At 32.8% G+C, this 267,153-nt stretch overlaps 30 protein-coding genes, 3 long non-coding RNA genes and 2 pseudogenes across 46 annotated transcripts; 19 read left to right on the top strand and 16 right to left on the bottom strand.

Moving 5' to 3' along the window:
• Positions 1-1,047: 1,047 nt before the first annotated feature.
• LOC114420896 lies at positions 1,048-3,414 on the bottom strand (annotated as a pseudogene).
• Positions 3,415-6,368: 2,954 nt separating this feature from the next.
• LOC114420895 (glucan endo-1,3-beta-glucosidase 7-like) lies at positions 6,369-7,129 on the top strand (the record flags this gene model as incomplete). Its single annotated transcript, XM_028386608.1, has 3 exons — positions 6,369-6,606; positions 6,703-6,736; positions 6,927-7,129. Coding segments are annotated over 3 exons (357 nt in total), but the record flags the coding sequence as incomplete, so codon positions are not given.
• A 3,309-nt stretch (positions 7,130-10,438) lies between these two features.
• On the top strand, positions 10,439-14,512 carry LOC114421678 (PLASMODESMATA CALLOSE-BINDING PROTEIN 3-like). Its single transcript, XM_028387730.1, has 3 exons — positions 10,439-11,080; positions 11,172-11,205; positions 13,960-14,512. Exons 1-3 carry the CDS (start codon positions 10,759-10,761, stop codon positions 14,180-14,182), a joined length of 579 nt encoding a protein of 192 aa, XP_028243531.1. The 5' UTR covers positions 10,439-10,758; the 3' UTR covers positions 14,183-14,512.
• A 1,281-nt stretch (positions 14,513-15,793) lies between these two features.
• On the bottom strand, positions 15,794-22,271 carry LOC114421676 (UBX domain-containing protein 1-like). The gene is made up of 12 exons (XM_028387729.1): positions 21,966-22,271; positions 21,702-21,855; positions 21,160-21,255; positions 20,354-20,430; positions 20,077-20,156; positions 19,396-19,456; positions 18,287-18,354; positions 18,115-18,196; positions 17,523-17,609; positions 17,367-17,444; positions 16,292-16,411; positions 15,794-16,167 (listed from the first exon to the last, which is right to left on the bottom strand). Exons 1-12 carry the CDS (start codon positions 22,131-22,133, stop codon positions 15,991-15,993), a joined length of 1,248 nt encoding a protein of 415 aa, XP_028243530.1. The 5' UTR covers positions 22,134-22,271; the 3' UTR covers positions 15,794-15,990.
• A 3,754-nt stretch (positions 22,272-26,025) lies between these two features.
• Positions 26,026-32,473, top strand: LOC114421675 (UV radiation resistance-associated gene protein-like). Its single transcript, XM_028387728.1, has 6 exons — positions 26,026-26,364; positions 28,434-28,640; positions 29,105-29,285; positions 29,813-29,961; positions 30,545-30,766; positions 32,117-32,473. Exons 1-6 carry the CDS (start codon positions 26,182-26,184, stop codon positions 32,237-32,239), a joined length of 1,065 nt encoding a protein of 354 aa, XP_028243529.1. The 5' UTR covers positions 26,026-26,181; the 3' UTR covers positions 32,240-32,473.
• Positions 32,474-35,020: 2,547 nt separating this feature from the next.
• Positions 35,021-37,920, top strand: LOC114420981 (small ubiquitin-related modifier 2-like). 2 transcript variants are annotated; one of them, XM_028386715.1, is made up of 4 exons: positions 35,021-35,399; positions 36,350-36,433; positions 37,107-37,256; positions 37,616-37,920. In XM_028386715.1, exons 2-4 carry the CDS (start codon positions 36,359-36,361, stop codon positions 37,685-37,687), a joined length of 297 nt encoding a protein of 98 aa, XP_028242516.1. In that variant the 5' UTR covers positions 35,021-35,399; positions 36,350-36,358; the 3' UTR covers positions 37,688-37,920. The 2 variants fall into 2 exon arrangements, with proteins under 2 accessions (XP_028242516.1, XP_028242514.1); XM_028386713.1 differs by having other exon boundaries at positions 36,312-36,433.
• A 2,239-nt stretch (positions 37,921-40,159) lies between these two features.
• Positions 40,160-41,881, top strand: LOC114424590 (small ubiquitin-related modifier 1-like). 2 transcript variants are annotated; one of them, XM_028391455.1, is made up of 4 exons: positions 40,160-40,303; positions 40,401-40,502; positions 40,859-41,008; positions 41,649-41,881. In XM_028391455.1, exons 2-4 carry the CDS (start codon positions 40,407-40,409, stop codon positions 41,721-41,723), a joined length of 321 nt encoding a protein of 106 aa, XP_028247256.1. In that variant the 5' UTR covers positions 40,160-40,303; positions 40,401-40,406; the 3' UTR covers positions 41,724-41,881. The 2 variants fall into 2 exon arrangements, with proteins under 2 accessions (XP_028247256.1, XP_028247257.1); XM_028391456.1 differs by having other exon boundaries at positions 40,227-40,249.
• A 1,466-nt stretch (positions 41,882-43,347) lies between these two features.
• Positions 43,348-48,354, top strand: LOC114421674 (TBC1 domain family member 13-like). Its single transcript, XM_028387727.1, has 9 exons — positions 43,348-43,866; positions 43,977-44,069; positions 44,710-44,814; positions 45,236-45,385; positions 45,928-46,026; positions 46,132-46,260; positions 46,909-47,088; positions 47,572-47,688; positions 47,953-48,354. Exons 1-9 carry the CDS (start codon positions 43,579-43,581, stop codon positions 48,112-48,114), a joined length of 1,323 nt encoding a protein of 440 aa, XP_028243528.1. The 5' UTR covers positions 43,348-43,578; the 3' UTR covers positions 48,115-48,354.
• A 1,310-nt stretch (positions 48,355-49,664) lies between these two features.
• LOC114421673 (actin-related protein 2/3 complex subunit 4) lies at positions 49,665-55,982 on the top strand. The gene is made up of 8 exons (XM_028387726.1): positions 49,665-49,937; positions 50,035-50,100; positions 50,200-50,252; positions 50,456-50,483; positions 54,150-54,224; positions 55,033-55,137; positions 55,221-55,310; positions 55,662-55,982. Exons 1-8 carry the CDS (start codon positions 49,935-49,937, stop codon positions 55,749-55,751), a joined length of 510 nt encoding a protein of 169 aa, XP_028243527.1. The 5' UTR covers positions 49,665-49,934; the 3' UTR covers positions 55,752-55,982.
• Positions 55,983-58,639: 2,657 nt separating this feature from the next.
• On the top strand, positions 58,640-79,658 carry LOC114421672. The gene is made up of 13 exons (XM_028387725.1): positions 58,640-59,177; positions 59,616-59,956; positions 60,522-61,386; positions 61,985-62,089; positions 63,008-63,182; positions 63,958-65,732; positions 66,195-66,407; positions 67,951-70,209; positions 70,927-71,042; positions 72,843-73,236; positions 73,306-73,623; positions 75,385-75,642; positions 77,985-79,658. The coding sequence occupies exons 1-13, from the start codon at positions 58,752-58,754 to the stop codon at positions 79,095-79,097; spliced, it is 8,358 nt and encodes a 2,785-aa protein (XP_028243526.1). The 5' UTR covers positions 58,640-58,751; the 3' UTR covers positions 79,098-79,658.
• A 1,036-nt stretch (positions 79,659-80,694) lies between these two features.
• On the top strand, positions 80,695-83,420 carry LOC114420893 (annotated as a pseudogene).
• A 159-nt stretch (positions 83,421-83,579) lies between these two features.
• LOC114421670 (geranylgeranyl transferase type-2 subunit beta 1) lies at positions 83,580-87,064 on the bottom strand. 2 transcript variants are annotated; one of them, XM_028387724.1, is made up of 10 exons: positions 86,913-87,064; positions 86,685-86,750; positions 86,432-86,582; positions 86,227-86,343; positions 85,889-85,955; positions 85,653-85,801; positions 84,749-84,882; positions 84,575-84,673; positions 84,385-84,460; positions 83,580-83,932 (listed from the first exon to the last, which is right to left on the bottom strand). In XM_028387724.1, the coding sequence occupies exons 2-10, from the start codon at positions 86,736-86,738 to the stop codon at positions 83,826-83,828; spliced, it is 954 nt and encodes a 317-aa protein (XP_028243525.1). In that variant the 5' UTR covers positions 86,739-86,750; positions 86,913-87,064; the 3' UTR covers positions 83,580-83,825. The 2 variants fall into 2 exon arrangements, 1 of the variants encoding a protein (XP_028243525.1); XR_003668563.1 differs by lacking the exon at positions 83,580-83,932 and having other exon boundaries at positions 84,575-84,683.
• A 1,423-nt stretch (positions 87,065-88,487) lies between these two features.
• On the top strand, positions 88,488-100,243 carry LOC114421669 (eEF1A lysine and N-terminal methyltransferase-like). The gene is made up of 15 exons (XM_028387723.1): positions 88,488-88,958; positions 93,593-93,659; positions 93,918-94,099; positions 94,361-94,609; positions 95,297-95,380; positions 95,479-95,526; positions 95,624-95,688; positions 96,047-96,095; positions 96,505-96,763; positions 97,705-97,826; positions 98,017-98,097; positions 98,224-98,298; positions 98,722-98,912; positions 99,061-99,211; positions 99,675-100,243. The coding sequence occupies exons 1-15, from the start codon at positions 88,488-88,490 to the stop codon at positions 99,870-99,872; spliced, it is 2,292 nt and encodes a 763-aa protein (XP_028243524.1). The 3' UTR covers positions 99,873-100,243.
• Positions 100,244-102,585: 2,342 nt separating this feature from the next.
• On the bottom strand, positions 102,586-117,654 carry LOC114421668 (beta-galactosidase 9). Of its 3 annotated transcripts, none has more exons than XM_028387720.1 (19): positions 117,240-117,648; positions 116,610-116,705; positions 116,382-116,494; positions 115,312-115,378; positions 114,889-114,981; positions 114,118-114,261; positions 113,842-113,930; positions 113,460-113,565; positions 112,377-112,464; positions 112,144-112,265; positions 110,425-110,628; positions 109,825-110,057; positions 108,781-108,896; positions 108,076-108,173; positions 106,930-107,040; positions 105,016-105,123; positions 104,341-104,552; positions 103,616-103,964; positions 102,586-103,082 (listed from the first exon to the last, which is right to left on the bottom strand). In XM_028387720.1, the coding sequence occupies exons 1-19, from the start codon at positions 117,465-117,467 to the stop codon at positions 102,927-102,929; spliced, it is 2,733 nt and encodes a 910-aa protein (XP_028243521.1). In that variant the 5' UTR covers positions 117,468-117,648; the 3' UTR covers positions 102,586-102,926. The 3 variants fall into 3 exon arrangements, with proteins under 3 accessions (XP_028243521.1, XP_028243522.1, XP_028243523.1); XM_028387721.1 differs by having other exon boundaries at positions 104,341-104,549; positions 117,240-117,647; XM_028387722.1 differs by lacking the exons at positions 102,586-103,082; positions 103,616-103,964; positions 104,341-104,552 and adding an exon at positions 104,571-104,689 and having other exon boundaries at positions 117,240-117,654.
• Positions 117,655-119,637: 1,983 nt separating this feature from the next.
• On the bottom strand, positions 119,638-121,367 carry LOC114422900. Its single transcript, XR_003668760.1, has 3 exons — positions 121,155-121,367; positions 120,838-120,924; positions 119,638-120,706 (listed from the first exon to the last, which is right to left on the bottom strand). It is a non-coding gene; the product is annotated as an uncharacterized LOC114422900 (long non-coding RNA).
• A 965-nt stretch (positions 121,368-122,332) lies between these two features.
• On the bottom strand, positions 122,333-123,902 carry LOC114421659 (chalcone synthase 1). Its single transcript, XM_028387712.1, has 2 exons — positions 123,630-123,902; positions 122,333-123,507 (listed from the first exon to the last, which is right to left on the bottom strand). Exons 1-2 carry the CDS (start codon positions 123,805-123,807, stop codon positions 122,519-122,521), a joined length of 1,167 nt encoding a protein of 388 aa, XP_028243513.1. The 5' UTR covers positions 123,808-123,902; the 3' UTR covers positions 122,333-122,518.
• A 2,074-nt stretch (positions 123,903-125,976) lies between these two features.
• Positions 125,977-127,544, top strand: LOC114421664 (chalcone synthase 3). The gene is made up of 2 exons (XM_028387717.1): positions 125,977-126,251; positions 126,374-127,544. Exons 1-2 carry the CDS (start codon positions 126,074-126,076, stop codon positions 127,360-127,362), a joined length of 1,167 nt encoding a protein of 388 aa, XP_028243518.1. The 5' UTR covers positions 125,977-126,073; the 3' UTR covers positions 127,363-127,544.
• A 2,315-nt stretch (positions 127,545-129,859) lies between these two features.
• Positions 129,860-131,434, bottom strand: LOC114421661 (chalcone synthase 5). Its single transcript, XM_028387713.1, has 2 exons — positions 131,157-131,434; positions 129,860-131,035 (listed from the first exon to the last, which is right to left on the bottom strand). The coding sequence occupies exons 1-2, from the start codon at positions 131,332-131,334 to the stop codon at positions 130,047-130,049; spliced, it is 1,167 nt and encodes a 388-aa protein (XP_028243514.1). The 5' UTR covers positions 131,335-131,434; the 3' UTR covers positions 129,860-130,046.
• A 1,857-nt stretch (positions 131,435-133,291) lies between these two features.
• Positions 133,292-135,622, bottom strand: LOC114421655 (scaffold attachment factor B1-like). The gene is made up of 2 exons (XM_028387707.1): positions 135,196-135,622; positions 133,292-135,118 (listed from the first exon to the last, which is right to left on the bottom strand). The coding sequence occupies exon 2, from the start codon at positions 134,931-134,933 to the stop codon at positions 133,611-133,613; it is 1,323 nt and encodes a 440-aa protein (XP_028243508.1). The 5' UTR covers positions 134,934-135,118; positions 135,196-135,622; the 3' UTR covers positions 133,292-133,610.
• Positions 135,623-139,128: 3,506 nt separating this feature from the next.
• LOC114421662 (chalcone synthase 5) lies at positions 139,129-140,682 on the top strand. Its single transcript, XM_028387714.1, has 2 exons — positions 139,129-139,388; positions 139,510-140,682. Exons 1-2 carry the CDS (start codon positions 139,211-139,213, stop codon positions 140,496-140,498), a joined length of 1,167 nt encoding a protein of 388 aa, XP_028243515.1. The 5' UTR covers positions 139,129-139,210; the 3' UTR covers positions 140,499-140,682.
• Positions 139,140-148,230, top strand: LOC114421658 (chalcone synthase 1). Of its 2 annotated transcripts, XM_028387711.1 has the most exons (3): positions 139,140-139,213; positions 146,740-146,914; positions 147,037-148,230. In XM_028387711.1, the coding sequence occupies exons 1-3, from the start codon at positions 139,211-139,213 to the stop codon at positions 148,023-148,025; spliced, it is 1,167 nt and encodes a 388-aa protein (XP_028243512.1). In that variant the 5' UTR covers positions 139,140-139,210; the 3' UTR covers positions 148,026-148,230. The 2 variants fall into 2 exon arrangements, with proteins under 2 accessions (XP_028243512.1, XP_028243511.1); XM_028387710.1 differs by lacking the exon at positions 139,140-139,213 and having other exon boundaries at positions 146,642-146,914.
• On the bottom strand, positions 143,004-144,557 carry LOC114421665 (chalcone synthase 3). Its single transcript, XM_028387718.1, has 2 exons — positions 144,293-144,557; positions 143,004-144,170 (listed from the first exon to the last, which is right to left on the bottom strand). The coding sequence occupies exons 1-2, from the start codon at positions 144,468-144,470 to the stop codon at positions 143,182-143,184; spliced, it is 1,167 nt and encodes a 388-aa protein (XP_028243519.1). The 5' UTR covers positions 144,471-144,557; the 3' UTR covers positions 143,004-143,181.
• A 4,190-nt stretch (positions 148,231-152,420) lies between the features above and the next one.
• LOC114421663 (chalcone synthase 1-like) lies at positions 152,421-154,044 on the top strand. Its single transcript, XM_028387715.1, has 2 exons — positions 152,421-152,726; positions 152,866-154,044. The coding sequence occupies exons 1-2, from the start codon at positions 152,549-152,551 to the stop codon at positions 153,852-153,854; spliced, it is 1,167 nt and encodes a 388-aa protein (XP_028243516.1). The 5' UTR covers positions 152,421-152,548; the 3' UTR covers positions 153,855-154,044.
• A 4,531-nt stretch (positions 154,045-158,575) lies between these two features.
• Positions 158,576-165,567, top strand: LOC114421651. 8 transcript variants are annotated; one of them, XM_028387702.1, is made up of 9 exons: positions 158,682-159,480; positions 160,101-160,535; positions 160,716-161,235; positions 161,742-163,114; positions 163,197-163,251; positions 163,337-163,838; positions 164,254-164,327; positions 164,563-164,709; positions 165,113-165,567. In XM_028387702.1, exons 1-5 carry the CDS (start codon positions 158,922-158,924, stop codon positions 163,235-163,237), a joined length of 2,928 nt encoding a protein of 975 aa, XP_028243503.1. In that variant the 5' UTR covers positions 158,682-158,921; the 3' UTR covers positions 163,238-163,251; positions 163,337-163,838; positions 164,254-164,327; positions 164,563-164,709; positions 165,113-165,567. The 8 variants fall into 8 exon arrangements, with proteins under 8 accessions (XP_028243498.1, XP_028243501.1, XP_028243499.1 ...); XM_028387697.1 differs by adding an exon at positions 158,576-158,665 and having other exon boundaries at positions 158,912-159,480; positions 163,337-164,327; positions 164,563-165,466; XM_028387700.1 differs by adding an exon at positions 158,577-158,665 and having other exon boundaries at positions 158,916-159,480; positions 163,337-164,327; positions 164,563-165,466.
• An 8,382-nt stretch (positions 165,568-173,949) lies between these two features.
• Positions 173,950-176,654, top strand: LOC114421666 (chaperone protein dnaJ 20, chloroplastic-like). Its single transcript, XM_028387719.1, has 2 exons — positions 173,950-174,556; positions 176,375-176,654. Exons 1-2 carry the CDS (start codon positions 174,146-174,148, stop codon positions 176,522-176,524), a joined length of 561 nt encoding a protein of 186 aa, XP_028243520.1. The 5' UTR covers positions 173,950-174,145; the 3' UTR covers positions 176,525-176,654.
• An 8,804-nt stretch (positions 176,655-185,458) lies between these two features.
• On the top strand, positions 185,459-190,527 carry LOC114421654 (cytochrome P450 71D10-like). Its single transcript, XM_028387706.1, has 2 exons — positions 185,459-186,418; positions 189,568-190,527. Exons 1-2 carry the CDS (start codon positions 185,474-185,476, stop codon positions 190,198-190,200), a joined length of 1,578 nt encoding a protein of 525 aa, XP_028243507.1. The 5' UTR covers positions 185,459-185,473; the 3' UTR covers positions 190,201-190,527.
• Positions 190,528-192,557: 2,030 nt separating this feature from the next.
• On the bottom strand, positions 192,558-196,983 carry LOC114421656 (protein ECERIFERUM 26-like). Its single transcript, XM_028387708.1, has 2 exons — positions 196,496-196,983; positions 192,558-193,706 (listed from the first exon to the last, which is right to left on the bottom strand). The coding sequence occupies exons 1-2, from the start codon at positions 196,916-196,918 to the stop codon at positions 192,825-192,827; spliced, it is 1,305 nt and encodes a 434-aa protein (XP_028243509.1). The 5' UTR covers positions 196,919-196,983; the 3' UTR covers positions 192,558-192,824.
• Positions 196,984-211,021: 14,038 nt separating this feature from the next.
• Positions 211,022-218,977, bottom strand: LOC114421653 (myb-like protein X). Its single transcript, XM_028387704.1, has 3 exons — positions 218,758-218,977; positions 212,448-213,567; positions 211,022-212,142 (listed from the first exon to the last, which is right to left on the bottom strand). Exons 1-3 carry the CDS (start codon positions 218,833-218,835, stop codon positions 211,655-211,657), a joined length of 1,686 nt encoding a protein of 561 aa, XP_028243505.1. The 5' UTR covers positions 218,836-218,977; the 3' UTR covers positions 211,022-211,654.
• Positions 218,978-219,396: 419 nt separating this feature from the next.
• LOC114421667 lies at positions 219,397-220,394 on the bottom strand. Its single transcript, XR_003668561.1, has 2 exons — positions 220,187-220,394; positions 219,397-219,713 (listed from the first exon to the last, which is right to left on the bottom strand). It is a non-coding gene; the product is annotated as an uncharacterized LOC114421667 (long non-coding RNA).
• A 9,374-nt stretch (positions 220,395-229,768) lies between these two features.
• Positions 229,769-231,308, bottom strand: LOC114421657 (chalcone synthase 5-like). Its single transcript, XM_028387709.1, has 2 exons — positions 231,023-231,308; positions 229,769-230,895 (listed from the first exon to the last, which is right to left on the bottom strand). Exons 1-2 carry the CDS (start codon positions 231,198-231,200, stop codon positions 229,904-229,906), a joined length of 1,170 nt encoding a protein of 389 aa, XP_028243510.1. The 5' UTR covers positions 231,201-231,308; the 3' UTR covers positions 229,769-229,903.
• Positions 231,309-233,513: 2,205 nt separating this feature from the next.
• On the bottom strand, positions 233,514-235,223 carry LOC114422698 (UDP-glucuronate 4-epimerase 6-like). Its single transcript, XM_028389179.1, has one exon. The coding sequence runs from the start codon at positions 235,186-235,188 to the stop codon at positions 233,707-233,709; it is 1,482 nt and encodes a 493-aa protein (XP_028244980.1). The 5' UTR covers positions 235,189-235,223; the 3' UTR covers positions 233,514-233,706.
• A 9,608-nt stretch (positions 235,224-244,831) lies between these two features.
• Positions 244,832-245,624, bottom strand: LOC114421650. The gene is made up of 2 exons (XR_003668560.1): positions 245,385-245,624; positions 244,832-245,192 (listed from the first exon to the last, which is right to left on the bottom strand). It is a non-coding gene; the product is annotated as an uncharacterized LOC114421650 (long non-coding RNA).
• LOC114421649 (subtilisin-like protease SBT5.3) lies at positions 244,990-251,240 on the top strand. The gene is made up of 11 exons (XM_028387695.1): positions 244,990-245,130; positions 245,218-245,327; positions 245,416-245,513; positions 245,618-245,782; positions 247,109-247,217; positions 247,518-248,052; positions 248,913-249,007; positions 249,111-249,356; positions 249,618-249,732; positions 249,820-250,033; positions 250,457-251,240. Exons 1-11 carry the CDS (start codon positions 245,044-245,046, stop codon positions 251,002-251,004), a joined length of 2,322 nt encoding a protein of 773 aa, XP_028243496.1. The 5' UTR covers positions 244,990-245,043; the 3' UTR covers positions 251,005-251,240.
• A 1,598-nt stretch (positions 251,241-252,838) lies between these two features.
• Positions 252,839-255,383, bottom strand: LOC114421648 (serine hydroxymethyltransferase 4-like). The gene is made up of 3 exons (XM_028387694.1): positions 254,208-255,383; positions 254,013-254,114; positions 252,839-253,330 (listed from the first exon to the last, which is right to left on the bottom strand). Exons 1-3 carry the CDS (start codon positions 255,274-255,276, stop codon positions 253,086-253,088), a joined length of 1,416 nt encoding a protein of 471 aa, XP_028243495.1. The 5' UTR covers positions 255,277-255,383; the 3' UTR covers positions 252,839-253,085.
• A 7,004-nt stretch (positions 255,384-262,387) lies between these two features.
• On the top strand, positions 262,388-265,027 carry LOC114421647 (adenosylhomocysteinase). Its single transcript, XM_028387693.1, has 2 exons — positions 262,388-263,292; positions 263,930-265,027. The coding sequence occupies exons 1-2, from the start codon at positions 262,582-262,584 to the stop codon at positions 264,674-264,676; spliced, it is 1,458 nt and encodes a 485-aa protein (XP_028243494.1). The 5' UTR covers positions 262,388-262,581; the 3' UTR covers positions 264,677-265,027.
• The last annotated feature ends 2,126 nt before the right edge of the window (positions 265,028-267,153 follow it).

The raw sequence follows: 267,153 nt of genomic DNA, 5'->3' as shown, positions 1-267,153 counted from the left end.
AAAATAGGACATGAAGTGTAAAATGTTTTTATATTCTTATTTAATTATAAATTATTATATCTTATAAATTTATTAATTTTGATAATAATTATCTTAAGTGGATGTTTTTAACTTAGAAAGTTATTCCACATCCCAACATATATATATTTTTCAATAAATAGGTGGTTTTTTTTATTTTCTTTTTCTTTTTTCCTATTTCCTTTTTACCCTTTCATAGTTTCACTCTCAATTACCTTTTAATGTCTAATTTGAGAGGCTATTGTAACAGTAACAACAACAGAACAAAGTCCATGGAGAAGCATTTGTGATTGATGTGTGGAGATCTGAGGCTTTTTGTGGCGCAAGTATCAGTTTTCTATAATAATGGTTCCCATCCGCATCATTATTGCCTTGGAACGATCTCAGCTGGCCTCTCACGCCTATCATTATTAAAGCATATAGAGAGTGCATGCATGAATTAAGATTTGAATCACCATCACCTTACCCTCTCTCTCCAAATGTGCTATATTGGTTAAATTTGATGTCAGAAGGGGGCGTTGAAGGAGGTGATGGTATAACACTGAGAGAAGCAATGTCCTAAAAAATCTGTCCTTAATATCATCTTCAATGACCCACCAAAAATAAAGTTCTTGCGGTTAACATAATTAAAAATCAATAGGGGAAAGTTTGCTTGGTTGTTTATAATCACGAATTAGGTGGTTAGTAAAAAAAACAATTCAGTTTTGCAGTATGTTAGCCATAAATATAAATGTATATATAGACAAGAAAAAATTATTAAGTAGTTCTGAATGTTTCCGGAACAGAAGTTCAGCAACATATTCACACACAGTTTAATTTCTGATATGGTATATGAGCGCCGTGCATGTTTAATTCTTTTCATCAGTCTCTAGCTGTTAATTGCCTCATGACATTTCTAATTATCCTTTATAATACTATTAACTTTAATTCATGCATATTTTTTTCGCTATCTTTTGAGCTATACAGAGAAATACATCCATGAAATAGAATTAATAACCATGTAAATATGAAGGATTGATCTTAAATTAATTAAGGGAACTTGGGTTTTCCTTCCTTGGTATTCCAATTGTTATATAGCATGGGCATTCCTCCTTGTGACCATAGGTTCCTGATGGGACACATAAAGATGTCTTACAACACTTGTTGCAGAAGAACAGACATGGCTTCCTGTGATGAGTCTCTGAGCAACGATACTCACATGCGTTTCCGCATTCTGAGCAATTAATGTAATCAAGATTTGAGTCGTGATCAACATCAACCAGATAATATATTAATCTTTTAATTTCCTCCTTTTTTCCATCTAATTAAGCTATAAAAAAGTTTAAATTTAAAGAAGTTTTGAACTAGTACCTCCGAGACGAAGTGATCCTTCCCTACCAGCCTGTGGATTCAAAAGAAAAAAGGATTAAATTGATATCAAAATGATGAATCCAGGGGTCAACATTATTTATACGTACGTGCGTGTATATATATAAAGAACAAAGATAATTGTATGCAATGTAAAAAGAATAGTTAATTATAAGGGGCGAGAAATATATAATTATATGACGCAGGAAAGCGTAAGAAACTCACCCAAACGATTTGGAACACAGAAACTATGGCGAGGACAAACAATTTTAGCCAAGGTTAGTCAAGAACTTCTACTTTTATTTTACTTTTATCTTTTTTGTTTCTGTACTTCTGCTTTTATAAGCCGTGATGTCATCAAGCTTTCACACAAAGAAAGGCTGCATATGGCAATTCATTAACTTTAAACGCCTACTTTGGGATAAAATCAGATTTTTGTTTAACTGTGGCAACAAAATCCATTCAATTAATGCAAATGCTTTAAGTCAACTATTAAATGCATGGATTAGCTTTATATAAAAAAAAAAAAAACAAAAGAAGCATGGATCAGTTAGTGGAGAATTTTTTCAGTTTAATGAGTGATATTAAGTTAAAATCTAATTCAATGATAGAATAAAGTGTGTTAGTATTATAAATTTTTTACTATTGTTTTCAATTCCTCTCCAATTTCAATACTAAATATATAAATTCCTTAAATAATTGGAGAAGTCGTGTAGCTCATAACAATTGTTCTCAAATCATATAGAATTGTTTTTTTTCTTCATAGAAAATAGAATTGTTTTCTACAAAATACCTGTAGTCTCTATGAATAAAACATTTTAAGCCAATGATGCTAATTTACTACCTTTATTTATATTTATATCCACAAGTAAAATCAACTTGAAAATATACATTAATATAACATTAAATGCTATTAATGTATAACTTACATAGACATATAAATAAATAGATTTTTTCTTATATTGAATTGACTATTGATTACAATATTATTAAATATAATATAATAATATATACTAAACATTAAAAACATTATTAAAATAAATTTATTACAATTAGTAATATGTAAATATTTATTAAAATATGTTCTTAAATAAAAACAGTCCTTAAAAATTATTATATTTTCTACATCTTAAGGTTAGTCTTATGAATTTTAGACTTTCGAGAATGAGATTATCTTTTAACCAAAGTTAATATATGAATATATATATATATATATATATATATATATATATATATATATATATATATATATATTAAAATATTAGCTATTTTTATTTTACTTAAAAATTAGCCAATAAAACATATTTGAAAGTGATTTTTTCTTACATAGTAATAATTATTGTATTTAATAAATAAATAACATTAATAATATTATTAAATTTTATATTTACTAAATATAGTGTATTTATTAGATTTAATGAATGTAATATATCATATGAATCTATGTATAGTAAAAAATCAATAAACTAAATGAAAAAATATTAAAAGTTTAATATCTAAAATAATATATTAATTAATTTTATATAAAAATTATTTTATTATTATTTAAAAATTAGCTTATAATCCGTATTCAAAATTGACTAGCATTAATTATTTTTATTAAATAGAATATACAATTAAAATTGGTAATATTATTAAATATTATATTTACCATATAATATACTTATTTGATTTAATAAATGTAATACATCATATGAATATATATATATATATATATATATATATATATATATATATAAATTAAAAGTAATTATTAAAACATTTAATGATGTGAGAAATTTTTTCATATGTTTTAGTCCTTATTATCAGATGTCATGTAAGGCTCTTTAAAACTATCACAAGATCAAAGTTATTTATATAAAAATGCTATAATTTTTTTATAGTTGTTGGTACAATTAGTAGATTCTTGTTAAACCCAGGTAGAGAGCATTGGAATGTTGTGAGATGGATTTTGAGGTATCTTCATGGTACTGTTGATATGAGGTTTTGTTTTGGTGGTGATAAACCTACTTTGGTTGGATACTCTGACTCAGATATGACGAGAGACATTGATTCTAGAAAATCCACTTCGGGCTATTTGATTAAATTTGCAAGGGGGAGCTGTGACTTGGTAGTCCAAGCTACAAAAGTGTGTAACTTTGTCTACTATAAAGGCATAATTCATTGTCATTATCGAAGCATGCAAGGAGTTCCTATGGGTGAAGAAATTTTTGTAGGAGCTTGGTTTTGTTCAGGATAAATATCTACTGTTTGTCGATAGTCAAAGTGCTATTCATTTTGGTAAGAACTCAACCTTTCATTCAAGGTCTAAGCATATTGATGTGAGGTATCATTGGATACGAGATGCTTTTGATGCTAAGCTGTTGGAGTTGACCAAAATTCATACTGATGATAATGGTGCTGATAAGATAACTAAGGCATTAATAAGAGGGAAATTTGAAGTTTCTTGTGAGATCTGCCGGTTTGGCAGTCACCTTCACATAATTGTGAGGGGGAGATTTGTTGGGTTTTTTGGGCTCTCTTCCTATGTTGAGTAAAGACCCAAATAAAAAGACTCATTTTGTCTCACTTATTTAAGTAGAGAGGAGTCGGATTAGAGAGAAACACATACAGAGAGATACACAATGAGGGAAACTCAGTTGAGAGGGAACAACAGTTATAAATCACTCAAAGAGAAGGAAGGAGAGGGGAAATTATTGTGATTTTCACATACACTAGAGAACATTTTTCAGATTGCAACTGCGGATTCGTTCACCGTTGAATCGGGCTAATTTTTGGACAGGAGGTTCTACATACGCGATATTTCAAATTATCCAGTTAGATCGGAAAACAAATATATGTAAAGAGAGATAAGTATTTCATATTATTTGTTTTATATTTTTGAGTTTTATCTTCTTGTCTCTATTGTACCAAGTGAGGATTTGTTTCAATTTGACTGTTTGTACCACGTTTTAGTGTACTTGTTAGAGATTCTCTTATATCTTCATTGATTATAGTAGAATTATTTCTTTAGTCTGGATGATCCGTGATTTTTATCCTTGCATTGGAGGATTTTTCACATTAAACAAATTATGTCTCTATTTTTCCTTAATTTCTATTTTGATATAAAAAAAATTTGATCATACATAAAGATAATGGACGTAGAGACTAAATCGTAAAAATAGTACAAGTATACAAACTAAAACATAAAATACAAACACTTACGTCAACACTACATTGTCTCACTATTAACGATGTTAAATTGTATTTAACATCAATGGTTAATATGTAAAGATTTTGCTTGTATAGGGACTCATTCGAGTTGTTTCTAAGTATAGAGAATAAAACATAAATATTGTGTAGATCATAGTGAGACCAAATAAATAATTAATTATTATTTTTAAAATAAAGGACATGAATGGCTTAACTATTTCGTAGGTAACTGGACTGAACATAAAAAGAGTCGGTGCCCATTTAATAGTGATGAAAAAAAAAAAACTAATATATCTAAAGTTCATTTATTATAGGTCATCAGTAGGTATGAAACTGAAGCTGGAAATAGGAAATGCAAATTGAGAAAAGGCAGCGGGAGGAGAAAAAAGAGAGACAGAGAGGAAGATTATGTCTCAGTAAACGAAACGGTTATAAAATTTATTTAAGAGTATAAGTATTAAAAAGTAGGAAAAAGGTCATGAATAAAAAGTGTAAAAAAAGTTTATACAGTGATCTAACCACAATTAATCATATATAATTTTTTACTTTTAAAATAATTCAAATAATAATTTGTGATCATATAACTTATAAAATTATTTTATGTAATTAATATATAGATATTAAACTCTTAAAAAATTATTATATATCTTTTTTAACGGAAAAATTATTATATACTTTTTTTACGTAAAAAATTATTATATTCTTAATATATTCACTATCACGAAAAAGGTTGACCATTTGACATTGCAAACGAAACGGTTATAAAGAATTAAGCAGGGCAGTTATAACGGAACTTAAGTATAAAAAATGCTGACGACTGTTTATTGTAAAATTTATTAATATAAAATTCACCCATTCTTTATTTTAAGTGAATAAATGCATTAATAGTTTTATTATTGAAAAAAAAATTAACTTTTAAATTATAAGCAACATCATTAAATATAACGCTTACTTAACTCATTATATTTAATAAAAATTTCCAAAATAAAATGAAAATTTTGTAAGCATTAATTAAGATAGACTAATTTAATTATTTTTATTAATTTTAATGAATTGATTGTTTATCTTTTACATAAATAATCAGAAATAATTTTTTAAATATCTGACAAATATAGTAATTTATTATAAGAGAAGTATTAGTATCACCGAAAGCGTGGATTCTTCTATCATAACTGATTGGGCTCCGATTTAAATTATAAAGGCTTAAATACATATTTGTTTCTTTTGATATTTTTTATTTATTTTCATTCATGTAAAAAAAAATAATTTATTTTAGTCATTACAAAATATGTTTATTTTATTTTTTATTCTTAAAATATTTTAAATAGTATTTTAAACAATAAAAATAATATTTTTTACACTAAGAAAAACTATCTAAAAACATTTTAAGAATAAAAAATAAACCATCATGATTTATAATGACTAAAACGAAAAAAAAAATTACAGAAAAAATATTAAGTTATAAGTAGAAAAATATATTTAAGTGAATTATAAATATGTAAACTGTATTAAATCATCTCGGGGACAAAAATTTGAAACCACCGTCACCAAGAAAAATTAGAATAAAAAAAGTTCATGATTCATGTTAGGAGCGTTTCTCTTATTAAAATGATATATGCTTATTTACTCCACCAAAAAAAAAAGTGTCCACGACCACTATAAATTTAATTCCTTTGTGCTGAACAAATATCCTCACACAATCAGTTGTTCTTTACCAGTTAAGCAAACAATACTAATAGTAATTTGTTGAAGGGCAGCAAAAGTGGTTTCTCTAGTGTTAATAGTAGTTGGGAGCATGATGATGATGATGAACATTGTGGTGCGAGGCAAGGAGCAACGCTGGCTACGGGGAACTGAAGTCAGGGTTGGCCTTTGCATGCTCACATGGAGCTGACTGCAGGGCAATTCAACCCGGTGGCAGTTGCTTCAACCCTAACACCATTCAAAACCATGCTTCTTATGCCTTTGACAGCTACTATCAGACCCATGCCAAAAACCCTGCTGCATGCAATTTTGGTGGCACAGCCACCATTGCCGTTACTAATCCCAGTATATATATCTTCCCTTTTCTCTCTATTTATATGTGTGAAAATCATTGATTAACCATATATTGTTTCTTTCTGCTTTGTTTTTATGTGTGTTTAGGCTTTGGACGTTGTGTGTACCCACCTTTTTCAAGGTATGGCTTATTTCCTTTCTTTTTTTGTAATGTTTTTTTAATTGGTCAAACCGTTTAGTTCTTTTGCTCCATCTTGGAGTAAATTAATTTTTGTTCTAAAAAGAAATTATGTAATTTTTCCTGCTATCTCTTGTCACTCTTTTTTTTTTTTATGATTATGACAAAGATTTTCTTCCTTTTTAATGTTCAGCACTGATGGAGGAGTTGATACAACAATCACGGGGCTTCCAATGAACAGCAAGACATTACAAGACCAGACCAACAAGGAGGATTGAATACTGCCCAAGCTAATCTCAATAACATCAGAGGAATGATCTACCTGTTATGTTATTTTATGATACAAACATTTGTATTGAGAGAATTTCTATAAATAAATAAAGATATTTTAATTTATACTCTGTTGTCAGTTTATTAATTATAATAACCTCATTAATACAGTTTATGAAACTAACTTATAACTTAGATGAAAGTAATTTTTCTTAGTTTCCTCTTTCGATTATAAAAACAACTTTGTAACATGAATGGTTGCGTGATAATTAACGCATATTCATTAAGTGCTTCGTTAAGCTGTTAAATATGTTTATTTAAACAACTCCTACATTTTAAAATAAAAAGAATTTGTTATATGTATGACTCGTGTTTGGGTTGGCATCATCGATTTACGTACGTTTAGCCACTTTTCCGCGTAAAAAAGTAGTAAAAGACACAAAAGCTATCCTTTGTAACTTATGCTTGATTCACGTCCGGAAGCTGCAAACGAGTTATCAAACACTCTATTAAACAAAATACAACTTCTGCTTTTTTTTTTATATAAAATCTCTAATAATGAAACACTTTTTATATACTCTTAGAAAACTTAAACAAGCGAATCGATAATCATAATCTGATTCAAAATTTATTTAAGTCATTTATAATTCCTAGTGGATCCAAGTTCATTTATTTTAATCACTTATTCACTCATTTCACTGTGATGGAAGAATGTGGAAAAGGAAACAAAAAAAAAAAAAGGAACTGACTTATGCAGATTTTGCGCCGAAGAATAGGGGGTCAACCAGAAACTCCACAAGTAAAATGTCCGAGGCGAGTAGGTACCTCTATTATTATTCAGTTAACTTGTTGAACATTAAATGTTAAGAATGTGTGTATATATATATATATATATATATATATTCTTATACAGTAACTCTTTATGACATTTACATTTAGTTCACTCAATAATAAATGTCAAAGAATAAATTATTATAAGGTTCACTCAATAATAGATGTAGAAAAAAAGTTTCTCTATTAAAAAAAATCAAAGATTGACCGTAGCTGACATAAGCATTTTAAAGAATTGAAAAGGACATTATAACTGAACTTTTGTGTAAAAAAGTGAGAAATTCTATTGCAATTGTACAAAACATCAATGTCCTTTTAAAGTAATTAATTTTATTCACAGAGTCATGCATATATTACACTTCAGTCAAATGTCATACAAAATATATAGTACAACTCAGGAGTTATACTTATAAGTTTACGAACTTGAAGTTAAGGTCTTTATAATAGGAAACTTATCGCTTAATGAATTTTCTATTATAGGTAATGCGCTGTTATTATTATCTCAATGAGCTTGCCCATATTTCTATTGGACTATGAATAGTTCTTTTGTTCTAACAACTTTGTGGACCTTTAGAAACTCTTCGGTCTAAAAGCAAATTTTTTTACAAGCCGCTAGATAAGAGGAATGCTAGGGACATTTTTTTTCCTAACACTAGCTTTAAACAAAAATCTTTTACCCTTGGTTAAACCAAAATCTTTTACTGTTTGTTCATAGCATTAATAATATATTGATTGTTATTGAGGCTGTTAGCAAATATCTAGACCAAACATTTAATTTAACAAACTGATAATATCAGAGACTAAAAATAATAAACTTTACCAATTTTAATAACTAATTTAAACATTTATTGGAATAGCAATGGGCAAGAATAACAGTTGTAGGGCTAGCTAGATCAAATAGCTGCTATTCACATTTTGCAAGTTTCAGTTCTCATAATCAGACGAGTCTTTCATTTAGCGAACGCATCAAACGAAAGCAAATTAGTATCACCCGTTTGCTTTAACCGTAGCTGATGAACTGTCAGGATTGAATGATTTTAATGGACCCATCAATCTTGTGTGATAATATTATAGCTAGTCACCTAAATTAATATGCAAACCCAGATCTTTTTCTACGGAACAAAGTAATAAGAAACACATTGCAGCCAATTATCATTTTGTGCAGGAACATGCTGATGGCAATTCTTTACGAGATTTACACATTCCACACCCTCACCGACCAACTTACCGTTTTCCTCACGCAGATCGCTTTCAAGTTCTTAGACATAATTTCTCTAATGCTTTCAAGATCAATATCATTTCCTTTTCCATCTTATTTGTTGTTCAAGATCAAGGAATCAATCAATTAAAGGGTGATAAATTACCATCAAAGTCCAATGATTTTGTCTTTTCCATAAAAATTATTTAAAATTCATCGAATTATTTTTAATATTTAATAATGCTATTCATTTATCAATTTATGACAAATTTTATAACCTAGGAGGAAAATACAAGTAGAAAATATAAAATAAATGACATATATGCATTTTAATTTGTTTTTACTCTAACAATATATAGTCATGTATGACTAAGAGTGATCTTTGATTGATTGGTAATATAAAAAAATTATATTAGTTATGCATATTTATTAAACTCAATAATGTAAGTGAAATTATGAAAAATAGTATACTGACATTTAATTACTAACCATTATGCATGTGTTTTTATTTTTCAATGTAGTTTCTAAAGTGAAACCATATCTTTATGGTCATTCATGTTTAACTTATAAATTGAACGATTATTCAAATTTCAAACCGATGATGCATGAAATAAGTTTATTTATTTTATAATAATTATTTTAAAAAATACATTAATGATTTTTTTACTCAGTATAAATTTTCTTACAAGCTCGCTGCATAAAAATTAAATTTTTATTAAAAAAACTAATTTCCATACATTATTAGTGTCAATTTTTTTTACATGATTAATTACTTACAAATAATAATATATATAACTTTTAAAATAATTATCATAAAAATTAATAAAATTATCATGATATTATTTTTTTACAATATTATTATACTCAAAATCCATAAAGATGTCTGAATATTTTGTGAATTTTATAACTTAAATTTTATTTTTACGGGTTTTAGTACTTAACTTCCATAATTTTATAGATTTTATCATTCAATTTTTTTTATAAATTTTATCATCTAACTTTTAATATTTTACAAATTTTATCATCCAATTTTTTTTATTTTCATGCATTTTGCCATAACATTAATAACAAAATAATATAAATTTTATTTTTCTAAATTTTTGTATATCAGTTATAATTATAATTTATATAAATAAATAATTTTTTATATCGGTTGTGGTTATAATTAATATAAAAAAATAATTTTTCTATATTAATTATACCTAAACCGATGTTAAAATATTTATTTTTATCAATTATAATACAATATACAAAAATTAAAAATTTTAATGATAAAACTTCCGAAAATAAAACTTAAATAATAAAAGTTGAGAAAAGTTGAGAGCCATAAAATATAAAATTTTTTATTTTATTTTTCTTAGGTGTTTATTTTCTCACCAAAGAGAAGGAGAGACAGTGGGAGTTGTATTTGAGAAGCTAGCGAGCGAGGTTTGATTTGATTTTCATGCTGCGTGTAAAGTACACTGCAGAGAGAGACAGACATTAACGTTAGAACATAGAAACCTGAGATACATACACTATCATGCTCTGATCTCATCTCAAAAAGAAAAAGGGAAGCCAAAAGGAAAGCGAAAGCGGCTTCTATTCCCTCAACTCACCATAATATAATTTTCCATTTTTTCTCTAAACACTTCTCTCTCTCTCTCTCTCCACCTTTACCAACCAAGCAAAGCAAAACAATCACAGCTATAGCTAGCAAACTCCCTCAATATAACAACTTTCTCCAATGGCAGCACCAAAGCTGGTTCCTTTATTGTTATTACTAACCATAATAACAACAACGAAGAATGTGTTGGGTCAAGGAGGAACAGCGAGCTGGTGTGTAGCGAGGAGTGACGCCAGCAGCGACGCACTGCAAACGGCGTTGGACTATGCTTGTGGGGCCGGTGGGGATTGTCTTCCTCTTCAACCAGATGGACTCTGTTTTCTCCCTAACACCATTCAAGCTCACGCTTCTTATGCCTTCAACAGCTACTACCAGCGCAGGACCAGAGCTCCTGGTTCATGTGATTTTGCTGCCACTGCCACCATTGCCACTAGTGATCCCAGTATTATAACTAACTTTTCTCTTCATTTCCATTTTCTTTCTTTTTTTATTGGATCAGTGTGATCTCATTTTTTTTTTTTTTGTGTTTGTAGGCTATGGATCTTGTGTTTACCCTTCTTCTGCAAGGTATGGCCTTTTTCTCTGTTCCTAATATTATACTGTATCATATTATTATTAAAGTAATGTTCTAATTATTCTCTAAAATCTATTGAATATCTTAACTCTTGTGTAATAACAAGTCTTTCTTATAAAAAGCGTGACAAAAAATGTGTTTCTAATACGCTTATTATTTTACTGAGTGTGGCTTGTAGAGTGCATTTACCATTGGTGAAAGTGAAACCTATTGTGTTTCTTGATGGTGAAGTAAATGGATTCTCATTCTCAGCATTTATTTTTATTTTTATTTTTACCTTTCTTTCTCTTTTGTACCTTTTCTTTTGTCTGGTTTATATGGCGTCCCTAATACGAATATACGATAGAGACGATATGGAACCCCGAAGAATGATGGAGAGGATGTTGTTTGTAAGAAAGAGAGAGAATGTTTGTTTGAATGGTTTATGACGCTTGTCACTGTGCATGGATGTGGGTAACGTAATTTTCCTCCATTTCTGCTGAAACTTTGTTTTATCTTCTGCACTTACCCAAGTTTTTTTTACTTTACCGTTTTTGAGTAAGAAAAGTTTGGATTTTTCAGAAATAAAAGATATAATCACAGTTAAGTGTATAAATATGCCTTGTTTGTGTGCCTCCTTCAATCAATTTTACAGATGATGCCATATATTATAATATCAAATTTGAAGCTAAAATTAATTTGAAGTTAGTTAATACCAAAATCAATTTCTTATGCTACCAAGTGTGTTTGGATGGATGTTAAAGATATTCTTATAACCTTTTTTGGGCATAAAAAATGTGCGTATATCCTTTTATACGGCATCAAATCGAATAAAAACAAAAGAATCTACTCTCAGTAGCTTCCATATGAACATGGATCCAATTAAATTTCAAAATTGGAACCAAACACGCAATTTGTGTTCTCAAAATCGAATAAAAACAAAAGAATCTACTCTCAGTAGCTTCCATATGAACATGGATCCAATTAAATTTCAAAATTGGAACCAAACACGCAATTTGTGTTCTCTGTGTCTGATTCTTCGTTCTTCGAAGTTCAAATTTTCAAAATCTTGGGTTGCACAATTTTGGTTGAGTGGTACTAGTACTATTTGACTGACACATTGTGTGCTCTCTCCCAGAGTGTGTTGGTTACTTTTTCTACACTCTACACTTTGCGATTAGACCGTTGGATGAGTCTTCTGCGTGGCCCACTTCATCCAACGGCTCAGGTTCACCTTAATCGTACGTTGTTGATCTTCACACACTCGTGAATCATACAACATTATTATGTGCGATATTTTTTGCTTGATAGCATGGTAAAGTGACTCTGGGAATCTGATGCAACTGTGTAGTGTAGCAGTAATTGATGCAGACGTTTATGTAAGCTGTTGTTTTCTTTACCATTAATAAATAATAATCTGCGGAAAATGCCATACCCAGCACCTTGTTCAGATGTTCTTTCTCAATCCTGAAATTGACCCATCCATGATCCTATCCACATTTCCATATAAATATGAGCATTGTTAGATGCGCACATTTCATCAATGGGTGAAATATTCTCATCCATCAATTCATCCATATTACAACTTTCTTTCATTTGTCCATTCATCTAATTCTTGTTTCTGAGGCTTTTTGTCTTTGTAGCAAGTTATAGCATCCATTTGCATGTGATGGTGAGGTGGGAAAGAAAAGCTATAATTGACTTTTTACTTCATCTAGGGTAGTAGTGTAGTTCATGGAGACACAATTCGAAAAAAATCGAATCTTTATTTGGTATAATTCATTGTAGAAACACCAACTTTAATTTATGTTAAAGAGTAATTGGTACATATTTGGTCAGCACTCAGTGTATTTCACACATCGAGACATATATTTGAATATAGAAAACTGTGATTGAGATTAATTTACATTACTTTTTTTTACGTGATTAAAAAGTATATGTAAATTAATCTCAATCACGTAAAATTTAGCCCATCAAAATTTTACTCGATGTTTTCTAAAAAGAAAGAAAGACAAAGAAGAAGATACAAGGTACATAGTAGAAGGATTTGACATGACTCTTTTTTTAGTATCTTATTGAAGATATGGTTTTGGTAGTACTGTAGTAGGGTAACTTACATTACATGAAAGGAATTTTTAGATGGATAATTACAATTAGGTACTCAGTAAAAATGATTGGTTACTGGCTGAATTGAGCTAAATAATCACCTTAAATGTTTATTTGATTTGCAAGTGTACTTAATTAATGTGCTAAAAAAGAGCTGCACCTAGACATAACCCATGCCTGTTGTACACAACAATGGAGGGCTCCGATCACATAATAAAGATGCTAGTTGTGATCAAATCATTACTTGGAATGTGTTTGACCCCTTTTGATCTATTATGACTCGGCATGTAAGAAAATTGCTGATAGAGACCAGGGACAATGATGGGGCCATACTAGTCGAGTTCTAGGCTTATTCTGCCCTCCCACGTGTCATGATGAACCTTTATGCGTGAGTGCTTTTGATCAGTTGAGGGATCACACCCACATGGTTATTACAATATAGTACAACTTTTTCTTCACCATGGAGGTGTATCGTGCAATTGAAGAACAAGAAAGGACAATTTTATTTTATTTTTAAATATAAGTTTTTCAGTGGAAGACACTAGTTTTTGGGAACTGATTTTTGTGTTAAGCCATGGGAATGCTTTTCATTGATCACTTAAATTATAGTTAGTACTTTATGGAGTCTAAAAGTTAACAATTTGAACTCTTATCATGTTCAGTGCTGCTGGAGGACCAAATACACCAACCACAACACCTCCAATGAACAACCCAAATGTGCCTACATCTACCACAACAACACCAATCTTTGGTGGGGGCAACACTGGTGGACTAACTCCTGGAATGAGCACTCCATTCCCAGACAGTTCTAGAGCACATTCAGAGGCAACAGCAACATGGTTTTTAGCTTTATGTTCCTCTCTTATTATATTCATTATCTCTTAGCCTATGTAAGATCTTGGACCAGGCTTACAGTTTTGTCAGAAGTTGAAAGCGGCGAGCCTTTGTTGTTTATAACCTTATTTTATGCAACTACCTCTTATATCCCCCACTATTTTAATTTATAAGGTTATGAACATGTTAAGCATGGCAAACATGGTTTATTCAGGAAAGAGCAGAGCTAGGTTGTAGCACGGCCTTTACTGATGTGATTCTTGTTAGGCTCAAATTTAATTCAATAGTTCAGCTTAATTGTCCCCTTCCCAAACATTATGTTTCACAAGTAGTGCAACAGTAGCTTATATAAAGGATTTATTTTAGTGTTTTTTCATGCCATTTTTTTCAATTCCTTCTTCATATCATTCTTTTGGTAAACACTATCCCTAAAGCACTTCTAGTCCCGAAATTACATTATGACCCCAACTCTTTAATGGGTGCGAGGCAAAATATGTATATTGGCTATCAAATAAATAAATAATAAAAGGATATTTTGCTCTTATCAACACGGATTGTTGATTGCAATGTCAAAAGAATCTGGGGTTCAACAAATACTGAAACAGCACCATCCTTGGTAGCTGGTGCAATTGGATTTGTGAATACGGATTCGTGTAAATATGAAGAAAAAAAATGAGAGGCTTTATATCTAATGTTTAAGGCTACTCCCTTCTGTCGATTATAAGAGAAAAAAATCACACTTATTAACAAAATTAGATAATTTTATTACATTGTATTATTTTAATTAAAAAATAAATATTTTTCCTAAACTATTTTTCATTAGACTTTTGTTACTTATTTTCGAGATTGGGATGAAATAATAATTAATATTGCATTCAAGTTCGTAGTGACAAAAAAGTAAATTTTTTTACCCGTAAAAATCAACGGTAATACAGATTTATAATATTCATACAATTTCTTCAATGAGCTAAGTTTTTTATTAACGACAAAAAAGTAGTTAATGATGCATATAGGATTCAAGAAAGTATTGATTTTATAATTTGGTAGTGTATTTGTTAACAAAAACATTAATTAACTAAATTATTTTCTAACACGTCTTGATGAGCACGTAAAGGAAGAAACATGATACAAGAAAAAGGATGATACAAAAACATGCTCTTTTCTATTTTATTTAGACTATAACAGTTAATTGAACAATACTTCTGATTTAGAAATTTTAGACAAATATTTTGATTGTTTAACAAAATAAGAAATTTAACTCCAAACACAAGATTCTGAAAATGAAAAAAAAAATTAATTTTCTTATCCAAAGGAAAAAAATGAATGAATTTTAATTGAAACAATTAAAATTCATAAAATTTAAAATTCTTTAGAATTATAAAACCCTTCAAATACAGGACAAGTGAAATTATATAGTTCATATAATATAATCCAAAATCGTCTTACCAATAATTATTATTAAAGAAAAAAATTACGCTTTTTTTACAATTGATTTTTAAGTCACCACAAAATTTAATAGTTACTTCTATAAAATACATCAATAAAAAACTAATTATTTTCTAAACTTTCAAATTCTAGCGTCTTAAAAACTTTAGATTCAATGTGCACTAGTTCAATTTTTACATTATAAATTCTGCTTAAACTGAATCATTAGACATAAGATGAAGTCATGAAACAAATTTGTATAAACCTCGTAAACTTATGACAGTCAAGTAACAAATCTCTCTATAGATACCTTTGAGCAAAAGTTAAGGTAAATAAAAAAAAAAACAGTATGTTTAATAAACAAACGGTAGCACTCAGACTTCGAAACATGAAACTATAATTATCGAGACTCTGGATTATAACAGTTGCCTCATCTAAAGAACTCCAAAGAAGGGATTCTTTATTGCAGAGTCTAGTTCAGATCCAGCTGAATTCAGGACGGCCATCTCAATTTTGTCCCTAGGCAAAAATAAAAACTCGCCGCCATCGATCTTCTCAAACCCACAATTTTCTAGAAATTCAATTCCCCCTCTCAAGGAACCAACTCTGTCCTGTAAAACACACCCAACATAAACACAGACTTACCATAAATATATCGTATTTAAATGATCTAGCGGTAAGTTAGTATTGAAAGCCCTGCTTTTGTTCAGACAAGAGAAAGATGGGGCCATATACCTGAAAAGATTGGTTACTAAGACGTATCTTCCTGAACTTTTCCTCATCGGGATTTCTGGCAACATTCCCTACATAAGTTAGAAGAGTTTGGAATGCTCTCTTCACTCTGGCGTCATCCTCCTGCTCCAAGAATAAGTGAACACGTAAATAGGCTAAGGTGTCACAATATTTAAGCAGACAAACGATAGTTGAGAAGCATTGCTGTGATGTAAGCAATCAAATTCCTTTAGCAGAATGTAAAATGCAGTTAACGTTATCACTACTGTATATAAAAAAAATGGCCTCATTTTTCCAGATTAAATGGGACGTGGTATACAATATACTTCTCTGGCCATCCAAAATAAAAGCAATAGAAATCAAAATGAAAATAATTGAAATCATACCAAGAAGTTTATGATTTTTATAAGAGAATATAAATTTGAGTCCTTCAAAGAAATATACAACCAAATTGTTGCCTTCGAGAAACATAAAGATAATCTATGAAGCTAAAAGAAGTTTCAGATATAATACAACCAGTGAATTCATTAACGATGCTATTAAAGTGCACTAATATTCATCAATAGCACATCTCCAGATGTACATCTGCTCGCTTCTATCCAAAAAACACCCTCTCTCTTTCATGCACTGGACCAGTTGACTGAATAAAAGGGCAACATTTAGGCATATAAAAGTAAGTATTCTTTGCTGTATGCTACCAAACCAGTCTGGTACTTCTTGTACCTAGTATTGGTTTCATTCTAATAAAATTATTTTCTTGGCTTTCAAAAAAAAAAGTATTCTTTCAAAAGCCGAGGTAGGCCAGTTGTCCTTCATGAACACAAAAAGGTTATGCAATTGCGCTTGCAGTAAGAACCTAAATAGAAAGATTCAGGGGGCAAAAACTTTTTTGGATGTAAAGCTATCTGCATAATTTGTACTAAAAATGTATCATTTAGCATCAAGTGATGGAGGCTTCTATGGTACCTCTTATGCTATTACCATTAGATATTCAATTGATACCAGTTCATTAACAACTATCAAACAGTTATTAATATTGTCAACTAAACAGAGGTCCCAAATTTCCCCAAGAATGTACCTTGTGGTTCTGCTTGAGAGAACGGAGGCACTCTCTCATTTGCTCGGCTTTTGTGGCAGGCCTAACAGGCACAAAACTCTGCATGCACAAATTTCAAATAAACATGTAGCTGGGGAAAAAAAATGAAACCATTATTATTTTTGGCCAAGCTCATACCTTTTTCTCCTCCACAACAGGTGCAGGTGAAGGTTTGGCTGCTGAGGGTTCCTCTGGAGGCAATCCAAGTCTCCGCCTTCTTTCCGCCTGTCATAATAGAGAAACAAAGGAACTTCATTCAAATCTCCCAATAGAAGATAATTGATTTGTCATGCCATCTTTTGAAAGACTCATCATTCAAAAGTATGTTTTCAAAGTAAATGATCACGAGGGAAAATAAAAACAAATCTCAAAAAGTATTATCAGTATCCAACTACAGCCAAATGACAAAAATAAGATTTAATGTGCATAAGGTAAAACAAAATCAAATAGAGGTCAGGGACACGGATTTAAGTATTTGGGATTCATATTCTAATTCTAATTAAAAACCATTCATATTTTTTTTTTTTGGAAGGCAAAAGTATAGTATTATTAATAGAGAAACATAACAGTACCAGAAGTACTGAGTATAGCAAATACAAGGCACCCAAGGTGCCACCTTCCAAAAGCAAACCCAACAAAAAACCATTCATATGATCTGACTCTCGAGCCAGATAAGAACAGGTTTGATAAAAGAACAAGAGAGAACATAATGGTTAAGAAATGTTGGAACCTTGTCTTCTTCCAACTTTTGCTTGATTTTCTCCCTAGCACTTTTCTCTTCCTCTTTCTCTGCTTTTCTCAAGGCCAACAACCTGCAAGAGGAAGCATTTTTTTCTTGTAGCTGAGTGCATTCAAAACAAAACACAAGATGTGCGACAATAAATTTACTAGCTGAGCCAGACCGTTTCCTCTCATTGTCAGCTTCAATCCTCTTTGCTTCCAGCAACTCCTTGCCAATGCGAATTCTCTCCTGCATAAAAACATGACAGATAAGGAAATGAAAATCCAAATTAACAAATATGGACAAATGTGTCAAGAAATACTATATTACAATGTTATTAACTGGTCTGACCAAAGAACATATACACAACAAAAATTAACCCATGAAAGCTAATAGGAAAAGATTAATATGAATTGAGGGGAATGCAAACTAGATTCACTAAAAGTGCTTTGAATAGTTGGGTTACAACTTACAAACACAAGCCTTATACATTTATAATAAGACTATGGACCTGTTTGGATTACTCTTCTACCAACCCCAACTGGTGCTGAGCATCTTCCAAAAGTATCTCATTTTCTGTGCATGCACACATTGTCTTTTCCAAAATCTAAAACAAAGGGGTCATAAAACTAATACCAAAACCCTCAAACCACCTTGGATACAATTTAGAAAAGAAAACAATAACACTTTCCAAAATACTTTTAACAGCCTAGAATTTTATTTTATTTTTACATTTAATAACGTAAACTTCAATTCAAGAATATACTAATACACAGATGGGGTAATCCATTACTGTTAATCAACCTAAACTTACCACATGACAGGAACAACAGTTCATTTACGATATAGACTTTGATATAATTGAAATCAATAATTGACAAAAAAAATTATTGATTTTTGAAGCAATACTACATCATGTGTCGAGGACCAACTCTCCCAAAAGCTTAAGCTCTTAAGTGGAGGCTCATAAATGATTTATATCTCTAACATGCCTCTCAGAAGAGTCATTTGGGCTAGCAATGTCACTAACAAGCTCACTCTATCTTGCTCTGAAATTCAACCTTTGACCAGGTGGGCAAAGCAGCAAGTATGGAACCCTTCCTTGACCAATGGGTCATAGAGTCATATACCATGTCAAGGACCCATGGTTGGTTTTATATCTCTAACAAAATCTACATATATGCACATCCTCATACATTCCATTATGTAAAGATTTTCAATACACGTGCATATCGGTAATGAAAGTCACAAGTAATAAGTGAGAATCAAATGGATGAATCTGCAACATACCTTTTCTCTTTCCCTCTCCATTCTCTTCTCTTCCTCTTCTTTCTTCTTACGAGCTCTCTCCCTTGAGATTATAGTTTAAAAAATCAATGATTACACAGACTACAGATATACCAGTAATAATAAAGTGGCTTAAAAAGTAGCCACATGTAAACTATAGTTCTGGACACATGTAAGCATGTGTTAAACTACATAATTTCAAAAATCTTCATATGACAATATCAACTGAGCAAAAGTTCAGAAGGCCAGAACACAATACATTGACACGATTCACATGGATTCTGGCTAGCATTAATACTGTCGTGTATTAATGGCAAGTATATAACCTGCACACAATGATAGAGGACACAGAAATCTGCAGAAAGATTTCTAATCTCTAACAGTTAACTACTTCAAGACTTATAAATCAGGGTACAATATACAATGATATTAATATTAGGTGTTCACTTAATCAGCCTATGATACTTACAAAAATAACAGAATGCATCGAATGTGTCCTTTACAGGTCAGGTGAAAGCAGATTAGGGATTACCCTAGGTCATCATCATACATTACATCTATCAAATGAATCAATGCATATCTAAAATTATTCTCTAGAACTTTGTCCATAACAGTATTAAAACCCTAAAATAGCTTCATAACTTCCCCCTTTAGTATGAATGTTATCTGAATTCAGCTTTATACCTTAGTTCCTGCTGTTTGGCCTTCAATTCTTCTGGGGTAAGCGAAGGTTTAGGAGCCTCAATTTTGGTGTTGGTAGGTACCTGAGTGAATCATTAATCAGCAGGTTAGGAACTAGAGTTTGCGACTTAATTACACTGAATACATTTTAAGATTTATTCATAACATGAACTACTCTTATTTGTGTTGTAGTTTGCAACATCAGATCTATTACTTATGAAGCAATAAGCCATTAAGCAAATAATGACAATAAGCGATATTAAAAAAATAAATATTGTACCAAGGGCATCTGATCTATGTCAGGATCATTCTCATGCTCTACTATCCAATTTACGGCAGACTCAAGGCCAGCATTACCTGTAGAAGGGAGAACCCAGGTTTAATATCTAGACTCAATAATTATCAATGTCCAGATATAAATAACATCAATGGTGTATTGAAAATGCCCTATAAATTGACTACTTATGACATGTATCCTAGAGACTGTCATGCGTATAATGAAACAGCTAACATACTCCATAATGCCCCATGATGCATTAATAACTACAGATCTCTATTCCACGAACTATCCAATCAAAAGAAGAAAGTAATTTTCAAGACAGAACGATGTTGTTAAATGGCAGCACCATGGCAGATTGGCAACCGCCACAAGCAACTTGTGAAGAGAGGCCTCCTTTGGAGGCGCCATAGGCGTGTTTATATGGAAGAATTTGGCCTTTCACCATTTATAACACTTAGGCAGACAGAAAAAATAAAATGCAACAATAGCAAGAAAACCTTATCACACTAGGTGGGATCAGCTTCAGGATCAATCAACATACTAGACTAGGCTCTATTGCAAATCATATTCTCAATAAAACACTTCAGACCAAGGTAAACTTAATTGGTTCTTCCTCTATTTCTTTTACATGGAGCATTTGATCCACTTAAACTACACAAGCCTCTATTAATCTTCTCACATGAGACAGCAAAAAACAAGTCAGAAAAAAAATTCTAGAAATAAGAGAATATCACTATCTTGAACAAGTAAAGAGCACTACACAGCTATGGTCAATATCAAAAGAATAGGACTGCATGTAAATTCACCAGAGTAATGAAGCGCCCGCGTTGCCCGTGCCGTTGAAAACCCCATGGATTCAAGTTCCTCAAGCAGCTTTTTGTCCACTTCAGGAACAACCATTTCTGCATTTTACAACACAAATCGCAATCAGGCAAACCGCCAATTAAAAATACATCACCATTAACCACTGAGCTTATAAACCAAACATCCAATGCCATCATTCATTATCTGAAAGAATAAGGGTGAAAATTTCTGTTCCAATTTTTGTCTCTTCTTACACCTAAAACTACTACTCGATTTAATACTTATGCATACACTTTTTAATCAGTTTTAGTTCCTGGCATCCAAACCTGTAGGGATTAAAACAGATTAAAAAGTGTATGTGTAAGCACTAAAAAAGTATGTGTAAGAACTAATACGAGTTAAAAAGTGTATGTATTGGGACTAAAACGTAAATATTGTGCAGGTATGATAACCAAACGAATAATTACGCCTTTATTTTATAGCTTTACAATCTTAGATTAGGAATATTAAATTGTAATTAACTCAACTTAAAACTAAAAACTACCTTCATTTTGGTCAGTGGATGCAGCAGCGGAAGGGTTTTCCGATGAAGCAGTTGCATCCACCTTCGGAGCCTCCAAACTAATCGGTTTAACGGCCTCGGAAGTCTTGTCAACGAACTCGGTATGGCCGGTTCTTTTCGTGTGCAAATCACTCTCCTGTGTTCATGATCCAACCAACAGATTCAGTTAATAATAATCAAATAAAAAAAGGAATTGAACCCTAAAATGAGAATCGGGAATTGTTGATCGGAGAGTGTGGAACTGACGGTTTTGGATCGGCAGGGTTTGGAGCAAGCGGTGCAGATGAGGTTGAGAACCGGTTCGGTGGATTCGGAGAAGTTGGAGTGGGAGGTGAGTTCAGCGTGCTCTTGCGCTTCTTCTACGGTTCTCAGCAGAGCACCGCAGTCACCGCACTTGAGAGAAACGCCTGCCATTGATGGGTGCAGCAAACGCAATGCAATACAGTAACAAATTTCAACAAATGGATTTATATATTTTGACCAATCGGCAGCACCAAGACGACTGCTTGGGCTTTTTGCTTTCTCGGGTAGAAAATGCAGATGCCAACAACACCGCTACCATATTATTATTATTATTAGGGTAAATAATCCCTCTAATTCAATGATAAATGCATGTAAAAAATGAAAATACCAACTTTAATTGTTGGACGTCTAAAAATTGCGACAAATTAATTTTTGAAGTTAATTCTTTTTTATGAATTTAAATAAAACTGGTATTTTTATCCTGTGAAATGCATAAACAATTAAAATGCATAAAATTTATAATAAATAAATTTATAATTAAATTCATGATAAAAATATTTTTTAAATATAAATTATAATTAAATTTACGATTAAAAAAATTGTATTGTAATCTAAAATTATTTTTAACTATGATAACTTTTTTGAAATATAGTACAACTTAATCTTAAATTGGAGATGAAAATAATAAATTAAAAGATATAAAAGATTAAAAAATTTTGTTGATTCAAATAATCCCTTTATATATATATATCAAAAATAAATTTTAAATATATATTTTATCTTTAAATTTTAGATACGTTTCTAACAACATTTGAGATAAGATCATGTAAACTAAACCATTTAATTTAATTCAATATCTCTTTCAAACTATCATTTTCAAAATCTTTAGTTATAACTTTAATTTGAATATTTCTTAAAATAAAATAATAATAATAATAATGATAATATGTCACCATGTAAATTGTTTATAATAAATCTAAAATATAATTTATATGTTAAAAATATTTTTTATTACAAATTTTAATTACAATGACTTATATATGAATTATAATTTTTTGTTGTATAAAATAAGTATCTAATAATTATACAAAAATATTTATTATATGCACCGATAAAATACTAGTTATTCTTTGTTTAGCCTAAATTACTAATTATTTTAATTTACACTGACAAAATGATGTATTTACAGTGTATTTTTCTTCTTAATTACCCTTATGATTACTAACATCATTTCACAATCTAATAACTTTTTTTTTTTAATTTGATCCCATTTTTTTAATTTATAATTTTGGTTCACCTATTAACCTGACATCTAATGTTTAATGGAAACAAGCTAATAATATCTTCTTACTGGTAGGAAAACAAAGAAAAACAAGTCAAACTCTCACCGTGGAGATGTCTACTACATCGGTTAAGCATGTCTATACAAGGTAGGGCACAAAATTCCTAAATTTGTAAAGGGAAGAAAAAAAATGATGATCCATGTTTGACAAGCTAGTTCGCGTGTGAGTTGCTTGCTCAATAAATGTGCTAGAATAAAAACTACCAATCATATGACATGTAGTCATGTACTCCTTAATTTTGGAAATGAAAGTCTCATTGCGGATGAAAAGAAAGACCATCCTTGATAAAAAGCTCAAGTGAAGTTTTTTCAATTTTATACACACGCGAGCTTCTTACTACTAGCATTCTAATCAATATTTATTTTCCATGTGTATTTTTAATGGCTCACTTGAAGCTTGAGAAGTCTGGGTTTCCCAAAAAACTCCCATTTGTGTGTTTAGTGGTTGTTATTCCTCGAGTGAAAGGAGTGGAGGATGGTATCTTGTAGGACACAAATCTAATTAATGTTGTTGTTTTAAAGTGATGCATGTGTGAGTCCATTAGTCATTGATTGATTCAATAAATACTAGTTGCATGAAAACTTGTTAAAAGACAACTCACGCGTTTAATTATTTTCTCTAATGTCGTCACATTTAAGGATTAAATTATATTTTAGATGTCTTTCATGTTGTAAATCTATTTTAGTTTTCATATATTTTTAGTTTGACTGGAATACAACATTTAAAACTTGAGATATGCTTATTAGAATAAGCTCAACACAATTTAAGTGTAAAATGCATTACATCAAGGCAAACTTACAATAAATTCTGCATCATTTTACAGATTAATTTAGGCTTTTCTATCACAAATACAACTTATAGATCTCTCTTTTAACTTTCCAACACCACCCAGAATGCCTAACTAGCACTTGTAGCTCAAGTCAGGGTTGTGATAATAACAAGTGGTAGTTATATGCACGAAGGAAATGTATATTTTGACAAAAAAAAAAAAATGGGTTTTGAACTATCCTGTTTGCGCCCCGGTTTGTGTGTCCTAAAACCACTTACACAAAGCCAAAATCATCAGAACCACTTATTTCTCCATTCTGAAAACCTCTCTTAACTTCCTTAATTAGTCTCTCTTGAGCTCTAGCATTTTTTTTGGAAAAAAAATCTTAACACAACAATGACATATGCTTGGAGCTTAATTAGAGTTCTTCAAAAAATGAGTAGAACAACTTATTTTAAAAATTTCATGGAATGATTTTTTTGGATGTGATTTATTTAAGGTTATTGATAAGAAAATGTTGAGAATTTTTGTGCAACCCATTTGTTGTGTTTTGTTGGGGAATACAATTTTCTAAGAGGTTTCCACAAGATTTTTAAGGATTTGAAGGTGACTTTCTTTTGTGTGTTGAAATCTAATTTGTGGTTATTTTAGTTGATGAGAATTTTGCAATTGGATTTGAGAATCTAATTGTTAATTATAAAGATGATGTACTTTTGTTATTCTTAGAGTCAGATATTACTTTTTGAGAAGTAATGATAATACACATTAAATCATTGGAATAAAACGAGAGATATCACCATTAAGGATGACATATTTATTTATTCAACGTATCTACATCTAAATGAGACATGTGTTACTTCTATTTTTAATGGAGAAACTAATTGGACGTCATTGAATATACACTCAAAGGTCTTAGTGAATTTGATTCCCTGACCAGTCTTAGACTCATATCAAATTTGGGTTCAAAAAAATGAATAAGTGACTTGTATGATGGTGTAAGAGGTAAACCTATTAAGAAGAGTGTAAATGAGTGTATTTGAATGTTTCTCAATGCTTTAAGCGTTAAGATGCACTGGTTAAATTTGGTAGCAACCTTAGGAAGTTAATTAAGAGAAATAAATCTTTAAAACAAGATTCATGATCTCTTGTGAACCAACAAAGTTATACTTTATTGATTCGTGATATAATTTTATTTAAGAAAGGGAAGATCGTTCATAAGAAGAAAAACCTCCAGGATTTTTTTGAATAAACTCTTAAAGATAAGTTCATCTTATACTTAGGGATAATCAAGATGTAGTAAAATTTTTAAAAAATGTATTAGAGATCATCAATAAAAAAACATATGATTAACTCTATGTCTAAGTGTCTAATATGTCATAAAGTTAAGATAGAACACAAGAAATGTTGAAGATTATTTGGACCCTTATATTCTTTAATAGAAATGAAAGAAATTTTATAAACTTTAAAATTAGTTCACTTAAACTCTTAAATTTACAAGTCTTTATCGTTTATAGGTAATGCACAACCAATTTAGTAAATCAAATTATTTTCTATCTATTTAAGACAATCCATGGTTTACTTTTATGCATTAGAAGGAGACAATCTATAGGTTAGGTGAAAGAAAGTATGTTAAAAACAATATATTTAAAATTATGTATTTGATTTGAACAATAAAAATAAAATAAAAACTTAAAAATTAAAATAAAGTAAAAAAAATGTGAATTAAAAAAATACATTTTTTTCCAATATTATTTTTTTCCTCTCCACTAAACACATCTAAGAGTATAATACTCAGTCAAAAGAGTATTAATCCTCAATTTTTTCACCACTTCAATTTTTTCAAATACGCGAAGGAGTGAAGGATCAAGCAGCAAATGTTCAAAGGCAAAGAAAGTACCGCGAACGTTTTCCACGTGTCCACTATTTCGCGGCTCAATAATCCAAAAAAAAAAAAAAACTAACTTTTGCAACATCCATTCTCGAAGACCAAGTCGCGATTTTCCTTCTCTCCCGTCATTTTCCCGAGAAAATCAGAAGAGGGGTCGATGAAGAGCTTGAGACCCTGATCAGTCACTCACTCACTCGAAGACGATGAGTTCGATCCGTGATGGAACCACCAAGCCAGATTGTCTCATTGCGGACTACCACGACTGATCCCGATCATGTGAAAGTCATTCAGTGGGATGACTTCCAGCACGATCTTGCAAGGTTGGCGAGTCTCTCTTCTGCACTCCACGAAGCCAACGAGAAGAAGCGGAATCTTCAGCACAAGCTCGAGTCCCTAATCCAGGTAGGGTTTTAGTTTTAGGTTTAGCCATTGCTAAATACCGAAACCAGGTTTACGATGACGGTGTTATCCTAAGTTTCTTGAATTTCGGGAGTTGTGTTTGCATTTTTGACGAGTTTACTGTAACGAATGAAAATTAAATGGAAATGAAGTTGGAATTTAGTGGCCGGAGGTACGGCGCGTTTGGTGTCGTGGAGAATGTGAGCTCGAGTGGCGAATGGAATCGCGTTCTGTGTTTGATTACGAAATTTCTTGGCGGAAGGAAATGGAATTGGGGAGGGGAGATGAATGTAACTGCATTTATCATGAAAATGAATTAGAAGCGAACTGTTTATTTATTTATTATTTTTTGTTTATTACTACTTACTTGTGGCCTGTTCGCAAATTAGGGTTTACCTTATAAGCGGATCCATTGGTTTATGCGTAGGCTATTTTATCCCCATTTTGTTTTCGGATTGTGGTTTTAAAGTTGGTGACCAAGAGGCTTTAGACCTCGACCACTGTTTAGTGATGTTGAGGTTTGTTATGGCTGGACTGGATGATCTCTCATTTTTCTAAGATGATGTGTATTTTTCAGTCTGTTTCTTAACCTTTGATTTCTTATGAACGCATATTATCTCTGACCAGGCACTTCTTTTGTCCTAATATAAATATTTACCATTTAATCTTACTCTTTTATCAGAATAAGGACAAGTAACTACATACCTTTGATTATAAATTATAACATGAGGCATATTTTACCTTTTATGGGAGAGGATTTAAGAGCAATAATTTTCTGATTTTACATGGATCATTTTGTGTTTTAAATTTTATCAGTGGGTCTGAGTAGGTGTACAATCATTGGTGTGTCACGACTTTTTTCTATTGCGTATCTTGGATCTTAACTGGTAAGTGTGCCCAACATGAGTAGATCCATGATATCCGAACAAAGGGAAATGCTTTATTCCCATATTCCAACTCAGAATATCCTGCAAAACATTGTAGTCAGTCACGCTATAGCACTGCTATAGTGGTGTTGCAGAGTGTCATGTCTATGGGCTGCTCCATGGAAGCCTGCCATGTCGCAACTCACCGTCGTGCCTGGAGTGACATGAATTGCGACTGCTATTGCATCAAAGACGAAACCCCCTTGAACAATGTCATTTGGTGCTGTTTATGAGGGGCAATCTTGGGATTTTCCCCCCTTCCCCCTTATATTTGATCAGAACACAAACTATTTCCCACTCTCACTCCTTTCAAAGGTTAAATAACAAATTACTTTCATTAGTCTCTTTTCTCTTCAACGCAAACCATCTAACCCAGAGCTCTCAACTGCATTGCTGGCCAAACCATGGCACTCTGGAGTTTCCGGCCAACCCACAAGCTGTGGAACTCTGGCACACCATTCTGTGGTCTCTACCTTGTTCACATCCTTTGCAGTCTGTTCTGTTCACATCAAAAGGGGTGGCCTCTTCTCTCTTCGATGTAAACCATCTGACCCAAAGCTCTCAACTGTGTTTCCAGCCAACTAACAATCTGTGGAACTCTTGTTCTGTGGTCTCTACTCACATCCTTTGGGGTCTGTTCCATTCAATTCAAAGAGGGGTATATATATGTGAGCATGTATGTGTTTTGTTTTCTCTTTCTTTCACTGTTGTGCCCTTTCTTGCTGTACATTTTTTCTCTTTACTCTAGCTATTAACTTCTGTGTTTGGCTTAAAATTATGACTTTTAATTATGGATATGTTTTTGAGAGTGCATGCACACACACATTATTTAATTTATAATTATATGAATAAATTTTGTAATAGTAGTCATCCCACTATCGTCTATCTTGCTGTGACCGTTTTTGGGGTTGGTTGCTCTGTGCCATTATCCGGGATTGATAACTATGCTGCTAAGATTATTTTAGCACACCAGTTCAGTCTTGTCAGGGTGTTGAGTGGTTTAGTTTTTGTTTTCACCTTGGGATGCTTTTTTGCGGTATTTGCTGTTTTCAGTTGACATCAGCCATGTTGAAGTTTCCAATATATAGGTGTATGGTTGATTTTTTGTTTTTTTATTTGTCCCTAATTAATGAGCCTGCCTAACAGGTCAATGCTGAATCATTGGGTCGGTTGAATGAACTTGAGGAGATGCGTCAGAAATTGGAATCAAAGAAAATGTTGATGGAGAATATGTCTATATGTTCTAGGCTGGCAAAGGAGGAAGCTAGCAAGCAGGAGGAGCAGCTTAGTGGTGCAGTGCAATCTCTTTTGGTGTCAGGGGGTGCTCTTTCTGTAACCAGCAGAAATCTCCAGGTGAGTTTATGTCATATTGTAGTTGATTGTTGATATAATATCCTTTTTTTTTCCTGGACATAATTAAATGTAAAATGTTCAGTAGTTATAGGGGGAATGCATTGTTGTATTGATTAAAAAAATTGATTCATTTTATTGATGCTGAAGTATGTGTTGCAAATTGACATTTGGAGTATTGTTCTTTTTTGCTTTTGACTGAATTTATATTCAATTGAATAGAGTATACCTTCCTTGTTCCACTTGTACCTGTCCTTCAGAAATGAACTTCTTGTTTTCTTTCAAATGTCCTCATTTTTTAAAAGCTTCCTTTTCTCTATTAGTCCGTGTGAGAAATGATATTGATGAATTTATTTAGCTGAACCTAAATAAGTTATCATTATTTCTTGTTTTTGGGGAAAAGGGGTTATTGTTTGTATTTTACTGGTGTTATTGTAGCTAGAAGGCTGATGATGCTTTTATTATAGGAATCAAGTAGATTACTGTCTGAAGAAAATGGTTATGTTCATCTGAGAAAATTGCAAAAGATGCTCAGGAAGAGGCAACAATATATGACATCTCAAATTTCAATGCTCTATCCTGTTAAGATCTTGGTTGGGCCAGCACAAGAGCAAGAGCTTGAAGCATATCCTTTAGGTAGCCTGGCAGGTAACGATTAGCTCAATAATAGTCTTTTTTTCTATGTGGATAGTGCCCCTAAGGTAAAAAAAAATAGCTTAGGTCATGCAAAATAAGAAACTTGCAATTTAAATAAATTAAGAAACTTGAGATACTGGATGGTTCAATCACTATCCCTTAATTTCTTACTGGCACCTTGGATATAGTTCTTCCTTAAGTTGGGCTGTTGTGTTGAAAGGGTGTCTTTCATTCTGTACTTCATCTGTCTGATGTTTGTGCTTCATGTCTTGTTCTTTTCTTTGATGCTTCTGCACTAGTATTGATTATTGACAATGACCTTAAATTGTAATTTTATAATTTAGTTTGGTACAGTAGATTTTGATATGGTTGATCCTTTGGATGCTCGAGAAGATCATAGCTATTCATTGAATGTTAAGTATAGTTTATCTTCTGCTCATTTAAATGATCACAATTTTTTTTGCTAATATTCACTGCATTTCTAAGGGATACTTTCTCTGGATTTTATTGTTAAAAGTTTCATATATTTCATTACTCAGGGACTTCTGCTGGACTTAAACCAATTAATCAAGGATCCTTAACAATTCATGGTCTGCATTTGAATGTGCTATCTTTTAGGAAGATGAGCTTTTTCACTGATAAAAAGGAAATTCAGAATTCTGCTACAGCCCTAGGATATGTTGCACATGTAAGTATTAGTAGAACCTACCTGGCCCTTTTTTGCCTCAGAACTGTTCTTGTTATTCTATCTTATGCCTTTTGTGATCCATTTCCAAAATATTTGATGTACAACTTCTTAATTGTCATATAATATTTGGTTTAAATACCTTTTTCATCCTTACTAATATAGTGGTTTCTAAATTGTCATATACAGATCGTGGTTTAAATACATTTTTATAATGTCCAAACCTTCAGTTTTTTGTTCTTCCATTACAAAAATGCTTTCATGACTAATGGGAAGAGCCAAAACTAAAAGGTTTGAATGTTAACAAATTAGAAACATAAAAATTACTGGGATTAAAAGTGAAAACTAGTATATTTGCAGGGATGAAGAATGTATTTAAGCCTTCATATTTTGACATGGCTTATATATGGCAAACTTAATCGTCAATGCTTTTTCTTATCATATACCAAACTTCTGTGTTTCCAGCTGCAGCATTTCTTATTGTAGCTCATGTGGATGACCGTTGAGCTAATAATTATTGAAATGTCTCCCTTTTTATATTTTTTTATTTATTGAAATGTACTTTACTAGACTGATTTTCTCGCAGGCTGTTTCACTTATAGCCTCATACTTGCAAGTTCCTTTGCGATATCCTTTACGGTTGGGTGCTTCTCATTCATATATTATTGACAATGCACCTTCAACAGAGCTAACATCGTCTGAAGCTTCATCAAATGCAAACATAAATGCCAAACATGTGAAATTCCCCCTTTTTTTAGAAGGTCAAGACACAACAAGAGCAGCTTATGCTGTTTTCTTACTAAATAAGGTATATATTATATTTGCATTGTAGTTACTCTCAATCTTTGAATTTAAGTGCTCTGTTTGAACTAAGGCAATACATAACAGGGATAGTCTTATCTTGTTCATTGTTTTCTTCTGAACTCCTGAGAAAACAATTTAGTGCATTTTTTTGCTGACACTTTCTGCCCCTTATCATTTGTCTAATTTGTTTGTTTGGATCATGGACTTTTTATATTCATTGATGACTTTATACATTACACATATTTTGCAAGATTGCCGGATCTGCGTTTTGCTTTTGAATGGTTAGCAGTTTACTTCCCATTTGTTTCACGCAATTAGCTTTCTGGCTATGATTTTTGTGTTGTTTTTTTGTAAGACAAAGTATTCTACTTTTCTGGGACTCTGCCCAAAATTTCCAACATGTTGGTTGATTTTAAGAAATTATTTTGACCTTGCTTTTATGTTTTTCTGTTTAATGAAGAGAGACTGAATTGGCAGATTTCCATTTTACTCTGAGAATTAAGTCCTGTATGTTAGCTTACTGGAAGTGAGGATGGGTCCTCCACCAGAATTAGTTTTTTTTTTCTTTCTATTTTTTTTGTTTTCCCAACCCTTTGTTTGAAATTTCACTTTAGAGGGCAAAGTAACAAATCTCAGTTGCCAATGAGAAAATCAACAGTAAATATTACATGTGCATGCATAAGTGCATAACCAATTGTGGATTTATTGAAATATTAACCGTTGATTTTTTTTTTATCAACAGCTGAGATTACTTACTCTAGAGGAGCCAAATGCCTTTGTTCGTTTCATGACATGAAAGATTAGAAGTTTGTTTTTGATTTATGCTTACATGAGATGCTTTAATTCTAAGAAACATCTGTTCAAGAACTCATCTCATGTTTTCTTCCCAAAGGTTTACTCCTACCAAAAAACATAATTATGATTGTTCTGCAGTTGAATTTCCATTGTCAAGAAATCATCACCAATTAAAAATGCATTACATACACTGAAAAATATAATAAAATGCACCTTACAATATTTTAGACCATTTGATTTTAACTGCAGGACCCTGCAGTTTACAAACAACTGCAGGTGATCCTGTTCCCAAAATTGAGTAGCAAGATTAACACTTATATTGACAGGCTTTTGGTTTTGCATTGGTGTTGGCTGGTAGGTTGGCTTAGACTTTTAATTCTGTATTATAACTCAAATATGGTTTCTCATACTTGGTGCCTTTTTTCTCATTAATTTTTTTCTTGAAGTGTGGTTGTCTGAACGATATCTGATATATATAGTACTGTGTACAGTGTACACATTATCAGTCCTAATTAACCTTGACTTACTGCTCGTTTCTCTCGTGATTTTCTGATTGTAGGATTTAGAACAGCTTTTGAATTTCATTGATGCCAAGACTTTGGGGCCACGCCATGTATTGGCTAATTTGAGGGAGCTTTTAAGGACTATCCAGTCTTCAGCTTTTATAGACAACTTGATCTAATAATTTTCTCTACTGTAAGTCTGTAACTTCCTTGTAAATTTGATTCTTTTCTTTTAATTCTTGTCCGGGTGCAATTTTTTTGGTGCACCTTCCAATGTAGCATTTTTTTTATCAAAATGGAGTCAAACTTTCTATAATGGATTTGGTATTCTTTCAAAAAAAAAAATAGAGTATAGACCGCTGCTGAAAATATTGTTCTTTGAGAAGAACATAAAATGTCGTGCATTCCTGCAAGGATATCATGTATAAGACAACTTTTGGAGAAATTCATACATTTTGCGAAATCAAGAATGAAATCCCTCTTCGGATGAGAAACGGAGATGTAACGATTTATCAAATTTTGATGATTTTAGTACGTGATGTGAATAGTTTATTTGAATTTTTTTTCAGTTAATTTTGTATTTTTATTATTATTTGTGTGTGAAAAGGCTTTCCTGGAATGTGCTTCACATAGAAATTGATTTCCTAGTATCCGTGCCGTTGTTGCAAGTTACTACCAACTAATAATGATTTAGGGTGTGCTTAGATTTTTGGTGAGAGGATCTAAAAATATGTTTGAGACTAAAATTAATTTGGGGTTTTGTTTGATTATCCATGAAAAGTATGTTTGAGAGAAAAATTGTCTAAAAATTCAATTTCGGTGAAGTGAGATTTTAGATATTTTTGTAAACTCAACTTGCAAACTAAAGGTCCCGTTCGAGATGGTTTTCTGATTTCAATTTTGAAATTATTAAAAATTAAATCTAGTTTCAGTTTTGAGTGTTGAGTTTTAGTTTTGAAATTTTAGAAGTTGTTAATAAGTTCCTCACTGTTGCTATTTTGTGAAACCCATCTCCGACGTCCTTAACTCACTTCCTTCAAGAAGTCCTAGCAGTGCGGTCATCGGAGCATCAAGTCTTCTAGCCTTTTCGCTCTCCCCCGGTGCCCTTCCCCTTGCAATTTGGCACCCTTGACATCTTGGGCCGAATTGACATCCTTGCCCACCGCCTCGGCCTTGGGTACGAATACGCACCCTTAATTACTTCCTTAATTCGTGAGGGCTTCTCCTCTCTGACAATTGAAGAAACCATTGACATCTTTAGCGTCAAGCAGAATTGTCTCATCGTCGGCGCGTAGGTCCGTGGCTCGCTCATCCACTCCAAGGTCGACCCTGACCTCCTTGTCGCTTTCAAGGCCTGTAGTGTCGAGCTCCTCTATGAGATCTGTCTCCTCAGTGCCTCGCAGCGTGTCACCGCCACGCGCTTCCTCGTCGAGAATCACTGCGGCAGGAAGATCGTGTAGGAGCTCGCACGTTCCATAAAGGATTTCATGAGCTAGCGTGGGAATAAAGGATTGGGAAATGATGAAGAGAGGGATACAATGGATGCATAGGGTGTTGTGCGTGTTCCGATGGTGAGACTGAGGATTGGGGAGGAGGCAGAGGCGAGTTCGATGGTGGTGTTGTCGGTCTCCGTGGCACAGAAGGGGGAGATTTTGCTGATCTCCACGGTAGAGGAGAGACGAACAACAAGGTGAAGGAGAAGTGTGGGTTAGAATAAACCAACAACTAAAACCCACAAACCTATTTTTATTGTTTTTGAAATAAGTTGAAACTAAGTTTGAAAAGAAAAAAAATTCAACTCACAATCACCTCAAACGGGACCTAAGTTTGTAAACTTTAATTTTAACATGCATTTAAAGATTCATCTTCGTTTGGGGTGCTATTCAAGAAAAACAGAAAAAAAATATAATATATTCTCTACACTCGAGAGGGGATATAGTAGGAGAATGGCATCAATTTTTTGTTTTAGTTTTCTTAAAATACAATCTTCTTCTAACATAAAAAATATAAAAAAAATTATGTTAACAAATAATATCCTAAAAAGTATAATTCTTTTAAGTTTTATTCATTTTTTAATTAAAATAAAATATTTTTCATATAATTTATTTATTTTTTCCACTCACTTTTTATTTACCCAAGCAAATAAAGTAAAATTTCCCTATTTTTATTTTCTATTGTCTTTTCTCTTATTTCTTTCATTTTTAATTTGATTTTTTTATGCATTATAAGTGAAAAAATTATTTTGTCAACTAGTAAAAAAAAGTATCATAGATATAATTTTTAAATCAAATTAAATATAATTTTAAAATAGGTTTTGTATAAGTTGACTAAGAATATCTCCAACAGTGTTGATATAAATAATCTAATTTATGTTATTTTAATCTTAAACAACTTAGCTGATTTTCTCTCTAATGATTATTTCTATTAACAAGTTGTTTAACTTGTAAATGTTTTTTCACAAAAAAACAAACAAAAACTTATAAATATTTTATTTTTCTCTCTTATATTTAATACAAAGTCATGAAAAATAGTTGTTTATATAAATAAATTTCTCAAATTTTAAACAACTCAAAATTACATGTGGACATGTGATATTCCAAAATAATATTTTTTTTGTTAGACAACTTCCACTCCCCACTATACTCTAACCAACCAGTTGGTAATTGAATAACAAATGTGAAAGCCTAAATTTTTTTATTCTTCGATTCATTAGGACAAAAAATACTAATTAATCTAGAATTTGGTCTAGAGATAAGCAAAACATGAATAAAATTTGTTTCCATGAAAGCCTAAAACTTTGCTTCTAATTAAATTTACACGGTAATATTTATACTTCCAATTTAAATAGAAACGCAAAGGTGTACTGTTTTCTTCTTCTTTCTTATAAAAAAAACAAAGTGCAGAATAAATTGAGAGAGCTTATATTTAATAAGAGGCCAATTTCGGAAGCTACATTTAATTTAGTAGGCTTGTAGCTTCTTGCATAAAAAATCTAAAGAAAGAAGAGCTAGGCCAACAACATTGAAAGCTATCAAGAGGGAATCAATTCCCTTTGCAGGCTGCAGCAATATATCGTCATCACCTTATGAAAAGTAACATTGGATATTAAACATCAATTTGAAAATGTACACAGTAGAGAGATTCTGGGAACTAGGAGCTTTGAAAAATTGCAGCCTTTGCTAAATAGCAATATATTTTCTCCCAGTTCATTTTAAAATTCTGAAAGAGAAAAAACTACCTGAAGAAGTTAATTTAAACATCACATTTGTCTTTCTCTCCTTCCACCTTTTCTTGAAAGCCTTTATCTCAGCTTCAAGCCTTCAACCCTCTCTTTTACAGGTGGGTTTCTTTTTCCTTTTTACTTTTCATTTTTATTTTTGTGTTTTTTCCTATTTTTATGCCAGGTTCATCGTTTGATTTGCTTTCGTTACTCAGTTGAAATAATATGCTGATAGCTCTTGTGAAGAGCTCACTCAATATTATATGTGTGGATTGCAATGTTTGGTGAATAAATTTGATGTAAAAACCTTGAAAATATATAAAGTACTTTCTTGTTTTCTAATCATACGAATAATCAGTTTTTTTGTGACTCGTTGGTAATTGAAACTCAGCACTACTCAAGGAACCTCTCTGTCATTAATGAAAAAATTATTTAGGTAGTCCGCAAGTATATAATCTCAACCAATCTTTATATCATAAGTACTTACAATTTTCAATTATAAAAAAATAATTAATAACATTGAAGACCAAAAAAATATTTGTATGTGTTATAAAAATTAATAGGGATCATAATAAATTCTCGAGTCCTATTAATTTATCGTTCTTAACACCTTTTAGAAAACTGAAACAAATACTACAACTAACGTACAGGCACAACCATAATAAAATGGTTTCGGCTTTCATTTGAAACCAAAAAGTTATTGTGCTCACTTCTCTGTCCTTTTGGTGTGTTTTGTTTTTTATCTCTTTATTCTTCCGCACCTTTCTGATACAAGAATAAAATTAAGAAAATGCATGTACCCACCCTTCTTCAACTTAGTGTGGCTTTGGAGGTTTTGCTTCACATTCTGACAGAAAAACAGTTTATTTTTCCTACCCATCTCAATAGTTTCTGGGCCATTTTCAAATGCTATTTGGGAATGAGACCTAGTTTTTTGGTCTTTATAGTTTAAATATAATTAAGAAAAAAAAATTATTCTTCTATATTCAAAAAGAAACTCATGGTTGGTGGAATTTTTGGTTTTGCCTTAGGTTTGTGAAATCTTACATCTCTCCCCTCGTGTGTGCAGTAGAAGAATATGGCTACCAATGGTCCACTTAAGAGAAAATCTCCACCAGATGATGATTCTGTCAACTTAAAAATCAAACTTCAGGTGTATGCATGACTCTTTCCACAATAATCCTTTTTTTTTCCTAATAATTTTTTAGCAGAGTCTACACATATGTATAAATTAAACAGTATGTACCAATCTTCTATAAATATGTATTGGCATGTTGATGTAGACCTGTAATGTCTATACAGATACTGATTGTCATATTGAACAAAAGTTATATTCATGCATCAAATATTACATGATATATTTTTTTTATAACAAATGTTATATGGAACTGTGCATAAAACCGTTCCTGCCTAATTTTTTTAGGGCTAATTGTACTTTTAGTTTTTTTTATATGCATGTGATTTTACTATTTTAGTCCTCACGTTCCGCCAATTGAATTTTTTAATGCATCATAATTGTATGATTTTAATTCCTTTGTTTAATAGATCAACACCAATTTTTTGTTAATATATATACATGGAGGATTAAAATTGTATAATTGTGATATTTGAGAGATATAATAAACACAATTGGAACCAAGGACTAAAATCCTACAATATATTGCAACACTTAAAAGAGACCCAATTGACACCGATAAAACTTATGAGATTACAATCATACATTGTTATACTGAGAGACATAAAAAAAAATGGAATTAAGCTAATTTTTTAAATTAAGAATTCAATACAAGATTCGAGTTCTCACCTTTTTCTTCATTGAACCGTAGGATGGGCGTAATTTGTTCTTCAAGGTGAACCGGGATTTGAAGTTAATTAATGTATTCAAAGAATTCTGTGATCGACAGAATTTGGATTACGAGACGCTGAAGTTCATTTATGACGGTTTTAACATTAAGGGGAAACATACAGCAAGAATGGTTAGTTTCTTTCATATGAAGTCACACAAAATTCTTAGTGTTCATATATATTTTCTAATATTTCATAATTGAGAAATGTTAATAATATAATAGATTCTCTAATTTATTCTTTTGAACACATTCTCTATGTTAATGTGTCTTTCTTCTAACCAATAGTAAAATGTGTGGTAGAATGAATTGAATGTGCTGGAGAGAATGATGCTACCACTCCTCATGATTTCTTCTTTATTTAGTGTTGTGCATGACATTTTATTTCAACCTATTTACCTTTGTTACTGTGCATCTACTTATAGTCCTTTTTCGTTCATACAACTAACCTATAGTTTAATTTTTTATATTACTGTAACTTGATATTCCAGCTTAATATGGAAGATGATGCTGAGATCGTGGCCATAAGATCACAAATTGGAGGTGGTGCTGCAGCACTTTGACTCTTGAAAGCATTAGCTAGGAAATGGTTGTTGTAATATTGCTTGGATCGAGTTTGTTAATTTGCTTAACTGATATGGTACATTAATTATCAGAAAAAAAAATACGCACCTTAACTCCTTGTATACCAAGCTTATATGTTAAACTTGAGAGGTAGTAGTAACTAATGTACTCAACAAAACTGAAGACTAATTAAGGACTTAGGAGAGAATTTTTAGTATTATCATTTTTATTAGTTACGTGGCATTTTTTTATTTTTAATTTGATTTCAAAGGTATGTTATTTATTTATTTTAAATAATATTATTACTTATATTTAATTCATCCTAATTTGAATTTGAATTTTAAATTTTGAAGTATTGCGATGAATTTAGAAGACGTAGAATAATGTATTTTGATTTTAATAATTTATTTTATAATAAGCTTTATCGTTTTAATTTTATTTAACGAAATAAAACTAATGAATATATCTTTCACCAGAGTTTTTTTTTGTTAACATAGTTGATGTCATATTGTCTTCATTATATAACAATAATGATATTTTTTAATATTATATATTTATATTTTTAATTCTATTTTAATTTAAACATCATTATATACAATAATTTATTTGATGAAAAAATTTACTTTTTTTTCCCTCTTACGTTCCGATCTAACACATTTACTCTTTAAACCTTTGTGTACTTATTATTATCTTGGTAGTGATTTCATATAAGGGTTAGACAGACTTACCCCTGTAATGATTTTTTTCTTTATATAAAAAATCATTATTATTAAATGCCACCGAGGACCAAGGTTCCCCCAAATACTTTAAAGATAATACCTATCGCGTCTACTATTGTTTTATTTAAATTTAATGTCATTTTTTGACAATTATATTTTATAATTATTTTATTTTGATATATTAAGTTTTAAAATTTCTTCAAAATATATAATTTTGATCATTTATTCAAATTCCACAGTTGTCTTTGTTGTGTTTTATTGGCTTTATATGTTATGTCCAGCATGGTGTGTCCAAGCTCACTATCCAGAATTTGCACTTTTACATGGAAAAGTATTGTGTTCAAGATTCTAGCAAAAAAAGAAATAATATATATATATATATATATATATATATGATAATATTTTCTTAAAATTTATTATTTGATTACATAGATATTATATATGCAAAATTTGATATTAATCACAAATCATTTGCTACATCATTCATATAGATTAAAATCGATATAATATAAAAGTTTTAAGATATACTAGAATATGAATTATTTGATTATCTTTTTGTTGTTATTCAATTTTGACACTGACAATCTTAATAATATGTAAATATAATTTAACAATTAGATCAATAAAAATTATATTTTATATGAAGTTATAGAAATGATAGAACTGTTATTAAAGTTACATTAGGGTAGGAACGATTTTTTTGGTACCATCTAAAACAAGGAATGCTATGCACTTTCTGTTTCTCTCTCTCTTTTGATTGGTCTGTGAAAATCACTGCCCAAATATTGGTTTGAAAAAATAGTAATTAAAGTTCATTAATTATTAGTGCAAGGGAAGGGGTCTTAGGTTTGAATAATAAGTAATTGAAGTGTAGATAGTGCAATGGAATGATGTCACATTTTCACATGAATATGAATGAGGAATAATGAAGAGAAATGGGCATAACATGACATGTATGTGGGTGTATAACACAGGCTAACTTGCCAAAAACACTCAAGGAATTATAGGATATGGTGGACTGTAGGTACTGTAAAATTATGCAGAAAAATAGAACAAGAGGGTATTTTGGTGGCTGATCGAATAGTTTTCTGCTTTCTTTCTTTTCTCTTTCACATTTCAGGCACATATAGATGAATGACTCTTAGACTACAAGAAGTTACAATTAGATAAAGAGTCACAACAATAATTGATAATAATAGACAGCACATTACTCATACAACAAAACCTATGTAAAAATCACAGTGTATTTGTTTTATTTTTGAATTCTCATGACATCATCCGAATGTAAATAAAAGTTTGCTAGTTAAGAGATCTAATTTAGTTAGTTGAGTAGGATGTGTGAGTTATTCTAAACTCCCTAAATCAATCTCTATAAATAAATAAAAAGTTTACTTCTGATTAAATTTACATTTTACACTGTAAAATAGAACCTCAAAAGTTTGCTTATATTTTGATTTATTTATTTATTTTTACCATTTTCTTCTTTTGTATAAAAAAGCAAAGTTTTAAAGAAATTGAGAACGCTTTTAATTAATCACAGGTCAACTTCAAGTACCTTTGTTTAGTATAGGCTTGTTGCACTAGCAATAATAGAAAGAATGACAACATTGAAAGCTGTCATGCTCTGTCACAAAGAGAATCAATTCCCTCTGCAGTAAGAATAGCAATTGAACACCAATTTGAAAATGTGCCGCGCAGAGACTTTATTTGAAATTGTATGAAACAATACATCACTCACGTAACTTCTTTCATTAGCACCTTTTATTAGAAAACTGAAAGAAGCACTACAAGTTACAACCACAACCATATATATCAATCAAGAGTTTCAACTTTCCCCAACTGGTGTGGTTTTCTTCTCTTCCTTTGTCACCGATTCAAGAATAAAACAAATTGCATGTACCCCTCTTCAACTTTAGTGTGGTTTTGTTTGAATTAATGTTCTATTTTCCCACTCATCTAAAATGTTTTGTGCAATTTTCAATTGCATGTGCAGAAGAACATGGCTACCTCCAGAGGTCGACCACCTAAGAGAAAATCCCCAGATGATAATGAGGCTACTGATAATATCCAAATCAATTTTTCTATCATAGATCAGGTGTATGCATTACTTTTTCTACAATAATCCTTTATTTTCTAACTATTGCTTTGGAAAAACTCTTGATTCTAAGATTCAAAGTTCTAACAAGTAAAACTACCTTTCCCTATATCTTATTGAAGAATCAATAGAAAAATTACTTGCCTTTTTTTTGGATGGGCAAAATGTTATTGAAGTTGTTAATGTTAATTTTTTGCTAGCGGGAAAATTGAATTCACCACTTTTTTCTTCCTTTCTTCTCTTTTTATCACCAAAACAACCTTATAACTCCTAAAACCATTTTCGTGCCTAAAATTTGTATATTAATAATTTAATACAACATTTGAGTTCTCATCTTTTTTTCTTGTTTCCCTTAGGATGGGCGCCATATGTACTTCAAGGTGAATCACAACTTGGAGTTAATTAAGGTATTCAAAGATTTCTGTGAGCGAAAGAACTTGGAATACGAGACAATGCAGTTCCTATGCGATGGTATTCACATTAAGGGAAAACATACACCAAAAATGGTTAGTTTCTTTCGTAACATGTCATGTCACACAAAGTTTGGGTTTTTTTTTTTTACTGTGCTATACGTTGAACCAATTCATAAGATGTGCTCAGTTTTCATCTGTTCAGGGTCCATGTTTGGTGCTTGTTTCAATTTCTAGGAGATTAGGCTTAGCATAAGGCTCTTAAAAAAAGTATCTTGGCATAAGGTTTTTTCTTCTTAATTTTCATACTTTCTAGTATCACACGATTTGTTTTGCTTCTTTATTTAGTTGAGATTATGATTAATATAAATAAGACATGAAAATGTACAGGAAATCAGAAAGGCTTGCCCTGTTCAATATTCTTGCATGACTTTGTCTTTTTTGGGAATACCCCTTCAGTTTACTTCAATTCGTGGATTTTTTTATTTTTTTTTACCTTCTTTACGTCTCATAGGACACTTTAATTTGTGAAAATGAAAATTAATATTGAACTTTTTTTCTTACTCAAAATTAATATTGAGCTGTGCATCATCCGTATTTCCCTTTGTTAGTGTGCATCTACTGCTTGTGTAGAAGTAATATTCGATCAGATCTCATTTTTTACGTATAGTTCTTTATTTTTTTCAAACAACTAACTTATAGTTTAAATTTTTATATTTATGTAACTTGACTTCAGCTTAATATGGAAGATGATGCTGAGATCTTTGCCGCGACACATCAAGTTGGAGGTGGTGGTGACATGAGATGTTAGGACATGGTTGTTTTATTAGTGCTTGGAGTTTGTTTGTTTAACTGATATGGTACATTATCAGAAAAATAATAATACGCAATTTAACTGTTTGTAAATGGAACTTACATGTTAAACTTGAGTAGTAGTAACTAATGAATGTACTGCTGATAAAAAAAAAACTAATGAATGTACTAAACACTAAAAAAAATGGATGTACTAAACAAAATTGAAGACTAATTAAGGAGAATATTTTTTAGGGTTTTTTTTATTTGTTACTGACTTTTTTTATTTGATATGATTTGAAAGATATATTATATATTTCTTTTAAATATTATTATTTAAAGTTAATTCATCCTAGTTTGACTCTTGAATATTGTAGTATTGTAATGAAATTAAAATACAAAATAATGTATTTTGATTTGAATAATTTATTTTTTTTATATATTTTTCAGTTTTATAAGTTTGATTTAATTTATTTAGTTTGAATAACCTTTATCATACTTTTTTTATTGACATACGTGGTGTCATTATTATATTATAGTAATTATATTTTATCTTAAAAAACAATAATGATCTTTTATCTTATATATATATATAATTTTAAATTCCATTTAAATTTAAAAACATTGCGTAATGTATGAAAAATTCACTTGTAAATTGAATGTTTAATTTGCCTTAAAACCTTTAGCATTTGAAGCATACTAAGGGCGTATCCATACAAACTTCCAATATCAAAGCCTAATAAAATAAAATAAAACAATCATTGCGAGTGAAACATGTGATATTGTAGGAACACCTTTACAAACTTCTAGTCCATGACAGTCACCTCATCCTTCACTGGTATAATAATACATGAATAATATTCTTTAAGGAGATAACGAATCTAAACCATATATAATTTACTGAAGTAATACAAAGCATCACTCAATTAATCCAACGTTCATTAAAACTCATATCCCCATCATAGCCTTCAAGAAACCCTAAATAAGTTTATGCTAAGCTTTTGCTAATATCAATCCTCAAAACAACTTAATACCACGTACTATTTCTTTCCTGAATTTTTTCAGGAATTTTTATTTTGATTCCTGAACTATTTGGATTTTTATTGGGTCTATAGTCTTGTAAAATTTTTGTAATTGAGTTTCTAAGTTAGGAAAATGGCAACAAAAACAACAATTTATAGCAATCTCATTAACTCTAAGAACTCAATTACAAATTATAAAAGATAAAAAAATCATTTTTTTTAGTTTAAGAACTTAATTAGATAAGGAACATCCTCATCTATTAAATCTTAAAATTTTAAGCAAACTTTATATTTATGATTAAATAAGATTATCTTGGATAAGATATTTTAATTAATTTTTCTTTATTAACGGAAAACTTATTTAGTTATTGGATAAATTATTTTTTTAATAATTTTTAATGTTGTCTAAAATAATATTTTTTAAAATGTTAATTTTTAGTTATTAATTTTTTATATTTTGTTTTACTTTTATCTCAATATTTTTTTCTGTTTTTTTAACAAATTATATTTTTATTATTTTTATGTGATTTTATACTTTTCAATTATTTTATTAGTTAATTTTATGCAACACTCATAATATAATCAACTAATTTTTTCTTCATTCTAAATGTTACATGCACTATTTACTCATTTTATAAATTCCGTACTAACATGACATATGATATAGTTAAATTTTTAGAAATTAAATTAAGAATCAAAGTAGATTGGTGAGAATAATTGGAGAGTTGCTAGTTCATCCATGTGATCAACCTCGCACGGCCATGTTGATGTTACCAATGCAATGTGCTTCGCTGTTCATCTCTCCCATCACGATTGACAAACCCTAACCCTAACCCTAATCACCCGACCAGCATGGTGAAGAATAAGGTCCCCGATTGGCTCAACAGCTCTATATGGTCCTCATCATCGCCGTCGTCCCCTCCCTCCTCCGCCGTCGCCAGCCCCTTCGAACAGCCACCGCGTCCTCCGTCTCCCGCCGTCGTGACCCCCTTTGAACCACCGCCTCCGCGTCCTCCGTCGCCTCCCTCCGTCCACGATCCTCCGCCGACGCAGAGAATCGATGATTCGCCGCGGGAAGATCACGGCGACGGCTTTCGTTCCGCGCACGATGTGTCTCGCCAGGCGCAATTGCTGGCCGAGGTTACTTCCTTATGCCTTCGCTTGCTTTTGTAAAACGACATTGAAAGTTTAGTTGATTAGTGCGTTTAGTAAGAGTGTTGATTTTGTGATGGTTTTTTGGTTTGGTTCAGTTGTCGAAGAAGGTGGTGGATATGAGCGAGTTGCGGAGCCTCGCGTGTCAAGGTATTCCTGATGCTGCTGGGATACGTTCTACTGTGTGGAAGGTTAGGTTTCCTTTTCATTCTGTTTTTTTCCCTACATTTAGTCTTTTTTTTTAGAGTTTAATTTCCTTGCACTATTACTGTAGAGATTTTTACATTATCAACCGATGAAAAATCATTTCAAATAAGACTTTTAAAATAGAAAGTCTATAAACTTACCATTTGTGACAATTTGAAATTGGATCATAGATTCACACTCTGTGTATTTTAGTTAATAGTTATTACAGTGTCAGTGCATTCTATTTAATTTTTTTAATGTCTTCTTTTATTTGTGTGTGATGAAATAGATACTATCGTTAAATCCAGCTTAAGTGGTTGTTTGGTGTGGATAGGAATGTAATGACGCTTGAGTTGATATTTAAATAAATAAAGAAAAGGAATAGAAAATTAATTTCTGATATTTTTAGGTGAATTAGGTTTATTTAGGAAAAATGGAAGGGATGTGTGTTTGAAATCATTTAACTGAATATGCGAGTGGCTTATTCCCATTCCAATCCAACCAAACTGGTCATGTGTTCATAAGTCTAAGTAAGGATATGGTTTGGTTGCTATTGGTTAGTCAAGAGTGTTTTCCATTATTGATGGAAAGATGGAAGTGAAATCATGGAATGCTGTTGCAATTTATGCTTATTGATACTTGCAGCTTTTGCTTGGATATCTTCCACCAGATCGAGGGCTTTGGTCAGCTGAATTAGCAAAGAAGCGGTTTCAGTACAAACAATTCAAAGAGGAGATTTTCATGAATCCTGTAAGTTAGTTGCTTTGGGAGGTCTGGTGCCTTAGTGTTATCATCTCATTGTTTTTGTTGAACTTTAAACTGACTTTTTTTTTGGGGGGGGGGGGGTGGCGGGGATTGAAGGCATAAGATCATATGATAAATAACTGAAAACTGCCAGTGGTTGAACTAAAGCTGTAGATAACATTTCTTTGCACATTATCACATTGATTCTTATGACAGACTATGGTTTGTAGAAGAGAGATAATTCTAAGGAATCTGTTGTCACATTAATTGTTTGAATTTAATTGTAATTTACTTTGTTCTTTCTGTCACAATGATAGGGTGCATGTGTGTCCAAGTGGAATTTTTTCGGAATTATTGATTGTTAATGCATGTTCTATTCTCTTTGCTTTATCTATTTGGCTCTCTGAATGTTTCTGTGGCTAGCTAGTCAGAAATCACAAGGAAGATGTACAACTCGGCAAATTGTGATACTGATGATGCCAGCTGTGCGAGGGCGTTGCTCTCTAGATCAGAAATCACTCATGGGGAGCATCCTTTGAGTCTGGGGAAGACCAGCGTATGGAATCAGTTCTTCCAGGTAGAATGCAAAGTGCACTAGTACTTATTATTTAAAGGGAAAACCATCAGATACCTTCCAGCTTAAAACTGTTGGTGGTATTCTATAATCTAGAGGTAGGTGAAAGTCTCAAAACGCTCAAGGAATTATTGAACATGGTGGACTGTACTGTAGGTACTGTAAAATTATGCAGAAAAATAAAACAAGGAGAATATTTTTGGGGCTGAATTCTCTTTCACATTTCAGTAGCACATACACATATATTTATAAATAGATAACTCTTAAACTACAAGAATTTACAATGAGAAAAGAGTCACAACTCAATGGTAAAGAGTCCCAACAATTATTGACTTTTATTGATAATAATGGACAGCACAATATTACCAATGCATTTTGATAATGTTGCATACATTCCATTAATGGTCTTGCTGCTGTCAATATTTTAATCTTTAAGGAACTCGTGTCCATTATTGTATCACAATTATATAAATCTCATGCTAATGCACTATAATACTCTGTGCAATGGCTGTTGTGAAGCAAATTTCCGTCTTTGCATTTTGTAGGATACAGAGATCATAGATCAAATTGACCGAGATGTAAAGCGCACTCATCCTGATATGCACTTTTTCTCTGGTGATTCCCAATTTGCAAAATCTAATCAGGTTTTTCCTTTATTTGTCTTGAAATTTATACAAACTCCAAGTTCAAGTCTTTTTCTTGAGTGAACCCTTGATTAATTATTACTATTTTTCGGGGGGGATTTTCAGGAGGCTTTGAAGAATATATTAATTATTTTTGCAAAGTTAAACCCGGGTGTAAGATATGTGCAAGGAATGAATGAGATATTGGCTCCTCTATTCTACGTGTTCAAAAATGACCCAGATGAGGAAAATGCAGTGAGTATTTGATAAACTATTTTAAGTTTTTGTTTTATGATCTATCAAGGGTTTGCATTATCAAACACCTGATTCTCTGTTATTGTCCTTGATTGAATTCATTCTCTGTTAACACTACTTGCCATAGTATGTTCATTTTAATTGTATTTGTGTTTTCTAAAGACTAATTGGTTCAAATTTCATTTTTTCTTTTTGATTTTGCAAATTTCATTTGAAAAAGTGTTTTTCCTCTTATTCTTTTCTGATCAGATGCACTGTATGCATACATTCTAAAAAGTTCATGTTTCCTCGTTCATTTGCCTGATACTTTCCAGTGTATGCTTTAATAGAAGAATGGTCTGCAAGAATGGGGAAAGGGAAGACAAATAAAAAATTCAGGTGTGACAAGTGAAAAAGTAATCATTGCTAACTTAGGGGAATTGGGACAATAAATTTTACCAAATGTAATACAGCATTGCCCTGTATACATAAAATAGAAAATATGTGAAATAATTAATATGACCTTGGGAATGTTGATTTTGTTGTAAACAATTTGCATAGGTGGCAATATGGTGGAGTAATGTAGATTCATAATACTGTCATGTTCCTTTGTATTTCTATTGTATTATTGGTTAACTCTGCTCAACAGTTCCCTATTATAATTTGCAGGCCTTTGCTGAAGCAGATGCATTCTTTTGTTTTGTTGAGCTATTGAGTGGGTTTCGAGATAACTTTGTTCAGCAACTCGACAATAGTGTTGTGGGAATCCGTGCAACTATTACGAGATTGTCCCAGCTTTTGAGAGAACATGATGAAGAGCTGTGGCGACATCTTGAGGTCACTTCTAAGGCAAGACAGTTTCTAGTATATATTCTTGATATTATTCTATCTTCTCACAGTTCCCTTTCAGTTTAAATTTGGAAATATTACGAGAGGATAGGCATTTCTGTTTAAGTATTTTAATTCTTGATATTATAGTTATTAGTTATTTATTTGTACATTGCATGATTGCAATATCTACTGTTATGCTAACATTGTGTGCTGCTCTGTTATAAATTTGTTTAATAAGCTAAATAATAAATAAACAAGAGAGTGTGGCTCCTTCCTGCTTCATTATGACCTTCTCTATGTTAGAATTGTTATTTTGGCCACTTTTTTTCTGTCTGTCAGTACTGTTTTATGTTTGTCAACTAGTTAAGTGACCGTCTTTTGACTAATCATCATAATACTTTTTTGCGTGCACACCTGCTGGATGATTCAACCAATGTATTTTTGCTTTTGGTTATTGAACAGTTTATCAGATGGGTCATGTTTTCTGGTTCTGAATGTCAGGTCAATCCTCAATTCTATGCATTTAGGTGGATTACTCTCCTGCTGACTCAGGAATTCAATTTTGCTGACAGCCTTCACATTTGGGACACTCTTTTAAGCGATCCAGATGGTCCTCAGGTACAATTCATATTTAACCTTGTACTATAATCGACAGGCATTTAAACTTATGGCCCACTGCCTCTTGTATAAAAAACTATATAGCTACTTGATACTTTTACTTGACAAAAGAAAGAGGAGAAAATTTGGCTTTACATGAGTAGTTCAAGGGAGCAAACCATTAACTAGAAGATGAAGACAAATTTAAGTTTTTATCAACTGTATATTTTGCTATTAGACTGCTTTTACAAGTTGTTTTTTTCATAATGGTGATCCACTCTGCAGGAGACTCTTCTTCGGGTATGCTGTGCAATGCTGGTTCTCGTTCGTAAGCGCCTCCTTGCGGGTGATTTCACTTCTAATCTCAAGTTGCTGCAAAATTATCCCACCACAAACATTAGTCATTTGCTCTATGTTGCCAACAAGTTTCGTGTACAGTCAGTCTAATGTTGCATTTTGCTCTTCTATCTCTAGTTTCTCTTTCAAATTCAATGCCTGTAAATGACTTTTAAGTGTGAGACTCACAGCAATGCCGGTTTATTTATTTGTTTTTACTTATAATTTGTACGTATTTTTTCTTGGGTGGTGGGGTCAATGTGAGTTTGGGCCTTGGTGAAATACGCTTGTAATAGCAGGAACTTATTTTAATTTTTTTAATTTTTACTCTAGGTTATTTTAACTTTTTCACTTCGTGAGCTTGGTGAAATGCGCATACTGTCCACTCTTAAATGAACAATTAATTGCTAGGACATTAGGTAAGGCAAGTTATCCATGTATTATACAGATATTTTTAAATTTAAACAAAATGTAATTTATACATAAAATAAATTGAAGTGATAAGACTTTTTAAATTGAGGAGAAAACTATAGAAATAAGTTATCAAAATCTTAACACATCAATAAGATATTTAAATTTTTAAAATTGAGGAGAAAATTATAGAAATAATTTATAATTTTATTTAGAAAGGAAGGATATACTTTGGAATGTATCAATATTTAAAGTTTAAATTAAGCAAACTGAAATCAAATTTAAGAAATAATTTTTTAAAATAAAAAATTAAATGAATAATTTTTTCTGGAAGTTAATGATTAAAGTGATTAGTGTTTATGGTTTTTTTCTTAAACATAATACTAGAATATTTATAATACTCACATATTTTGTTCAATTAATTGTATTAGATTCCCTTGATTTTAAAAATTAAAACAAGGTTTTATTTTGAAATTAATCTATGAACTTAAAATGTGAAGGTATTTAATTGGGAAAGGATAATGCTGTAAAATGGTTCTACATTTTAATTAATAAATGTTCTATCTAATATGTATTTTTTAATTTGTGTTCGATGTATTTTATTTTAAATGAATAATTATTTATTTTTCTATCTTAAGGAATTTTTTTTTAAAATATGTCAAAAATCCCACGTTAACTAATGATATAGTCAAAATAAAGCATATATGTGAGATAATTTTTATTTTAAAAATCAATTTTGAAAGGTTGACAAATGTCTCAAATTCAAATTCTAAAATGACATCAAAACCTATATTAGTAATTGTTGTTAAACTTATCAAATCACTTGTTATCGGACCATTATTGAAGCTAGCCGTTCAAATATATTTAGTCGTATAATAATGCGATCAAAATAAAATATATAAATAATTATCATTGAGCCACTTGCAAAATCATTATAAGACCACCTTGTTTAATTCTATTTAGGCACGAGATGTTTAATCATAATATAAAGTTGTGTATTAAGATTTTACATCGACTAGTAATATAATAAAAAAATAATATATAAGTAGAGATAATCTTTACCTTATAAGAGTTATTTGAAAACAAGTAAATAATTCAATGATTGACATCAAGTAATAAAAATATTTATTTAAAAATTAATTCATTTTAATTGTAATTCAACACTTTTTTTATAACAAATGATTTTTTTTATTAAATTTAAAAAGAGTAAGCTTATAAGAATAAAAAAAAAAAACTAAAGAGAAAGATCAAAGATGAAAATAGAAAAGGCTATGGAAGTAGGTGTATTGTTGTTTTTTGTGTTGGGGTCAGTCATAATCCGTCAAAGGCACACCGCACCGAAGCGAATCTAGCGTAGTTGGTGAAATTCCTGATCCCCACTGGACGGAGTTTTTGTTGCTTTTTTCTCTCATTCATTTCCTTAATCCTCTCTTACACTCTACGACTACTCTTCCATTCTATCGTCACTCATTCCCAAACGAAACGAAACGCAGCGTTTCTTCAGATTCAGACCCAAACTCATGGTACGCTACGCTCTTATCAATCCCCTCAATCATCGTATCTTCTTTACACTAAACTCTGTTTGTACAATTATATAAACACACCGTTTTTGCGTTTCAGGCAAATACGTTGCGGTTATACTTGACCTGCATTCGGAACACGCTCGAGGCCGCAATGTGCCTCCAGGTATCACTTCTTCTTCGTTAACGCCACTCTCAATATTTGTTTATTTTCGCATCGATAAATAATCACGTGTTGTGTTGTTCTTCTTCGCTATGGTTCCAGAACTTTCCGTGTCAAGAAGTCGAAAGGCATAACAAGCCCGAGGTTGAACTCAAGTATGCTGTCTCTCTCTGCTTCATTGCACATTTGCTCCATTTTATTGTTTCCTTTTTATATTTTTATCTAAATCTAATTGATAATGGAAAACCATTTAAAATAAATTACCCATTTCACTTCCACATTTTCCATTTTTAATACGACGATTCTTATTAAAAAATCAAAGTGATCGAGTTTGTGAATTTTGTTGGTTTATGTGCAGGACCAGCCCCGAACTCCTGCTCAATCCCGTAAGATCCATCTCGTTTCATACTACTATGTAGTGATTTCTGCTTGGAATTTTTTTTTCTTTCCTACTTGCTTTACTAGTGCTAATTGGTGTGTGATTTAAGATGATCTTTGCTTTTCTTTTTCCTTGATAGTTATTAAGCCTGATGAAAAGAGAAATTAGGGTTCAAGTATTCTGTGTCGCAACTAGTTGATAGCAGATTTGTCCTTAGGCCAAAGAAAGTAGATAAGGCAAATGATGATTTATTGTTGGGTGTTTTATGTTAAGAATGAGATTGGTGTTCTATTTCTGTTTCTTCAAACCCCTTCCTTCTTCAGTGTTCTAACTGACCAGTATTTAGGATTGTGGGGTCTAGCTTTTTCGAAATTTGGGATACTTCACTACCAAGCTTCTGCTTGATAGCCTTGTTTGCACTCATATTGTTTATTGACTTTGTTCATTTCTTCAGATGTTTTTCTTGGAATTATAAGGTCCTTGTTAGGGCCATGGCTCAAAGCTTTTGCGAAGTGCTACACAATCAAGTTGTTACTTGTTGCCAATAGAGTTTGACAAATTAGAAGATCTTGTAAATGCCCTTTCTTTATATGTTTTCACATGCACCAATAAGTGGGAGAGGCTTAACCGTCTGTTTCTGCAGAGGTAATAGCTTGGGAAATTTGGTGCAGATAGCTTGCTTTTAGTTGGAAGGAATGGATTTGTGCTTCAGCAGTTTAGTTGATGGTGTTGTGATGAGCTGTTTCACAGATTCCAATTAGAAGGAAAGCTGGAGCTTGTAGGCACTGTGCTATATATTCTATAAAGTCCAGCATTTCTGGATTGAGTGGAGTGCTGGACTTCAAGACATATCTTATTCCACCATTTTCCTTGTGATGGAGGCTTTATGCAATTTATAATGCTAGCTTATGGAGATATTATAATTGGTTTCCAAAGCAATTTTCATCTGAAAGGGGGAAAATAACATGAAATGCAAAGGAGAAAAAATAACTGCAACATAAATGAATTCTCACACTCAAGAGGCCAGACAGAGAGAGAGAGATCAACATAGAAGGTTGTTTAGTGGGGAGGATGTGGGATGAAATAATATATCATTAGAATGACCGGATGCAATTGTTGTTTTTTTGGATAATAGTAGATATTTTTTATCAGCGAAAATATGAATTATATATTATATATACTGTAGATACAACAATTTAGCACCAGTGGTGCTGGTATACACAGCCCATAGGCATCCCCCCTCACAAAATCCAGAGAATCTTAACAAATACATTTGATATGTATAGTAGAAAGATTCTGTGGATTTATCCCTGAGTGATAGCCCCCACCTCAAAAAAATTTCCCACAACAGAAAATCCCCCTAGTGCTTTTCTACCCCACTCCTCCCCTTACAAAATTCATCCTCGCATTACTACTCCATCCTTTGAACAGGACATTAAAACCCCTTTCCAGTGTCTTCAGCCATGACCAAATGAAGAAAATTGCATCATCAAGAATTGTTTCCCCTCAAAATTCCTTGTTGTTAAAGATGTAATTGTTCCTATGACGCCAAATACACCATGTTACAGAAGCCCACAACACCATCCATCTCTGCCCATCAATTCTGCCGCATTCACAGTACCAATGTTGCAGAAAATGTTCCCTTGGCACCACCTGAACCACTGAGGCAACCCCAATCCATGAGTAACACTCCAGCCATATATCTCTTACCTTTTCACAGCTAAAAAATAGATGCCCTGCTGATTCCTCAACCCTCAAACATAGCGGTCATTTATAGTTTAGATCCCCCACAGGTATTTGTCTCAGACATAGATTTCTTCCGGTTGGCAGCCTATCCCTCACCAGCCTCCATATGAAATGACCTACCTTATTTGGGAATTTAACTTTCCACACCCTTTTGAGCATCTCCTCTTCAGAAGATCCAACTACCGCCTCATACAGCCATGCATAAGCCCTGCTAACAGTGTATAGATTTTCACTCACAGCCACCCACATCCGCCTATCCTGTTCACTTGGCCGAATACTATAATTATTCAGTTCAACCTGAAGAAATTTCTTCTCCAAACAAAAGCCCATTCCCAAGAAGATCCCCCCATAAAGCCCATCTGCGCTACTTTGCAGTTTTGTTGTTCAGACAAGACAAAAAGGCGCAATAAATTTTCTGCTAGCGGCTCCAGCCCCCCACCCATTCATCAGTCCAGAAATTCACCCTACTCCCACATCCAATTTTAAACCAGAATTCCATTCCTAAGAGAATCATCCTCCTGAAGCATGTTCCATCTCCACTTCCCTGGCAGTGCCATATTAAACAATTCCAAATCCCTAACTCCCAAGCCTCCTTGGGATTTTGGTAAACACCTTCCAATCTGAGACAAACACCCTGCCCAGCTTGCTTTTTGCTTCAAAATTTGGCCTGTACCACGTAAATTGCCTTCGCACACAAGGGATATCTTTCACTTCTAAAGCTTCAATCCACTTATTAAATTTCCGCATCACCCCTCCACCACACTCCCTCTGACTAAAACCCCTCCTCTCCGACGGTCTGCATAGACAGTAAAAGTCACCAATGAAAATCCAAAAGGCTGAATCAAGGGTCTCCTATAGCTATCTGATGTTTGCCCACTGCCTCCTCTTCATACCCAAATCACAAGGCGAGTATATATTCAGAACTGATACTTTTATTCCGCCAGCCTTCCTCTGCCCCTGCACCAGATTGAATCCATTTCCCACCACACTGTAGCTCAAAGAACTGATCACTCCAAATACACAACACCCCCCCCTGAGGCATTAACAGCTGGGCATTCTACCCACCTTACATTGCTGTCACCCCATAATGCTTGGCATAAACCCCTATCAATGTCACTCTTCTTAGTCTCCTGCAAGCAAAGCAGAGTGTTGTTGCCCGATCATGTGCAGAAGCAGAATATAGAGCTATGACTCTTGTTACTTGTGAATTGGTGTGGTTAAACAACTTCTTAAAAAATTAAAATTTTGTGATGTTCAGTAGATGAAGTTGTATTGTGATAATCAGACAGCTCTTCACATCGCTTCTAATCCTGTATTTCATGAGAGAACTAAACATATAGAGATTGATTGCCATTTTGTTTGGGAAAAACTGCAGTCCAAAGAAATCAGTATTGAATTTATTAACTCCAACAACCAGCTTGCAGATATCCTGATGAAGTCCTTGAGAGGTCCTCGGATCCACTTTATATGTTCCAAGCTTGGAGCACACAATTTATATGCTCCAGTTTGAGGGGGAGTGTTAAAGTTGTTTGATAATGTTTTATATTTCTAGCTTGTTGTAGAAGCTGTCCTGTAATCTGTCACCATAGGCTAGGCTGTAGCCTTCATCATGAACTATTTTTTGTACTATCTGTCAATTCTCATATATATATATATATATATATAATATACACACACAAACATCTCTCAGCAAACTAAGGCTGAGGATCCTTTTTGTGTGCATATTTTCATACTCAAACATTTCAAGTGTTGTTATGCATTAATGTCTTCTTTTAGTTTACCTTTCTAAATGATGTATACTTCATTAGGATCAAGCAGACTCTTGTAGGTGGTAGTTGTGTCTTAATAATTTCTTCTTTTACTCTTCCTTCCTAAGTGCCTTTTGCATCCATGCTTTATGGAAAAATGTGTGCAATTGTTGTTACAGGTTTTGATATGCCGAAATGAGGCTGAAAAATGCTTAATAGAAACATCTATCAATTCATTGCGGATAAGTCTCAAGGTAAATCTTTTTCTTTTTTGTGAGACTAATGTTTTGTTAAAATGATCTAAAATCGAGTCTCTGTCCACAATGGTGTAACAATTTGTTCCCCTAACTGGAAGGCTATTAACTTAATGATTTTTCTTTATGCTTCTTCCTCTTTTAAAAGTTTCCTTTTTTATAGTTCGCTGCTGTTAATGTACATCTCAACAATGTATAGAGCTTCAGAATGATGTGCTGTCCAGTCTGTACCTCTCTTGAATATTGAAACATGTTCTACTTAGTGTGTTGGAAATTTGGAATTACCAAATAGAGAATAGGTAGGTAGAGAAGGTGAGTAGAATTTGACAATAATAAGAGAAAAAATAGTTTCACTGTGCTTGGATGGACCACCAATAAGGTGGCTGAATCTGAAGTTAAAACTAAATTCAGCTGGGATGGCTGGAATTGATACTCAGGCACTAGGAGCATTTAAACTTTGTGCAACTGGTACCTGTCCAAAAAATATTAAATTTCAATTTAATACCTTTAGTGTCAGGGTCAGGACTGATAATCTTAGAAATTTCAATTTGAGGTCCATATATGATGACTAATGCAAAGTTGCTAACGAGTGTTATAGGATTTTGTCAGAACAAGTTGACTATATTCTATTATAAAGGTAGACTTCTTTATATCACCTTACAATTTAATTTTATCAGCAATTTATCAAACTAATCTTTGAATGAGAGTTTGTTTTCAAGCATTAAATTCACATATGAAATATACCAATATTCATTATAATTTGTGCCTAATTCATTGTTTTAATTTTATTCTGTTTCATCCTGTGCAGGTGAAGCAGGCTGATGAACTTGAAAACATATTGACCAAAAAATTTCTAAGATTTCTCTCAATGAGAGCCGAGGCTTTCCAAGTACTGAGGAGAAAGCCTGTTCAGGTTTAGCATTGATTTATATACTTCCATTTTTTTTGGTAACGTGTTAGTGATCATTGGTGTCATCCTGTTGCTTCTGTTGGCAGGGATATGACATTAGCTTCCTTATAACAAATTACCACTGTGAGGAGATGCAGAAGCACAAACTCATTGACTTTATTGTGCAATTTATGGAGGCAAGAATTTTGTTGACCCTATAACTTGGATTTGCATTTTATTTTGTGGCTTGTAGTAATTATCTAAATTAGAGATACTGTATCTATGGAGTGACTATGGAAAGCATCAGATAAGGTCCTATGGAACATGATTCTCCCATGGTATAAATAAAATATAAAAAATCAAACCACATTTTGATATTCTTTATTTTAGATGTTAGGTACTAGACCTTATACGACAACTTTCAAATGGGGTAAGGTTTGTAATGGTTTTGCTTACAGATTTTTCCTGCCAATTGCTTGTACTTGTGGTTGATATTTAGTGTAATCGACTTAAAAGATTTGCTGATAATAATGGCCGTCAAATTACAGGACATTGATAAAGAGATAAGCGAGCTCAAAATGTCGGTGAACACAAGGGGGAGGCTTGTAGCTACAGAGTTTCTGAAGCAGTTTATCTGATGGTTTAGAATAGTTAGAACTGCCAAATCCGTGTAAATTCTACTATTGCAGGTCTAGTTTCACTTATGAAGTGCTTGGTCCTTTGAGCCAATGGTTTGTGTTTTAATTATATTTAAAGAAGTGCAGAATAAATTTTGTAGAGTTTAGTACAGTATATAAAGAAAAATGACAAACCTGTATGTCACGCGGAGAAGATGAAGCTACAGAAGTTAGCAGTTAGCACATTTCCTTTCCCATGTCCCACGGTTTTTCGGTTTAGTAAAAACTTGTCAAAATAAACCGAGTCATTAATTTTTCTTTTTCCGATATAAAATTTATATATCGTTTTCACATCTGAAAGATTCCACCTGTATCAAATTTGACAATATCTTTAAATTTAAACATCTTGAAGACTAAATAATATTTAAATCTAAACATCTTAAATATTGGATAATATATTTAAATCTAAACAATATCTAAGATATTTGAAATTTGAATTTTTATAATGGCTCCAAGAGGAAAGAAGGGAAGTCTGTTGGTGAAATGAGAAGAATAAAAGGAAAGTTACCTAACCGAGTTTTCTGGGTCTTGGAATTCAAAACCATTTAAATGGGTTTTGTGAGACCTCCTCTCTTCCTCTCAATCCATGTGAATGGTCATTTGCCAAGGGAGACTAGCTTAATAGCTTTCATATTTTTACAGTGCAATAGTGAATGCGAAATGTGTTGAGAGAATGCAAAAATGTGGAAATTTCACATAAGCTTAATTATGAACTAGAGTAACTAGTATATGTATATGTGGAACAATCTAATTTTTTAATAAAATTATTGTTAGAGTGTAATGTTTATACAATCATGATGTAAAACAGTTATTTAATCATAAATTATTGTATAAATTATTTTAATATAATTATTTTAAAAGTTAATAAATTTATGGCATATGATATTGTTATATTAAAAAGATTATGTTGTTATAAGTTTTAGTATAATAATTAGATTTATTTAAATTAAAATGATTGTAATAATATATATTAGTATTTGAAATGTTTGTATGATACATTAAATTTGATTAAACTAATCAAATTAAGACGAGTAATGTCTTACTCGCGCGGTGTAACAATGTGTATGTTTTACTCAAGGGGTGTAACAATATGCATTGAGAAGGTAATTATCATAATATATAATAAATTTGCTAAAAATCAAGTTAACTATGTTTTATATAGTATAGTTGATAGTTGATTGTGTTTTTTATTTTTATTTTTACATATGATTACATAGAAATTAAACTCATTGAATCATCTCATTAGTTATTTTTATTTTTCTAAATTCAATGTTGCCTATATATAACTCCAAAAAATGTTTCCTATTTTTGTTTTATTTGTGAGAATCGAAAAACAATGAATGGATTGGATTTATAATAACTTACCTATCTTGTTTAACCTATTAAGATGGACCTAGTTTTGAAAAAAAAACATTATAGGTATATATTGATATAGTTTATTATATACTTTAATATTTATAAACTATTATATTAAAAAACACCTAATTATTAGTTAATTATTTTTAAAAAGTAAACTTTCCCCAAATTACACCGCTTGGCAGACGAGTAAATAAGTCTGAGTCAAAGCAAAAAGAAAAAACTCTTGCCTTCAAATATCTGCATTGCTGAATTAATTAAAAAGAAAAAATGATTTAGCATGGCTTGATTATACTTAAATTAAAATAGGTATGCTACACAAGAATAAAATTTTTACGGAAAAAATTTAATCTGATCTAACTTAATTTAATCTAATTACTTTTACAAAATAAAATTTTCTGAATCACTCCACCTGGATGAGTAAATAAGTCAAAGTTAAACTATCCAAATCTCACCTCACCTCAATGTTAAAGGTATTCAAATTTTCAATTGATCTAAAATAAAAAAATATTAATAAAAACTAAAAATCAATCCAAATCGATTCTTTTTAATTTGTTTGAATGATTTTTTCTCAAATAAATTAACTCAATTTGTGGTTTGTGTTTTTGAAACAAAAAAAAAAATCACAACACATATTATTTTAATGTTGTGTTTTTAAGTGTATATAATTTGAGTTTCACAGTAATTCGTAGTGTTATATATATATATATAATATTTTTTTTCAGATGACTTCTTTAAAATATGTTTGGTTTAAAATTGATAAAAAATTTAACAAATTTTTATTATAGAAGATTTAACATATTAATAAGTTTCATAAATTGTTATTAACAATTTTTTAATGTAATTTAAAAAGTACAATTTTTTAATGAAATAACATTTTAGTAAAATTGAAAAAATCAAACTAAATCAAATCATGAAACATTAATTTGGTTTGATTCATATTTTATTTTAAATGAAAATCGATCAAAATCAAATAATATATGCTTTTTTTTAGTTGGGTTCAAGTAACTTTTTTTTATTGAAAAAATCGACCCAAGTTGAAACACATGTTTGAGAATTGTTTTGTGCATCCAACGATTTTTCTTGTACAATCAGCTGTGAGAGGGGAATTCCAAAAACACCCTTCCATAAGGCTCGAATGGATTGTGAATCCAAATTATGATAATTGACTTACTAGTTCAATTGATTAGGGTATCGAGTTAATAATACAAAAATCATAGGTTCAAGTTTTACATGGACCATTAATTTTAAATTATGCTATAAAATAATTAATGTTGTTATATATCATAAATTCATAAATTTCTTTTGGATTACAAATTTGTTTATTATCAGGGATAATTTTAAAAAATTCTTAAATCTGTTGGATGTACGAGAAAAAGGGTGGGTGCATGAAGAAAAATCTCCATGTGTTTTTAGTTGTGTTTCAAGAGGACTTTATTTTTATTTTTTATTTATGAAAAGCCGAACCGCGCCATGACAAAATTTACAATTACATTAGTACTAAACAAAACCCCGTAATGATGCTGATGTTTCTCCTTCACTGCTACTAGTAGTGTAGTTAGCGTGGTCTGCTTGTGCCGCCTTCGCTTCTTATTTTTCCCGCGAATGTACGGCCACCCTTTCCAGTTCCGCGGCGGCTATCGACACCCGCCGCCGCCGCAGCAGTCTGCAAACCCTAACAACAACTTCTTCCAACAACCGGCGCTCCCAAATGTCCCGAACCCCAACAGCGTCTTCTTCCAACCACCGCTGCCGCCGTCTTTCTCATTCCCAAACACCTCTTGCCCTTTCCCTCCTCAGAACCCATCCCCTCCTCCGCCTCCGCCTCCAAACCCTAATCTCGCAATCGAACACGCCGACCGCGCCATCGCCAACGCCTGCCGCGCTCTTCTCGCCGCCGGCGACTCCGTCTCGGCGTGGACGGTTTCCCAGAACGCTCTCCTCACGCTCCAGGTGGATTCATGGAACACGTTGGGCATCAAAATGCAGCAAGTTCCCTCACTTCATCGGCTTATGATGACCGAAGGCAAGGTATATATCTTCATATCATATCACTCATTTAGGACTAAAGTGATGGTTATTCAATATTTAATTATGTTAGTGATTGAATTGAATAATGAATGAATAAACCATCAAATATTGAATATCCATCACTTTCGTCCTAAGTTGATGTATTTAAGTAAACTTTAAGAACCAATTTGAAGGGTTCTTTTAATATCTGGGAGACTGTAGAGCCTGTTTGAATACAAGGCTAGAAGTGCTTTTGAGAGCTTCTCTACTGGAAAAAGCTCTATATTTCCAGTAGAAAGGCTCTCAAAAGCAGCACTTGTGGCTTATATCCAAACAGGAACATGATTTCCAATACTTCTAGGACTATTTAAGTTGAGAGAGAATAATACTTGAAGGATGATATTGGTGGGTTTAGTTTTACATAAGAAAGGGGGTTATTGTGTTTTGGTTGACGTGCAGGTGAATGCTTTTGTCCATTGCTTTGTCGGGGTCCAGAGGATCACTTCATTGTATGATTTGGAAGTGGCAATATGCAAGAATGAGGGTGTCGATGACTTTGAAGAGCTAGGGTTGGGACCTTTCTTGCGGCACCCCTTGGTTATTCATTATTTCTCGCTTCGCTCTGATGTTACCCAGGTGTATAAGATTACCACTGAGGAAATAATTCAGTTGCTAATTGAGTTTTTGGATGCTTCTAGAAGTAATGAATTCATCAAGGTTGAACAGTTTTTGGATTTTATTGCCAACAAGCGATTGGTTGAATGCAAGGAATGGCTTGGGATTCGGATTCAGAACTTGGGGTATGTTATTTCTTGTTTCTCTTATATTTTTGGTGAAGGGCGTGTTTATAAGTGGTATTAGAAAGAGGAAGTGAATGTAATAGATTGAAGATTTTTATGTGATAATGATTTGATTAACTCTCTTCACAGAAATTGATGACACAAGAGATTTGCCTTATTGCTAAATATACGAGAGCAGTTAGTAAGCCAGTAAAATTTCTCAATGGATTATATATTAGATGATATTTTATGTGGTGGATAAAAACTTAATATATGTAGTATCAGTGTTGGAACCTGTTGTTGCTGGATTTATTTGCTTGATAAATATAGTTGTTCCAATGTTCCATATTGATATTTGAGTGCAATTTTCACATGTAAATTTTGTTTGTGAAGACAAAAGATGTGCATGGACAGTTCACTATGGCAATGTATATTAATATTAGGTCACAACATCCACCTCCCACACCTTAAAACACTCATAGAGGATAGAAATAATTGCTTTTATCTTGTCAGGGTGTTTGTTCTTTGTTATCTGTTTGGATTTAGATAGGCTTTATTATCCAAATTACTGATTTTATATTCGCAGAATGCATATATATGCCATACGGGAAGCTAGAAATTCAGAGCAATCTGCCATGCGGGAAGTTAGAAAGTTAGGGCAATCTGCTCGACGGGAAGCTAGAAAGTTAGGGCAATCTGCTCGACGGGAAGCTAGAAAGTTAGGGCAATCTGCTCGACGGGAAGCTAGAAATTCAGAGCAATCTGCCATACAGGAAGCTAGAAATTCAGAGCAATCTGCTGTACAGGAAGCTAGCAATTCAGAGCAATCAGCATACGAGAAATGCTTGGAGTCATTTTTGAAAAATGGGAAGTTCCGGTACCGTACTATTCCTTCCTCTCAGAAAAAACAGTTAGATGAACGTTTTAATGCCATTACTCAGCGTGTTGAGTCTTTTTCTCCTGTAAAAAAGTCTTTTTGTGGAAAGCATAAAAGATTTATGTCATCAGCCTCAGAAGATGAAGATAGTGATTCTTCTACAGATGAACAAAGTAATAACATCATTAAGGGTAGCCAGTCAAACCCATCATCACAATTCACTAGAAGTTCAGAACGAGTGAGTAGTTGCCCTTACCCATCTGCAACTGAAGAGAAGGCTCGACTTGGGGTGAGGAGTGATATGGCGGGGCACTCCCTTGTTAATAGCAACCTTAAAAAAGGATTTAGTGAGCAACCTAGAAAAAAAAGAAAATTTGAAAATGCAACTTCTACAAGATCTGCTCCTTATAAGTTGCGTAAGAGAAACAAACTTGGAGTTGTAACCCCAATCAATACTGGTAACAAAACCAAGGTATCAACCAATATTGATGAAGATCTTTCAATTTCTAATGATTCTTTGCAGATGTTTGTCACAACCTGGAAGATGGCATGTTCGGAGCACAAGGTTGCCGAGGTAGGTGTTTAAGATCACTTAAATGAGATGATAGCAATGTACTTATTATAGCAATACTTCTCCCCAACCTCTCCCTGGAGATAGGTTTATTTTGTCTTTGTGGTCTTAAATTGCCCTCTAATTATTAAAAAATATATTTGGAGGGTTTTATTTTACATGGTGCTCCATTGATTTGAACGTCTCTCTTCTTTTTCATTTTTGTGAATTATTATTCTCTCTTGTATTGAATATCAATAGCCACTAGCAATATTGAAATTTACAAAATATAACCATTGGTTAGGCTTTATTGAATCTTTTTTTATGTGCCCAGGTTATTCATTCATATTTTAGGAGTTTTTTTATTTTCTATTCTGAGAGTTCAATGTGCTTTTCTCGTTTTTTCCGTCTCTTTTATCCCCCTTCTCCCCTTTATGATGGCTTATCCTTGTATGTTGTATTTGTGTATTTTTTTTCTCGTTTAATGAATTTCTTTTAGCTTAAACAAATACTCTTCTATGAATTTTCATTCATGTACATATTCAGTTAGGAACAATTTTGAAGCTCTTTTTGAGTACTTGTTTTAGATATGTGTAACTCTGTTCCTAACGCACAAATGTAGGTTTTGGAGATGATGCTTCAATTCTCTAAAGTAAACCGTTTCCAGAAGAGGAAAATCAAAAATTTGTTCTCATCATATCCTTTCATTGGGTTACTGAATGCTGCTGTAAGCTTCTTTTTATCCATTTCATCATATTATCTCTGCATATGTAATTTAATTTACTTACTTTATGGCAAATTAGTTAATTTTATAGTTTAATTAACATTTTGAATTTAGCTCTAATCTCCTTTTCACATATACTAAGTTGACAGTGCTAAAAGATGACTAGTTTTGGTTTGTTGCTTCAGCTTCATCTATATATCCCCATCTTAGTGAGCTAATATTAACATGTTTGACACCCTATTAGAGAGAAAACTGTTTGTCAATGTGAATCTGATATTATTGATTTGTGAAAAATGAAAACACACATAGTTCAGTCCAGTTTACAGAATATATAATATAGCTACATGTGCTGAATCATAATGATTTGACAGTTGTAAGTTGTAACTATCAGTAACTAACAGCTGTTAAAAGACGGCTGTTATATAAACTTACGGACAGAATACTATATTACAAAGAGAAAAGGTATATTCTCACACCCCCAACAAGCTCAAGGTGGGTGAGAATTGAAGGAAATGTCAACCACAGCCACATTGAGCTTGGACCACAGATATGAAAATCTGGAAGGAGAAAGAGGTTTTGTGAGTAATATCTAACACATTGAGTGCTTGTTGTTGTGTTCTTGGTTGTAAGTATTTGATGATTTTAGGATTTCACAGCTAGTTGCAATTGATGATTGAAAAGATCTTTCATGTTGATTTTTTTTTCATGGTTAGCTAGGACTTATTATTCATAACACATTCCATTTTTTACATGCTAATAGTTATATTATGTATAAATAGTTCAATTATTATCTTGTTGATCTATATGATCTTTTCTGCTTGATTATGTGATATCCTTATAGAACAGATGTATTTTACTTATAGGCTTTTTGTTAAAGATATATCATCATCTTTTGAAATTTCTCACTCTTCAATGCTTTAGGTTTCATCTATCAAATCTGGAATGAGGAACAACATCTATGATACCTTCCAAGCTATCATCGATAATGGATTGGGCAACTCACTGACCAAGGGTTCTGAATACGATACTATAGACGTTGGACCAGGCCAGGAAAATGTACCGGTCATAACTAAGGATAACACAGAGAATACAAAGTGTGAGTCTATTTGCCTTTAAATCAAGCTTTGGCTGACTTATTGTGTAGTTATCTTCTAATATTTACAATCTTTTCTTTTATACTTCAGTTTCGATTGTAAAGAATTTTAACTAGTCAATCTGTTTCACAAATATTGCAATTGGAACTTAATACAGCTTAATCTGCTGAGTAGTTTTAATGTTAAGAGTTATATGTTGATGATTTAGAATCTATTTTTTTTTATCATCCAAAATAATATGTATGAATTAAATGAGTACCAGAGGTACTAATAGGTACAAGTTTCAGATTACAATTCTGCTGTAGTTCAAATCAGCCAATTGGTTGATCCAAACCAGAATGTAAACCGCATAAAGAGACTAGTACAAATATTTGACCTACATTCCTATCGTCAACTACGGCAAAATCCATATCTTAGATTTGAAGACCACTGATTATAATGAGTGGTGAAATCCTTCTCTAAATATTTCAGCCAAGTCCATAGCAAAAACACTTGCCTCATCCATCATTTTATTTGCGTTGAAAGTGTTATTGGAGAAAACTATATTATTTCTGTGCTTCCAAATAGTCCATGTCAATGCTAACCGCCACTATATTATTTCTGTGCTTCCAGATTTAGAATCTATTTGATGAGCACTTAAGAAATTTCTTTTCTTCTCTTTTAAATTCCAAGGATTTGAGCATTATTGTGTTATTTTTTTTTCTTAGTTTTCCTCATTATATATGTTCTCTTTTATATTGTTGCTGACATTGCAAACTTTGTTTTTGAACGTCACAGGTATTTCTTCTGATGATGTCATCAGAAAAATTGGAACTTATTTTGACCATGGCAATGATATAAATAGAAATAGTAACGACTCACTAGTGCAATATAGAATTATGTTGTGGAGGAAGTTTTGCAGCTGTGAAAATTGGGTGGCTGAGCAGTTTGGTATGAAAAAATTCGATTCTCTTGGTTATGGAGATTTCTTATCATTCCTTGAGAAGCACCCTAACCAGTTACCTCATGAACTACTGAAGTTGTTGGTTGGTGACACGTGCGAAAATTCCTCTTTCAGGGCCTGTATGTCCTCAAATCAATTGATTGCTCTAGTATCTCAGGCTCTAAGTGGTTTGTGGGAGAATGAAACAATAACCAAGCAAATGATATCCATGCTGCTTATGAGGCAGTTCCCTTCAATTAATTTTGAACTTGTGGAAAATGGCTCTCTTGTGGATCTGCTGGATACTGTTAAGGGGCATACATCTAGCGTGACTTCAAAATGTGTTGTATTTTCTGCTACTATTATAGAAAAGAACTATAATGGAGACTCATCAAGTGATAGAGATAACAATTGGTCAGAAATTCCCACTGATAGGTCTGAAACGAGCCATAAAAAAAGCACTGAAACTGTTATAGCAAAAAATGCAATTGAAGTCTTGCTGAAGGCGCCAATGTTGTCTGACTTGAGCAAGTGGTCTCATTGGGATCTTAGGTTTGCACCCTTCCTAGGTCCATTTATATCGTGGCTGTTGAATGATGTAAATACCAAGGAACTGTTTTGCTTAGTTACCAGAGATGGAAAGGTGATACGGATAGATCATTCTGCTACCTTGGACTCTTTCCTGGAGGCTGCAGTTCAAGGATCCTCTTTCCAAACTGCAGTGCATTTGCTGTCTCTGATCTCACTTGTTGGGGGAGAAAAATATGTTCCATTGTCACTTCTAAAATGCCATTCCTGCCATGCATTTGAAGTTATGTTCAGAAACTCTGTAGAAGATGTTGAAGTTAGTAATGATGGGAATGCTCTCCACCAGTCTGTGGAAGCATTAAGTAAAACAAAATTTTTAACTGAAATTTCAACTGCTAAAATGAGAAGTGTGTTTAGCAAACACATGCATAAAGTGAGTAAGGTAGCATCCATTCTGTCAAGGTTTGTCCTTGATTGTCTTGGTAACTTACCGGCTGAATTTCACAGTTTTGCTTCTGATGTGTTGCTTTCTGGGATGCAATCTGTTTTCAAGGATGCCGCTTCAACTATTTTATGTGAATGCAGCAATATGGAGCAACGTCTCATGCTTCATGAAATAGGGTTATCTCTGGGTATTTCTGAGTGGATTAATGATTACCATGCACTTATTTCAAACAACTCTTCTGACATTCATTGTGCTCGTGTTTCATGCTTAAAAGATGCCACAACTGATATAAACACAAGTCTGAAGCTTGACCAAGTTACCTTGGATAAGTCTCCTATACCTGAAGCAAATATGGTTACATCTCTTGTACCCCATCGACTTATTGAAGGGTGTACAGAAATCATTGAAACAGTTGATCCAGAAAAATCTAATGATGAATCTAACACTTGCTGTCTGGGAAATTCATTTCAACATGTCGAAGATATGGATGCTTCTCGGCTTATTGAATCTATTAGGCGAGATGAATTTGGCCTAGATTCAAGTCTTTCTGATATTGATAGTTGCATGTTGAAGAAGCAACATGCTCGGTTAGGTAGAGCACTGCATTGCCTTTCACAAGAGCTATATTCTCAAGATTCTCATTTTATTCTTGAATTGGTGAGGATAATCCTTTGACATTTTATCTTGTGATTCCTTTTCCTTATTATTGTTCATAAATAAAATGTACTGAAAATCTATGGTAATGTTAAACTTCAAACATTATTACCTGATAGACATATGAGTTTCACTTTTAACATTTGCTAAGAAGTTGAATTTTGGCGAGAAGAGATAAATCTAATATAGATTTAAGGCAGTGATAATGTGCTGAGAATTTTTCCCATATCTGTTTCAATTTTAGTTTTTGGAGTATTGACAACATCATATCCACACCATTGATAGATTGTTCATTCTAGAGGAATTCAGTATCATTTTTCACTGTTTATGTGCAGATGATAGTAATAAATCATTTACATTTAACATCCATTCTTATATTGGATAATTTCTCTATCCTGTTGGTACTTAGTAAAACTGTTGGTAGCTCTGAGAGCATGTGCCTGATAATTTTTTCTTTTGATTCAGGTTCAAAATGCAGATGACAATAATTATCCAGAGAATGTGGAACCAACTCTTACATTTATTCTTCGAGATTCTGGTATTGTTGTATTGAATAATGAGCGAGGTTTCTCAGCTCAAAATATGAGAGCACTTTGTGATGTTGGAAATTCAACAAAGAAAGGATCTACTGCTGGATACATAGGGAAGAAAGGCATTGGTTTCAAGTCTGTGTTCCGAGTATGTTGAAGAAACATTTTTCTTTAGGTTCTCTTTAAAATATCATTAGTTTATCCAAAGGTCCAACTTCGATTTTGGTCCCCCAATATTGTTTTTCCTGAATTTTTATTGTTACAATGTAGTCCTTCAATTCTTTTAGTTGCAATCAAGTCCCTCCATCAGTTTCCTCTACCTAAGACTCTCAAATTCTTATTGTTGTTCTAAATTTTTCCTTGAATGAATCCATTAAATCATTTTAAACCATCTTCTGCTTAAGATTTTGTTCTTTGAAACCTTAACCTCACACCATTTTTATTTTCAAATTTGATCAGATTTTCTATTTCTAAACCTTTCAAAACATTTTTTTTATCTCAAATCCATCCTAAACCTCTACTTTTTTGAGTAAAAAAATTGAGTTGAGGGTTTAATTTAAATGTAAATTGAATGAAGGACATGATTGTAACAATTAAAAAATTAGGGACTAAACAAATAAAAAGTTGTTGAGGGAATAAAAATACAATTAGCTTTTTCCAGATTTGAATGCTGAGTTTATCACATCTAATACTGTTCCTGAGTTATATCTTATTGGTTCTAGATTAGCTGCGTTTATTTTTGTAATTTTTCATTTGTTTTTTGCTTTTCTGTCATCTTCATGCTTTTTCTTTGCTGTATTTTGCTACTGTTAATCTGAGTATCTGATGGTTCTCTGGTTTTGTTTGTATTTGTCCCTCTGTCGGATTTTGCAAGCTGTACTTGATTCATTGCTTTTCCTTCAGTGCATTGTTTGCTAAAATGTAAATCATGTGTAAGAAACGTCATACTTCATTCAGGCTAAGATGATGTGAACAATACTTTAGAAATTGTGTACTGGGTATATGATTTACTGCATTATAAAATTGATATACAAATGCAATAAGATATATTGCCATCTTTTGTTACTATATTTTTCTAATTATAACACTTAATGTGAAAATAATTTCTTGCTTTGACTGTCTGTTTAATCAAGGTTCCATTTTTTGTAGTTTACTATTGAATGTGTCAAGTTATGTAAGTATTTAGTATGCACATGCAAACATACATGTACAATACATATATCATCAGCCTGTTCACCAAAACAAGACAGGTGTTGCTGTTGCATTTATAGCAAAATGATACTTGCGAATAAATTTTAATCTGTTGATGATCAAATTAAAAACTGACTTTTCCTAATGTTTTCTTATTGAGCATTTCCTCATAATAGGTAAATTTTAAATAGTTATATATATTGTGCAAGTTAGAATTATGATAACAAACATGTTACAGCAACAAAATCCTTTTTCCTACTAGGTGAAGTCAGCTAGATGGATCACACAATGCCATTTGATTCAGTTAGGACAAGTTAGAATTATGATATGCATTTATAATTTTATTTTCTACATTACTTAAAATAGACAAAATAATATAAATTTATCTATTTGTTGCACTTTTGTGATTACACATAGTGTCTATATGGAATTATCACTACAAACATTTTTCTCCATTTTTTTCTAATGAGTTTCACTAACCTTGCTTGTTCCCACTGCAGGTCACAGATGCTCCAGAAATTCATTCCAATGGTTTTCATGTTAAATTTGACATTAGTGAAGGCCAGATTGGTTTTGTTTTGCCCACAGTAGTACCTCCTTGTGACATTGGGGTGCTCAGGAGGATGGCATCTACTGATACTGAATTGTGTGACGATAATCCCTGGAACACATGCATTCTGCTTCCATTCAGATCTCATCTATCAGAAGGAATGGCCATGAATAGTGTTTTGTCTATGTTTTCAGATCTTCATCCTTCACTGTTACTATTTCTTCACCGCCTCAAGTGTATCAAGTTAAGAAACTTGCTTAATGATACACTTACTGTTATGAAAAAAGAAATTTCAGGAGATGGTATCATTAAGGTTTCTCATGGGAAAGAGAAAATAGTGTGGTTTGTAGTATCTCAGAAGTTGCAAACAAATTCCATTCGCTTTGATGTGCAGACAACTGAAATTTCTATGGCGTTTACTCTGCAGGAATCAGATAATGGTTACATTCCATGTTCAGATCAGCAGCCAGTTTTTGCATTTCTTCCTTTAAGAACATATGGCCTGAAGTTTATTCTTCAAGGTGATTTTGTTCTTCCTTCATCTAGAGAGGAAGTTGATGGAGATAGTCCATGGAACCAGTGGTTATTGTCAGAGTATCCTAATTTGTTTGTCAGAGCACAGAGAGAGTTTTGTGAACTTCCCTGTTTTAGGAGTGAGCCTGGAAAGGGACTGTCTGCTTTCATGAGTTTTGTTCCTTTAGTTGGGGAAGTGCATGGTTTTTTCTCCAGTCTTCCTCGCTTGATTATTTCTAAATTACGTATGATGAATTGCTTACTTGTGGACGGTGACAATAATGAATGGGCCCCACCATGCAAGGTATTGAGAGGTTGGACAGAGCAGGTGCGTAATCTTATTCCTGACAACATGCTTCTTGAACACCTTGGGCTTATATACCTGGATAGAAATATAGTATTGTCTGATGAACTAGCAAGGGCACTAGGCATTGAGGAGTTTGGGCCTAACATTCTTGTTCGAGTACTGTCATCTTTATGCCATACGAAGAGTGGTCTGATATCGATGGATATGAGTTGGTTAGCTTCTTGTCTAAATATTCTTTCTGTAACAATGTTCAATTCGTCTGGCTCTGTGCCAATCAATTTTGAAATGAAAGATGTTCAGAAAAATCTTCAAAAAATGCCATTTATTCCACTTTCAGATGGTACATACAGCTCAGTGGATGAAGGCACTATATGGTTGCATTTCAATCATTTAAACACAGGATTTGATGGTGAGCATAAAATTGAAGCTTTCCCTAATATATGTGCTAAACTAAGGACTGTAAGTCCTTTCCTTTTTTCTGCATCTTCTGGTACTCCGAGCTTGAATGTGACATTTTTGGACAATGTTACCCGGTTACTTCAGAGTATTGGTGTTCAACAGTTGTCTGTACATGATGTTGTGAAGCTGCATATTTTACCTGCATTGTCTGATGAAACAATGGCAAACAAAAACAGAGTGCTGATGATTGAATATGTATGTTTTGTAATGCTACACCTGAACTCGAGCTGTTCTGATTGTTTTATTGAAAGGGAGCATATAATATCCGAGTTTAGATGTAAATCTTTGTTATTGACAAATTATGGTTTCAAGTGTCCTGCTGAGATACCAATTCATTTCTGTACTGGATTTGGGAATCCTGTCACTCCAAAAATGTTGGCTGATAGTGTGAGTATGAGGTGGCATGAGGTTGACATAAGCTATTTAAGCCACCCAGTAAATGAATCAGTTTCATCTGCACTGATTAAGTGGAGGGATTTTTTTGAGAAATTTGGCATCACAGATTTTGCTCAAGTAGTTCAGGTGGATAAGAGTGTTGTCGATATATGTGATGTCACATTTAAGCAGATGATGTGGGATAGGGGTCTAATATCTGCTGAGTCAATAGTCAAAGATTGGGAATCCTCTGAAATTGTGCAATTAGTATCCTTATTGTCTAAAAGTGGCAATCTAGAAAATTGTAAATATCTCTTGGAGGTTCTTGATACATTATGGGATGTTTGTTATAGTAATAAAACTACGGGTTATTTCTATCTTAAATCTGTTGGAGATGGCCATCCCTTTAAGTCTACTTTTATATGCAGCCTGTGTGATATCCAGTGGGTGGTTTCAACCATGGATGATGAGCTACACTATCCTAAAGATTTGTTTTATGATTGTGAAACAGTCCGGATGCTCCTTGGAGATTTTGCACCATATGCTGTTCCAAAGGTTAGTTTTTTGGTACATTTGTTTCAGTGAGAGATTGTAGAATTTTTCTGTTCCAATTCACCTAGCATGCATCTTTCTTCAGTTGGTCTGTGTTAGTGTGTAACAGCTGTCAGTCTGTTATTTCTGTTAGGTTTTAGGCTGGCTGTTACATTTATTTGATTCAGCTTGTGTATACATATTCTATTGTAACAGATCATAACCAAGTGTATTCAGTATTAATAAAACTTTGTTTTCTCTCATGTACTTTCTCTATATTCAGCATGAGTGGGTGATGTTAGTGATTGTTTTTAAGTTTATTAAGTAATTGTAAGTTGGGAAATAGGGTTTGTAATTGGGGAATTATAGATTAATTATCAGCATGGTTTATTTACCGGGGTCTTTTGTTATGTTATATTTATGTTGTATTAGAATTTTATTTCCTAGTTTTTATTTTGGTTGTGTTTCATGTTTGGATTGCTTGCCCTGCTAGAGTTAGGATTGTATATGAGGCATATCATTTGTGTATCTTCTTAATGTTCGATTTATTAAATTTCAAAATTTGAATATTTGAAAGAAGTTTTAGCGTTTATTGATGTTTCCATGTGGTTCTGGTACCTGTGCTACTGGTACCTGTGTGACATCAGTGTGTATTTGGATTTTGAATAATGTGACATTATTGGCTGGAAAAACAAAAGTGATTGTGGAACCTGATACTAATTATGTTTTGTGTTCAATCAGGTGAAAAGTGAAAGATTGGTAAAAGATTTTGGGTTTAAGACTAGAGTTACTCTCGATGACATTTTTGATGTTCTTAAAGCCTGGAGAAAATCATCAAAGACTCCATTCAAGGCGAGGTATGCATGTCCCTTTTCAGCTTTTACATCCAAAGTTTAACTTCAGTGATTTTAGTAACTGCCACACTTTTCATCTAGGAAGCACAAGTAGATATGACATCGAAGACAGATACATGTGAGGTGAGAGATAAATTTTAAATTAATTGGACACAACCACCAGAACCAGATTTAACATTACAAACATATAATTATTATAAGATTAACATTACAAACATAGGTAGATATGACATGGAAGACAGATACATGTGAGGTGAGAGATAAATTTTAAATTAATTGGACACAACCACCAGATTTAACATTACAAACATATAATTATTATAAGTTTAACAATACAAACACAGGTAGATATGACATGGAAGACAGATACGTGTGAGGTGAGAGATAAATTTTAAATTAATTGGACACAACCACCAGATTTAACATTACAAACATATAATTATTATAAGATTAACATTACAGGCACCAGAGAATTACAGAGGAAGAAAAAAGAATAATTTGTCATACTTTTCTGAAGTACAGATTTAAATAGCCTAAAACAGGGATATCACAACCAGTGCCATCAAAATGCCTCACCTATAGCCTTTTGGTCTGTAAAAGCAGATCAGGAACAGAAAATAAAGAAAATATAACTGAACACCAGAAAATGCATAGATAGATGTGCTAGCACAAGATGCATATTAAGTTTCATAAAACATAATCCCAAATAATTCATTTTTATTCACTTTTTGTATTAAAAAATATGGGCCATTCTCTAATGTTTCTATTATTTGGTTACAGTGTGAATTAATGCCACTTGACCCAGAAATGCTATTAGCATAAACAACCACAACCAATCTTATTTGGTTGACTACACAGATAAATGAATGTCATTATGCTTTATGGTATTTAGATTCTTAGAATGTGGATTTTGGCCTAACTCAACCCCAAAAAAGCTAGTTCATTGGTGAGGGTTGCTCCCACTTATATACTATATTTTGGCACTATCTCTAGCCGATGTGGGATTTAGGGTTTTCCCAATATAGATAAAGACCTTTTCTTACCTCTTTTAAATCACACTATCCTCGATTTGAATAGCTTTTGTCATCAAAACTTTTGTTAGCCTTCGTTTCATGACCAATCACATTAGATGAGTCTTTATTATCTTTTTCAATAACAAAAACTGGATTACAATAGCAATTTCACATCCATTTTATTACCCCTTACATTCCTTATTTTGTGTTCTTGTAACATTCAGCCTGTCCTTGGAGTCTTATACAAACGAAGACTAATAAAGAGTTGGATGAAGTTTCATTATGTGACCTAAAATAAAGCTTGGAAATTACTGTTGTTGGTAACATTGATCAATCCAATCCAAACTCTGAAGGGGTTCTAGTCTTCATACATTGTAAGAGGGCCAGAAATTATAATATAGGACTATGTTCCCAATTACATCAATAACTCATGATTTCGTTTTTTCTCTACTTGAGAGAGAAAACTTAAGTGGAAGAGCGCTCAAGTTTCTTGTATTGCTTGGCATCCACTTATATTAATAATGTGATTAGATACAAGAGAAAAGAAAGGATGTGACAGGTTCAGTGCCAATAGATGTTTGGACTTGTGATGATTTTATTGTTATTTTTGTAGGAGTTTTTTCTGCCAATAGATGGTAGGTAGGAAGGGGAAAAAAGAGAGTGGCTAAATAGTAAATACACAGATATTAGTACCTGCCTATGCATTGACTATCAGTGCTTCTTTCGTTTTCTTTTTAACATTTTTAAATTAACAAGTTTACTCACAAATAATATGTATTGATTTCACCAGCATAACACAAATGACCAAATTGTATGCATTCATTTGGAATGAAATGGCATCTTCAAAGAAGAAAACTATGGAAGGTTTGATGTCTGGACCTTTTATATTTATCCCATACTCATCTGTCTATGATCATGATGATGCTGCATGTGGGACGTTTGTGTCTCCCAATGAAGTCTATTGGCATGATTCAACTGGTTCTATTCAGAAAATGAAGGAGTTCCATCCTCAATGTGGCTCATCTTCTTCCCCTATAAACAAGTCATTATGCAATATTTACCCTAGTCTTCGTGGTTTCTTTGTTGATGAATGTCAAGTACAAGAGGCACCTCCTCTATGCAGCTATATTCAAATTATGTTGCAGTTATCAACTGTTACTTTGCCTTCACAAGCAGCAGATAAAGTAAGTTCTGAGCTATAAATAATAAGTGATTTCTTTTACCTGAAATCTTACCCTGTGCTCTTTCTCCAGATTTTGCAAGTTTTCCTCAAGTGGGCAGATGGACTAAAATCTGGTTTGCTGAGTGTTGAGGATGTCACATATCTCAAAGAATGTCTTTCAAAATTGGAATTTCCAGTGCTTCCCACTGTGCAAGATAAGTGGGTTTCGTTGCATCCTTCCTTTGGTCTTGTCTGCTGGTGCGATGATAAGAAGTTGAAAAAGGAATTTAAACATTCAGACAACCTCGACTTTCTCTATTTCGGTGAACTGGTTGAGGATGATAAGGAAATGGGGCAAGAAAAAATTTCCATCCTCATGAAAAACTTAGGTATTCCAGCTATCTCAGAGGTATGATCACTTTTTCTCCTGTGCTACTCGTTTTTCTCTGTTATATTATTCTTGTAGTCTTGGCACTTCTTAAATTATGGTGTTCACACTAATACATATAACTGATATACATGTATGCCCAGTTCCAGATTTTCTATTTCAGTCCTAAATTTTCTGTGATTTTTTTTGTGCTTGAATGCATGATGATTTGCATTTTTCCTTTAACACTGGGAATTATCTTGGAGTGGCTTGGGCGTGTATACAGCGGTTAATTACAACCATAGTTTGAATATAAGCTGCGTGTATAGCTTTCTTTTCCCAGGTCTTCCACAACACTTTTGGTATTTGATCATATGTTTTCTCCAAGTCAATGAAATCATATAATAATGTTTTCTCCAAGGCTCTTTGCTCATCATTTCCCATAAAAGATAAATGACTTTTGTTGTAAACCTTTCTAGCATAAAACCAAATTGATTTTCCCCAATCCTCATATTTTCTCTTAATTTTTGCTCAATCACCTTTTCCCCCCTACTTTCATAGTGTGGCTCATAAGTTTTATACTAATGTACTTTACACAATTCAGAATCTCTCTTGTTCTTAAAGATAGGAAGGAATAAGTGTTTGTCCTCCATTTACGACATTTTCTTAGATCTCAAAATGTCATTAAGCATCCTAGTGAGGCAAATATGATACCTTATTCTCCTACACACTTCCAAACTTTAATAGAAAAATCATTTCATTTGGACTAACATCTTTACCATTATCTGTCCTCTTAAGGGCTTCTTATACCTCTCCAATCCGAATTCTATGTGAGTCAAATGATACTTTCGTCTCCTACACACTTCCAAACTAACAGAAAAATCATTTGGACTAACATCTTTACCATTATCCATCCTCTTAAGGGCTTCTTTTACCTCTCCAATCCGAATTCTATGATAGTAAGCCAAATTTTGTTCGTCCTTTGGGATTCTAGTCCTTCCATTTTACCAGCTGATCATTGTCCATCCTGTTAAGTTCTATCTTTATTCAGCTTGGAGGGTGGGTAGAGACAGGGTAGTATGAGAAGAGAAACTAAAGATTGTTACTAGTTTGTTTGTTCCAGTTGACCCAACCATCACCACCCTTTAGCCATCTCCATTGCCACAACATTGGGTTTCAATTGAGAAGCAAGGGTATTTTTTATTGTTTTACACTGGTGCACAAAACAGTGGGGATTTGGGCCTGCACTTCATTGTTTGTTACACAGAGACATGCCTTTTCTTAGAAAGTGGGTTATGGGCCTAACTCAACCTTACAAAACCGACTTGTAAGGTGATGATTGTCCCCCCCCCCCCCCCCAAAAAAAAACTTATACACACACTAATTTGGCTATATCGCTAGTCGATGCGGGATCTCCAACGCCTTTAATCACAACTTCAACCATCTATTTCCCACTATTACTCTGCATTTTACCCTCAGAGTTTCCCCAATCAATGGGTGATGTTAAAAAGATTATTATGAGTATATAGGTAGATTTTATTTTCATCTGATGGAATAAATTTCAAAATTATCCCCCTGGACTCAAAGATAATATTTGTTGGAGATGCCACATTGACTAGTAATATGACCAAATTAAAGTATATAAGCGGGGGGAAACCCTCACCTTACAAGCTAGTTTTTTTGTGTTGAGTTAGGCCAAATTCCAAGAATATTCAGTTTTCTTCTGTAATATAGATAAAATTTATTTAAACCTGATATTCATTTAATTTTGAATTTACATTAATGCATTATGACTTTGTGCAGGTGGTAACTCGGGAACCAATATATTATGGTCTTGCTGATTGTAGTTTGAAAAAGTCATTGGTAAACTGGACTCTGCCATATGCCCAGCGCTACATTCATAAATTTCATATTGATAAATATGATAAACTCAAGCAGTCTGGTTTTGATATTTTCAACCATCTGAATGTCATTGTTGTTGAGAAGCTGTTCTACAGGAATGTTATAAAGACCTGTGGCAGTGTATCAAAAAAACGAGTCGAATGTAGTTGTCTTTTGCAGGTATGTTGGAGTTCATAAACTTTTTATCTAAAAGCTGTGCATCCTTTATTTGATGTATGTTCTTGATAGAAACTGAACCAAACCTTATGGAAGTGTTCACTTGGATTAAAATATAGAATATTGAATCTGGCAACTATTAGTTTGAAAGACCATTTTTATTTCACCTTGACCAGATATTTTAATTACAAGCTTGAATCAGATTTTCCTCAAACTTTTAATCATCTTTAATACTCAAAATCTGAAAAGTTCCATCCTCTTTTGGATTTTTTTTGTGTGACACTTACTGTGCACAATTTGATTCTCAATTCAACAACAACAAAGCTTTATCCTACTAAGTTAGGTCAGCTACATGGATCACTTGATGCCATTCGACACGGTTAAAAACCAAGGTTTTAGAAATATTGTTTAGCCTAAGATTCCCCTTGATGATTTCCTCCAACCTCCTTTTTGGTCTCCCACGACTCCTTTTTACCAGACTAACAACCATGCAATCTATTCTTCTAACGGGCACCTCCTCTTGTGGCCTTCTTTGTATATGCCTAAATCACCATAACCAGTTTTCTGTCATCTTTTCCTAATTGGGTCCTACACCATATTTTTCTTGTATATAGTCATCATGCATTCTATCCTTTCTTGTATGATCACACACCCAACTTAATATTCTCATTTATGCTACTCCCACTGTTGTCTCCTATTGTCCCTTTAAAGCCCAACATTCACTACCATATAGTATAGCTAGACGTATAGTTGTTCGATAAAACATGCCTTTGAATTTAGTAGGTACTCTGTGATCATGAATAATCCTCGATGATTTTCTCCATTTAAGTCATCCCACTTGTATCCTATGTGTAACATCCTCCTGAATTTCTCTATCATCTTGTATGATTGATACCAAATACTCTATTTAAAATTAGAAACCTGTGGCATGACATCTCCCAACTTCGTTTCGGAGCCAAAATCCTCTGGTCTCTTGTTAATATTGCAACGAATATACTCTGTCTTTCTCCTACTCAAGCAAAAATTCTGTGTTCCAAAGTCTGCCTCCAGAGCTCAAGCTTACCGTTTGTTAGAAAGTGAGTTATGAGCCTAAATCAACCCTACAAAATCAGCTTGTAAGGTGAGAATTGTTCCCCACTTATATAGTTTATCTCGACACTATCTTTAGTTGATTTGGAACTTCATCATGTCCCCTTTTGCCCACAGCTACCCATTATGTGGGGCTTTCAGCACACCCCTCTATCTAGAGGTGACCATAATTTAGGTGGCTTTTCTAACACTGTTAACTACTTCCCTTGATTCTTCAATCAAGACTATCATCAGCAAAAAGCATGGTTCTCACAGTTGGCTTTAAAACATAGTTCAGGGTGTAAAGACAGTTTGATAATAGAATTAGTGTACGAGTTGTATCCAGAAATTGGTTCCTTGCAAGACTACATTAAGTCTACATAGGAACCAAAAATCTGTTCCCTCTTTACGTATCTCATAGTACCGCTGGTACTTTATTAATATAATTGTCTATTTTTGCTGATAAAAAAAAAAAAATCAGCAAAAAGCATGCAATTAGGAATTATCTTTTGTGTGTCCTTGATAAGAACGTCCAAGATTAGATTAAACAAGGACTTAGAGTTGAGCCTTGATGTAACCCTATCCTAATAGGAAGTCCTTAGTTTCACCACTTGGAGTTCTCGCACTAGTATGTCTTGTGTAGTCTGTATATAAACCATGTGCACACTTTTATTGTCCAAAGTCTTCCATAACATTTCTCTTGTTATCCGGTCATAAGCTTTTCTCAAGTCAATGAAAACTATATGTAAGTCTCTTTCTTTACTTTTGTACTTCTCATCAACTTCTGTTAAAAATAAATGGCTTCTGTTGTAGACCTTCTTGGCATAAAACGAAATTGGTTCTCTGCAATCCTTGTTTCTTCTCTTAATCTATGCTCAATCACCTTTTCCCATAGCTTCATAGTGTGACTCATAAGTTTTATACCTTTGTAGTTAGCGCACTTCTGGATATCTCATTTGTTCTTAAAAATTGGGACCAAAGTATTCTTCCTCCACTCATCTGGCATTTTCTTAGATCTAAAAATCTCATTGACAATCTTAGTGAGCTAAATGCAACCTTGATTCTCAATTCATCATCAATTCAAGAGATTTTTAGGATATCAGTACTGCTCCATTAGAATATCGTTGAGAGCATTGATGATTTATTTGCACAGATCAAGCAATTGCTCTATAAGTCTATCTGAAGCACAAACACATTACAGTTTAGTTATTGCAATAACGTTTTTCTTCTGAACCTTTATTTATATTATGTGTTTGTATGTGTGTTGTTTCTTACAGGGAAACATTTTGTACACCATTAAAGAATCAGATTATCATTCCTTGTTTATGGAGCTTTCTAGTTTGTTACTAAATGGGACTTCTGAATTGCACTTGGCAAATTTCCTTCATATGATAACAACCATGACAGAATCTGGTTCCTCTGAGGAGCAAATAGAATTTTTCATTTTGAATAGCCAAAAAGTACCAAAACTTCCAGATGAAGAATCTGTTTGGACATTATCTTCCGTGTCATCAATTGTAGAGGCTGATAAGTTGAACCCTTCAGATCATGTCCCATCAACAAATGAACAGATCTTTCCTAGAAGGAAGCCCGGAGTATGCCCCAACTGGCCACCTGCTGGTTGGAAAACTGCACCAGATTTCAGGTATGCCCAGGCCAATGGTTTCAAGACCAAACCTTCCCAGATTAGCAGCTTTTCTGAAATGAAGAAGGATGACAATTCAGCAAGCATAATTTCTCCACCAGTTTGTGCTGAACAAGGATCAGTTACTGTTGACTGGACCTTCAAAGAAGATCCACCAGCAAGTTCAGTGGCACTAGTGTTGCATGAAAATGATAACTTTGAAGATCAATCTTGTCATGATTTTGATCCCACTGCTTTTAGTATCCATGCTGATTCTGATCCTGTTAGTTTGGATGAATCTCTGGATGAAGCTCATTTCAGTTCACCAGCTTTTGGCAAGAGAGATCAATTACAAACTGGTACATTTGATGCTGCACAAGCAAAGGAAACTGGCAGATTAGGTGAATTTCTTGCATGCAAATACTTTGTCGATAAAGTTGGCAATACTGCAGTAAGGTGGGTTAATAAAGATAATGAAACTGGACTTCCATATGATTTAGTCATTGGGGAGGATAACAGCCAAGAATTCATAGAAGTTAAAGCAACCAGATCTCCAAGAAAAGACTGGTTCAACATATCAGCGAGAGAGTGGCAGTTTGCAAATGAAAGAGGCCAATCTTTTAGCATTGCATTTGTCGCTATAATGGGAAATAATGTTGCAAGGGTCACGATATTCAAAGATCCAGTGAAGTTATGCCAGCGAGGTGAGCTGCAATTGGCTGTTATGATGCGAAGACAACAGAAGCAGTTCTCTGTTGTCTCATAGCTTCTGTTCTTGTTTTACTATGTTGGGTGGATAGACTTAGTGAAGCCCATATTATGATTTGCAAAAAGCTATCTTTTGGCATCATGGCATGCCATAGAAATCCAATTGGATATCACTTAATGCAAGATATGTTGATCACGTGAGTTGTTGTACACAACATTTTGCTGCTACATGGATTTGTTTCTTCTTTTGCATGGAAGATACCTGATGCAAATAGTGTGAGAATACAATAAGCAGATTTTTTCTGCCTTCTCTTATTCATGGAGATTCAGTTTCATTCAGGTCTTCTTGAAAGTAGTTCCTGTCAGTTTCAGCTTTTTGTATGTGTATATCTCTAGTGTTTATGGCTGCAACATTTGCGTGTAACATATTTTTCGTTTAATTGGGCGAAGCTTAAGGTCCACATCTGAGCATGTAAATACAAACTTGTCTACGCGGTTATGTTCCACTATCTATTAAGACTTATTACGCGGTTATCCATTTACTTGTAGTATTTTGATTTCTTTATTTCTAATTTTTTTTAGTTCGGATCTAAATATTGTAGTGGCAATTTTGTTTTTCTCTTCTTATCTTTACCTTTTTTCTTCATTCAAAGTTATCATCAAATTGTACTTTTCTATTTCGTAAGTTCATTAATCATAAAAATCCATACACCTCTTATCTTTTGTACTACATATAATCCAATATAGAAATTTGTGACATCTGTGCAAAGGGGAAAGTTATATACCGTAAAAAAAATTGGTTATGTTGGGGGGAAAAAGATCAGTACTACAGGAATATGCATTCCTTTTTATAAAATTATGACACCGTTATAGTTATTTTTTATTTTAAGTTTTCTTGAGGTAAAAATAAAAATATAGTATACTAAGTGTAGTAACTAAACACGAGATTTGTTCATTCTTAAGTAGTTAGTTTTCCAATTGTTAATTTGTCATGGATCATGATCTATAGTTAAATTTCTACTTTAGTCATGAAACGCCTTTTTTCTAATATTTTTAAATATGAAAAAAATCACAACAGAGAATTCATGCAAGATGATTAATTTTGGTATACATGCAAAAAGGCGTTCCATATCTCTTCTTTTTATTAAGACATAAAACAGTAGTAGTAACATTTTAATTTTTTTTTAAAAGGTAGCTGTAGGTTGTAACTACAAGATATCTAATAATAGTATATGGTTGAAAATAGAAAAAAGTCTGTACTTGGATAAATATATACTGTTATGGTTGAAAATAGAAAATAGCTATACAACCTCAAAAGATTATTTATGGGATTGAATGCTGTTATTCCCTCGTGGTCGAACATAAAACTTAGTTGTTATGTTTTCTATTGCATTGCAACATCGAAGCATATGCTCACAATCTCTAACATGTTAACAAAAAGGCAAAAGTTGGTGACAGAAGTTATGATGCCAATACAACTAGCTATTGAGCGATCTTCCTATAACTATCTCTTATTGAATTTTATTCTCATTTCTCTCTTTAGTAGCTTCACATTATGGTCAAATGAGTCTAACTCAGTTGATTGGACAAAGGTGTATTAGTTATTGTAAATCCCTTATTTTCATATATATAAAAAATTAACATTGTTAACAAATATGAATTTAAGTGCAAATGAGACTCTATTCTTGTCAGTTGATAAAATCAAATTTTTAACCTATAATGTGTGCATTGTTGTTCCACCCAATATTGTTTCAGATGGCTTATGGGGTGGCCAACTTAATGGCCGGACTCCATTGAAATCTTCACTCCCATTGTTTGAGTTGCAGGTGCTTGTAATTTTTTCTATCACCCAAATCTGCCAATTCCTCTTAAAGAGCTTTGACTTCCCTCAATTTATTCCACAAATGATAGTAAGTATTATTCTTTTACATATTTTTATGTTTGAGCCAGAGCCTATATAAATTAAAATTTCCTTGTTCACATTGTTAATTAATGAGGGCGAGCCCTGGTGCAGCGGTAAAGTTGTGTCTTGGTGACTTGTTGGTCATGGGTTCGAATCCGGAAACAACGTCTTATGCAAGGGTAAGGCTGCGTACAACATCCCTCCCCCATACCTTCGCATAGCGAAGAGCCTCTGGGCAATGGGGTACGAAGTTTTTTTTTTTTTTTTACATTGTTAATTAATGTTTCTCATAAAAATATAGAACAAACTAATTTAAAAGGATTTTCCTTATGGTCTGCGCATCATGGCCTAAAACCAATCCACCATATATGACACAAGTGATATGATAGATCATAATAAATAGTAGGTAGTTATAGCACACGCATATATATAATATTAGGTGGCCAAATTTTTTGACTAAACTAATTGACATGTTTTCTTTTAACTCTTGGATAGATGAGTGCCATGCACCTGTGTTTTATGAACCCTAAGAATTTAACACCATGTTTACTTTTACTCCCCTTTACACTCCTTCACTATTACCCTAGGTTTTAAAAAACGAGTTGCAACCATAATTTCAGTAATTTCAGTTATAACATTGATTTTTAGAGTGTTTGTAGCTGCAATTGTAGCCACATCGGCTGCATTTGTCCACAATTTTTCACAATATTATAAAATGGAAATGAAATTGGAACTGCAATTTAAAATTTTGATATTACTTCTTTTACTTCTTCTCTACCTAGGTGAGGTCACTTAAAATATTTGTCACGTGTAGCAATGTAGGATGCAATGTAAAAGTTGTTTAGGAAAAAAAGATGTGAGATGATAATTTCTCATATTTCATCCATATGCCATTCTTGCATGTAGCTGAATTATTAAAATTTTGCCTTTTTTTTCTGTTGTGCAGAATTGTTCATATTAACACAAATATAGAATGTTGTCTTTCTTGTTACTTATAATTTCTGTTAAACTACATCAGTTTTTTTTAGTATGCAAATGTTAGTTTTTTTGTAGTAGAGGGGATCGAACCTGCCGGCGACCTTTTCCCTCTTCTCTTCTCCTTTAATCATTTAACTCACTTTATATCTTCTTGTTAAACAGAGGGTTTAGTGATAAAAAAAAAATAGAAGTTGAGAAAGCGTGAAGCATTAAAGGATAAAATTTAATTTATCCTAAAACTAGCCATAATCTTCAGTTTAAAGTCTTATCACTGTCTATATGTAATGCAATATAAAATTTCATTTATATGTGCATGCAGACTATTAGTGGTCCTACTTATGGAGTAATGATGATCAACATAATGGTCATTGCAAGCATAGTGAAATGGTCTGTGAAACTAATCTATGATCCATCAAGGAAATACGCTGGGTACCCGAAAAGGAACATAGCGAGTTTAAAACCAGACTCGGAGCTGAGAGTAGTTGCTTGCCTTCATAAAACACACCATGCATCTGCTGTGAAAGATTGCCTTGACCTTTGTTGTCCAACAACAGAAGACCCCAACTGTGGATGCAATGCATCTAATTGAGCTAGTTGTCAGGGCCTCTCCCATTTTCATTTCCCATCGCCTTCAAAGAACAATTTAATCAAGTAACCACAAGTCTTATTCAGATGATATCATTCTTGCTTTTGACCTCTATGAACATGACAACATGGGTGCAGTAACTGCACACGTTTACACAGCCATATCTCCACCCTCCCTGATGCATGAGGATGTTTGTCATTTAGCATTGGACAAAGTGGCATCCATTATAATTCTTCCATTCCATCTAAGATGGTCTGGTGATGGTGCCATAGAATCTGATTACAAGAATGCGAGGGCTTTAAATTGTAAGCTTTTAGAAATAGCTCCATGCTCAGTTGGAATCCTTGTTGGTCGTTCTGCCATTCATTGTGACTCATTCATTCAGGTAGCAATGATTTTTCTGGGTGGAAACGATGACCGAGAGGCTTTGTGCTTAGCCAAACGAGTTACAAGGAATCCAAGGGTCAACTTGGTTGTGTACCACCTAGTTCCTAAGGAACAAACACCAGACGTGGAGTATATACAAGATAAGGAGGCACTAAAACATGTTATGAAACCACACTTGGGAAATGTAAGTTATCAAAAAGTCATGGTGAATGGTGGACCAGAGACATTTCTTCTTCGGCAAAATAGTAAATGAACATCACTATTTCATTGTTGGGAGAAGACACGAGTTAGACTCACCTCAGACGGTTGGGCTTACAACTTGGAGTGAATTTTCAGAGTTCGGTGTCATTGGTGATTTGCTTGCTTCATCAGATTTTCAGAGCAGAGCGTGTGTTTTGGTAGTGCAGCAACAAGTAAAAGAAACATCATAGTAGGTGGCGATTCTAGTAGCCAAACAACATACTTACTCTTTTCACTTGTACAAATAATGTAGATATTCTTTTTATGTTTGCTTGTGTTGTATTGTTAGGAACTTTATTTTTGTTAAGTTCAGTTTGATGTTTATGTAAAGTTCTGTTGTGTCAAAATGATGAAGTTGAGAATTACAGAAACTATCCCATTGCAAGACTGCAATAGTAAATTTGTCTACGTAACACTTTTTCATAAGAAAAATAAGGTTTAAATACTTAACAAAAGAAATTATACTGCTATGTAGTAACTAGTAAGATAAATTTGATGGTTGACTACAATACTGATCAATCTTTACATGTCGTATCACTGCAATTTAACTAAAAGATGCTCAAAATGTTCACACTGTTTTTAAGAAATCAACTGTTTTTGGACTGGAGATGGGAGGAGGGGGTCCAACTCCCAAGAGTGAGTCTTACAAACCCAAGATTTTGTCATTACTGGAAAATTATCATCGAACTTAACTACTTAAGTCCTTCTTTAGTAAAGAAAATTCTATTTACAACATCAACAGGTAAAGCATAAGCTGGATCTACCGGTTTCAGCCCTGGATATTCAAGAAGTGAAAGTCCTGCAAGAAAAAACACAACTTAAGCGTCCCTAGTTTATAGTGTAAAAGGAATACGAAACACATGAATAAAAGCAATAGGCACTGTTAGGAAAGGATAAATAGGGATGTCTAGCTTATAATTCACACATATGCTCACTTAAACCTTCCAAACAACTAAAACAAAAATAGAATCATGTTAAATATCCAGATCTAATGAATCATTATAAGCATGTTGAACAATATGATTAATCTTATCTGAATTCTGAACATGATGCTAGCAACTTAGCAACATGAATCCACAAGGATTCAAAAAGAATGGTTTTTCATACATTCTTATCATTCCCACATTGAGTCATGGGAAAGGTAGAGGTTGGGTGGTTCCCATACAAACCAAGGAAACCCCAGATAACAAGAGTTTAGCAATTAGCACAACAAATGGAACAAAAAAAGGCAAAATGATGGAAGTACTCTACCAGCCACCCCGAAGAATGTATGAAAGACATCCACGGCATCATCTGGCCTGTCTGAAATTCCACCGTTTTCTGTGTCCTTACAGTTTCAACATACATAATATTTCAGAAATACTGCCTGACAATAATTAAAACCCCAAAAAGAAAAAAGAACATGCAGATAAACACAGAAAAAGACATTCAACTAACTAACCTGGCAGTCTAAGATGAACTTTATAAGCTTCTCCTTACTGATCCAATGAACCCTATCAATCATGATCAGGCTAGAAAGAACCCACCATGAGTAGCAGACCTGAGAAGATCTAAAACCCAGTAAGAGAAAGGACAATCTACGGAACTTAATCTAAATTTGAAAAGATTCACTCACATCAGGAAGTTTCTCAGGACGCCCATTCAGACCTCCAGATTTAACCTGACGCTCGCATAACCACCAACCAAGTAGGTCTTTGTCAACAAGATCTAGTGACCCTGTTATGGCAAGGGCCCCCACACAACAGAAAACTGACAACAGGAAAAGCAAATATATTAGAAGGATGAATCAAGTCCACTACCCATTTGAAATTCAGAAAATAGAAAAATCAAACAGACAAATTCAGTCTTAACATGAGTAAATTTTGACCGCAAAAGAACAAAAGGAAAGTACACCATTTCTATCAGGAAAACTACCAAGTAATTGGATAATGTAAGTAAGTACTAGGTTACATAGCTACTGATAGGGTGAACTTCTATACTTAGCTAATTCTACTGCTACTGCTATAAGAATATACTGATAAACTTTTTCCTTGCTTTATTTCATTCATTCATGGTATTTATAAGGGCTGATACACTTGATAGAGGGGGTAACAAGAATATAACAGAATGGAAATATCATTAACAGAATTTGTGAAATTATCCTATTAGCTATAACAAACTCCTGACAAGATAATAGCAAGGCAAAGCTGGTCTGATTCTGTTGCTGATATCAGACGTAGTCTTGAAGGTAAGTGGGTGGCTTCTGCACTCTTCTGGGCCTATGGCTGCTATCTGCACCCCTCTGTGTGGTATTGCTATCAGCTACACTGTGCTGCCAAGGAGAAAACAGATTTGTGTACCCACCAATTTAAGCAACATATTAAAATTTCAAACTATGCCCTTCACCACATAAAGCACTCCCTTCATGTGGGAAAGAAGCAACACAATCTTTGAAGGAAAAAAGTATTAGTACACACATTGGGTAAGTAACGTAGGGAAATTAATAACAAACTAAAAATCATGAATAATTTATGACATACTTTGACCAGCATGAGATTCCCCACCAGGAGTGCAACCAAAACCACCATCCATATTTTTGCAACTTATAATGTACTTCACTGCCTTCTCCACATTGATTTTATCCAAGCAATGTAATATTGATAGACAACAAATAGCAATATATGAGAACCTAAGACAAATAATTCAGTGGATTTTAGTTAAAAATACAGTAAGCTCTTACATAATCAATAACAAAAAAGGATCTTAAGAAAAATACCGCGTATCAACTTCACCCCACATATCCCCTGAAAAGGATCCATCTTCATTTTGCAGGCTGACAATGTCTGACATAAATAGTAAGAAAACACAAGATCCAGTATATTTTCTAGTTTATTATAAATTTTACTATTATAGTTTTAGTATCAAACTGTACTAAAATTTACAACAATTTTTTCTTTCTTTCTAAGAAACATATCAAACCATTGAATCATAACATCAAACTATGATAGCCAACTGAAGTTACATATCCTGATAAAAGAACAGAACTATAATAAGTAAAAAATTGCAAAAATAACAAAGCTTCTTCTGCAGCACAAAATATGTGTGTAAGGATACAACTTGTGACCTTATCTACATCAATAACATTCAGCTTATCAAAGAGAGCCAACACCTGCACAGCACTTAGTGTATACAGGATGTGCGGATCATGTCCAACATTTCCACCAAATCCCCCTTCACAACAACACATATTTCTCATAAGAAACTATCAATGACACCGATGTCTCAAATTAAGGGAATAAATAAAACACTGAAGAACCACCTGACTCATGCTGACAACTCATCAACCATGAAACAACCTCATCAACATCGACAGAATGAAGCTTTCCTAGAAGATCCAGAGTGGTCAATCCCCAGTATGCCCCATTCATTCTCAGATGCTCCATTACTACAGATTCAAAGTTATCTTTCCTCTGGAAACCATAAAAGGACAACCTTTTAAGCATTAAAGAAGAGTTTTGAGAAAGAATGTATGTATGTATGTATATATATATATAAATGGGAAGCACACCCACCTTTTCAACTGATAATATATATCGAACATGTTTCTCAGTGGCCAGCTCTCCCATCTTACCAGTAAACTATTCCATTCCAACAACAAAATCAGAAATATTAGAATCAAAGATTTAAAATGAAATTTTGCAGTGCACCCATCTTAGTAAAGAGGATGCAGGATCCGGGTGAACAAATTCCAATTGAACAGAGGAAAAACAATAATAATAACAAAAAAAATGTAAACTTACGGTGGTGGTTGTCAATGGCACCGTCGGAATCCAGAACCAGAAGGGTCGCGGCAGTGATACGAAGGAGAAATGCTAATGCTCTGTTAGTTTGTGCCGAGGTCAAGCCAAAGCGAACCAATTATCCCTAATTAAAAGTTTTATTAAATGATTTTTTTTTTCATATCGTCTTCAAATTGTTACCCACAAGTGCGAAGATTAATTATTATTAAAGTTAATAGATCCTTTACATTAATATTATGAGAAAAAATGTTAATTAATATTATAATTATTTTATTTAAATTGTCTTTCAAATAATTAATGATATTAATTTTTGCTTTAGATACCATGGTTGAGAGTGATGTCATATCCTTTTGCTATGTCTTCCTACAAAACTTTTTACTATCTTATAAATAAAGTATTAAAGGAAAAGGTAAATTTTTTAATTTTATAATGATTAGAAATAAATAAATTTTGCTTTTACATAATTATTGACACGTGGGACGTATATTATTTGGTAAAACTAATTTGTAAGAATATTTTCAACATTGTTGTTTATTTTAATTTTTAAGAGTAAGCTGAGGTATTGTTGTGATTTTTTTTTCAAAGTCCAACAAATTCCTACAATACTTTGAGTGTGGTTGGTTCAACACTAAGTTAAACGTCTGCATTTTCATGCATTTGTGAAAAATAAAGTTAAAAACATTTTACTCAACGATTGTTTGAGATTCTTTTTTATGAAAAACCTAACATGCAATTCGTTAGTTCATACTAGAAAAACGAAAATTAATGTTTCGGATCGTCTAACTCAGACTATTTTTTCTACTCTTGATTTGGTTTGGATTGAGAAAGTTTATCCTCAACTTGAGGACTCTCATAGACTTTCAACTAATATATCTATGATTTTATTTTAAAAAAAACATTAGAGTTAATCAATAATGCACAATTGAAACAAATGAGTTGGTGGTATTTATTTAAGTAATGTTGCTTAGCAAATTTTGTTTTCACATAGTTAATTTTTTTTTACAATACAAAATATTATCTTTCAATAAATAATTTTGATTGAACATTTGAATCCATTTAAATATCTCATCATGTTGGAGAAAGAAAAAATAATAGATGAGACGTGATGAGTAAAAATCATAAAAAATTCACTTAATTGAATTTTATAAGATTATTTTTATTATTTCAACAATATCACAATATTTATTTTATAAAAGAAAATATTAAATTAATCTATCAAAATTCTAATTGAATATATCCGCTTAGGCAACTCAACAAACGATTTAGCGCTACAAATGTTCTAATGCGGTTAAATACTACTCACAAAAACAGTTAATAGTATCATGTAATTACTGAAATGTTTAATTTAATAATGAGAGATTAAAGGTGAGTAAAAAATAATTAATTGTGGTGGAGAGATTTTTTGATTATTGAGTGAGCCGTTGTGATTTTCCTAAAATATCTGAGATTAGGAGGGTTTAGCCTAAAGTTAAGTTGTCTTGACTAGAAGACAGTGAAGTGAAGCGAAGCGCAGTATAAAAGAGTTTTGTTTGTGAAGAAGTGAGTGAGAGTGGAAGCAAAGAAGGCGAAGAAGAAATGGGTTCCAAGGCGAAGAAGAAGGGTTCACCGGAGGACATTCTGGAAACCCTAGGAGACTTCACGAGCAAAGAGAACTGGGACAACTTCTTCACCCTCCGCGGCGATTCCTTCGAGTGGTACGCCGAATGGCCCCATCTCAGGGACCCACTCCTCTCCCTCCTCAAAACCATCCCTCTCCCTCTCCCGCTTCAGCTCCTCGTCCCCGGCTGCGGCAACTCCCGCCTCTCCGAGCACCTCTACGACGCCGGCCACACCGCCATCACCAACATCGACTTCTCCAAGGTCGTCATCGGAGACATGCTCCGCCGCAACGTCCGCGACCGCCCCCTCATGCGATGGCGCGTTATGGACATGACCGTCATGCAGTTCGAGGACGAGAGCTTCGGTGCGGTCATTGACAAAGGTGGACTCGATGCTTTGATGGAGCCCGAGCTTGGCCCCAAATTGGGGAACCAGTACCTATCAGAGGTATGTGGTTTCTCTATTTTGTTAATTCAATTAGTTCATGCTTGGATGAACTTATCTATTAGCAGTTTTAAGACAAGAAAAAAAAAAAATTATGTAACTTCCTAAGTTGAAATTAACTTATGCATGTTAACCAACAACTCGTTCGTCCGAGTGGGACTAGACTCGGTTTCCTTAAACAAGTTATAGGGTTCAACCCTTGTAGATGGAAAAAACGTAGTTGGGAGGGAGAACCCCACTACAGTTGGCCAGCCAGGTTTCCGATAAAAATTAGTCATTGGCAAAGCTGGTGCATCCTCCATACCGATAACATGATAACAAAAAAAAAAAAGCTTATGCATGTTAAGTTTTGGAGAACTTTTATGAAAGTTAAGGAGCATAAGTTTATTTTAACTTTTTTTTTTTTTTTTTTGATCAGCAAAGATAAATTATATTATATATATTGTGAGTACCAGAGGTACAAAACAGTACATGTAATTAGATTAGCTTGCCAGCAACATGGTTCCAAGCTCAGACTAAGATCAGTCTCGCAAGGAACCAAAGCTAGGTATTACAAAGACCTACAACACCCACCGTCTATGATTTCTACCCCCCTGAAAATACAAATCCTGATGCTATGTTAGACGACCAATAGCTGTAGGTGAGAGCAAAGTCTTTCTCAAAGTTCTTCAGCCATGTCCATAATGTAAAAATAGCATCCTCCATTAATTTGTTACCATCAAAAGTTTCATTTGAGAAGATGATTTTATTCCGGTGCTGCCACACTGTCCATGTGAGGGCCAACCACCAACTTCTCCATCGGTTAAGACGAATTCTGCTATGTAAACAGAATGCATGCTGGGAAAAGTGCTGCCACGGTTTCTGCGGAAAAGCTCCTTCACCCATGTCATAGATTCCCACCATAATGGGAGTATTCTGTCACATGTCAAAAATACATGCGCTTCATTCTCCTCAGAATTACCACAAAATGGGCATAATGTGTCATTGATTGCCACCCTTCTCCTCCTCAAATTTGCCTTCGTTTGTAGTCTCTCCTTTAATAACCTCCATGCAAAAATAGTGATTTTAGTTGGGACTCGAATCTTCCATAACTCCTCAAACACCCACACATTATCCTCCCAACATCCACTCCATTGAGCATATTATAGGCTCTTCTTACCGAATATTGTCCAGTAGGCTCTGTTTTCCAGATCCACTCATCTTTTTTGTGAATCTGGATACAGCTGCCAGCAACATCAGTAAGGAAGCAATCTGCCATCTCAAGCTCTCTGTCAAACAAGTGTCTTCTCCATTTAAATTTCCACTCCCACCCTTTGTCCGTTTGCTGACCCATCTCCTGAATATAGTTGTGCTGTTGGTCTGAAATTAGGTACAGACTGGGGTATTTTGCCAGCAGCGGTGTGTCTCCAAAGCTCCAATCATCCTCCCAAAACTTGATTTTGGCTCCATTCCCCACCTTCCATGTTAGCCCTCCCTTTAACACCATCTCATGTTGGGGATTATGAAGGGCTAATTTAAGATCTGCCCACCATAGTGAGGCGTTATTATCATTCGTTGCTGCATCAAGACCCCTCCAACCTCCATACTTTGAATCCAGAATCCTTGCCCATAACTCTCCATTGTGGTAGAATAAGTTCCACTTCCATTTAGCAAGTAACGCAAGATTGAATTTTGTGATGTCCATTATTCCCAAGCCTCCTTTGTTCTTCGGTAGACATACGTCGTCCCACTTGACCCAAGCAATCTTATGTTGGTCTTCTCCGGCACCCCAAAGAAACCTTCGTTGTATGCTGACCAGCCTATCTGCCACCCTTCTAGGAATCCTGAAAAATGATAAAAAAATAGATTGGAATAGAGGTTAGTATTGACTGAATAAGAGTGACTCTCCCCCCCAATGAGATATGCCTTTGTTTCCATTTTGCTAGTCTCCTCTCACACTTGTGGATAATTAGTTCCCACATCTGACTCTTTCTCGGGTTTGCCCCTATCGGAATCCCCAGATAAACAAAAGGGGTGGCCAATAAGCTACAATTTAAGTAATCAGCTGCGGATTGCTTCCACACATCAGGCATGCCAATAGATCCAAAGCTACTTTTGGCAAAATTAATTTTTAGCCCTGACACCATTTCGAAAGCCCTCAATATGATCTTGATTGCTTTAATGTTCTCCATTGTCGCCTCTCCAAAGAAGATGGTATCGTCCGCGTACTGTAGGATATTAACATCCACCTTATCTCTCCCCACAGAAAAACTTGTGTAGATTTTTCTCTCAATGGCTTCCTTCATCAGCCCATTTAGGCCTTCTGCTACAATATTGAATAGGAAAGGCGCAAGGGGGTCCCCTTGCCTAAGGCCTCTATAGGGGGAAAACTCTTTGGTCGGGCTCCCATTTACGAGAATGGAGATAGATGCAGAGGCTAGACATCCTTCAATCCACATAATCCATCTAGGGTTGAAATCAATGTTGTTAATGGCGGATGGCGGTTCATGGCGGAAAGTAAAAAATCCGCCATAAAAATATGGCGGATGGCGTAGCGGAAAATGGCGGATGTCATGGCGGACCAAAAAAAAAAAAACATATATATAATCTCATTGAAATTGAAAAAAACAAAGGATTGCATTCAAATAAACTAAAAAAGTTTCATGAGTTCATACAATAATCAAGTACCAACACCAAATAAACTCATTAAAGAGTTCAAATAAACTCAGCCATTTAAAAGAGGACTGAACAGAAAAAAAAAATTGTGGTGTCAAATACGAAAAAAAAATGGGACTGTTAAAAGTAAAAAGGGGTGTCAAATAGCAAAAGGAAAAAAAGCTGCAGACAGAAAACAGGGGGTGTCAAACAGCAAAAATAAAACTAAAACCTACGCCTTCTTCTTCCTCGCGACGCCTTCTTCTTCTTCGCGACAGCAGCTTCGTCTTCTCTGCGAGAACTCCTTGCTGCAGGCCGTCGTTCGTGACAGATGCGTCGCTGCCGGAGCTCGTCGCCGCCGTTTGTGCCGGTGCGTCGCTGCCAGAGGTCGTCGCGGCTGTGTGCTCGTGCGGCTGCGAGTGTCGCGGCTGGGTGCGCGTGTGGGGTGCGGGAGGGACGCCATTTTCCGCCACCCCGCCATAACCGCCACGACCGCCATCCCAAACCCGCCACGCCACCGCTATTCGGTGGCGTTTTTTCAAAAAACCGCCATGAAAATCCGCCATGGCGCCGCCATGGCCGCCATTTAACAACACTGGTTGAAATCCATCCTTCTCATCATGTAGATTAAAAACTGCCATGACACGGAATCATAGGCCTTTTCGTAATCTACCTTGAACACAATGCATGACTTTTGCTTTCTCTTAGCTTCCTCCACCACCTCATTTGCTACAAGGACACCATGTAATAAGTGTCTGCCTTCAATAAAAGCAGACTGTCTTTCGTCAATAATAGATGGCATCACCTTCTTTAATCTTCTAGCTAAGATCTTACTAACAATCTTGTAAATACATCCTATTAACGAAATAGGTCTGTATTCCGACAGCTGTTGTGGATCAGGCACCTTAGGTATTAAAGCTATGAATGAAGCATTACCACCCTTCGGAAAGATACCATTCACATAAAACTCATCAAGGAACCGGAGGATGTCGGGCTTGATGATTTTCCAAAACTTCTTAATGAACTTGAAGTTTAGACCATCCGGGCCCGGACTTTTATCACTTCCACAGTCCCAAATTGCTTTTCTCACTTCCTCCTCCTCAAATCTGCCAACCAACATAGCATTCTGCTGCTGATTGATTTTCAGAAATGGAATTCCCTCAAGAGTTGGTCTGATAGGCTCAGGTTCATTAAATCTTTGCTGGAAAAATTCTCTAACTGCCTCCTTCACCCTTTGGGGTTCAGTCACCCATGAACCTTCAAGCATGATGCCTTTGAGCAGATTTTGTCTTCGAGACGCATTCATCATGAGATGAAAATATCTTGAGTTGCAGTCATCTTCTTTGATCCACCTAGAGCGAGACTTTTGCCTAAGTAAGGATTCATGTGAGTGGGCAGCCACCCACAAGTCTTCCTGTAGCTGCCGCCTGGTCATCATTTCTTGTGATGAAAGCTGTCTGTCCATTGTCGCCTGTTCAAGTCTGTTTAACTCCTCTTCCAGCTGCTTTACCTTCTTGAATGTATCCCCATATTGCTCTTTATTCCATACCTTCAATCTACTTTTCAGTCTTTTTATTTTTTCTTTAAGTACAAAGCCTCCCCATCCACTTTGATGACCTGATGTCCAACATTCATTGACCACGTCCTTAAAGGTTTTGTCTAACAGCCAACAATCAAGAACCCGGAAAGGTTTGGGTCCCCAATCAATGACTTTCGATCTGAGAATGATTGGACAATGGTCAGAGAAATTTCTGTCCAAAATGCTTTGAGTAGTATCAGGCCATCTAGTCATCCAATCCGGTGATAATAGAAATCTGTCTAGCCTGCTTTTAACTTATAAGAGAAGCTCAATGTATTTTACTTTTTACTTCCCCCTAAAAGTTTTTATATAGAAGTTTATACAAACAAGATCTAAATAATGAATGTTTATATGGATTGACTATTTTGTATTTTTGGTAACTTGGCTTTTTTATTTTTTATTTTATTTTATTTTTTATTTTCAGGTGAAGAGAGTTTTAAAGCCTGGGGGCAAGTTTGTGTGCCTTACCTTGGCTGAATCTCATGTACTAAGTAAGTTTCCTTATTTTTGTTCCACCATGAATAATGACCAAAAAGCATGTTATTATTACATAATAATAATAACATGCTATCAAGAAGCTATCGTTACCTTAAGAGTTAATCGTATTGCACTTAGACAGGGTGCTTTGTTACTTTGCATTGCAATGAAATGATTTTCTTGAACTGTTTTTGCATTTTATCTTTTCCATTTTTTGACGTGCTTGGTTTGGTATGACTAGAGGATAAATATCGCTAATTCGCAATATCCAGATCTACTTTTCTCAAAGTTTCGACTTGGGTGGAAAATGAGTGTTGATGCCATACCTTTAAAGTCTTCTGGTAAACCTAGCCTTCAAACGTTTATGGTTGTTGTGGAGAAGGAGCTGTCTACTTTAGTGCATCAGATTACATCATTGCTCCATAATTCTTCACTTCATAGTAATTCAAAACAGGTAGAATATCTGGGCTATTTCTACTTTTTGTTCAGTTCTCATGGGCATAAGAGTTTTCTTATAATAAGGATCTATGGATGATTAATGCTACATTTGTTATTGTTAGTGATATAGATAGTATTACTGTAGGGTGTTAAATGTTATGGTTGTAGAGAAGGGGTAGTTTTTAAAGTTATGAAGTACTAATGCCTATTTGTATAGAGAATCAGGTCTTATTATCTTCTGTTTATGTTCTCCCCCCCCCCCCCCCAATTGTGCAAGGTTTCTGGACTCCACGAGGCTCTTCAAAATGAGAATCAAATTCGTGAAAAATACTCCAGTGGCTCTGATATATTATATTCTGTGGAAGATCTGCAAGAGGAGTTGACAAAGCTTTCTCAAGGTCGACGATTGCAGCTAACTTTGGGGGGACAAGGGTACTCCACTTTTTCTTACAGAGCTGTAATTCTTGATGCTGAGGAACAGGCTGACCCATTTACCTATCACTGTGGGGTTTTCATTGTGCCTAAGGTGTGCTTTAGCAGAGATCCCTTTAGGTTTTTGTTCATGCATTCTTTCTAACTTCATATCAAGAGAAAAAATTCTTGTTAATGCTCTTGAATTTTAGAATGAATTAGTGATCCTTCTCTTGAGATTCATGCACAGTAGTTTTAACAAATGAATAAATGGGAAATATTTATTATCGGAACAAAAAGAACCATTGCTAATTTGCTTTTGACTAGAATCTGCTGCTGACAATGCTTTTTGAAACTAGGAAGGACAATGGACAATTGGATACTTGTTATTTTCAAAATTTCTGATTCTTTTTAATTTCTATTCTTAGTAGTCTCAACCTTGTTCATACTGAAAATGATCAAAGTAAGTGTTTTGTTTTTGAATATATATTCAGTTATTCTATGCCGTGGTGCATCTAGGATCAGATTGTTTATTTATTAGAGGTAGGGATACCGGGTTGTTACTTGGCTGATAGATGGAGCTTCTAGTATTTCTTAAGTTCTTTCTTTATTTGTTTTTTTCATCTAATTTTATTTTATTTTTTAATTTTTTTGGATTGCGATGTGCATCAATATGCATTTGTAGAGCTAATTCCACAGGATTTCAGATTTCCTTTTTTGATATCTATCTGCAGTTTACACCTAGGCCATCAAATTAGGCAGTTATTCTGTTTGAATTTCATGACTGAATGTTAAATCTCAGACTCGTGCACGTGAATGGCTTTTCTATTCTGAAGAAGGACAGTGGATGGTGGTCAGAAGCTCCAAAGCAGCTCGTCTCATAATGGTATGCTATTAATTTTATAAAAGTATAACTTGCTGGTATTTTTGAGTATGTCAAATTACTTTTGTAATTGAAGCTTCCAAGCAAATCTGTGACTTTAGGTTTACTTGGATGCCAGCCATTCAGATACCAGCATGGAGGAGATTCAGGTAGAAACATCCTCATAAGTTATGCTTCATGGACATGCCATTATAACAGGTTAATTGTGTTGCTTTTTACTGAATTGTGTCCGTTATCCCTTTTCAGAAGGATTTGTCTCCGTTGGTTACACAGTTGGCACCTGCAGAAAATGGGAATGGAGCTAAAATACCGTCTGTATCTTGTACCAGTTGCATTTTTGTGATTTTTCATTTATTTTGAGCAACCTTAACATAAATGTTCATTTTTTTTCTCCGTTTTTCTATTCATGCAAAACATTCAAACATGTTCCATTATGCTTTACAGTAATTAATATACTGTAAACCATTTTTTTCAGGTGTTGTCATACTTATAGCATGTTTGGTTCAGATTATTTCCTGGAAGTAATCTTTTTTTTTTTTTGTCAAAATCTCTCTCTAGAAGTTGGCAAATATAGGCTATTATTTCTTCAAAATAAGCTGAACCAAACACACATTAAACAATAAATGAATTTCAGTTTTTCTCACAAATTCTTGAATACAATGCCTACAGTTTCATGATGGCAAGTGAGGGGATCAAGGAGCGAAACATCATTCATAAGGTTTGTAACAATATACATAATTGATAAACTGTGTCTGTTTTGTTATTTTTATCTATTGAACTCTCTGTCTATTAAGGCTGTGAGATTAACTGCTTACCAATCTTCTTTTTATGATTTTCCATTGTTCATTAGATGGAGTTGGGGCCCTACTGGGCTCATTTCTTATTATTTTTCTTTTTACTTTTTATACACCTGCTTGATTGATCTAAGAGTAATTTTACCTCTTCATTCTATTAAGTTTTTTGAAATGCTGCTTTTATCAATAAGAAATAAAAGGTATTTATTCTCTAGTCTTTTTGCTTTTGTGCTCCTACTTTTTACATGGATGCTCATTCTTGTGATGGCTTGCTTGATTTAAAATGATCCCCACATTCTCATTATATCATTTATGATTATGTGTGTTTTGCAGGTCACATCTTCATTAACTGGATCAATTATTGTTGAAGATGTAATTTATGAAAATGTTGATAGTGAAGTCAGTTGTATTTTTCCTTCTGGAGAGTTGATGTTTCGACGCCTTGTATTCGAGAGAGCTGCAAATTTGGTGCAGTCTGAAGCTTTGCTAAAAGATGAACAGTTGCCTACCAAATTGGTTAGTGAGACAGGGAAGAAGAAAAACAATGCATCTTCCAAATCTAGGAAAAGTGGATCTTGGAGAGACAGTGTTGGTAATTATTTTCCTCTTGCCTCCGGTTTATTAAAAATTACTGTTCAATATTGCTGATGCAACTCCTGCAACTGTTGCTTCAACATTATTGTCAAATTCCGAGTTTGTTAATCTATTGTTGTATATCATAAAGTGTCCATTTATTTTATATTTTGGTAGAATTGGTTTTGAACTGTTGAACGTGATTGAGATGTGTGTCCAAATTAATCTTAGCTGTAGATTTTACATTGGAATGTGTGCATGGTGTGTGAAATTGATTTTCAATGTAAATGTAACAAGGCCTAAGAGGAATGACCTCTTGTAATTTTCCCTTCATTTTGCTAAATTATTTTCTTTTATAAAAAAATTGTAGACAGTGTTTGTGTATCTATATAGTTGTGCATACTTCCTTGCCATGCATCATTTGACACTGATGATTGGACAAACATTTTAGTACTGGATTGGATATCTCTTCTATATCAATGTGTATCCAATGAGAGGTCTTTTGGAAAATATATATTAAACCATCTAGATGTGTTTTTTCAAAACATTGCTATAATTATTCTGTCCTAATCTGATACTCTGATTGCAATTGTTATAGTGTTAAAGTAGACATTTCTCGTGATGGTCTGAAAAATATCACGTGAAAGGTAGACATGCAATTAGTGTAAAACCTATTGGCAAAAAAATTCATAATAATATACTATATTTTTCAATCTGTTAAATGGATATACGTTTAATGTTTGTTTCATAAAATAGTGCTAATTTGTGTTCATCATTTGCCAATTGTTTTGAAGCCTTAATGTTTAAAAATGATTTTGGATGAATATGATATGTTAAAAATGGTTTAACAGCAGTATTAGAGAGAGGATTTTTGCAGTTTCAAAACTATTCATTTTCTAGTTTGCAATATTTGCTCACTGTTTATAACTGCCATTGTAATATTTTTTTCCGATGTTGCAGGAGCAAGCAGTCAGTTGACTGTCTATCATGGCTATGTAGCTAGTTCTTATCATACAGGGATTATTTCAGGATTCATGCTAATATCTTCTCACATGGAAAATGTGGCATCAAGTGGGAAAATGGCAAGTATCTCTGACTTTTAATCTGATGCATGAATCTACTATTTTCTAGGTACATTAAGGACTGTAGTTTCAAATAATAGGAAATTGTAAATACATGCCAAATTAACTTGTCTCACTTTCTTCATACGCTCTTAAACATTCTTTCATTCATTATTGCTGAATGCTGATACATTCAAGTGCAATATCTCAGGTAAAAGCTGTAATAATAGGTCTTGGAGCAGGTTTACTTCCCATGTTTCTTCACGGATGTATCCCCTTTTTGGAAATTGAGGTAATTTATATTTTTTCCCCGTGTTGTATAGGGAGGGGGAATAATTAGAGTTCAGAGCTAGTCCCTAATGATTTATTTTTCAGAATGATTGATATCACATGGCTTGATAATAATTTTTATCTACAGACTGTGGAGTTAGACCCCATGATTGTTGATATTGCAAGGGACTACTTCAGTTTTGTTGAGGATAAACATGTAAAGGTTGTTATATATACATTCATGTCATTCTCTTGAGGTGTTGTGGGGTTTAAATCTAAATTAGGACTAACCAAAATAAAGCCAGATTGCTAACTTACATAAAAGGAAATATCTACACAAAACAGTAACTAGTTTTAAGAAAAGATTATCCATTCTTACTTGAATCATACAATGTTGATTCTTGCAAGTAATTATTTTGATTTCATGATTTTTTTGCTGTTTTAAACACCAGTTTAAAATATGGATGACAATAAAAATATGGCAACCACAGATAAAGTGACTTCCGTTTTTATTTGTTGGGAGGGGTGAAGGCTGTGTGCAGAATACTAAGAACCACCATATAATTTAAGAATTTTGTTGAATTAATCTTATGATGGAGTGATCACAACATTGGCAATTGAATCTTTTTACTTTTGGGAAATGCAGGTGCATATAGCTGATGGGATCCAGTTTGTCCGGGAGATTGACAGTTCTGGAGCAGCTCAGATTCATGGAAAAAGTAATGATCCTAGCTATACAGATACCGCTTTAAATGCAAGTTCAGCTGTGTCTCATGCTGATGTAGAAGTGACAAAAGTTGATATAATTATTGTTGATGTTGACTCTTCAGACCCAAGGTAAATTGAATTATGCATTTGGTTATTACATTAAGCTATTATAGAATGGCCAAGAAAAAAACTGGTATTAGGCCATTAAGGGATTAGAAATAATAATATCTTCTATGATTTTAAAGAATCCTACTTATTTATTACATATTTTGTACAGCTCGGGATTGACATGCCCTGCTCCGGATTTTTTGGATGAGTCTTTTCTTGAGACTGTAAAGGATAGACTTTCAGAGGATGGTCTCTTTGTTGTCAATTTGGTGTCACGGTCCCAAGCCATTAAAGATATGGCTCTCTCAAAAATGAAAAAGGTAAAAACAAATGAGTGCAATAATATTCAGTTTGGACTTTGATTTTTAATGTCTGACTCTGTATCTTGTTTAATCAGAGATTCATTACAAATGTGTTCAACATCTTTATTCTTTTTTTCCCCCTCTCCCTTTTCTTTTTGACAACTTAAATGCAGTTTCTTAGGTGCTTTAGGTATTGTTCTCCAATACACAATCAGCACACTTAAAATAAATTCACTCATCTTATTCTTGCTGAAACTGGTGAACTTTTCAAAGAAAAGATCTCCAAATTTTGAATTTTAACCAATATATACCCTGAATGCTGTTGTACATAAATATTTATTCAGCATTAATTTTGGTTTTGTTGATTGTGGAAGATATTTTAAACCATGTCTTGGCAACTGAAAGTTATGTTTTTCTTTTACTGTATTTAGAGTAAAGTTATTCTGTAATATCACTGATGTATTCTGTTGTCTTTACATAGGTTTTCAGCCACCTCTTCTGCCTCCAGCTTGACGAGGACGTCAATGAGGTTCATTTTGCCCTCAAATCTGAGTCCTGTATTGAGGATAGCTGTTTCTCCGAAGCTTCTCTTAAACTTGATAAATTGTTGGAGTTCAAACACCCGGAGATAGGTCAAAACATTATCAATGCGACAAAAAAGATCAGACGTTTAAAGTGAAACTTGCTCTCCTTCCTTGCTATCGTTATGAGCATGATACTCTTCGTATGTGTGATGTGAATGCTTGCTATCTCAAATGCGGAAGTGATTTCAGCCAAAGGTTTGTCATTGATATGCGGATTACTGGTTGAGTGAGTATAAATGACGTGTGATAATATTGTAGCGCATTCACCCTTTATTTCATATGGTTGTTTGCTTCAACGTTTAAGGGTTATGGTCTTATGGATAACATTCCCTGGAATAATTCGCTGTTAATACTATCCCGTAGGAATTTTTTTTCGTTAAGATTTGTTTGGCTAGAATTAAATAACTTTTACTGGAAACTTTTTAGAATTCTTGGAAGTGTAATGCTATTTTCTTTATCTTACTAATCCTCTTAATACTTTATATAGTATTAAGTAAAATAGTGAATGCATTTAATATTTTGGAAATATAAATGCATTTAACTCTTTCGCATTTAGTAAATAGAAGGATTTGTAGAAAGATCTTGAAGGAAGATCTAAATTTATCCTTCCTGAAAATAGTTTAAAAGCTTGTCCGTGTATATGAACAAAATTAGTATGGTAAGTATTTGCAACTCAAGGAGATGTTTAGGTCATTTACTTAGATTTTATAGGAAATTGCCTTTGGACAACTATTGGAAAATCTGGTTTGCTATGAAGACCGGAGAGTTTACGTCCTGATGATTTTTAAATTTAGTTCTTAAATTTTTCATTTTATGAAAAAGCATTATATTGGAAGTACTTAAAAATTTGATGTATGATATAAAAAGCATTTTATGAATATTTAGAGTAAATTAATAGATAAAACAGAATTTAAATAAAATAATAAAATAATAAAAAAATAATTGTTCTCAAATTGGGATATGTAAACAATTAGTATGAAAACCAAAGTTTCTAGCAACAATGCCAAAAACTTTTTTTAACTAATTGGCAAGTGTATCAATTTTATCATAAGTAGTAAAAATTAAAATGAAAGTTATCAAATTCACATGAAAGGACTTTTAAGCAATAAGAAGAAAGACAAACAAAGAATTATAAGTGTGAAATTTAGAGTAAGACAAAGAAAAAAGATAATATGAAAAACAAATAACAATTTAAATGTGAAAAGATGAAAAAGATAACAGGAAAAACAAATAACAATTTAAATGTGAAAAGATGAAATTAGAATGCAAACATGCGTTATTTGTCTAAGATGTATGATTTTAGATTTTTCTTTATCAATTTGATGATTTTTTTCTACCGACATCTATTGGAATACTTGTCCCTGAAAATCACGACAAACCTATCTTATCTATCTATCTCCCAAATACTTTTGCAAAGATTTAATAGATAAAGTGCATGAAGTTCTAATTCTAGATGTTTGCTTTAATGCATGGACATAATGCAATCACTATGTCTAGCAATAATTTTATTAAGATAACTCTTCCCTTTGAGTTCTATTAGAAATTATTGTCTCTCAAGCGACTAATCCCTAAAACTAATGCATGTAAGACCTTAATTATATTTCTATTATCCCCTAAAGATGATGCAAGAATGAATGATACATGAAATTAAAATAAGAAATGATAATAGGAAAGAAAATACTTGATTGCATTGATAGATATGAAACATTACAATACATCTGTTGTCTTTTTAGGCCTGTTAGGCCCTAACTAAGGGGGGTTTAACCTTTCATTGTCATGAGAGACTTTTACACTTTAGAGGGTTGATGTGGATGAAAGAAGATGATGGATGACTGGTAACAAGAAAAGGGGAAATGACTAAAGAGAGAGGATTTCCCCTAAGGGATAGACCCAGTGTGTAGATTTTGTGTCCTTCCCTTCTGTTTCCTACTCCTTTATAAGCCTAAGGTAGCTTAATTTTTCATGAGACCTGACACTTAGTGTGGGGGCGCACTTCGTGTGGATTCTTCGCGCTAAGCGCGCCTTGGGACTTTTTTCGTGTGTCTTTTCCGCACTAAGCGTGTGTTGCACGCTGAGCGAGAGTGCGCGGTGTGCCTGTCTTATGCGTTAAGCGGACTATCCAATTCTTCTAATTTTTCTTTAGGTTTTTCTTCCAATTTTTACTTTAATTTTTTTTTAAAGCACTTGAAATCTTTTTCTTTTAACTTCTGCTAATAAAAAACTGCAAAGAAATTAATTTATTTATTATTTCATTAAAAACAACAGTAAAGTAAATAAATTACAATCATTCTTAATCAAAATTGACTATAAATTAAATCAAATTTCGCGATTATCAATATGAAAAACATTTTATGAATATTTAGAATAAATTATTTATAGTTTTAAATACTCACTGTCATCTACTTATATTATTAGAAATCACGTATGATATATTGGATTTTGTAATAATTGTTTCAAAAGTTACATTAATTATAAAAATTTAATTAGTTAACAATGTAAACATTTTAAAATTTAATTAGTTAACAATGTAAACATTTTAAAATTTAAACTAAAAGACGATGCATAAAAAATAAATTCTTAAATTTATACATTTTCAAAACGATTTGTATGAGAAACCTATTTTTGTTACTTGTAATGATAGTTTGAGTTTTTGGGACGACACCAATAAATGCTATTATTTTTATATGCAAATGTAATGTACGTGTTGGGTATGGAAGTTTTGAAATTTTAGTTTAATTTCTATATACAATTAGCTGATATATAGTGTAAAAAATTACATTATCAACTAATTAAAAATTAAAGTAGATATAACTTTTTAAAATTGCTCGGTTTTTTTATTGCTTCGGGAATCCTTCGTTGTTTCAAAGATCTTGTACATTGAAAGAGGTGCTGATTATGCAACCTTCATCAGCATTAGCCCACAACGGATCATCAGATCAAAGAACCCATGGTATTGCATGCACAAAGGAGAATCATTGATCAGCAGAGATTACTTATTTGCTGTTCAATGTCAAAAGACCAAGTCTTATGCACTAAATCATGACATTTATATATACACAATCGAGTGAACACAATTAATGGCCATTTCTGGTTAGTAACATTGTCCAGTTGGTTGGCTTGTGTTCACAAGGTTCATACCGAACCTCATTTTAGAAGCTGCTAACAGCCTCTTGAAAGAAGTCATCACTCAATGGTGATGTGCATCTTGCTTCCACTGACAATGTTTTCACCACACCCGGACACGGGTCTACCCCGAATGCACTGTCTGAGATTTTGATGGAGCAGCTCCTTTTCCCTTGGCAAGCCTGCAAAATATAAAAAAGTATATATGAAGAGGGTCAACAACCTAAATCAGGTAAGATCACTTAGAATGGCCACACTAATTTTGGCACTAGAAAAGTTAGGTTTTGTCAACCATGCCCACAACTGTTACGCCTGATACAGACATGTATTAGTATGGAGCATCTCCATGCTCACCACATAATATTTTTCATCAAAACATTAAAAGCCTGCAGCTAAAAAGCCGCAAAACACTACAGCCCTGTTTCTTCCATGCTACATATCAACATTAGCCAAGACCTTACACTTTTCTTAACATACAAGTTCTCATCAATTTTCTAGTGCCTACAGAAATGTTTATTCAGTGATAACAATAAATTTGTAATCGTAATACTTAAAGTATAAGCATTTTGGAAAATGTCTTGCATCATCACTTTTATCTAAGTCCACAATGCCAAAATCATGTGGAGCTTTTGCTTTCTTGCAGAGAACTATGTCCACAATTCTTTTCCCCTAAGGTAATAGTTAAGAGTGAAAAGCTACCCAATATAGAGTTTACCTCAGAAACTATCGACATTGAACTAGGTGCATGGCAGTTTCCTCTAGAAAAATTCTGACAACTACCTCCTGGAGTACCAAAGCTTGCAAATGCTACGGAGGAAATTGTGTGTCCTTGTTGACAATGTAAGTGCAGTTCAGGTATCATATTATTTGCCGAAACTTCTTCACCAATGAGATCTGCATTCACCAACTTTTGCAAAGGTGGATAGTTGGATTCTGACACTTGAGCACATATTATTCTGGACGAATGTAACTTAACTGAAATTTCAAAGGGATTTCCTCCGGTTTCCTCTAAGATAACAAGTAAATTGTTGGTTGCTTTCAACCATGATCGTGGCACATGGTACCTGGAGATTGACCAATAACTCAAGTTAAGGAAAGTGCAATGATAAGTATGATAGTACAATAAGTAATGCTGATTTCTCCTAAAAAATCTTTACAATAATTCTTCCAATACTTTATAAGGAAAGTATTAAATTAAAAAGCTGATGTATTTAATATAATAGGAATATAAAAAAATTCAATATTTTCCTCATTTGGTAATTAATAGGATTATTAGGGTTAGGATAATTTAAAGTTTTTCAACTAAAATATTGTACATAAAGGTGTAAGTCAACAGGAGATAAATGATGCTTTGAGTGACTTTTCATAATTAATCGATAAAGTCTTTTGGAGTCATGAAATCATGAAACCAACAGTTTTAGCTACTTTGAGACTACATACAAGGTTTGGGTTGGTTTTCCACAATTTGTTGAACACTTGTCGGAATTATATGCTCCACGATAATCACAGACTTGTTGACATCCACTTTTTGGGGAAACCCGAGTCCAGTATCTTCCTATATGTTGACCATTCACCCAAGCCTGACCTTTTCCCATGCTTTTGAAGTCTAGAGCAACCGGATCTATGCCACCAGGGACATCAAAATATGTCTGCTTTAAACAAATAGGTGTTATTTATACTTTGTTCTGTTGTGATAAAAAAGAAAAATAGCATTGGGAAAGAATGATCAGTGGGCTTAATAGCACCTTCATGAAATCTCAGTCGTGATATGATTATAGATTCACTCACTCTGTGGCAGTGCGTTGGGCATAATAATTAGTTAATTACAATAAATAGATAATTGAACAATTTCAGAGGCAACACAGAGAACAAACAAATGTCCTGGGCATATATAAAATATTCATTCCAAATCATCTGCTTTCCTTAAAGGAATTCAGCATGTGCATAAATTTATAATCATCTTTTTCATTGACCGTACACTCTTTCTATTATTCATGAATTTGTCCACTGTAGGAAATTTTTTAATCTTAAATGGTGCTTGTTTCTTGATCCTGAGTTAATTTCATGGATAAGTAAAAAGCAGTCTCATATATCACTTCAACAGCTCATAGTTACCTTGTACCATGTAAATGTGGATGGGATGGCATCAGGGGTCAACTCTACCCATTCTGAATTTTCATTCTCTTCACTGTAAAATTTTAAAAACTCACCCTGAAGCCCAACCTGGGATACAAATGAATAAAGTGGAGTTAGTATTTTCAAATTCCTCGGACTAAGAAAAGTACAATCCCACAAGTATAGAAAGTGATGACATGAAGATGAAAATTATAGAACAAGCAAATAAACTTAGAATAAATATAATGAAGCTGAGACACACCAAGAAAACACGCCATTAAAGCAGCATTTTAAGTTTCTTTGGAGTGAAGGCAGAACTAGACCAACTGATGTTGAACAAAGAATCAAAACCAAGATTTTTTTTTCCTTTCAAATTTATATCTTTTAATTACCATGTCAAGGTTGACATAAAAAAATCTCAAATAAGCAACTTAAACAACCTATTCCTACAAGGGCATGTAACCCAAACTTAAGATTCAAAAGCCTATTTCATACAGGAACATAGAATCTCAATCCAATTTATACTAAGGTAAGATATTGTTGGAATTAGGAATATTTTAGGAGATAAGAGCATTTTTTATGTTTATTTTAGCAAGTAGCCTAGGTACTTGGTATACGTAGGTTCAATGCATCTTAGGAAGTAGTGGATGCCTCCTTTAAAATAAAAAGGAAGTAGTGATATCTTAACTATTCTCTTGTAAATTGTTTTGGTATTAATTATCTTTGTAATACTCTTGAACATAAATAAGTTCATTCTGCTGGAAAGAAAACAAACTCAAGCACATTGAGATTTTTTCCCCCCATTTTCTCACATGGTATTAAAGATCCTAATCTGGGGGGAGGGGGTGTTTCTGCAAAAAAAATGGTCTCCGTCTGATTGGGCTCTTGAAGCTGTCAGACATCCAAAAATTCTAGAATTGTCCAGCAACATTTCCAGTGATTGTCAGAATTTACGATGACTTTTCTGCCCACTATCAGAACTCTTACAGCAATTTTTCTGCCTGCCATCAGAATTTTTCTGGTATAGCTAGGTTCAATGCATCTTAGGAAGTAGTGGTATCTTCATTGTTCTCTGGTAAATTGTTTGGGCGTTAATTGTCTTTGAAATACTCTTGAATATAAATAAGCCCAATCTGCTGGGTGGAAAAAACACTCAAGCATATTGAGAAAAAAATTCCTTTCTCATTTGCTTATAGATATTGTAAGACACTAAGACCTAAACATCTAAAGCATGAATTCCCAAATAGCAAAACCAAACCCTGATTGGATTACATATAATCAATAATTACTGCACTCATCCTTTTGCAGTTCTTATTTGCTTCTACATAAGTGGTTTATTTTTTATTACAATAAACTGAAATGTGTTCTTTGTTGCTTACCCTAATTATTTTAAAGGTTAAAGAGCCAAAATACCAGAAATAAGAATCCATATCACAGAACACACACACACACACACACACACACACACACACAATAGAGAGAATGAGAGAACCTATTGAATGAAAATACACAAATGTTTGGCTTAAGTACTTACAATATTTATACTAACTACACTGGTTTATTTACGAAGAGAATGCAACTGGAGTATACCTAAACAGCTTATGTACACCTAGTACTTACACTATGTATGGACTAACTAATTGACTCACCCTAGAAAATGTTTGCTAGATGGTCATTTGAATTCAGAAGAAGACCAATTGTAATATGTCCAGATTCCAGAAGGTACCATGTAGGAAATGAGAGAAAGAGAAAACACGTGCATTTGGCTTGTGTATTTACTGTATTTTTACTAACTGTACAGATTTACAGAATATATCTGTAGTCTACTACATCTAATAGTATTTTCCTCTAAAAACCAGCTAATAAATTACAGTTCTTTTGGATCAATTTAGGGTTTAAATATTAAATACATACCTGATAGGTCCATAATGATTTTGAAAGATCTATATCTCCATTTTCAAATCCAGTGATCTTTATTTTACCTCTAATCCCTGCTCCATCCTTCTCAAGAAAAGCGCCATAATTCTGTAACATTGTTTCAAATGAAAATATATGTATAGTCAGTAATCTTTATCCCTCAACTGTTTGATAGGAGAGTAAGTTGAAAGAAATATAAGAAAATAGATATAAAAGTCACAAAGCATACAGATGGAAAGGAATATGCTGTTAATATTAATGTGAACACATTGGGTAATCGTTTGTCATCAATTCACTAATGAACGGGTATGCAGATAAAGAAAATCATTTAATTATATGGGTATCAATTAACAACTGTGTTGGAAAGTTGCCTTAGATGCGGACACCCTTGGTCTGCCTTAATTTGCGGTCTCATGCACCTTCATTGTGATAGGTGAGGGGTGGATATAGTCCCACATCAACAGAAATAAGGCTCAAGTAATGCTTATAAAATTTGGGCAATCCTTGCCTTTCAAGCCAGTTTTGTGGGGTGGAGTTAAGCCCTAAATACAAATTTTAATAAACTGCAATGAAATAATGGACTAATAGACGCGGTTAATATTTTATACTACTAATAAAAAAAGGAAAATGTAAGAAATTGAAAGTAAAAAACCAGAGTTTCTAAGAATCTGTTTAGTTGATATTTTGATGAACTGGGTGTTTAGTTCTTACATTTATAGAGCCTGCGGTACAGTCGTTTTTTCCAATACTTACAGAAATAACTGCTTTAAATTGCTCATCCTAAGAAAAAGCAGTTATAGAATTATTCAAACATAAGAAACTGCCATACTAACACGTAGCAGTAACTTCCATGTTCCAAGACATTAAATTATTTATTATATAAGAAAAACATTATGTAGGCAAAATAATTGACATTACGTTCTTCAATTCTTCCTTTGCTGTTACTAATAAACCTCTTATCTAAAGGAACTAGTTTCACAACCAAATTTGATTGGTCAAAGACCATAACAGTAGAATTATGAAATTTTACACAATTGCCAAATACCTACACAACACAGTACACACAAATTAGCGACTGTAAATAATTTAAGGTTTTGGCATTATATATAAGGAAACATGTTAAAAATATACTAGGAATTTCACCTGTAAACCCACTGTTTGAGTTAACAGTGTTAAATCATTGTATCCTGGGAGAAATTGAAGAGTCTGGACCACCTTGATCCAATGACCAACAACATTACCTTCACTTGGAAAAGAAATGAAACTATATGATTATAAATATGTAGACAAAAGAAATAAATATTAAACCTCTAAAGCACAAGAATTATGATATAACTGATGTTTTGATTTGAAAAAAAAGGGGACCCATTGTCTGGAGTTAGGGATAGTGCTTTAAACAGACAAGGACACTACCTACTCCTGAAAATTTATCATCTGGGCTGTGACAACCAAGTTTTCACTCCCAATTGTCATACAAACACTATCATAGATCACAAGTGCTATTTTTTTTGTCAGACAATTTAGTGGCTAGTTTTTGTTAGAATGTTAGTGGGAGGATTTAAACCCACGACCTCTCCCCCTCCTCCTCCTCCTCCCTTCAACCCTTAAACTCTCCTTCTCAACCACCAAGTTAATCTTAATAACTCCTCACAAGTTCTATTTTCTTAAGCATTACTGAACTTCAAGCAGAAAATGCAGAATGTTAAAGAGTCTAGCTAGGGTAACTACATAATAAAGTGGAGCGCACGTTATTCATAATAGAACTTCCATTAACTTAAGGAAAAAAAATAGAAACTTGCTTGCTCGTATTCAAATACAGCATACATATAACACTATCAGATCAATTACCTATAAGCTGGCCATTGATGAATACACGCAATATGTCACGGACACCATCTATAGTAAGTTTTGGATGGACATCATTTTCCTCCCAAAACAAGATGTCACTATCTGAAACATATACTCTGCATTATACACACAAATTAATGGATATTCAATTAGACAACCATTGAATCAATATTTAAAAGAAATTTTGAGGATGTTTTTTAATTTCATTGCAGCATTATGGAATTCAGAACATGGTTTCTGCTGCGGAATTCCTTTGGAAGATATACGAAGGGAAAACTGTCGTGCTCTTTAGTTTTGAGTTTTGATGTCTTTTGATGCATCTTATATCTTTTCTTTTTAATTTTGATATGGAGGATATCTTATACGTAATCTTTCATGTTCCTTTTGATAGATATAAAAACATTCATTAGCCTTCACCTATCTCAAGCTTTTAGCAAAGTTGGTCCTTAACATTGTAACATTCTATGACCAAGTAGTTCGGTGCTTGTCACTGTAATAGAAAAAGTTAAATTTAAGATGGAAGTGTGGGCCTGTGCATTGCCCACACAAACCACACTTCAACACTGTGACCTTTCACCTAAAAGCTTAAGCTTTAAAAGAAAGTTGGTCCCTGAAACCTAGAGCTATAATGAATTACTCTTTATCTAAAAGAAGACAGATGACAAGTAAAGCTGTGAGTAACTGATTATGGTACAGAGAACTGTTCGGATGGTTAGGTTGTTACAAAGTCAGTGATACAGCTGTCACTATAAATACCTAGATACAGCTGTCACTATGACAGCTGTATCTAGGTGCTTATAAATACCTTCTGTATCTCTTCATTTAGATGCAAGACATTCATTTTTTAGTATCATCAATAATACAGTTTTTTTTCCTTCTAAATTCTCTCTGTAAACATCAATAAAAGCATGCATTTTTATTTTTTTTATAAAAGTAAGGCATGATACAACACACCACATATATCAGAAATTAAAAGTAAAACAAGCCACAAAATATCTTGTGACACCTGGTACCACTGCGGAGTATTTAGAAGTGCATAATTACCTGGTTGAATACCAAAGGTAATCAGATTGATCCTTTGTAACATTTAAGTGCTCCCATATACCTTCTACAGTGAAACTGCTCTTACTCCATATATTGAGTGGCTCTTTTGTAGTCATCCAAGACTTTGAGATGTAGTAAAAGTCATTCTGGTGCCTCAATTGCGGGGCTGGGAAAATATTAGAGACAGTTGGCAAATAAGACTCTACCAGTTTGACAGAAGTTTGTGCTCTAACCTGCACAAATATAAAGAAGAAAGAAAGTTTCAGACAACCTCAAAAATAATATAACATTACTACAAGTCTAGCAAGGAGATGTACACCTTGCAAAAAGAATAGACAACAAGGATTTCACTTTAACAGCCAAAATGCAAACAACCAAGCACAAAGGTAATACTAAAATTTATTTAATCAAAGGTTCTGTCAAATCACTCTATAATTCATCAAGGAGATCCCCCCAAAAGAACCATCAGCTAAAAAACAAAGATTGTACATCATTACACCAAAAAAGGAGGGGGGGGGGGGGGGGAGGTTGACTCAATTCAACAAAAGAGGCAAAAGAAACAAAAAATGTTCAATAAAATGATCCATAGCATAGACCAACCTTGGCAGTATTGAAAACTGTATTTCTGCAATCTGGCAAAACACTCACAGACCATGGTGGTATAGTGTATCTTTGACCGCGAAAGGTCACAGTTGCCTCTTTCCATTCATCAATGTTGGCAAGAAATGCTGAGCATATGCTTGAAGATTCAAACATAGACAAGTTTAACCCTTCAAGGTGAACATTTGCTTGGTACACATGTGCCTGAAATTGATGAACAAATGTGATTCAGAAAAAAATAAAAAGTCACCCATATATTTTTCCATACCTATCCCACAAAGTAGGATTGGCTACATGTTCTTGTGAAGACATAATGTATTAATCAAAGTAGATAAATATACACAACTATTCTCACAAGGTAAAATATATAATATCTATTTCACCACAAGAAGATTGCATGTAAATGTTTGGAATTATTTGGAGAAATCCAAGTCCCACATTGGCTAGAGATAAGGCCAATATAGAGTGTATAAGTGGGGGGAAGCCCTCATCCTATGAATTAGCTTTTGGGGTTGAGTTAGGGTCAAACCCACATTCTAAGAGGAATGATAACAGTAATAAGTTTGGAAATAATAGGAGTAGGATATTGTTGGGATCACTAGGATCATAGGGAACAGTTCTATTCCTAATTATAGTTCTTGAATTGTAAATATAAGATGCATTCATTATTTTATGTATATAAATATGAGCTAGCTGAGTGCAAAACTGAAAATCAATAAAGGATTTAACAGATTACAATCCTGCTTCTGCTCACAGTCTTTGGGTTTTGCCTTTTGGTCCAGCATAACCCCAAAATCTCTCAGAACCCCAATAGAAGGAATTTGTATGAACCCAAATAAAAAGGATAGGTCAGTCAAAGTTAAGGATTTTTTTCAACATTAACTCGGTTTCTAGTGTTTATAGGATAGATACAACTCACACAAGAGTACTTGCTTCCAGATTGAATGAAGCCCTTTCAGACGCCATTTCTGAGAATCATTTTATCTTTTATTACTAGTAGAAAAATTATTGGTAATGCTTTCATTGCTAAAAGGGTACTAGATGATGCTAGAGTCCAGAGGAAACGAAGCTGGGTTTTTAAGTTAGATTTGAGAAAGCTTATGATTTTGGAGAAAATGCTTTGGGTTGAGGTGGGGAAATTGGACTTTTGGGTTTTTCTGTTGCAGTTATTTGGAGAGAATGAGTGTCAGGTATGAACCACAGATGGTTGAATTGTTATTTCAGGTTTGGAGGGCACCTCAAATGACCCTTCAAGGATTGAACCCCAAGCCATGGCCATTTGGATAAGATCAGAAAACAGGAACCGACAATTTTATAGAAAGAAGCGCAGAGATCAGAAAATCAAGGTGACTGCTGAGATGTAAAAAAATCCATGCGCCTTCTCCTAATAATTTAAGCTTTTAGGAGAGTTGATTCATAATATGCTATGAGAATGAGAGACTGTATGACCAGATGATCAGGACTTCTATCTTTGAGACTCTTATAAGTTGAATTTTAGCAGAAGGTAAAGTGGCCTATGCATTGTATACACTTCAAACCCAAAGGTACTTGCATCAAAAGACTTAGTAGTAGAGATATAAGCCATTGGTGACATATTACCTAATAGCTTAAGCTTTAGGAGAGTAGGTCTCTGACTGTAACTACCAATAAAATATTAAATGTAATAAGCCATAATGCTTGAAATTTTTATGAAATATCTATTTCAGCCTAGGCTCATACCTCCTGCTTTGGACCCAATTTTATATATGTTGGTGAATCAGTGGCCACCAGGGCAGGCTCACAAAGCTTCAAAGCAGCATGTAAATCTTTCAAGTGACCCCATTTTGGTTCACGCAGCAGACCTAGAAAAACAAGGTTCATCGAGTGTCATCAATCATGTCAACTGCTATAGCCTATATGAATCCCATTAGCTACCATCTAAACAACAGTCTTATTGTTATTCTTCTACATACCATACTCATCAATTGGAGCATCATAATCATAACTTGTAATTTGCAAGGGTCCCCCTGCAGTGCGGCCAAAATTTGTTCCGCCAAAATACTGTAACATAAAAGGGCTTGTCAAGATCTGGGTTACAGATACTCAAAGACTAAAATATACATCAGATATAGATAAAACCTTGTATAATACATATATATTCATCCTAAATAATTCTAAAATATATAAAGAAAAGTGGCAATTAGAAGATATCACCTCACTGACTTTTAAGTTTATTTTTCATTGAAAATAAATTACCAGAAACAAATAAATGGAAGTACAAAACAAAGGACAAGGCATCCTATAGAATGAAAAAGCAAAATAAGACATTTAAAGCATCAATGGCATAAAGACCTTAGTAATGTTTATTAATATATATTCCTTCACTTTCCCAGTCACTTTAAAACTGGGCAATGGTTCTTGAATTAGATTTTGAGAGGAACATTACATAAGGGGTTCATCTTTTCAAGAGGCCTTCCCTCACTGTATAATTTTTCTATTTTTTCAGCAGTCCCCTATACAAGTTCCACATCTATTGATGGCTACCTAAGGCAGTATAGAAAATGATTCTAAACAATTGCTAATAAAGGCATAGATCAAACTACTTCCATTTTCCCATCCTGTGAGGATGTATTTACTCAGCTGTTGTATATTACCTCTCAAAGGCATCCCTCCATTGAATCCTATATTTGTTTCTACCTATCCAAATTTTTCCTGTTCAATTTTTAATATGCTTTTATTCTGCATTTTCAGTATCAAGACAGAGATCTTTTATGCTTCTAAACCGGTAATGGCCATTCACATCTTACAGTAGAGTTTCAATTGGATATTTAAAATAAAAAGCAATTTTATTAATAAAAGACAGGGAAATAGTAAAACAAAAGCATGGCAATACAGAACAAAATATGGCAAAAGTACAGCAGTATAATAAAGCCATCCAATACAGACATTGGACAAGAATCCTCCATGAGATAACCATTAGCTTAGAATAGCAAAGAAGCCAAAAGTGAACTGTTAGGCCAAAAATACAAATAAAAAAAAAACTTCAACTATCATACCATGTAATAGTTTTGAAAGCTTCCTCCACGTTGGAAAAAACGTGCAACTGCAAAAGCAAGGTCTTCAACAGGTCTATGAGGCAATCTTTCACCCCATTGTGTATACCTTCAAATGTCAACTGGAAGCAATCAAAATATTTATCACCACAGCCAAATAATGAATCAACTCTCAGAACATTATTTCTCTTATCTTCTATTTCTTATCAACAGTTCAACAGACATAGGTTTATGCAATAACACACATAAGCACAGAACACAAATATATTGGTTATCCTGAAAGGTTTATGATCAATTTATATAATATTGACTCCTAAACTTGTATTTATATTGTCATTAACTATATAATCACACATGTACCCTTGAAGGATGTGATTGTTCATACCATCCATCCCAGTTCTCTGTCCACATCGTTGGTTTGTTATGAGAGTTTGGTTTAAATCCATCACAGTAGTATGCATTGCATGTATCAATCTGTGTACAACAATATTGATTTATTAACCACTTGAATTGTTAGTTATTTTAATCACGAAATATTTTAACATTTCCCTTTGTTATTTTTTCAAAATCTGTAAGAGAGAACTGAACACATTTTTATTTTATTAAGTACAGGTAATGCCAATAACAGTTCTTTTTAATAGTGGAAAGGGATATAATTTACAATGTCATATGGAGCATCCTGCTGTCTACACATGACCCATGGAACCCCAGCACCAAGACTTAGAGCCATCTTAGCCGCCCATTTCATATACTCTTTACCTCCTTTACCATAGGAATTCTCAATGTTCCCATATTCATTCTCAATCTGATAAAATTCAGTCACAAGCTTAGTTAAACATTGCATTCTAGAAAGGGAAGCATCAAATTAAAAACTTGCATGCACTAATTCCAAGATAACAGAATAAAGCATAATCAACAATTATCTAACACAAAATAATTAAGTCTGCTGATGAGGTGGAGAACTAAGTAATTTGAATATTGGATATTATAATCAGAATACATCAATACAAAAAATGAAACATATAACAAGAATCAACAACTAAAATCTTACATGCAGTATATCACACACATTCTATTAATATATGTGGGAGCTAATACCTAAGACCTATCTTTACTAGCATGCGTATATCACACACATTATATAACATTAGGTGATTCCAATAGACATTGAAATTAGAGAAAAATCCAGAGAATGTGTTATATCCAGTTATCCATAATCTGGTATAAGCAGTTCACTCCTGCCAAAAATAAAAGTTACCTAGGCAGAGAAGCACAAGTTCAATAAGGCAAACAACAGTATAGAGACAGTTGTAATTTCACTGCTAATTTTGGATACCCCGGCAGGACTATGAATATGCTTCAAATTATGAAAAGTAAAACCAATTAATGGCTTTAATGCATATAAAGCCCAAAACCCACACTCTTTTCCTACCTGCAACAAAATTATGGGACCACCTTGCCAAGAAAACAGCCTTTCCTCTCTCATCAGATTCACCACCTTGGAGACAAAGCGCTTCATCTCCTCCTGGATTTTTTTTTAAAAAAAATAGGATGTTAAGAGCACATTATCATTTATTCTATGATTTTGGGACAGTTCAAAAAATCCCACCCCTGCCCTCAAACATTGAGGGGCATTACGTGATATAAAAAAACACAAAAAAGGGGGAAATTTGACATAATTCCCTGCATAAAGTAATGAGTGCAACCAAGAACAAGCGTTTGCCATGTCAATTGTAGTTCAAAACTGAGAACACTGAATAAATGGAATAATCACAAATAAGCATAAACAAATGATATAGATCTGTTTACAAAACAAACATAAAAGACAGTAATGCCAACCAACAAAGGATTTCACCTTGAAAGGTGCATTGTTTGTTCGAAATTCAATACCAGGGATATCACGCAACCACACAGGGAAACCCCTGCAAACATAGTTCATAAATCAATGAACAAGTTGTCAAATAGTTATTTACTTTTTAAAAGAAAAATAAGCATTACTGAAGTGAAATAAGCAAACCAGGGGTGAAAATAATAATCCCTTTTGAGAGAAAAAAAAGTAAAAAAGAAAACAACTAAAACACAAACAAAATAAAAGAAGCAGATGAAACTAAGGGTGTAGCAGGGATGTGCAATCTGAAATCCCTATGAATACTTTTCCAACTATACACAGGCTTCGATAGATAACAAATGGATAGCATCATGACAGTGGTGTTGTAAAACAGGCAATATTCAGATGGAGAAATAGGATAGATAGGCAAGTATTGATCACAAAGAAAAACTTAACTTATGTTTTAACCAAAGTACCAGAAATATTAACTGCATTGTTCAAAGTCTGTGCTTTTTCTTTTCTGCAAAGCATAAATTATTCTGATTTGGCTTTTCTTTTTTAAAACAGCCTTCTTTCATAAAAAACTTAAAGCTGATTCACAATTCAGATAAATTTACAACAAAACATTAAACAGGAGTAAAAAGCACAGTTTTAAAACTAAAAACGTGTGTGAATTCTCTGCAAAATTTAAGGTACAACTTGCACAATCCATTTTAGTTTCTTTTGGACAAAGTTGAAATTATTTTGTCATATTTTAACACTACTTTCCACCATTAATTTACAGTCTAAACCAAAAAGTTTACTAACTTCCAATTTGACATATATAAATCAGCAAAGATAAACTAATATTGGCATCAAAGGTAAATGACTAAATGAAAACTATTACTCAGTCTCACACCAAATATTACGATGATGACTTTCAACTAGATATGAATGTAAAAATCCTAGAACGGAGCATAAAAAATCCGTGGAAACTACACGATTAAGGAATTTTCCTGTTTAGAAATGTAATTAATTAACTATCATCATGCAATCTCTTCAAGTTGTTTATCTAAATGGAAACATCAAATAATGATAATATGAGAAAAGGCTGAGACCCAAAGTTCCATTCGGCACACGCATAAGGGCCTATGCGGAGAAAGAAATAGAGTCCATGGGATGCAGCTAGTCTCACAAACTTCACAAGATCATATCTCCCTTCAAAATTATACTGCACAAGAGAAAGCACACTAAATGAAAAAGAAATTAATATTTCAGCATTAATAAACAAATATCAAATCTACAGTCGGAAGAAACAAGACGTAGTGAGAAGTATAATTTTGCACCTGTCCTCTCACTGGCTCATGCCCATTCCAGAAAACATAAGTTTCAATCACATCCGCCCCACCTTCCTTGCTCTTTGCAATCAAATCAGGCCACATCTAAAATCATACCAAATGTATAATAAGCCACGGTAACAAAATAAATTTCATAAAGTTAACATCACAGAATTTAACATCCTATTATTAGACTATATTGCACTGCTCCAAATTTGGCAAAAACGTTGACCGAGACTGATAATAAGAGCTGCGGTTAATTTGTTGATTTTGTTTCAGAAGAATTTTCAATTCGCTAATCGTACAAAGAAGAAGAAATTCAGAAGAACTAAAGCTCAAAAGCTGATAATAATGTCATAACGCGATGCTCAGGAAGAAAAAAAAAACAGTGATTATCTTCTTCAAAATAAAGTAATCCAAACACGCAAATAGGATTTTGACTTTTGAGAACGAACCAGAACGAGATTCATTAAGGCACTGAAACAAACAGAAGCAAAAAAAAAAAAAAAAAACAGAGCAAACAAGCTTGTAACTCAACTTGATGGAAAAGAGAAAAAAGATAATTGAGTTAAATTGTGGTTGCATGTTAGTGTTATTTTAGTTGATGACTGATGATGAGTTAAATTAAATTAAATTGACCTCGGGAGTGGCGCGTGGATAGTGGATTCCGGCGGAGATGAGGAAGCGGCGTTTGCCGTTGAGGATGAGAGCGCGGTGATCGTAGCTCACGTTGAACGGTTTGAAATACTCTTCCCCCTCCGTCACTCTTACTCCATACTCCATTGCTACTACGCAAACACACACACATACCACTGCCACTACCATTCCTGATCCAAATCCTCCTCTGGAATTGGAATTACGCAGCATCTTCTTCAACCTTTCGTGCCTAGTTCGCAACTGCAACCACCGTTGAAAACTATATAATATAATTGGAATAAACGGATGCTTGTTTTCTCCTAGCTCCGTACTTACTGATACACAAGTTTATTAAATAAGACAATCTAGGGTTGCTCTAGTCTTATCCATTGTTTTTATTTTAACGTTTATCTTCAATATTAGGCAACCATCAAGCGTGGATCAACTTTCGCGTCGGATTCCTACTAATTTAAATAGGATCGTCTTCGATAGAAGATACTTGCAATTTTAAAAAATAAAAAAATTAGGCAAACTTTTGTTTTTGTCAGCTACGTTTGTTTAATGTGAGCTATGTTATCCTTTAATTTTTAGGTTTCTTCGTTTCTAATTTTTTTATCTTTATTTGTCTTGGAAATCATAAGAGATGAATTTTTTTTGGACAGAAAATCAATAGAGATGATTCTATTCAAATTATCGACATTAGTACATTACCCAAAAAAATTGGACAATCCAAAATCATTCATGTGTTTCACGTAAAAAAAAAAAGTCATTCATTATGATTTGGAAATGGAAATCTCACTAACCCAAGAAAATGCACACCAAACTAACATCTGTCTCTTTTTTTGGTGGTCTGACACCTGTCTCTCGTACTTGCAAACATGGTATATTGACACCAAATAAAATCAAATTTTAATTAATGTTGCGTCAATTTTTTTATTTTTTGGTAAGGTGCTGTTTTATTTTGGTAAGAATGTCGTGTCAATTAAAAATACAAATTTTAATTAACAATTTTCCTTTTAAAAAATTTAAAACTTAGACAAAGCACGACTTTGATTTCGTTCTATGTTCTACTTGTATATTTTCTATAAAAAAAATTACTTTAGGACTATTTTTCTCATACACCACAGTCACCACTTATCTTTTTTATTAGGAAAAACTTTTTTTTGGTGTGAAAGAAAAACTAAACATAGACAAGTTTGAATATTTTTATAAAAAGATAATAAGTCGTATGAGATATGTGACTTCACTTTTTTGGATTAAAAAAACCACGCATAAACTTATAAGAAATAAACTAAAAAAAGATATACAGAATAAGTTGTATAAGATATACTGCTTCGTGCAAATAAATAATTTTGTAATTATAATAATTTAATGATTTTAGGTTCAAACTGCACTCTTGGATTAGAAAAGCCACACATAAACTTATAAGCAATAAACTGAGAAAAGATATACACAATAATTTAAATCCTATGCATAATTTACATTTACATTTATAAACAACAGGAAATTAAAAGAAAACTAATTATATTTAATCCCTATATACACAGCCAGCAAATTTACACTTTAACATGCATAAAACCAAATGTGTTTACAATATACTTACATCAAAACGTGCCACTTGTTTTATCTAATCTGTTTGTTTACGTTTCTAACACAAAACTGTAATAACACCGGTAGAATGTTAGGGACACAATGTCTTTGCTGTAACTTAAACTTTAACCTCTCATGTAAGGAAACAAATAACAAGCAATGAGATTCAAATATATATCTCAGTAAATGGCCACAGCTTAATTGTATTCTTACACATGAAACTTGTTTAAAGTTTCGGTAAGACAATAACTGCTGCAGAAAATTGTCATGTACTACCATGAAAAATCTAGGTGCAGAACTTAACACAAGAAAACTCACCATCATAAGTGTACTTATACTTAGTACTTACCTCACTAAAACAGAACACCCGCATGAACAATTAACATGTGCATAATTTGAAGAATAAAAACTTAATCATTTTGTGGCTATATACTTCAAGTGGATTGTGGAGAAATTCTGGATGTTTCTTCTTGTCCCATAGTAAAGCCTCCTTTCTTTTCCTTACAATTTCACAATGAATTCTAAGAGATGTGTTTACCAGCCCTTTAAAAATGCTATTAACGAATCATGCTCTCTTCCTCCTTTTCCCAATATTTAATATTTAAACTTAATATTGTAGAGAGAAAAAGGATTATAGACTGTTTTACACTGTCATCCAATTACAACTTACCATATATAGTAAAACTATTTTAAAATTATTTTAAAACTTAAAAGTTATATCAACAATAATTTGTGATTGGATAATGATGTAAAACTATTTTACACCATCAGTGACCATTAAACTATTTTAAAAGAACTTTGACCCATCAAATAATACTCTGCCTCTGTTCTCACTACAAATTCTGTATCTCTGCATTTCGCTGACAACTTTGCAAACTTAAAAGAACCCCCTGACTCAATAGAAATCACAATCTGTTTTTGTACTACAAAAAACATAAACTTTGATACAATAAATATGATCAATGACACTTCTAGTCACTAATAACACGTAGGAAAGATTGCCTCTATCATAGTTTAAAATTGCCAAATAATGGTTCATTTCACGCACTAACAGAATCGTAGTTTATTTCTAATTAAATTTATAGCAAGTAATGACTAATCCAATTTAGTCAAGGACCAATCAATACATCTCTGAATACAACTACTAATTCTAACCTTGGAGCCTACACTATACCTAGTAAGTGTTACGGAGCATTTTTTTATAATGTTGTCCTAACTTTTGTGTCAACTAAGATATAGTTCTTCAAATAATCAAGGTAGAAAGAACATTTTCTATGTTTACTTAATGTTGAAGTCCCACATCGAATATAGATAGTGTCGAGATAAACTATATAAGTGGGAAAAAATCATCACCTTAAAAGTCGGTTTGGTAGAGTCTTTCCTAAATGGATCCTTATGTTTGTCACGCAGGTCCCCTTGATCTTACCATGTAGAAAGTATATATATCAACATATTAACTTGTGAGTTGCCACAAGTATTTTTTACAAATTTAAAGTAAACTACCAAACTTAAAATCTCAAACAGATATCAAACCATGTGTTCCAATGGCAATATCTTTACTACAACACAGCTAAACACTCAGAAAATAGAAGAGTTGGTTGAGGAATTGCAGTACACAGAAAATTAAAGGAATGAATAAAAGAAATGGTTAACCTTATTCTTACTTTGATCCTTAGAGTGGACAATCCAGAGAAAGCTTTTTATGATTCAGAAATACAAAAGCAAAATATTATGAAGAGTGAAAATTGCATTATTGTCTAAGGTAAAATTAGTAAAGCTTTTACCTTAGATTTCAGTAGCTCCACCTTAAAGTTTATCTCTACCCTCCACTGTGTTCATAAACAAATCAAGTTGGGAGATGATCCTCTGAAGCATCTCATCTACATGTTTCAAGATCCATACATAAGTATCACTCACTAAAAGCAAGCTAGTAACGGGAAGAAACTTCATAATTGTAAACATACTTGTAAGCATGTCAGAATGTGTTCCAGAATAAAGAAATTAAACGTACTTGTATTTCCTTAAGAGTAGTTCCCTCTTTGTAGGTTGTCTAAATCTTGAAACTGACTGGTTTCAAGGATGTGATAAGTAATGGTGACTGCAAGGTGAATTAAAAGTAAAACACAAGGTAAATTAGTATAGGGGTCTAAATCTAACATTTGACATCATGTAATATTTGGAAACTACTACTGTCTTGTCATAACCAATTTTCTAGAACAGAGAATTAATATACTCCAGTATCATTTTTTTAATATTCAAAAAGAGAGGTCGAAATATGCAAGAAAGCCAAATCAAATGTGGCTAAAGTCAAACTCGTTTCCTTTTAACCTGGTGATCTGTTCTTGGATCGATGAGGATGAGAAGGCGATGCTCACTGAAGGAAGTTTGAAGCTAATTGTTGAAAGTATCAAGGGTATGCCTTCCAGCAATGGCATAAGCACCAATGTACTGAGCAAACTTGAGAACTGCTCTCTGCCCATAAGCACCTGAATTCAGCCAAGTGCCAAAGCAATTGATCAAACACTTAAAAACTGATTGGAAAATCAAAGAAAATATAACACTTAAAAACTATTCTATTCACATTGCAACCAATAAGAAAATCAAGAAATCAGAATGTGTTCCAGAATAAAGAAATTTATAAAAATATAATTTTAAGTACTTTATTTAAATAAGAAATTTTATAGATGAAGAAACTTTATTTAATGGTGTGTTTGGTAGAGGGGGTAAGGAGAAACAACTCCACTTAATAAAACTTGTTTACCTTTTTCATCAAATTGACTTTTTCATTTAGTTCACTAAATGAAACAAGTCCCTGTCATTTGTTATTTTCCTCCCCAATTCAATGATATCAGCTTGATACCTGCTCTGTATCAAACAAGTTTTCAAGGTTCAGCCCTTTGGACATAGAAATTAACTCAAATGCATTCATTGCTGTTGACTGCTGTTCGTTCTTCTCCGTCACATGGTGCTCCTGAAAACACATGCAAAATCCTTTATGAGATAATATTCCAGAACTCACAGAAAATCAATATCAATATCATGTCTAATTATCTTCAACATACTTCAGAATCTTTAAAGACAGCTTCAATATCGTCGAGGTTGGTTTCCCCATTCTTCTGAAAAACTGGAAGCTTATAATCTTTTCTTAAACCATTCATCATCCAAATTCTAACCTTGAAGCCTGTACTCTGGTAAGTGATATGGAATATTTTTTATATTTTTTTTCTAACGCTGTCCATACTTTTGTGTCAACTAAGATTTCGTTCTTTAAGTAATCAAGGTAGGACGTATATTTTATTAGCTACCACGATTACTTGATACTAATTGAATTCTTCTGTATAATTTTTCTCACACACCCAGATAACTCATACACAACACTCTTTACACAATTAGCCCATAAGTAAACCTGGTTCGAGACAGTTCTATAGTTCAATTTATCATCAATCATAGAGAATCTTTCAATGAAGATAAAATTGGACAAAAGATATTCACTTTGCAACTTCATATATAGATAACTTGTGTGTAAGCTTAATTGAAAAAATAGTATAACAAGTTGTTATTTACTAGTATACAAACAGAAGCATTTGCAGGGCAGGGGAAAAAAAATCGAAACACAATACGTTTTTTCAAACCGGCCAGCCAAGAATACATATGAAAAAAGAAAGATTTGTTCTCTTGCTCAATATATATGATCAGAGAGTGACACTGCGGAGCACAACAGTCTCAACGGTGAGTCCAGGGCCGAAACCAAATAGCACACCCCAGTCAAGACCTTCACCGGTTGTGCCAAGTCCATTTTCTATTGATTTCTTCCTCATTTGATCCAAGATGAATAGCACGCATGCACTTGACATGTTACCATACTCGCTGAGCACATGTCTAGTAGCTTCCATTTTTTCAGGCTTCAGGCCTAACTTAGCCTCAACTTGGTCCAAAATTGCGGGTCCACCAGGGTGTGCAATCCAGAAGATAGAATTGTAATCGGAGATTCCCAAGGGTTGGAAGGCTTCAACCAAGGCCTTCTCAATATTCTTGGAGATGAGTCCAGGAACATCCTTGAGGAGATGGAAAGTGAGACCAACTTCGCGAAGGTGTCCATCAATAGCCCCTTCACTGTCTGGAAGGATTGTCTGGGCAGTCCAGACAAGCTGAAACAAAGGCTTTTCAACTGGTAAGGGGTCTGATCCAACAATGACAGCGGCTGCACCATCTCCAAACAAGGCTTGACCCACAAGGCTATCAAGATGGGTGTCAGTTGGGCCGCGAAATGTGACTGCGGTGATCTCAGAACAAACGACAAGCACGCGAGCACCCTTGTTGTTTTCAGCGAGGTCTTTGGCCAAACGAAGCACCGTGCCACCGGCAAAGCAGCCTTGTTGGTACATCATGTAACGCTTGACGGAGGGGCGAAGGCCTAATAGTTTAGTGAGCTGATAATCAGCACCAGGCATGTCGACACCACTAGTGGTGCAAAAGATGAGATGGGTAATCTTGGACTTGGGTTGACCCCATTCCTTGATTGCCTTAGTTGCAGCCTCTTTTCCCAACTTTGGTACCTCCACAACCACCATGTCTTGCCTTGCATCCAACGAAGGTGTCATGTAAGCACAAACACTCGGATTCTCTTTCAGGATCTCTTCGTTTAAGTACATGTATCGCTTCTTAATCATCGACTTATCACCTGATCGAAATAATAAATTAAATTTCATTAATATCACTAATCAAATCAAAGGAATATGTTGAAAATAAACAATATACATATTGTATAAAGAAATGAAGAAAGGAGAGAGATATATATCTTACACATGCGCTTGAATTTTTCTTTGAGCTCGGTCATGTGCTCGCTGTTGGTGATGCGGAAATAATAGTCAGGATAGGTACTCTGATCCACGCAGTTGGGAGGAGTGGCGGTGCCAATAGCCATGACAGTGGCAGGGCCTTCTGCACGTTGCGCCTTACGAATCTCTTCAACACTCACCATCCTAGCTGGTTAAGAAAAGAATGGAAGTGGGAAGTAGCAAGTAGGATAGAAAGGGTATGATATGATGATGGGGATGGATGTTGGAAAGTGATTTGGAAAGGTGGATATATATAGATAGTTGATATTGGTAGGTAGGCTAAGGTACGTAGATGCTATGCATGCTTCCTCTGACTCGTGGCTGCGCTTTGTTTCAACTATGTGGTGCCCCGCATGGCTACGTAGACTGATGACTACTCTCTTATTTTAACAACCCAATATTTTTGGTTTTTTGTTTATTTTTTAATCAACACGTTTTCATTAGGAGAAGCCACGAAAGTGATGAATTGATGATTAGGAAAAGTCAATGGTGAAGGTCATAGAGGGAAAAAAAAAGGGGGGTGGCCTCCAGGGTGATCCTATGGAAGGACTGACCCACTCCATTATGCATTGCAATAAGATGGGGTCAGGTTTGAAATTTTTCTTATAGATAAACTAAACATTAGATTTAATTATATTTTTTATTCTAATTTTTTAATTTTTGACGAATTTTATCTTAATCTTTAAATTTTGGACATTTTATCTCAACTTTTAATAATCCTACAAATTTTATCCTTCATCACTTTACTAGTTACATAATTATATTTTTTTTATCCCTAACTTATTAGTTTTTGCCAAATTTTATTCCAACTTTAAATTTTTTTGACAAAATTTATCCTTAATTTTAATTTTTTTTGACAAATTTTACCCCAACTTTTGTGCTTATAAATAGATAAATAATAGAGGATAAAATTCACAAGTTTCTTAAAAATTGAAAATAAAATGTGTCAAATTAAAAAATTAGGGATAAAATTCACTAAAAATTAAAAAATTAAAAATAAAAAGTGCAATTAAGCCTATGTGTAACTACATACGGTGGAAAATCAAACATAGATTCTCTTGTTAAATAATTAGGTTTGTATTTAAAATGAAATAACAACAAAGTTTATTTTCTCAAGAAAACAAAAAATGTTCCTAAAATTTCCTATGTTGTTATTTTAGTATTTAAATTTAATTTAACTATATTATATTTTAATTTCGAAAGTATGTTATTATTGTCATTTACATCGCATGACCTTTGAAACTTTGGATTAAAATGAGTTACCTTTGGTCATTTTAGCACTTTCAAGACTAAATTAACAGCGTCTTACGCTTTTACTTTTACGAATTTGTTCACTTATCCGATTAATAAAGACAGATATAAAAATTAAAACCCAACCTAATTCCTGTTGAATTTAATTTAGTGAGATCGAGAAAACCTTTGGGAAACTTTAAGGATGATTGGGTCAGCATTTTCATCGAATGCAATTTGGGAAGCATCAGTGTTTGGAATGGGTTTATGTGTGACAGGTTCTGTGGATTTCACATCAACAATAATAATAAGCAATTTTTTTCTTCTCAAAATCAAATTTATTCAATTTTGGTATTCGGTGGTGGGAATACAAGGCGTTCAACTGGTGCTTCATTTGGTTTGCTGATAGCGATAGGTGGTTGCTTTTATTTTCTCGTGGTTATGTTCTATAATCGGATGGCTGAATTATTCGTAAATGTTTAGAGGCTCTGCCAAGTTCAGCAAGATAAAGCTATTTTTTTCGTAATTATGCAACATGTTGCTGGTAGATAGCTTTGATGCACAGCAAAATTGTATTCTGATATAACTTTCAGTAGGGGCACAACTTGTGCAGCTAAGCTGCTTTTAATAATATTTCTATCCTTTGCATCTCAAGAAAAAAAAAATTGTTCATTGGATTGGAGTCGATTTTAGTTTTGCCAGAAATAACTGAATCAATCCAAATCAAATTGAATTACTAAATACTATTAACATTAAAGCTACTTTGTTGATGATGTTGATACGATACACTCCCTTTTTATAATGTCAATGACTATATCCTTTCTCTGTCAACAAATGACTATGTCCTTTTATCCAAATCTATTTATTTGAGAATCATTTTAACGTGTTTTTAATCAAATTTGTAAGGTATATATATAATCATTATAATGGGATAGTCAACAGTCAACATAGTCATGCAGTGTACAATATAGTTGAGAGAAAACACAGAACACAGCCAATTCGTTAGAGGAAACATGCTCATCATCTACTCAGTACTCACCTACCCACTTCAAGTTCAACTGTCTATCTATTCATATATATATACCCACCCTTCCAAACCACTTTGCAACATCCATCCAAGCCTTTTCTTTCCTAGCTACTACACTTTCATTCTTTGCTTCAGAAAATTAACTAGCTAGGATGGTCAGTGTTGAAGAGATCCGTAATGCACAACGTGCAGAGGGCCCTGCCACTGTCATGGCTATTGGCACCGCAACTCCTCCAAACTGTGTCGATCAGAGTACCTATCCTGACTATTATTTCCGCATCACCAACAGCGAGCACATGACCGAGCTCAAAGAAAAATTCAAGCGCATGTGTAAGATATATATCTCTCTCCTTTCTTCATTTCTTTATACAATATGTATATTGCTTATTTTCAACATATTCCTTTGATTTGATTAGTGATATTAATGAAATTTAATTTATTATTTCGATCAGGTGATAAGTCAATGATTAAGAAGCGATACATGTACTTAAATGAAGAGATCCTGAAAGAGAATCCGAGTGTTTGTGCTTACATGGCACCTTCGTTGGATGCAAGGCAAGACATGGTGGTTGTGGAGGTACCAAAGTTGGGAAAAGAGGCTGCAACTAAGGCAATCAAGGAATGGGGTCAACCCAAGTCCAAGATTACCCATCTCATCTTTTGCACCACTAGTGGTGTCGACATGCCTGGTGCTGATTATCAGCTCACTAAACTATTAGGCCTTCGCCCCTCCGTCAAGCGTTACATGATGTACCAACAAGGCTGCTTTGCCGGTGGCACGGTGCTTCGTTTGGCCAAAGACCTCGCTGAAAACAACAAGGGTGCTCGCGTGCTTGTCGTTTGTTCTGAGATCACCGCAGTCACATTCCGCGGCCCAACTGACACCCATCTTGATAGCCTTGTGGGTCAAGCCTTGTTTGGAGATGGTGCAGCCGCTGTCATTGTTGGATCAGACCCCTTACCAGTTGAAAAGCCTTTGTTTCAGCTTGTCTGGACTGCCCAGACAATCCTTCCAGACAGTGAAGGGGCTATTGATGGACACCTTCGCGAAGTTGGTCTCACTTTCCATCTCCTCAAGGATGTTCCTGGACTCATCTCCAAGAATATTGAGAAGGCCTTGGTTGAAGCCTTCCAACCCTTGGGAATCTCCGATTACAATTCTATCTTCTGGATTGCACACCCTGGTGGACCCGCAATTTTGGACCAAGTTGAGGCTAAGTTAGGCTTGAAGCCTGAAAAAATGGAAGCTACTAGACATGTGCTCAGCGAGTATGGTAACATGTCAAGTGCATGTGTGCTATTCATCTTGGATCAAATGAGGAAGAAATCAATAGAAAATGGACTTGGCACAACCGGTGAAGGCCTTGACTGGGGTGTGCTATTTGGTTTCGGCCCTGGACTCACCGTTGAGACTGTTGTGCTCCGCAGTGTCACTGTCTAATCCATATATCTTGTGCAAGACCAAGTCCTTTTCTTTCTTATTCATTCTTTCATGTTGAGTTTGAAAAATGTATTCTTTCTCTTCCTTTTTTTCCCTGCTTCCCTCACATGCTTCTTTTTTTATATCAGTAAATAAGAACATGTTATATTACTATTAATGCAATTAAGTTTTCACAAAATTCATCTATATATTCAGTTGCAAAGTGAATATCTCTTGTCCAATTTCATCTTTATTGAAAGATTCTTTGTGACTTGCTATAAAAGTGACTGTAGAACTTTGCAGGTTTATGGCTTAATTGTGTAAAGAGAATAGTGCCAATTAACGTAGTCCACTTAGGCTTAATTTTTTTTTTTTTTTTTTGTGTTGATTGAGTTATCTAACTGTGAGTCTGTGAGAAAAACATTATAAAAAAGGGATTAATAAGTATCAAGTAAACCTAGTAGGTAAGAAATTGCACTTCCTACCTTGATTACTTAATGAACAAAATCTAAGTCGACAAAGTGGTTGGACTGCTCTTCGCATTATTTGCCTTACAAGAGTTAACTACTTAACCACAATAGATAACATTTATCCATGACTTCGTATTAACACTTTAAAATAAATGTTCCATACCACCTATGAGGTGTAGTATGGGCTCTAAGGTTAGAATTTATGTTTCAGTTGGTATCATGCTGCAGCTTATGGTGTGCATCAATATGTGAAATCTATTACTCAATTTGTTTCAGTTTGTATTACATTTTCATTGTGTGCTTTTGATTTAATATATGAAATATCATAACGCAGTTTATCACTTTAGGTAGTTTTTATCATATTCCAGTTTATCTTGTGCTTCTGGTTGAGTATCAGATTGCAGTTTTTATCAGATTGTAGTTTATGGTGTGCTTCTGATTCAATATGTAAAATTTGTGACACAATTTGTTTCAGTTTTTATCTTATTGTAATTTATGATTTGGTTCTATCTGTGTATCATTTAGGTTTTGTTGTTCGGGTGATGGTGTGCTGTGAAATTTATCACAATCTCATGGGGTGCCAATTTGGCTCTGCTGCTCTGGCCATTGTATACCAATATGATTCTAATCATGGTATGTTAGTTTGTTTCTGGTTATGGTGTGTCAATTTTTTTTTACGTCTGTACCAATTTGATTCTGTTTTAGGGGCCTTGGTTTATTGTGAAATCTGTCACAATTTAGGGACATTTGTTAGTTTGTTTCAGTCATGGAGTTTTGTGATGTATTAATACCAACCAATTTACTTATGTAATGAGCATTTTAAAACCGAATGACCATTTAAAACCTTGCACATAAAAGCATAATTTTGATATCTCATTAGCATTTATTTGTCATTAGCATAACCTGTCACAACCAAGTTGTAATTCTTATCACACCCTTAAAATCTGACAAACTATAAATATCTAGTAAACCTAGTAGCTAAGAAAATGCACTTCTATCTTGATTACTTAAAGAATTAAATCTCAGTTGGGACAAAAAGTATGGTCATCATTTCGGATTATTGATTTTACATCAGTTAACTATTTCACCACATATAACACGTGTGTGTAGGTATTAACACGTTTATGGGGGGATATCCATATCACCTACCAGGTATAGTATAGGCTCCAATGTTAGAATTAGTAGTTATTTTCTGATAAAAATGTTCCTTATCACCGACCTGTTTTAGTCATAAATTATAATATGTTTACAAATACAAACTATATATAATATGATAAAAACAATACTATCATATTATTGAAGATAATTAATTGTAGAAAAATGTATCATTGCTTACTTTGCAATACAATCATGACTCAAGAGTCTTCCTATTTAGGCAACTGATAATCAAGAATAACAGGAAATATGTGGTTGGTCCAATAACAATTCAATAGTGGGTGGCCCAATAGGCTAAAAAAATGGTAGGATACTTTCTTAGTATTAGGGACTAAATCAACCCCAAAAAATCGACGTTAAATGAAGATCGTCCAAGTTTTATTTAAACCACATCTTTAATTCGATGTGGGACTAAACCATCATCCTTGAAGTTTCAATTAAGGCAACCCCAAAGAGGCCCCAACTAAAGAAGGATAGGACTGACGGCAATTAAGGTGGTTTTCCAACATATCCCTTACTGAATCTACATAATTTTCGTCCGTATAAATCTCCATAGCAAGACTTCCACCTCTTTTGAGCAAGAGTCCTCCGGAGATGACGTAGGAAGTGCATTTTCTTAGCTACTAGGTTTACTTGATACTTTTTTTTTTACTGCGGTTTACTTGATACTTATTGATCTGTTTCATATAATGTTGTATATCACAGTCAAATAACTCACCCAAGACAGAAAATTTTAAGCTAAACTGGACTAAGTTAATCGGCACAACTCTCTTTACACAAACCACATAATTCCAGACAGTTCTACAGTCCAATTTATACACAATCACGAAGAATCTTTTGTTGGAGATGAAATTGGTAAAAATAAAATAGAAGATATTCACTTTGCAACTGTATAGTATAGATCAATTGTGTATAAGCTTAATTGCATTAATAATAAGATGTGTTCTCGTTTAGTGTTTACTGGTATACAAAAAAGAAGAATGTGAGAAAGCAAAAGAGAAAGAATACATTTTTCAAACTAAAAAAGCAATAATACATAAGAAGAAAAGAAGGATCTGTGTTCTTGCTCAATATATATGATTAGACAGTGACACTGCGGAGTACAACAGTCTCAACAGTGAGTCCAGGACCGAAACCAAATAGCACACCCCAGTCAAGGCCTTCGCCGGTTGTGCCAAGTCCATTTTCTATTGATTTCTTCCGCATTTGATCCAAGATGAATAGCACACATGCACTTGACATGTTACCATACTCGCTGAGCACATGCCTAGTAGCTTCCATTTTTTCAGGCTTCAAGCCTAACTTAGCCTCCACTTGGTCCAAAATTGCGGGTCCACCAGGGTGTGCAATCCAGAAGATAGAATTGTAATCGGAGATTCCCAAGGGTTGGAAGGCTTCAACCAAGGCCTTCTCAATATTCTTGGAGATGAGTCCAGGAACATCCTTGAGGAGATGGAAAGTGAGACCAACTTCGCGAAGGTGTCCATCAATAGCCCCTTCACTGTCTGGAAGGATTGTCTGGGCAGTCCAGACAAGCTGAAACAAAGGCTTTTCAACTGGTAAGGGGTCTGATCCAACAATGACAGCGGCTGCACCATCTCCAAACAAGGCTTGACCCACAAGGCTATCAAGATGGGTGTCAGTTGGGCCGCGGAATGTGACTGCGGTGATCTCAGAACAAACGACAAGCACGCGAGCACCCTTGTTGTTTTCAGCGAGGTCTTTGGCCAAACGAAGCACCGTGCCACCGGCAAAGCAGCCTTGTTGGTACATCATGTAACGCTTGACGGAGGGACGAAGGCCTAATAGTTTAGTGAGCTGATAATCAGCACCAGGCATGTCGACACCACTAGTGGTGCAAAAGATGAGATGGGTAATCTTGGACTTGGGTTGACCCCATTCCTTGATTGCCTTAGTTGCAGCCTCTTTTCCCAACTTTGGTACCTCCATAACCACCATGTCTTGCCTTGCATCCAACGAAGGTGCCATATATGCACAAACACTGGGATTCTCCTTCAGGATCTCTTCGTTTAAGTACATGTATCGCTTCTTAATCATCGACTTATCACCTGAAATAATAAATTAAATTTCATTGATATCATTAATGAAATCAAAGGTATATGTTGGAAATAAGCAACATGCATATTATATAATGAAATGAAGATAGGATAAAAGAGAGAGATATCTTACACATGCGTTTGAATTTTTCTTTGAGCTCGGTCATGTGCTCGCTGTTGGTGATGCGGAAATAATAGTCAGGATAGGTACTCTGATCCACGCAGTTGGGAGGAGTGGCGGTGCCAATAGCCATGACAGTGGCAGGGCCTTCTGCACGTTGCGCCTTACGAATCTCTTCAACACTCACCATCCTAGCTAGTTAATTTTCTGGAGCAAAGGATGAAAGTGAAGTAGTAGCTATCTACGAAAGAAAAGGCTTGGATGGATGTTGCAAAGTGGCTTGGAAGGGTGGATATATATATATAGAAAAGTGTGGGTAGGTAGATTAAGGTAGATGCAGTGCATGCTTCCTTTCTCTGACTGCGCTTGTGGTGTGCACCCACCGCATGTCTAAGTAGACCGCTGATTCTCCCCATTATAGTTATACTTACCAACCCATTTTTTTTTCTTTTCCTAATGATCAGCAAATAACCGGGTTTTAATTTTCTGTTTTTTTTTCTTTAGTTGAGTTATGTTTATGAAAAAAAAAATGTCACGAGGAAATTATTTGTTTTTAATACCAAGTCTGATTGATTGATTTGTCTCATTTATCATCTTGAAAACATTCCAATAAAAAATAAATGTTTTAAATAAAACTGTTTTTAAACAAGAGATTCATGATTTTTTTGCAATTCAGATATCCTGTCCATTATATGGATATCTATTTTTTTCACCTCCATGGTGCTTAAAAATTTCAAAGACTAATATTAAATTCTTTTTTAAAAAAAATTGAAAAACATTTTTTCTCTTATCTTCTCTCTCATGAAAGAAACTGGTCGTGGTTATGTTGGTCTGAAGAGAAATTATTAAATGATTATGATTTATCTTGGTTCTTACACTATATTAATTTTTATGTAATATATAATCAAGTAATCATAAATTAATAATTTTTAATATGTGTTATATAAATATTAGTTTGAGATTATAGACATGTGTGGCTGTGAACTACTTCATAATTTATTTGGTTTGGGAGGGGATTAAACTGAACTTTATCTTTGGAATAAGTGGGTGATGAAGCTTTACGTTAGTATGCTCCAACGAACAACAATCTGATCAGGAATTGGGGAGTTGGTATAGTTTTATTATTTTATCTTAAGTTAACTTGATGCAAGTCTACTTTCAGAATGAAATATGAACATCAAATGAATCATTTTTGGCTCTAAGTTAAAAGTAACTTATATCCCACAACTTCTTAACAAGTTCAATCATCTAACTTCTCCAAAATCAAAATTGAAAATCGATTTATTCTGCTTCCTTATTTTCTTTACCTATAAATGCTTGTTAAGAAATTTTATCCAAACTGAATCATGTTTGTGTAAGATTTTAAAAATAATGGAAACTTCTACCGGAGAAAAAGTACAGGAAATTGGAATATTTGGGGCCAAATTTATCATCGGGCAACATTTGATAATTACAAATTAATATAGGGATAAACATGGTTGCAAGTGAAAGACAATATAAATAGTTGAACTTAGTAACTATAAAATAAGACAAATGTTATGTCTCGTGGTTAAACAACTTACTAAAGAACTCTAGTAAACAGAATTGAAAGTTGTGAATGGGCATTGTTTGCAAATGCTCACTCCCATTATCATCACATTGGTATGGGTAACAACAGGTGTGTATATAGGAGTTAGGGCATGAGATGTGTGTATACCAGTTAATATTAAATAAATAAACATTTATCAAAACATGAAACGAAACAAAAAATTATAAAAATTCTAGTATAATTCTGAATCAACTTCATTCATAGCTCCTACTATAATCTTGTAATCAAATATGAAGAAGATCCAGCAATTAAAGATTACACAGGAGAACATGCCAGAGTATAGGTGAACTTTGTAAGAATAAAAATGTAAGGAGGAAAAAAGATAATTAAATTTCAAATTTCATTTTACCAAACACACAGTAACACATCTGACATGTGCATAAGGGTTAAAACAAGGCAAGGATTAACTTATAACTGAATATTTGGAAAGAATATAGGACATGAACTTAGCTAAAGTATAGCAGAAAACAATAACAGAGGATGAATAAGGCTAAATGTCATATGCTGTTTCATTAGCATTACAATAAGTTGGATTGCAGATTAAAGAACCAACAGAAAATTACTCCTTGAATGTATTTACATTTTATAGGCTTCAGATAATAGATGGTTTGAATAGAAGCATTAAAGCATGTATTGGACAAAAAATGTGACCTTTACACTCAGTTTCTGAGTTTCAAAGTTCAGTACGGACGAAAACAAGGAAAAAAAACATTATTTATATTGATTAGTTACACTAAAATATTATAATAGTATACAACAATACCTAATTGAAGAAAGTACAATTAAGAATGCATTCAACAATTATGTGCACTTTTTGCCACTTGTAACAGAAATATTCCTGGACTTCCCCAGCAGATACACAAAATGGAAGAGATACTTCATCCATCAACAATGAATTGATCTTCTTGATTATCTCCCTCAACCCTAGCGTCACCGTGAACAATTCCATTCACATGATGCAAATTTTGCATCATATGTGAAAGATAATGGTTGCTAGCACTAGTGTGATCAGATAGGCCAGCGGGTTGGGCAGGCCACTGCGAGAATATACCAAGCAATTGGTTAGTAAGATTTTGCTGCTCATGAAGAAAACGAGTCTGCATCTGGCCCATTTCTGCTCGGTGCTGGCTCAGCATCTCGTCAACCCTCTTCTTCCATTCCAGCCTCCTGCAATTCATTCCCTCCTCCCATTCCCTCTCATGAATCAACTCTTCCTCTCTCCTCTTCCTTTCCATCTCTTCATTTTCCTTCTCCATAGCTTCCCACTCCACCATCCTCTGCCTCCTAAGTTTGTCCCTCTCCTCAAGCTTCTTCTCCCACTGCTTATCAAGCTCCACTCGCAAATTCTCCCTCCTCTGCCTATCACGCTCCCTCTCCAGCTCACGCTGCTCGAACCGCGCCTCCATCTCCCTCAACTGCCCCAGCTGGTTAGCAAGAATCCTCCACGCCTTCTTCTCCATCCCCTTCACTGCCTTCCTCTTCTTCTTCAAACTTGACCCTGTGACTTCCCCTTCCTCCTCAAACACAAAACCATTCTCGGCTGCATCCTCCCTCTCCCGACCACCACTCCCATTGTAATTCACCTCCCCTTCCTCAGCCTCATACTCAAACCCCAACCCCATCACCTCATTGTCCACCCCATCCATAGCAGCCCCGAAATCCCCATCCCCGGAATGACCCATCTGCCCAAACTCAACCATATCCATCCCCCCACCACCAGCAAGAAAACCATCCCCATTATCCCCATCACGATCCCCGTGATCCCCATCCTCAATCCCCATCAACTCATTCCCACCATGACCACCAACAACAAGTGCAACATCCCCAAACACATCCTTATACCTAAGAAAATTAGACCAATGAGTAAGCCCCTCCACCCAGTCAAACTCACTCACATCATCACAATCCCCTCCTCCTCCGGACCCAGAAAACTCGGGCCTCTTGATCTTCTGCTTCACAAGCAAATACTGGTGCCGCATGTTCTGCACCTTCGTCGAAACGTCCTTCCAACTCCACTGCCAAGGGTACGCCACGGGATCGCGAACGTGATGCACCGAATTCACGTGACAAGCAATCGGCTTGAACTTCTTCTCCCGCGTCCGCATCTTAGCCAGCGAACCGTCCTCCACCAGCTCCCCGTACTTGTCGATTAGGGTTTTCTCCTCCGCCTCGGTCCATTTCTTCCGCCTCGGAGGAATCATCGGTAACCGATAATCTCTACTCCGACGTTCTGGCTATGTTTTTCCTCTTCTTCTTCCTCCTCCTCTTTCTCTTCCTCCGCGAGCACCAAAACCTTTTCCGATAGCGATTCTGATTGCATCGAGAACGCGCAGATCGTGCAGGTTGTTTCAAAAAGAATTTCGCTTTTTCAATCCGCGATTTTAACCTAGCGGTTGGCTAATCGAATGAATCTCTCCGGAAAATGTAAAACTAAGGGAAAGAAGAAGGATGGAGCATGCTTACCTTTTCGGATTTCGGAGCGAGAGGAGAGCGGAGTGATTTTCAGGGAAAGTGAAGTTTTCTCGAGAAAAAAAATATCAAAACAATAATTCACTACGGAATGAATGAAGTCACGAAAAACTAGCTAACATCAACGATTCCCGCTGTGTTCATAAGTGGGGAACGATCTAAACCGTATTCGATTCCCTTGCAAAATTCCAAAGCAGAGACTGAAAATGTTCCGGCTGTATTTCCCAGAATAATAGCTAATTTTTCAGATGATTTTTTTGGGGGGATTTGTATATCTAAAAATATAAAATATGAAAAGTTGCCTTCAATTCTGTGGACATGCCGGAGTGGTTATCGGGCATGACTAGAAATCATGTGGGCTCTGCCCGCGCAGGTTCGAATCCAATATTCTACCTACTTTCATACCTTCAAATGTGTGCGAAGTACAGAAATAAAATAACATGACAAGTGCAACAGCATACTTGAAGCATAAAGATAAAAAAGTTCTACCTATTACTTGATGAAAGTAAGAAGACAATAAGTACTTTTAATGATATGTTTTCTTTTTTTCTTTTAATGAAGAGTATTTCTAGTATAAAAATAATTAATATAATAAACATTATAAATTGAGTCTTATAAAAAAAACAAACATAATTTTAAATTTGGATCTTATAAATAAAAAGAAAGGAAGTATGATATATGACAAATTGTGCATGACAATGAAATAATTAATGCAATCCAACATTCATAAAGACCATAGATAAACTCCCAATGTATACTTTCATTAAATACTCATATTAAGTAAAAAAAAAACTAAAAAAAAATAAAGAAATAAAAAGATTTTGATGAGAATCCTAAAACTGTCTAAATACAGGAATATATAACCAGGCGTAAGATCAAACAGTCACCGGGTACCCTCCAACAAATGGTAACAGACATACTTAACAATATCCAAGTGGAGAATGATGAATACCCATATGCAAAGGCACTACTAATTAAGAATATTAATTGTTGCTGAAGGCCCAAACTAATTTGAAGACCCATGTTAAATATGTTCTTTTTTTAATTTATAATTTTTTCGTTGTAATTTTGGTCAAAACTGTTTTGAAAAACATATGCTTATTTCTATCTTTTCATTTAGATACTCTATATGTATGAAGTTCGTTTTCAATAGAAGGACTTTTGGCATTTAAAAAAATTTTGTGAAAATTAATCTTTGAGTTCCTCGCTACTCCAATCTCGGACTTATCAAGGTAATCTTTGTGGAGTCTACCATGACTTATCTTCCTGAAAGTGGTGTCATCTAAAAAACTCTGTAACATGTATCAAATAATCCGCTCCTAGTAAAGATCACATCAGGTTTGAAACATATATTTATATTAAAAATAATAATTTTAAAAAAAGATATATTTATATTAAAAATAAATAATTTTTGAAGCATATGTTTATACTAAAAATAAATCAGAAAAATTATTTTATATTATTAAGGACATTTAAAGTAATTTTAAATTATAGGTAATCATGATATGGATTTCTTATTATCCACCCTCACTCCATTAATAAGTATATAAAAATATATTTATTTTACTCATGAATAGCTATTAAACTATTCATTTTAATTTTTTTCATAACAAATATTGCTCACAAATATTTGCAAGTACGAATTTTCTTCTCACCCCTAATTCCAAAATTAAAAATGCAATCATAATTCTAAATGTATACATGATCATTAGTATCATAATATGATATCACAATTGTATGACTATTAGCCTCTTTTTATCTTTGTTTCTTTTAATTTTCCTACTCATAAGAAAGAAAAATAACTTAGTAGACTTTCAAACTAATTCAAAGGATTGATGCAGTAATATAAGATTTCGTTGTATTCACGTGAGTAAAAACTATCTATTTGGTGAAAAAATTTGTGTTTGATTTCCATCTTATGCAAAATTCCCTTGAATCAGGAACAACTACATACCACAAACGAAATTAATCTTTAACCTACTAGGTTAAAGACACTCGTGGTCTTTTACTTAAGAAAAAAAACTTTCTAACTAATATTTTCTTTATAACGAGTAACTCTTTCCTAAAGCTTATTTACTCACATGTGCTAAAATTACCAACACAACCAGCTAAAAACTATTTCTCTTAATTAATCATCTCAAACAATCTTATCTCCTTTTATCTTTATGTTTTTTTTCTCTCTATTTTAAATTAAATTTAAATATTTCTTTAAAATATCAGTAGTTAAAAATAAACCTTATATCACAATTTAAATTATTTATTATGAATCTGAAATATAATTTATATATTCAAAATATTTGTTTGTTAAGATTTTAATTATAATGTAATTTAATATTATGATAAAATAATAAAACTATACCAACTTTGCAATTCCCGATCAGATTGTTGTTCGTTGGAGCATACTAAAGCGCCGCCCAAAATATTTGTTTATTAAAATTTTAATTATAATGTAATTTAATATTAAGATTATTTATGTCAGAAATTTTAGTTATTATATAAAATAAATATTTATACTATGTAATACTAGTTATTAATGAAAATGAAAGTAAAACTATCGTGTAGCATAAGTCAAATAACAAAGATCAATAGATAAAGTCATTTTAAGATTAAAACTTAAAAGTTCCATTTGTTGTCAAAGTCAATATTGACCCTGTTTTAGTTCTTCTTTCTCGCATGATATACTTGAATGCAATGCACCTTCTCGTAAAAGAAAAGAATAACAAAAACAGTGAACTTACAAAAGCTAAAAGTAATTAGTTATAATAAAGCCAACTATATAATTTTCCACAAATCAAATATATTTATTTCATGAAATTAATCATAAAACAAACATTTTGGTGATGGTTTTATTTATGCGTCTTACAAATTGAAGAAAGAAAGCGATATAATTATGAATTAAATTAAAAATATACTATATATTTAATGTTCAATTTTGATTTTGGAGAAGTTAGATGACTGAACTTGTTAAGAAGTTGTGGGATATAAGTTACTTTTAACTTAGAGCCAAAAATGATTCATTTGATGTTCATATTTCATTCTGAAAGTAGACTTGCATCAAGTTAACTTAAGATAAAATAATAAAACTATACCAACTCCCCAATTCCTGATCAGATTGTTGTTCGTTGGAGCATACTAACGTAAAGCTTCATCACCCACTTATTCCAAAGATAAAGTTCAGTTTAATCCCCTCCCAAACCAAATAAATTATGAAGTAGTTCACAGCCACACATGTCTATAATCTCAAACTAATATTTATATAACACATATTAAAAATTATTAATTTATGATTACTTGATTATATATTACATAAAAATTAATATAGTGTAAGAACCAAGATAAATCATAATCATTTAATAATTTCTCTTCAGACCAACATAACCACGACCAGTTTCTTTCATGAGAGAGAAGATAAGAGAAAAAATGTTTTTCAATTTTTTTTAAAAAAGAATTTAATATTAGTCTTTGAAATTTTTAAGCACCATGGAGGTGAAAAAAATAGATATCCATATAATGGACAGGATATCTGAATTGCAAAAAAATCATGAATCTCTTGTTTAAAAACAGTTTTATTTAAAACATTTATTTTTTATTGGAATGTTTTCAAGATGATAAATGAGACAAATCAATCAATCAGACTTGGTATTAAAAACAAATAATTTCCTCGTGACATTTTTTTTTTCATAAACATAACTCAACTAAAGAAAAAAAAACAGAAAATTAAAACCCGGTTATTTGCTGATCATTAGGAAAAGAAAAAAAAATGGGTTGGTAAGTATAACTATAATGGGGAGAATCAGCGGTCTACTTAGACATGCGGTGGGTGCACACCACAAGCGCAGTCAGAGAAAGGAAGCATGCACTGCATCTACCTTAATCTACCTACCCACACTTTTCTATATATATATATCCACCCTTCCAAGCCACTTTGCAACATCCATCCAAGCCTTTTCTTTCGTAGATAGCTACTACTTCACTTTCATCCTTTGCTCCAGAAAATTAACTAGCTAGGATGGTGAGTGTTGAAGAGATTCGTAAGGCGCAACGTGCAGAAGGCCCTGCCACTGTCATGGCTATTGGCACCGCCACTCCTCCCAACTGCGTGGATCAGAGTACCTATCCTGACTATTATTTCCGCATCACCAACAGCGAGCACATGACCGAGCTCAAAGAAAAATTCAAACGCATGTGTAAGATATCTCTCTCTTTTATCCTATCTTCATTTCATTATATAATATGCATGTTGCTTATTTCCAACATATACCTTTGATTTCATTAATGATATCAATGAAATTTAATTTATTATTTCAGGTGATAAGTCGATGATTAAGAAGCGATACATGTACTTAAACGAAGAGATCCTGAAGGAGAATCCCAGTGTTTGTGCATATATGGCACCTTCGTTGGATGCAAGGCAAGACATGGTGGTTATGGAGGTACCAAAGTTGGGAAAAGAGGCTGCAACTAAGGCAATCAAGGAATGGGGTCAACCCAAGTCCAAGATTACCCATCTCATCTTTTGCACCACTAGTGGTGTCGACATGCCTGGTGCTGATTATCAGCTCACTAAACTATTAGGCCTTCGTCCCTCCGTCAAGCGTTACATGATGTACCAACAAGGCTGCTTTGCCGGTGGCACGGTGCTTCGTTTGGCCAAAGACCTCGCTGAAAACAACAAGGGTGCTCGCGTGCTTGTCGTTTGTTCTGAGATCACCGCAGTCACATTCCGCGGCCCAACTGACACCCATCTTGATAGCCTTGTGGGTCAAGCCTTGTTTGGAGATGGTGCAGCCGCTGTCATTGTTGGATCAGACCCCTTACCAGTTGAAAAGCCTTTGTTTCAGCTTGTCTGGACTGCCCAGACAATCCTTCCAGACAGTGAAGGGGCTATTGATGGACACCTTCGCGAAGTTGGTCTCACTTTCCATCTCCTCAAGGATGTTCCTGGACTCATCTCCAAGAATATTGAGAAGGCCTTGGTTGAAGCCTTCCAACCCTTGGGAATCTCCGATTACAATTCTATCTTCTGGATTGCACACCCTGGTGGACCCGCAATTTTGGACCAAGTGGAGGCTAAGTTAGGCTTGAAGCCTGAAAAAATGGAAGCTACTAGGCATGTGCTCAGCGAGTATGGTAACATGTCAAGTGCATGTGTGCTATTCATCTTGGATCAAATGCGGAAGAAATCAATAGAAAATGGACTTGGCACAACCGGCGAAGGCCTTGACTGGGGTGTGCTATTTGGTTTCGGTCCTGGACTCACTGTTGAGACTGTTGTACTCCGCAGTGTCACTGTCTAATCATATATATTGAGCAAGAACACAGATCCTTCTTTTCTTCTTATGTATTATTGCTTTTTTAGTTTGAAAAATGTATTCTTTCTCTTTTGCTTTCTCACATTCTTCTTTTTTGTATACCAGTAAACACTAAACGAGAACACATCTTATTATTAATGCAATTAAGCTTATACACAATTGATCTATACTATACAGTTGCAAAGTGAATATCTTCTATTTTATTTTTACCAATTTCATCTCCAACAAAAGATTCTTCGTGATTGTGTATAAATTGGACTGTAGAACTGTCTGGAATTATGTGGTTTGTGTAAAGAGAGTTGTGCCGATTAACTTAGTCCAGTTTAGCTTAAAATTTTCTGTCTTGGGTGAGTTATTTGACTGTGATATACAACATTATATGAAACAGATCAATAAGTATCAAGTAAACCGCAGTAAAAAAAAAAGTATCAAGTAAACCTAGTAGCTAAGAAAATGCACTTCCTACGTCATCTCCGGAGGACTCTTGCTCAAAAGAGGTGGAAGTCTTGCTATGGAGATTTATACGGACGAAAATTATGTAGATTCAGTAAGGGATATGTTGGAAAACCACCTTAATTGCCGTCAGTCCTATCCTTCTTTAGTTGGGGCCTCTTTGGGGTTGCCTTAATTGAAACTTCAAGGATGATGGTTTAGTCCCACATCGAATTAAAGATGTGGTTTAAATAAAACTTGGACGATCTTCATTTAACGTCGATTTTTTGGGGTTGATTTAGTCCCTAATACTAAGAAAGTATCCTACCATTTTTTTAGCCTATTGGGCCACCCACTATTGAATTGTTATTGGACCAACCACATATTTCCTGTTATTCTTGATTATCAGTTGCCTAAATAGGAAGACTCTTGAGTCATGATTGTATTGCAAAGTAAGCAATGATACATTTTTCTACAATTAATTATCTTCAATAATATGATAGTATTGTTTTTATCATATTATATATAGTTTGTATTTGTAAACATATTATAATTTATGACTAAAACAGGTCGGTGATAAGGAACATTTTTATCAGAAAATAACTACTAATTCTAACATTGGAGCCTATACTATACCTGGTAGGTGATATGGATATCCCCCCATAAACGTGTTAATACCTACACACACGTGTTATATGTGGTGAAATAGTTAACTGATGTAAAATCAATAATCCGAAATGATGACCATACTTTTTGTCCCAACTGAGATTTAATTCTTTAAGTAATCAAGATAGAAGTGCATTTTCTTAGCTACTAGGTTTACTAGATATTTATAGTTTGTCAGATTTTAAGGGTGTGATAAGAATTACAACTTGGTTGTGACAGGTTATGCTAATGACAAATAAATGCTAATGAGATATCAAAATTATGCTTTTATGTGCAAGGTTTTAAATGGTCATTCGGTTTTAAAATGCTCATTACATAAGTAAATTGGTTGGTATTAATACATCACAAAACTCCATGACTGAAACAAACTAACAAATGTCCCTAAATTGTGACAGATTTCACAATAAACCAAGGCCCCTAAAACAGAATCAAATTGGTACAGACGTAAAAAAAAATTGACACACCATAACCAGAAACAAACTAACATACCATGATTAGAATCATATTGGTATACAATGGCCAGAGCAGCAGAGCCAAATTGGCACCCCATGAGATTGTGATAAATTTCACAGCACACCATCACCCGAACAACAAAACCTAAATGATACACAGATAGAACCAAATCATAAATTACAATAAGATAAAAACTGAAACAAATTGTGTCACAAATTTTACATATTGAATCAGAAGCACACCATAAACTACAATCTGATAAAAACTGCAATCTGATACTCAACCAGAAGCACAAGATAAACTGGAATATGATAAAAACTACCTAAAGTGATAAACTGCGTTATGATATTTCATATATTAAATCAAAAGCACACAATGAAAATGTAATACAAACTGAAACAAATTGAGTAATAGATTTCACATATTGATGCACACCATAAGCTGCAGCATGATACCAACTGAAACATAAATTCTAACCTTAGAGCCCATACTACACCTCATAGGTGGTATGGAACATTTATTTTAAAGTGTTAATACGAAGTCATGGATAAATGTTATCTATTGTGGTTAAGTAGTTAACTCTTGTAAGGCAAATAATGCGAAGAGCAGTCCAACCACTTTGTCGACTTAGATTTTGTTCATTAAGTAATCAAGGTAGGAAGTGCAATTTCTTACCTACTAGGTTTACTTGATACTTATTAATCCCTTTTTTATAATGTTTTTCTCACAGACTCACAGTTAGATAACTCAATCAACACAAAAAAAAAAAAAAAAATTAAGCCTAAGTGGACTACGTTAATTGGCACTATTCTCTTTACACAATTAAGCCATAAACCTGCAAAGTTCTACAGTCACTTTTATAGCAAGTCACAAAGAATCTTTCAATAAAGATGAAATTGGACAAGAGATATTCACTTTGCAACTGAATATATAGATGAATTTTGTGAAAACTTAATTGCATTAATAGTAATATAACATGTTCTTATTTACTGATATAAAAAAAGAAGCATGTGAGGGAAGCAGGGAAAAAAAGGAAGAGAAAGAATACATTTTTCAAACTCAACATGAAAGAATGAATAAGAAAGAAAAGGACTTGGTCTTGCACAAGATATATGGATTAGACAGTGACACTGCGGAGCACAACAGTCTCAACGGTGAGTCCAGGGCCGAAACCAAATAGCACACCCCAGTCAAGGCCTTCACCGGTTGTGCCAAGTCCATTTTCTATTGATTTCTTCCTCATTTGATCCAAGATGAATAGCACACATGCACTTGACATGTTACCATACTCGCTGAGCACATGTCTAGTAGCTTCCATTTTTTCAGGCTTCAAGCCTAACTTAGCCTCAACTTGGTCCAAAATTGCGGGTCCACCAGGGTGTGCAATCCAGAAGATAGAATTGTAATCGGAGATTCCCAAGGGTTGGAAGGCTTCAACCAAGGCCTTCTCAATATTCTTGGAGATGAGTCCAGGAACATCCTTGAGGAGATGGAAAGTGAGACCAACTTCGCGAAGGTGTCCATCAATAGCCCCTTCACTGTCTGGAAGGATTGTCTGGGCAGTCCAGACAAGCTGAAACAAAGGCTTTTCAACTGGTAAGGGGTCTGATCCAACAATGACAGCGGCTGCACCATCTCCAAACAAGGCTTGACCCACAAGGCTATCAAGATGGGTGTCAGTTGGGCCGCGGAATGTGACTGCGGTGATCTCAGAACAAACGACAAGCACGCGAGCACCCTTGTTGTTTTCAGCGAGGTCTTTGGCCAAACGAAGCACCGTGCCACCGGCAAAGCAGCCTTGTTGGTACATCATGTAACGCTTGACGGAGGGGCGAAGGCCTAATAGTTTAGTGAGCTGATAATCAGCACCAGGCATGTCGACACCACTAGTGGTGCAAAAGATGAGATGGGTAATCTTGGACTTGGGTTGACCCCATTCCTTGATTGCCTTAGTTGCAGCCTCTTTTCCCAACTTTGGTACCTCCACAACCACCATGTCTTGCCTTGCATCCAACGAAGGTGCCATGTAAGCACAAACACTCGGATTCTCTTTCAGGATCTCTTCATTTAAGTACATGTATCGCTTCTTAATCATTGACTTATCACCTGATCGAAATAATAAATTAAATTTCATTAATATCACTAATCAAATCAAAGGAATATGTTGAAAATAAGCAATATACATATTGTATAAAGAAATGAAGAAAGGAGAGAGATATATATCTTACACATGCGCTTGAATTTTTCTTTGAGCTCGGTCATGTGCTCGCTGTTGGTGATGCGGAAATAATAGTCAGGATAGGTACTCTGATCGACACAGTTTGGAGGAGTTGCGGTGCCAATAGCCATGACAGTGGCAGGGCCCTCTGCACGTTGTGCATTACGGATCTCTTCAACACTGACCATCCTAGCTAGTTAATTTTCTGAAGCAAAGAATGAAAGTGTAGTAGCTAGGAAAGAAAAGGCTTGGATGGATGTTGCAAAGTGGTTTGGAAGGGTGGGTATATATATATGAATAGATAGACAGTTGAACTTGAAGTGGGTAGGTGAGTACTGAGTAGATGATGAGCATGTTTCCTCTAACGAATTGGCTGTGTTCTGTGTTTTCTCTCAACTATATTGTACACTGCATGACTATGTTGACTGTTGACTATCCCATTATAATGATTATATATATACCTTACAAATTTGATTAAAAACACGTTAAAATGATTCTCAAATAAATAGATTTGGATAAAAGGACATAGTCATTTGTTGACAGAGAAAGGATATAGTCATTGACATTATAAAAAGGGAGTGTATCGTATCAACATCATCAACAAAGTAGCTTTAATGTTAATAGTATTTAGTAATTCAATTTGATTTGGATTGATTCAGTTATTTCTGGCAAAACTAAAATCGACTCCAATCCAATGAACAATTTTTTTTTTCTTGAGATGCAAAGGATAGAAATATTATTAAAAGCAGCTTAGCTGCACAAGTTGTGCCCCTACTGAAAGTTATATCAGAATACAATTTTGCTGTGCATCAAAGCTATCTACCAGCAACATGTTGCATAATTACGAAAAAAATAGCTTTATCTTGCTGAACTTGGCAGAGCCTCTAAACATTTACGAATAATTCAGCCATCCGATTATAGAACATAACCACGAGAAAATAAAAGCAACCACCTATCGCTATCAGCAAACCAAATGAAGCACCAGTTGAACGCCTTGTATTCCCACCACCGAATACCAAAATTGAATAAATTTGATTTTGAGAAGAAAAAAATTGCTTATTATTATTGTTGATGTGAAATCCACAGAACCTGTCACACATAAACCCATTCCAAACACTGATGCTTCCCAAATTGCATTCGATGAAAATGCTGACCCAATCATCCTTAAAGTTTCCCAAAGGTTTTCTCGATCTCACTAAATTAAATTCAACAGGAATTAGGTTGGGTTTTAATTTTTATATCTGTCTTTATTAATCGGATAAGTGAACAAATTCGTAAAAGTAAAAGCGTAAGACGCTGTTAATTTAGTCTTGAAAGTGCTAAAATGACCAAAGGTAACTCATTTTAATCCAAAGTTTCAAAGGTCATGCGATGTAAATGACAATAATAACATACTTTCGAAATTAAAATATAATATAGTTAAATTAAATTTAAATACTAAAATAACAACATAGGAAATTTTAGGAACATTTTTTGTTTTCTTGAGAAAATAAACTTTGTTGTTATTTCATTTTAAATACAAACCTAATTATTTAACAAGAGAATCTATGTTTGATTTTCCACCGTATGTAGTTACACATAGGCTTAATTGCACTTTTTATTTTTAATTTTTTAATTTTTAGTGAATTTTATCCCTAATTTTTTAATTTGACACATTTTATTTTCAATTTTTAAGAAACTTGTGAATTTTATCCTCTATTATTTATCTATTTATAAGCACAAAAGTTGGGGTAAAATTTGTCAAAAAAAATTAAAATTAAGGATAAATTTTGTCAAAAAAATTTAAAGTTGGAATAAAATTTGGCAAAAACTAATAAGTTAGGGATAAAAAAAATATAATTATGTAACTAGTAAAGTGATGAAGGATAAAATTTGTAGGATTATTAAAAGTTGAGATAAAATGTCCAAAATTTAAAGATTAAGATAAAATTCGTCAAAAATTAAAAAATTAGAATAAAAAATATAATTAAATCTAATGTTTAGTTTATCTATAAGAAAAATTTCAAACCTGACCCCATCTTATTGCAATGCATAATGGAGTGGGTCAGTCCTTCCATAGGATCACCCTGGAGGCCACCCCCCTTTTTTTTTCCCTCTATGACCTTCACCATTGACTTTTCCTAATCATCAATTCATCACTTTCGTGGCTTCTCCTAATGAAAACGTGTTGATTAAAAAATAAACAAAAAACCAAAAATATTGGGTTGTTAAAATAAGAGAGTAGTCATCAGTCTACGTAGCCATGCGGGGCACCACATAGTTGAAACAAAGCGCAGCCACGAGTCAGAGGAAGCATGCATAGCATCTACGTACCTTAGCCTACCTACCAATATCAACTATCTATATATATCCACCTTTCCAAATCACTTTCCAACATCCATCCCCATCATCATATCATACCCTTTCTATCCTACTTGCTACTTCCCACTTCCATTCTTTTCTTAACCAGCTAGGATGGTGAGTGTTGAAGAGATTCGTAAGGCGCAACGTGCAGAAGGCCCTGCCACTGTCATGGCTATTGGCACCGCCACTCCTCCCAACTGCGTGGATCAGAGTACCTATCCTGACTATTATTTCCGCATCACCAACAGCGAGCACATGACCGAGCTCAAAGAAAAATTCAAGCGCATGTGTAAGATATATATCTCTCTCCTTTCTTCATTTCTTTATACAATATGTATATTGTTTATTTTCAACATATTCCTTTGATTTGATTAGTGATATTAATGAAATTTAATTTATTATTTCGATCAGGTGATAAGTCGATGATTAAGAAGCGATACATGTACTTAAACGAAGAGATCCTGAAAGAGAATCCGAGTGTTTGTGCTTACATGACACCTTCGTTGGATGCAAGGCAAGACATGGTGGTTGTGGAGGTACCAAAGTTGGGAAAAGAGGCTGCAACTAAGGCAATCAAGGAATGGGGTCAACCCAAGTCCAAGATTACCCATCTCATCTTTTGCACCACTAGTGGTGTCGACATGCCTGGTGCTGATTATCAGCTCACTAAACTATTAGGCCTTCGCCCCTCCGTCAAGCGTTACATGATGTACCAACAAGGCTGCTTTGCCGGTGGCACGGTGCTTCGTTTGGCCAAAGACCTCGCTGAAAACAACAAGGGTGCTCGCGTGCTTGTCGTTTGTTCTGAGATCACCGCAGTCACATTTCGCGGCCCAACTGACACCCATCTTGATAGCCTTGTGGGTCAAGCCTTGTTTGGAGATGGTGCAGCCGCTGTCATTGTTGGATCAGACCCCTTACCAGTTGAAAAGCCTTTGTTTCAGCTTGTCTGGACTGCCCAGACAATCCTTCCAGACAGTGAAGGGGCTATTGATGGACACCTTCGCGAAGTTGGTCTCACTTTCCATCTCCTCAAGGATGTTCCTGGACTCATCTCCAAGAATATTGAGAAGGCCTTGGTTGAAGCCTTCCAACCCTTGGGAATCTCCGATTACAATTCTATCTTCTGGATTGCACACCCTGGTGGACCCGCAATTTTGGACCAAGTTGAGGCTAAGTTAGGCCTGAAGCCTGAAAAAATGGAAGCTACTAGACATGTGCTCAGCGAGTATGGTAACATGTCAAGTGCATGCGTGCTATTCATCTTGGATCAAATGAGGAAGAAATCAATAGAAAATGGACTTGGCACAACCGGTGAAGGTCTTGACTGGGGTGTGCTATTTGGTTTCGGCCCTGGACTCACCGTTGAGACTGTTGTGCTCCGCAGTGTCACTCTCTGATCATATATATTGAGCAAGAGAACAAATCTTTCTTTTTTCATATGTATTCTTGGCTGGCCGGTTTGAAAAAACGTATTGTGTTTCGATTTTTTTTCCCCTGCCCTGCAAATGCTTCTGTTTGTATACTAGTAAATAACAACTTGTTATACTATTTTTTCAATTAAGCTTACACACAAGTTATCTATATATGAAGTTGCAAAGTGAATATCTTTTGTCCAATTTTATCTTCATTGAAAGATTCTCTATGATTGATGATAAATTGAACTATAGAACTGTCTCGAACCAGGTTTACTTATGGGCTAATTGTGTAAAGAGTGTTGTGTATGAGTTATCTGGGTGTGTGAGAAAAATTATACAGAAGAATTCAATTAGTATCAAGTAATCGTGGTAGCTAATAAAATATACGTCCTACCTTGATTACTTAAAGAACGAAATCTTAGTTGACACAAAAGTATGGACAGCGTTAGAAAAAAAATATAAAAAATATTCCATATCACTTACCAGAGTACAGGCTTCAAGGTTAGAATTTGGATGATGAATGGTTTAAGAAAAGATTATAAGCTTCCAGTTTTTCAGAAGAATGGGGAAACCAACCTCGACGATATTGAAGCTGTCTTTAAAGATTCTGAAGTATGTTGAAGATAATTAGACATGATATTGATATTGATTTTCTGTGAGTTCTGGAATATTATCTCATAAAGGATTTTGCATGTGTTTTCAGGAGCACCATGTGACGGAGAAGAACGAACAGCAGTCAACAGCAATGAATGCATTTGAGTTAATTTCTATGTCCAAAGGGCTGAACCTTGAAAACTTGTTTGATACAGAGCAGGTATCAAGCTGATATCATTGAATTGGGGAGGAAAATAACAAATGACAGGGACTTGTTTCATTTAGTGAACTAAATGAAAAAGTCAATTTGATGAAAAAGGTAAACAAGTTTTATTAAGTGGAGTTGTTTCTCCTTACCCCCTCTACCAAACACACCATTAAATAAAGTTTCTTCATCTAATATCTTTTGTCCAACTTCATCTTCGTAGAAAGATTCTTTGTGATTGAATATAAATTTAACTATGTAAACCAGGTTTATTTATGGATTAATTGTGTAAAAGAGTTGTGCCGATTAACTTAGCCCACTTTGGCTTAAAATTTTCTGTTTGTTGTGAGTTATCTGAGTCAGAAAAAATATTATACAAAAGGGATCATAAGTATCAATTAAACCTAGTTAATTGATAAGAAAACACGCTTCCTTCCCTTATTGCTTAAAGAACTAAATCTCAGTTGACAGAAATAAGGACAAAATTATTAAAAAAGCAAATGTTCATATCACTGACCAGAGTATAGGCTCCAGGGTTAGAATTGGTGGTGTTATTTTATGAGATGTATGAATCGGTCCTTGACTAATTAAAATAATCGGTTATATTAGCCTTTAGAGTTATTTTCTGAAGTGAAAAGTAAGATTATTAGTTGCTATTAATTTAATTAAAAATAAATTCTGATTCTATTAGTGCATGAGATACACCATTATTTGGCAATAATTTTAAACTCGGCCTGTTGTAGTGGAAAATTCTGTAGAGGTTAGAAATGGAATTGATTATATTTTATTGTACAGAAGTTAATGTTTTCTGCATTAATAAAATAGAAAGTTTCTGATTTCTATTGATTCATAGGGTTATTTTAAATTTGCAATGTTGTTTCCAAATGCCACTAAGACACAGGATTTAGAAGGTTTTTAGGATCAGTGTAGTAAGGAGTGGTTTCAGTAGTAGGCTAGTAGCAGGACCAATTTTGTAGAATTCCCTTCTGAAAGAGACTGATTGCAGTAGTATGAATATTCAAACTAAGCTCCATTTATTCAGCTGAAGTTGACAAGAAGCAATCTTTAATTTTTGTAGTATCTTAATTAAAAAATCAGAAAAAGATTTCTAAGGAACTTAAGAACTTCTACTAGATATTTATATTTAAGTATAGGATCCGATGTCAAAAGTTACTTCTTCCCTTAGTTTGTTTTTTATCAAAAGGTTAAAATTCAGTTCATGTACCAAATACTTCTTCATCCACCCAGCTGTAATTCTCCTGCAAACCGGTAGGAATGGAAATATCATCTCTAATTTCTTGGCCTTCCCTATAGGTTCAAATTCACCTACGTGGGCCAAATCCAGAAAAGAAATTAAAGGGAGAAGGTTAAGAAAATAGTTAGAAAATGTTGAAGAACCAAGAAAGTGTAGTACCTCAGTTACCATATTTATTCTAACTTTTCCAATGATAAAAAAGTTAAATTTATTTGTACTTTGTAAGTGTGTGCCAGAAGAAGTGTCATGGCCAAATTAATTTAGGCCATCACTGTATCATGCAGGTGATCTTAGTTGTTGAAGGTCCTTGATAGGTTATATTTACAATCTCGCATAGGTAGTTCTATTTTTTTACCTTGTCAACTATAAAAGAGGAGTATATTTTTTTATCCATAGAAATCAAAGACGATATCAAGAAATTTATAACTTTCACCCACCCTATTCAACTAACTGAACTAAATTCCTCTAATAGAGGAGGAGTATATGCATGGTAGCTACAAAAGCCGTGAAAGAAGCTTTATGGCTTGAAGGTCTTGTTTGTGATCTTGGTGCAAGTCCAAAGGACATGATGATGTTTTGAGATAGTAAAAGCACATTCATTTATTTTTATCAGTGTAAGGAGGTTTACAATAACTCGCACACCTTTGCTCAACCAAGTGAACTAGATCTCTTGACAAGCACAATTCATTTAACCAAGCCAGATGTATTACTGGAGGAAAAATAAACATTGATATCAGGTTACATTTCACTTGTGATGTCATAGCAGAAGGTGAACTGTTAATAAAGAAGATAACTACGTCTTATAATCTTGTAGACTAATTATAAAAGCTCTTCCATCATCAAAATTTAAACATTATTTGGACTTACGTGAAATGAATACTAAAGTCATCACTTTGATTTTATTTATGCATCGAGAGCTAACTTTTTTAAATGAAAAAAAAATTATATATTTATTATTAATTTAATTTAAAGTATATTATACGTTCAAGAGCTAAATACATATTCATCGACTTATTTTAAAATTGAAGACTTAATTACTTTTTGTCTTGCTACTTATTTATTTAATTTAATTTTTTGGTACAATTACTAATAAAGATTCAATTTGATTTCTTAATTTTAAAAGCAATGAATTTTGATTCCTTAATTTTCACAAAAGGTGTCGTTATTATTTAAAATTAACGATGGATTAAAACTGTCAGCTAATCATAATCCTCAAAACCGTGTTCAATGACCTGAAGTTAATCTGAAAGAAAGGAACCAAATTCCATCATTTTATAAAAATTAAGGAAGCAAATTGTATTTTTTATTAACAGTGGAACGAAATTACACAAATTAAATAAATAGTAATAGTAAAAAAATAATTAAACCAAATTTAAATCAATTAAACTCTCTCCCCCTTTCTCCAACAAACTTGAGCGGCTAGTCTTTTTTGTCTCCTTTTTCTTCCTTTGTTTTGTTCCCACTTGAAAATTGCAGCCCACAAAAAAAATAAAACTAACCCTTCAAATTAAACACAATACACAAAAATCCCCCGTAGCATTTTTTTTCATATACATAAAAGCTAACATGTAACTCAAAAGTACAAGTTTTAAAAGTCATCATATTTAAAGTCATCTTATTCAACCATTATATATACATGTGAATCAACTGAAACGTGATTCTTTTAACTTTTAGGATAGAGAATAATTTTGGTCTAGACATAGAAAAGAGAGACATCTTCTTCAGATCAACACATGCTAATTAGTAAACAATTATTTTTAAAAACACTAAAAAAAAAAGGTATCTTTCTCTCCAATTTTCCATTAGGAGAACCAAAGACTCAAAGTGCTCTCTTACAATTACTAGAAAATTCTAGTAACCGGAGAAGATCCTAAAATTATGAGTAACAATTGTTGAGGGAAAGGGGGAGAAACAATAATTTTTTAGACTAGATCACAAATATTTTTTTACAATAAGAAATTCTATTCAAAATGAATAAGATTATTATGATTAGTAAAACTCTTACTCTAAGTATTTAACATAGTTACAGGATTCGTTCGAAACTTCTCCTTAAACTACAACAATCTCACATCATTTAATCCACTTGTTTGGTGCTAAGAAAGTGTAATTTGTGGACTCGTTAGAAAAATAAATAAATAAATAAATAGTAAATAAAAGGGTAGGTATAACTACAACTATAAGGGAAAAGTCAAAACAGTCTACTTAGTTATGCGGTACACCACATGTTTGAAAGAAAAGCGCAGTCAGAGGAAGCATGCACGCGTCTACCTTAACGGGGAACCTACCCACCCTTTTCAGTTATGTATATATATCCAACATTCCAAGACACTTTCCACATCCATTTCCCATCATCATACACTTTTCTTTCGTAGCTAGCTACTCCTTAATTACTAATTAGTTTCATTCTTTGGTGCAAGCTAGCTTCATTAGTTGATTCATAAAATTATAACAATGGTGAGTGTTGAAGCAATCCGTAAGGCACAACGTGCAGAAGGCCCTGCCACCGTCATGGCCATCGGCACTGCCACTCCTCCAAACTGCGTCGATCAGAGTACTTATCCTGACTATTATTTCCGCATCACCAACAGTGAGCACATGACTGAGCTCAAAGAAAAGTTCAAGCGCATGTGTAAGATTTATATCTCTCTCTTTTATCCTATCTTCATTTCAGTATACTATATAATATGTATATTGTTTATTTTCAACATACACCATTTATTTGATTAATAATACATACTAATGATATTTAACTTTTTTATTTCGATCAGGTGATAAGTCGATGATTAAGAAGCGATACATGTACTTAAACGAAGAGATCCTGAAGGAGAATCCCAGTGTTTGTGCATATATGGCACCTTCGTTGGATGCAAGGCAAGACATGGTGGTTGTGGAGGTACCAAAGTTGGGAAAAGAGGCTGCAACTAAGGCAATCAAGGAATGGGGTCAACCCAAGTCCAAGATTACCCATCTCATCTTTTGCACCACTAGTGGTGTCGACATGCCTGGTGCTGATTATCAGCTCACTAAACTATTAGGCCTTCGTCCCTCCGTCAAGCGTTACATGATGTACCAACAAGGCTGCTTTGCCGGTGGCACGGTGCTTCGTTTGGCCAAAGACCTCGCTGAAAACAACAAGGGTGCTCGCGTGCTTGTCGTTTGTTCTGAGATCACCGCAGTCACATTCCGCGGCCCAACTGACACCCATCTTGATAGCCTTGTGGGTCAAGCCTTGTTTGGAGATGGTGCAGCCGCTGTCATTGTTGGATCAGACCCCTTACCAGTTGAAAAGCCTTTGTTTCAGCTTATCTGGACTGCCCAAACAATCCTTCCAGACAGTGAAGGGGCTATTGATGGCCACCTTCGCGAAGTTGGACTCACTTTCCATCTCCTCAAGGATGTTCCTGGACTCATCTCTAAGAATATTGAGAAGGCCTTGGTTGAAGCCTTCCAACCCTTGGGAATCTCCGATTACAATTCTATCTTCTGGATTGCACACCCTGGTGGACCCGCAATTTTGGACCAAGTTGAGGCTAAGTTAGGCTTGAAGCCTGAAAAAATGGAAGCTACTAGACATGTGCTCAGCGAGTATGGTAACATGTCAAGTGCATGTGTGCTATTCATCTTGGATCAAATGAGGAAGAAATCAATAGAAAATGGACTTGGCACAACCGGTGAAGGCCTTGACTGGGGTGTGCTATTTGGTTTCGGCCCTGGACTCACCGTTGAGACTGTTGTGCTCCGCAGTGTCACTGTCTAATCAGTAATTGAGTCAGTGTCTAATCAGTAATAGTATTTTCTTAAGACAGCAAATCTTTCTCTTTTCTTATGTATTCTTTGCTGTTCAGTTTGAAAAATGTATTCTTTGTCTTTTGAATTTTCCCCCTGATTTCATCAAATGCTTCTTTTTGTATACCAGTAAATAAGAACAAGTCGTGTTATTAATGCTATTAAGCTTATACATAATTGATCTATAAAGTTGCAAGTGAATAGCTTTAATCCAATTTCATCTTCAGTTTTGTGATTCAGTATAAATTGGACTATAGAACTGTCTGAAACCAGGTTCATGGCTTAATTTTATTTTTAAGGAAGGTTCTTTTGATGCCCAGCAGTTGCTAGAGAGGATTTATTTTTCAATATGTTCATGGATTAAGGGATTAAACACTGGATTTAGCTCTTCCTTTGTTCAATGGAATGCCAACCCTGTGACATTCCTAAATTCACTATAAGTTAGATTCTGTTGTGGGATATTGGTGAGGGATTTTATGTGAGCTTTGATTTTGATGGGGTTGATGATGTTTTTGGTACAGGGCAGGTTTTGGTCGAGTTATACAAACCCAGATCCGTCAGTGACCATTATGTGGGTGTGGGGAAAATATTTATGTTATGTAATTGGCATACTTTAGTTGGGGGAGAGGATATCTGGTACTGTGATACCAGGCTGCTGTTATTCCCTGTGGTACTACTGGTACCCGGGACCTTGTATCATCTCCTTGTTCTCTTTTTATATATCAATCAATTAGCAGTTTCCAAAAACAATGGTTGCTTGATCCTTGTGCATCTCATCATGTCACCTATGTTCCAAAAATTCAGCAACATAGCACTTCATTTCAAGTCACTGATCAGGTTTTAATTGGTAATGGCCAAGGTTTACCCGTAATACCCAATGGCGTTAATTTCAGCAATCAAGACTATGGTGGAACTCCAATTGTTTAAGAAAATCAATTCTTTGCGGACTGATTGAGTACAAGAGCATCAGCCATTTGCAAAATATCTTACTAATCTAGGAGAAGAGTATTTCTCTTCACAAACCCCATCAAAATGCAATACACTGTGGTATTGCATTTCCATATTGTAGGAGAATCATGCTTCTCTAACCTCCACTTGTCTAATCAATCCTCTTCCTTTTTTCCCAAATTAACAATGCGATGCCAAACTGCTATTCAAATCTGCTCCTAACTATTTTAGTTGTGCATGTTATCCATTCATGCAGCTCTATAATGCACATAAATTATTTTTCTATCTTGTGAGGAAAATATGTTAGAGACATTTAGGCCAAAACTAATATGTACTTAGCTAAAGGTATCTTCAACCTTATGCCTAGAGACTGCAAAGTGCAAACTCTCTGAATTTGGACCTGATTTTCTCTAAAACCTCACCTCTGTAGGTCCATCATTGGTGAAATTAGCTTTAGCGTGAACAAACTATGTCAATTTCTCTCTCAACCACTAGAAGATCATTGGAAGGTGGTCTAATGTATTCTTCAGTATCTGCTAGGGACCTTCATCATGGGCTGCTATTGCAACTTGTTTCAAGTCTCACTCAATTGGTCATTTGCGGATTTTATGATGCAGATGGCACTTCAGACCTAGACGGTCATCGTTCCATATGTTTGGGTCTTACATTTATTTTGGCCCAAGCATGGTTTCTTGGTAGTAAAACAAACAGCCTTCTGTTGATCACTCAAATGTAGAAGTTGAATATTGAAATCGGGCCAACACCACACATTAGAAATTCTATGGATACAGTCTCTTCTGCATGAACTTAAGCTTCCTATGACAACCCCCCATTGTTTACCGTGACAATCTTAGCATAATGTCCTTGACTCATAATCTTGTCATTCAGAGTTAAGCATATGAAGTTGAATCTCTTCTTCGTCATAGAAACGGTGCTATAAAAGATCTGTGCCCAGGTCAGATTGTGCACATTCTTACCAAAGCTTTGGAAAGTACTCGATTTTGTGAATTTCACACCAAACTTAGAGTGGTTGATCCTTTTTCTTCAACTCAACCCCCTTGAATTTGAGGGGACAATGTTAGAGTAAAGAACTTTCTAGTGCTATATTAGATATCTGAAAACTGTCAATTACTATGTTATGTCAGCTCAGATTCAATTAGTATATGATCTTGCTATAGAAATACATAACTATATCATAGTATAATGAAAAGGAGTAACAAATTATCTTACGCCCTAGTAATTTCGATTATTTTCTAAGTTTCTATTTCACTCTTGAATCAATTACATTTGACCTAGCCAGAAAATAAATTCTAAAATTGACCTTATCCTTTTTTAAAGCTCTTAATATACATGTACACTCACTTAAATGAATATTTCAATTATTTTTTTCCTTTACTCATGAATCAGGACAACATTGAAGTATGTGAAGACCATAATAGGACCATGGATTTCAAGGATCATGATCTCATATTAATGAAGACTAACTTTAGAGTATTAGCTATTCACAATTTCACATAAAAATCATCTGCTCATAGAAATTGTTAAAGGGAAAATCAAAAGAAAAGATTACAAGAAACTAAATTGTGGCATTATTCTCTAATATAGTCTGAAATGCTTCTTGTAATCTTCCGCGCTTCATATTTTCTGTTTTGCCTTTTCTGACATTACAAGCTTATTAGAACCAGCCAATACCACTCATTCACTGACCTTCTTCTCCTTGAAATACCATAGCTTAATCTTCATTGGATTTTGAAAACTGTCTGCTTAGCTTGGGAACATAGGTGAAATATCATTGTTGTCCAGGCCTGAGTTAAAAAAAAAAAACATGGCTGTTAAGTCCCTGAGTGACTATTATCATGTTGTGGAGTACTTGTAAAAACAGGAAGCTCTACGGGTCTATTTGCAATATCTTTGGTTTTGTGAAGAAAGGTCCCGGATAAAATTGTGACAAAGCCACAAACCTCAGTAGCAATTTGAGATGCATCTTCTGTGTCCCATTCCTGTTTCAGATAAATAAAGCAGATAATGACTTGCAATCCATTCGCAAACTACCGACGAAGATATATAGTGTTATTTAAGACTCATAATAATTTTTAAAAGAACTTCAATTTTTCTTAGATTCCAATGTATACTATTCTAAAAATGATTGTGTCTGAGATAAAACCTTGATCAACCCAAAATCTAGAAATGTTACCATTCTAGTTGGAATTTACAAATAAGAGCAATAAGGAGAAACAGTAATCTTTTATCTGATATACCTAAATTGGGTTTTGTCCTTATGCTATATATCATTTTGGCATTTTCAGATTAAATATAGTTCTTCCAAAATTTGTGGATTTGTATTGTGACTATCGAAGGCATTATGACATACAAGTACATACTGTGTGAATTAAATGTGATTTTGCTTTTTCATAAAAAAAAAGTTCCTTAAAATAATAAAATAGAGCTATAACTAATAAACTAAATAAACTTTATATGTTAGTTGTAGAAAATTACCTGGTTCTGTAGCAAGTTGCCACACTTCCTTAACAGAGTGAATAACTCTTTCATGGGGAGCATGCAACACAATAATTGTAGATCCCACCATACAAAGAGCACATCCAAGCACACCAAATATGTGCAACCTCTCTTTTATGATAAAGTGGGCTAGTATTGCACTGCATCATGATATTAGTTGTAGCTTTCTAAAATGCACGCAACATCCAACATAAAAATTTGATGGATGAAGACGTACATCCACATTTGAGTCAAACAATGCAGAAACATCCTAATAATTAATGTTATGAAATTGGCTATTTCCCCAACAATCACCACATAAATTTAAGCATACATATAGAATTAGTTAATAAAATTTTCATAAGATTGGCATATTATATAAATATGTATTAATTGAAAATATATTATTCAGAAAATAATTATTACAAATTTTAATACCTAGATAAATGCTTGCATGTAAATTAATTTTTTTTCTTAATTTATCATTATTGTTTAAAAAATAGTCTATAAGCATATTAAAAAAAACAAATACCTGCTGATAACATATATATATATATATATATATATATATATATATATATATATAATGATAAATATATACAGTTTATCTCTTGATTTTTTATCAACACGTTAATTTAAGTATATTAGTATGAATTATTTTAAATTTTGGCTACATATATAAAACTATGCTTCTTTTCAATTATTATTATTGCTTTACATAAAACATATTTAAAAGTAATTAAATGAAATAAATCAAATAGAATTGAAATCAATTAGTGATGTAATATATAATTTTATTAATGCATTATACATAAAACATAGTACTTTATAGTAATCAAATTTAAAATACAATAAAAGTTATGAATACATTATACATGTAAATTTATTATCAAAATTTCTATAAATTTATTATACCCGAGTTGATGGGTTTTTAAAAATTATTTACATGATTGAAATACCTTTGACATCTCATGTATTAAAAATTTTGTTTAAACTTGATGTTATTTTCATTTCAATAATTATTTTAATATATATATATATATATATATATAAATCGTTGAAATAATATCATATTATTAGTTAATTGATAATTAAAATTATAGAATAAAAATTTTGATACATCAAAGACTTTAAAAAACAAAAATAAAAATCAGGTGTATATATCATGAATCCAAAAATTATTTAAGCCATATATTATTTATTCAATATTTTCCCACTTATAAAAAAAAAATTATAACAAGTAAAGCATGTTCCTTATATATCAGAGCCTGTCCCTGACTGATTCTTGATTCTCCTCATCAGAGCCAAAGCCCAACTCTCCAATACAACAACGAACAGGTACACTACGCCTTCTCCCATTTTTATTTTTTTCCTCTCTTTTCCCAATCTACCCTCCATCTTCCGTCAACCCCCCTAACAATCATTTCAACGCCTTTTCTCTCTAATCTTGCAAATCTTGGAAATTATTATTATTGAATTGGGTCCTTCCCGCACTAATTTATCGAAAATCTCCCTTCCCAGAAATTAGGTTTTAGTATTTCTTTCTTTCTTTATTTATCAGCGATTCGTGGCAATTTTTCGAAGGTAGGGTTTGATGGGTGATCGCGGTTCGGGCGCTGCGAAGCCGATTTGGATGAAGCAGGCGGAGGAGGCGAAGCTGAAGAGCGAGGCGGAGAAGGACGCGGCGGCGAAGGCGGCGTTCGAGGCCACCTTCAAGGCTTTGGAGAACAAACATGACAAGGGAGGAGGAGGAGGAGGAGGAGGGAGCGTTGCTGAATCCGACAGCGACTCCGAGGAGGAGGAGTACGAGGACCTGGCCCACAAGCCCATTGGCCCCGTGGACCCCTCCAAGTGCACCGCCGCCGGGACCGGGATCGCCGGCGGAACCGCGTGCGCTCCGTCCTCCTTTGTGGTGGTGGCCAAGGACGCCGATGAGAGGAAGGTTTCCGGTGGTGGCGCGCAAATCAAGGTTAGGGTGACGCCCGGGTTGGGTGTTGGAGGGACTGAGCAAGAAGGGATGGTGAAGGATATGGGGGATGGAACTTATACTGTGACTTATGTGGTGCCAAAGAGAGGGAATTATATGGTTAGTGTTGAGTGTAATGGGAGGCCTATCATGGGGAGTCCCTTTCCTGTGTTTTTCAGTGCAGCAGGTACTACATCATGACCAAACCCTATGCTTTACAGTTTTTGCTTGAATGTAATATATGTATTGCCTCAATGTGGTTTTGAGTTGTTCTTGGTTTGGTTAGTTAGCAGTTTCACTTTGTTGCCTTTTATATGTGTAATAATAAGCTGGTTTTACTAGGATGTAATTATGGGTAGTAATAAAACAAACAATAACGAAAGCCTTATCTCACCAGGTGAGGTTGGCTACATGGATCAAGGACACCCTGGTTACCTGTTGTGACGGATCTGTGTTTAGTATATCTAATATCAACGAGTGTTGTGTTGGCTGCCGAAGGTTTAACACGACCCTCTTCCATTACATTGGCTTGAGATTGGCTATGCATAGGCGGAGTTGTGGTGGGTAGTGACAAAAAAATAAAAAGAGAGAGAAATATTGAAGTTGAATGGATTCAATGGAAAAATCCCTCAATTTGTTGCTGAGATTCTCTTTTCACTGTTGAATTTGTGATATGCTGTGTACAATGCTGCATTTTTTTCCTTACACAGAAATTGTTGATAACCTTGTTGCTGTGTATATGCATGTCTTTTGGTTTGTAATGATCTTTGTGGAGGTCAACTTTCAATGCTTTGATTTGTTTTGTAGGTAATAGTACTGGAGGGCTGTTGGGTTTAGCTCCTGCATCTTCATTTCCAAATCTTGTTAATCAAACTATGCCCAACATGCCGAATTACTCTGGGTCAGTTTCAGGGGCATTCCCTGGATTGTTGGGAATGATTCCAGGGGTTGTTGCTGGAGCTTCTGGCGGTGCTATTTTGCCTGGAATTGGGGCCTCACTTGGGGAAGTTTGTCGTGATTACCTTAATGGGCGTTGTGCGAAAGTTGATTGTAAGTTGAATCACCCACCTCATAATTTGTTAATGACTGCCTTGGCTGCAACAACCTCAATGGGAACACTTAGCCAAGCTCCTATGGCACCTTCTGCTGCTGCAATGGCTGCAGCTCAGGCAATAGTTGCTGCTCAAGCCCTTCAAGCACATGCAGCTCAGGTGCAAGCTCAGTCTGCAAAAGATTCCACTGGTATGCTGTTATGTTAATTTTGTTTTTGTTTTAGTGGTACATTTTTTATTTCACAATTCTAATATGATGAAAGCTCTCTCTCCTTAATTTTGCACTATGTTTGATTGTGATATTCTTTTTTGTTGCTGTGTTGTACTGTTTCCTGGTTTTTTCTTCTAATTGTATTTGCTACCACAATAGGTTCACCTGAAAAGGCTAGTAAGGATGATGCATTGAAGAAAACCCTTCAAGTTAGCAATCTTAGCCCTCTTCTCACTGTGGAACAGCTAAAACAACTCTTTGGATTCTGTGGCACTGTTGTTGAATGTACAATCACTGATTCAAAGCATTTTGCTTATATAGAATACTCAAAGCCTGAAGAGGCAACTGCTGCTCTGGCATTAAACAACATAGATGTTGGGGGGCGCCCTTTAAATGTTGAAATGGCAAAATCACTTCCACCGAAACCATCTGTTGCGAATTCTTCACTTGCTTCATCATCTCTTCCTCTGATGATGCAGCAAGCTGTTGCGATGCAACAGATGCAATTCCAGCAAGCACTGCTTATGCAACAATCTATGACTGCACAGCAGGCTGCTAACCGGGCTGCAACCATGAAATCTGCCACGGAGTTAGCAGCAGCCCGAGCTGCAGAAATAAGTAAGAAATTGAATCCTGATGGAGTTGGAACTGAAGAGAAAGAGACAAAGCAGAAGTCCAGGTTTGATTACTGTTGTTAATTGTTTAGAGGATAATATATACTTTTTGTCCTGATTTTATTTCAAATTTTATTGCTTCAAGCACTTTGATTTTTGCTCTGGGCAGTTCTAGTATGTCCTAAATAGGAAGTAGGAGGCATGAACTCATAATGTTTGAATTAATGGTGCAAAAAATAGAGAGAAAACTGTCAAGTGTTTCTGTATTTCTTATTATGTTTGGGGTAATGGAAGATACAGTACTTTTACGTCGTTACAGAACAGTTGTAATTAGTTGAAACTAGCAGCAGATGTCACACTTAACCAACTATCCTAACTGGAACCAACCAGCTGGTCCTGACAGACCTAACAGCTGGCAGTCATCTGAACAATCTAAGATATAAAGTTTGGCCCCCGTGGAGGCCCACTTCTTGCGATGATTTTTTTAAAAAAATTTGTACCCGTTGTTATCATATTCTGCTCTTCTTTACAAAGTTCTCTGTCTAAACTAAAATTTAATTTCCTTTGGCAGATCGCCCTCTCCTCCTCATGGAAGATCTCGATCAAAGTCAAGATCTCCTATCAATTACCGGAGAAGGAGGAGGTCTCGCTCTTATTCACCTGCTCGTCATTCTAAGGATCACCGCTCTAGGTCACCCTTGAGGTCCCATCATTACTCAAGCTATGACAGGGAAAGGCGGTCCTTTAGAGATATTAGGGAACATAGTGATAGATACAGAAGACGAGATTTAGATAGATCACTTGATCATCATTCATCTGCTTCAAGAAGGAATAGAAGTAGGAGTGTAAGCCCTTATACAAGGAAATCATCTGTTTCTCCAAAACGTCATAGAGAAACTTCACCTCATAGAGGAAGGAAACAATCACGTGCTGATTCTGGCTCTCCAAGTCGTCGCAGGGGAAGTAGGTCTTCTCCAAAGATTGATGAAAAAAAACTAAGAAACAGAAGGCGCTCAAGGTCAAGATCATCAGATGATAGGCTTCACTCTATCAAAAATGAAGAAATCTCGCATGGAAAGTCTAAACACAGAGAGAGAAGGCGATCCAGGTCATTATCTGTGGATGAGAAGCCTCACAGAAGGAGCCGATCATCCCCAAGAAAAGTGGATGAAAGTAGATCCAGGCACAAAAAACGGTTGAGGTCAAAATCTGTGGATGATAGGCATGGTTCTCCTGAGAGATTGGATGAAAACAGAACTAGAAGATCAAGGCATAGTGATAAAAGGCACTCCAGATCAAGATCTACAGAAACTAGGGATCAAACTGATGTCAGAGAGGATGAACGTAAAAATCAAAAGTCAAAACATCGTGATACTAAAAGGAGCAGGTCAAAATCTGTTGAAGGGAAGCATCGTTTTAAAGATAAATCAGGTGAAAATAGAGATAAGAAATCAAAACGCCGTGATAGAAAGCGTTCAAGGTCAATATCATTAGAAGATAAGCATGACAAAGGAGACACTTCACCTCATATAAATTTTGATGAGAGAAACTTTGAACCGACAAAGTCCCCTGAAGGCAAGAATCACTCCAGTGATAAATATGGAAGTAGAGGTGAAAAATCAGAGCATCAAAAGAAAACCCCATCTAAATCAAAATCAGAACAATTTGATGGGAGTGGGCCCTTACGAGGAAATTACAAGGAGTATGATTCAAAAGGAAAATCACCATCTGATTCTGGATCTGCTGAAGTTAAGCATCATTTGAGTGATGGAGAAAATGCTACCAGTGAAGAAAATTCTAAACTCTTTGGAGATGTGTTTCAGGAACCAATTAGAACTGCAAAGGACTCAACAATCCTGAATGATAACGGGACACTGACTTCAGTGAATGGTAACTACAAGTCAGAAGAGTCAAGTGAAAATGCAGGAGCTGATGATAACCCAGGTATGGGAAGTCCTGTTGTCAAACATTGTCGTTAATTATGTTTAGTTAGATGTTACAAATCTGAGAATCCTCTTTGCTGCAGGATGGATATCAGTGGAAAAAGTGGGAAGTGGAAAGTATTAAGCAAACTTGGCTTGGTAATGACTAACTTGAATATAGAAAAAAAGAGTATGCACTTGTATTGTATGATTATTAATGCTTGGTTACTTTCTTTGCTTACAGGAGTGGTGGTTCTAAATGATATCAAAGAATATAGCTGAGTATAGATTTGTTATTCAATCTTGAATCAGAAGGGTGTCACTCAAGGCTACTATCATTTCTTGTCACTATAGTGTAGATTTATTTCAAGAGCGTTGCACAGATTGTGGTTTTCTGTGGTTGAAGATTTCTGCACCTGTCAATGATTAAGGGATAAAGAGCGTATTCTAATTCAGGATTCTCGTTTAGGTTTCCTGACAAGTTCTTTCCAAGGAATATACTGTTTCTTCTTAGGAGGACCACAATTCTCAGAGGATGATGCCTCCACTATTTGATTGGTCTCCAGAATATTCTGTTGCCTTATGAACATTTTCCATTGTTTATTTCTTTTGCAGGTCGGATTGGTAAAGATCTGGTGTAGAATCCCACAGCTGTTGGTGTGGTTTAAGGTTTCAAGAAGTGTCATGCTTTTGTCATGATCAACCGTGCAGTGCTTATATCATGCTTCTTTTACTGCTTGATTGATGTATGTTGGAATGTTATTTTAAGTATACTATTCTTTTTATTGAAGGTAATTTTTACTATGTTTGGGTCTTGATATTTATTTTTAAAATTTGGTGGTGTCTGAATATTATTGGTTTCTAGTTCTTCAAAAATGATAGTTCGGAGGGAGAAACCCTTTTAGCCAGTGTTCGATTATATGCATCTAAAACTTATTGGACTAAAGATAGCAATAATGTTAAATTTAACTTTCAGTGGCTATTTAAGTTTATCTCCTCCTCAGTCTTTCATATCTAGATTCTATAGTTGATGTGGCCAATTTTGTTGTATAATCTTGTTTAGTTGCAAGCATCATTATTTGATGTGGCCAACGATAGGCTCCATTGTGTTTACTCATGTTTTGTGGTATGGTGGGTATGTTAAATCCAAAACAAATGCAGGTTATTCTCATTGAAATCTGTTGGAGCTTTGAGATACAGTTATGCTGGGTTGATTTTCTCTTGTGTAATTGAAGGTATGAAGTCAGATTCTGATGCTCTATGGTTTAGAGCTTATTTGTTTTTCTTCTAGTAAGTTTTGAGAGCAATATGGGAGGCTGCTTAGCTTTGTATTATGTACGAATGCATTTGCTCTAAGTACTGTTTTCCAATATTTTTACCATCATCTGGTGTCTTATATTGTCGTGCACTTTTCCCCCCCATTTTTCCTTTTGTTTTTTTTCCTTTTTCTTTTTTCTTTTCCCCCCCAAGAAATTGTCATGGTTAGGTAAAGCTTCTATATAAAGGTCAACTGAACCTGGATGTTGCTGCTATGAGTTTCATCATGTTGCGTTTGAGCAATTGGCTGAGTTACAGTTTTTACTTAAGTAAATGCTGAAACGCAAATGATTTCAACAGGTAATTCTCTGTAAACCTATCGGGTGGTTCTTCCATTTGTGTAGGATCTTCAATTTAATTTTGTCAGTCTTGTTCATGCTTTACTTAGTTCTGTATGTTGTCCTGTTCACATTGATGTTTTTGCATTCTTTATAAATATTTGCATATTGAGTAGTTTTCAGTGTCATCTTAATGGTTGAGTTGAGTTTTTGTTGTGTTGATCTGATACGGTGTCACAACTTAAATCGTGGGTTTGAAAAATGAGCTTGTTGCTGAGAGGTGCTAAAGAAATTCTGGTTTTTTTTTCCGCTGTTGATGGGTCACAACTAAGTTTATCCCCTTGTTTTGTGCTCTTTTTTTCCGTCCCCAGCCCTGTTTTCTCTTTGCCCCTTCTCCTCCCATTGCTTCTTTATTTTTTGGTTAGGTTAAGCATTGGATATGATGATCTTATGAGCAGCTGCAAATTCTCTTCACCAGATGATTGTGTGAAGTTTGTTTTTGGAAGTTCTGTTGGTGTTTTAGTTTCCTTTTCTTCTTATCTCTTCACCACCTGATCTAGTCACCTGATGTTATTATGCCTTCTCCAGTTGGCGCTTAGGCTTTTACCATAAAGTGTTTGTTCATAGTTCGGCACGGCTTAATAAAAGAAATGGGTAGTACTATTCTAGGTTATTGTTGAGCTCTTAACATGTTGATGCGTGCCCTTCAACATATACAAATAACTAGTGGCTAATTGAGCGTTTGATGGTTTAGGCCCTTGGGGAATTTTTTTATCGAATTGGTCCTCTTTTTTCCTCGAAAATTATCCTATTTTAAGTTGTACGACCGACCTACTTAGTTGTAGGTAATCATCATCAAAAGTGAAATCACTTTGTTCGATGTATTTCTTGCTGCACAAAACCAAGGTTTTAAAATTGGTGAAAATAATATTTTGAAGTGGAAGTTTATTAAAAGTGTGTCAAATCTAATATATTCCAACTCTTAAATTGAAATTTGTTTTTCTTTTTTCGACATTCTATGATTTTTTTTTATTAGGGCACTTGTGTGCATTCCTATCTGATCTGGTCACGACTTAGAACTAAGAAATTTAAGCCGTGGGATACACATACTAGAGAAGTGATAGGTCTACACTTTAATCTTTATCAGTTATCACACTTTATAATACATAATTTCTTATTGGTTGAAATTTTTGGAAATGATAATTTTAGAGTCTTACATCGATTAATGATCTTTTCTTAATTAAAGATAGTGTTTGAAAAAAGTGTCTCAGTACTTCTTTCATAAATACACTTAATTTTTACATTTATCAAGTTCTTGCGATGATTGTTAACATCAATACAATTACAGGTGTTAATACTCCTTTCATTTCAAAATATTGATCGTTCTAGATTTTTTTTAACTGGAGTTGTTCTAGATATTTTTATCCAAACTAAGAAAATATAATAAATAGATAAAAGAAAACAGTAATTTGATAAAATCAATTTTATTATTATTTTACAAGCAAAAAAATAAGTAATGTTATGTTAAAAAATTAAAACAATAATTATTTTGAAACTTATTTTTGTTTTACACGATAATTAATGAAGAGAATTATATATATATATAAACGTCATCATTGGATAGAAACGATGTCCTTATCAAACTTAACCTACTATACCAGCCAAGTATGAAAAACAAACAATCTTGGTCCCGTTTTGTCGTCAAGTTTATTGGTGTGCTAATCTAAGTAAGCTTTTGTATTATTATTTTTCAGTGGCAGCCTTTCTAAGTAATGGAAACAATTGATGACATGCATATGTTTAAGACGAATGTCTGTAAAAATTTGTGTTTGGTGTTTTTATTTTAAAATCATTTTAGTAATAAAGTTCAGTGTAAAAATTGTTATTCGATGTGAAAGTTACTTAAAATTGGTTTAACTTGATCATTTTTTATATAAAATTAACTCCTTAACATAATACTATCGAGCATGTAAATATTTATCTAAAATTGTGTTAACTAGTATGTCGATGTGGTATTGGATAATCTAGTATGAATTCAAAGATGAAACATATGAGTATAACAAAAAAAAAGATGAAACTTATGAAGTTAAGTTGCACATGAGAAGCAACACTATAATTTATCAATTTTTATTTGCAAATTGTTAAATAGAGTTTCTTAATCAAGTAATTTTGTCATTTCACTCAATGATAATTTAATCACTACTTTGTAACATAGTTGATCTCAAATTGAATTTAAAAGTTTTTAATTTTGAGAATTTTCTTTTGACTATGACAATTAATTGCAAGTATTTATAATATTATTTTATAAACATTAAATTCATTTAAATTAAATACTTTCTATATAACTTAATAGTTTTAATCAGTATTTTTTTGTTAGTATTTCTTTTATATTCAATTTAGATTAATCTCATATTACGCTCTCTAAACTAATTTTGTTTTAAGAGTAATACAATATTTTCTCAAAATTAATTTTCTATTAAAAATCTCAATCATTGGACTTCAAATAAAAAAAAATCAAATTTATTTCATATTAATAAGTTATGAATAATAAAAAATAAATTAACTTGATATGTATACAAAAGAATCAAAATTTAAAACAATTACAGAATTTTTTATAAGAACTATCAAAATCCTCTCTCTATATAGATTATAATAACGATCGTATTCGATAACATTTTAGGATCTTTTTTCAATGAGAACCATTTTTACTGTTTTTCTTATCAATGAGAGCCATTTTAGGATTTTTATTTATTAACCTGTTGTCTCTTTCAATCTATATTTTGTATTTTTATTTTTAAATTATTTTAATATTTTCTTATTCTACAATATTGAATTTTTCATTATAAATTGTATATTTGGAAATATTTATTTATTGTAAAATTTAGATACATGAAATAGATATTTATCATTTGTCTTGCATAAGCTAAAATACTAGAATGTGTGATTTTATCATCCAAATACTTTTTATGCATCATTACTATTTTATGAAATTTAATTTCTATATCCATTTTAAAGTTATTATTTTTAATTCAAAAGTAAATATAAATTAATTTTTTTCTTTGCCTTCTTAAATAAATATTAACCAACAAGTCTTGGTCTAAATAATATTATACTTAGTCCTCTCAAATGATCTGCAACTAAATCTATCAATATACAGATTTTAAAATTACATAATGTTTTTATAACTACCATAATAAAATTATATAATCTTACTAACAAATTAACTACAAACAATATACTCAAAAGGCGGCGGCTTTATTAGTTTACTTTAGCACTACGTTCAAAGTAAATGTGCAAATTAACAATCAAACTGTTCGCAATCAGTGAGGACATAAGAATTCGATAAAGAGATTATCCAAATTATTTGTTTGTAACACTAACGTCAAGAAGTATGAACACAACACAAGAATACAAACAATATATTGTTATAAGTTAACGTTGCTGAATCGCTGACTTGAAAATGTCCGACAGAGAGGATAAACCAAAAGATAGAGATATATAGCAAACTATAGTATATTTTAATAAAAAGATAAATATTTTTAAAGATTTCGAAGTCTCAAATTGAAATTCCATATATTCGGAAGCACCCTACAAGGCACAAAAAAACGTTTATCAAGTAGTTGATTTTTTTAGTCTCTCAAATTACTAATTTTTTTTAGTCTTTAAATAAAAATTTATATTCTCAATTTTGAAAAATATTATTTTTAGTCTTTCTCTTCAAATAAAATTTTTCATTTTTTTAGTCTTTAAATTCTAACATAAGGACTAAAAAAATATTGTTAATGTATAAACTATTGTATTGTAATTTTTGTAAGATTTTTTTTACAATCTTTTTATAAAAAAAATATTGTAAAAAAATATTACAAAAGGTATAATACAAAAATAAAATTTGAATGATAAAACTATTCAAATGAAAGAAATAAACAACTATTTTTTTCCTTTTCTCATGTAAATAAATAAATAAATAAGATTTGTTAATGAGATTTTTAAGTAAACTGGATGTTAGAGATTCAATTACTTTTTTTTCATGTTATGATTGATTATTATAGATATCTAACTTAGTGCTTTGTTTTTCAACTCATAATAATAATGGTGATTTTTTTTTTAAGAAAATGATGAAGGTGTTTTATTGATATGTTCTTTATTGTTTGTCAGGATGCAATTTGGGTTGTTTTAATTTTTAAACCGTGTAGCAGCATGCTACTGAATAGTGATGTAGATTTTAGAAGTATATTAACCATAAGGATCATCATAATTATAAAAAATACAAGTTAACTTAAACATGTTAATAAAGTGGATCAAATGGTACTTGTCAACAGTTTTCTTTTTTAAAAAAATAGCAGGTATTTGTCAACAGTAAGAAGTATATAGTCTACATGTCAAAAAGAGTTTACATATAAAGGATTAGGTATAACAACTTTTAAGAATAATAAAAGATGTAACTTATAGAAATGGTTTTTCTATAACTATTAAAAACAACTTTTCAAATAGTTATAAAAAAGTGGACTTAATTATTATTATTTTAAGGAGAACTCTTTTTTTTTACCAATTTAAGGAGGACTTAACTGATGTTAATAATGTGGGCAAATGGTATTTGTCAACTGTTTGAAATATAATCTACATGTCAAAATAAAACTACCCGTTACTTATCTAAATGGTTTCTTTCCCTCTTACATAGAAATTAGTTTGGTTATTAAGGAAAAAAAAAAAGAAAAAATTGTGAATTTAAAACTTTCACTAATACAAACTAACAACTAACACTTGTTGATAAAAAAAAAAAAAAAAAACTAATCTTACCTTGAGCCCGAGATAGAAAAAAGGTACAATCTTATTTGAATGTTGTTAATCTAAAAAATGGAGATAATATAGGAGGAAAATAATACCGATGTATTGTACAGTTGATTGCACCTCAATCTATTTGTGATTTTTTTAAGTAACTTTTATATCTATATTTTTATTTATATCTGATATTAAAATTCTTCTATTACAGTTATTAAGTGATAATTTCTTTAAATTTTATTTATTTTTTATATTTTTAATTATATTGAAGTCGTGAAAAGAATTCTTGCGAATACTTAACAAATTCTGATTAAAAAAATAAATCTTAACAAGTAAAAAATGAAAGTAAGGATACATAAGGTATGACTTATTTTAATTAGAGAAGTGTTACAAAATATTTTAAATAGATATATAATTTAGTGTCTTTTTTTCATGTCAAGGGATGATATTATATTTTTCAGAAATTAGATTCTCAGAAATATTATAACTCAAAATCTTATTTCTAAGCATATTTAAAAACATATTGATATTATTGAAAGGATTTTAAAATTTAAATAGAAATAAAAAAAATGGTTACATGTGTGTTTAAAACAATTTTTCGAGTATCCCCATAAAAGATATCACCCCTTTCCAAGGAAATGAAAACGTAGGGAAATTATGGAGACATTTGTTTTATAGAATAAATTATATTCCTGAAAATGATATTTTTTAAGAATGTTATCCCCATAAAAAAATTTTTGATAAATACTTATCATTCTTTGTAATATTTTAAAATTTATTTTCATTCAAAAATGAAAATATTAATAAAAAAAAGGTAAAATAAGATGATCGAACTGAAAGTTATGTCAAAAAAAACTTCTATTTCATGGGAATATAGGATTTCAACACCTTCACATATAAATAGAAAAAGGAGAAATATATAAAATACATACTTTTGAAAATAATTCACGCCTAATTTTGTTTTATAATTTATATCAAACATGAAAATGTTACATTTTTAAATTCACATATAAGGAACCGATTTTATATGATTTGAAACAAACATGTTTATAGTATAAATAGAAGTTATAACTTTCTCAAAAATAATTTTCAAAACTTATAACAAAGACGAGAATTGACATTTTGATATTTACATTATGAGAAATCAACTCGAAACGGTGAAGGTTTTTAATTATTATGTTCAATTTGGGCGGTTTTAAAGCGTGTGCAATATGTTAGTGAATAGTTATGTAAATTTGAGAAATATATTTAAGTACAAGGTTCAATAACTCCTAAAAAGAAGGATAAGATTCCATAAAAACTATTAAAAACAAAGTGAGCTTAAACATGTTAATAAAGTGGGCCAGATGGTATTTGTCAACTGTTTGAAGTGTAGTCTACATGTAGAATTGGTTTTTAAGAATAATAAAAGATGTTACTTGTAGAACTGGTTTTTTTTCTATAATTATTAAAAACAACAAATTTTAATCACTATTAAAACAAACAAGTGGGCTTAAACATGTTAATAAAGTGGGCAATGGTATTTGTCAATTGTTTGAAGCAGAGACTACATGTCTAAATAAAATTACACGTAGAAGTTAGGTAAGATAACTTTTAAGAACAATAAAAGATGTTACTTACATAAATGTTTTGCCCCCTACGTATAGCTTTCACAAAAGCTAATCTTACTCGAGGTAGAGCAAGACAGTCTTGGAATGTTTTAAATCTAAAACAATATAGGGGCAAATATAATATAGAAGAAAAAAAGAAATACTACTAATGTAGTGTTGTATTTATCTGTATTTTTTATTTATATCTAATATTAAAAGTCCTCTATTACAATTACTACATGATATTTTATTTATTTTTTCTATAAAAAATTATCGGAAATGTAACATGGTTAAAAAAATTGTATTGAAATTAATAGATGGTGTCAATGAAAAATTTTCAAAATATTAAATTTGGCATGTGAAACCTAAATAAACAAATATATGTATTAAAAATAAAATAAAATATTTCGTAAAAATTTAAATCTGGATTATAGTTTATCAAATAGATGATTATGTAAGTTTTCCGACCCCCACTCTAAAGTTATCTTCCCAGGCATATCCTGATAGGGGAACTTTTAAAGTTCAAACCTCCCCAAGGAGGACAATTATCGAAAGAGTTTATTAATTGCAATAGTGGGCGAATGATTAATTATAATAATGCATTTAAGAATCCTCTAATCCGTAAAAATTGAATACTAGGATTTATAAAAAATTTAACATATTTTATTCAACCAACTCAGTAGACCCCGGAGTAAAACCAATGCATTTACGAATAGGACAACACTTATATGCAATATTTTTTTTTTTATGTATTTTTGGTATTAATATTTATTTGGAATTGAAATTTCACCTTAATAATTTATATAAAACAGATTTGTATGAAAGAGTCGACATAAGTTATCAAAGAAAATTTTCAAATTTAAATAAAAAATACAAAAAATCAAATTGAAGCACCACATCTAAGTAAGTTTTATCCTTACGAATACTATAAAACATGCATATTTTAAAATAAAATAGAATACTTCATTTAAAAAATTAAAAAAGCTGATACTTTTATTTTTTATTTGAAATTAAGGTTTATACTTTTATTTAAAATATGATTATATATATATATATATATATATATATATATAACAAGTATTAAAATGTAAGCATCTCTATAAGTGAGAATTTAAATCTTGATTTGCTACACTGACTTTTCCTTTACCTAAAACATTTTTTCTGTTTTATTTTTTAGTTTTCAAAAGACTTAAATACATGTTTGGTTTGTACAATTTAATACTTTTTTATTTTGTTCATGTAAATTTTTTTGTTTTGTTTTAATTCTTACAAAATATCTGTTTGTTTTATTTATTTTTTTCCTTAAAGTGTGTTAAATAACACAATGACAAATATATTATCTAAAACAATTTAAAGATAAAAAATAAAATAAATACATTTTACAATGACTAAAATAATTTTTTTTCATAAACAAAAATAAAAAAAATATACTAAATTATATGAACTAAAAATGTATTTAACCTTTTTTAAAATGTATAATTCATGTATAAATTATGCACTTTTTATTTTGTTGATGCACGAATAAATTATGCACTTAAAACAATATTTGGTACTTATATTTTTATTGATGATGATACACACTGACTTATGAACTATGTTATTAACTATTTAGCAAATCTCTTATTGGGATTCAGAGCTTGCTTGGTTTTAGGTTTGAAACCATCAAATTTGAGTTTAGAGTTAGTCAAATTTAATTATGATTTTGATCAATATATTTGACACTTTCCGGTTAATGTGATCTAATGGAATAAACTTAAGACTGGGTTGATGTTATTTTAAGTATTTTTGTATTAAATAAAAAATATATATTAAATTTTAATCCTAATTTGTTTTTATAATGAAAGCATTCAAACATATATCATATCACTTTAAAACTAATTTTACAGAATCAATTTTAATACTCATTCAAATAGATACTCAGTTTCTTCACTACACTGAGTTCCTTCACTTTAAAGAAATGCATATTTAGCCACCTTATTGTATTTTCTTAGAGGAGCAAACTTATTGTATTATAAATCAATGATAGTTGCATTTTTATATAAAAGAACAACTAAATCCCCCTTTAACCAACAACTACAGATTTTGAGAAATGTATTGATATTTAATATTAAGATTGTCCCTATATAACAAACTAATTATCATAAATTCATTCAAACACATGCTAAAATAAAAGTTTAAATACTTTTTAGTCCTTAATTTAGCTTTTTTGTTTTTGTTTTTGTTTTCGTTCTTATAAACATTTTTTGTTTTGTTTTAATCTTTTTAATTTTTTTTTATTTTATTTTTCATCCTCAAAATGATTTAGATAACAAAGAAAAAAATATTAAATTACAAGAAACAAAAAAATATATAAACCTAAAATAAATATAAGAGTAAAAGATATTTATTTATTTAGCTAAATTGATCTAAACACGCAGAATGGTAGTAAAACAATGTTTATGATATTTAGACACTTCACAATTTTATATACTCTATTAACACGTAATTTTCCTCAATCTCGCTCTTTCTGTTATATGATATTTGTATATGTGTTAGATGTTTAAGAATTATTTTTTATAAAAACAACTAAAAATCTATATTTTTTTATTCAGTTTTTATTAGCGTGAGAATTCGAATTCACCATCTCTTTTCACTTGTTTCTTAAGTTTGTTTGGATAATTTTTTTAAAAAATACTTATAAAATAATAAAATAAGAATAAAAAATGAGATAATTTTTTCTATAAATTAAAATAAAATTTCTATTAATTAATTTGTAAAAATTCTCTAAAAAAATTAAAAATTAACTAATAAATAACTCATTATGGAGAATTTTATGTAATTTTTTTTCTTTTTATTTTCTTTTCTGATAGGTTCTTTGAGATAAACTTGCCTAGATAGACCCAAAAATGTAGATTTGTAAAACCCACAACCCAATGATACAAAGTCCATGCCTTGGCCTCCCACTCGTTTACTTATGGCTAAAACGACAGCTAATCACGCAAAACTAAATAAATGAAATGAGAACCATATAAAAAGAAAAAGTCATAAAGAGTAATAATAGCAACACACGCAAACCAAATCAAGTAAGAGCGAGAGTGTGATAGAGAGATAATGCGTTCTTATGGCTTAACCGTACCGGGAAGCGACCACCGCTTCTGCGTGCCCACCGTATCTCAGGTGTTCTTTAGGCCCAACAGGCCCATTAACCGAATCGCGTTTCCCAAGGCCACCCTCAAGAACGACGGCTTCGTGGTGGACCTGAGCTTCTACGACCTTCTGGGAATACCGGAATCGGGTTCGGTAACGGAGATCAAGAACGCCTACAAGCAACTCGCCCGAAAGTACCACCCGGACGTGTCGCCTCCGGGTCGGGTCGAGGAGTACACAAAGAGGTTTATTCAGGTGCAGGAGGCCTACGAAACCCTGTCTGATCCTTCCAGAAGAGCTATGTACGACAAGGACATGGCCAAGGGCATTAACTTCGCCTTCAACGCCCGCAGACGCTATAATTACCACGATCAGGTACGCCAACTTAGGGCTTTTCTACTTTAGCGTTTAATGGGATTGGAATTTTTCACAAAATAGTTGTTGGGAATCGCATGATTTAGCCACCGTAGGATGAATTGCATATGGCTTTCAATTGTTCGTAATGTTGTTGTGATTCTATGATTTGTTGTGTGTTTTTTTTTTTTTTTTAATAATCCTCATCAAAGATATTGAAATTAAAATAATATTAAATTGTGAAATGAAAAGCAATCGGGATAGTGCTGCTTTGTCCATCTTGTTTGATTGTTTCGTTGCTTTGTTTTCATTCTTTTGAGACAAGGACTCTTTACAGTCTCTCGCTATGTGCCTGCTATTTGGTTGTTCTGTTGCTTTGTTTTAATTCTTAGATGACAAAGGATTTGCACACTAACACTAACACTAACCCACCCAATCAAATAACATATTACATATTGATAAATTTTTTTTTTCATTTCCTAGTTCAAAATTATTACATCGAGCACTATACATCGCTTATCTGATATATATACCTGGGCTATTTTTCACTCTGTGTCTAAACTTATGATTTGATGAGTTAGAATTCACAATTTCAAAAATTAACTTGGGGATTCAAAATTTGATTTTTGATTTAATCTAATCCGAAATTGTTTTACTACCGATTTGTTTACTGTAACCTATCTCAGTCAGCAAACAAAGAAATTGACTGTAGGAGTGTCATACAACTTTGACCAGGAATGGGAATTGCTTTATCATGCACTTTTGAATTCTGATATTTTGTATTTCGGGTTGCTTTTTATAAGTTAGTAATACGAACTTGATTCGTTCTCTGTTCCATGCCTTTTGTTTTCCAAAAATTACAGTTCTAGCGGTCACCTTGCTTCTGTTGGAATTTCTTTTTCATGATGGTATCGCAGATTCCTCCTGCTGTTTGTGAACTTATATTAATATTTGATGTATCTATTACAAATTTGACTTCTGCTCTGCACCTACCCATAATTGATATTTTTATAATTTATGAGGACTATCCTGGCTTTTGTTCTTTTTCCTTTTTGAATATGTCGACTTGAATCCCAACCTCTCCGTCACAAAATCTGAACAAGTGTGTTGTAGTTGGTTCTTTAGCACATGAAAGTCTGTTGTACAAGTTAAATTTCTTTTCATGATGGTATAACAGATTCTACATACTGTGAGCTTGTATTATTTTATGCAATATCGATTAACTTCTACACTGTATCTATACACCCAATCATTCTATTTTCATAAATTATGTGGGCTTTCGGCAGATACTTCCTTATGACATTTTCCTGGTATGAATAAATTGTTTCTGGATTTCTATTATGTTTTTTGTTCTGTTTCCATTTTTTTTATCTTCTTGAATATGCCAACTTCAATCCCAGCTCACCACCATAAAAACTGAATAAGTGTGTTGTTGCTGTATAGCATGTGTAAATTATAATTGGCTCTTCAGCACATTAAAAGTCTGCAAGCTAACAGTGTCAGAGGATATGAATATTAGTATTATTAACAATAATAATAATAATGATGAAACGTGTCTGCTAATGAGATTGAGTGTGATCTTAATTATTTCTTTGTTCATATACTACTGTTCGGCATTTTTTTTATCGTGGTAATGACTAAGTGGGAATTCATGAATCATGCATTCTAAAGAGATAGGAACTTCTTAATTTATTGTATTTGTTTGTTCAGTTGTCTAATTCACAGTGAGTTGTTCTCATGTAACTTTTTTTTTCCTTCTAATTTTAAATTGAAGAAAAGGGGGTACGGGTGTTTGGCTAGAAGTAGAACACTGATTCTAAGCTGTTAGTTTTGAATCAGGTAGTTGAACAAAAAAGTGAATGGAAAGCTAGGTGGAAATCTCAACTGTCAGAGCTGAAGAGAAAAAGTAACGGCAAGGATGCTGGAGGGAATATGTCATGGGCGGCACGAATGCGCCAACAGAGGGATGAATTGTCAAATGAATCATGACTAGGATTTTCCTTAGTTCTCTCTACGTAACTAGTTGTATATATAGATAATGGGTACATCTTCGTACTCTAGATCACAAATTAAATATAAAATTAATGTTGAGAAAACGTGCCATTGGCCTATTGCTCTACTTAGAGTTTTCAGTGTGCCAACCACATATTTTGCTGAATTAACGCCTGTAGGCCATTTTAGTGTTTTGGTTAGCATTTGCAAAATTGATTTTGAAGTAAAGTGATTTATAGTTAGATCATTAGACGATTTTATTCTAAAAGCAAGTTAATAAAATTTAGTATACTTTTTTTTTTATCAAGGGTCAAATATGATCGAATTTTATTTTTGATAGGCCAAATATGATCGAATTAAACTCCACAAATTATACAATTTGGAAGCCCCTCATGAAATTGTTATATGGTTACTTATTTCGGCTGAGAAGATTTCTGGGGTGCCTAATTATGTGTAAGGTGGGAGGAAGAAAAATATTTTGGACTTGTTTTGTTTCGTCTGAATATTTTGGACTTTGGTTACCAACAACTCAACAAGTGGGATTAGGAACTTTCGTTTGCGAATTTAAATGGACGAATGTCAAGGGTTAAATATGATTGAACTAAACTCCACAAACCATACAATTTGAAAGCCCCTCACGAAACGTGTTATATTAAGAAAAGATATATGTGTATGACGCTAGGGTGATGTTGTTCGACCAATTGATATATGGAAAAACCATTGGTTTGATTAATTATGCGGTGGTTGGAAGTAGGAATCAGAAGGAAACTGGCCGAATTGAATGAGCAAAATAACATACAGCATGAAGCATTTATGGTTCGGAAGCTAATGAATATGAAATACGAATAAGGTAATGCATTTGAGCATATTTCAAGATGTTGTGAATAGATTGACGCATAAAAGTTACATTAGGTGATAAGTTGTGAGCATATCTATCTACTCCTTACTTTTAGACAGATGACCAGTTTTGTCAAAAAAATTTCACTAATCACTCCTACTAATATTTCTTCTTTCAATCATATTTTTTTATTTAAAAAAAAATTGAATTTAAAATCTTACTTAAAAAAATCAAATTTAATTTTACTTGGGCCAACGATTTTTTGATTCACATTGATTATTTTAACTTTAAATTGAAATTAACTTCACATTATATTGCCAATGGTACATACCATGTTGTCTTGTAAAAAGAGGGTATGAGTATGATTTCCCATGAGGCACACTTGTCCCTTCCCCGTTTCCATACCCACTCGAGCTCAAGAGAGAAAGAAAGAGCAGGATTAATTTGCATTTATCAATTAAAGTTGTAATGTTAAAGTGTTGCAAATTTGTAACTTCTGATAACTTTCTTTATGATAACCTTGAAGTTAAGGGTGAGTGGCGATTCTTCCCATTTAAGAGTCATGAGTTAGGAAAACTAATCATTTCAGTTTGGGGATAAAGAATGAGACAGGGAATGGGGGAAATTAAGAAGATTTTGTTCCTAATTTCTAATCACATATGATAGCTTCAAAGTTAGGCTTTTCATCGACAAAAGGCCAATCTAGTGAGATGGCCCTCCTTACACTCCTCTTTTTTATTTCCAACAATGAAACTGATAATTATTCAAAAATACATTACTTACTTGCAACCCTATATGATTAATAAAACTCTTAGTAGAAAATATTGTTCACCATCTTAGAAGCAACAACACTTGGAATATGTAGGTGAGACTATGAAGCATGTCCCTTTCCCATAGCCTATGAACTTACAGTGGGCATCACAGCTTGGAGTGTCTTTGCAGGATGCAAGACAAATTTGTTGGCTTCTCACAGCATGTGAAAATAGAACAATAATCATGGCTGCAAGAATAACTTTCACCAAAATCACTGAAACAAGAGAATGAGACATTCTTGTGTACGACACTTTGGATCCTGTGTGTTGTGTCTTCCTTTTTTCTGAGTAATGAGTGGAGTGTTGCAAAGAACGAAAAATAGTCCTTAAGATTTACATCAAAATAAATTAATGTAGTATATATATTGATCTCTCAAAGAGAATCAAGTGTAATTTTTAAAAGAAACGGGAGTATTGTGTTGTAATATATATTGATCACTCAAGAGAATACAATGTACATTTTAAGAGCCAAGGGACTACTTTGTAATTTCTTCAAAAAGTGAGAAGAATGTTGATAAAATTTTGTTTTAATTTTTTAAAGTCACAAACATATTTTTCAATCCGTTCTTGTTGGACAAAAATATAATGTTCTATTAGAGAGTAATTGTTGTGTGAATATAATAATACCAATAAATAGAATAAATCAAAAGCATCTCCCACCAAATTGGTAACTAACAATCCTGTTGACAACAATCAGATGAATAATACCTATAATATCCTTCGTTACAGTAATAACTCATACTAAAAAAAATATATAAAATTTTAAAATTATATTAGTCTAAAATTACATCACGTATAGTTAAATAAATAAATTTTTACATAAATTAAAATATTATCTTCAAAATATGAACATCTAAATTAAATTAACACTAAAAATATAACAAAAATGACCACATATGACATTTTGTTTTGAAGTATTAACCAAGTTAAAATAAATATAATTAAGAAAATTATTTTTTTAAGTTTTTTCAAACTCAGCAACTTTTTTGCTCTGAATAAAATAACTAACAAGAGTTCGTAAATAATATTGTTATCAATCGACGCAATAATCAAGAAAATCAAAACATGGTATCAGTAATTAATTTTAAATAAGATTATATATATATATATATATAGACACCCCAATAAAAATCATATTAAAACAATTATAATTCATAATATTCAGAATAAATAAAAATATTGAAATAAATGGCAACACCTCATCGTATTCAAATAAATATAATTGACACAACTTTATACTCAATTTTTTGGTTCCTGGAATGACATCCCATTGTCTTCTCATCATATAGAATCTCTTTTTCATCCTAGATGAAGATATATATAATAATTTCATCCTCATCTCAAGTGAAGATATTTATCTTATAATCTCATAATAAAATGTACATCATCATCCCTTCTCAAAAGGTGATGATTAACTCATAAAATTATAAAAATATCATTCTAAAAAAACTACCAATAAATTCCATAATTTCATGCATTCAATGATAATTCCTAAAATCACACCACAACAATAAGAAAACCAACTAATAATATGAAACCACATATATAACAACGATTATATAGTAATATAATAATTAAGGCATATAATATTTGTAATGATTAGAACATAACACACATACGTACAAATTAGTCTTGATCCTAAAGGTTAAATTATATATTCATTAATTCAATGATAAAGTCCTTTGGATAATATATATATATATATATATATATATATATATAAAAGAAAACACATTTTCAAGAATTTTTTCACTTTATTTCTTGTTCTACCTAAGCAAACCATTAATATCAAAAGAAGAGATCGTTTATGTGTGTAATTTTAAGAGAAGAAAGTGTCTACCCTTATATAAAAATTATACGGAATTTAAAATTTATTTAATTGATCTTTCTTTATCTATTATTTTTATTATCTTTAATTATAATTATCTTTAACCAATTTAATATATTAATATACTAACATGTTTTCAAAATAAAAATAACAATCTAATATATTAAAACAATTCAATATATCTTTTTTTTACTATAAGATATACTTAGATATTTTTATCTAAATAATTATTTGATTATATTTTTGGGATGTTACAACACTTATTCACTTGGTTATATTTTTGGATGTTACAACACTTACGTAAAATCTTTTTATTGCAAACAACCTTCTTTGGGTTTGAAATATGGAAAATCTATAAACCCACGTCATTTAGTGTTACAACTCTTTATTTAGACTATACAAATGTCAAGATCAAGTTACTATATCAAACATAAACTCTTTTTAAGAGTTTAGACTGATATGATAATTGATGGATGCATTGTTCCATGGTCGGTTCATTTTGAACTCCAATCTTGTCTACACTAAGCAAGCGGTGAATATAATGTACAAAATTGTTTGTCTTGTACTTGATGCATAAATGGCATTAAATCGTTTCCGTTCAAACTAATGAATCTGTCCTTAAGTTGAGTTTGTTTCAAGATGTGATAGACCACACACACCACTCATTATCTATCTATATTCTATAAAAGCCAGCAGAACTTACCATTCCATTCATGCATATCCAGCATTTCATTCATACTTTGGTATGTTTGTGAACCCATTACGTTCAGCTTGCGCAAATTCCAAAATGTCGTTTTGTGAAAAAATAATTTGTTACTTTTGCTTGAACGATTGTTTGAGGGAATCTCAAATATTAAAACAAACACACACTTATACACTATAATGTGTATAGCCTTTAAAAACTATAATATGTATATTAAAGTCAAAAGCATAAACACTACAAGCGTTGGTTTTTTCTACAAAATAGGGAAAAACTGAACTCAACCATGGTTAAAACAGGTTTTCTCGTCAACATCACAAATCAGAAATGAGTATCTATGAGTTCAAATTTAATTGTTACGTGTAGAATTACGTATCCTTAAAAAATAGGAATACAAATTAAACCATTTGAGAGAAGATCCCAAGTGTATTTTATTTTATAAGCAAAATATATTAATATAAGAGCCGTTTATTTTGGTATAATTTTAAAATATATATTATTAAAACATGTAATGTCAACTTGATTTGCATTACATTAAATATTTAATTTTTTATAATTAAAGTCTAAGGACTTTTTAACAAATTCAATATTTTAGTTTATAATATACAGTAATATTTTATTAAAAGAGCATTTAATTCTTACTCTTCCTAATTCAATCCCTAATCCAACGTCTAGTTGTCTGGTTGATCGTTGCCGTGGTTCTCCCTTTTTGGAATCTATAATGCCTATTTTAAAAACCAGTAGCTTTCAGTAACTTTCGTTTTAATCAACATATTAACTTTATCTATCATTTTCACTTTGTGCGCGATATTATAACTGGAAGTCTGCAAGAGGAAGATCGATTGGAGACTCTCCTATTCTCAAGGTCTTGTTCTGTCTCTATTGATATTGAATCAATTCTATTGATATTATATTGAAGCAAGATGTTGAATTAGGATTAAATTAGAAAGAGTAAGGATTAGAAGGTCTTTTAATAAAATATTATCGTAAATTAAAAATAAATAATAAATAAAAATATCATATTTACTATAAAAGAAAAGTCTTTAGACTTGTATTATATAAAAAAATAAGTATCTAATGAGATAATGTAAGTCACCTAATGTTATAAAATAGGTTGTGTATCATAAGAAAAGTTTTTTATATCCTTGGATGGATTTTACTCATGGACAAGATAAGGTGATCTCAAATGTAGGGCATCTCTCTCGACAAAATAATAACAATCAGGTAGTCCAAGTCCCCAACAACGTCGTCTTGTGAGCAGATGCATCTTAAAGTTTTAATTATTCATTTTATTTTTATTATTTTTAAATTTATTTTTTTAGTTTTAATGTATCTTTTAGTCTCTAAAATTTATATCTTAATTCTCAAATGATTAATGATTAACAAAATTATAAAAATTTAACTGTAGTGTTATTTTTTAAAATTAAAATATAAATTTTAAGAAGTTTACTTATTAAATTTTAATAACTAAAAAATTGAAACTATAAAAATTAAAAATGATAAATTTAGAAATTATAGGAATTAAAATTAAACAAAAAATATATATTAAAATTATTTTAATTTTTTTTACCAGACTCTCTCTACTTTCATTACTTTGTCTCTTCCTCGCTAGCGACAACTCCCACCACCACCACACCCCCAATCTGACTATCTCCTTGTCCCGCTGCCACTCTTCTATCTCTTTCTAGTTTTTTTTCAGATCTGAGATGTGTTGTCACGCTTCTCTTTCTTTTCATGCAACTGAGTATTTTTTCCGATCTTAGATCCACTTCACCTCTTCTCTCTTTCTCATCTTTTTGGGTTTTTTTTTTCTTTCCAAGTCTAAGATCTACTCCACCACATCTCCCCCTTTCCTTTTTTTTTTTTTCTAGGTTTTTTGTTCAGATCGGTGATCCGCGATTCCTCCCTCGTCTTTTATGTTCGCGATTTGATTTTTTCGTGTGTATTTTTTTATCCGGACGTGGGTTTGTGTTTGGGGTTGTTTGACTGTGTTTTCTGTTGTTGTTGAGAAAGGGGAAAGAGAGAGGAAATAAGAAAAAAAGAGGATAACAAGACGAGGTTGGCGGCGACTGGGAGAAACTACGGTGGCGACACGTTTGACTTCGGCGTTGGCACGTTGATTTTCAAATAATTCCGATAGCGGAGGTCGTGGGCGTTCCCCCTATGGCGGTAGTTACCGGCGAAAGGACAATGTCGAGGGGGTTGCCAATGCAAATTTAGAAATAAAAATAGCATATCTAGAAAAACAAATTATTTGTGTTGTATGTGCGATGATGTGTTGCAATGCTTCAAATTGCAAGAAAATCGTTTACTTGAATACTTTTCTATTTTAAACTTTTCTTCAACATCTTTTTTTTTTTATCATTATCTTTTTATAAATCCTCTAGAACTTGTATTTTTTTTTCTTTTTTATTGCTCTCTCGTTAGATATCTAATTATGGGACAAATTTATATGAATGGGTTAATTTAAAAAAAAAAATATAAGAATGAATAAAATTTAAAAATTATAATTTATGAATCGTGTTTTAAAATAAGATTTTATCTTTCTTATTTTTTATTTTTTAAAAAACATTAAAGTCGTATTCACATTCATGACTCCTAAGTTTTTTTAATTTCTTAAAATATAAATATGTTGAAATCATTTTGTAAATCAATATTTTAATATTTTATATTTCTTAGTTTTAGGTGAAGTCCTGAGTGCAAGTGCATAGGGCATGCATCATTTCTCTTCTCAATTTTTTTTTAAAATATAACATTCTAAAATTGTGTTTCAAAACATCATTTACCCATAAATTACAATATTTTCAAAATCTACTATTTCTATAATTTTTTAAAAGAATTAACTCATTCACGTAAATTTGCCCATTATGTGGTCCATTTATCTTTTTCCTTTCAGTCCATCCAAAATTATTAATATGTCCCTATGACTATTTTGTTTTGAAATGTAATAAATCACACACCGGCAAAATGATCTTAAAAGAGATTTTTTTTACAATCTTATCCTCAAAAGAGATCCTTTTGAAACATTTTCCAAAGGAATCTATTTTTGTAAGATTTTTGTCATTCCCATTGACGAAATACATTATGTCACCATTTCATTAGCATAACACCTTATGTTGTCATTATCATTATGTATGTGTTGTGTGGGTTATGTATGTGTTATGTGGGTTTCGTCATCACCTTTGACGTAACACATTGCATTTCCATCATGCCTTGCCACCATGGCCATGCATGCACATCCAGCATGGGTTTGGCTAATGGCACGGCCAACGTGTTCAGCATGGGTTTCGCTTTTTTTATTGGTGAAACACACATGCATGTGTTCCCATTTTCACGTGCTTCGTAGCCATTACTTTTCACAATCTTTTACTATTAAAGCATCTATTTTAAAGGTGAAAATAAGGCAAATAAAATTACAGCGAATTTGATAATTTACCAGCTATTGAAGTTGTATAATGAGATTAGATTTCATTTATTAACAACCAAGTATAAGTGTATAACGCAAAATCTTGCAGCAAATTGTGACAAGTGATAACAGCAATCTCGTGCACTAAGATTAAGATTATGTATGATGAAATTAATAAGAAGTTAAAAAATTAAATTATTGAATTATAAGTATTTAGTAAAATTAGTTGTTAAAATAGTTTAAAAAAATATTGAATGATAAAAAATAATAAAATTATGATATATTTAAAAACATAAAAAAATATTAAAAATAAAAATGAAAAAAATTTATAAATTATTATTTTAAAAATGTTAAAAATTACAAAGAAATTATTTTAAAAGAAGTGTTAACTGGAGAATCAAATATTTTTTTTTTATTTTTAGTTAGTAAAAATAATTAAAAATTAACTTAAATATTTTATCAAACATAATCTAAATTGTTATCATATTAACTTAAATATTTTATCAACCATCCCTAATTTAATTACAATCAATTACAATCGTATTTAATTTTTTTCGTTTCCGTTGAAATCAATCATGTCTAATTTAACTACAATCAATTACAATCGTATTTAATTTTTTCCGTATAATTTTTTTCGGTTAAAATCAACCATACCTAATTGCGATGTGTTAGAATGCTTCAAATTGCAAGAAAATCGTTTACTTGAATACTTTTCTATTTTAAACTTTTCTTCAACATCTCTTTTTTTATCTTTTTATAAATCCTCTAGAACTTGTATTTTTTTTCTTTTTTATTGCTCTCTCATTAGATATCTAATAGCATTATGGGACAAATTTATATGAATGGGTTAATTTTAAAAAAAAATTATAAGAATGAATAAAATTTAAAAATATTATAATTTATGAGTCGTGTTTTAAAATAAGATTTTAGCTTTCTTATTTTTATTTTTTAAAAAACATTAAAGTCGTATTCACATTCATGACTCCTAAGTTTTTTTAAATTTTTTAAAATATAAATATGTTGAAATCATTTTGTAAATCAAGATTTTAATATTTTATATTTTTTAGTTTTAGGTGAAGTCCTGAGTGCAAGTGCATAGGGCATGTATCATTTCTCTTCTCAATTTAATATTTAAAAAAAATATAAAATTCTAAAATTGTGTTTCAAAATATCATTTACCCATAAATTATAATATTTTCAAAATCTACTATTTCTATAATTTTTTAAAAGAATTAACTCATTCATGTAAATTTGCCAATTATGGGGTCCATTTATCTTTTTCCTTTCGGTCCATCCAAAATTATTAATCTGTCCCTACGGCTATTTTGTTCCGAAATGTGATAAACCACACACCACTCTTCTATGTATAAGCCTGCAGAACTTACCATTCCATTCATGCATATACAACATTACAACATTTCATTTCATAACATGGAGCTTCTTATTCCCTTCTCTCTCCTATTCACCTTTGCTTGCATTCTCCTTGCATTGTTCAACACTCTGAACCGTTCAAATTCCAAAATCTTACCACCTGGACCATGGAAACTGCCTCTTCTTGGCAACATTCACCAATTTTTCGGGCCACTTCCCCACCAAACTTTGACAAACTTGGCTAACCAACATGGACCGTTGATGCACCTACAACTTGGTGAAAAGCCACACATTATAGTCTCTTCAGCAGATATTGCCAAAGAGATTATGAAAACTCATGATGCCATCTTTGCCAATAGGCCTCATCTTCTTGCTTCCAAATCCTTTGCCTATGACAGCAGCGACATAGCCTTCTCTTCTTATGGAAAAGCTTGGAGGCAACTAAAAAAAATATGCATTTCAGAGTTGCTAAATGCTAAACATGTTCAATCACTAAGGCACATAAGAGAAGAAGAGGTATCTAAGCTAGTTAGCCATGTATATGCAAATGAAGGGTCAATTATCAATCTTACTAAGGAAATTGAGTCAGTGACAATAGCTATAATTGCAAGGGCAGCTAATGGTAAAATATGCAAAGACCAAGAAGCTTTCATGTCAACGATGGAGCAAATGCTAGTGCTGTTGGGAGGTTTCTCAATTGCTGATTTCTACCCTTCAATCAAAGTGTTTCCATTGCTCACAGGAATGAAAAGTAAACTTGAAAGGGCGCAGAGAGAGAATGACAAGATCCTAGAAAATATGGTCAAGGATCACAAGGAAAATGAGAACAAGAATGGGGTGACGCACGAGGATTTTATTGATATTCTTCTCAAAACTCAAAAGAGAGATGACTTGGAAATTCCCTTGACTCACAACAACGTCAAAGCACTCATCTGGGTTAGTATGCAATTTTCTTTAACATTACTTTAAGATTCCCATGTATACAACTATATACGTCCATAGATATGAAATTTGCTGAAATAATAACTTACACTTTAATATATATATAGAGAGAGGGAGAGAGAGAGAAAATTGAAGTAGCGACTTATTAATTAAAATATTCTTTCTGAGCAAATAAGTGAGTGTAATGTACTCACTTGTTTTTTTAGGAGTATTCTAGAAAGATATAGTTTCTGATCTTAATTAAGAAAATGGTTAAATATATTTTTATTCTTAATTTTTTAAAATTTTTTACTTTAAGTCTCTAATAATACAAAATTGACCAATTTTAGTTTTTGATGTTTTTATTCATTAACGTTTTTAGTTCCTTCATGTTTAGTTAAATAAAGATGTGACAACTTCAATAAATGTCACGTGTTCATTTTATTGTGACGGTCATTTGTGAGGGTTGAAACCGTCAGAATTTGCTTTGTACAAAGTCACAATCTCCTTCAAGCTTTAGCCGTCATAGATTTCCAACAAAGTTTCATGGTTTTTTTAATAACACACTAATACAGATTCATAGCAGTAGCACATAGAAAAATCATAGATACAAAGATCCAATTTGGGTGTTACCTTCAGAGAGCATTGAAATCAAGAAGTAAAAAATAAAAAACAAGTTCAGAATGAAAAAAAAAAAAAGACCCATTTGATAAAACGGGGAGAGGTGGTGGGCGACGGCCGACGAGATCGTTGGAGAAGTGGCGGTGGTCGAATTTGCAACCCGTGTTGATTTTGCCACTCACTTTTGTTTTATTTATGTTAGTTGAATACTAAAACATTTGTGTTCTTGCATCTAGATTTACCACCCGTGTTGAATTTGTGCTTTCAACGTTTGAATTTGTTCTTCTGTCAAATATATGTGCAATTTGCACCTGAGTATAACAATTTCTTAAGGTGTTTAACATCACATTATTATTTAACGCCAATATTTAACGGCAAGAATCAAAATTTATATAAAAAAAATTAAGATTGATCATTTTTTTTATTGAAGAACTAAAAATAAAAATTTTAAAAAATTAGAGACTAAAAGCATAATTAATGTTTAACAAAGTTAAAGTTGTAATGGTTAAAATACTTTATCCATAAAATAAGTGGATAACAACTCTATCTTTTTCTTTCTTTCTTTATAAAATATATTTAAATTGATGATAAAAAGTGAAATAAAATAGGAAACAAAATTGATATTTTATTTTTATTTTTATTACTATTAGTAGTATAATAGAAGGATAAGTAGTGAAATAGATTTTCTTTCATTTTGTTCTATTATTGGTCTTTTTGTTCCTCTTAATTTAAAAGATATGTAATGGAATGGGATTTTCATTTCACCCTATTATAAAATAATTAAATAATAATATTTTTCATTTCATTTATTATATTTCATCGGATTGGTTCATCCTTTAATATCTAAATGAAGTTACCAATACCAGGAAAAATAGAACGAACCAATCCCTTGGACCCACCTCATCACTGCCCCAGTTGCTAATTGGCTACATTTTTATTCCTTGGCCAATTTCTAGAGGGGTCCCTAAATTATTTGCCATCTTGGAAAAGTCTTCAACTGCCCCAGTTTCCATGCCCATTTTACTTTGTTTATTTCCCATAAAGACGTGAGTGAGGTCTACGGCAAATTTCTCAAACTAGGTTACTTTTAGAAACTAATTTCTAAAAGGGGGTTGTTTTAAAACTTTTTTCGGAGGAGTCTGTTTTTGAAGGGGACTCGCCAGTGGGGTTGGCGAGTTGGACACGTGGCAGCGCCTGGTGGACTCGCCAGTGGGGTTGGCGAGTTGCTGTCCACGTGGCGGGTCCCGCCGCTCGTACTGACGAAATGCTTTTTACGGAAAAAAATTTTTTTAACTTCAAACGCGTATAACTTTTGATAGGAATGTCCGTTTGAGGCCCATAATATGTCAAAATGCTCGAAATTGAATGAAGAATCCCTTGGTTGGTCAACTCATTTTCCCAAAAAATGCCTCTAAGTAACTCAAAAATAGGATTTAAGATTAAAAAAATGGGTGGTTGAATCTTAAATCCATTTTTTGGGAAAATGAGTTGACCAAATCCCCTTTGGAAATTTGCCAAGGGATTCTTCATTCAATTTCGAGCATTTTGACATATTATGGGCCTCAAACGGACATTCCTATCAAAAGTTATACGCGTTTGAAGTTAAAATTTTTTTTTTCCGTAAAAAGCATTTCGTCAGTACGAGCGGCGGGACCCGCCACGTGGACAACAACTCGCCAACCCCACTGGCGAGTCCACCAGGCGCTGCCACGTGTCCAACTCGCCAACCCCACTGGCGAGTCCCCTTCAAAAACAGACCCCCCCCCCCGAAAAAAGTTTCAAAACAGCCCCCTTTTGAGAATTAGTTTCTAAAAGTAACCTAGTATGAGAAATTTGCCGAGGTCTACCTTGTTTTTATTTTTTGGGCATTGCGATGCGACGTCGCATAAGCCACTATTACATATGTTTTAGCAACATTTAACTAATTAATGTTCTAATAAGTAATAAGACCGTTTTGTAACATTTGTTAAATTAAATGTTAGTAAATTGTGATATTGTTTTTCTATACAAAGTTAAAATATTGTCAAAATATTTTTTGTTACATTATGTCTCTAACCGCACCTTTGTTCATGACAAAGTTCCCACATCTCTCACGCCAACTTTTACCCTCTATTCTTATTCTTCTCACGTGGTAGTTTCTTATGTTGTTCAGCCTATAAATATTTAAAAATTAATAAATTAAAATACTATTTGAACTTTTTTTATATATGAAAAGTTAATACTTAATAGTAGTAATTGAAATTTTCGGAACGAGTTACCAGCTTTGGACTGTACAGTAATCCTTGAGAAATCTCTCCTAAACTTTTTATCCATACATTAACTTCCTCAATTATTTAAAAAAACTTACACTAACATCTTTTATTCATTACATTAATCCGTTAATTGTGTCACCATGTTTCCCACAAAGGGAGATTGTTGTTAATATTAAAAAGGAGTTTGTACAATTTTACTCTAGAGATATCAATCTAATGTATTCTATTATTAATGTTCTAAATATAATTGATGTATTCTATTAATCTAATGTATTCTATTATTAATCTCAGGACATGTTTGTTGGTGGGACAGCAGCACCAGCAGCAGTTACAGTATGGGCAATGTCAGAACTCATAAAAAATCCGAAGGCTATGGAAAAGGCACAGACTGAGGTAAGAAAGGTCTTCAATGTGAAAGGTTATGTGGATGAAACAGAGCTTGGACAGTGCCAATATTTAAATTCAATCATAAAAGAAACAATGAGGCTACACCCCCCCGAAGCATTATTACTCCCAAGAGAAAACAGTGAGGCATGTGTAGTCAATGGATATAAAATCCCTGCAAAGAGCAAAGTCATTATCAATGCTTGGGCCATTGGGAGAGAATCAAAGTATTGGAATGAAGCAGAGAGATTTGTGCCAGAGAGGTTTGTAGATAACTCTTATGACTTCAGTGGCACAAACTTTGAATACATCCCTTTTGGGGCCGGAAGGAGAATTTGTCCTGGTGCTGCATTTTCCATGCCTTACATGTTGCTGTCACTGGCCAATTTGCTTTACCATTTTGATTGGAAGCTGCCAAATGGAGCAACAATCCAAGAATTGGATATGTCTGAGTCTTTTGGCCTCACTGTTAAAAGAGTACATGATCTTTGCTTAATCCCCATTCCTTATCACCCAACATCCAAACTGGGCCATCTATAAAAACTATAAGCTGAACTGAGTGTGTGTGTGTGTGTTTTTATCATTAACTAGGTGTGTTTATTTATCTTTATCAAGTGTACTAGAATGTACGCATTTATTTCCCGCACTCCTAGTGTTGCATCAGACACCTCAAAAGTTTATTTCAAAATGTAAATTTATATTCTAAAATAAACTTTTGGAAATGCAATAGGAGATGCAGATATAATAACCTAGAACGTATGGTGATAAGAACACCATACATTGATGGATGGTGAGAGTCACCGAGTCTCATGTTAACTATCATAAAATCCTTTCTTGTAATTGAGATATTTATAGGTATTTCCTCTATTTATTCTTTTACGAATTGCTTAAGCTGGGATATTTTTTTCATGAATTAAAATGAATTTTATGAAAATATAAATTTTAGAATATAATATTTTTATGTTTGTTTCACGAATAAAAACGAATTTTTAAATGTTCTTATGAATTTTGAAAAAATATTCTTTAGAAGAAAATATTTATATAATGAATTGAGTAACTTTTATGAAATTGTAGGAACTTATGTTCTAATCCAATTGTAACTTACATTTTAATTTTAATTTTTAATTTTAATTTTAAAAATATTTTAGGAATATTAAAATCTAGCTAGTCAAACACATTTTTAAATATTTTCAATGAATATTTTTAAATTAGTACGAGCATGTTTGTTTCATGGGCGAGAACGTGAATTTGGGAATAAATTATTTTCATGTGTTGTGAGTAGGTTGTTTAAATTCAAAATAAAAATCAAAAACCATTAGAAAAATTGAAAATTAAACCAAATCATTTTTTTTAGATTTATTTGAATGATTTTTTCCTCAATTAATTGGTTTGATCTAGTTTGTGATTTATGTTTTTGAGACCAATTCAAATACACTCTAGGTATGTATAATTATATATATAATTAATTTATCACTGTTTACTCTTATCAATAATTGATTACTGTTTACTCTTCAATTTGTTCTAAACATGTAATCACTTATCAATAATTGATTATTTCTACTAGTTTTTTTTATAAAAAAAAATAACAAATAAAAAGTAATCACTTTCAAACATGTACAAAGAGAGCAATGATAAGTGCTCCTTTATTGAAGATGATAGGTTTAAACTTCGTACCAATAATGTGGCAAAAGATAAAGATTGACGGATGTCCTCTTCAATTATTGTTACAGAGAATTATTTTGTCGGGTATTTTGATCTAGACCGATTCTATCACTATGGTTTTTTAAGAGAAAGATTGTTTCAATGTTTTATTGTTTTTAATTTTTAAAATATAAGTAATTATTTTTTTAATCTTTCAAAAAAATATTTGTATTAGTCTCTTGAATTTTCAAAAAATTATTTTTAGTCCTTTTTTTGCTTATTATGTTCATAATTTGATAATCTGTGATAATTTTTAATCACTAAATTTATGTTTTTTAATTTGTTTTTTTAATTTTGATGATTTTAAATCGTCAAAATATTATATTTTTCTCGTATGATTTGATCACCGTCTTTTACACAATCTTATTATTTTAAAGAAGAAAAATATAAATATAAATGTGAAATTCTTGTGATTTTTTTACCTATTCTAGAAGTTTTAAAATATCTTAAATCATTTTAAAGAAATTAAATTAAAAAATATTTCTTGACGGTGAATTTATTAACAACTCACAAAGTTAACATGCGGTCTTAACATTTTAAAAGTTTAGAGACTAATAAAAACAATTTTTTAAGGTAAAAAAATATCTAAATTTAAAGGATTAAACACGTATTTAAATCTTTTTAATTTAATAGTTAATTTATTAACAACCCACAAAGTTAACATGCGGTCTTAACTCATCCTTAAGTGACAATTGCATGATTTTGTGGCAGAAGTAATTGAGGTTGTCCTTGTTTATCATCGTCTCGATGCTAAGGATAAATTCATAGTCTTAGACCAATAAAAAATTAGTTAATCAGAGTAATCAGAAAACTATATATATTTTGTCTTTGTATGAAAGTTTGGTGCCTCTCTTAAGTTTCTTTCAAAATAGTTATGGAATGAATATGATATCCATTCAGAAAATTAGAGACCACTCAACGTTGTTAGGCTTGGGATTATAATCAAGTCTAAATCAAATACACATCCAGTCCCAGGAAAAAAATGATTTAATTAGATTTGGATTTTCCTAATTAGCTAAAGCAAAGGTGGGTTTGTAAAATGTCAATTGTTTGTGCAAAGCAATTAAGTCCTTTTTTATAATATATATATATATATATATATATATATATATATATATATATATATATATATATATGATAACAATGCATAAAGAACAATCACGCCATGTCACATCTACATTTATGACGAGGCACGCTTGACTTTAAAACAATAAATTATGTATTACAAACTGAAAGTTTTCCTTGCTCACAGATACATCAAATAAAAAAGAAATTTATTCATTAACAAATATTTAATGCGTGTTTGGGTATTCGACGAACCAACATTGGTGAAAAATGAAGTTTGCAAAAGCATCTCCATCATTCCTTTTGCGTTAATATACGGTTGACCATTGAATTTAAAATTGAAATTCGTGCTAACAAGATGAACGGAAAGTCAAACATGCTTTTAATCTCATTAAAACTTAATTATTCTCAAGCAAAAGACCAATTATCTTGAGCTCAGATTTAAGCTTCACCATTTCATCCTCCGGAAAAATCATGGTCAGAAACTTCCCATCAACACCATTCTCCATAGAACCTTTGGGCAATGGATACACCAAAACAACCCCTTCATCTCCAACACCTTGAAGGGTGTAGTAAACAAACTTTGGTGTGTGTCCCTTCAATTGCAAGTCATACACATTGGTTTCTTGTAAGTCTAGAAATGTCAAGTTGACACCATAGACGAAGAAATCACTCACACCTTGGTCTCTCTCAACTGCTTCCTCAATTTGCTTCCTCTCATCCACACCTTGATCCACAAGCATGCTAGCTAAAACTGTCAAATCAGTGTCAAGAATTGAGGATTCACTTGCAGCATCAACCTTGCATATCACTTGGTTGTTACCAATGATATCATTGCCCCTCTTATAGGGGTTGCTTCTACACACAGTTACGGTTTTGGGTTCGGATCCTGGTCGAATTCGGGCCATGCAACGCCAAATCATGGCACATAGTGATTCAAAAGGAGGGGTTTGGTCAAGACTTGGACCCCAAATTTGTGCTTGCAAGTAGTTCAACTGGGAGCTAGTTAGGTGGAAGGAGAATGTCTCCATTTTTTTGTTGTTGGCTGGAATCCAATGATCTCCCACCGGGTCGATCCGTTTTGCTGAAACTGGATCCTTTTCAGGTCCGGGCTGTCCGGGTGTTGGGATGGATCTTGGGATGTTAAAAAGCATTTTTAGGCCCATATTTTTCAATATTAGACCCCAAGAGTTAATGAATTCTGAAGCCGAAAGAGGATCCCCCAATACGTGGGCCCAACTAAGACCCAATGAAATTCCGCCGCACTTAAATTTAGTCACCTGCAAAAGCAAGGTTGTCTGACTTTTTATTCAAAAGTATTTTGTGTCATCATTCTCTGCATTTATTTTTTTAAAGAAAAATAAATAAACTCCCCGGGGAAAAAATTCTCAAAGTTACCGGGATAGTGTTGGAGGTTGGCGAAAAATTAATATGATTTTTAATTTTAAATAATTATATATTAAAACAAATATTTTAATATTTTTATGAAATAAGTATATACGCTAATTTATGTAGGCTATTAAAATACAAATTTTAAAAATATCATGAATTTAAAAAAGCTATATAATATATAGTTAATTTTAAAAGTTTTAATTTAATGTTTATAATGGCATGTTTATGCTTTATAGTGATAGCTAGAAGGAATAACCATCTAGAAATATTTTTTCAGATTTTTTATTTATATTTCGCTTTTACCAAGTAAAAAAAGAAACAATTAAACGTATTTATACTCGTTTATCTAAATAAGATTTTCAAAATTTTGCTTCTAATTACTATTATTGTAGCAAGGATGGAACATTTTAAAAACGGATATGAGACATCAATAATATTAATGTATTTGTCTTTTAAACAACTTTTGATCATATTTAAAGATTATAAATTATGCCTCTCACCTAAGACGACATCTATCTTAATTTTTTTTTTCGGAAACCATCTTTCTTAACCTGTCATTCCCTTGTTCGTGTATTAAGCATTAAAAAATAAAAACAATATAATTTTGCCGTATTATTCTTTTCGATAAATTGTGTTTGACAATTTGTTGTGTATATATGTAGAATTATATTAAAATCCTCAGGAAAATAGTCTTTAACTCTTTATCGAATTTTAAACGTGTTAATGATAAACTTCATTGTATAAAAGAAGAAAAAAAAAACGTGTTAATGATTCCTACCAGTATCGGGTCATTTATATAAAAAGAGTCTGATAGTAAATTCAAACTTCATTGTATACCAAAAAATATGTGTATGATAAGATTTGAAGATAGGTTTAAATACTCCTATAATATGTAGTACTACTATTAAATATTAAGTACTTTTTTATAAGACATTAATTGCATTTATTTTTTCATATAATATTTATTTATAAAGTGTTAACAAAACTATAAGAAGATTAGCATTACTTAAAATCAAAATATTACCTCGGATTTTATTTTATTTTTATAAAAAACAAGTAATGATGTATTTTACAGTATAAAGGAATCCTTATTAATGATACCGAGGGCTTTTAGCTTACGGTCTACAGAAATATTCAAATATGTTTGGATGCACCTTTTTTCTTTTTTTGTTGAATAGTTAAGATCTACCTTATCTCTCTTATGAAAGGAATGTCCACCATATAATACTATTTGTATTAATGTAAGGGTAACTTATGAAGATAGGATGCTATTAACTTCTCTACCAGAAAAAGCATGCGACTAATTAACAGGTCACTGTTTCAACCAAACCAGGACATGATAAAGAGTGTTAGGGTCCTTTCGCACGTTTTATTGTACTATATTGTGCAGAGGGGCACATTAAATGAGGAAATATTTTAATCGTTCATTAAAAATGTATACTAGTTGAGAATAAATTTTAACAATTGTGTGATTTGTTTTCTGTATATAGTCATATATTTAAGTTTAGCTGTTAATTTTTTAATAATTAGTTATAACTATTTTTTAGGAAATGGAAAATACAGAGAGAAATATGATTTTAAAATGTTCTTATTTAAATTTCAAATATATTTTTTTTCTTTCTCCATTTTATTAATGTATCAAAGATTCGGTAAAACTTAAAAGTGTCAGACAAACACGTGTTGCACAGCTGTAGTCACCACTCACTAGTGTAGCAGGACTAAACCCCAGCTAGCTAGTAGCTACTCTTTTTATGGCATTGACTACAGTATTTATAATTACTGCTGTATTTATAATGTGTTTGGCCATTTTGGGTGAGAGGGAGAAAGAGAGAAATATTGAAAAGAATTTTGGCCATTTTCTTTTCCCGTAAAAAGTAGATCATCTTTTGAAATGTTAAATCAATACAGATAAAAAAAAAAAAACAGTCCTCAACAACAGTCAGTACCCAAGGAAAATAGCTTTGGAGTACCAATTTTGTATCTAGAGAAACTTATAATATATATTTTTTTTATCATTAACAAGTAACTTTAGCATATTGATTAAAAAATTAAAAAATATTTATTACTAACATAATTACACTTTTTATCCTTAACTTATTATTATTTTATTATTATTGTTTTTACAAAATTTCTCCAACTTTTTAATTTTTTTGACAAATTTTACTCTTAATTTTTTTTGACAAATTTCATCCTTAACTTTTGTGCTTATTAATAGATAAAATTTATAATTTTCTTAAAAGTTGAAGAAAATGCACTAAATCAAAAGTTGAAGTTAAAGTTTGTCAAAAATTAAAAAAAATTGGAGTAAAAACTGTAATTAAACCTAAAGTTTAAATCATATTTGGATGGTGAAAAAATAATTTTAACTTTATTTTATTATATATGTTTGATAAAAATCACTTTAAAGGTATTTATAACTGAATTTCAATATCAAATTTTCTGTTTGTCAAGAAGGCAAAAGCTAAGCTATTTCTTCACTGGCATTCATCTGGTAAATTAATCAAAATATAAATGTACTTTGGTTTACAGTGAGGAAATTACAGAAATGAAAAATTCTGATAAAAATAACACTAAAAAAATCGTATGAAAGTAGTACTTTGTAATATTTAAAAAAATGAATAATATGTGTGTCACGTGTGATGCATCAGCATAGAATGTTTAGGGAAATTTTAAGCACCTGGAACAAAACAGGAGGAGAAAAAGATAGTTCTGGGCCAATGACTTGGTGAGAGACGAGCAACTTGTACAAGGGCCAATCCTTCATGGCTAGCCACTCATCTAGGGTTTTGTTGCACTTGGCCTCAATGAACCTTGCTCCACAATCATTGCACTTGATTAAGGGTCGACCGGAATCCGATCGCCGGAACCGGCCACAGGTGATGAAGTAATGGTTGAACAAAGTGAACATGCCATCCTTAATTTTCATGATGGTTAGGTCTTGTGCAGCCTCACTATCAAAGAAGTACACCACTCTAAGGTAGTGAAGCTTCATGGCCAAGTCCAAGCCACCCGGGTTGTGGAATACGTCCGACCCGGTGGCCCGGCCCGGCCCAACTGAGGATAGCCTCACATCATGCACTACACTCTCTTCTAAGACCATTTTTTGGTTTGATCCTAGAAATTAAAAGAGAGAGATATCACAAGGTCAAGAGGGTTTGGTTGTGTGTTGTTGTTGTTGTAAGAAAGTGAATGCATATATATAGAATGATGAGTGGTGTCATAAGTGAGGGACCATGGAATGGCTAGTTGGAGATTTAATGGAAACTTTCTATGCTTTTCATTCCCATTGGGTCGTACCAAATAAACGGTTAGAAACGATCACTTCCTAATTGAAGTAACATAAATATTTTTTAAGAAAATTTTATTGTCCATTTTACAAAACTCTTATTTAATTATTCTTTTGTATTGATTATTTTCAATTAAAATATCCTTAATTGTTTTAGTCCATAATAATAAATGTTATAAATTATCTTTTTATCTCTCTTATGAAAATTGAATATATTAATTTAAAAATTGAAACTCATTGTTATTATTATTATTATTATTCTCTCTCCACACTTTAATTAATTAGGTGAAAAATAATTAGAAGAAAAAATTTAAATAACTAGTCCCACTAATTTTAAGAGTAATTTTAGGAAAAAATTACAAATAAATCTAATGTATCACTTAAATTAACAAATTTAATTATCACTTTTTTTCTGTAAAAAACAATTTTTTAAATATGTTTAAATTAATTATAAATGTCTTATATTCATAAGCGAAAGAAGTTTGGACTCAGAATCGCTTAATGCAAATTCAAAAGAGCAGAAAATATTATTAATAAGTGCATTAAAAATATTAGTAAAAAATTAATAAATAAACAAATTTATCATTAAATTCGTATTGGAAATCATGAAAGAATTTATATATTCTTTTACAACATTTATTTTGAGATGATTTTTTCTTACATAACATTTATAATGATTTGGAAGGAGTAACATTACATTTTTCATTAAAAAATTTACATTTTTTGTTAGCATTTTTCATACACTCCTTCTTTGTTTCTTTTTAATTGTCAGATTATATTTGACAAAATTTTGTTTCTTTTTTTATCCTGTTTTTTGCTTTTTTCTATTCTGAAAAACTGTCATCGTCAAAATTCAAAATAACGTGAATTACTTTTTGTTAATTATATTATTATTTTTACTTAATTTTTAATTAATTTACACTTATGCATTTACTATAGAATAGAGATGAAAAAGAATAAAATAAAAAAATCCAAAACTATTTTATTTGAATAAAAAAATTATTACTTGTTTTAAGTTTTTACATAAAAAAACTTTAAAAAAGACAGATGAGAGAACGAATGAAATAATTTTTAAGCAAATATTAAAAACACTGGTTAAAGAAATAAAAAAAGTAAACTTTTTAATGAAATACGTAAAAATATGTTTTTCTATGACTTTTATATACGTTTTTATATAATTTTATAAAAATTATTTATTAATTAATATTTTTAAGGTACTAATTATTAATTAGTAATATTTTTTTAAAAAATAACAATATCCTATTTTTTAAACTCGGTACTTCTTTCTACACAAGTATACAGCTGCCAAAATTTTGATCCAAATTTTGTTCGGCCATCACTGTCTCTCTTTATCCGTATCTTCTCATTAGTCAAGTCATAGTCATCAATTTATTTCATCTAATAGTTCATATTCATGAAAATTGGTCAATTTACTTTTTAAACTAAAAAAAAAATTCGTCAATTTGTTCAGTTATTATAGTCACAGATTAGTTATCGTTAATAAATACTACCTTAATCAATACTATATTAAGATATTTGTTCATTAGCATAAAAATTTATCAATATTATTAATTAGCGACTAATCTGTTAACCAATCTCCAAAAACATTGAATGATTTGTATAAATAATACGTAATCCATTTTTAATAATATTTATCAATTTAGTGATAAATATACTGATAACGAAATAAATTAACTAATCGTCAGAAAACTATATTAAAGGCAATCATTTAGTTTGATTTAGATAAAAAGAGACTAGTATCGAAAAAAAAGAAGATAAAAAGAAACTAGGGGATAACTTATAAAGTTTGTGCAATAATTTAAGATCTCATTCGTTTTGTTTATATGTAAAAAAATAATTTATTTAACGAAAAACTGTGATATTTGACCTAAGAAAAAAAATAAAGACTAGGAAAAAGTTGACTGAAAAACATCTATTTACATCAAATTTCTATATATATAAAAAAAAGATATTATGCAATACAGTAAAAAAAATATGGAATGGAATAACTGCGAGAATTTTCTTTTACGATTCCTGCTTTCCCTTTTATACCCGGACTCATTTACTACTAATGTGATAAATTTTACAGGATAGCTAATAAGTTATTGTCCCTGGCCCACATCCACATGGTAATTAATATTATAGCCTGGTGACTGGTGAGTGGTGACATCTCGCAGATTTATAGAGGAAAATTATTGATCGATATCATCCACATTGCCAATTTATACCCAGTAATTTGCAACTAATTTCTCTGTCACAAGGGATATTTGTAATCCTAAATAAGAAAAATGCTTATATCATTTCTATGAATTTGGTGTTTCGACTTTCAATAACGTTTGAAGTTTTGAACTGACTCAAACTATGGTTTGGATGCTAGTAGCATCAACAGAAATTCAGAAGTTAAAAGTATATAATTACTCAAACTGTGAATTCTTAAAATTCAATATCATATATTTTAAATTATTTTATTTACTTTCCAAATTATATTATTACCTTTTGGTTATTTTATACTGAGTCGGTGGCTACTTTTAAAATATCAAACTACCAATGTTTAAGATGTACATTGTGATTACGAGCTTTCCATGTAAGAATGAAAAACATAAATTATCCAAGTCATATAATTATATTTGAATAGTTAAAATTTAAAATCTCATTATTGCTTAAAAGAGTTATGTAAATTTTTTTTTAAAAAAAAAAACTTGTATGATTTGTATTATTTAAGCTTAACCATTCATATAAATCGTCTCATCCAAAAGTAAAGCAACTGAAATTCATGCTTTAAATCCAATATATAACTTTTATTTAAAATAATATATATTTTTAAAAATATTTTAGGCCTCATTTCTCATTGGATCCATCCTATAAGGCAGGTATACTTTAAATTCGAGTAAAATATATATATACTCACAAGTTCACAATTAATTTTCGTGTATATCACCAGCTTGCATAGCTGAATACGGGGGAACATGCACGTTCGTGTTACTGATGCAACGTACAAGTATGCAACTTATCTGAATTGAATAGGCATCACTTTCATGTTCATCAACCTTGATCGAGTTTAAACAGGTGTCAATGGCCTATTGATAGAAATGAATAATGTCTGAGAAAGTGGTTGAAGTGAAGATATAATACTCCTACTACAATGCATGCTGATGTAGGTAACTAAATCTGGGTTGCTAAATTAATATGCCATCAAAGTTTTAAATTCGATGTAGTTCCATTGGTTTATAGCTGACACCTAGACACTTCATTTTGCCCGTTGAACTCAAGGTAAAATCAATAGCTTTGTGCAGCTCATGTGTCCTGCTTAGTTTTTTACAATAGATCGGAGTCTAGCTCTGTCAAGTTCAAAGTTTTCGATGCTCACCGTTGCAATGATTTTCATTTTTGGCTAATGCAAAAAAAAGAAAAAGAAATAACAATTTAAAGTTAAAAGGTTTTATAATTAGCTTTATTTAAGCTTTTGTCATTTAATTATATTGTGCCTGTGGTAGTTTTTTTTTAGTTTTTATTAGTATTATTTTTTATCATTAGATATATCGTATATTTTTGGTTGTTTAGGTAAAGTAAAAGCGTGAATCAATGCTACAATAATGAATTTTGTACACACAATCGGGTGCTTGCCTGAGCATTCTTTCTGCTTCATTCACCAACACCTTTTAATACTACACCAGTAAAAAGTTAGTTTATATATAAAAAAAATGCCAGAATACAGCATCTGAAATTAATTGAGCATGGGCACATTGGATGGCGCTACAAATTGGATTCAAAATTTCTCTTCAAATACCTAAAGGACAGAGATCAAAATGCAGCATAATAGTGTTAGGTTTTGTGAAGGTAATGAAGTTATGGTGGATGGCATTCAAAAGATTTATTTATAGACTAAAGAACATAAATTGGATGACATTTACCCATCTTCATTTTTTTGTTCTCTTTCTCTTATCTTTCCTTTTAGGTTCTTATTCACATGGACTAGTCAAAAATTTTATATCAACTAATAATATATCCAAAATAGTACATATATAATACGTAGTGAACAAATTTTATCCCATGAGTTAATTCTCTTTCTCCTCTTAGTTTCATCATAATTAGTAGTAATAAGTAAGTATTGTCTCTCGATTCAATTTTGTCTGTATACAAAATAAACCTTCCACCGTATAATAGAAAAGAAAGAGATCTCCTGTCTCTTGGTCCCCTCAATCATCTTTTCCTTTGAACCCAAATTGGACCGATTCAATTCAAGGGTAGATGAAGCTCTATCAATTATGGAAGGAAGGTGCTTGGAGCATCCAACATTTTTATTGGTACATCCAGTAGTTTTTTAAAATGCCAAAATTACCCTTATTTATATTTTAAAATAAAATAATTAAAATTTAAAAAAAAAAAACTCATACAGATCATAATCCTTTTAAAAAAAATCAATTTTAAAATTTTCAATTATTTTTTTATAACTAATTAAAAAATAAATAAAAAAATTCATACGAACTGATGATCCGTATGAATTATATGAATTGACAATTCATATATTTTAAAAAAAATTAATTTTAAATTTGTTAATCATTTTTCTAATAATTAAAAATTAAAAAGATTACTGATCCGTATCAATTTGTATGAATTCATATGACTCATATGAATCATCAATCTATATGAGTTTTTTTAATTATTTTTAAAATTTTAAATTATTTTTTTAAAAAAAGTGATTAAAAATTAAAAATAAAATTATACGGATAGCTAATTCGTAGGATCCATACGCTGTATGAGTTATACAGATCACAAATCATCTATTTGTATGAGTCATACGGATTGTCAATATGTATTTAAAAAAAAAAGTAAATCATATTTTAACCCTTTTACTGTCTTACTAGGATAGGAGAACAACTCCCATTATATATGGAAAGGTTCATTACCCTCTTTATATCCTTTAATTTCTTGACTCCACATTCTAAGTACGTTCGTTGTAACTAATTCATTCAATTGGAGCAAAAGCTTTTGGTTTTCTTGAAAAGCCATACAATCCCCACTTCTTTGTTATGCTAGCCCAGGTCTTCATTTCGTCAACTAATGATGCAATAAATAACTTTGTTAATTATTTAGCCTTTGCTTAAATTTCATAGAACTGCGTAATCTCATTTTGTTAATTTGACTAAAAGAAATAAACTTGTTAATAAAGTTCCGGTGAAGTTTCACAGAATAAATTTTGGTTGTAACTAATTTTGAGAATTTCATCATCAATAAGAATAAAAATAATGTCGATCCAACAGGCCTAAAGTGAATTTAAAGAAAAATAAAAGAGTTACATGTTAGAATTTTTTGTCAAAATATTTATGATCTATATACATATATATCATTTTTATCAATATATACATGGCTTTTTTTTGCTTTATAAAAATTAATAATAAATATTTTTTTTTTGAATTTAAAGCTTAAGTTTTAATTGTTTTATTTTCGGGTTGATTTGTTTTTTTTAAAGGACCTTTTGCGTTCATCTGAATTAGAAAATTGGGACATGAAAACGAAGGATAAGGGCAAAAAAAGTTGTTTAATTTATGAATCCGAATTAAAATCAAGTGAAATTAGATCCTAATATTTTAATTTTTTTTCCTTTTCAGTGTTTATTTATTTTAGTTTTTTTTTTCCTTTTTAGTGTTTATTTATTTTAGGCAAATTTGCACTTTTAGTCCCCCAGTTTATTTCCAATTTCGGATTTGGTCCCTCTATAATTTAATTTACAAATTTGGTCCCCAATTTTATAAATCTCTGCAAAATTGGTTATGGAAGTCCGATTTGGATATTAACCGTTAACCTCAGACGATGACTGCCACGTGTCAATACCACGTATCAACATTTGAGTAGTTTTCTGTAAAAACTTCATTTTTTGTAGGTAAAATTATACTTTTGGTCCCCTAGTTTTACTCAAATTTCAATTTTGATCCCCTTATAATTTAATTCACACATTTGGTCCCCTAGTTTTATAAATCCCTTTATAAATTCAGCCAAATTTTATTACTGGAGAAGTTGTATTTCAAATTTCAAACAAAAATATCATTGTCATACATGGGCCACTTAAGTAGTCGTATACACATAATATCGCATGGAGAAAAAAAAAAGAAAAAAAAAGGGAATTATTACAGAACCTGTTAAAGTAAGATATCTGAAAATTTCAGACTCAAGTTGGAATTCATGCGTCACTTTCCCAAGTTGAACAACCCCGGAAGTGGGAGAGAGACAAATAGTGATTTTTCTTTGGATTCCAAGTGAGTGAAAAACTTGCGATGAAAAAGAAGTGCGAAATTTATCAAGACCTACCATATTTCTAGCACCATTAGCTAAACCATTCAAAAGATCAATTTTGCAGGAACAATTTATAAAGGGATTTATAAAATTGGGGGACTAAATGTGTGAATTAAACTATAGGGGGACCAAAATCGAAATTGAAGTAAAATTGAGGGACCAAAAGTGTAATTTTACCTATAAAAAATGAAGTCTTTATGGGAAATCACTCAGACGTTGACACGTGACAGTCAATGTCTGAGGTTAACGGTCAACATCCAAATCGAGCTTTCAGACCAATTTTGCAGAGATTTATAAAATTGGGGACCAAATTTGTAAATTAAATTATAGGGAAACCAAATCCGTAATTTGAGATAAAGTGAGGGACCAATTTTACAATTTTGCCTTTATTTTAGTGTTTATTTGAATTCTTAAAAGGAAAATATTTAATTACTTACTGTTTTATTATCATTTTTTCTTCGTATAAAAATGATATAAAATTTCAGCTAGTAGGTGTCCAAGTAAAGTTGCCGGACCTCCTACGTCATCAGTATTACACGGATCGACATGAACCTAGCTCAGCAAACCAGGTTTTGCTAACCTTGTTATAGAAAATCCCTTTCAAGCCGCAGGGTTAGATACGTGTCTTAGTTATTATTATTATTATTATTATTATTATTATTATATGTCGAAGTCATACTTAGTTATGATAGCTAGCTAACTCTTTTATTAACTATAATAATTGGCTACACGTTGCAGCTGCATCATTCATACATCAAACCACTGGATTCCGAAATTTGCAAATGGCCTTCCCAAACCAAGGGATTTAAAAGAATAAGAAAATACGTCTATTTAGAATTGTTTGGATAAATATACTCATATACTTCTCTAAAAACACTTATTGAAAAAAAATTAAAATTAAAAAAAGATATTCTTCATAAACTAAAATTATCTCATGCATGAACTAAATTGTAAAAATTCTTCCATATGAGCTTTTGTAAAACATGAATTTTAAATTATGAAAAACTTATTTTTTTATCCTAAAAAGTATTTTTTGGATAAATTTATCCATGCAGACATACAGGCCTTATACTAAATAAATAAGGGATTCTTAATTTTGTACGTACTTTTGAATGTAATAAGGATGAGTTGAATACTAAAAAATTAAAGAGTAAGGAGAATTTCTTACTTTTAGCATAAAAATGTTGTTATGAGTGGTAAATAAATGACCCACAAACTAAGGCTGAAAATAAATTAAATGATCCATGTTGGGGGTATATTTGTGTATAAATAGCAGCAAAGAAGGCATAATAAATAGGGGAGTAGTGGACTTGGAACAGCTCAACAGCAAGCCAACATACACAGTGGTTCTGGCCCTGATGGTACTCGCTTCTCTCTCTCTCTCTCTCTCTCTCTCTCTATATATATATATATATTGTCTGATAATAAAAAAAAATGTTGTGCATGTTCAATGACAGAAACAAGCTTGCTAGCTAGGAGTTTCTCTGTACCCTATAATTAGAATGGTGATATATCACTTTTTTCGTGTAATCTAAAGAAGCTGTGTATTCTACTGTAAGAAGAAATTTATCTGAAATCACACGCTTATCCCAATTCTGTTGCCATTTATGGAGTAATGGAGATCAACCCTCAAACCTGAATGGTCCCGACTCCCCACGTTGGTTCATTTGCTTTCTCCAATGAAAAATTGATATTTATTATTGAAATACTTCTAATATATACTGCACCCATTCTTATATAATAAATTCAATTTTTATTTATCAAAGTAAAATATTTTTTCATAGTCTTTTTCATCCACTTAGTATCTTCAATAAAAATCATTTGCCTTTTACCTATTTTAATTTTCATTAAATTGTAAAACTGGCACAAATCATTTACCATACACTCTTTTTTTCTTCTTCTTTTCATGCATGGCGCGTCATTCATAGTAAGAGACACATGACTTAATTTTTTTAAATTTAAATTTTTTGGATTTTGTTTAATTTGATACTTCAATAATTATAATGTCAATTTATTTTCTACATTTATTGATAAAAAAAAAAAGAAGAGAAGGTTGCAGAACAAGCCTATTAACAAGGATATGAGAGTCTTCACTTCACATGGTATGGTAATTGCAGAATGAACGCTTTGGTGGTGCATGCATGCAGATGCGCTGTCAGTTGTCTAGTGGTTAGAGGCTAACTCATTAAAGAGGATGCCAACAGAATTTATAGCATTGGTTCAACACTTCAATTCAACGGTTCAACTTGTCACCAAAACTACATATTATTCAATACATGTACCATATGTACTATAATATTTATATCTTAATGGCCAATTGCTGAAAGTTTGAATCAATAATTAAAAGTACATACATTCAAAATAATAATAATTAAAATTACATATGATATAAATGTGCATTCTGAATTCTAAGGTGCAAAAGAAGAAAAAAATACTTTTAAGCTCCATGTTGACTTTGTTATATTAATGGGTTAAAAATAAAACAAAAAACTAAAACCACACCCAATATTAATACAGACTAAAAAGGGTACATTTAAATTTACTAATATATTTTAATTTTTTAAAAAAATTTATTAAAAAGATAGAAATAAACAAACTTTAAAATTGTCATCATATTTCTTTTTTGGCGTGTTGTCATATTTTAAAATACATCCAAGGTAACATATTCCTTTTAAAACTAAAGTGAATATACGTTACAAATCCCATACATCCAAGGTAAAATTGTTTAGGACTCTAATAAAACCACAAAGCATAGTATTTTTATTTTTTTTTGTTGAATGACAAAGCATAGTATTTGACATCATAATTCGTTAAGCAGACGTACACAACCGAAAACAAATAAAAAATCAATTGAGATATTTCTCACACTTCATCATATAAAAATCACTATCATAACCTGTAGGAATAATATGAATAGATTGTATAATTGATTTTTTTTCTTCTACTGATTTTATAATTTGTAATCAATTTTAATTAACTAAAAAATATATGTTTAAAAAAGTGCAACAAAAAATGTATAACTAACACTTCTCTGAGTTATAATCTTCTTTAGCAAACATTTAGAGCATGCTTGTTTTTCATTTTTGCCGATTAAAAAAAATGTTTAATTTCGCGTTTACATGACAGAAACTTGAGTCTTAAATTAGTCAAACTTAATTTTTCATTTACCATCATGGTTGTTAATTAGTTACAGACTTTATTTGGATGGTCCAGACTCAAGTAAGTTAAAGCTATTTCTAATAGGTTTTGCATCCACTCTAACACGAGTCCATAAATTTATTGCACACATATCCCTGAATCGCAATAGAATATAAAAAAGTATATATGAGTATTAAAACTCATTTTAATAATTATACACCTAAAATCAATTTTAATTACAAATTTCCATACAACTTTGTATAACAAAATAAATTTTTTAATATTTATTATAAAAAAATCACATTACAACAAACTCAAACTCAAGTTTACCTAGAATCGAATCTAGAAATTCACATTCATTCAAAATCAATTCTATATTATAAACACGATCCAAACGCACACCAACTAGTGAGAATCTTTATAAATACACGTACAATGAGAGATCAACACATATAAGCTCAAGTAAATAAAACTAATATTTGATACCATTATTTATTAACAACGAAATATTATGTACTGTAAGATAGTTAACTTTGTAGTAGTCTCTTTAAAAATTAATTTGGAAGAAATTTTTAATTAATTAATATTATAAATACTGTATGAAAATAAAATTCAAAAAAATTTTCTTTTATCGGATTTTATACCATCATTTCAGTCAGAAAACTGAAGACTTAGCTTCATCACCACTTTTGTGTTCTGCATCAGACTTGGACCAAGTGGTATCTGACACGTTCCCACGAAGATAAATAAGCTCATGTGCCAACTTCTAGCAAGGATGGGGCGTCATTCATTGTGAGGGACCGAACCATGTTCTTAATTATTATTATATATATATCCATGAAATATATTTTTTTTGCCTCCTAATTAAATTTTCTACTTCTATCATAAATTTGGCCATAAGCCCAGACTATTCTCACTTGATCACTATAACTGTAATCATTTTACGTTTGTTCTTACAAAAACAAAATTGTGACTTTTCGTCCCTACAAATGCATAAAATTTTAGTTTTGCTTCTATGTTCCCTGTGCAAACACTGGGGAATAGTTTAATTTTCTAATCATATAAAATTGCTATAAAAAAGCATTTTCATACAAAAACTAAAACTTTTTGTTTTTTTTTTTTACTTAAGTGAGGAAAGGAAATTTCAGCCTAAGGGGTGAAATCCCAACTATAGGTTGACACCTGGCCCCCTACTAGGCTCAAACAACCCCCTGAAATACCAAAAAACAGGATCACGAATGAAACATGAAGGAAGGAAGGAAGGTTAGAACTATTACGACTAAGGTCAGACAAAATAAAGGTTGGGAGAAAATCCCAAAATGAAATGTTGGGAGAAAGTCCCACCAACAGAAACCTGTATTATGCACACTGAAGCCTGCAAAAGACTAAAACTTCAAATAAGAAGAGCTATACAAACACACAAGTGGATAATTTAACTTTAACCATTATTATGCTTTCCAACGTCGAACCAATACATTTAATTTAAGATGCATATATTTCGAACAGACTTTGACTTTATGTGGCTTAATCAAAAGTACTATAACGTTGGACCTATATTTTTCAAAATCATGGTAGATAATTTATTTTTAATGTTTGTAACAAAAAAAATTACTATAATTGTACCCAAAAAAATTTATTATTAATGTTCATGTCGGATGATAAAATAATACTAATAATATTCGTGTCTTTTCAATTGTCATAATATTTTCGTCATAAAGATTCACGGTTGACAAAGGAATGATTTTATCTTTTAAAAAAATAAGACAAAGGAATGCTTGTTTTTTTTGTTCAGTTCATTAGCTTTTTAATCTTTCCTCTTGTTTTTAGTTCTAGGCTTGGCCGTCCTTTATCAACAAAAAAAAAACAACTAGCATAACTCTACTGGGCCAAAGCCCAAATATATAAGATATATATGTTATTCAATGTTTTATCTCTGAAAAACATGAAGGTCAATTGCGTCTTGCATCTCCACAATTACTTTCTGCACCTTTTGAAGTTTTTAGAACACCTAATCTAGAATGTAAAATTATATTTCAGGTTAACCTTTTCGAAATATAAAAATAAAACTCACATAATTTAGGTATGATACGGTAATTCTAGTTTCTTTTGAAGTTTTTCTTGACATGAAAACTCACTTTGTAGCAAGACCTTTTAATTAAGTCTATAAATTTACTTGTAAATAAATTAATAAGCCCAAAATTATATGTAAATAAGCTTATTTGATCCTTTAAATAAATTAACAAATATAATCTCAAAATATTATAATAAAATTTTAATATAATATAATAACAAAATATTATTATTTGTATTTATTAAGCTTAACTATAACTCTTAAAAAAACTTACTTAATATATAGATAAGTTCAAACTTCAAATTTTAAAAATTAATCAACTCAAGGTTTGTTAAGTCTATCCTTAACATATTCCAACTTATTTGCACCCATGCATCCGTGATGTCTCTCCCTCACGCTAGAAGAAGCGTGAGATCCCGTCGTGTACTTTCATGGAGATGTCATTAAGGATTTTTGTCATCAAGTTAATTAGTTCCTTCACAATGCAAAGTATATATAATCAATTTAATTCCTCAACCATGTCAAACAAAGAATCCTCAACCGTGTAAAATGTCATCAAATTTTTTAAGATTGCATCACACTCATTTTTTCGTTATGATAGAAAGACAAATTTTATAACACGTTAGATAACCGTAAGTGAGACAAAGAGAGTAAATTGATTATTTTTTTTAAATGAATTGAAGTGATGGGCATTTTTTTTTAAAGTAGAAATCGGAGTTTTTTCAATTTATTTTTTCTCCTTTTGCTTTATAACTATTATGCTTCACACACAGTGTTCTGAACATTCAGTACAAAAATACCAACAACCGGATTTATTTAAACATTGTATTATTTGCATGGTGTGTACGGTTGACATATAGTTATATTCATATTCCTTATGTATGTGATCAAATACTTAATTGAATTCTCGGTTTTGTGTCTATAAAAAAAAATTGAAATCAACCCTTTAAATAGATCTTTATATTATAAAAGATTATTTTTCATTCTTGGTTGGAAGATACTTGAACTCTTGTGTTTATCTTTGTAGCTAATTTTACTATTCTCACTTAGCTTTTATGTAACAGTATTGGTAGCAGTAAGCAGTAGCTTCTTTTTCTGTCAAATGAATTAGTTGTTCCAGGTCTAGTGAGGGCTCAGATACCATTTTTTTTTTTTTGAATAACTGATACCAATTTGTTAGAAATGTATGATCAGAAGTCAGAACTACAGATTTGGGAATGCCTTATTCGTTTATTGATAGTCTGGTATCGCTATATAATGGTCTGACAAGATAATAACAGAATATAAAAAGAAAAAAAGAAAACGGAAGATAAGAAACATCTACAACTAGAAATACGGAAACAGATCTTAAACAACAATTGCACTATCCTAGATAACAGGGCTCTTTTTTAACACAGATAAATCTTAAACAGAAAATCCTAAACCTTTTTTGCTTATATTTTTATCAGCAATTTTTTTTAAAAACTAGAATATGGGGTTTACTACTATGTTGCTTAAACTTATAAATGCTTAATCAAATATATAATATTTAGGTACAAAAATTCTGAGTGTGTACGTACGTAGCAGGTCCCTCTGTCTAATTGTCGTAGGCTCCACTATTTTTTTTTTGTCGAAAGCTTAGATTTTTTTTAAAAAAAAATAATGTAGCATAATTAATTGAGGATATGGGACCATACCCTCTCTACCAGGTTTGTGTCGCACAAAGCAAGGCGATATTGCTTTCAGCGAAAGAGTTACATAGAAAAAAAATAAAATCCGTTAAGTACATTTTAGGATAAGTCAATTTGTTCTCAACATTTTCCAGAGATATTTTGGGCTTTGGTGGTGGTGTTATTTTGATTTCTCTGGAGTGACAGAAACTTAGCTGAGCATTGAATAAGACTCAGTACCTTATAGCTTCTTTTTGCTGTTGAATCTTAGCAAAAAAAAAAATGGCATGCAATCACAAGGTTCAATCATTAGGAGAAGAAAGTGAATACCCCAACTGAATAGATTCCTCCTTAACTATGACATGTTCGATAATTTAATGCATAGATGCACTTTGTAATTTACCCACATTTATAAACCCCCGCCCCCACCGTAAAAAAATGTTGGAAATCTTATGCAACAACCCAAAAAACCATAAATGGTACCCCTACTTGCAATATCCCTTCATGCTCGACACTGGGATAGCATTGACTTGTCTTCACCTTAATGAAAGATGGTTAGTAAAAAAGTTGTTTCATTTGAGGATATTTTGCAAAGAGTTGTTTAAAAAGAAAATATTCAAAGCAAATTTACAAAACATGAAAGTCACCTTTCACATCTTAACTATTACCAAGTGGACCCCAACCCTCTTAGTCAATTTAAGACCATCATTTCTTTAAAAAAAAAGACACACATATATATTATCCCTTATGATATAGTTCCATTCAACCTTGATCATTAACACTAAAGCAAAATGATTCAATGACCAATAAAATTTACAGGAAACTGAATAAATGAATCCGATTACTTCTTTTCCCCTTCTCTATCATACATATTCTCGTAAAATAAGAGTTCTATGTTACAAATCAAAATTGTGGTGGAGTTGCAAAGACCACATCTAGTTTCACTTAGACATTCTCATTCTCAATTAGAAAGAGCAGCTCAGCTCTCAGCAAAAAAAGGAAAAGAAGTTGCACAAGCTTGTACCTCTCCCCTCCCCCTCCCTCTCCACAACCTGTACAAATTCTCTGTAGTCTAAATGAATTACTATGATGCACAAGGTGAGAACTGCACCCCCAATCTGGCAGCACCAAGCATGCAACTTGTGACAGATGTTCCCCTTCCAATCAGTAAGAAAATCAAGACAATCAGTCGGCACGAGTCACCATCCAAATAGTTTTTAAGATAGCAACCAATCAGTCACTCGCTACTCGCTGTCAGTGTGCAAGTAACAAAAGAATGCATCAAGAAATTTGGAATCATTTTCTGGCCCATGATGCCGTTCTTCCCGCACAGTGTCAAAGGAGGGTTCCTTGTGCACACATAATTGAGATTCAAGTATCGTGTTACAATTAAATAATCAATCAGTACGGAATGACGTATGGAAGAGCAAAAACATCTGCGGGCTCTATGCGCAGAGCTTCTGCCCATACCTGAGGTGTCTCCCCAACCTCTATTGAAGATTTCACCACAGATTTTCTTTCTTGTGAAACATTGGTGTCAAATAGCCACTCTTGATCATCAAAATCAGACCACTGCTCCACCTTAGGTACTGAATATACCTGGCCTAAGTACTTGGTATCTGGATGGGGTGGCTTTGCAGATGCTTCAGTTACCAAAGTAGCTGGCACAGTGGCAGTGGGAGTCTTGATTGAAGAAGCTGCAAATGGCTTACTTTCAATGATCCCATTTATCTTGCTTTCTTTCTTTTCTACCTTAACACTGGTGGCTTCTCGTGGCCTATCTGAAGCATTTGGAATGGATACTTGGCAAGGTTCCCATACCCTTCCATTTTCATTGAATGGATGAGAGGAAGACAATTTTGGAAACTTATTGGGCAAACTGTCATTGACTGTAACAAATTTTTTAAAAAAAAGTTATAACCTGTCAGTCAACAGCAAAATAATGTGTACAAACTTGCGAAAACTTGTCAACATGACTGAAAAAATACCAATAATTGAAATATCAAATATAAGCATGTGACATCAGGGAAAACCCACCATTATCTCACAGGACGTAGTATCTGGTATTAGCTTATTAGGTCAGCAATATACTAGTCCAAATCCAATAAGAGAAACATCTTATTCTTTTTTAAATACAACTTAACAGGATCACTGAGTAGAAATGAGAACAAGACTCATCATAAGTAACACTCACCATGTGGAACTCCATTTGACTCAATGTCCTTCCGCTTCTTACGATTTTCTCCACTGACAGCGTTCCCATGGCTGTTCCTAGAAGGCTGTGCGAAAGAATTTGAATTTATAAGTCCAACTTTGTTGCTTTCTTTTAATTTATTTTGCTCTGTTGTTTTAAGTTCACTATGCTCCTTAGCTTTCTCCTCCTTTTTCTTCTCTTTATCCCTGTCTTTGTCCTTCCCATGCCCTTTCTTCTCCTTCTCTTTATCTTTCCTTTTATCTCTTCGTTTATCATCTTTTTTCTCCTTAACCTTTTCCTTTCCTTCATCTTTCTTTTCCTTAACCTTCCTTTCTTCTGTCTTTTCCTTGGCCTTTTCTTTTTCATCTTTCTTTTCCTTAACCTTTTCTTTACCTTCAACTGTTGCTTCCAAATTCCTTTCAAAATACTTTCCCAATAGTTTGGGTATTCCATCAACTCTAGGATGAAAATTTCCAACATGATTCTGAACTGGTGCTGCATTTCCAATTGGCCGGACCTCATCCTGTATTCCTCGCCCATCAATCTTCTTAACATCAAGACCCATATCCTTGAGTTTTTCATTACCATCAGACCTGGTGCCACCACCTTTAGCCACCAACCTAACAGTCCCCTCATCTTTTCTATGGTTTGTATTTGTAAATTTATGAACCAATTGATGGTTAGCTCCTCCATCATCATCCTTAATCCTCCGATCCAACTCCAGGAGGAACTTTGAATCCTTGTTCTCTTCAGCCAGATGATTTTTCTCTCTAGCCTTCTCCCCATTGTTGCCAGCATACTGTTTGGTGAGTCTGTTCTCAAACAAGATACCCTTCTTATTGTCTTGCTTAATTTCCTTTTGATGGGGTTTACCTGCGTTGAGACCCTCAGCTTGTCTTGGGAACCCTTTGTCATCTGCAGTACTGCTTTTACTTTTATCTCTATCTTTGCTCTTGTCCTTGTCTTTATCCTTATCTTTCTTTTTCTCTCTGTGTTTTTCCTTTTTGTCCTTCTTTTCCTTATGCTTCCCATCTCTTCCTTCTTTCTCTCTCTTTTCCTTGCTTTCCCTCTTCTCTTTGTCCTTCTTATCTTTCTTATGTTTTTTTTCTTTCTGCTTTTCCTGCAAGTCATATGGTGAGAAGAGATGTTAAGAACAACAATCAAATAAGGAATCAACCAAAATGGCTTCACAACCTCATCACCCAAGAGCAATCAAAGAAAAAAAAAGAATATCAATAGTAAAACACGCACACACAAAAAAGGTTCATGTCTCCTTGACAATCATATATCTCCAAGGAAAAAGCCACAACAATAACAACAGGATCAAAGTTCTTCAATACACATTGTCTACCGACAAAGTATTCTAAATTCTAGGAGAGCACATTACAGCCAACTATAACCAAACTAAGAGGGAAAGCACAATTCCATTGAAGTCAAAATAAAAGTATAGCAATGCACTTTGATGCCTTATTAAACATTCCCAATGATTAGATTCTTTAAACCCAACAGAAACAATTTCATTCTTAGAGGCTACTGTCGGCCATTCTGATCCATATTCTCTTTCTTTTTTGGCTTTTGAAACATATTAGAAATAAGATATGCTACAACACTTTTAACGGAAGTTCGGTATTCTATGCCTGATATTGAAATAAAAAGATCAGAGAAGTGCAAATGACATGTCTTATTAAGGACTAAAAATAAAAAAACTCCAGAAAATAAAATATACATGTCCAGTTATAAGTTATAACCCATAGATGAACGACCAGGAAACTTCAATGATACCAAGGAAAATACCCATCTATGTTCCAATAGTTGAATCAAAATGAATGCAAAATTGAACAAACCTTGATCATTTTATTCCTCAAAAAAATTAAGGCATAGAACAAACAACAAAGCCACTGCTTTTCATCTTCTAAGTCACAAGAAGTAGTCCAATACACCGTAACAAAAGTCGTAACTATACTGAGCTCCATTAGGATACTCCTTGTAGAGGAGCATCCTAAGTAAAACAGATGAGACTCTAGGATCTTCATCTAGTGTGAAATTATCCCCATTTAGTTTTTGAACCGCCATGACAATGCAGTGTGATGAAATGTTTAAATAAACAGACTGGATTGATCACTTGAACTGGTCTGGCCATGAACCAGCTATGTCTCTAATTCAAACACTTTCAAGACCTTATTGCTATGATTTTATACTTAGATAACTAAGATTTTTATTATCTATGGTTATAAATGCCTTTAGTTGACTTACATTATTTTGACCTTATGCATCATTGTAATATACACACTTCCTTCCTGTCATAAAACATATGAAATTCTAGTTAGAAATACTCTGATGACTCCCCCCTAAAGAGAGAAAGTAAGAGTGTGTCTACCCTTGATTTGAAATGGATAAAGTTTACAAGATGATTTAATTCAAATCAAGAGTGAATACAAGCTAATTTTCTCACTTTACACCTCACTTTAAAGGAGTTAAACCCCAGTTTATCATTCTACAGAGTATCAAGGGTTATTACGCTTATTAATCTACATCAGGTCTCACTGGCTCAATTTCCAATTTGATTTTAAAAACATTGACACGATTCAAGAATATGCTCTACAAGCCAACTCCTACATGGAGGATTTGATGAACTTATGGTTAGAAACGAACTGCTAATGTTAAAAAATAATTATATTATAATGCTTAGTAAAAGGAAAGACTAAATAAAACTATTGAAATGTAATCATTTAAATAAGGAATGGGTTGCAACTGAATGCAGTCATCACCTCCCACATGCAGAATGTTTAAAACTTCATTTTTTGTATCCATTTGACAATCAATTTTATCACCAAAACTTCTTATATAAGCATTAAAATGATATTGAAACAGGATCTAAACAAAATGGGAACAAAGCATAGCAGTTTTGGTCTTTGTAAATGAGGAGAAACTTGCAATTATACAAATATTAGAACCTGATTAGGAAAATATTTGCACAGAGTGAAACACTTCAACCTCCATTCTATTTCAAAATCCATACAAATGTCCCCCACAATGTACAAATACCAACTTCAAAACTGCCCACATTATCTTCCCTGGATTTTCCTCACTTTCTTTCACAAACTTCCTCTATACAATGATGATCATTGAGGTTTCGATAACAGAAGGAAGAAATTACAAAAATTAGAAGGAAAAAAAGGACCAATTGAAGGACTCTACTCTTGAAAAAATTATCAAACCAAAAGGCTAAAGTAATTATTATCATGCAATACATTGGTCATGCAATTCAAATTATGTAGTTCAAGTCGGTTCCTATAATGCAATACCTTAAAGGCTTAATCATATACTTAAAACTCCCATCAACTAAAAATATAAGCAAACACCCTGATCCACAGAAGTAAATCTACTGCATAACGTACTCCCTTTAATGAATCAACCAATGCAATAATCTAGCTGATCTACATAACTTCAACCTCCATACTCAAACATCCTCATCCAACAAACAGATGCTGCTTTATTATTTTCTCTTCCTCCTCAAAATTTTCAAATTCCTTCTTATAGGAAAGCTCAGCTACCTATAAGAGATTCTACTGCTAACAGAATCCAATTAAAAGTTGAAGCAAAGAAATGGTATAATAGAAAGAAACAAATAAAAAATCATCAGAAGAGATATTGCCACTAGCCAATCTCTCCAGATAGTCAGATACCAGTGGGTTGGTGGAAGTCCAGTCCAGCAAGGAAAAGAGAGGCATTGTGGGGGAACAGGAGATAAAGTGTGGACCAAAGAGTCAGAGTCACTACCCATGAAGAGGCCCAGAGGTCACTGCTGAACTCAGAGAAGCATCACAGACAAAAAAAAAGGGGGACCAGGGGAGAAGGGGGGCTCACATCAATACACAATCAGAAATTTTAGGGCACCCATTGCATCTTTATATAGTACCACTTCATGAAACTTGCAATACAATAGTAGAGAAGAAGTATCTTGAGAGCACCATAGGTGACTAACTATGGTCCTGAATTGAAAAGACAGGATAATCAATAATGTTTTGATATGGTAAAAACGCACACCATATCAACCAAAAAGAAAAGCTACACTAACAATTTTCAATGTCACCTAACAAGAAGAATGATAGATTTACACTTAAAATTAAGGGAATGAGTTGACTAGCATCATTGTCAGTCAAATTAAGAATTTAACGCAGATACTTGACTAAATATTAATCAGTTCATTCCTTTCAATATAAAATCAACCCGAAGTAATTAATTTGCATCCATAACTTATATGATGATTTCATTAGCAAATCATAGTTGGCCCTGAAAATATATAACTTATTAGTCTAATCAAGATAAACATAACACAAACTCAAGGGACAAATAAATTGCTGTAACCAAAAGAATCTATACAAGAACAAAATACAAAATTTCCAACCTTGATCACCTCATCATAGCAACCTCTAGACAAAATAAACTCAAAAAATTCATGTTTGATTCAAGAAGTCATAGTAGCCAACTAACCGGAGATTAAACATTTAGTATTAGTATATTTTACATATATCAAACCCTCAGAATTTCCTATAGGATCATCTAAGAAGAATACAACAACAAAAGCCTTTTCCCAATAGTTGGAATCTGCTACACGAATCAAACCATGCCATTGTACTACATCAAAAACCCAGCTTTTGCCAAGGCTATTTTTAGATCATGGTATTTTGTAATGGTTTTACTGAAATTTTCCTTGGTAATCACAACAAAATATGTTCAGGTAGAAAAGACAAAATAAGAAACTGAAAAAGTCAAAATTATTTATACAAAATCATAAACCCAACTATTTACAATCAAATCAGTGTGAATTCTTGGTCTTCATCTTCTCAGTCGAGTCAGTCCCACTTGTGTAAAAATCAATTGGTTGGGCCCAAGAATATCTAGAACCAATTTTTGCCAGTGTAATTAACTTACTCTATGCATCTGATTAGCCTCCCATTGAGAATACACAAATAATATATCTAACCATGGACTGTCCTTATTCTTCACAGCTATTATTTCAACAAAGACATAGAACTAACAATTTGCCTCAACGTGCAAGAGCAGATCATTACAACTTGCTTAAGTCAATTTGAACCCCAAAAATGATTATAATTCTACGACCTTACTCTAAATTCATTTTAGATGAAGTGAAATGCTTTGTTCTATGACTGACAAGATCAAGGATATTTAAAGATGCTGCTTTAAAAAAATCAGCAAGTATTACAAAGAATATTAGAAGAATCTCCAAAACCCAAATATAAATGAACAATCTCTACTGATACTAACTTTTTGCTTCAATACCTAAGGTGCCAAGGCACACCATCAAGCCCAAAGTTCATCATTTTACAACAAAAGGACTCATAACTTGATTACTCATGATTACTTATTCAATATTAATCATAGGCTAATGTTTTGAAGATCCCATACTCCTACAAAACAAGCAAAACAATCCATAACAAAATCATATATTATGTGAAACCGATTGCACTGGTATGTGTTTACTTTGACAGGCATGCCAAAATAATACAGAAATGTAAATGATAACTCCACTTCTAAGTTCTAACATGAAAGTACAAATCAAATTCACTTCAAAAACTAAAATCCTATGACCTGCTGTCAAAACAATGTATAAAATTGTTAACAACAGGCATAAAACAAGTGGAGCATACACACTTTTAATCATCATAATATCCTTTCCTCTTCACCAGTAATGACATAATTTTCTCCAATCAATCCTCTTGAAACTTATATATTTTCAGGAGTACAGGAGTACATACCATAACAGTCCAAAAATCAAAATTTTGGACACAGCACAGAAAACCTAACATCTTGTAAACAAATAAGACAGATAAAGTAGAGTAAATCACGTGAACCAACTTCCATCAACAAAATGCACAACCCCTACTAATAACTGTAGGCCATACCAGATACTGTAATGTAACTATGTAAGCCTCCAATCATCTTTGCACTCATACCGAAGAAGATCTGTTATACTTTCATGGCTTATGTGATCGTTCAAAAGAGGCCAATTAAAATGTTTCTAGCAAGAATTTTACAATGAACTCCAAACAAATTGAATTTATATTATTAAGAAGAAACAAATGAAAAATTAAGGAGTAGAAAATTAATTCGAACATGAATGCATTCAGCACTTGCTCTAGAGAAACATTTTAATGTTCCATTCAGAAAATAAAGTCTATCAATATACATTTAACGTTATGCGATTCACAAAAAACTCCATTTTGCATCACAATTAAATGCATGTCAAATTATATGTACAATGTGAGTGTAGGAAAAGTATATTAACCTTTTCTAATAAGTCCACTTCATCTGTTATAGCCTTCTTTCCATATCCTGGTGGTGGAAATGGAAAACAACGCGACATTGCACAAAATCCAAATACGCCTAGTGTAAAATTCTTCTAAATTTGAGAGTGCTTGAATTAGTTTCCAGTAGCCCTGTTCCAGAAAGGGAACGAACCAGCAACTATGCTCCTGTCCATGCACCATGTCACCGCATTCATTTCCAGCTTTAATATTCCTCCATAAGCCTCTTACTACAAACACAAATTGTGGAAACCACCAAGGTTTACTACCCTCACCAAAATATTCAAACAGCTCAAACTATACTACTAAAAATTGATTCAAAATCAACGCACAGCACAGCAACCACTTGTTTTCTAACTACTTAAAGTCGGCAAATGGTTCAACACAATTCCAATCAGTACATGTTTCCTACACTAGTGTTAAGCTCAGGCTAACTATATCAATTCAAAGGGCTGCTTCAGAAACCAAAAAGGACCACTGAAATCAGATACTCTAGTTTCCTTGTGAACCCACTAAGAATCAACAGCTTTTTCTTTGTGTCAAATCCCTAAACCAAAATGATCCCCCAGCAAAGACAAAAAACAAAAACACCAAAAATGAAGACCCAGAAGGCTTTATAGTGTGCCCAAGAACGGTTCTCCAAATCCTGATCACCGATTCCCTGTTATTAATATAGACAATCTTCTTCCATGCTCAAAGAAGCAATATTAAACACCATCTTAAGCAATCTGCAAGTGCGAATGCTCAACCACCGTAGCTCTAAATCCACAATATGAACCCCTGAAAAGATCAGAGCCCATGCCCATTTCACGCAACCCCCACGGAGAGAATGAACAAGCACAGTCTTCCTTTCAATCACACCCTCCGATCAAAACCCTAATCACTCGGGAATTTTCCAATTTGGACAAGTGCCCCCCAGTTACGATCCAATGAAACCCTAAAAAAACACACAAACAAGCTGAGTACACATACCCGAAAAAATACCCACAAGGAATGAAAACCCTAATCCTAATTCCGAAAATTTTGTTGATTAAACACCCAAAAAAAAGGAGCATAAAGCAGCAAAATTGAAGGGGAATAAAGAGAATCAAGCACTTTTTTGAAACCTAAGCAATAATGGGCATCGATCAAAAGGGGAAAAAGAAGCTCTGATTCGAAGCGTTAACGGGACAGGAAAAAAATAGTGAAATATCGGTCGATGAAGAAGAGTCCAAGTGAAATTTGTTGCATAAGATTACCTAGTCCGCTACAAAGTGACCATTGTAGGAGGACAAGAATCACAAGATCTCTCTCTCTCTCTCTTTCACATGAATAAATAGAAGAAAGAGAGAACAACAATCTCAATATACACAAAACTATGTATATCTATATGTACATATAATATATAATATATGATTTTGGGGGAAGTACTTTTTTCTTTGTGTGTTCTGTGTTGTTGTTGTTGCTATGGTATGCTATTCACAAAGCAAGAGCCGTTATTAGTCTCTAGATTCTGGGTTTTGTTGTTTCTCTTTGTTTACCACTCTGCTTCTTTTCTTTTCTTTTCTTCTGTTCTCTCTCTTTCTCTATCAGGTTATGGGTATATGTTTGCGTTTCTGTGCTTGTGTGTTGTCCGTAAATATATATATATATATATATCTCATCATTATTGTTAGTGTTATTGGTCATGTGTTTCTTTTTCTTTATTTTTTTTCTCACTTTCTATGCTCTTTCTCTCTATTCCTAAGGGGGCTGATGTGCTGTTTTTGCGTTCGGAAGTTACACGCGAGGATGAAAAATAATTGAAAACCCAAATGCCGAACCCAAACCAGAACAAAAAGGAAGGGCAACAATGGAATGCCAAGCAAAGCCACATGTCCATTGTCCATCACACGCGATGTATATGTACTAGTGTAATTTAACATGTCAAGTACCAACATAATATGTGGTCAAGGATTTCAATCTCAAGTCTATTTATATGAAAAAATATTTCTTTTCATATGAATATTTTGTGTAACCACTAGACATTTTAGTTTGAGATATTTTTATAAGTTTTGATCTTTTAAGTTGATTATAAAATAAATTATCAATCCATTTAAACACACTTAAATTATTGTTTCTTTTCAATATATGTTATATAGGAATCATATTTAAATCATCTTTTACAAACTCAACATAAATTATTAACTTAATTACATTCATTGATTCTTATATGAATATTTTAATAAACATTTGTTATAAGATTTTTTTTTTTTAAGAAGTTGAAGTTGAAGATGTTAATTTCTTGTGTTTGGTTTATCATTTAAAAATAATATTTTTCAGTAAACATTGTTTTTCAATAATGTTTTTACATAGTTTTTTTATAAAATTATTTTCATGGGAAAGATAAACATATAAGTTTCTCAAGCTAAAAAATAATTATTGTGATAAAAAAATTTATCATGATACTCTTATTATATCATTTAATTTAATATGATAAATAATTAAAATTTAAGGGAAAGTTCTATTAAATATTAACATACAAATATTTTATTCTTAATATATATATATATATATATATATATATTCTCAATCAAACATATTTTTATTAGAGATTAATCCCTAACTCTCAAGTGAGTTACCTTCCATTAAAAAAATGTCAATATAATTTTTCATTTATCTACTTAGTTTATAAATTGAGTTTAATGTTTATACATTAATGGTATAAAATATTTTTATATTATTATCTAATTATAAATTATTGTTTGAATTACTTTAAGATAATTATTTTAAAAAAAATTAGCATGTATAATAGATTGTGATGGAATGATTGCGTTTTTTACACGGCTAATGCATGATTTTTTTTTCTCTTATAAATTTGTTAGACTAAAATTTATGATTATGTTGTTATGTTTGGATAAAAGTTGAAAACATGGTTTGATGATTCTAATGCACATTTTTTAAGTTCAGGTGGCGAAATAAGGAAAGAAGAAAATGTCGTTTTGGAAATCAAAGTATTTTTTAGTTCCTTCAATTGATATTCAAACATGGACTATAACTATAATTTATTTATATTTTATTGAAAGTGGATTTTGTTTCGAGGATTTGTTAATTTGATTTGTATTCCGATTTAAAATCTCTATTTATTTCCTTTAAATTTGAAATGATAATACATGAACTTATAGTCAGTTTCTTTTCATAGTTCTGGTAAGCTAGCAACATTCAGTTTTTAGTTGACAGTGTGTACAAGTCAAAATATTATTTTTCTTATTCACTTAAGACCATGATTTTTTTATATAAGAATAAAAAACATGTACTGAATTTATTACAACTTAAGCATCATACTTAATTAATTAGCAAACAAAAATGAATAACCAACTTTGATTTGGTTATTGGACAATTAATTTTAATAAATAAAAACAATTTTGGGTGATTTCAATAAGTATAAATTTTTACAAGCAAAACATTTATTGAATTCATTCTGCTAAAGAAATCCAATTTGAGATCAACTTGGTCAATTTGACAAATGTAATAGACAATATGTAAAAAATTTCCAAGTTAAAAGAATTGGAATGACTAATATGAGTGAATAAGATAAATATGGAAAGCAAATTAACCAAAAGAAATTAATTGTAATATGAAATTTCATAAATGCAGAGTAAATGTAGCAAATTAAGGGTGTGTTTGGTTTGTATTTTCATTTTCTGTTTTTATTTTTTGAAAACTATTTTTATTTTCAAAAAATTATAATTCTGAAAACATGTTTGGTTTGACTTTTTATTTTCTATTTTCAACACTGAATATTTATGATAGATTAACTTATTATCTTTTTTATTTTTAAATTTATTTAAAATTATATTTATTGTCATCGCATTTTTATTTTATTCAAAATGAGATTTTTGTTTTGAATTGAAAACACTAAAAATGAAATTTTATTATTTTCATTTTTTACTTGTTTTCTATTTTCATTTTTATTAAAAATATTTTTAAAAATTCAATCAAACATATTTTTATCATCATTTTCAATTTTCACTGAAAATAAAAACAAAAAATAGTCAAACCAAACACCCCACAAAAATAGAAAGGGAAAAGGAGACAAATATCAAGTGAATTGAAATTTAAAGAAAAGTAGATAAACTGAAAGCTCTATTAAAACATTAATTGTCTTGAAACACTAAAATATCTTTTAGTTTTACAGGCATTTACCTCACACCTCACCGTACACATCTACCAAAGAGAAGCATCAACGTTCGGGAAGGAGTTTGGCTTGGAATTAAAACATGAATGATCAACTATGAAATATGGGATAAGTTCGTTGGTTTGCCTTGATTTGAACCACAAATTTTTTAAGTATAATAGTAATTGATTTTTTAAATTTTAAAATATTATTATATATGTCATGTATAATAATAATAATTTAATATAAATGAATAGATGAACATGTTTAAATAAATTGAGTCGGATTTGACAAAAATATAAAAAATTGATAGTACTAATCATGAACACTTCTAAATACAATGACAAATTCACAAGATGTAAAAAGAGAATACAACATGAGAAAGTAGAGGAATCCTACGATTTAGCATTACATACTTGTTGATGCATTTTATTCCTTTCCACCATTTCTAAATTCAAAACAATTTTGGTCCATTTGGGTGTGTATGAATAAAAGGTTCTACGGGACACTAAATGAACAACATTTTATTAAATATTTTCAATACTTTTCATATAACTAACTAACAAGTATCTAGTACATGGTATATATGTGCTGATAAAATGGCATGGATATGCGTATATATGTAAATTTTCAAAAATATAAATTAAATAAGTTTATTCAATAAAAAATATTTTCTCAACAATGAAATACAAGTATTTAAAACTTTTATTTTAAATAATAACTTAATTAATAAAGTAACATTTTAAAAATAATTGTGAATACCACATTGTACTTATGTTTATAAAAAAAGTATTCCATAGTTTGTTTTGCCCCGGATTTTTTCTTTTTTAAATCAAACATAACACAATAACTTTTTTGTTATTTAATATTATAATTTTTAACAAATTAAATAGATCCTATATATTCTACAAAAGAAGAATTTTTCTTAACTTCTTGCACATCCACCCACTTATTTACATGGTTTTTTCCCATAATATGTTTTCTTCTCATTTGTGTAACTTTTCTATCCATTTTTTTCTCAATCTTTTAAACTTTTTCCTAGTCATTTAGTTACATGACTTTTCTTCCTGTTTTACTTAACCATCTGAATTATCTTTTTCTTATTTTTCCTTGTCTATTTACATAGTTTTCACTTGTATAAACATATTATTTAATGTGTGCATGTGTTTGTGTAGATACAGAGAGAGGACATTTATTTAATGTTATTTGTAATTTTTTAAACATATTTTCAATGTTCATTTTTATTGATTCATTAATTTCTATACATAAAATTTATGTAAGTTTAGTATTATTTTTCAGTGTTATTTTTATGAGAAACTCTTACATAGACACAAACTCAACACATTATTTTTAGGCACATTCAATAAGAATTTTACAATTAATAAAATAAAACAAATAAAAAATCAGAATATCAAGTAAAATTAAATTTTGATAATCTTTATTTTTTTGCTAAACTTCATTGAAATTGAAATACATAAAAGGATTATAATTTGAGTTTAGAAAATATAATTTAAATTTCAAAAATAATGTATTTTGGTAGTGTAAAATTGTAGAGTATTCTATTTTTAAATAATAAATTTAATAATACAAATGAAACACGTTGATTTATTCAGTTTATACAATATATCAAAATTTTAAAATTAAAATCAAACGATTGCTATAATTAATAATATTTAAAAAGAAGAATTATAAAGTAAGTTAAACTTAAGAAAAAAAATCCTCAATCTGAAGTAGCATAATATTTAAGGTGTAGTTTGTTTTAGTTTTTAACTTTTTGTTTATAAGTTTTTCTTCTTAAAAATTATTAATTAATTATAATTATACTTGAAATACAATAGTTAATTTTGGTTTAACTATCTTATATAAATTATTTAAAAGTTTAGTTTAACTTTTTACAAGTCTAATATAAGTTATCTTATATAAATTTGAGACCACATTCATTATTTTATATAAATTAATTTGAATTTTCTTAAAAACATAATTAAAATCTCACTTTTTAGTAATATTAACAAATAAAATTGTGAACTTACTTATAAATAAGTTAATTAATATACTTATGTAAATTTAAACTTTAATAAATTAATAAACATATAATTTCAAAAGATCATAATAAAATTCAATATAATAATACATTATGTACATTATTTAAGAAATCTTGTATAATCTTTGACACATTATTTATAACACATATGTAGTATTAAACCCCAAATCTAAGAGAGTTATTAAATGAGAAATAGGATCATTAAAATTTATGACTTCTAATAAATTTTAACTAATAATAAATATTGTGTTTAAAACAATATGCTAAAAATGCACCTCTATAATTTCTAGTTTATTTAAATGAGTAAACTTATTAAGATTAACCTTTTTGGTATCTTTGGATAAGATAAGCAACTTTGAAAGAGAGAAAAAAAAAAACAGCCGTATATCAAGTTATCTAGTTTGCATATTAAATTCAAAAAAGTTTTAAAAAGATAAGATTTTTATCGGAAATATTTTGAAATTCAAAAAGAAAGATTAATTGATCTATAACATGAATAGATGAGTTCCAAGCGTGCCTTTGGCTTCAATGTTTCAAAGAAACCAGCGTCATGGCTTAAAAAAAGAAAGAGAACCCTGTTGACTTAAGAGTCAGCTTTCAACTCTGAAAGCGATCAAAGAAAAAAAAATGTCTGGGTTTTCTCAGCAACATAACAATGTTGATAATAATGGTGGGACCAGCAGTTTGAGTGATGATGAGGATGATTTGACTCGGTTCTTTGATTATGACACTGCGCCGGGGCAGAATCTAGATGAGTTATTCGCGCCGAGCATTGTCACTCAGCTTCCTCCCATGTTGCCGGCGGAGGCCACCCAACACCACCATACATTGCCTCAGCACGTGAATCAGATTGTGTCGTCGTCTCCGGTCGATTTGCCCAGCCACGTCCCAATTGAGGCACTGGTGCAGCAGAATGGTGGTTCATCGGTTCAGCGTCAGAGAGGAAAAGGGTTGCAATGGACTGTAGAAGAACACATGTACACTTTCATTATTGCTGCAATTTTTCTGATTGGATTGAACTTGTTTTAAAGAGATAAATTATTTAATCTAATCACTTTAATTTTTTTAGTTTATCGTCTATTCTGTTTTTTTTATTGGGATCAGTTTTTGGTTTTAGTCTCAAGGAACCGTTTCTTTCACGAACTATTTCTTTAATCTTAAAAATACAGTGTTTTCTATAACCTCGAATTGGATCTGAAGTGTTCTCAGCATTTAAGAATACAAATATTAAGTCAATTTGGATCTTTAGTTTTTCACTATTTTACTTTTTCTTTACATGCTCTGACTTGAGGACATTCATTGTTTCGCTGTCAATTTGTTGTTGCTTTTCAACTAATTACCGTGAAATGTTTCAGATAAGACACGCACAAAACAATTTTTGGTTCCCAATAAATACAGTATATAGAGAAAAGACCAAGATCCATTGTGAAAAATTGCGTTGTATTATTTAATATATTTTAAGATGTTGTTTTAATTTTTCTTCCGAATCTTTTATTGAACTGAAATGAAGTCTGAAAAATTTATTAAATTTTCATCTCATATTTGTTTTTTCATGACAGGAAATTTTTAGTTGCACTTGACGAAGTTGGCAAGGGAGACTGGATAACCATCTCAAAACATATTGGAACAAAATCTTCTACTCAAGTTGCTAGTCATGCTCAAAAATACTACCTTCGCCAAAAAGCCAAAAAGAAAATAAGAAAAAGCATTCATGACATTACTTTAAATACAATTTCTCACCAGGATGACACACAAAATTCAACTCCTCATCCAGATCCTGAAATTCAACCAGTTCATGAAATTCACCAAATGCAAGAAATGCCACCAAACAGCATGACTCATCAAATGAGTGGATTCGAATATTTTGCCAATCAACAAGTCCATGAAATACAACAAATGCAAGACATATTGTCGGTGTATCCATCAAACAACATAACTCATCAAATGGGTGGATTTGAACATTTTGTCAATCAACAAGTTCATGAAATGCCGGTGTATCCACCAAACAACATGACTCATCAAATGAGTGGATTTGAACATTTTGCGAATCAACAAGTCCATGAAATGCAACAAATGCAAGACATATTGTCGATGTATCCATCAAACAACATGATTCATCAAATGAATGGATCTGAATATTTTGTCAATCAACAAGTCCATGAAATGCCGGTGCATCCACCAAACAACATGACTCATCAAATGAGTGGATTTAAATATTTTGCTAATCAACAAGTCCATGAAATGCAACAAATGCAAGACATATTGCCGGCGTATTCATCAAATAACATGACTCACCAAATAAGCGGATTCGAATGTTCTAATAAAGACTTTGGAAGAGGTTGCTACAAGTCAGAGTATCCACCAAACAACACTAGTTCACCCAACAATTAAATTGCTTTACGTTTAGGTGTTAATGCACTACTTTCATCCATTTTGTTTTTGGAAATTCCACCAAATTATTATTGTTTACTCCCCGCATAGATTTTGGTCTCTGGTCTGTTTTAAGGTGTAGGAGTCGATTTTTTTTTCTTTCTCGAGATATGATGTGTGCTTTGAGCATGTGTCTTGAATAATTGAGATAGAGTAGGATTTTTTATTTGTGACTTATTGATTACCTTTCCTTGAAGGACTTTTAATATCTTTTAATTTTATTTAGTTTATAAAGTAATTAGGAGTTTTGATAATTTCATTGTTGTTGGTGCAAATTATATTTGTATTCATTTGTGCTTTTAGGATGTGAGGTGTGAATAAGTATAATTTATCTTTATATTCATTTTTATAGTTGCTATTACAACTTGAGCTCCTTCTAACTCAGTAAGTCATATTATTGCTGTATGGTTAATGAAAATGTGTCTGCATTTTACAAAAAATAAATAATCTGTTTCTTTTATCTCTTAGTTTCCAATTTGATCCAGTTTTAAAATTCAATAACTCAGTCAGGTGGGATCGATGCTATTTAGTAGTTAGTACCATGTCTTAGTCTTTCATTCGATATTAATTTAGATGCTGATGCATTATTAGATATAATATTTCTTCACACAGCTTGTTTTACCATTCTATTTTTGGAATTTCATCAAGATATGATTCTTTAGAGACAGTAGAGATTGTGGGTTGTTTTAAGGGTTAGAGTCATGTTTTTTTGAGGCCATGACGTATAATTTGAGTTGAGTATTCAAGTGAACGGTTATTTCTCTTGTTTTTAGAATCAGCATTTCCAACTGGAATAAGCATTAAAAGTGGTGAGATCTCATGCCTGTCCTTAAAAGGATTATGTTGTACAGCAACGATTTGGATTTGTCCACTTCTATCATGTGAGGCCCACAAGTACAACACAAGAAAGGGACAATAGGAGAGAAAGGAATGTGAGAAATGCAAGAATGAAGATGTTAAAGATGCACGTGGCTACACAAAAAAGGATACAATCTGAAATGATTATACATGCAACAAGGTAGGATAATAAAAAATCGGTTAAGTGGTTTGGACACTTCCAAAGAAGCCACAAGAAGCACGGTTAAGGGAGAGTTAAAATGAAGTCGTCAAGGAGATCTATGATAAACAATATTTCTAAAACTTTAATTTTTAATCCATCCGAATGAGTCGTCGTACTGTCTGTGTGATTAAGGTAACCCCTAAACCTTAAGTACAACGATCAATGTATGGCTCCTCACTCAGTTTGAGTACACGGATCAAAAGTTCTCTCTATGATTTTTTTGCCAGATTTTGTGCTCAATCATCTGGCATAATATTTTGATAATCCCTCCCTCCATGAACGGATCTTGTTTTTTCACTAATTATCTCCCGGTTATCTTTGAAATGTTCACCGTAACACCACCATGTTTATCTAATATAGGAAGCAATAAGCCTATATATTTAGCTTTACGGTAAAAATAAATTCAGCTACAATGTATAAAGGATGAAGAAAGGAAAGGGATAAAAGACATGGATTTATTATTTTTAGACTTTTGATCTCTATCACTCTGATGAGAGAGTGTAATGTTTTATCTTACGCATGCGCAACTTTTCTTTTATCTCTGTCACTTTTACAGGAGTGGTTGCTAATATGTGTTTTACAAGAGTGAATTTCGTAATGGATTGTAAATCAGTGAATGAAGCATGGTCTTACTCACACAAAGCATACCTAGCTTGTCTTACACACACAAAGCATACCTAGCTTGTCTTACACACACAAAGCATACCTACAATTATTGAGCTAAATTAACATTTCATGACATTATTGTAGTCCACTGTAACAAACTCGCCGCAATAGCGAGAAATTTGTAGTGCTAGTTAAGTGTCACTTTTCATGACATGGATTGGATATAGAGTTTTCTCGTCAATTACTTTCTTTTTTTTGACTTTGATGTACAGGTCTTGACCAACCTTTAGTAATAATAGTATCATTCGTAATTAAAAAAAGAAGAAGTAAACTTCTATTTTTTATAATAAAAAGGACTAAATATATTTTAGGTTGTTATAAGTTAGAATTAATTTTTAAACTTTGCACTTAGTTTCTAATAAAAAAATTCTTGACTTTTGGTTCTGAAATTATATTACATTTTGTACAAAGAAAATTCTAAGTCAAGGGGGACTAAGTTAATTGTCACAAGTGACAACTCTCCTTACACAATTAAGCCATAAACCTGGTTTCAGACAGTTCTATAGTCCAATTTATAATCAAACACAAATGAAATTGGATAAAAGCTATTCACTTTGCAATTGTATAGATCAATAATGTGTAAGCTTAATTGCATTTATAACATGACATATTCTTATTTACTAGAATACATAAAGAACCATGTGAGGAAGGCAGGGAAAAAGGCAAAAGAGAATAGAGTACACTTTAATTTCAACCTGAATAGCTAAGAATAAATAAGAAAAATAAAAAGGATTTGTGGTCTTGCACAATATATATATATATATATATATATATATATATATATATATATATGGATTAGAGGACAGTGACACTGCGGAGTACAACAGTCTCAACAGTGAGTCCAGGGCCGAAACCAAATAGCACACCCCAGTCAAGGCCTTCACCGGTTGTGCCAAGTCCATTTTCTATTGATTTCTTCCTCATTTGATCCAAGATGAATAGCACGCATGCACTTGACATGTTACCATACTCGCTGAGCACATGTCTAGTAGCTTCCATTTTTTCAGGCTTCAGGCCTAACTTAGCCTCAACTTGGTCCAAAATTGCGGGTCCACCAGGGTGTGCAATCCAGAAGATAGAATTGTAATCGGAGATTCCCAAGGGTTGGAAGGCTTCAACCAAGGCCTTCTCAATATTCTTGGAGATGAGTCCAGGAACATCCTTGAGGAGATGGAAAGTGAGACCAACTTCGCGAAGGTGTCCATCAATAGCCCCTTCACTGTCTGGAAGGATTGTCTGGGCAGTCCAGACAAGCTGAAACAAAGGCTTTTCAACTGGTAAGGGGTCTGATCCAACAATGACAGCGGCTGCACCATCTCCAAACAAGGCTTGACCCACAAGGCTATCAAGATGGGTGTCAGTTGGGCCGCGGAATGTGACTGCGGTGATCTCAGAACAAACGACAAGCACGCGAGCACCCTTGTTGTTTTCAGCGAGGTCTTTGGCCAAACGAAGCACCGTGCCACCGGCAAAGCAGCCTTGTTGGTACATCATGTAACGCTTGACGGAGGGACGAAGGCCTAATAGCTTAGTGAGCTGATAATCAGCACCAGGCATGTCGACACCACTAGTGGTGCAAAAGATGAGATGGGTAATCTTGGACTTGGGTTGACCCCATTCCTTGATTGCCTTAGTTGCAGCCTCTTTTCCCAACTTTGGTACCTCCACAACCACCATGTCTTGCCTTGCATCCAACGAAGGTGCCATGTAAGCACAAACACTGGGATTCTCCTTCAGGATCTCTTCGTTTAAGTACATGTATCGCTTCTTAATCATCGACTTATCACCTGAAATAATAAATTAAATTTCATTGATATCATTAATCAAATCAAAGGTATATGTTGGAAATAAGTAACATGCATATTATATAATGAAATGAAGATAGGATAAAAGAGAGAGAGATATATATCTTACACATGCGTTTGAATTTTTCTTTGAGCTCGGTCATGTGCTCGCTGTTGGTGATGCGGAAATAATAGTCAGGATAGGTACTCTGATTGACGCAGTTGGGAGGAGTGGCGGTGCCAATAGCCATGACAGTGGCAGGGCCTTCTGCACGTTGTGCCTGACGGATCTCTTCAACACTCACCATTGTAATAATTAATTTTGTGAATGAACTAATGAAGCTATAGCTTGCAGCAAATTAAAGAATGAAAGTAATTAAGGAGTAGCTAGGCACGAAAGAAAAGGGTATGAGGGTGGGAATGAATGTGGCAAAGTGGCTCAGATATATATATATACATGCATAATTGAAAAGGGTGGGTAGGTAGATGCGCGCATGCTTCCTCTGACTACGCTTTTTTTTCTTTCAAATATATGGTGTATGTACCGCATGTCTAAGTAGACTGTTGACTCTCCCAACACACCAACCCATTCTTTTCCCCCAATAATCAGCAAATTTTTTTTTTGTTCTCCATAGTCCATACTTCTTTACAATTGCTTCTCCTAATTTTGGAATTACTTTTTTATTTCTGGTTAGAGTTTTTGGAAAAATAATTACTTACTGTTATGTGTGTTGATGTGAATGAAAGGGACTCATATCCCTGGTAAGAAATTAGTTTTGATCAGTTTCAAGTGTATCAAAAAGAAATGTCACGAGAGATTTACTTGTTTTAATATTGTGCGTAAATGATTAGTTTAAGTTCATTTATCGCCCAGAAAAATAATTCGAAAAAATAATTGTTTTAAATAAAACTCAGACTCATTAGTCATTACTTAATAACTATTCAACTAATACCTTAAGATATTGGGTATCTTGTTTAAAAAATAGATAGAAGATGTCCAAAATTAAAATATAATAAAGAACTTATTAATTATTATGATAATTTTAAGTAAAACAAAATTATTATTTTTTTTCTTATAAATTTTTTATTGATAATTTAAAGTAATGTTATTAACTTTTAGAATTATATTTACATATATATCATCTATATGTGTAATTTAATAAATGAAATTTATTAATCTTTATTTAATAAATGCTATTATTTTTTGAATTTGGATGTCTCTTGTTTTTTATAATCAAGATTAATTTGGATTAAATTTATACAATACTAGTTTATGATAATGAGTCCATGATTTTAATTAAAGATATTATCCAATCAATTATTTTATAGTAGTACATGATGATCAAATTCTAATAATATTTATTCCTAATTAGTTACATGACAGATTGATTCTTGGACATACACATTTATTCCTAATAGTTTAGGAACATCATTTAAAAAAATATAAGTTAAGAGAACAATTGAAAAAAAATAATTTAGGAACTTAATTAAAATTTGTCAAATAATGCATTTGCTAATAATATAACCTTATTCTCTCAACCAAATAGTAAATGAGAAAAAATTATTTACTAATAATATTAACACAATATATTATAATATAATGCGGAGTCGTGAATTTTAAACAATTTAAAAAAAAAGGTGAAATTGTGCTTAATTTCACTACACTAAACTAAATATAAAAAAAGTTGAGAATGTATTAAATTATTCATTTTTCATTTAAAAAATAGTAAAAAAAACACGACTTATAAAAAATTGTAACAAAAATTAATATTCCTTTAATGATAAACAGACTATTGCATATAATACTCCCTCCTTCCTAAAACAAATGGTCTTTCTATTTTTTTTCAAAACAATAATCTTTTTAGCTTTTTAAACTATTTTTTAAATACTATTCTTAAGCATAATTAAAAAGATCAATTAATACATGCAATTAAAAGAGACATTTATCATAAAAAAAAATAGTCGATGAATAGTAAAATTTATTGTTATTGATGGCTAATGGGATAATTAGCTTATAACAAAATGAGTTAATAAATTGAGAATATTTTATTTAAAATTTATATCAATTAAATGTTTGTGAATTAGTGGGTCACAGGTTTAAAATATCATTGTCTTAGAAGTGAGGCAGTAATATAATTGTAAGAAAATTGCATGTCTATGTCATATAATTATTGTCTATACACAATTTAACTTAATTTTGAAAATACAATAATAAGTTGGAAAAGCTTAAAGTAGAGCCCACCCATCATTAATACAGCTCAGCTCCCCCTCCACCACCTCACACATAGATTACATATATACACTTGCTCTTGTCCTTGCTTTTATTACCTTGGACCTATATACCACGTTTATATTCACAAGTTTAATAAAACTTGTTGAAACTTGTGAATGGTGCCACACCACGCAGACTTGTTGAAATTCACAAGTTTATAAAAATACCAAAATTACCTCTACACTTTTTCCGCATTTGTGATGAATGTGTGTGAGGATAGTCCGTAAATCGTACAAATCAAGTTGATCCGTAAGGTTGATACGGATCAACTTGATCCGTAAACCTTTTACGAAACAATACGGATCAAGTTGATCCGTAAGACTTTTATAGATCAATTTACATGATTTATGGATCAAAGATATTTTTGTCATTTCATCTTAAGTGTTGGGTGCACAAAGAATAATGCTGGATGCAACTAGCATTTTATTAAAATACCAAATCATGATTATGCATTCTCACATGGGCCGCCAGCACCATTCACAAGTTTCAACAAAAAAACATATAATTATAATAAATGAATGGAGGGGCACGGAAAGGATGAATCAAGCCAAGTCTGCGTGTTTTTCCTTTTCTACCCCTAAGCGAACACCATAATACCCGACGTACCACTGCACGAACTTTCTGAGACCAGCGGCGAGATCCGTGGTGGGCTTGTACCCCAAGTCCCTCCACGCCAAGCTCACGTTAGCATGCGTGAACGGAACGTCGCCGTTTCGAGGCATTTTGATCACGTGCTTCTTCGCCTTTACCCCGAGCAACGTCTCCAACACGGAAACAAGTTTACCCACCGGCACCGGCGATGTGTTACCGAGATTGTAAACTCTCAGCTGCGCGGGGCCGCGCTTCTTCCCTACGACGCCGCCGGTGCTCTTCTCCGCCGTGTCGAGGGCACCGAGGCAGCCCTTGACGACGTCGTCGATGTAAGTGAAGTCACGCGCGACTTCTCTCTCGTCATGCGTCTGGTACACGTCAATGGGCTTTCTCTGGAGAATGGACTTAGTGAAGAAAAAGTAAGCCATGTCGGGCCTTCCCCAGGGCCCATAAACAGTGAAGAAGCGCAATCCGGTGAGGGAGAGTCCATAGATATGATTATAGGTGTGCGCGATTGCTTCGCCGGCTTTTTTAGTTGCCGCGTAGAGGCTCGCAGGCTGGTCCGTACGGTGGAGTTCGGAGAATGGGCTTTCGTCATTGAGCCCATAGACGGAACTCGAGGAGGCCCAAACGATGGCGGGCTGGGGGTTAGCGTTTTTGGAAGCTTCTAGAAGAGTTACGAATCCGGCGATGTTGGATGCCACGTAGGAGTGGGGGTTCTGCATGGCGTAGCGGACGCCCGCTTGTGCTGCGAGGTGGAGGACGTGGGAGAACGAAACGACGTCGAAGATCTTGGCGAGCAACGGGGCGTCGTTTAGGTCGGCTTCGATGATGAGGATTTGGTGTTTGGCGAGGAGGTGCTGGCGTGCGCGTTTTAGGGAGGGGTCGTAGTAGGAGTTGAAGTTGTCGAGCCCGAGGACGCCGTCGCCGCGCTTCTTCAGGGAGAGGGAGCAGTGGGAGCCAACGAAGCCCGCCGCGCCGGTGACCAGCACCGACATGCCGTGGGGGCGGCGGGGGAGGGCGGAGTGGCGGACCTGATTCTCCCATGCGGGGCCGTGGAAGGCGGAGGAGAGGAGGAGGTGGTGGGTGGAGAGGGTGTAGAGGAGGAGGAGGAGGATGAAGGATGTCTTAAGGAGTTTGAAGCTGTTGAGTCTGCGGAGGTAGCTGTTGTAACGCATCAGCTTTATGGTTTTGCTGGTGTCCGGTGAAGATGCCATGGTTTTTAATGCTGCTTTGTTAGGAACAAGAACAACATGAGATATCAGCTGCTGCGAGGCTATGATAAGGAAAAAGGGGCTCTCGAAAACGTGTCTGAGAAGATTCATATAAAGGGATACAAGAGAGAGGGAGGGAGAGCTAGAGATTTGTATTGGTTGGACTTTGGAGACCACATTCTTTTTCTCAATTCTTCTCACTACCACACACACACACATGCATGGCCAATTAACTTAACTTCAGACATATCACCAATAAATATACAAATTAACTAACAAAAAATATATTTGTCCCTAGTCCCCGCCGACAAAACAGAACTCAAATCATGCAGCGTTAAACTTTTAATTACAATAGCTGGTTTCTACTTAGGTTGCAGACAAATAGATTGTTTTCAAAAGACTGAGGAAGTTACGTGATATACTTTGGCGCAACTCACTGCTAAAAATACATGATTTTAAGACATGTGTTTAACAACGATGGTCCAAAAATCATCATCATTTTAAACGCGGTAATAATTTTGTAATTATTACCAACATTTCAAATATGATTCTCGCGAAATCGACTTTAAATGTGGATAATTTTAACTTTGAAATGTTGGCGCTCGTTCCTCTCCTCTGGCTCGTTGTCTTCTTCATGTTCTCCTTCTCCCTCTCTCCTCTGTCGAATGTCATCTAGGTCTTCACTTCAACGGGAGAGAGAGAGAAACAAAGACAAAGAGTGATTTAAACATCTCTTTCCTCTGTCTCCGCCTCCTCTAACAAAGTTAACTCTGCCATCCAGATCGCCATGACCCGCTTATTTCCGAGGGCACAAGGCCCAACCCATGGACGATGCCTATTACCTGAAGCCACAAAAGCCATGGCTCACCTCCCATAATTTATATTTTCATGTCAGTTTTCCTTTCAAGTTCAAGTTAGAATCTTTTGTTCACCCAGTGAGCCATGGATGACACTGAGTTGGACGTTGCGTTCGGGTTCTCGTCTGAGTTTTCCTACGAGTTCGACTCGATAGGAACTTAACTAGTTCATTCCGGTTCAACCGGGACTAAGAGTAGCGACGATGAAGACTTCTTCACCGAGTTGACTCGCCGGTCGAGTCACACCTCACTCAATGAAACAAGGAAGAAACAACAACTCCTTACCGTTCCCATATGCAACAATGACAAAGTTGAGGTAATGATAACCAAAAAAACACATTGTTTTCTTCCTTTCTTAAATCTTTTGTTTCAGGGAAGCTAACTTAGTATTTTTTTTTTTTTAGAGTCAGAAGATGATGGCTTGTGGTTTGGCTGGGTCATCTTAGTCTATTTTTTTTTTAAAAGACATTTTAAGACTCGAACAACTTTCTTACAAAGTAGATTTTTATGATGATTTTTGAAAAAATAATCTTAGTATTTATATATTTTAAAAAAATGTATATTTTAAGACAGTTATTTTTCAAAAATTTTCATAGAATTTTTTTTAAAAAAAAACATCCTAAAATGATTTTCAAATAAAAATTATTTTAAAATTCTCAATTTTTTAAATATATTTTAAATAAATATATTCTAATGATTCTTTTTTAAGACAATTTTTAAGTTAAAATTATCTTAAGATAGTTATTTATTTAAAAATCATTTTAAAATTATATTTTTCTAAAATAATTTTTTAAAAATTATTGTAGAAATTCTTAAATTTTGACGATATTAATTTCAAAGATGATTTAAAATCGTCATTAAAGAAAACTATCAGTTAAATATGTTTTTTTCCGTAGTGACTTATGCATAGATTCTTTATAAAAAAAAAATTTTTGTTACATATATATAGCTAGGCGTGAATTTCTTAAATTTTACAAACATATCTACTGATCTAGTGAATACATTTAAATTTATGGCAGTGATAAATAAACAGCTTTTTTTAGTATAAAATAGCAATTTTAATAGTAGTAAACATTTGAAAGATAGTTACTAAAAAACTTACACGCATAATACATGGATATGTTGAATTAAACAGCTATATGGTAAAACTAAATTTATACAGTTATATAAAAGGAATGAAAAAAATACATAGATTACCATAAACCTGAAAAGAATAAAATAAAATTACAGTACCTCATAATTTTGGGATCGAATATTAAAAATGTCCTTATTGCAAAAAAAAAAAAAAAAAAAACTACATCATACAGGAATTGGAATGGATATTTGTCACTTTCTTCTTTATGGAAATTATTTTATTCCAATTCAAGTTTTGGCAGGAGTTTCCGGTACGTATTAAATATTGCGACAGAAATCATGACAGATAAATGAGTGTATTTTAATTTAGATGTCGGAATAAATTATTAAAATGATTTACTTTAATTTAATTTTTGAAAATGAAATGAAATATCTCGATATTTGTGTAACAGACTAACAGTAGAAATTATTTTTAGTTAGTAATGAATAAAAAACGAAATATTATAAATGATATGTATATTTTTTTGGTGAATATATATATATATAGCTTAATTAAAAGTTAGCTTTTGACATAATTTTCATAGAAATATTGTTAAAATTAAGTAAATCTCTCAAGAAACTTGATACATCATCAACTTTTTCATCTAGACAGTTCTAGGTTCAAAATAAAGCTTCTCTTATCCGGAAAGCCGAAGGACATCTATTCTATTCTGATCCATTAGTAGATATTTCCAAATAGAAAGAATAATAATAATAAACACAACTCTCTGTTTTGAAACATTATTCATAAGTCAAAACGAAATTATAATAATATACTATTCTTTGAAACATTTTATTTTAATATTTCAAATGCTTAAACACGACTCTCTGTTTTGTAATTGGCAAAACTACATATATAGAGTTGTAGACAAAGGAAGATACGTATAGAACACTAAGAAAGAGACTCCTTGATAAGGAAGGAAGAAAAAAAAAGATAATAATACCAACAATAATTAACATAAATGATAATTGTGTATTTTTCTTAATTAACTAATCTATGGTTCAAATTTTTATTAATTATTGAATATGAAATAAATTATATTAAAAAAATATTTATCTTGTATATACTCAAGGTTTTCTAATAAAATTTATCATTTTTTATGAAGACAACTTCATATTAATATCATAATTAAAAAAAGATAATGATAATTAAGAGACTTATGAGACACCTATTGTCATTGTAATTAATATCATTAATTTTAATTAAATTAGTTTTAGTAACTTGTCGGGTGAAAAAAACTGAGGATTATATTATTCATAGATCATAATTACACCTATCATGCATAAAGGAAGTACATGCAACCGGGAAGGGGATGATGCAAAAGTGGGGCTTCAATAATGGACCCAACCATGTGGTGTATATACATAGTGTCATTTTCTAATAGTCGAAGATCCCGGGAAGGGAAATGCGCAAGAAGTTCCCTATCCCATTGGCATAGGTTGCCTTTACAAAAGAAGATTGTGGTTGTTGATATGTCCCTCTTTTGTTAGAATTATTATAAATTTATAATTGAGATATACAGTAGATTATAGGAGTAATGTCAAGTGTTCAACTAGATGAGATGAATTACGATTTATTTTAAAAAAAAAACAGAGAGATGCCAATAGCCGTTTTATTTTTTGAGACATAAGTTTATAAATGAATATGGAAATAAGAAAATACAGAAATAAATTTATTTTTCATTTGATGATACTGTTCATGAGTATGGGTTTTAGGTATCCTTTGTGCCTATGATTTATATATGTTTTATTTTGCTGATAATAAAAAACAACCTTTTTCCTGTTTTGATAAAAAAAAAAAAAAAAAACCAACGCGTCATTTTGGTATGGCTTAGCCAAAGTTTATATATGTCGGGATATCCAGCATTTTCTTGCTATAAAGTTGGTTGAATTTAGTGAAATTAGAATATGTGATTTTGCAGCATGCTAGCTAGAGCAAGTTATTAATATAATTCACACATAAACATTTTCTCCCCTTAATAAAGGTCCGATTTACAATAAACTATAGATTTGAATCCTTTATAAATGAACTCTTTAAAGAATAATAAACTATAGATTTGAATCCTTTATAAATGAACTCTTTAAAGAATGATTGTGAATTCAACCTGATCGAGGTATTGAATTAATAGTTTAATCGATGAGTTATTAATTGATTCGGTTTGACTTGTTATATATTGAAAATTTAAAATTATATATGTATCTATTATATATAAGTATATAATTAATATTATTTGAGTAAGAAAAGTTCATTCATACCCAAAAATCTAAAATAACAATTAATACTAATAAGAGTTCAAAATGATTTTTTTTTTGTAAAACCAATGAGATATGCTCAACCGGGATCCAATACCTAATCGGATAGGTCATCTTAAGTCAATTGCATAATTAATTCAATAGTGAAACCAATCCGATTAAGATATTAGATCATGATCAGACCAGTTCAATTGATCGGATTGAATCAGGTTTCATAACTATACTTTAAAGATATGCAAAATTAACTAATCAGACCAAATCAAGTTTCACAACTATACTTTAAAGATATGCAAAACTAATCGATTTTGAAACTTCACTTGACTGCTTTAATTGGTAGAGGAGATTAATTTGGTCCTGGGAGGTATGTGTGGTTAAAGACAAGGTGATTCTCATGATTCCCTTTATCTGTCCCACCCATGTGATTTGTGCCGAGAAATTATATTTATAAAATAAAATTATACAACTTCTATTTACAAATAAGAGAGAAACAGGAAGAGAAGAGGAGGAAAATGGCATAAGTATGTGATACGAAAAAAAAAAAATAAGCGTTGTATAAGATGTATAAATTTATTGTATGAATGCAATTTTTCATTGGGACTTTCGTACTATTCAGCTATAGATGATCGAGCTAAGATTTGGAAAACAACATATATACGCCACTTTAGGAAAAACAGTCTAAACTAACATGTCTGAAAATGAATAATTTTCAAGAATTTTTTTTAAGACTCTCATGAAATTGACAAAAAAGATATTATTTTAAAATAAATTAAACTAACATGCAAATAAAATTGAAAAGATGGAAAAGACAGAGCACAACTTTAGGACTACTTATTGTTGGAATAGGAGAATTTGATGTAATGTAAAGTCTTAAATTAATTGGGCACTGGGCACAACTTGCGTACAATTTAAGTATTTTCAATAATCAAATTTTGCTTATAAAAAAAAGTAAGACTATCCACGAGCACATAGCCAGGCATTAAAAACAGTAGTTTACCACCTCAAGCTTTGAGAAGAGAACACAGGGATTCGCCTAATGCATGAACATATTGATATTAATGTCAAGCATTTCGTTCTTCGAGATAACGATCCTGAGAACTTGAATAAATTACAGCCCAAAAATCAACCAAATTAGTGCGATCCATTTTGTTCTTTAATTAATCATCCAATGTGGCAATATGATCCACAATTAGTGGGGTAAAGTTTATACACAAGTCAAATCAAAATAAGAAAATTTTAAGTTTATGCAAAACATTGGATATTATTCCTCAAAATATATTAAAATGAATGACATATATGTGGCATTTTCGTTGTGAAGAATAACATTTCCTCCACTGACACCTCATGTATAGGTTGCAGCCAGCATGCATGCAATGAGATATATATGGATGAAAGCAACAAGTACGTGTCTGAGTTGAACTTGAACTAAGGTGGTTATTTTCTCGTCATGCATGCACAAGTAAAACAGAAAATCGCACGTAATGTTGTATTAATCAATAAATACGTTACAAGTGTGGGGTTGGTTAGGTTACTTTCTAATTTTGCATATAACCATTATTGGCATCGCTTTTGTCAAAAGCTAGGGCTAGCAAGGAATAAAGATATGGTAGTTGCTCGGTGGAGCCATATATGAGAATTGTCTTTACTACCCATTTGAAAAGAAGACATGGTTCTCCTCACAACTACGTCGTCCTCTTCATAGACATCTCTATATATAATATAATTAATATATTCCAAACGACATATATGCACATGCCTTTCTTTCAGTGCAACAAATTAAGTCATACTTTTTGGCATTTCACCATCCAATGGCCAATGGGGTTTAGTCCTACCGAGAACCCACACACTGTATATGTATGTTCTGCTTGACATCCTGTTTGATTAATTCTCTCTGGAGCAAAATTTCTGCAGGGAATACTTTATTGGAAATAATGATACTTGCTTAATAGTATTTTATATGTTTGATTGTTGTAGCAAAATTTATTTCCAACTATAATGTCAAAATAATTGTATATCCTTGTCTTTATAGGGCGTGATATTTACAGTTAAGAGAGTGTGTTTAGGATTTCGAGGGAAATTAAAGGAAAAAGGAAGGGTAAGAAGATGAAGAATAAAACCGGAATATAATCAATTAGCTTAGAAAAAAAATAAGTGTTAATTGAATTAAAATGATTAACAATAATAATTTTTTTAAAAGAGACTAACAATTAATAAATTATTAGCCTAGGTTGTATGTTAAATGGGCAAAGCCGAAAACTACGGCTCTTACATACCCACCTCGTAAAAGCTGACAATCATCTGTAAAGATGTAAAGATGGATAGGCATATACAATTTAATTAAGAAAAAAAAAACAAGAAAAAACGCAAGATGATGTTGATTGATATGCTAAATTTTATTAGGAATTAATTTAATTGGACTTTTTTATTATTTATTTATTCCTATAATATAAATTAGAATAGACAACTTAGAGAGTGTTATTCTTTTTTTTTCATTCTCTTAATTAGATATTCTCAATATTTTCTTTATTCTCTTCTCTAAATGTGCATTCCACACACTGCCCCTACAATTTGTTAAGAAAATCTCTCAGTTGTCTCAAATTATCTTCCTCTTATCCTTATTTGTATATTCTATATTTTTTTTATTTTCTACCCTTTTAATCTAACACTTTTTTATCTTTATGTCTTGATTAAATTTCAATAGCCTGTTTTTCACGGATTTGCCAATGGTTATTTATTGTGAATTTAAAATATAATTTACATGTTTAAAGGTATTTATTTATTATAAATTTTAATTATATAATAAATTTAAAAGAAACACTTATCCTAAGCAACACACAAATTAAAATGCTTGTTAAATACTAAGTCTAATGGGATTAACAAATTCTTTCTAACAAATATATTAGTACTAACTTAGTGTTGTTAAATATACCATAATATAATTTTACATTTTGGATTGACTATTTCATAAGATAAAAAAGTTGTGCAGGAAATAACTGGAAGTGTATGAAGCAATAGCCCTAATTTGGACTGACTGGCCTAAGAGGGATCAAAGCCCAATTCTTAGAAAAACAAATATCAAGTCTAAGGCTAGGATAAGCCCCTAAAAGCAGAAAAGAAATAGCAACAATAGACCAAAAACTGGGCCACACCTTAATCTGCCAGCAGAAAGGAGAGACCAGGCTTCTACCATCTTGTCATATGTTCATATATTTGTTGCACAATCCACGCACTCATTAGTCACACATGTTGATACTTGTGGCTAGTGTCCTTAACTCTTAAAGATACTTGGATAAATGTGGAATATGGATATTTTGTATTATAGCATCTTGAAGAGTATATTCTTCTTTTGTTCTTAACTCACTCTAGTAGTAAGCGGACTTTATAATGTCCCACTACATTTGGAAATCTCATTAATTTTTTTAGTTTAATTTTCATATATATTACTGTACAAATTTACATTATTTAAAAATTTAGAATGAGTCTCACATGCTATTAACATCTTTATACTTTTATTTATAATTATTTTTTATTTGGATGTAACAACTTATTTGTATTCTAATTTTGAAATAATAAATATAAAAATATATATATTATTTCAACATTTTTAATCAAATATATATATATATATATATATATATATATATATATATATATTGTTTTTGGAGGGTTCCAATCACGCTATTAGTGAGTTTAATATCAAATAAAATAGAAGGAAGAAAATATTTAATTAATATGCTAATGTGCACTTCCTTTTTCAGAAGGCAGAATCAAAATCTAGCAATTTTTATTTATTTTTACCGCGTAGGGGTTTTATAAATAAATAAACGCATGGTTTTAGAAAATTGGTCTTTAAATTAAGTGGAGGTTTTCATCCAAGTAGTGGCCTTTTGGAAGCATAAATATGACTATGGCCGGCAACTATTTTAATTGCGAATCTCATCACAGCATTATATATACTTATTGAGTTATAGTCTTCTTGCAATAATGCTTTCATTTGTCTTGCTTGTTAGCTAAATTGATAATCACATTAAACTGCCACACTTTCAATAATTACACGAGGCCGTTTCTGAAGAGTATTTGATGTTAACCTTCAAGTCCCAATCTGATTATTAAGGATAACATACACCTTCAACTTATCAGTTTTATTCACTTGTCTCATGTCTCTTTCCCTTTTATATATACATATCAAAAGATAACATAGTACTCAAATTTCTTTTCCCTTTTAACACTAGTAACTTTTTTTAATTTTTTATATTGAAGTATTGTTTTTTAACTAAAATTTAAAGAAAGACATATAGGAAGGGACACGAGTGATTTACCTTTTTCACAGTTTATTTGTTATAAAATTTGTAAAATTATACAATATGTTATTCTTATCTTTGGCATAAGTTTTAAAAAATATTTCTAATATTGTTGAACTACAGTAAAATACATTTTTATATTTAGCTCTAAGGAAAGGAAAAATATGTTAATTTTCTATAAAACAAATTTAGAAATTATCTTATAATCCAATTTTAAACTTCTATTTCTATTTCCACTTATGTAATCATTTGAATTTTAAAATATTACATTCCAGTCGAACATATCTTTAAATTTAACTTATATTATTTCTTTAAAAAAAATGTAACTTCTATTCCCTCATTCCTCGCCCTAATAAATTAGCTTGGTTGAATTATTTTAGCACTTAAGCGTAATAAATAAACACTGCATTTGTTAGTTTTCACAAACCCGCAATAGACCAAAAATGAAATATCCTTATGGGGGTCCAACCAGAGTTTATTTATAGAGTTCGATAAACTTGCATTATCATTCTAAATAAAAATTATATTGCGAGCTAATAAAAAATATTTAGTATAATTAATAACTCAGTTTTTTTCAAACACTACTTTAAATAAGGGTTGATTTAATAATTTACAGATTATTATTATTGTCATTAATATTTTAATAAAAGTCTATCATTAATATTAAACTATTTATTTTAATAATTAAATTATTTATACTGTCGTTTTATTTTATAAAATAAATATTTGATCTTAAAAATGATAAAAGTTCAAAATTAACAGAAATTAAAAACAGTAGCTAACTAAAAGTATATTTAAAAAAAATAAAAAATATATAAAAATCACATAAACATGTTCTTTTATTTTATTTTATTTTACAGCTAATTGTATAACTAATTTTATTAAATATTTCTACTTAAATTAACTATTTTTTTTACTTAAAGCTAACTTGTCAATTTTTTCCCAAATATATCCAGTATCTTAAAACAAACATCACCTAAAAATATCCATTTCTTCAATCCTCGCCCTAATTAATTAGCTCGAAACACACTCACACGGATTAAATAAGCACTGCATTTGTTATTTTTCGCAAACCCGCAATAGTCCAAAAGTGATATTTGGGTATTTCTTTTTGGGGTCCAACCAGAGTTTATATAAAACCACCTTGTTAATATTATATTTGGCAATTATTAGCTGTCACGTTGGTGATTTCTCCTATGTGCTTAATTTGAGAGAGTGTGATTCTGTATAATACTACTATTTTTAAGTCTAATATAATATTATAAATTCTACTATTGGTAAAAACAAAAAAAGATTAATACCATGTAAAAAAAATTATGTAAATAAAACCTTAGGTAGCTCTGAAGTAAAAAATTAAAAAAGTATTAAAACCACTTAGTGAAATGAATCTGATATGGCAAGAAAGTACATTAAATATAATTTTAACCTAAGGAGCAAAGGTGCAGTCACTTTATGTTTTACAAGGACTGTTACCCTATAAAACCAAAGGTTGTGTTTCTGTTACATTCAAAACAAGGAAAAAGCAAAGGAGGGCTTCCTAGATAGGCAAAGCAATGAGGCCACCAAGTCCTTCCATCCACTTTCTGCTCCAAATTCTTCTAGTCTGTCTATTGCACAGACCCAGCTTTGCAGTGAAAAAGGTGAGGCATTGCAATTTGCAACCTTGAAAAAGATAAATAATCCTTGTGGTCTAGTCTAATCCCTGCAGTGCACCATTTTAATTGTAGTCATATGTGGTGTACTTGGGAGCCCACTCACACGGCCCAGAATTATCCTCAGTTGACTTCAATCAAGTGACACAGTCCCACCATGACTTTCTGGGATCTTTCTTAGGAAGGTATGAACAAAAAATGCAATTATAATTTATAACATCTCAAGTGGTACAATTTTTTACCTTGCTTTGATTTGAGCTTGCTTCTTTGTAGTTCTAATACAGCCAAAGACTCCATCTTTTACTCGTACACAAGGCACATCAATGGTTTTGCTGCAACTTTGGACGAAGAAGTAGCTGTTGAGATAGCTAGTAAGAACTAAGAACCTTATCCTCTGCTTAGTTCCTCTGTTTTCTATTCTCTGTGTTTCCTTTATCTCATTGTGTACCTACCCTTTTCTCCAAATTGCTTTTAGAGCACCCCAAAGTGTTGTCAGTGTTCGAGAACCGTGGGAGAAAGCTACACACCACTCGATCATGGGATTTCATGGAGCTAGAGCATAATGGGGTGATCCAATCCAGCTCAATCTGGAAGAAAGCTAGATTTGGTGAGGGTGTCATCATAGGAAACCTGGATACAGGTACGTTTTACTGATTTGTGTGTTTAAAAACTCTTGTTATTCTTTTCAAAGTGGTCAGCAACACCTTGGAATTAATGGGGTTTGATTATTATTATTATGATAATGGTTTGATCTAGATCGTTGACTTATATACGCATGTGGAACACACACAAAATTATCTTATCGTATCTCTATCCCCCCCACCAACCTGTTTCCAGAGTTTGATCATTTTAAAAAATTGATTTCAAAACATTAGTTTATTATTAATTTAAATCTTGTGGGTTGTTAGACTAGTTCTTTTCTACACCCTAAGTATGAAGGTTCATGAACCATCTTAAAGAAATAGACTAATTGCATTAATCTCGTGTGATTAGTTATAACTACACTTGCATCAGTAATTATACTCAAACCATAATTAACACCAAAATAAAATGAATCAACATGGTGTAATGGTGTAATACGATTGATAAATAATTTTGTTTATTAAGCATATAATTAAAAGTTTGATTTTTTATCCGTGTGTATAGAAAAAGATATGTTGAAAGAGATCAATTATTTACATGAATTTGAATATTTTCAAGGATTAATTATTGACTTTTTCGGCTGAAAGGTATTCTGTTTCAAAAAATAAATTAACACCAAAATCGAAAAACGTGAATGTAATTACTGCTAAAGAAATTGGAAAACTTTTTGTGGTTAGAATAGAATGTAGAAAATGTTTGGTGATAAATGATGGAGTGGCCGACTTTCAGTTGTTTTATCACAAACGGACCACCTTTACAAATGCAATATGGGCAATTAGGCATCTTATCATTTGTCTGTTATATACATTAGAATTTTGTTACGATTCTTGGTTTATAGATCATTACATTTAAATAATTAAAAACTTACAAATATGTCATAAAATTTAGTATATACATTTATTTGGAGGCATAAGTTTGGTAATAAATCATAGTTGGATTGGGACAAAGCAATATATTATGACTTGTGTTCATTACGATAGGACTAAAATAAAAAGGGTGAGCTTATTCTGTGAGGTGGGGCTAAGAATGGTGCCAAGGTGGGGATAGTCCAAGGAAGTGATGATAAAGTCACCAATAAGAAAATTGAAATGTGCATACATCAGCATCATTTTCAAAATGCTCCCCAAACTGTAGGCGTGAAAAGTGGGTGGGGGCAATGAGAACTAAAAACAGGACCATCATCATGCTGCTAGCTTTAAGCCAATTTGGATTTGGATGAGATTGAGGGAGAAGGGGTAGAAGTAGAATCTCCATTTTACAATATACTTATCTTATTTTGACCACACTCTCATCATCTCTTTTGCTCCCACCGCATTAACGCTAGGTGTTTGGCCTGAATCAAAGAGCTTTAGTGAGCAAGGTTTGGGACCAATTCCATCAAAGTGGAGAGGAATCTGTGATAACGGAATTGATCATACTTTTCACTGCAACAGGTACCATCTTCCTTAGAATGGAATTAAACTATTTAACATTTTGTGAGTCATTTATAATGGATATAAATAAAATGTTTCTTATCTAATTGTTTAACTTCTGTAGTCATATGCCTTTAAATTGGCACTCTTTATTAGGTGAATACTACAATGAAAGGGTTAAGCACTCCTTTGAACGCAGACATGTTTCTTTCGTTATCTTATTCTTTTATAGTACTAGTGTTTTCACACCAACCAGACCAATCTTTCAATGATTTTGTTTTGATAAATTAAAGAAACGTTAAGTGGAGATGTTGAATGCAGGAAGCTAATAGGGGCAAGGTACTTCAACAAGGGCTACGCTTCAGTGGCGGGCCCACTGAACTCCTCCTTTGACTCGCCACGTGACAACGAGGGCCACGGGACCCACACCCTATCCACAGCTGGCGGGAACATGGTCGCACGTGTCAGCGTCTTCGGCCAGGGCCAGGGAACAGCCAAGGGTGGCTCACCAATGGCACGTGTGGCAGCCTACAAGGTCTGCTGGCCCCCCGTCGGAGGCGAGGAGTGCTTCGACGCTGATATCTTGGCGGCCTTCGACCTCGCCATCCACGACGGCGTCGATGTCCTCTCCGTCTCGCTCGGTGGCTCTTCCTCCACGTTTTTCAAGGATAGTGTTGCCATCGGATCCTTCCATGCGGCCAAGCGTGGCGTTGTGGTGGTTTGCTCTGCTGGCAACAGTGGGCCCGCGGAAGCCACTGCGGAAAATCTCGCACCCTGGCATGTTACGGTTGCTGCCAGCACCATGGATCGACAGTTCCCCACTTACGTTGTCCTTGGTAACGATATTACCTTCAAGGTTTGTTGTCTCTTTCCCACACACACATGTATGCAAATTATGACTAAACTTTACGGATAAATACTCAAATTCATCAAGTGTGTTGAAATAATAAATTAGTTCCGATGAATATTCAAATTTAATCACTCAATAGGTACAAAGTGCGACTAATTTGTCATATTTTTTTACAGATTAAATTTGTATGCCCACTAATTTATCATATTTTTTTACGGATTAAATTTGTATTTATCATCTTAGAGACTAATTTATCACCGCATCACTTTGGAGGATAAATTTAACTATTTATCAAAACTTTGTTTATAGCTTCTTAGTTGCTGCTTAGTGCTTACATTATTGTTTGACTAAATTTTGAGTTTTATTTCGGTAATTTATATAATTTTTTAATGTAAACTTTTAATTATCGGGGTGAAATTCTAATTTCGATTAGGAAACATTAACAATAGGTACGAAATTAAACCTAAGATTTTGTAGTATAAATTATGTGAGACTTTGAGTATAGGGACTATAAATTATGTGAGTCATAAGAGAGAAAGATATACTTTTTTAAAAATTTAATTAATAGCTTCTGCAACTAGTTAGGATTGGTCATTTTTTAATTAGTTGAAAGATTCATGAATTAAATTTGATATTTTTTTCTTTTGTTTTCAACATAACCATGTTATTTAATAACAGGAAAGTACGTGAAAGTCATGATTTAAAGTGTGATTGTAGTTGCAGTTGTGTTGTGGTTACGAAAATTGTGAAAAAAATATTGGACAAATGTACGAAATTGTATTCCAAATACAGATGTGGCCAGTCGAGGATTTGCAATTTATAAACACTATCAGCTGACACCATAATCTCGGTTGCTTGATTTGAAGGGGGAAAGCTTATCAGCTACAAAATTGGCACACAAGTTCTATCCAATTATTAAAGCCACAGATGCTAAATTGGCGAGTGCAAGAGCTGAAGACGCGTAAGTATCAAAAATATGAAACTCGTTATAGTCATCAGTTGTTGAATGATTGACATAATTAACATTGCACTATATATGGTAAATAAAATTTATGTCTAAGCAGGGTGCTGTGCCAGAATGGGACCCTGGATCCCAACAAGGCGAAGGGAAAGATCGTGGTGTGTCTCCGAGGAATAAATGCAAGAGTGGACAAGGGAGAGCAAGCTTTTCTAGCTGGTGCTGTGGGAATGGTCCTTGCTAATGACAAGACTACTGGGAATGAAATTATAGCGGATCCTCATGTCCTTCCTGCTTCTCATATCAATTTTACTGATGGTAGTGCTGTCTTTAATTACATCAACTCAACCAAGTAAGATATCTACCACTCTAGTCTGCCACATATTAATAATAATAATTAATACCATGCCTTAAGCTATGCCTACTTTGGGGTTTGCACTATACTATATGGACATACCATTCTATATTTGCAATCTGAATATATGGATTGCTATTAAACTTATAATTTGTGATAGTTGGTATTTTTTTTAGCAATACAAAGATCCCAATATGATAATCATGAATCTCAGTTTTTCAACTTGAACTTGACTACTTTAAATTTATGTATTGTTAGGTTCCCAGTGGCATATATTACACATCCAAAGACTCAATTGGATACTAAGCCAGCCCCATTTATGGCAGCATTTTCATCAAAAGGACCAAATACTATGGTGCCAGAGATCCTAAAGGTGTGATTACTTACAGTGTTATTTGGCTTGTAATTTGATGTAATGTGTTAGATATCTAAGAACTCTTAATTTGTCCAATATATTCAGCCTGATATCACTGCACCAGGCGTGTCAGTTATAGCAGCCTATACTGAGGCCCAAGGACCAACCAATCAAGTGTTCGACAAGCGCAGGATTCCGTTTAACTCAGTCTCAGGCACATCAATGTCATGCCCTCATGTTTCAGGCATTGTGGGACTGTTGAGAGCCTTATATCCTACGTGGAGTACCGCTGCAATTAAATCAGCAATCATGACCACAGGTGAGTGAGATGTTCTTCATGGTTTCTCATGCTTCAAATCCTTTTTTTTTTCAAGCCAATCTACAATAAAATGTCCCAGAAATATAATGCTTAGATATATATAGAAAATAACTTAGATATAGTTTCTTAAATTCTGCTAGTGTTAATAAAGGTTTTCATTAAAAGATTGTGCAAGGTGAAACTCTAATTCTAATTTAAAAAAAAAAAACGATTACAGTACCTAAGAAACTATATGTAAGTATGTAAGTTATGTCTTAAAAGATTATGAGGGGAGGTGAAACTCCAATTCTAATTGGAGAACGACACCAATAGTATCTAAGGAATTGTATCTAAGTTTTGTCCATACATATATAGAAAGCAAATTTGATTAGTGAGGTAAAAGTAGCTATCAAAAATTGATGATTTGTCCTCTGCTACTTTCAGCTACAACACTAGACAATGAGGTGGAGCCACTACTGAATGCTACTGATGGCAAGGCGACACCATTCAGTTACGGGGCAGGGCATGTTCAACCAAACAGAGCAATGGATCCCGGGCTAGTTTATGACATAACAATTGATGATTACCTCAACTTCTTATGTGCTTTAGGATACAACGAGACACAGATCTCAGTGTTCACAGAAGGTCCATATAAATGCCGCAAGAAATTTAGTCTCCTCAACCTGAACTATCCCTCAATCACAGTCCCAAAACTCTCTGGGTCAGTGACAGTTACAAGGACATTGAAAAATGTTGGTTCTCCAGGGACTTACATTGCTCATGTTCAAAACCCGTATGGAATCACCGTTTCTGTGAAGCCAAGCATCTTGAAGTTCAAAAATGTTGGTGAAGAGAAGAGCTTTAAATTAACCTTCAAGGCCATGCAAGGAAAGGCCACAAATAACTACGCGTTTGGAAAACTGATATGGTCAGATGGCAAGCATTACGTCACGAGTCCAATAGTTGTGAAGGCCCTCTTAACTAGAAATTGAAGTAATTGGTGCAATTTAGCTCATTTGCATTTCTAATTGATTGTTAGCCTATTCTAAATTGTATGATATATCTTCTAAAATAGGGCTTCTTTGAGAGTTATCTCTGACATTGATTGATAACAAAGAAACCAACAAGTGGCTTTCTTTGGGTGTACTTTTACTATGATTCCAAGGAGAAATAAAACCTAACACGTCCATTCTCCTAGTTATAATATCTGGGAAGTTTCTTACTCTAATCATATTTCAAGCCTTGTTAACATTAAGTTTCTTACATGACATGTTAAAACTTAAAACTTCATGTTGTAGTCTATGATGTAAGAATATTGTACACATAAAGTTTTGACTTTCTAGTAACGAAGTGAAGAACTACGATATGAAATATTTAATATGTAAAATTCTGAATATATATGATTTGCGATTGATTTAGATTTGTTTAAATGTGATAATTGGTGGGTTGAACATGTTGAGTCAAATTCCTCTGAATATAATGTGTTTTCAATGACAACAAACCCGTCAACAAGATAAAAATAAAGTGCAAGCTCTCTTAACATGTGTTACTGATTATTTTGCTAAGCGTGCAGTATAGTACAGAAAGACAAACCACATACAGTGAAAATGCATCGAGTGCCTTTGGGGTCTGTAGAAGTTCAATTCAATCTAATTGATTATATTTTAGTTTTTAATTGTAATTCTGGCAATGATAGAAATCATTATTGAGATAAGATGTGTGTTCTAGGACTCAAAAAAATCCTAAGCCTCTAATGAGGGGTGAAACGAGCCCTTTAGTGACTGATTCAGATTGCATGCCTTAACTTGTTTTGGATCTTTCAGTTTGAAATTTTAAATCAAGTAAATTAGTTCAACAACCACAATGCAATAGCTGCTCATTCTTATGTACATTTTAATGGCTTTTAGCAGGTTTTCTTACATTGAATCCATTTAATAGTCCATTGGCATTGAGTACGTGAGCAAAAGTAAGAAACTAGAGGCAGATATGGGATTGGGAAAAAATTCAAAAAGATGTTGGATGTAGAAAAGTCACACTGAATAATTATTAATGAATGTCTTGTTAATTTTTTGCTTCTACCGATTAACTCTTGATGCATAATCTCTTTCCAAGAGGAGCGTGAGGAATTTGAGTTAAAGTTACAAAAGTCAGTTGTTCTCCAACCAATTTTTCTTCACTTGGTCATGGCTCAAAGCGTAAAAAAAAGATTTGTGTCTTTTCTGATGTGGCAAACGAACCCAGCTACATGCCTCTCTTACCTGTGAACAAACAGTGGTTTTGTTATGTAGGTTTTGGTTTAGTTTGTTTGTATCTATGGTGGATTTACGTTTATGTGGGCAGAGGTCACGCATCTTTTCCCTTATGCAAGAAGTTTGGTGAGAGTATAGGAAAAGATGCGTGCCCTGGTGTTTCCTTATTTTTATCTTATGGTTCTCGTGTAAAGGTGGGGTGGGGTGTATGCAGTTTTACTGCTGCAACACTTGTTCTTTGAGGGACCAGATTTTATGGTGCCCAACAATTGTTATTTTAGCACTTGTGCAATTAATATTATTTGTTATTGCTGAGCTAAAAAAAAATGTTGACTTCATAATTTGCCAGACGGGTATTGTCAGCTTATCACAATTAGACATGGAGCATTTTGGTTTTCAAATAGGGGGGAGGGAGAGGCATAGGACATTGAGGCATAAGAAAGACGATAGATTTATTAGAATAACTTTTTCTTTTGCTTAACTCCACTAAAACTCATGGTTGTTAAGAATTAAGATGTTCTGTTGAGCAATATTAGAAGATGAAATCATGAAACATACTACTAGCTAGCGAGGAAAAAAAAAGAAAGAAAGGCAGCACGTATTATTTCAATTGTTAAATAAGAAAAAAAATATGATATCAATCAGGCTAACAAAATTAAACGTGAAATCAAAGACAAAGAAACTTCAAACTTTTGAATTGAAACACCATGGCGATAAACCCTATCACTCCCAGGAAAGGAAGACACATATTTCCTTTTTCTCCATTTCTGCACTTTGTGTCGAACTTGAGTGACACAATTTAGTAGAAAGTGGTATGGTTGAACCTAATCCTTGTACTTCATTTCAGATACCAGGAAGCCAGGCATGTCAAACAAGGCAGAGAACTTCTCAACATCAGCTTTGAGATCTTCAATAGCCTTGTTGTTGACGAGACCCTTGTTGAAATCCTTGAGAAGTTTGCCATGCTCCTTCTGGATCTCCAGTGTGAGAGTCACAGCACGGTGAAGGAACTCACCAATCTGCTCAAAGTCTTTTTCAACCAAACCCCTAGAAGTCATGGCAGGGGCACCTGTTCACAGAAACTCCAGTCAGGGGCACTCACATTTATCTAACACATCAGAGAAAAATACAGAAACGGGGGCACAAAAAAACCATTTTGGTAATTGATACATCAAAATAATTCATTTCTAGGGAAAAGTATCAGAAAAACAAAATAACAGATTAGTTTATAATTGATTTGCCAATCATATTGCACGACAACAACTCGAAATTCTTTAACAAAGGCAGTCTGCAAGCTTTAGCCCGAACTAACATACCTCCTTTGTTAAAGCACTAAAAAACACATCCTCAATGAAATCTCTTTCAATACTAATCTACAACAACTTACTAAGATACCTTGTACAAAATACAAATACATTAAAAAATCCAAAAAACTTAGACGCAATCACTTTGGTGTTTTGGACATTGTTCTCCAACCAAAATTAAAATTTCACTTATATAAATATGCAAGCCTTCAATAGAAATTTTATAACTTACTTTCCAACTCTGATAAGAGAACAGTACTAAAATTACGTAAGAAAATTCATCTAAGTTCTGCGATGATAAAAAAGAAAAAGAGAGAGAGAGAGAGAGGATATAGTCCTAGCCTAAGGAAATCATTTTTATAATCTTATAAATGAGATCTTGTTTCCAATTGAGTTAGTAAAGCAAGATTTGTATTGTAGCATATAAAAGAGAAGTAAGATCGTTACCAATTCGCACTCCACCAGGGGCCAAGGCACTGCTATCACCAAAAACAGCGTTCTTGTTAACAGTAATGTTACAGAGATCACAGAGTTTCTCCACCTTATTCCCTGCAAAACAATCACACAACGAACAAGTCAGATTTATAGACATTTGTAACAAATCAAAACCAGAAGGTAGAGATCCAATCCTATATATATTACCAGTCAATCCAAGAGGTCTCAGATCCCACAAAACAAGATGGTTCTCCGTTCCGCCAGTGACAAGGCTGTACCCTTTCCCCATCAAGTATTTTCCAAGCGCAACGGCGTTCGCCTTAACCTGCTTCGCGTAGGCCTTAAACCCGGGCGACGCGGCCTGCTTCAGCGCCACGGCGAGAGCACCGATCTGGTGGTTGTGGGGCCCACCCTGCAGCGAAGGGAACACCGCGAAGTTAATCTTGTCCTCGAAATCATAAACCGCGTTCTCCGGCTGCCCCTTCTTCGGCGGCTTGGGGCCCTTCCGGTAAAAGATCATCCCCGCACGTGGGCCCCGCAAGCTCTTGTGAGTCGTGGTGGTCACAATGTCGCAATACTCGAAGGGGCTGTTCACTTCCTGCGCGGCCACAAGGCCGCTAGTGTGCGCCATGTCGCAGAGAAGCAATGCTCCGCACTTATCAGCGACTTCCCTGAAACGTTTGTAGTCCCAATCGCGAGGGTACGCGCTGCCACCGCAGATTATGAGTTTTGGCCTGAAGTCTAGGGCTTTTTCTTCCAAGCGGTCGTAGTCGATGTAGCCGGTGGTGGAGTTTACCTTGTAAGGGAGACTCTCGAAGTAAATGGAGGTGGCGGAGATCTTCTTTCCGCCGGAGGTGTAGTAGCCGTGGGTGAGGTGGCCGCCGGAGGGGAGATCTAGCCCCATGATGCGGTCGTGGGGGTTGAGGACGGCGGTGTAGGCGGCGAAGTTGGCCGGGGAGCCGGAGTAGGGCTGGACGTTGACGCCCCAGGATTGGGCGTCGAGGTGGAAGGCTTGGAGGGCGCGTGAGCGGCAGAGGTTTTCGATCTGGTCGATGTATTCATTGCCGCCGTAGTAGCGGTTGCCCGGCATGCCCTCGGAGTATTTGTTCGTGAGAGCGCTGCCGAGGGCCTCGATGACGGCGAAGGAGGTGAAGTTCTCGGAGGCGATGAGCTCGATTCCGCGGCATTGACGGCGCTTCTCCTTCTCGATGAGGTCATGGATCTCGGGATCCACCGTCGCCAAGGGCGTGTTACCCCACACGCTTACTGGATCCATGAACGGTGGAAATGAATGAATGAGAGTGAGTGAAGAGCGAAAAGCCAAGAGCGAGAAGAGAGAGTGTTGTTGTGTTTGTTGAGGTGGAATGGAAATATGAGTGCGTATGTGTTCGTTTTTAAAAGCTTTGAGACCGGGTGTGAAAGGACCGTTGTAGCCTGTGCTTCCGGTTGGTTAGTTACTTGTAGGTAAATTGTGTCCACTTGTTCGCCTGGTGCTGGTTTACTACCAACCACAACTTCAATTCTTTCTTTTCTCTTTTTTTTTTTTAACATTTATAAATTTATAATCAATAATCAATATTTGTAGTATAAACATCTAGTATTTGTTTAACGCCGAAAAAAAAAATTCAAATTAACTTAAAAATACTATTAATAACTAGTTTTGAGTAAACATTGTTCCAGATTAATAACTAGTTTTGAGTCTAAGATTCAATTTTATAATTACATTGATGGTTATTGTTCAGGAACAAGATTTTATTATCTATAATAATAATAATAATTTTTTACATCAGAATAAATGTTACGCATTTGGCTGGACGTTGACGCCCCAGGATAGGACAAATTAGAATTTTATAATTACATCGATGGTTATTGTTCAGGAACAACCGATAAATCACATTATTTTAATGCGAAAAACGTAAAAGCAAAAATTCCTAACATTTATTCTGATGTGAAAAATTATGTCCTAAATTCTAATTTGTTCCAAACACGATATTCATATTACCCTTTGGTTGGTTGGGCGTTAGAAACTCCAATGCGTGAATTTCAAAACATAAATGACTTGCTTCTACATCATTCACAGTTTTTAGGAAATTTTGCTTGTAGATGTGAATAAAACCATGTTATTTAATGCAACACATGAAACAAATAGAGCAGTTGTTTAACAGGAGTACAAAACAAAAGTTAATTTATTAAGAAAAATAAACAGAAAAGAGCAGCGATCTTGATTAGTGTTATTAGTAGGATTCTCTTTCTGTTGATAAAAAAGACAAAACAGTGGCTTGTGTTTAAAAGGTGTGCTGCATGCACTCATACTCATAGATTTAGAAGTTTACTTGTTATCAAACCAGTTAGCTTAATTGGCTCTGTCAAGCATGGGAAGAGTTAAATTTGGAAAATGCTTACATCAAACTATCAAAGGCTTTTCATTCAAAAACAAGCATCAGCTTCACTTCTTAAACTTCAACTTAAGTTAAAGCAAGAAATTCATTTGTTCTACAATTTGACTGGAAACCTGAATGTGTGATGCACACACTGCATGTACGTCACTGCAAGACTTGGTTTTAAGTTTCTTTCCCAATTCTCAGTGAGTCAGTGTTGTTGGTATTTGGTAGCAACGAGGTTGGTGGGGGCAATATAGCCAATTTATTCCCACCAAAATCACCAACCCCCCTCTCTACTTCACTGATGCTGACTCTTTCCTTCCCCCACACCTTGCTTCATTAACATGGGGGATAGTTAATTTGTAGGTTTCTGAATATGACTGGGAACTACTAAACATTGTTTTTTTCCCCAACCAATAAATTTTGATTTATGAAATTGATCCCCTTAAATAATACAATAGGTCTATGGGATTAATTTTGATTTAACAATGAAGTCAATGTTCAGCAGGCATGCATATTCAGCCAAAATCACATCGCAACAACAACCTCTTGTGTCTTCACCCCATCAAGTCAAAAGCTATTTAACTAAGAACATCTTTAAAAATATATCAGTGTTAACTTTTACTGTGCAGCCTCTAATAGTGCACCTTTAAAATGACTTGATGTAACAAGCATTTTATCCTTTAACTTTAATTAATTTAGTCTTTATCTTTTATTATTAGCATTTTAGTTCACGTTTCCTTTTTCACATTTTATACATGAGCTATTTTAAAATCCATACCAACTTCTATAAAAACATTTATCATTGTCCACTTTACAGGCATACCAGTAACCAGTTTACTAATACCCAATTCAATGTGGTGAAATTATATTTAAAATAAAACCTTTTAAGCCACCCTACTCAGTTCTATAATAATGAGAAATCTCGTAGCATCGTCAAGAGATGTTAATATGGTATCAATAATTTTTTTCCCAGGATCAGGAAAAAATTAAACCTGCCTACCAAAACAACTTAGAACAAATAATTTGGAGATTAAGCTGAACCACTCCACCAATTTTGAACAATCCCCCAAACTTTACTAACATGGCCAAGAAAGTCGTAGTTCGAAATTTATGATATAAATGAGATGCAACTAGTTCACTTACTAGGAAGCATTTTAATTTCATAATTCATAATTTCAGAGGTTGATGTTGGGCTTGACTTAAATCTCCCATTGGGCATTGGTGCCATTGCCAAAGCCATTTGTAAAGAGTCTTTCAATCGCGTATGTTATATGCGGTTGGCACGTCCCAACTTCCAAGTTATAAGTCCTCAATTACCTACCTGTAGTTTTTAATTTATGACTTTATTATGCTCACTTTTTTCTTCCGGTGAAATTGTCATGCTCACCAATGCTCTCATAATAATTCCGTGATATTTTATTTAATTACAACGCGGGACAAACTGCATCTAGATCTAGGCTACTACTACTATATTATAAGCGTATTAATTGAGCAAATATCCAATTTTAAGATCTACTCAAGCTACGCGAGAAGGTTGTTGATCTATTTGTTTTCACTTTTAACATTAATTTGGTCATTGAATTGTTTTGCTTCAATAATTACATATTAGTAATAATAGTTGGAACGGCCATTTGCATGAAAAAATAGAAGGGCGAGTCATCTGAGTCCTATGATTTGATTTTTTTTTTCTTAAAAAAATCTCCCTTTTTATAAATAGAAAACCCAAATAAAAGTTAAAACAATAATTTATGCAATTATCCGAGTGAAAAGGTGCCAATATATTTTTTGAAGAAAAAATAGTTTGATGCATGTCGTCATTATGAAGTAACTATTATGATCATTTGAAAAAAGGTCACCACATCTCAGACAGCGGACAACTGAAGCACATGGGTATTTCTTTCTTGGATGCATGGGTTAATTTTTATTTTTTTGTTACTGATAATATTCTTTTAAATTTTAATCTATGAACATGCTCATGTTTCCTGCAGTACTGTACTTTACTTTTGAAAAAGAATTATTAATTATTAATTATTATAATTCTCAAATCTTTTTAGTCGTATATTAATTCATTTCCCGGGATCGCTCACTCTTTTACTATGAATGCGAATGAAATGGAAGGCGACTTTTTTTTCTTTGTTATTTTTATTCTCTTTTCTTTAAAGAGGAACCAACCGACATAGGTTTTTCAAAGCCTTGAGCTGTACTTATGCAGCAAGCTGGTAACGCAAAGCTAATACAAAATGTCCTTAAAAAAGTAATATAAAATATCTTTCAAGATTGGGGAAATTTAATTAACATAAATATCTTTTAATTAATTATGATAATTTCATCTTTAAAAAATACTGAAATTCTATTTATAAATTCAGATAAAAATAATATAGATTAAACGCATATTATTTATTAGAGACAATCTTATTTGAAGCACATTCGATTTTTATAGGTGAAAAAATTTTGATACTCATTCTCATGACTTAAATTCAAAATTATTAATTAAGTTGAAACAATTCTACACTAATTAATCCATATAATAAGAGGTACAAGAAGACTATAGGTAGGAGGACCTTGAAGAGGAGATAGAGGAGCACTTTGTGTGTAACTTCTTAATCAGGTCAACTAAACACCAATGCAACCTACTCTGTCATGTCTCTGATGTTTTCCTTTTGTATGCAAATAACACTCAAGTTTGATGTATAGAGTCGATCAGATGGACCAATGACAAATTTAAAGCATGGAAATTTTTATCCATTTTTTTTATCAACAAAATAAATTAATCTAAGGATATCTCTATGTATCAGTGCATGTTTGAATTAAAATTTGTAAAAAATATCTTTAGGTCTTATTTCTTTATAACAAAGTTTTGAGACAATTTTAAAAACAACCAAGTGCATGTTTGTTTTATTGTTATAAACGAACTTTTAGGACAAAACGAGATTTACAAAAACATTCAGAATCCTGCTTTGCAAAATTGAGTTAGTGATTGTGGATCATTTAAATTTATCATAAAATGTAACGAACATCCAAAGATACTCCAATTACTAAAGAACACCGATGGGAAGTTGAGTTTTATAAAAACCAATCCAAGAGGATCGATCATCCACAAAAAGACAGGGTGAGACCAACACAAAGATTTAATGCGGTTGCAACACGCCGAGTCGTGCGACGATTCGGTAAAAATAAAATAAAAATATATTCTCAAAATAATTGTGATTATGCTGTACCAATATTTTTGGTCGGTTCATCAAATTAATCTCCATGACTGGGGACCAGAGCTTGATTATTTATGTATGCTGGTTTGTTTCCTTTATTTGATCACATGCACATTCACTTTGCTTGTGTTTTCTTTCATTTTCAAAAAATGTACAAGTAAATCACCGACACTGGCATATTCATAGCGCTGGAGGAGGAGGGTTTTGCTTCACTGATATTTTCATTTGGCAATCCACAACGTAGTTAATAGTTAATAGGTCATACACCAATGAAAATAGCAAATCAGAAGCAACTATGATGACCCCATCTCCCTTGTAGTAGTACTCATCAAAATTTTGGGACTTGACTTCTGCAGTCATATTTCACTCATCAAAATATATTTTTGTATTTTAAGTGATTAGTGATTTGTTTGAAAAGGTATTTTTCAATATTAAAATTATAAAATATATATTAATTGATTTTTTTTTGTTTGAAACAATTCATTACTGTGGACGAAATAAGAAAATAAAGTTAACCAATATATAAATTCAGCCATTTCTAATTATAAGATTCCAAAATTAATTTGTGTGATAAAAAATAACCATAAAAATAGTTTTCATCACTTCAATAAATTTTTCCAACTTACTTTTTTTTCGAAACAACTTTTATCGTAGGGGGAAAATAGTTTTATACAAATTTGTATGACTTTATTATTAAAAGTAATTGATAATTTTACTGGAATAAGATATATTAAAACTACTTTTTACTAACATATTCAAATACAAAACCTATTTATATAGTAATTGACTAATTGTTAAACCTATATTTTGACCGGGTTGTTTACGAATAAAAAATGACATTTTTTTTACAGTATTAGTTATTATATTAAAGGATATCAAAATGAAAAAAATTAAGAAAATAAAATGAATGTAAAATAGAGGAAAGAGAAATGTTAGGAATATATTTTATTTTTTTATATTGATAATTCATAAAAATTAAACTTAATTTTTATTTTACTTATGTTACTTAATTATGCGTCATTTTATTTTACCCATCATTCAACATATAAACATAGCACAATTATCAAAATTTTAGCAAATATTTTTCTCTATCTAATAAACATTTTATAACATAGATTTGATACCTACATGTTGAATGCTATGTAATTTTTTATTTTTTATGTTAACTTGATTAACATTGATTCTATCCTTTAAATATTTATAATGTCAAATAAAAACATTGAAGATTGGAATATAAATATTTTGTGTTTTACAATATTTAGAGAAACTTGGTTGATATCACAAAAAATTGTAAGACAAAATTAATGTCAAGTGAGTTTAGAATACTAAATGAAAATTTTAACATAAAAAAAAAAAAATCAATGGAATGGAACCCATCCAGCGCAACTAGCTGAGTCACATACAGTGCCAAAAGACATGGGTACTACAAATGCTCACTTTAGTGGCTATGGAACAACCATCAGCATTCAGCTCTTCCTTTTTCTGTCGTAGGCCAAGAGACAAAGTTTGTCACAGGTTTACAAATTGATTGTGGCCACAATCACACGGTAAACATTAGAATGGAAGAAAAAAAATCTGTCTATGATCGATGTCGTGAACTTCACCCACTCCATCAATGAAGAATTTATTTTAAATACAGTTACACACCAACTTAATAAGACTTTTTGCACAAAATTACCTGATTGGGAGGAATATGAATTGTCTTATAAATCACGTATTCACAAGTTCTACTTTTACAAAACTCTTTACATGTATTTTCCAAAAAAAGAAAAATCTTTACATGTATGTTAACCTACCTAACAAATCTCTAATTAACCTATAAATTTTTTAAATGCTTTTTGAGAAAACTTTATAGGCAGATAGAAGATTGTTGAGAGTTTTTTAAATGCTTATCAACAATCTCCGATAGTCCCTTAGCTTTACCAAGTACATGAAAATCTTACATATAATGCTTTTACTTTACCAACTATTAACTTGAGCACCGAAATCTTTACCAGTATGCTCATTTGATGCATATTAAAATGTACAAAATTTTATAGAGGCCTGATCAATACCATCGAATGAAACCTTAATGACATGCTACTTGTCAGCGATGTCAATAAAGGCTTACTCAAGGATTATTCCACAGGCCTAAATCATAGACAATTTTACTTAATTGTATTTATTCAATTAGTCCTTAGATGTCAAAGAATCTATTAGATGATAGTTTTAGTGGCATGATAGAGAATGAAACCCACATCTATAAAAAAAAGAAGACAAAAGTTAGTTTTAGATCTTTAATCACTTGTGTGAATTCATATTAGTTTTACGTGTATTCGAAGTGAAAATATTCATCTGTATGAGACCATAAACATTCTTATGAGAGACTTGTTTGAAGTATAATTTTTCATAGTACAGTAAAGCTGATTGTTGTTTTTTCTCGTACACAAAATTTATATTCAGGACAATGTTTAAGAGTGAAAACATAATAAAATTAACCTCACAAAAAGTAAGTATATATATATATATATATATCAAAATCTCAATCAATTAAAATAATAATAAGGACAAATAAATAGATTCTCACAAAATATAATTTATTATTAAATTAATTTTTAACATTATAACTTAACGATAAAATATTTTTTTTATATTTTTTTTATGAACTAATTTAACAACTCATCACATCTTGCAAAACAAAATGAATCATTTATCCTAATAATAATTTAATTTAGGCGTTTATTTTATGATGATTTAGCATCTTTTTGGGAGAATACTAAAAAACATATAAAAGAAAAAGAAATATTCAGGATGAAAAATGAAATGCGTGTGAAAATTGGAAGGAGGTAAGGTAAAAGGCAAGCCTTGGTCGAAAAGGGTACCCTAACCCAGATCTAGTTGAGTTCACCAACTCCCGCTCCCGTTTCCTTATTTATAGACAGAGTCTGATTGTTTCCTCACCACTCCCTCCACTCTCTTTCTCTAGTCCTGTTATTTCTCAGCGCGTAAAGCATGGCTTTGTTGGTGGAGAAAACCACGAGTGGTCGCGAGTACAAGGTCAAGGACCTTTCCCAGGCCGACTTCGGCCGCCTCGAGATCGAGCTGGCCGAGGTCGAGATGCCCGGCCTCATGGCCTGTCGGACCGAGTTCGGCCCCTCCCAGCCCTTCAAGGGGGCCCGCATCACCGGCTCCCTCCACATGACCATCCAGACCGCCGTTCTCATTGAGACCCTCACCGCCCTTGGCGCCGAGGTCCGCTGGTGCTCCTGCAACATCTTCTCCACCCAGGACCACGCCGCCGCCGCTATTGCCCGCGACAGTGCCGCCGTCTTCGCCTGGAAGGGTGAGACCCTCCAGGAGTACTGGTGGTGCACCGAGCGCGCCCTCGACTGGGGCCCCGGCGGTGGACCCGACCTCATCGTCGACGACGGTGGTGACGCTACCCTTCTCATCCACGAAGGCGTCAAGGCCGAGGAGCTCTATGAGAAAACCGGCGAACTCCCCGACCCCAACTCCACCGACAACGCCGAGTTTCAGATCGTGCTTACCATCATCAGAGATGGGTTGAAGACCGATCCCACCAGGTACCGCAAGATGAAGGAGCGTCTCGTTGGGGTTTCTGAGGAAACCACCACTGGAGTTAAGAGGCTCTATCAGATGCAGGCGAATGGGACTCTTCTCTTCCCTGCTATTAATGTCAATGACTCTGTCACCAAGAGCAAGGTAATGTCTCTTTTTCCCCCAGATCTAGTGTCTTTTTTGTGTTAAAATGTAGGATTGAGTTCGGATCTGTTGTTTTTGGATGGGTTTTGTGCCATTGGTGAAATGAGGTTTTGAACCTGTCAACTGTTTGACTAATGTCCTCTAAGAAGTCTGGATCGGTATTGGGTGCTATTTTAGTGTGTTTGGATCTGTGTGTTGAAACGTCAGAACATTAGTAAGTTGCTTGCTAACGTGACTTTAGGTAAATGGTCACATGTTTTATTACACAAATAAGGAATTGATTCTGAGTGCACATTTTGATTTGAAGCTACTTTTGGATAGGATAAAATAAATTATACTGAATTTTACTACTGTTTTTGGTTTTAAAATAAAAAATGTTCAAACATAAATCATGTTGTTTCAAAATCAATTTTAACTCGAAATCGTTTTCATTCAAAATTGGTTTTGCAAACATTGATCCAAACCGAGTCTTTTGTGACGGGTTGTTTATTGATTAGGGTATTGAAAGTAAGAAGTGGGTGATTGGATTTTGAGGACATTATACTAGCTGGTCATGGATCTAGTTGATTATAATTGGATTTTGCTTTGTTGCTTGTGTTTTGTTTGTTTAACCTTTTAATCTGTGGTTTTGTAACAGTTTGACAACTTGTATGGGTGCCGTCACTCTCTCCCTGATGGTCTCATGAGGGCTACCGATGTTATGATTGCTGGAAAGGTGGCTGTTGTGGCTGGATATGGTGATGTTGGCAAGGGTTGTGCTGCTGCAATGAAGCAGGCTGGTGCTCGTGTCATCGTGACCGAGATTGATCCCATCTGTGCCCTTCAGGCTCTCATGGAAGGCCTTCAGGTTCTGACCTTGGAGGATGTTGTTTCTGAGGCTGATATCTTTGTCACCACCACCGGTAACAAGGACATCATCATGGTTGACCACATGAGGAAAATGAAGAACAATGCCATTGTTTGCAACATTGGTCACTTTGACAATGAGATCGACATGCTTGGGCTGGAGAACTACCCCGGCGTGAAGCGCATCACCATCAAGCCCCAAACTGACAGATGGGTCTTCCCTGAGACCAACACCGGTATCATTGTCTTGGCTGAGGGTCGATTGATGAACTTGGGATGCGCCACTGGACACCCCAGTTTTGTGATGTCCTGCTCCTTCACCAACCAGGTCATTGCTCAGCTTGAGTTGTGGAAGGAGAAGAGTACCGGCAAGTACGAGAAGAAGGTTTACGTTTTGCCCAAGCACCTTGATGAGAAGGTGGCTGCACTTCACCTGGGCAAACTTGGAGCTAAGCTGACCCAGCTTAGCAAGTCCCAGGCTGATTACATCAGTGTGCCTGTTGAGGGTCCATACAAGCCTGCTCACTACAGGTACTAAGTGATTGAGATGATCAACTGAAAAGTGAGTGAGGGAAAGACAAAGATCGGTTTTATCAATCGGATTTGATTGTTTAATTTTCCTTTTTTTGATTTTTGGTGTTAGACTTTTCAGATTTGTGGTAGAAGAATTGTAGCCATTTTTATTTCTGTAGAACTTTTGTTCGAGTGGGTGGGACCAGTAAGGAGGAAGGCGGCATCCTGTTGGTTTCTGTGATATGAAACCAATTTGGGTTGAATAAGGCTTGTTTTGTTTGGGGGATGTGTGCATTTTGCTTTATTAAATACTAAAATTTGTGTTTCTTTCTGCCTTTTCAATACATCAAAGAAAATAAAAAAATTCCTACCCATCTATCATCTAGTTTCGGAAACACATCGACACATTGTGGTATTATTTGGTGCTTCTGCAATATTTTTAAGAAAGGGCAATCAGGGTAATTAAGTTCTCCAACTAATCCGATTTGAGCTATATGGTGAATTAACTTAAGGGGTGAAGCTCTCACAAGTTGAATCAAATTCTTCACGTTAAACTATATTTACTGGAGTGTGGCTAGGAGTGATGTTTTTGGCCTTGGTTAAACTATATTTACTCTCCTTTGTTAATATGGTGTAACCGAGGTATACTATCTTTGTTGGACTTTTATCCACTTTGTAATTGATTGGGGGCACCCATTTGTGCCTTTTATATATATACACTATATTTTCGCTGTTTTAATAAAAAAATAAAAATTCTTTACGTTAATCTTCTCCCATCTCGACAATCCTTGGAAGAGAAATAAGAAAATAAGAGAATATATTTATCTTTTTAATTCATAGTATTTATCGTAAAGTAAAAGTATTTTAATAAAGAAATTATTTTTAAAAAAATTATTTGATTTTTTAAAAAGAAATTAAGAAAAAAAAGAAGATACACAAAATCATTTCCAATCATGAACAATGGAGAAGAATTTCCCAAATGAACCCACAGAATTTGTCAATTTCGTTCTTATTTCTTTTTGAACCAATCGAGTGAAATGTCTCCTTTCTATTTCTCTCCTTAACACCCAATCCAATTATAATGTTCAGGACTCCTTTCATAGTGAAAAAAAAATTGTTCATTCTTAAAATCAAGAGATTCCTATTTTGTTATTAACCTCATAAAACATAGCTCCCAAATAGCCTATGAAATCGTTTGCTTTAATTTCTTTAGTTTTTGTTACAATGATAAAACGAATTTAGACCTCGCCCAAATTATAAAACAATATGGTTTGTTGCTTAGAAAAAGGAAAGGAAAAAGACAAAAGCGACTAAGGGATAAAAACTTCCCCATACTATTTTACTAGATATGGGTCTAAATTTTAGCATGCACATTGATCCAATTTAGGCTCAGAGCATTCTTGTTTCACATCAATTTTTGCAAGACTCTGTGCTGGATGATTCTCTGTTTTTGCGTGAAAAAATGAGTGCAAAAGTTCCTCAGTGACGCATTGGATTTGAATATCCTAACGTACGTCTTGAATGCTGTTGGTAAAGAGTGGCAACAAGAAAAAGTCGTATTCTTCACTAGAACATAGGTGCTCTTTTTGGGTCAACTATTTTTATTGTGTCACTCATCTTCGATGTTTAGTCTTGCATTGCATTGCCATTAATTATAGCGGTGTTTGCTGAACGGATCCTTTATAGTGAATTTTATGTATCTGTCAGAGTCAGATTCAATACAAGCCTTGCCTGAACTTCTCAATACTGATCTGGAAAAGGACAAGAGGCCAATAACACAATTTGCATCTCGAATACGCCAATTGTATTTTTATACGCAGCCTCATTCATAGTCCATTAGTCAAAGTATGTGGTTTGAAAACAGGAATAACGAAAACCAAGTATGAGAGTGCTAGTAAAGATTGATTGAGTAACAAGTCACTATTGAGATGTTTCCAAAAACGTCAACGACAAATAAACAATTTTGATAAAAGTTTCATGATATTTTCCCTAATATTTTATTAAGAATCTTGAATAAGCTAATGTTAGGTGTGAAAATAAGCATGAACAACTTGGATATTAATAGACCAACAAAGTAAAAAGGTCCTATCTTGCTTAGTCCCCAATCCTCAATAAATAATACAGTAGAAAGGATAAAACTACTGGAAATCCTTCTATATAATTATGAAGTATCACATTCAATAAATCTTGATAACATTAAATGCATCAAAAATAAAAGATAGGAATTTCAAGGTTTGGAAGTTCATCTTTAACTCTGATATCACATTCATTTTATAAAGATCGAGATAACATTTTTAAGGATTCTTGAAAATATGAAAATTAATTTATTTCTATTTATTACTTTCGGGTGAAATTATATCCCTTAACTATATAAATGAAAACTTGTGATGAGTTGTAGCAAACAAGTGAGATGCTTTTAAGAGTGAGAGAGTTTTTGTAATTCTCTTCAATAAAAGAGAGTTATATTTCATTATACTTGGTGAGTGTTTGAGAAATATTTTA

This window comes from Glycine soja, chromosome 8, assembly GCF_004193775.1.
Source record: "Glycine soja cultivar W05 chromosome 8, ASM419377v2, whole genome shotgun sequence".
NCBI classification, from domain to species: Eukaryota; Viridiplantae; Streptophyta; class Magnoliopsida; order Fabales; family Fabaceae; genus Glycine; species Glycine soja.
Note: the sequence above shows the minus strand (reverse complement) of the source record. Positions and strands in the feature narration are given on the sequence as shown.

Bases quoted from the DNA above. Each gene is read 5' to 3' on its own strand.
- LOC114421678 (XM_028387730.1), top strand. From the start codon at position 10,759: ATGGCAGCACCAAAGCTGGTTCCTTTATTGTTATTACTAACCATAATA. The intron at 11,081-11,171 runs GTATTATAACTA...TTGTGTTTGTAG, and splicing joins CATTGCCACTAGTGATCCCA to GCTATGGATCTTGTGTTTAC. The intron at 11,206-13,959 runs GTATGGCCTTTT...TATCATGTTCAG, and splicing joins GTTTACCCTTCTTCTGCAAG to TGCTGCTGGAGGACCAAATA.
- LOC114421676 (XM_028387729.1), bottom strand. From the start codon at position 22,133: ATGGCAGGCGTTTCTCTCAAGTGCGGTGACTGCGGTGCTCTGCTGAGA. The intron at 21,856-21,965 runs GTCAGTTCCACA...TCATGAACACAG, and splicing joins AACCCTGCCGATCCAAAACC to GAGAGTGATTTGCACACGAA. The intron at 18,355-19,395 runs GTATGTTGCAGA...GTTTTTATGCAG, and splicing joins TGGAGAGGGAAAGAGAAAAG to GAGAGAATTCGCATTGGCAA.
- LOC114421675 (XM_028387728.1), top strand. From the start codon at position 26,182: ATGGAACCACCAAGCCAGATTGTCTCATTGCGGACTACCACGACTGAT. The intron at 29,286-29,812 runs GTAACGATTAGC...TTCATTACTCAG, and splicing joins TCCTTTAGGTAGCCTGGCAG to GGACTTCTGCTGGACTTAAA. The intron at 29,962-30,544 runs GTAAGTATTAGT...ATTTTCTCGCAG, and splicing joins CCCTAGGATATGTTGCACAT to GCTGTTTCACTTATAGCCTC.
- LOC114420981 (XM_028386715.1), top strand. From the start codon at position 36,359: ATGGCTACCAATGGTCCACTTAAGAGAAAATCTCCACCAGATGATGAT. The intron at 36,434-37,106 runs GTGTATGCATGA...ATTGAACCGTAG, and splicing joins ACTTAAAAATCAAACTTCAG to GATGGGCGTAATTTGTTCTT. The intron at 37,257-37,615 runs GTTAGTTTCTTT...TTGATATTCCAG, and splicing joins GGAAACATACAGCAAGAATG to CTTAATATGGAAGATGATGC.
- LOC114424590 (XM_028391455.1), top strand. From the start codon at position 40,407: ATGGCTACCTCCAGAGGTCGACCACCTAAGAGAAAATCCCCAGATGAT. The intron at 40,503-40,858 runs GTGTATGCATTA...TGTTTCCCTTAG, and splicing joins ATTTTTCTATCATAGATCAG to GATGGGCGCCATATGTACTT. The intron at 41,009-41,648 runs GTTAGTTTCTTT...ACTTGACTTCAG, and splicing joins GAAAACATACACCAAAAATG to CTTAATATGGAAGATGATGC.
- LOC114421674 (XM_028387727.1), top strand. From the start codon at position 43,579: ATGGTGAAGAATAAGGTCCCCGATTGGCTCAACAGCTCTATATGGTCC. The intron at 45,386-45,927 runs GTAGAATGCAAA...TGCATTTTGTAG, and splicing joins TATGGAATCAGTTCTTCCAG to GATACAGAGATCATAGATCA. The intron at 47,689-47,952 runs GTACAATTCATA...TCCACTCTGCAG, and splicing joins GCGATCCAGATGGTCCTCAG to GAGACTCTTCTTCGGGTATG.
- LOC114421673 (XM_028387726.1), top strand. The intron at 50,101-50,199 runs GTATCACTTCTT...CTATGGTTCCAG, and splicing joins AGGCCGCAATGTGCCTCCAG to AACTTTCCGTGTCAAGAAGT. The intron at 55,138-55,220 runs GTTTAGCATTGA...TTCTGTTGGCAG, and splicing joins TGAGGAGAAAGCCTGTTCAG to GGATATGACATTAGCTTCCT.
- LOC114421672 (XM_028387725.1), top strand. From the start codon at position 58,752: ATGTACGGCCACCCTTTCCAGTTCCGCGGCGGCTATCGACACCCGCCG. The intron at 65,733-66,194 runs GTGAGGATAATC...CTTTTGATTCAG, and splicing joins CTCATTTTATTCTTGAATTG to GTTCAAAATGCAGATGACAA. The intron at 73,237-73,305 runs GTAAGTTCTGAG...CTCTTTCTCCAG, and splicing joins CTTCACAAGCAGCAGATAAA to ATTTTGCAAGTTTTCCTCAA.
- LOC114421670 (XM_028387724.1), bottom strand. From the start codon at position 86,738: ATGGGAGAGCTGGCCACTGAGAAACATGTTCGATATATATTATCAGTT. The intron at 84,674-84,748 runs GTGAGTGAATCT...AGATCTTCTCAG, and splicing joins GTCCTGAGAAACTTCCTGAT to GTCTGCTACTCATGGTGGGT. The intron at 83,933-84,384 runs GTAGAGTACTTC...TTTTTCTTGCAG, and splicing joins TACATTCTTCGGGGTGGCTG to GACTTTCACTTCTTGAATAT.
- LOC114421669 (XM_028387723.1), top strand. From the start codon at position 88,488: ATGGGTTCCAAGGCGAAGAAGAAGGGTTCACCGGAGGACATTCTGGAA. The intron at 94,610-95,296 runs GTGTGCTTTAGC...GTTAAATCTCAG, and splicing joins GGGTTTTCATTGTGCCTAAG to ACTCGTGCACGTGAATGGCT. The intron at 95,381-95,478 runs GTATGCTATTAA...CTGTGACTTTAG, and splicing joins AAGCAGCTCGTCTCATAATG to GTTTACTTGGATGCCAGCCA.
- LOC114421668 (XM_028387720.1), bottom strand. From the start codon at position 117,467: ATGCTGCGTAATTCCAATTCCAGAGGAGGATTTGGATCAGGAATGGTA. The intron at 110,629-112,143 runs GTATGAGCCTAG...CATCAATTTCAG, and splicing joins AATTGGGTCCAAAGCAGGAG to GCACATGTGTACCAAGCAAA. The intron at 108,897-109,824 runs GTAATTATGCAC...TGTATAATGCAG, and splicing joins TACCTTTGGTATTCAACCAG to AGTATATGTTTCAGATAGTG.
- LOC114421659 (XM_028387712.1), bottom strand. From the start codon at position 123,807: ATGGTGAGTGTTGAAGAGATTCGTAAGGCGCAACGTGCAGAAGGCCCT. The intron at 123,508-123,629 runs GTAAGATATATA...TATTTCGATCAG, and splicing joins AGAAAAATTCAAGCGCATGT to GTGATAAGTCGATGATTAAG.
- LOC114421664 (XM_028387717.1), top strand. From the start codon at position 126,074: ATGGTCAGTGTTGAAGAGATCCGTAATGCACAACGTGCAGAGGGCCCT. The intron at 126,252-126,373 runs GTAAGATATATA...TATTTCGATCAG, and splicing joins AGAAAAATTCAAGCGCATGT to GTGATAAGTCAATGATTAAG.
- LOC114421661 (XM_028387713.1), bottom strand. From the start codon at position 131,334: ATGGTGAGTGTTGAAGAGATTCGTAAGGCGCAACGTGCAGAAGGCCCT. The intron at 131,036-131,156 runs GTAAGATATCTC...TTATTATTTCAG, and splicing joins AGAAAAATTCAAACGCATGT to GTGATAAGTCGATGATTAAG.
- LOC114421655 (XM_028387707.1), bottom strand. From the start codon at position 134,933: ATGATTCCTCCGAGGCGGAAGAAATGGACCGAGGCGGAGGAGAAAACC.
- LOC114421658 (XM_028387711.1), top strand. The intron at 146,915-147,036 runs GTAAGATATATA...TATTTCGATCAG, and splicing joins AGAAAAATTCAAGCGCATGT to GTGATAAGTCGATGATTAAG.
- LOC114421662 (XM_028387714.1), top strand. From the start codon at position 139,211: ATGGTGAGTGTTGAAGAGATTCGTAAGGCGCAACGTGCAGAAGGCCCT. The intron at 139,389-139,509 runs GTAAGATATCTC...TTATTATTTCAG, and splicing joins AGAAAAATTCAAACGCATGT to GTGATAAGTCGATGATTAAG.
- LOC114421665 (XM_028387718.1), bottom strand. From the start codon at position 144,470: ATGGTCAGTGTTGAAGAGATCCGTAATGCACAACGTGCAGAGGGCCCT. The intron at 144,171-144,292 runs GTAAGATATATA...TATTTCGATCAG, and splicing joins AGAAAAATTCAAGCGCATGT to GTGATAAGTCAATGATTAAG.
- LOC114421663 (XM_028387715.1), top strand. From the start codon at position 152,549: ATGGTGAGTGTTGAAGCAATCCGTAAGGCACAACGTGCAGAAGGCCCT. The intron at 152,727-152,865 runs GTAAGATTTATA...TATTTCGATCAG, and splicing joins AGAAAAGTTCAAGCGCATGT to GTGATAAGTCGATGATTAAG.
- LOC114421651 (XM_028387702.1), top strand. From the start codon at position 158,922: ATGGGTGATCGCGGTTCGGGCGCTGCGAAGCCGATTTGGATGAAGCAG. The intron at 160,536-160,715 runs GTATGCTGTTAT...CTACCACAATAG, and splicing joins GTCTGCAAAAGATTCCACTG to GTTCACCTGAAAAGGCTAGT. The intron at 163,115-163,196 runs GTATGGGAAGTC...TCTTTGCTGCAG, and splicing joins AGGAGCTGATGATAACCCAG to GATGGATATCAGTGGAAAAA.
- LOC114421666 (XM_028387719.1), top strand. From the start codon at position 174,146: ATGCGTTCTTATGGCTTAACCGTACCGGGAAGCGACCACCGCTTCTGC. The intron at 174,557-176,374 runs GTACGCCAACTT...GTTTTGAATCAG, and splicing joins GCTATAATTACCACGATCAG to GTAGTTGAACAAAAAAGTGA.
- LOC114421654 (XM_028387706.1), top strand. From the start codon at position 185,474: ATGTATAAGCCTGCAGAACTTACCATTCCATTCATGCATATACAACAT. The intron at 186,419-189,567 runs GTTAGTATGCAA...TATTAATCTCAG, and splicing joins ACGTCAAAGCACTCATCTGG to GACATGTTTGTTGGTGGGAC.
- LOC114421656 (XM_028387708.1), bottom strand. From the start codon at position 196,918: ATGGTCTTAGAAGAGAGTGTAGTGCATGATGTGAGGCTATCCTCAGTT. The intron at 193,707-196,495 runs GTGCTTAAAATT...TTGCTTTTGCAG, and splicing joins CTCCTCCTGTTTTGTTCCAG to GTGACTAAATTTAAGTGCGG.
- LOC114421653 (XM_028387704.1), bottom strand. From the start codon at position 218,835: ATGTCGCGTTGTTTTCCATTTCCACCACCAGGATATGGAAAGAAGGCT. The intron at 213,568-218,757 runs GTTAATATACTT...TATGACTTGCAG, and splicing joins AAGTGGACTTATTAGAAAAG to GAAAAGCAGAAAGAAAAAAA. The intron at 212,143-212,447 runs GTGAGTGTTACT...AATTTGTTACAG, and splicing joins GTCAAATGGAGTTCCACATG to TCAATGACAGTTTGCCCAAT.
- LOC114421657 (XM_028387709.1), bottom strand. From the start codon at position 231,200: ATGGTGAGTGTTGAAGAGATCCGTCAGGCACAACGTGCAGAAGGCCCT. The intron at 230,896-231,022 runs GTAAGATATATA...TTATTATTTCAG, and splicing joins AGAAAAATTCAAACGCATGT to GTGATAAGTCGATGATTAAG.
- LOC114422698 (XM_028389179.1), bottom strand. From the start codon at position 235,188: ATGTGTGTGTGTGTGGTAGTGAGAAGAATTGAGAAAAAGAATGTGGTC.
- LOC114421649 (XM_028387695.1), top strand. From the start codon at position 245,044: ATGAGGCCACCAAGTCCTTCCATCCACTTTCTGCTCCAAATTCTTCTA. The intron at 249,357-249,617 runs GTAAGATATCTA...ATGTATTGTTAG, and splicing joins AATTACATCAACTCAACCAA to GTTCCCAGTGGCATATATTA. The intron at 249,733-249,819 runs GTGTGATTACTT...CAATATATTCAG, and splicing joins TGGTGCCAGAGATCCTAAAG to CCTGATATCACTGCACCAGG.
- LOC114421648 (XM_028387694.1), bottom strand. From the start codon at position 255,276: ATGGATCCAGTAAGCGTGTGGGGTAACACGCCCTTGGCGACGGTGGAT. The intron at 254,115-254,207 runs GTAATATATATA...ATTGTTTTGCAG, and splicing joins GAGACCTCTTGGATTGACTG to GGAATAAGGTGGAGAAACTC. The intron at 253,331-254,012 runs GTAACGATCTTA...TTCTGTGAACAG, and splicing joins CCCTGGTGGAGTGCGAATTG to GTGCCCCTGCCATGACTTCT.
- LOC114421647 (XM_028387693.1), top strand. From the start codon at position 262,582: ATGGCTTTGTTGGTGGAGAAAACCACGAGTGGTCGCGAGTACAAGGTC. The intron at 263,293-263,929 runs GTAATGTCTCTT...GTTTTGTAACAG, and splicing joins ACTCTGTCACCAAGAGCAAG to TTTGACAACTTGTATGGGTG.